Here is a 258,002-nt window from a genome sequence, read left to right as displayed (position 1 = left end):
GGAAGACGCGGGTTTGATCCCCTGTCGGTACAAACCAGGCATGAAAAATTTGTGCCTTATAAATTGGCGCTGTCTTTCAGCTGAGAATGCGTTATTGTAGACAGTATATTGTATTGCTATGAATATAGAGTTAATGAAAAGTACTGTAATATCTTATTATCCTAGAACTAACTTGTAAAAAAAAGAGATTGAATTGCAATGACAATTGCAATAGTTTGAATAGCTATCCTGAAAAACTCAAGATAATCGAGGTTTAATTTCATTCTGGTTATGTGTGGTTTTCCCGTTTGAATGGTTTTACACTAGTAATTTTGGGGCCCTTTATAGCTTGTTGTTCGGTGTGAGCCAAGGCTCCGTGTTGAAGGCCGTACTTTAACCTATAATGGTTTACTTTTTAAATTGTTATTTGGATGGAGAGTTGTCTCATTGGCACTCACACCACATCTTCCTATATCTCTTTAATATCTGTTAGTATAATGTGGCGATTCATTATAATCTGTAACCGCATTGAAGACGTATTAATTAAATAAACATAATTTGTTTTATGATAAAATAAAATATTGTCAACATTAAGCTATTTCTTTACTAAGATTTACATTAAAAATCATGTGTCTGAATTATTATTTTTAGTCTTGCCCGCGAGTACTATGCACGCATGATAATTGTGTTACACGTTTTTGGCGTAGTTTGTATCAACTATATTGCACGTGCTTACCCTTATTTTAACTTTTTTATAATGAAAGAATGTATAAGTACAATCCTACGCGTGTATTTAACAACGTGAACAATATCCGATATATGTCGTAGTTTTTCCGGCTTTCCTCCTGTTTTGAAAAAATATTGATAATATCTAATCGCCAAACACTTGAGAATTATATCCGATCAACTTGGCTTGACAGATTTTCACTAAATAGTTTACTTGCAAATAGGATGTGTACCATCTAGCTGGGTTAAAAATGGATAGGCTGTGTTTTGTTTTGGTTGTAACAGGTCTTTTGTTATACAGCGCAGAAGAGAGCGTCAGTGGTAAGTGTTTCGATTTTGTATGTCCTTTAACGAATCAAATTCATATTAAAAAAACGTGATTGTGCAGCTTTTTTAAAGTCCTATAATACAAGAATTCGAAGGTTCAACATTCAACGTTTTTATCGGATATTTTTTTATAGGACACTTTTTAAATAAAATGTTTGATTGCTCTTTTGCAAATCTACATTTCTCTTACACCAAGCAACATTTCTGCAATATGCCAATCTTGAATCATTCATTTTCTACAGTGGACATCAAAAATCTAACTGTAACTTATTTCAAATTATTCGGAAGCCGATAAGGGCCATTCAAAAAAAATATTTTATGTCGTTATTACGACATAGCATGTCGTAATTTCGACATAACATGTCGTTATTACGACATCGCTATGTCGTAATTACGACATAACATGTCGTTATAACGACATCGCTATGTCGTAATTTCGACATATCATGTCGTAATAACGACATCACCATGTCGTTTTAACGACATAGCTATGTCGTAATAACGACATCGCTATATTTAAAAGAATATGTATTATGATTTGCAAGAGACTAAATGACAAAGAAATTAACAATTATACGTCATCATAATGTCCCGATAATTATAAAAGTCCCCGCATGGTCAGCTATAAAAGAGGGAAGAAAGCTACCAGAGGGAGAGTCCCCGAAATGCTGTGTGGCAGACAGTGTTATTATTCAATTATTAGCTCCCTTGGTAAAACTCCAAACTCCAAATTTCATATTTAATGTATTCTATTGTTAGATAATTTACATGAAGCTTAATAAGTATATATTTGTTAATTGCATAGCTTTTGCTATTTGAGTTCATTGGTTAAAGTTATTTATTTATATTGTAAAGTTTAATATTTGCATCGTCGCAAAATCTTTGGTTACCTTCTTTGGATACCTTCAGTGAGAAACTTATATATGTTATAGATACCAATTTAGATTAACATGGCCCATAGTGCTAGGGCTGTACAGCCAGACAAAGTCGTTTAGATTAACAAGTTACCGGTCGTAGAATAGCTATGCAGTCACACATGTTGGAAGAATGAAATGTGGAATTATTAGAGGACTGAAAATGTACAACCAAGTCAAGCCAAGCTTTCCATCTCCCTTTAAATAAGCGCAAACTGCATGGCTTCTTGGTATAAGGGGATATTGAAGTATTGTTAGCTCTATTTCTACTTTCAAACGTTGGGCACGCGCGATGTTCCTACAACCCCCAGGATTTAAAACAGAATCTTCGAAATTTCATCCGCAAAACATAATAAAAATGTTAGAAAACACGAACCAATATTAAAACAAATTCAATATATGTTTTGAATTATGTTTTTATAGCTCTTGATCATCTCCTAAGTAATATTTAGTGTATTTGAGGATTAAAAAAAGAAAGCTATGTGAAAAAAACGGATGTCCCCATCCAACGTTACATTTATGAAAAACTGTTTTAACTGTTATGTATAGTGATCCTATTTCTTATTCTGTGATCTTCTTGATTTTTGACAGGAACAACGACATATGTCGGTTCTTTGTGGCGTTAAAACCGTTATTTTACCAAATTTCATTTGACTCGACTGCATAATATAGTAGAAAATGAATAAAAATAGTAAGACAATAATAATATCTAACAAAAGTACAAATATTTGCCTCATGTGAGTTCAAATATTGCTGATTCAATAATATCTTCTCTACACAGTCGTTTTTCAAACGGTTGCCATTTTGTCCAAGTTGATATTTCATTTTTCAAAGCAGTTAAGGCGTATTTTTTTTATAATTAATCAAAACAAAAGTTAGATATACGAAGAGTAAAAAATGCCAAGATTCTTTCCTTATTAACTACATATTTGGGTCTTAAAGGAATAAAATGCTTCTATACATTACAAAACGGTAGCCAATTTTTCCAAATGTCTGAAAACGTCTAAAATCCTAAAGACGCTAATTTCCGACGTTAAATGTGCTAAAGTTTCAATTAAATGTTTATGGAAATAAAAACAAATCGTGGTATGAAATTTGGAGAAAGATGTTAATGATTGCTGCCAAAAAAAAATTAGTGCATGTTGCTAAAGACTCCGCCCGGGGAAATAGGTTCGACACAGGTTAAATTTTGCAATTTTTATTAATTGTATAGCTTTTGACGATTTATTTAAAAGAATTTGGAAATGGGGGGGGAATCCCATTTTGTAAAATAAATTGAAATTTATGTTACGGAAGTACTCCGAAATAGATCATTTAAAGTCGTCACTTCAGTTAGGTGCAATCACCAATATCAAAACACTTAATACCAGTTAACGGAATGTTTTACTTCGCGATTTGTCCTGCTATTTCGTGATGAAAGTAATTCCTGTACTAGCGAAGCCGGAACTTTTCGTCAATATAAACTTGTGCATGAAATGGAGGTAATTGGAAGACGAATCCCAAACAGCAACGAAAACCGTTTCATCGAATTAAAAAAAACAAACCGGGATTATATTTTTGTTTGCCGTTTTCGCGGACGACCCAGGAGTAGATTACTATATTTTAAAATGTATATATCTGAAGATGACTTGGGAAATAATTCTCAAGCCAAGGTTCAAGTAATTGAAGGGGTGTATTTCGACAACTTATGTGTCAGGGAAAATACAATTATATTCAAATTTAACCAAGGGTAAAAATGTTCGATTTACTTGCAGAGTGTCAGATATATTTGCATTGGGGATAAATTAAGATATAGAAATTTTACAATGACAGATGATGTGCAACTTGAAAGTTAAACATCCTATGATAATTTTTTTTTATGAAAACCGTATACATGTACTTCCGTCCCATCTTTCCTTCCTACATTACTTGTACTGCATTTTAAGTTGAAATAACTTAAAGGGTAAACATTATTTTATCGATTTCCACAATTCGAGGTAATTTTTTTTATAAAATGACATCACAAAACGAACAGAACCAGAATCAACCAACAATATAAAAAACAGAATAAAACTTGCAAAAATTAATCGAAGTCAAAGACCCTCTTCGACGTCGCATTTTAAGTGTAACGTGTAGTAAGGACTATCGTGCTCAACATTTGAAAGTAGCATTAGAGCAATTGATACTTTAATTCACCCTATTTACAAGAAACCAGGCAGTATGCGCTTATTTTTAGGGAGATGGGATGCTTAGCTGGCAAGTTAGGCTCGCACATACACATAGTTTTATCTACATGTACCTCATTTGTCTACACAGCCATTTAACAAACGTTAATTAATTTACGTCAATGGTTTTTTATAAAATATATAAGTTTCTCACTGAAGGTATTCAAAGAAGGTATCTAAAGATTTTGCGACGATGCAAATATTAAACTTTACAATATAAATAAATATCTTTAACCAATGAATTCAAATAGCAAAAGCTATGCAATTAACAAATATGTACTTATTAAGCTTCATGTAAATTATTTAACAATAAAATGCATTAAATATGAAATTTTTAGTTTTACCAAGGGAGCTAATAATTGAATAATAACACTGTCTGCCACACAGCATTTCGGGGACTCTCCCTCTGATATCTTTCCTCCCTCTTTTATAGCTGACTTTGCGGGGGCTTTTCTAATTATTGGGGGCATTATGATGACGTATAGTTGTTAATATCTGTGTCATTTAGTCTATTGGCAATCATAATACATATTTTTTTATATATAGCGATGTCGTTATTACGACATAGCGATGTCGTTATAACGACTTAGTGATGTCGTTATTACGACATGATATGTCGAAATTACGACATGATATGTCGAAATTACGACATGATATGTCGAAATTACGACAAAGCGATGTCGTTATAACGACATGTTATGTCGAAATTACGACATAGCGATGTCGAAATAACGACATGTTATGTCGAAATTACGACATGTTATGTCGTAATTACGACATAATTTATTTTTTTTGAATGGCCCTTATCGGCTTCCGTAAAATTATAAACGTAAACTGAAAAGCTTTCCGTAAGAATGCATATGAAAAAAAAAACTCTGAATTTTTAGTATGCAGCCAACAAATAAACTCATCCTTTGGAACGATACAGCCACCAAAAGGCCGGAGGAATGTTAACTGTACATATGTGATCAATAACCCTACCGGAGATCCAGTAATATTAAGATTTCTTCATGTCAACATTCAAAATTCACCAGGCTGTGTAAAGAATTATATAGAGGTAAAACATCGTTATCAAAAAGATGATGTGGTATGATTGCCAATGAGACAATTATCCACAAAAGACCAAAATGACACAGACATTAACAACTAGTTTGTCTTCTTTTTACAGTGACTTGTTATTTAGAAGAGGTTATGTAAAAATCAACACATTACAAGGACAACTATACTACGTACAGGATACAATCATAAAAATATTGAGTCATTGTGAAAGAAGAATGACAGCAATGTCGTTAGTTTTAACAATGAATCATACTAAATAAAATCGCGTTTGAGAATCTATTAAAGAGGTTGACAGTTGCACTCTATTGTAAGCATAATAGCAATGAACATAAATTGTGGTTTGCAGATTAATGTCAAAACGATTTCAGCGTAAATTATTATACTTGTTTTAAGGAAAAGGAAGAAAATTGTATATCAAAATGTTTTCAAGGTCGTTCTTATTCCGATTATTTCACTTTAATCGTTGCACTTACTTTTCGTTTTTAAAATGTGATTGTCACGCCATATAGAATCATATTCAAAACAGTGTGGTCCTGGCCATTGATTGACGTTCTAAATTATCCCATTGACTGGGGCAGATTAGGTGAACGTTTGTCTGTAACGACCATTGCTCACTTCTTACTTATTATAAAATTTAAACTGTGGGGTCACCAAAGGTTCTTAACGCCTCTAATAATAAAAGAATTCGAAAAATTATTCAGGAATAACCTTTATGTATTGATTTATATTATTGATATAAATCAACACATTGTATTATTCCGGATTCGTTTTTCGAATTGCTTTATTTAGGTGTCGAGAACCTTTGGTGACCCCACAGATTCAGTGTGTTTAACAAGTACATAGTGAGCAGTGATTGTTACCGACAAACGTTCACCTAATCTGTCCCAGTCAATGGGATAATTTAGATCGTCAATCAATGACCAGGACCACACTGTTTGAATATGATTCTTTGTACGTTCAGGAAAACTTGCAAAAACTCTCTGAGGGGTCTGCGTATTGCATGATTGCTTCAATTCACAGTGACTTTTTAATTTGTTCTTTAATAAGGTTAAAGATGGTACAGAAAACACAGATGAGCCAGTTAGATTTTGTGGAAATTCTATTCCAAGACCTATTTTTGCTGTCTCCGGTGTTTTGACGCTTACCTTAATATCTGAATCACCTGTTGATTCCAACACATTCAAGGCAGAATTTTACAGTACGTATACAATCAACAATGATTACACGCATTTAATGATTAATATTAGGCAGTAAGATCAAAGGGAAAATATTCGAATTACCGATAAAGGAGTATCGCGGCATGCATCACCTACATGTATCATTGCCAGATTGTGGAATGCAGTTTCAAGTAAGCGATGCGGCTAGTAACGAACTGACGATGATCTTCATACAAATGCATGACATATAGGTCGACTTTTAATTTACTTTCCTTATCGTAATTTATTTTTCAATTATTCAATGGATATTTTCAGTATGCATGTTTTAAGGAGTATATTTTTGAGCTGGTATGATATGAAAATGTTTGCAGCGCGAGATCTAAATAAAGCTTCCACTAAAGTTTAATGAATGTATCTAAAATATAAATTTTAATTGTGGAAATATGATTAAAATAAGTGTATTTTATCGGTATTTTATTTAACACGTAAAGTATAAGACGTTCGAGCTGAACTTTTTGGTACCAGTATTGATTTTTAAATTAAAGATTTGTTTATCATTGATTCCTTTTAAATAACGACGTTCATCTTATTTCTGTAGGCTGTACAGATTGTATAAAGAGGATCAACAGTACAGACCAATCATTAGAGTATTTCTCTGATCCCAATAGAGAACCATTGATCACTGATTTTGTTTATTTCATTGAGAACGATCGTCCAGTTATACTGAAGTTTACATCTATTAATTTGGATAGAAGTAAAGATTGTACATTTGAATATGTCCAGGTATAACCTTAATATGTCCAGGTATAACATTAATAAGTTTTTTCTTGATTTCACAATTATCTAACTTAATTTATCAAACAAAATCAAAAAGCTTTTATTAACTTATATTCTGGAACAAATATCTCGGAAGCGGATATCCATAAAGTTATCTAATTTCTTACCTGATACATGTCAAATTTCAAAGGGAAAGGGTGTGTCGTTATAGTAATAATCTGTTTATGCATATAATGGATCAAATTTTTCCTCCGATTGACCCAAATGAAAGGTATCAAATCGAATATGCAAACAACAAAAGGCGAACGAATACCATTATTCTACAAAGCCTAAAAAAACAAAGTAAGACATCGTCATGTATGACTAATAATCAATATTATTAAATGTAAATGCGGACACACAAATCAAGTATAATTCTATGTTAGGGCCAGCTTATTCTGTCTCATATAGGCATTGAAATTATCATTGACCTTAAGTTTTAACCACCGTTTGCCCTCTTATTAATTGATAAATCTTTTGCTTTCATGATCATTTTTTCTATCTCTATTTGAAACAGATTAAACGAGGAACTAGATATAACTCTCCGGAAGTAGGCATATACTGTGGAAAAGACATACCAAAACCTATTGTTCTTCCACGAGGACAATTTTCTATCGTATATCACACAGAGGAACCTTTCGGAAATCATGGATTTACTGTTTATTTCTACGAAGGTATTACATATTTTTAATATTATTGTAATAAGCAAACAACTATTGACATTTCATTTGCAAATTTTTTTCTGCATTTCGTAACAATTATGCTCTCGTCTTTTATAACCACGAAGGTTGAAGTCTCAATAATGTAAAGCTTGCCAAGACCCGGACAATTTAGAATATGAAATGTGGTATAAACTGGTCTATTTTTGAAGACTTTATACGTTTCAATTCAGATATAAGTTCTGAGCTTTCGGTGTTAAATTGTAACTCTCTGGCTGAACACGTGTATATTCAGAATGTCTTTTTAATCAGTGTACTTATCTTAATAAGATAATGTTGTTGTAAATTTTGCTTTTTGTTTTTTAATTTAAGATAGAATTTAAACAAATACGGAGTACTTCTAACTGCCATTTTAGATTGCATTCGTCTGAAACATAAAACTATATGTTATTTATGTAGATAATAGTACGCAATCCTTACCAATTCCTAGTCAAGTTCTGGAAGGAAGAGGAAAATATGTCGAAGAGAGAACATCAAAGACAGGTATATAAACTATAACGCCTGAAAACGTATCTTACCGATGTTACAGACAGAAAAAAACCGCATGATACCGATGTTACAGTAAAAAACATTTGGTACCGATGTTTCAGTAAAAAAACATTTGATACTGAAGTTACAGTAAATAACATTTGATACTGAAGTTACAGTAAAACAACTTTTGATACTGAATCGAAGTTACAGTAAAAAACATTTGATACTGAAGTTACAGTAAAAAATATTTGATACTGAAATTACAGTAAAAAAACTTATGATACAAAAATTTAATGTAATATTAAAGAAGCGTGTAATACAGATGTTACATTTTGTACCTTAAAAAAAAGATGACCCCGATGATAAATTAAAAAAAAAACATATGACACCTAGTTTACCGAAAAAAAATATGACACCGAAATTACAGAAAAAAGCATATGACACCGAAATTACAGAGAAAAAACCATATGACACTGAACCATCGAAATTACAGAAAAAAACGTATGATACCTAGTTTACCGAAAAAAATATGACACCGAAATTACAGAAAAAAGCATATGACACCGAAACTACAGAGAAAAAAACATATGACACTGAAATTTCAGAAAAAAAAACATATGACATCGAAATTACAGAAAAAAACGTATGATACCGATGTTACATTCTGTACATGTAAAAAAAGATGATCCTGATGTTTAATTCAAATAAGACATATCGGACACCAAAATTACAGGGGGAAAAAACATATGCACCGAAATTACAGGAAAAAAACCTTATGACAACGCAATTACAGAAAAAGAACCTTATGACACCAAAATTACAAAAAAACCATATGACACCAAAATTACCAAAAAAAAACATATGACACCAAAATTACAGAAAAAAACGTATGATACCGATGTAACAGTAAAAGAAACGTATGATACCGATGTTACAGTAAAAGAAACGTATGATACCGATGTTACAGTAAAAAAACGTATGATACCGATGGTACAGTAAAAAATACGTATGATACCGATGGTACAGTAAAACAAACCGTATGCTACCGATGTTACAGTAAAAAATACGTATGATACCGATGTAACAGAAGAAAAAAAAGATTGATATCTATGTTACAGTAAAAAAAAGCGTTTGATACCGATGTTGAATTAACGGTTTGAATATGTTGCAATAAAACACGAACAGATGTTACAGTAAAACACATGCCACGAGTTTCTAGACTAACCTTCTCGTTTAAATTGATTTACATCTAGTCTTTTTGAGGCCTTTTAAAGCTTGGAAACGGTAAGGTTTTTTTTTCATTTTGAAATTCGATGTAATACTATGTTTTGCAGTTATGTGATTGTTGTAAAAAAATCATAGCATGTAACCTAACGTGTTTTACCTTCACTTTCAGCTATCTATGTGATCAGTACAGTTGGCTTTTGTATTGCAACTGTCTTCGTGGTTAACGGATTAATCATTTGGAAAAGGTATAGTTACTATTATAATTATACCCCACGCAACGAGTTGCGGAGAGTATAATGTTTTTGACCCGTCCGTCCGTCAGTCCTGTTTCTTGTCATCGCAACTCCTCTCTATGAGTGGCCGTTCATGTCATTTGCGTGATTATATACGCGTATATGATTTTATACGCGATTTTATACGCGTAAATATACGCGTATATTGTGGTTTTCAACGCGTAAATTGTGGTATTCAACGCGTATATTGTGGTTTTCAACGCGTATATTGTAGTTTTATACGCGTATATTGTTAAAATAAACACGTTTATACTAAAATCCAATTTATTTATCATATACGTGTTAATATACGCGTATGCAATCATTATATACGCGTTTATATACGCGTTAATTGCATAAATATACGCGTTACTATACGCGTATGAAATCATTATATACGCGTAAATAAACATTCGTTTGTCTTTTTGTTTTAACCAATGAAAACTGCGTTTTAAACTAGTTTGTATATATATCACAATTGTCAGAATGAAGTGCGGTTCTTTCGACCAACATACGTAATTAATCTCAAGACTTTACACCGTTTTATTTAAATTTCATTTATATGAAAGTTTGTTGCCTATAATTAAAATAATAACTAACAGTGTTTTTGGAATATTTGCTTATACTATTAAAGCATGGGTCCCTTTTCAAAAGTCTCCCAACTATTTCCTTGATTTAGCAAGGTATTCTTTAACGAGAGAAATTTGTGTATTACTGAAAAATTATTACACCAGGGTTTGCGATATCACAAACTAGTCAAAACATTTACTAAATTTTATCATCGGTATAAAGACATCATTCGTAAATATAGCTCAACATGCAGACTTTTTATACGTTCAGGTATTTCACATCCAATTTTTTATGGAAATATTCTTTATAAAGCACAAAGGTGTCAGTATTCACCTCATAAACTTACAAAACATTTGAATAGACTTATTAAGAAGGGATATAATTACGATACTGTTGTCAAGTCATTAAAGATTGCATATTTTGGCGTTAATATTGAGTCACTGATAAGGTCTTTGCGTCGGAACTAAACACATTTATTCTAAAAACAGTTGTTGGCATGACACGGGTTATGTTCTTCTCATATATGTTATGATGGTATGCTACTAAACCCCTTACAGGAAGGATTGTGCCTGATGTTCATATGATGAAATCATAATCTTTCAGTCAGTTTAATTGAAGTCTGGAGCTGGCATGTCAGTTAACTGCTAGTAGTCTGTTGTTATTTATGTATTATTGTCATTTTGTTTATTTTCTTTGGTTACATCTTCTGACATCAGACTCGGACTTCTCTTGAACTGAATTTTAATGTGCGTATTGTTATGCTTTTACTTTTCTACACTGGTTAGAGGTATAGGGGGAGGGTTGAGATCTCACAAACATGTTTAACCCCGCCGCATTTTTGCGCCTGTCCCAAGTCAGGAGCCTCTGGCCTTTGTTAGTCTTGTATTATTTAAATTTTAGTTTCTTGTGTACAATTTGGAAATTAGTATGGCGTTCATTATCACTGAACTAGTATATATTTGTTTAGGGGCCAGCTGAAGGACGCCTCCGGGTGCGGGAATTTCTCGCTACATTGAAGACCTGTTGGTGACCTTCTGCTGTTGTGTTTTTTTATTTTGGTCGGGTTGTTGTCTCTTTGACACATTCCCCATTTCCATTCTCAATTTTATTCTTTGATTGTTTTGGTACGTTTATACGCTATGATAGGCACCTGGGTGAAGATTTCACTACATTGTTTGTCTTTTTGCAGATTGCTCATTTTTTTCTTATAACCTTACTTAGATTTTTGTACCATTGGATTATGTTTAGTAAGGAGGGTGAGTGGAACATTCTTTGTCCTATCGGCCTTTAATAAGGTTGTTTTTTCTGCTTGTAGTATTTCTAACGTTTCTAATAACATACTCTGTTTTATTTTTATAGTATCATCTTTCAATATAAACTTATATTGTAAGTTAGTTAAATTTCTATCTAACTCCTTGGTGTCACTATTATTTCTAATATGACGTATAGATTCACTTGCAAAATGTAATACTTGTGAATGTGTGTTTTCGGATGTGCACTAGTGATTGGTAAATATTGATACGTTTCAGTTTTTTTAATATGTGATCTAACATCAAGGATTGCATTCTTATTGCCTATGATGTAACGTCTATGTACTCAAATATGAACATTAATAACTAAGAAGAAACAGTTATCAATGCATTAGAATCAATTGACACACAAGAATATACTTTAAATATTCACATCAAAAAAGTTTTAACGGCATCTGTTAAATGTATACTAAGAAACAATGAATTTGAATTTAATGGACAATTATACAAACAAATTATAGTGGTACATTTTCTCCGACATGCACAGATGGTGTCTTCAACATGGACGTCAAGTTGGTTACTTATTCCTTTTTCGTTACTTATTCCCTATTCGTTACCTATTCCTTACTCATTCCCTATTCCCTATTCGTTACCTATTCGTTACTTATTCCCTATTCCCTATCCGTTACCTATTCGTTACGTATTCCCTATTCCCTGTTCGTTACTTTTTCGTTATTACCTATTCGTTACGAATTCCCTATTACCTGTTCGTTACTTTTTCGTTATTACCTATTCGTTGCCTATTCGTTACTTATTACTTATTCCTTATTCGTTACTTATTCGATTTTTGATATCCTTCCCCCTTTTTAATTGTGTACATTCTTATCTCTGGTTATAGTTCTAAATTTGTTAAGGTAAAATTACATTTTAATGACCTCTTTATATGTGTTTGTGCTCAACCGATCCTGTTGCTTTATGTTCGATACTTATTTGTTTCTTATATTGTATTTATACGCTCTACCTTTTAAATGTTTTATATTCGTATGTTTGAAGATCTGGTTCTCGGTTCCAAGAGGTAAAATCACCTTTTACCGCTTGTATAAAAATGAAGATGTGGTATGATCGACAATGAGACAACTCCCCCACAACAGACCAAAATGACACAGAAATTAACAACCATAGGTCAGGATACGGTCTTCAACAATAAGCAAAGCCCATACCGCATGATCAGCTATAAAACATGTTAGCGGGGTGTACATGCACATCGTGTCGGAGCTTGACTAATACCTTGTTTATAACACGCGTATTATACGTTGCACCTTTTGGAAAATGATTTTCATTTGTGTTCTTGTCTCTGGCGGTAACTATGTGTTCTGAGAGATGAAATAACCCTATTAGCGCGCATGTACCCGTTCCAGCGCTCGGTGTATACCCTGTTACTTATCTAAATATAAAACGTGTGTTATACATTGCACCTTTTAGAAAGGATTTTCAATTGTGTTCATGCCTCTGGTGGTAACAATGTGTTCTTAGAGATAGCATAACCCTATTACCGCGTATGTACCCGTTCCAGCGCTCGGTTAATAACCTGTTACTTATTCGTTCCTTATTCGCTTTTAATACACGGGGTATATGTTGCACCTTGAAATAAATCGATTTTGAATTAGGTGCATGTCTCTGGTGGTAACTATGTGTTCTGAGAGATGAAATAACCCGATTAGCGCGTATGTACCCGTTCCAGCGCTCGGTTAATGCCCTGTTACTTATTCGTTGGGAGACTTTTGAAAAGGGATCCATGCTTTAATAGTATAAGCAAATATTCCAGAAACACTGTTTGTTATTATTTTAATTATAGGCAACAAACTTTCATATAAATGAAATTTAAATAAAACGGTGTAAAGTCTTGAGATTAATTACGTATGTTGGTCGAAAAAACCGCACTTCATTACAATTGTGATATACAAACTAGTTTAAGAACGCAGTTTTCATTGGTTAAAACAAAAAGACAAACGAATGTTTATTTACGCGTATATAATGATTTCATACGCGTATATTTATGCAATTAACGCGTATATAAACGCGTATATAATGATTGCATACGCGTATATTAACGCGTATATGATAAATAAATTGGATTTAAGTATAAACGTGTTTATTTTAACAATATACGCGTATAAAACTACAATATACGCGTTGAAAACCACAATATACGCGTTGAAAACCACAATATACGCGTTGAAAACAACAATATACGCGTATATTTACGCGTATAAAATCATATACGCGTATATAATCACGCAAATGACATGAACGGCCACTCATACCTCTCAAACCACACAACAGAATTTCACGAAACCTTTTCAGATAACAAGGACATACTATGTAGTTGTGCATATCGACGGGAAATTGCGATTCAATTTTTTTTCTAGGAGTTACGCCCCTTTGAACTTATTTACTTTAATGTACTACTGCAACAGTTTGTCATCGCAACTCCTCTCAAACCACACAACAGAATTTCACGAAACCTTTTCAGATAATAAGGACATACTATGTAGTTGTGCATATCGACGGGAAATTGCGATTCAATTTTTTTTCTAGGAGTTACGCCCCTTTGAACTTATTTACTTTAATGTACTACTGCAACAGTTTGTCATCGCAACTCCTCTCAAACCACACAACAGAATTTCACGAAACCTTTTCAGATAATAAGGACATACTATGTAGTTGTGAATATAGACGGGAAATTACGATTCAATTTTTTTTCTAGGAGTTACGCCCCTTTGAACTTATTTGCTTCAATGTTCTGCTGCAACAGTTTGTCATCGCAACTCCCCTCAAACCACACAACAGAATTTCACGAAACCTTTTCAGATAATAAGGACATACTATGTAGTTGTGCATATCGACGGGAAATTGTGATTCAATTTTTTTTCTAGGAGTTACGCCCCTTTGAACGTATTTGCTTCAATGTACTTCTGCAACAGTTTGTCATCTAAACTCCTCTGAAACCACACAACAGAATTTCATGAAATTTTGTAGATAATAAGGACATACTATTTAGATGTGCATATTGGCAGGAAATTAATTTTTCTTATACAATTTTTTTTTCTTACACTTATTTAATTTCTCCAATGACAATGTGGGGATGTGGGGTATGTGAGCGTGCTCATTAAGGTTCTTTAATTACAAATATCTTCCAATATCTTGAATACACATTTATATAAAAAAACGTACAAAAAAGCATCTATAATACTTAAATTACGAGGTCCAATTTGTCAGCCGTCATCACGTAAAAACAACGAATTAAAGAATTCAACTTTATATATAACTAATATAGTACAAAGGTGTAGATTACAAATTACACCACTCCAGGCCCTTTTGTTTTCCACGTAATTGACATTGCCAATAATTAAGAAGTTCCGGGTCATGTCCGATACCGATACCAATAGTATATTCACCTGTTACCTGTTATCTGTACGTACCGCATCTGACAGGCGCACCAGCAAACGGTGTATTCAGGATTGATATGCTATATACACGGGTCATAATCACAGGGTTGACACTACTAAATTGTCAAATTGTTACAGGTCTATTGTTGTATTCTAATCAGTAAGACTTTCTAAGATAACAATAAGAATACTAAAAATCTGGACTAAAAAATAAGGCGTATAGGTACAATTTTTAATTTGTTAGCGTGCATGACGTAAAACAGCGAATCAAAGAATTCAACTTTATTTATAACTTATATAGGACAATGCTGTTGATTAAAAAATACTCCATTCCAGGACCTTTTGTTTTCCAAATAATTGATATTACCAATAATTGATAAGTTCCAGTTCGACGGGTTCAAACAGAAAGATTTGAAAGCAGAGACAACTGTATCTTATAATCGGCATGACTTTAAAAAATAAGGCGTATAGGTACAATTTTTAATTTGTTAGCGTGCATGACGTAAAACAGCGAATCAAAGAATTCAACTTTATTTATAACTTATATAGGACAATGCTGTTGATTAAAAAATACTCCATTCCAGGACCTTTTGTTTTCCAAATAATTAATATTACCAATAATTGATAAGTTCCAATTCGACGGGTTCAAACAGAAAGATTTGAAAGCAGAGAAAACTGTATCTTATAATCGGCATGACTTTATCAGATGACAATATTAATACTAAAATAAGGCTTACGCATAGTTATATACTTTAATTCAGTCACAGACCCGCGACATCACGGGTGTGTTCTAGTATTTCGTATACTTCAACGTCAAACTTGTATTGTGTGTGTGTGTCAGTATTTGGCATGCAATGTCATATATTTCTTGAGGACTAATTATAATCTTATTGTAGTAAAGACATACAATATTTAATATAATTCACATAATTCATGTCCTTGTACAAAATGAATACTTAAAGCATTTTTTTTACTCAACAGAAGAAGCAGACAAAAGAGAAATAAAGTCGAAACCGGTCTTGACAAGTATGCCACGCTACAGAAGAAGGAACAAAACCCTACAGCCGAATATGAGAACGAAAATATAAACATAATATACAACCCAAACTATGTCGTATCTGGCAGTCCGGACCCTTGTGTTATAACAAAAATTGAAAACGTGCACAGTTCTACCCCTAGTATCCTTGACGACGACAGTGAAACACCTTCTAACCACCAATCAGTGAAGAGCAATGGAGATCCAGACGCAGACTATGCTTTAGAAGAAGGCTCGTACTATGTTTTAAATATCGCGTCCAAAAATAAAGCTTTAGTGTCTGGCAAGATGGATGACAAAAAAGAGCGCAAAAAATCCCAAGAATATGCAGATGTTGGATTTGAGGAAGATAGTCGTTTGCATTCGACGGATACACCGGATAAAATGTTTGAAGGAGTAACGTTGAAGATCAGTGATATTTATCACAACCTATAAGAGAAAGCGAGAAACTCGAGTCTTTTCTCGTAAATTACGTGTGCTTACGCTTTAAACCTATGCAAATCTTGGTACTGGTAGTCGCATTATAATACAATCTGTCTTTTGGTAATTTTTAAACAAGGGTTATTAAGTACAAAGTTTAGTAGAGAGTGAAAATAGTTAGATAGGAAAAATTTATAGATACGACAAAAATTAGAATCTGCCATGTCTTGATTTTGATATAAAACATGTTGTTGTCATAGTGGTAGTGCTGTCTATGTCCAATAATCTGATATCACATGGCTTAATGTTGGGCCAGTTTCTGCAAAGTCTTTATTATCATCCTTGAAATGATTTAATTTTGGTGGAAATGTATTTTTTTTAACATGACTTTGATTTAAGCCACTTAATTTATATTTTAAACTCAGCAAAGCAGATCTGAAATACATTTATGGATGTGCAAGTACACTAACCAATTAAATTGTATAATATTCCTTAACAAAAATTTCGGCGGTTTGAAATAGAAGTTAAATAAAGAAATATTATAAAACTAAAGGATCCTCAATCTAACTACAACCAAAGGACATATATATGAGACTTTGAACCAAATATTAAATAAACGAAAACACAATACACTACAAAGGCGCGGATCCAGAGGGTGGGGAGATTCAGGGGTTGGAACCCCCTTTTTTTGGACGATCAATGCATTTGAATGGGGACGTGTAGATAGACCCCCCCCCCCCCTTGTCCTGGATTAGGACCCCTCCTTCCTTTTTAAAATGGCTGGATCCGCCCTAGTCCGAGATTACTCTGACGTCTAACGGCTGTTTTGCCAGACAAGCTGGGACCACGGCCACGGCCCCAGCTTGTCTAGCAAAACAGCCTTTAGACATCAGAGTAATCTCGGACTAGATCCGCCCCTGCTACATTGATCAATAAAGGCATGATATCTGCAGTATTGAAAAAAATAGTGGTAGTTCGGCTTTGGATTTACGTTTAATCCCTTTTTGTTTAATCAGGTCTTCAACATGTTCATTACGTTTTTAACTTTCCAATATATTGGCCTCAAGAATCACTGAATAGACATTAATTGTCGAAACGCTCATATGGTGTAGTAAACTTTTGTACCGTTAAGGTTATTACAGGCAAGAAAAAAATTGAAGGTTGTATGATGACCTGTAGTTGTTAACTTCTATTTTATTTGGTCTTTGGTGGAGAGCTGTCTCAATGGCAATCGAACCCTTTCTTTAATTTGTATTGTAAACGGTTTCACAATACAGGGAGTATTGTATATGTTAAATGCGAAACATGAGTGTTACGGCCAATCAATTCCAGGAACCATGATTTTTATGTGTATGTTTATAATTATATATATTTAATGGATGCCCTCTTTCGTACATAATGTTAAAAAGGAAAGAACTCAATAACAGTCAAAATGACGTTATTTCTACATGATCTGAATATTGTGTAGAAGTTTCGTAATATTTGGTTGAGACAAATTTAATTCACCATTTTTTCATTTGTAAAAAAGCATAACTCTAGAACGATGAAAGTGACACCAAAATTCAAACTTTTTATGTTTATTGTTACATTTGTAAATGATTAACTTAAGATTGAAATAACATTTGGTTGAGGCAATCTTAAGTTAGAGAATGGAGCACAGTGTCGGGACGCACAAGGGTAAAACTTTATGCCTTCTCCGATACGACGGGGAAATAACAACTGTCCGTTGCAAGAACCTCTTCTTTTTTAAGTAGTTGTAGTCCTACAGACATATATATTGTTTATCTGTCTGACGACCCTTAAAGGAGGGTACCTAACCTTGTAATGACTTAACAGTTCAGCTAGCATTAATCTGACCAAAATAAATACTTTTACGTACACACTCAATGTAATCGGCTGATACTCTCTTGTTGATTAACTGTTCAATTTCATACAATCCTTGACATGTAGATACTAGTACGGGACGTCGGATTAATTCAGCGTCACATATTACTGTTTAGAAAATTTGACAACATTGTGAAATCCTCTCTTTCTTTTTTCTTTTATTTAACCTTGAATGCTCCATATAACCTAGTCAGAAAACGTTGTCAATAGATTTAGCGAGCGAGCTATCTAATCTAAAATGTGCACTCCAAGTGTTAACTGGTGTATTAAAATATGGTAATTTATTGATATTTCGATCAAGCTGTTAATCCTACGTATACAGTTTGAAGGAAGTCAGTTTGTCTATGTTTGGATGAGTTTCACGTTCCTTATAGGGTTAAGCATCCTTGCATTTACTATCGGAAATGTGCGTGCGTGATTTATTTCACGGCGATATTTCTGACACCATTATAATATAACCTCATTTTCAAGTGGTATTGGCAATTTCTGTCTTTATTTTGTCCACCTTAACTATTGACTATATACAGGGAATTCCTGCTGCTAGACGTTCAAAACTATGAATCAATCATCTAAGATCTGGCATCAACAGAAAATTATCAAACAAAAAAACAAACATCATTAGAACTAATTCCCTACTGCTGTTAGAATGAGACTTTGGTTGACTTGCTTGCTTTATGTTGTATAAATGAACAAACATCATTAGAGCTAATTTCCTACTGCATGTAGAATGAGACTTTGGTTGACTTGCTTGCTTTGTGTTGTATAAAGTTAAGTTCAAGCATTGCCATTCAGATTATCATCCGCAACCAATATGAATAGGCGGAGTTTGACCTTATACTTCAATTTGATTTGATGTTATCCTGGAGGTTAAGAATCAAATAAAATTGAGAATGGAAATGGGGAATGTATCAAAGAGACAACAACCCGACCATAGGAAAAACAACAGCAGAAGGGCACCAACAGGTCTTCAATGTAACGAGAAATTCCCACATCCGGAGGCGTCCTTCATCTGGCCCCTAAAGTATACATGTGTACAGGTTTAACTCGAATCTTTGACATAAGAAAACCAGCTAGTATATCAGATGGTTCACAAAAAGGTCTAGGCAGAAAAATGTCACAGGACAACACAGAAAATGAACTGGTGTCACAAAATAGTCGGGTGTGATTGCCATTCAGGAACACTTAAGATCATCTCAGGTTTTTAGTTTTTGTTGCACTCTTTAGATTTTGTATGTTTTGTTACTTTTGTATATACTTGCTTGTCTTTTGACCGTTTTGAGATTTTTGTCATGTCATTTTTAGTTTGTATTCGACTCATGAGTTTGAGTAAGTTTTTGATATCTTTTGAAGCTAAACATACAGCATTAAAATAACACAGTGACACTAGCAAAATAAAATAACAGGTACTAGGAAAATACTATTTATTCAAGTGTAGAAAATTAGGTGAATTTCTAAAGCTATGTAACAATAAGAAGTATATCTTTAAGCATTTGTAAAGGAATGAAGAAAACAGATAAAATATATAAGTGGAATGTTATTTCCCTTGGTAAAGCAAAGAAATTCAGATTGAATATCAATACGAAAAATCAACCTTTGTTTGTTGAACACAGAATTTTCTCCTGTCAGTAAGAAGTATTTATAACACACCAGCAATATGATTCTCTGCTAGGATTGTATAAGTCCTGTTTCTTACATCCTTGTTTATGGAATTTAGAATTATAATATTATAACTTTTGTTAACTTTTCAGTATTATTAAATGGGAAAAACAATAAGAATATTAAATCTAAAATTTATCTACATGAATATTTTCAAAATCTATAACTGAATGTTTAATTCTTATTTTTTTCAAAACATTGCAATATACAAACTTTGACTTAATGGTTTTAAACAGTTGATTTGAGGGGACTACTCATTCTTGAACAGCTCTTAATTGTAAAGCTGTACCACATTCTGGAACTCTGACAAAAATAATTTAACCCCTGAACCAGAAAGTTTTTTCATGAATCCCTTAATCACTTCAAGCTCCTCAATAATTTTGACAATTTACAAAACAATCTTTTACACAGAATGCTCGCTGATGAAGAAGATTCAGTGTTCAACAATCAAACAGTTGTAAACTCTAAAATCAAGAATTTTTCTATCAAGCCAATACAACTATTGTTCTACCAATTTTTACACATCTAAAATGATTTCCTTGATAATATTACAGATATAAAAACAAAATGTTTGATTCGTGAACTAAGTACAACAAATACATATTTAATATGGTTTATGATACATGATAATGTACAATTTGTAAAAAAAATCATCACAACGACCTCATGTGGGACAATGAACAATACAAACTATGGGTAGTAATTATAAAATACTTGTCCTACTATGGCATAAATCATAGTAATTTTACAATAGTTTTCCAACTATGGCATAACTCAAAGTAATTTTACAATATTATTTCTACTATGGCATAAAATCATAGCAACTAAAAAATTGTATTCCTACTATGGCATAAATTCAATCTGTATAAACAACTTTTTCAAAGAGATAATAAAGTAATGTCATATAATTATGCTGTACAATTTCTGAGATTATAATTCTAGGAATTTTTCCATGCTCCCAATAGAGTATAACTCTTTTAATAAACATACTGAAAAGGCCCTAACAACCAGTTCAACTTGCCATCAAATGATCGTTCCACTAAATGTATAATCAACTTAAAGCAAATTTTACCACATCAATTCTGAATAACCAATTTAAAATATATGTATTTCATGGCACAAATTATCAATTTTCTTACTTCTAATTGTATCATGTTTTAAAAGTTTTAATTAATGGTTAAACATTGATTGTAATTTTTCATGTTCAGTTCCTCTTAAAATACTTTTTTAGTCTCAAATCGGTTGATACTCCAATTTTTATATTTCCCTGTATTGTTCAATGACTTTGAAAAAATGTGTATAATTCCTCTGAAAGGCACAATATAAAAAAACATCTATAAATCTAGTGTTTTATAGCATCATGCTATTTTTGACATGCTTTAATTTACCTCTATAATATTTTCATTAATTTTGCCCTAACATGAAAATGAAGAAAGAAGCTATGTATTTCAGTCTTTGCAACAATCTTCAACTTGATGTGTCCTAAAACCATAAGCTACTCTGCTAATTTCCTAACATTAAATCTTTGACATTTGACAATATGCATCAAAACACATTGCCATTACAAACTTAATAATCAAATCTGAAATCTGATTTTATAAATGCCCTAACAAGACTACTAATCTTGACTTAAAAATTAAAAATATATTTGTAAAATCAGAAAAACATGGACACAATAATAGTCTTACAAAACAATTGTATAAAATAACTGCAATTTGCCAGTTATCATGTGTATTTGAAAACTTTCTCTGATACAGGAGATAACTCAATCAAATGGGAGATAACTCCATCTAATGGTAGATAACTTTATCAAATGGGAGATTACTCAATCAAATGGGAGATAACTCCATCTAATGGTAGAATACTTTATGGGGAAATAACTCCATCTAATGGTAGATAAGTTGATCCAATGGGAGATATAACCATAAAACAGGAGATAAATCCATTAAATAAAACTTGATAGGTTAAAGAGAAATGTATAACATTCACTGAAAGTAATTTTAATACCACTGAAATAACACTTATTTGATCACGTAATTGAATGCAAACATCTTACACAATATGTTTATTTACAATGGAAATGATAATGAAAATTATGATATTGTTATCTATTAATGTTCATTAAACAATACATGTGAAATTTTGGAATAACTAGTGATAAAATGAAATGTCAATATTGAAGCTCTGTATATTTGTGTAGAAATGACTAAATGCAAAGTAATATAAACAAAATTATCAGATCTAGACTAGCAGATCATATACATATATCTATTGCAAACTAACCTCACAAAAAATCCCAGTTTTTTCTTACATTTATTTGTTTCCCACTAAATAAACGATCTAAAACAGTGCAAACTAAAATGAAAGTTGACTCTTAAAATTTGTCCTGCAATTATTTTGAGCCAATATTGTTCCATGTTTAGTATTTTCTTCTAAAAAGTAATTGTCCTCCCAAAAACTAATGGTCAAATTATGTAACACAAACCAACATCTCTCCATGTTTAATGGAAGAAGTAACTAATATTTCTAATTATAACATACTAAGGTGTAACAGTTAGGAGGTTTTTTTACAAAAAGTTTGTAGCTGTAAAAGAACAAGAAGATAAAAAACATTTATAATAAAAAAAAATACATCTTAAGGTCAAAAAATTATCTAAAACAATGCAAATGTGTCCATATAATAGAACTGCCTGTGATTGATAACGAGGCTTGAAGTCATTTTGTTATACTGCTCTTGTGTAAAGATTTAATTTGCCTCTAACGTTAGGCAAAAATGAATGACTGCAGTTTCTTGTATCACATTATTTTCTCTCAGTTTGATTTTTTGCAGTTAAACCCGTAACTCACTTGTTTAAATCAATATTTAAAGATATTTTGTCGCTCCAACAATCACATCTACTGCTTAAAATATAACTTTCAAATGGTTTGTTTTACAAAAATGCCCTCCTTTTCACTACTTTTAAATTTTGAGTGTTTTTCTGTGGGATTTGACAGTCAATAAAATATCTCTGTCTGTAGAATAATTAAACAACCATAGGTCATTCATTGCATGAACAAAACCCTACCATATAGTAAGCTAGGCATAACATGGGCAGCATATTTAGGTAAAAGTAGTTTCAAACCAAATCAGGGCCTTTGAAAATGAAACTGCTTTATTTCAAAGATTTCTTTGCCCTCCTTAGAAAATCGTCAACAAAAAGTTTGGGTTAGATGAGAAATCTTTGTTTTCAAATGCAATGTGAATACTCCTTTGTATTGTTTCTTAGAGACTGTACTTTAAATATATCAGACAAATGAATTCAGGACTGAAAATCTGATTTCTATAAACACCCCACTCTTATATCTTTTGTTTTCAGGTCAAATATGTAAGTTTCATAAAAACTATATTAAAGTGAATAATTAATGTGAAAAAAGATTATAATACACAATCTATATTATGAAAGGTCTGTATAGGTAAAGTTAATATGTGCTTATGTACTGTCATGAAAATTACAAATGATACTAGCATAACACCCTTCCTGTGTTTTGAAACTAATTTAACTCAGAAATAATCGTGTGCATTTATTATTGCGATTTTGTCATTTTAAAATCAAATGTGAATCCAATTTTTACGATTTTGAGAAAAATCCTGTTCAATTCATATAAAATATTTCAAAATGCAAGTTAAAATTATTGCGTTTGCAACTCTGGCATTTTTAACAATAATAAAAACCTCCCTTTAATTTAAGAATTAACAGTATGAACTGGATATGATAACTTTGACCTTCAGACATGTTTCAATTTGTTTAATTGTTAATTAAGAACTTTTTCAAGTGCAAAAAAAAAACTGACTCCCAGAAAATTGGAACAGTTGGTGAATCTACAAAACAGTTAACACAATCAATCACCTGTAAATGAGCTTCTCTAATTTATCCTAGCAACCATCAAAGGTAGCCTCTAAAATTCTAATATCAAACCTCTAAGTAATTTTACACCTTATTTAAGTTTTCAGAAGCATGGCATTTATCTGTACTGAACTCAACAATAATCAATTCTATAGATATAGCACTACAGCGTACATAACGAAAATAAATCTTTCAAAGCCAACGTAACAGTTTAACAGCATTGTAAAATTAAAGTATCTTATTTACATGGACTGAATGTTTAAATCAAGATGGTGTGTCATGATATCTTTTTTATTGGAAACAAAAGATCGTATATAGTGACTTAATTGAATTGTTATCTTTTAACTTAACATTAAATGAGATATTTTGTGTTGTTTGACACTTAAATGAGACAAAACTTAAGTGTATATATGAGCTGTAGTTCCCGTTTTATAAAATGTGAGAAAAAAATATGTCAATGCAGAATAGATATATCCCTGATCATTTTTTTTTAAACTAATTCATCTGCCCAAACAAATGAATGCAAAACTAGACAAAACATTTAACTTAATGTCATAACTTTCATAAAGCTTCTACAAAGTAAAATATGTAGAATCAAACACTTTATAAGAGTTAACCTGGAAATCTGATCTATATGACAGTCCATTCATTTTGGATGCGTTTTATTATTTGATTTTGCCATGTGATTATGATTTTCCGAATTGATTTTCCTCTAAGATCAGTGTTTTTGTGATTTTACTTTTTTTTATATTGTCTTAAGAGTTATTTCCCTTTAGTCATAAAATTTTTCAATTTGCATGAATTTGTTCTGATATTTATTGTTTTCATGTTATGAATTTCCATCTGATTTTTCTGTTCTCACTTAAAAAAAAGTGCAATAAATGGATGGCATTTGTACAACCTTTTTTTAAATAAACATAGAACTTCCATTTGAAAATCTGTCTTAAAAATTTAGATTAGGATTTGTTCAAACGTATTAAAAATTTGATCATCATCTGTTGCATTTAAACTTTTGAAATAGATAGGGTCATTAAATTCAGGTACAATTAATTTTCATGGATTCATTATTAGATTGTTTATATGTCTTAACATGTTTAAGGGTAAAAAAATATCTATTTTTAAATGTAGAAAACTGAAAGTTCACCATTTTACATAAAGTAAGTAAAAAAAATTCTAAATATTGGATTAATTAGTCAATTTTTCTCGGTATATAAAAATTATATATTTGCTTCTAAACAACATTCTGAAATTATATTTAATTGCATAATTATGTTTTTTTATCCATCATAAATAAGATGTCAATCTATAATATAATTTGAAGCTAAAATTTAATACAAGATTAAATTCAAAATGATACTTTTCATTTAAATGTGTTAGATTGCGGGAGTATACTTTTGTTGTAGCATTATTGATAGATACATAAACAAATTCATTAATAAAAAAATACAATTTATAATATTTACAAGTATACTATAAACAATATCTACTACTTAATTATACTATCAATGTGCACACTTTCTGTGGTGTAAAAATAATTCTATGTACAAAATAATTTGCAGTAAACAAGATATACATATAATTTGTGCAACAATTTAGTATAAATAATGTATACACTGTATATATTTGCATAATATATAGAAACAAAAATAAAACAAACTCATTACAATAAGGTCATTCAAAACAAATTTCCCCTTTAAATTTTCAATATTTTTTTTAGTTATCATCTTATCTATGATACATTGAATGTTTATATAGGCAATTAAAACACAGCTTTCAATCCCTACCTATAAGCATAAGTTTTGTGTGTCCTAATCCACGTAAAAAATGTATATTCTTAAAGTTGAAGATAACTTATAAAAATGTTATTCCATATAAACAGCCTGATGTAACCTTTAACCTCTGGATGAAAAACTAAATTTATAAAATGGTGTTATGTTGCAAATTGTAAGATCCCAAAACCTTTCTTAATGTCGATTTGAAATTAACTCTCAGTGTTACATTCACAGTAGTGTATTAGTGCAATATTGTTTGAAACTGTTGATGTAAATAATGGTTACATAGTTTGTGTCAACTGAAAAGTTTTGATTAACACAAATAATATTACACTTATATTGGTTAATACTTTCCCTACAATCTCCTTACAACAATATTCACCAATATTTGTGCAATAATACTATGAATACAACAATATTCACCAATATTTGTGCAATAATACTATGAATACAACAATATTCACCAATATTTGTGCAATAATACTATGAATACAACAATATTCACCAGTATTTGTGCAATAATACTATGAATACAACAATATTCACCAATATTTGTGCAATAATACTATGAATACAACAATATTCACGGATATTTGTGCAATAATACTATGAATACAACAATATTCACGGATATTTGTACAATAATACTATGAATACAACAATATTCACCAATATTTGTGCAATAATACTATGAATACAACAATTTTCACCAATATCAACAATATTCACCAATATTTGTGCAATAATACTTCTAAAAATAAACTCACAAATAATATTTTTTGTTCACTTCTTTTTTTGTTATTGATACATAAGAGAATCTTCAAGTTGAGTGACTTTAATTATTTTGTTTTACCATTAAAAAGAAGGCATGGCCTCCATTATTGATAATTGTTTCAATACAAAGCTACTTATACAACTATCAAAATCAACCAGTTACAAAAAAAATATAAATAAATTTGTAGATAAACATTTCTCAAATCACCCTAGGTAAAAAAAAAATACAAAACTTTAGGTTCATAGGTCACAAAAGTTGAACTCATTTCTCTGTGAATTTTGTAAAAACTTTTAAAAAAATAACCCCCCCCAAAAATATTTGCACTATCTGTTATAAACAAATTCTTATTTTGCACTACAAGATAGCTGTACAAGTTTATCAAACTTATGAAATAAAATCTTTAAAATGAGGCATGTTTTTAAACATAAGAAACAATTTATAAAACTATATACAGACATCGGTTTGATTATAACTATCAATAATTAATGATTGATCTTCATCTATTAATAGTGTATTTGACACATTTGTTCATGAAGTTCATCACAACCATTTCTAAAATAACAACAACATAAGAATTAAATTGAGTATATGTATACAGATCTATTTTATGGCTGTTCCTAAAATTATACATTGTTCTCAAGGACGGCACATTGAAGTGTCAAGTATAAAGAAAATGTAAGTGCAATTTTTAAATTTCACACCATACCCCATTTTGAAAGAGCCTTCCTTGAGTACCATGTATGTTTAAATGGAACAGTTCTTAAATGATTGTAAAAACCCTCTAATTTAAGAAATCATCAGGTTTTATTCAAATTTTTTTTGATTTTTGGCTTTCTTAAAAGTGTAGTTACATATAATTCTTTTATGAAACATAATTTTTGTGATTTGAATAAAAACAAGTAAAATTCAAAATGAATTCTTTGCATTACACTTTGAAAGATGTCTTATTTTAACATAATGTTAACACCATTTTTTATCATTGAATTATTTGAACAATTACAGGGTTGATAGAAACTTTTATATTGTCAGAGTAACAATGAGTGCTTTGTATTTTACTTATTTTATTAATCAGTATCATGTTTATTTTAATTTAGAAATCGTTACTTTCTTGAATATTCAATCTATTTTTTGAACCTGGATTTTTTAAAATTAGAGTCATTAACAACCGAAAAAAAATGCAAAGGGAAGTAACAAACTTATTAAATTAAGGGGAGACAATTTTAACTATATATTGCAACAAATCACTGAGTTTTTAAACTATTTTTTCAATGTATCAAGAAAACAAGAACTGAAACCCAAAACTAACTTGAAACTTTCTAAATGTTATCCCCTCAAATCATCTTAATCTTAAAAAGTGACTTAATAGATTTTTGAAAATGTTGTCAGCTAAATAAAGTTTTAAAAAAAAAATGGACAATAATATCATTCAAGATATGTTTTTCAATAAAACACAAATCCCAGATATATTTCCATGACAATGTCTTTAATGTTTTACACTATGGTCCAAGAAGTGTTGATTGTGTAGCAACTTTTCAAAATAATTAAGGTGAAATATTTAATTTAACTTTTAGATTTCTACTTTTCATCTGTGAAATGTTGATAAAAACCTACATGTATTTTGTTTTGAATTTTCTCAAGAGGAATAAGCATTAAATCTTAGTATGAAGTCATTGTGCTTACATATTTCATATTAAATGTGCCACTTTCAACACATGTATCCACAACTAAAATTACAAAAAGATCTACATGTATTACATATTCAAAACAACATACATTTGTTTTGTGCTCTTGTAAGTGGTAACATTGACATCCAGGTAAAAGGTGTATATACAGGCAAGAAATTATAATCCTAGTACTAAGACAGAAAAAATTAAACTAGGACAACATAACATTGCAATTTTGAGATCATTTTTTTAAGAAACATCAACATGTCAAAAATCATGTACAAATACACTGCATTTAAAGATACCAGTGAACTTTCATTATCTTATTACAAATAAGAATTTGTATAATTGATCAATCGTAACCATGGTAATAATAACTAGTTTCTATAGTGATTGACAAGATGTCCTATATACCTATAATCTACATAAAAAACAAATACATTTTTACTTGTTAATTATTGATTATAAAATTCTTCAAATCTGAATATGAAAATGAGAGGTCAAAATATGACCTACGATCAGTCAAAGAATTTTCATTGTATTTCTTAATCCTGTTTTAATTTCAATGCACAACAACTGAAATTAGAAGTATGAAAATAAATAAATTTCAGGAAAAATAGGAACATCTTTGAAACTATTTTCAACATTTTTGAACGTGCACAAAAAGTTATAACAATATAAAAACAAACATATAACAAACAATAAGATATATCTAGGAATGTACAAAAAATGCATGGTTTTGTACTGTCTATGATGTCACCAAGTGTCAGCTATGATGTCATCAAGTGTCAGCTATGATGTCACCAAGTGTCAGCTATGATGTCACCAAATGTCAACTATGATGTCATAGTGAACCCACTACTGGTTGTTGATGTCTTGTCTTGCAATGATTCCGTGTGGTTAGCTGTGGAGAGCTGGTCGGCTACTTGACAGTAATGTTTGTTCCTTATGTGTTCCACTAAGGCATTGGTATTGGCACATTCCTCCTGACAGAGAACACATTGGATGTTACTTATTGGGAAAGGTAACTTCTGGTTCATTGTGGCTTGGCTAACAGGTAAAATGGCTGAAAAATAGCAAATAATTCATTATAAAAGAAATTTCATGTTCAAGTTGTTGACATTTCAGGATGTAAGATGGTTAACAAAAATCATTTTTTTCAAAAGATGTTTTTTTCTTTTTAATCCAACTTTTTGAACAAACGCTTGAACTGTAATTTAAACACAAGCATTAAGTTTTTGATATTGAAGTTAAACAAATATCACTCTTAAACAATTGAAACAAATCAAATGTTAACAATTACCAAAAAATATACATGTATACAAAAATAAATACTTCATGTATTGTATCTGACAGAGATCCTTGTTACATTCCTACAAGCAGGTAAATCCTCCTGAAACGAAAGCTTATTTTTTGTAAGCTAGAGTTAGCGGAGGGGATAAGGTCTCTGCGCAATGCTAGGCAGTGTTGTTGTAGAAGTTAGAAAAAAAGTATAGGTTCCAGCCACGCCACTGGGGAGGAAGTTATGAATCAAATCTACTCTTCTACTTCTAGTTCTACTTCTACTCTAGTTCTCTATTCAAGACAATGGTTTACTTTTATAAATTGTTATTTGGATGGAGAGTTGTCTCCTTGGCACTCACACCACATCTTCCTTTATCTACATGAATTCAGAAGGTGTATTTGTGTTAAGAAAGCAATATAACAGATGAAATTGATTCAATCTTTCAGGTAAACAAAAGTTTTTCTCATATTTTCCACAAATGATATTGCCCACTATCATGTTTAATGGCTATTCCTGAAACTATCAAGAATATAACTAAGACAGTACAACAGACCATACAAAATCAAAGTGCTTGAAAGCGCAGAACAGTTAAGATTGCTTCAATATATCATAGGGAAGTAAAATTAAATATTGCATTGGTTGTTGTTGCTTTAACAGCTATTCTAGACTAAGGAATTTGAAGATAACTCCAATTTTTAAAGATGAGGTTAACAATAACATACATTTGTACTTTATATTTTTAGAACATATATTAGATTCCTGCACCTTTCTAAAGTTATGTAATTTCATGACAAGTGTGGCATCATTTTGTGCCTTGAATATCTGAGCATATACATGTACGTATTACATTGATAAATTTCTGGAAATGTTCATGGATAGTATGAAATTCATCCGATGAATAGAATGTTATAATCAATGCATTATATTTTGTGTATCAAATACATTGTAGTAAGTGATATGCCTTGGAACATTAAAGATATCAAGTCAGTCCCATAAGGTTTTGATTGCATTTCATGCAATCTTTACCCAAAAAAATAAACTCTAGAGGAAATAAATGTATATGGTAAAGAAAGACAACAATGCTCTGTTTAAGTCAGTTGGGTTTTTCGCTCATTATGATTTATGTCATGTATGTGTATTTTATGATTTTGTCTTTGAAAGCTATTTTACATTTAGCATAAGATTGCAAAAACCCAAACTATTTGCATTAAACTTTACAATGGGTACATGTATGTGTTTTTTATTTAAATTTGCAGGAAAAAAACAAAATAAATTATTAACTGTGCTAAGGTCAATAAAAAGATATAATATTTTGAGTATCACATGTACATCTGTAGTTTAATTTAAACAAACGAAATTCTGATAAAGAAAATTAAGCACAATGAGGAAGTTTTTTTTTCAATAGCGTCATTTCAATTTAAATGGCCTTCTACATTGTTATATGTATGCAAGTGGTCTTCCTTATGAAAACGAAATAAGATAATGCTATAAAATTTGTAAATTCTAGTACTGTGTTTTATGTCATTACTAATAATAGTATTAATACCTGGAATAAACTGTTTAGTATCTTCACTGGTATGTGGTTCGGTTTTGATGGGGACATTGTACTGGATTCTGATTCCATCTTCTTTTTTAACAGCTTCATCATAAGTAGGTAACTTGGTTGTAGCACCATCTTCAGTTTTAATCTCACCTACCATATTATCTCCTACAGATTGCTGTTCTTCATGTAGACGTGCATTGTTTTCTATGGCAGCAGCATATTCTAGTAAATTGTTAACTGCTGTTGATGATTCTAAGGCCCCAGCTTCCATTGCAGCTTTTTCTGCGTCATTTTTACGTTGTACGTTAAAAACACTGAAATCCTCAGTATTGGCCGGCTTTGCCTCCCCCTCTTTTTTAATAGTCTCACTCTCAGATCTTGGTTGTACATTGAAAATATTGAAGCAGTCATAGGCAGACTGGCTTCCATCACCACTGAGTGTTCCTTTCTCCCCTTCCTGGCCTTCATTCTGAGCCTCGACAACTTTGTTAACATAAGGAATGCCTGAGAGACAGTATGTATTTTGATCTCCTGGTACTGTATACAAATATTGCACGTTTGAACTTCCTCCCGCTTGTTCATGTTGTTCGGCCACACTGCTTAAATGAATGTCTAACATGTTAGCGGCATTATCAACAAGCCAAGCTGAAGCAGACTGTGCAAATTCTGGTGGTATCTGAACACCATTTTCTCCTTGTAACAATTTGGCTATCTGTTGATGATAAGACAGGTCTTTTGTTTCAATGGCAGCTTGCTGGTAAGATTGTTCAACAGATGTGTTTGGAACTTGGTAGGACTGTTCACTTGTTGTGCTTGGTACATGATGGTATGCTTGTTGTGAAAGCTGACTGTTTAAAATGGGGTATGTCTGTTTAGTTGATGGTTCTATTTTAATGGTTTCCGTAGTAACAATTTGAGGATGGGGATGATTAACAATTGTCTGCTCCGTTGGTCTTGCAGTTAAAACTACAAAATAGAAAAATAGAATTAAGGCATGTCCTGGGATTTATATTTACAAAGATAAGATAAACCTTATCACTATTTAGAAATCTGTGACAGTCACACCTAATCTATTGATGTCATACAACAATCACTTTTCGTATGAGATGCAGACATTTTCTATTGTGATGTCAAAAATTTATGGGAACCTTAATGAAATCCAGTGATGGTCATTCTATCTTTTCTTCATCTCTGTAATGTATAACTTCATTTACAAAATTCATCTTTATTTCCCCTAATGGCAACAACTATTCCAATGAATTTTTTCAAAATACCTTTACATGTTCATGCATATACATTACCTGAAATCAGTAATGTTAGCATGAACATCTGCTGCATGGAGTCCCTAAATCCTCAGAAAAAGTCACTTGAATAATATTGTAATGTTTCGAAATAGTTGCAGTCCTATTAAGTTCTATTACTAATAAAAAATACAAGATGAAAAATCCCATTTCTGAATAACACTACTTCAGAATCTTAGGAAGATATGACTTTTGAAACTGATAGGGAGAAGTGACGAGACTGAAAGAGGAAAGTGCTCCATGATTGAGGCACAAAAAGTTTGATTTTTTTCAATAACTTTCTCATAATAAAGGAAAAAAAAGGAGAAACTGAGGGTAAACAATATAGGATTTAGCTAGTAGCAGCAATCAACAACTTAAAACATGGTCACAAACCATACCTTTTGTATCATTTTTATTTTTTATTTTGCTTAAAATTTCATTTCTTGGCGATAAGCATAACAGTGTACTCCCCATGCCAGGGCCTTATAGCACTGTGGTATCCTGATGCTATATTTTCTACCATGGTGCTACCTTAGAATTTATTGGGGCTATGGTGCTGTATTTTTTTGGAAAACCAGTGCTACAAGTGCTATGTAAATTTCTGTGGTGCTATTTCAAAATTCTGGGGACAACCTTACTAAAATAAACATGAAAATATACCTTTCTTTTACCTTGCAAAAAAATGCTGCTTGGTTTCTAACTTACCTTTAGCATTAGGCTTTTTCTTTTCTGCTTCCACACTTTTACTTCTGCTCTTTTTCTTGTCTCTATCTCTACCTTCGGCATTCTTACACCATGCTTGGTTTCTATGCTGACTGAAGGATCCAGAATGGGCAAATCTTTTGCCACACCATTCACAATGGTAAGGTTTCTCACCAGTATGTAGTCGTTCATGTTCAGTACGATGATGTTTGTGTTTAAATGCCTTGCCACAGGTACTGCAGGCAAACTTTCTGTCAACTGTAAAAATGTTATTATTGTCATGATTGTAAAAGTAATTCAGGCAAACTTTCTGTCAACTGTAAAATGTTATTATTGTCATGATTGTAGAAGTAATTCAGACATTCCAACTTTAAATGTAATTATACTAGTATTGTAAACTTCTTGTCAATTTTAAGTGTTTAATAGAAGTGTGTAAGCAGGGTTCTCACTAAGGATTTTTAAAGGTGAGCCCAGAGACTAGTCATTGTTAGTCATGATGAGTCCAACAGAAAGAGAAAATATTTTATTGCAATATAATGTAACATTTTAGTCTCCATTGCCTATAAACAGAGCAATGAAATGACATAAAATTCAGATCACTTTTAAACTGTTGCTATATATAAAATAATGATATTTGTGTTTAATGGTGTTCAGTTTATACAAAATATTTCAATCTTGATGCATCTGTGGACTCACCAGTTTTGAAAATGGTGAGTGCAGGATTCATGGACTCGCCTTAGTGAGAACCCTGTTTACATACTTAAGGCTAAAATTCTGTAACAGTTTTAACTATTGCATTCAAAGTTTTAATCAAATGTTGCAAATTAATTGATTTGGTATCACATTCTATTTATTCATAATTTAGATTTGACATATTGTGTTGGCTATTGTAAATGTTTAGACTGCATGCTGACCTGTAGATGGCTTTTACTTATTTGCGTTTTTGTTTGTCTGATGTTTACCCTTTTTTGTTTATACATCTCCTTGTACACATGTTGTATTCACTTTTAAATTTACATCTTGAATTTAATAACATGACTGCAGGTTGCTTTTCTTTAAAGAGTATAGGCATTAATTTATACCCCACATCCTTTAAAATTTCCTATTACTGTATATACATGTTGACTTGTTCTTTTGAAATTCATGGCTACTGTAGCAATTCTTTCTGTCAATCCCAAATCATTCAAAACTTTTCAAAAGAAAACTGAGTGTATTTATATACTGAGGATTCATTAATTTGTGAGATACTAATTTCAGTGATTTTGGGTGTTACATGTGTACATGTGAACTATGAATTTAAATGTTCATCATAGTCATGACAGTACACAATTTCTATTGGCTTGTACATGTATGCAGACTTTGGGAAAACCCACAAAATCAAATATCCATTAAAATACATTTTTCCTCAAACAAAACAAATTGGTAACCACGAAAATAAATGAATCCACAGTATTTTTTGCCTTCATTAAATACTTACTAATATCTTCTTTACTACTTTTTCTCCTTTTCACCACTCTTTGCATGCTCTGGATTTGAACTTCTTGTTCCATTTTATTGTTTAATAAACAGTCATATCAATTGACCTGGTCACAAAGAGAAAGTCGAAGTCTTGTCTCTGTTGACTATATGCCGTATATCTATAGCATCATGATTCTTTTTATCTGTAATGTATATAAAATCATATAAGATTATATTCAATTCCTATTTGAGATATGTTTGTTCATATACATGAATTTCTTGCTGCATTGAAGACCTGTTGGTGACCTTCTGCTGCTGTCTGCTCTATGGTCCGGTTGTTGTCTCTTTGGCACATTCCCCATTTCCATTCTCAATTTTATCATGTATAAAGATAAGAATACATATGTAGCAGACAGACAGACATTTGTACATGCACACCTCACAAATTAATTATACATGTATGCCCATTTGTTTTGATTATTTTCTAAGTCAGGTGAACTAACACTTTCATTGACTTTCTGCCTTAGAAGCTGGTAGAGTAATAAAGATGGATAGCAAAGTATGATATTAAACATCATAAATACTTACTTTAAAATGAAAACATCTTCATAGTCTGATAGTTACCGGTACTGCATTAAATTCTTTTGTTGTGTTCGCCACTTAAAGTGGCATATCTTTAAGACAATTTAAAGATGGGAAAAACATTCAGGTTCACTTAATAAGAGGTAAAACGTAACAGAAAGGTTAACAGAGTGAAAAATGTTAAGTGTACATAGAACACGTAAACTTAAACTGTTGTGTATTAAAATATCAAAATCTAGAGAAAGCTGAAGATGATAATAGAATGCTATTGTTTGGTAAACCATGTAAACTCTTTTTATATCAAATGTCAGAGCCTCAGGTGCATTGGTTATCGAGAACAATGTCTTCCATCTCATTTTTGTTTTTTCGCATATCATGCTTATTGTTCGGTGTAGTTTGATTTGTTCTTTTATTATGGCAGTTTTCTGTTTTACCACTGTCCCAACTTAGGGGGAAAGTAGCCTGGGTAGGACATCCATTCAGATAATGAAACATAATATGTGTGCCTGTCCCATGATAGACTTTAATGCAGTACATGTAGTTGCTGTTAATTGCAGGGGAGTCTTTGAGTTGATAAGAGAAAACACATACCTCTAATTCTAAAACACACTATCAAATGTCAAATTAATTGCAAAATGAAATGATAATGAAGGCTTCCCAATTTTATTTTAAAAAGTGAAGTGTCAGTCACCAATTTGCAAGAATTGATAATACAGGTTGGTATCAGATCCATTTGCCTTTTACATGTACATTTACATGATGTAGGTCTGATTCGCACCCTACACATTTCAGCTGACACATTTGCACCCAATTTTTATTCCAACTCCAGAAGAATATAAATGAAAAACAAGAAAGATGGTTGCTTTTAACAGCTTGGTACCTTTGATCTCACTTTATTTTGGAACAATGATTGTTTTTAGATATCAATACACTAATCAATAAATGATTGAGATTTATTCAACACATAAAAAACGTTGTCAGAATCTCACAGGGTTCTCACTAAGGTGAATCCATGAGTCCTGGACTCATCAAAATCTTTCTGGACTCACCATTTTAAAAAGTGGTGAGTCCACAGATGCATCAAGATTGAAGTATTTTGTATCAACTGAACACAGTTAAATGCAAATATCAATATTTTATAGCAAAAGTTTTAAAGTGATCTGAATTAAATGTCATTTCATTGCTTTATTAGGAAGATGATAATAGAATGCTATTGTTTGGTAAAATGGAGACTAAAATATTACATTATATTGCAATAATTTATTTTCGTCTTGCTGTTGGACTCATCATGGCTAAAAATGAGGAGTCCCTGGACTTGCCTTCAAAAATCCTTAGCGAGAACCCTGTCTCACTTTATTTTGAAACTTGGAAAAAATATTTAGAGCAATACATTTATCAAAACTCAATTTAATACCAAATAATTAATCACACACAGCATGGCTCGAACTTGTGTTACGGCGAACAGACCCAGATTCATACAGGTTAATGCACAAAACATGGACTAACTTATTTTTGTAGACATCAATTCTGCTAAAACGAAAAGAAGTCAAACACATATGGCTAGTCTAGAGTTTCACACCCACCAAACTTATTTACACTATTGATCTGTAAGGCTAGTTCATCTATGAATGAGCTTGCTTTCTTGGGTCATCTTGGAACTTCCCACCCCCATAAAAAGGTCAACAAAATACACTTCTTACATTAATAAAGATGTTGACGGTTTTTTTTTCTGATTGTAAAGCACAAAAATATATAAAGCAACATCAAATATGAATACAAGTAACATATATTTCAACAAATGACCAGAAAACAAAATAAACAATATGAAATATAAGTGAACTTGTCATTCAAGCTATCAAAGAAAAAGGAAATTTAACCAAATTTAAAATAGTTTAGACTTGGACAATATGTCACATATCTCACATTCATATATATACGTTTATCACAACAGTTCATTATGATTTTATCAAAAAATTTCCAACTTTCATTTATAAAAGTGTTCAAGTAAAGTTTTGGCTTCAAAAACTCGGTAAATATTTTCAAAATTGAGTAGCAGATTCTTGATTTTAAACAAACAAATGGCTTCGCGTGAAAGAACACAATTTCGTATTGCATTTGCTTAAAATATTCCAAAAATAGCCGTTCAATATGTCAAAAAGTATTTCATTGTTGTTTATACTATGTTTTCATACCTGTACATAGGTATTTAATGCAATTTTACCTGTAACACAGGTGAAAATTTACAAAGCGAAGCTTTGGTCGCCAATTTACCGGAAGTGATTAAATTTGTCTAAACAAAAACCAAACCCGGACATCTGTGTTTTATTTTCCGGAAATGGACACACCTTAATCGATTGCAACACATGACTCATTATAATTAATTATATGCACAGAAAAATACATATTAATAATAAAAAGGTTTGTCAAAAATAGAAATATTAAGTGGGAGATGCGAGAGAGTCTCAGACACACTGAAATAGATATTCAAACCCAATAGACAAGTGAACGACCATTTTACTCGGCCGACTTAAACAAAATTATTATGATCTCCAATTTCATAAAGAAACAAAATATTGTTGTCGAGCAGATGCACAATAAATAATCAGAAACAAGAATTTCCCCATACCCTAAAGAAAAAAAGAAATAATAGACGGATAGCGTCGAAAAACTAAACTATGTCCAGACTCTGACAAAAAAAAAACATAACCCCCTTGAGGTTAAATAAATGTTTCCTCCATGAAAAAAAAATCTATAACAAATTGTCAACGCAGTGACAACTTCCATCGAAGACAAACAACATTAATGTACACAAAACATAACATAAAAACTAGTTACTAAGCAACACGAACCCCACTAAAAACAGGTCGACTACACACATCTATTTCTAATTTTGAAATTACCCCCGCCCCCCCCCCCCAAAAAAAAACCCCCAACAAAGACCAAAAAAAGAACATGGGCACCATATGAAGATCTATATGTCATTCTACATAACCATTAATCTTAAAGTCAGAAAACCTGATGGATCATAGCAGATTTTTGGTTTATGGGAGTTCAAACCCTTTCCGGTATTTCATGAAACAGTTTGTTTAGCAATTCATAGTCGGACCCTTTGATGTGGAAAATGTAGTTGATTGTATAGGGAATCGCTGAAGCATGACGGGAGCCCCCCCCCCCCCCTTTGTTTAGGTCAGTGAGCGAGTCCCCCTGTGAAAAGTTCTGAATCCGCCAAGTGCTGCAATATATTCCACTGTGCTACTATGCGCGGATAAATTGAATAATTCATGATAGCTTGTTTCCCAATATTGGTTGTATTTGCCTAAATTAGTGTGAAATTATATATCTGGTTCTTAATTGGATGTACGAACTTCTTCTTCTTCTTCTTCTTCTTCTTCCGTTAAGGAGTTGACCTCATATTTGAGTGATTAACTAACTCCGCTCGGTAAAACAGGATGCTTCTCCATTGATTAAAAGTGAATATTAACAAAATTATTAAAACTATTTACACTGTACAATTTGGCAAACTTATGTCTAGTTAGGCTGCATCTGGGTCCAGGGCACACTGGCTAATCTGGCCCTGAACTCTTCGAGTGTTGGTGCAGCTGCTACTGTGTCTGGCAGAAGGTTCCAGTCCCTTATAGAGCGTGGGAAGAAGGAGTTGTTGTAAACTTCCTTAGTAGCTCTTATCTGTCTAAGTCTGTGGCCACCCCTTGTTCTGTTGTCCCCAGGTGTGTAGTAGATAGCTGGTTGTATCTCCACTAGTTGGTTCTGTATCTTGTAGCATAGTACGAGTCGCTGTTTAATTCGTCTATACTGTAGTGGATCCCACTGGAGTTGGTCTAATAATCCAGTGACGCACCCTGGGGAAGTGTCTGTGTACTCGTTGTAGACAAATCGTGCTGCTTTACGCTGTACCCGGTCGATGTCTTTGATCAATGTGGTTTGATGGGGGTCCCACACTGTGGCAGCGTACTCAATCGATGGTATGATGAGAGCACAATAGGCTGTGTTTTTAACAGATGGTTTGCATCGGCCCAGGTTTCTGCGGAGAAAACCGAGGGTCCTGGTTGCTTTTCCTGTGGTGTTAATAATGTGCTTATTCCACTGTAGGTCTTGACTAATGGTAACTCCAAGGTACTTTCCGCTATCAACAACTTCTAGTTGGTGTCCGTGCAAGGTGTATGTTGTTTGCAGGGTGTTGCGCTTGTTAGATATCCTCATGACTGTGCACTTTTCTGGATGGAAACACATCTGCCACTTGTGTTCCCACTCTTCCAGAGCAGTGAGGTCTCTCTGTAGAGTTGCAGCATCATCAGGATTTCTAATTTTTCTGTACACCAGGCTATCGTCCGCAAACAACCTTACATCTGAAGATGTACAATCTGGCATGTCGTTGATATATGTCAGGAATAGTAGAGGACCTAAGACTGTCCCTTGTGGAACTCCTGATAGTACATCTAAAGGAGATGATGTATGTCCTTCTAGTACAACTGACTGGGTTCTACTGCTTAGGAAGTCCTTTATCCAGTTCAATGTTGATCCTTTCACCCCGTAGTATGCCAGTTTCAAAAGCAAGCGTTCGTGTGGTACCTTGTCAAAGGCTTTTGAAAAATCCAGTAAGATGATGTCAGTCTGGTGCCCCTGGTCCATGTTTTTGGCAATCTGGTTTAGTGTTACCACTAACTGGGTCTCACAGGAACGTCGACTTCTGAAACCATGTTGTTCGTCGCATAGAATGTTATGTCGATCAAAGTGATCCATGACTGTACTATGTATAATGTGCTCTAGCACTGCAACGGTTTCGTGGATAGTTTTGTTAGTGATCTTATTCGTCTTATTTCAAGTGGATACAAGTTTAGGTCTGCCAGCATATCAGTTACTAAGCTGGTGGTCGCTGTTGCATGATTGTGTAGGTTTTCGTGTTTTCCTCTTGTTGCTCAGAGTATGGCATTTATCCGGGTGATCAGGACAGCTCTAATTAGACTATTTACCGGATTTGTTATAACATAAGCAACACGACGGGTGGCACATGTGGAGCAGGATATATTACCCTTTCGGAGCACCTGAGATCACCTCTAGTTGTTGGTGGTGGGTTCGTGTTGTTTAGTTTTCTATGTTGTGTCATGTGTTCTATTGTTTGTCTTCTTTCAGTTTTAGCCAGGCGTTGTCAGTTTACTTTCGATTTATGAGTTTGACTGTCCCCCTGATACCTTTCGTCCCTCTTCTCTAATCTGCTGGCATCGTCTAAATCAGACTGTAATTAATGAGTGTCTACTTGTCTAAATGTTATTAGATATGTCTCTCTTCCAAGAACTACTGTTTATGCTCTGCTTACACATGGAAAGTCTTGAAGCCAGTGTTATGAATTACGGTTGATATCATTGAAGCCTGTTGCATATCATGAAGCGTATGCACGAAGCTACGTTTACGTCAAAACGCCACTGACAACCACTTGTATCAGAATCTCTTTACGTGAAAGTGAGGTTAATGTACAGAGAATTATTATTTCTGAGACAACATGGAAAGTTCGAATTCGTGCGTGGATGATGAATAAAAGATAAGGAATCAAACCTCACCGTAATAACCATGATAACTATTATAATGTACATAGTGATACAAATCAGTATACATACTCTAGTTTGTTGTTACATTAAATATTAATTTATATTAATATTTGTATATATATATAACAGTTACATGCATTTTTTTTTCCATTTTATGTATCGTTCTTTGCTACTATTCAATTAAAGGTACATTTTAAGTGCATGGTGGACACTCTTCTGTAATATTTCTATTTTTCTAATAGATTGGATTTGAGAAGGCAAAATGGTCCTGTGACATTCTTCCGTATCCGTTTTCTGAACGTGTGCATGTATATTAATGATTTTTTTACTTTAGAAATAATTAAGGGGGAGGGCTTGAATTTATACTTATTTTACCACGGGTTGGTGCTTTTATAAATATGCTAAATATTTTACGATCTTTTACCACCGCCGCGTATTTATACAATGTGTTAATACCAGTCAAATACGAAAGTCAACTCTCTGTGGCAACAATACATTGGAATGGCCTCACAGTCATCCCGATGTAAAAAAAAATAGTTATATGAACCTGATGGTGTCATGCAAGCACGCTTGTAACGTTTTAACCCGCCTCATTTGTAATCGATATGATTTAGTACATTATTCCGATTAGGAGTTACCTCCCGTCTGCCAAATTTTAGGAAAAAACAATAGGACAGACATGAACGAATACAGGTATACACGGATTTATAATCTTTAATTTCTATTTAAATAAATATCAAAATCTTGTGATGGTTGACAAAACAAAACGATAACTGAACATTTATATAAGAACCCATGAACAAGACATCAGTTATGAAAGAATTAGATCGGGATTCCTTCAACATGTTTGTGTCTTAATATTTTCTTTATTTAGCTTGTGTTTCTTATCAATTCATAGTTCAAACCTATACACATGCCTTGTATTGTGTCTATTGTCTATTTAAGATGCATAAATATTCAACAAAATATAAAATATGTATCAGGGATCTACTAAGATTTCATATGATCTAATATAACAATATTTCCGGCATCTCTTTCTTTCATTCTTTTCAATTTAGCACAGTCCCGACAAGGTACATATATTCCTCTTTAGAATATTCTTGTACTAAGCACATTTTTTCACATCACCGTTTAAGTGCGTTTGATTGGTTGAATCACTGAACTCAAAATCCTTTGGTATATATAGTTGTGTCGTCTTTTTATATGTCCAGTACGGTGTCAACAAAAAAGTCAGCAACACCACATATGTACAAGCTAGTATATACGCTGGTACTGGAAGCACCGAGAGTAGATCATTTCGGTATTTGAAAAATGTTAAATAGCATATGTTGAATTCTACAAAAGACCGAAAATGGTAAACGTGTACTAATAAACATTGGTTTAATTTCCAGATAGTCGTTTTTCCTTTCCCAAGTTTCAGCAATACCCAGCATGTAAAGGTACACGGCGCACTCGATTCCAAAAGTAAACACCTCACAGTGAACAAGTGGCCAACGTCAGATACTACTACTTGTAATAAGACAAACATACCTATCCAATGATGTAGTTGTAAAAGGTAACTAAACTTTCTATAACTTATGTCAGAAAATGTTAAAGCAGTACACTCAAAAGCAAAAAACCCAAGTGCTGAGGTACATAGGATAAAACTAGTCGGTGTTGTATCGTGTACTGTATTTTCTTTGTAATCTTTATCGACAAATAAGCACAACAAACATCCACCTACACAAAATATTGAAAAGCATGTACGAACAAATCCTGAATTCCAAAATATTTTTTCTTTTTTCGACATATTAACGTACGTTGTTGATGATTTCGACAGTAGTGCAGAAATAACAAAACCGATGACGTATGTAACAAAGAACAGGAAAACTAGTATAAATTTTGTTGAGAGTTGGCTATAGTCGATATCTTCTAAAGCAGAATGGATGTGACGTAGCCATCCCATGGTGATACGATCCTGAAAAAAAAATAATAACATACTCAACAAACTGGTTACGGATTATAAATAATAATGGGGACTATCACAACCATTCAATGATTACTGTCTTGAGCTGATTTTGAAAATAACAGATTTTACTATTTTGAGGAATTCAATTTAAAATAGAAACTTATTAAGGAGTATGTTTACAATGCGTCAATAATGACACTAAAATTCGAGGAAAGTTATCAAAAATATTTAGTGAAATCATAATCATTCAACCAGCTTTTATCATGTTCCATCAATGATTTCATTATGTATACAACTTGTACATTTCAGATCGTAAAAAATAAAGTGCATTACAAACATGAATTTTCCGGTTTAAAAAAAAGTGTTTGTGACAATTTCGTGTGCTCTCTATACAAATGCACATATATCTTGAAATATTATAAAAGTCAATAATATTTCCGAAAATTAAATAGTGCATGAACAATACCTTATTTTCCCGATTTTCATTTGAAGCTTAACATCATGCAGTTTGGTGTCTTCCCGATTGTCCCACTTTTTGAAATTACAGGTGAAAAAGTAAATCAATTTTGTGGGTCAATCGGGAATATGTTAGTGGAACAATTGGGAACTTAAAATGTGGGACAGATGGGAATTGTTTTGATATGCGGTATGGGTTTTGCTTATTGTTGAAGACCGTACGGAGACCTATAGCGGTAAATTTCTGTGTCATTTTGATCTCTTGTTGAGATTTGTCTGATAAGAAATCATACCACATCTTCTTAATTCTAATGAAAGCCTTGTTCTTCTTTATAATTGGTGACAATTCCTGTTAACTGCTCTTTATTGCAAAGACACTGGGAATATTGGGGAAAACAACCTTCAATAGTGATTCTTGGAAAGGTTGATATGGCAGAACTCTAGACAGCAACTTCGTTGTCAATAAAGTAAGTTGTTAGGTTCAGATGGATCTGACATTCGGTGTTTGCACAATAGCGCAGAGAATGTTGTATTGATGTCCCCTAACTTCACGTCTAGTAAAATTGCAAAGACAAATGGAAACATATCGGCTTCATCAACTAGTTCGTGTTAAGTGTAAAATGTAAATGAGTTTATGCATTATTTTTTCTCAAACTGTATGTTTTATTTCTAAATTTATTTACCAAGTTTATAGGAAAAATTAAATTAAATTTACGGTATAATTGACATTTCTTTTAAAAAAATGGAATTTTTCATTATTCCGAAATATAAAATTGTTTTTAATTAAAAGTAAAAATGAATGAAACTTTTGATTTAAAAAAACGTTTTTGTTAATTGATATTGTATGTGCAATATTTAATTCCTGTTTATTTAGCAAAACAATCAACAGTTAACTTGTATATTTTAGAACATTTGACTTCATGATAAAATAATGTTGGATAATCAGAACTTTTCATGTAACTCTAAAATTTTAAAAAGTGAGACAATCGGGAATAAACCCCAGTTTAATGCATTGGTTGTTTTAAACATGTGACACGACCCATTTATTGGAATTCGCCCTTTACTCGTATATAGATGCCAGCACTAATCTAAATCGAAATGTCAAAGAAAGTCAAAAAGTCTTCATTTAGTACTTTTCCAATTGGTTAAATGGATATCCAATTTGCCTTACTGATTTATTCAAATGAATGCTTACATTTGTTTCGAGACTTTTTGAACACTGATTTGCTATTTTTCATAGAAATTGTTGCCAATCAAAAAGGAAAATAGGCAAATAAAAAAATGTTCAAATTTGTATAATTATTCTAGTTGAATGGTTTATCTTTTATAATCGAATGTTCTTAGATATTGTTATTATTTACTTCGTGCGTATTTATGGAATTATCCAATTACAATAAAAGTTATTTTAAGAATAATGCAAATAAATAAATAAAAACGAATAAATCTAGATATAACTCACCCTTTTCAAGATATTATTCTAATAAACGTCTCTCCGAAATAAGATTAAAAGATTGCCACAAAAAAACGACAATTTAACCTCCTGGGGGCTTTATTAAATAATATGCACAAATTGTACATGTACAACAGGGAAGCTACCGTGTACATATAGGTATATTTGTTATTTTAGGGGTGGAAATTGTCAATCATTATGATACAACTATTATATGATATATGTTTTGGATTAACGGGGAATGATAGACGTACATAAAAGGTATAACAACAGCTACCAAAAATATTAGACAGTACAACCGGACATGCTGGTCAACCATTAACACCAAAGACGAATATTGCTGGACTCTTACACTCTTACACTAGATGTTTTAGGTTCTTGTATATTTTTTCTTTCCAAAACAACAACAAAAAGCAAATAACAAACAAAAAACAATTACATTATCTACTAGATTTATTAAAAAAAATAAACACAGCAAACGAAAGTTATAATTTTTCTTAGATTATTATAATTCCATGTTTCATAAGTCAGAATGAAAATAACCAATTTTATAAATCTCGTGAGCCCGAAACGCTTTTCTTGATTTGACTTTATCATAACTAGTAGTCCTACTTAATCCTTCTAATATAAACCAAGTGAAAAAAACAGGTTCCTTTATAAAACAGTCTTTGGAGCTGAGGACAGGGGACTCAAGTTAGTTTTACTTGTATATATATAAATATGTGTGTGTTCAACTCAGTTATTTTATTGCTGTTGTTACTTTTGTTTATGTCACAAGTAAAATGTTACTTATATGACAAATACAGATTATTATTATCGATTAAAGTTTTTGTTTATCTAATCATTTGAAAGTTAAGAATGTATAAATACGAAAAAACATTTGAAAGTCAGGGATGTATAAATGCGAAGAATTGTTAGGATCTTCATGACAAAAAATGACTGAAATAAAAGCTAAATTCAGCTAAGGTCAACTTTTTTCTGAGAGAGTTAAACCATATATTAGTTTTCTCGTTTGAATTGTTTTACATTGTCTAATCGGGGCCTTTTATAGATGACTATGCGGTATGGGCTTTGCTCATTGTTGAAGGCCGTACGATGACCTATAGTTGTTAATGTCTGTGTTATTTTGGTCTTTTGTGGATAGCTGTCTCATTGGCAATCATACCATATCTTCTTTTTTATATAGTTTCCTGACATATGATGTTCATCAAATGTTTGGAAACTTATGAAAAGTCTCGTGTTTTCAATATTGATGATTGCTTAACGGCTATTAGCAATTATGTGTTTTCATGCATATTTAAAACTTTAAAAAAAACTCGACCATGCAGTTGATGTATATATTTCTTTATCAGGAAGCTTACTTATTCTTATTCCGACCGTGCGAGGGCTGTATAGCCAGTCAAGGTCATAAAAAAAACGTCCATTATCATAACTCATTTTTAATAAATAAGTGCATGTTTATACTTTTCTTGATTTTAAACAGACAGGTATTCGGAATAAAACATTATTTACATGGCACATGCACCTACTGAGTTATGTGAAGTGTACGTCTAACGTTTTTTGAATGAGTTAAGCCATTCCAATTGATATTGTAGCGTGTGTTTTTCTATGTTGTTATGTTAAAGTATTGTTTCAGAAAAAGGGAGAAGGTTTGGTATCATTAAAGCGTTTAATCTCGCTGCAAATGTTTGCACCTGTCCTAAGTCAGGAATCTGATGTACAGTAGTTGTGACTCGTTTGTTTATGTAATTTATACGTGTTTCTCATTTCTCGGTTTTCTTTTTATAGATTAGACCGTTGATTTTCCCGTTTTAATGGTTTTACACTAGTAATTTTGGGTTCCTTTATAGCTTGTTGTTTGGTGTGAGCCAAGGCGCAGTGTTGAAGGCCGTACATTGACCTATAATGGTTTACTTTTATAAATTGTTATTAGGATGGAGATTTGTCTCATTGGCACTCATACCACATCTTTTTATATCTATCTTGTATGTTTACTAAAGTCATGCAGGTTTTGCAAAACCAGAGTCGACACGTGACCTCTTCATCTTCTTTATAAGTACTCTTCTAGGTGATATCTTAGACTAATTCACCGAATTTATTTCTCAGTGAAGTTAATTTTCAGCTTCATGGGACGTAAAAATCAAATGTGTAGGAAAATTTACCATAAAAAAAGAATATATACCAAGTCACAGTTTAGGTGTAATTGAATTCTTGTAAAGTCGTTTTGCAGTAAATGTAATCGTGATTTTCTATTTCGCAGATGACATCATAGGTTGATCGTCTTGGGAAACAGATTTAACATGTTCAATATATGTGTTATTGCTATTTTATAGAATTTTATGGAAAATAAAAAAAAAACTATTCATATTTCCATTAGACAGTAAAATTCATTTATCGATCATGTCTTTCATCAGAAAATTAGAAATTCTCAATTCTCAATCCTATTTTGTGTGAATATTGAATTCATAGCGTTACATTTTTCATATTTATAAGAAATGGTTTGACACCGTATGGGTCTGGTTTTTATTTGCTTTAATAAGAAGCAATTTTCACAATTTCGAATAGAAGAATTAAATATAGTAATATCTGACGTATTTTCGCATGATAGAATATAGAAGATAGAAAATGGAGCAAATATTAAGGAAAATGTACAGACTAAAATAAAAAATAGAAAAACATAGGTTAAAATAAATGGCTTAGGGAATAATCGGATATTCCTGCTTCGGAGCGAGTAAAAAAAAAATATACATATACCGTTTTTATCCTTCAATTCTAACCCGACATATAGTAATCTCTGACTTTTCAAAGAAATCGACATACTATTAGGTTAAACGCGAACCACAAAAAGAACCTCAGAATTGAACAGTCACACAAAAAGAAATATTTTACATAAACGTTTGCTCAAGATGGAGGCGGAGTAACATGGGGCTTTATTTCACGATGTATAGAATGGTAGCGGACTTATCGGGTTTCTTCGGAGTATTTGCACTAATTGGGTATGTGTGAATAATGCATAACTTTTACTTGTTTACATGTTAATAATACTGCTAGGTAAAAAAAAATGCTATTAACAAAAGATGGATTTGGAAAACGAGTCACTCCAAAAGATTTGACTGGACCGTTCTAATCTGACGGCAATTCTATTTTATGGCTAGCATCGGTACAATTTTATGGCTAGCATCGGTACAATTTTATGGCTAGCATCGATACTATTTTATGGCTAGCATCGGTACTATTTTATGGTTAGCATCGGTACAATTTTATGGTTAGCATTGGTACTACTTTATGGCTAGCATCGGTACTTTTTTACGGTTAGCATCGGTACAATTGTATGGCTAGCATCGGTACTATTTTATGGTTAGCATCAATAATATTTTATGACTAGCATCGATACTATTTTATGGCTAACACCGGTACTATTTTATGACTAGCATCGGTACTATTTTATGGCTAGCATCGGTACTATTTTATGGCTAGCATCGGTACTATTTTGGTTGTACGTGTGTGTATTCCGAGTGAGAACACACGACTTCAACGTCAACTCGAATATCTTGTTTTTAGATACCATCCTCATAGCTGATTGTATATCACCTTTTCACCAAATATTTCAGAAATATTGCTCTTTGATCTTTAGTCGCAGTGAAACTTCAAGTCTCAACATTATTCCATGTCCATGATAGATTGATTGTCACAGTAGTTGTTTTTCTACCATTTGCAGTGACAATAAATCAATAAAACATACACAACATACAGGTAAAACATACAGGTATGTCCTATAATCGGGGCGTCCTGTTCAGGAAACTTGGACTGCAACTAGAAAATGCGGGTAAATTGATCAGGGAAATATATTTTGCATTGCAGCAGGCCACATATAGCCTTTCACAAAGAGTTGTTACAATCAGACAGCGTTACATTTTTCTAATATAGGCATCATTTTTAACGTCCTGAGTGCTACCGATCGTGGCTACGTACTTGTGCATCCTAGGCACATCAAAACGAACGCCTAACTTTGCAAGGGTTAACTGCCAGTCAAAAGAAGACCAATAATTACCACATTTCGATTCGCTTAGTCACTCTTGGGGGTTCACGTCTTTTAAAGACACGACAGACTGATTTATTGTATGTTTGACCCTTTATTGAATCTTCATGGAATATTGCCACTTGACGTAAAAAATCAACAACCATTCGATTAATTAACATCAAAATAAGAGTGACCAAAAGAGAGTAATTATACCGATCTTCTCCTCTGAAGACGTTTTCACTTGCCAAAATCAATTCTTTATGTCAACACTATGAAACTGATAATTCAATCAAGTTCAAACTCTATGTTTCAATTGTGAATGTATATATAGAACTAATGAAATTATTGTCTGCTTACAATCGCAAGGGACGAATATTATACCACATGAGAGCCTCAATCTGACGTTGATAAGACTTATCAAATTGAAAAATAAATTCAATGAGAATGGTTCTTCGTAAGAATAGAGAAACTCCGTCTGCATGTGGAAAACGAAACAAACGAAAAGGAATAGAAAATTTAATTTCAGACTGTCGGAAAATTTTATAATTTATTTACTAGTTTCTTTTTCTTGTATTACTAGTAAACGAAGCATAACCAGAATGGAAATTTAATTAACAACATGTCATATCTTAATAAAAATCTTTGGATTTGAAATTTGAGACTGTATGATTTTAAGACAATTTTTTAAATGGTTATCTTCCATTTAATGTGCTTTCTTTACTTTTAATCACCACTGTTGAAAGAATTCAATCAGTTAAATTTCTGAAAATATAGTTAGAGAAAATGCAATAATTTTGACGATTTTTAGCAATTACAGTCATAGTTTGATGTCTAAGCCCTGTACCAGAATCTATGATATTACCCATACACTGTACAAGTTAATTGGTAAGTTGAAGAATCTGCACTTGTTTTTATGATTCTAATATCTCATGATCATGTTGTGCATGTGTGTTCCATTTTAGGTCGTACGATATTCGATGGGCTTCAAATATATGTCAGATAATGTTGTAGAATTTGCTGAATTTTTGGTTCGTTTTTTGGAGTTGAAAGTCATTCCTAAGTTTTACCAATTACTCTAGGTATCTTTCGTCCCTCTTTTGATAATATTTAATAAAAATTGTTAAAGTCGAGATGTTTATGTGACACATTATTATATGGGTCTGCATATTGTGTCTTGCGATTGTCGAGTAAGTATACTGACCAGTCTTGAACCTCCTCATCTAATACAACTCGTTTGTAGGTTAGGAAGTTCGTTGTTCATTGATGAAGCTTGTTTCCGTTCTATTTTTTGGGAGGGTCCGTGTCAAAAGCGTTTGAAAAGAATAAAACACTTAAGACGACGATGTAAATTCTGACTAGAATCTTTTTATGCTGTTAATTTAATAATTATTATAATAAAAAAGATATTGTACAACAAGTCACTGTACAGCCTTCAACAATGGACAAAGCCCGTTCCGCATAGTCAGCTATAAAGGCCCCGAAATCACAAATGTAAAACAACTCAACTGCGACATCTTTCTTATTTTCTATACTATCAAATTCAGTTATTGACATATGTATCTTATATTCTTCAAACATAAATAATATTCTGTATTAATCTGCTATACTTGGACAATTCAGTATACTAGTACTCAGTGTATTTGTAATTAGGAATATAACCAAATCTTGTTCAACACGTAGAGGCGACAATATGGTTACAGATCCCTGTCAAATATTCAAATTCTGCTATACGATTGTCTGTTTCAATGTAATGATTTCATTTCAATATGTCACAAAAAGGAAAGTAACAACAGCGTTTCATGAATATTCAAAGGATAGTTATCAGTCATTCTTGATGTTTTGTTTTGACTTTTAGTCATATTTGTCTTCGGTGCCATTCTATTAATTTCCGTCTAGAGAGAAAGATTATTGGAAAATTCAATTTATTTTACAAAAAAGAAAAATAATGGTTTTATCTCTGATAGAAACGAACGACAAACCTTTACAAAAAACTATGACGAATGGCATATGCTCTTCATATAGAAAAATCTTTGTGACAAGTTTGTAGTTTTATATAACAGACATATTTTCAGTGCTATGCAAATATATCATTGTTTAGAAACTATCAATACATAATTTTTTACTCTAAAGTTCGTCAGCGTCTTAGGCTGGCTATGAATACTGTGTTGTGCTAGTTCTGCCTTGTTCTGTCAAGTAACAGGGTTAAAGAATTTACATGTACCAATGTGTTATACTATAAATTTGTTGATGTCGTAGGGTAAACTATCATATATTAACAAATCCTATATTGTAAATGCTTCATCAATAAATATGCCTCTTCAATGTATTTAACCGAAGTACAACAGTGAATGTGACTTTATGAGCAAGAGTCGTTGACTTTTCAAGGGCATCTCCTGCCTAGTGTTTAGTGTTTCGTGTAGTGATTTGTGGTCTATAGATTGTCATACATGTCATTTCTCTGTTTTTTTTTCCAATGTGTCACCTTTCTTTTTTTCAACGTATGCATTTTCATAGGTTTCTTCAAACTCTGTAAAAAAAAACCAATAGAAATTAAACTCAAGAAATATTTTAATAAAAAATAATTCGATATTACATTTTAAAAGATTTTTTGAGTATTTGTTGCGAAAATGGCTAACACTATGTAAAGGGACGAATTATAAGGCATTTGCGAATAGTAAAACTTAAGTACTGAATGTAAACGATCGTTACCAGTATAGATTTAAAAAGAGACAAACTATACCAATGGGACACTAAAATAAAGAAGCTAAAAACAAGATAACGATATGATGGTAAAAATGAAAACACTAGTACACAACATAATACACTAAAGAATCACGGAACAACACGCGTACATTCCCATCATGCACAAAACCGGAGATGATCTCATGTGCAGCGGAATAATCAGCAGATCATGCACAAAACCGGGGATGATCTCATGTGCAGCGGAAGAATCAGCAGATCATGCACAAAACCGGGGATGATCTCATATGCAGCGGAAGGACCAGCAGATCATGCACAACACCGGGGATGATCTCATGTGCAGCGGAAGGATCAGCAGATCATGCACAAAACCGGGGATGATCTCATGTGCAGCGGAAGGATCAGCAGATCATGCACAAAACCGGGGATGATATCATGTGCAGCGGAATAATCAGCAGATCATGCACAAAACCGGGGATGATCTCATGTGCAGCGGAAGGATCAGCAGATTATGCACAAAACCGGGGATGATCTCATGTGCAGCGGAATAATCAGCAGATCATGCACAAAACCGGGGATGATCTCCTGTGCAGCGGAATAATCAGCAGATCATGCACAAAACCGGGGATGATCTCATATGCAGCGGAAGGATCAGCAGATTATGCACAAAACCGGGGATGATCTCATGTGCAGCGGAAGGATCAGCAGATAATGCACAAAACCGGGGATGATCTCATGTGCAACGGAAGGATCAGAAGATCATGCACAAAACCGGGGATGATCTCATGTGCAGCGGAATAATCAGCAGATCATGCACAAAACCGGGGATGATCTCATGTGCAGCGGAATGATCAGCAGATCATGCACAAAACCGGGGATGATCTCATGTGCAGCGAAAGGATTAGCAGATCATGATCAAAACCGGGGATGATCTCATGTGCAGCGAAAGGATCAGCAGATCATGATCAAAACCGGGGATGATCTCATGTGCAGCGAAAGGATCAGCAGATCATGATCAAAACCGGGGATGATCTCATGTACAGCGAAAGGATTAGCAGATCATGATCAAAACCGGGGATGATCTCATGTGCAGCGAAAGGATCAGCAGATCAAGATCAAAACCGGGGATGATCTCATGTGCAGCGGAAGGATCAGCAGATCATGCACAAAACCGGGAATGATATCATGTGCAGCGGAAGAATCAGCAGGTCATATAGTGCTCCCATTAAAGTATAAACAACAGTTGCGTCTTCAATGAGGATCAAGCAAATGTTATAGGAAAATTTCTCTGTCTTTACATCAACAGTGTTGCCATAAGAATTCTGTGATGAAAAAAATGCAAATTTAAGTTTAATGAACTAATTAAAGACGTTTTTTTAACCATTCAGTCTTTGCTAAAACCGGATAAAGCCAAACAAACTCTTTGCAGATATTATAGATTTTCGCAATGGACTCTTGTGAGAACCTTTTCTTAAAAAAAATGTAATTCTCTTTGTTATCTACAAGAAGCAGTCTCTCTTGATAATTCAAAATCGGATCTATTCATGAAAGAATCTAAGATGCTAAAAAAGTATAAACCATCGGTTTGATTCCTGTCTAAATGTCAGTTTATGTATTACAACGATATGTGAAACATATAAAACTCTTATATTCCTTCTGAGAGATTAGTTTCATCATAGCATGTTCAGTCTGTTTTGACGTTTAATCAAACTGAACATGGCATCCAAGGTGATATTATTAATGTAACAATCATAAATAAATGTACCATTATCAAATACTTGAAAAACAAATACATCGAATGTTTTGGTTCCTCAATATTTGATATATAATCTTAATTCGATCTGTTTTGTGGTAGATGAACTGTCTGAGACAAATGATTAAGTTATGATATCATAATGTCTGCCTTTTTCATCTATATTTTATTACACGTGATGGCCACTAAGTTAAGTAAAGATTGTGGATTTTGAATATCACTATGATAGAAACTTGATATGTAGCTTTTAAGTAAATCCCAATTGACAAAAGAGAAATACTCGGACATTTAAATACCGGCAAATTATTACGTACAATATTACTTCATTTATACAGTCCTATTTAACGTAACGAAATAATGATCATTCGGAATAACTGATAGACAAACGGAATAACCGCTGGGAATAACTGATAGACAAACGGAATAACCACTGGGAATAACTGATAGACTAACGGAATAACCGCTCGAAATAACTGACAGACAAACGGAATGACCACTGGGAATAACTGACAGACAAACGGAATAACCGCTGGAAATAACTGACAAACGAAAAATGCAATGGAAATTAATAATAGACAAACGAAAAAATCACTCGGAATAAGTTATAGACAAACGAAATAATCACTTGGAACAATAAGTAATAGACAAACGAAATAATCACTTTGAAATAAATTACAAGCGGAATAACCACCCAGAATAAATAAAATATGGTATAACCAGGAATATTTCAGACAAACGAATTATTACCACGAATAATTGATGGACAACGTTTATATTTACTTTGAATTACTGACTGACAAACAAAATATTCAATGGGAATAACTGACAGACATACGTAATACTATCTGTGAATATCTGACTGACAAACGGAATAATCATTGAAAATAACTAACAGACGGATAGAATATAATCCAGAATAACTGACACAGGGAATAACTGATAAACGGAACAACTACAAGGGAAAAAAACTGACAGACCAACAAAATAACCACTTGGAAAAGCTGACAGCAAATCGACTATACAACAGGGAATAACTGTCAAAAACTTAACTAACATCTCATCTCAAAATTTCTTGCAAGGGAATAATAAAATTTAACAATAAAATTTGAGGAACAAATTATTTAGAGAGGTCGAAACCCCTTCGAATTGAAAATAAAAGTCTGTTAAATTAAGGCTGATTCCTCTAGAATAGCTCATAGCTATGACTTGTCATTTGCGTATCAATGCTGGTTGTCTTTTGTGTCAACTATAATAGTAATTTTGGGGCACTTGACAACTTGTTGTTCGATGTGAGCCAAGGCTCCGTGATGAAGGCCGGACTTTGACCTGTAATGGTTCACTTTTATAAATTTGGACTTGAATGGAGAGTTGTCTCATTGGCACTCATACAACGTCTCCTTATATCTATTATATATAGGTCACTTGTAAAAAATGTATATGAGGATTTCTGTTTTGAAAATTTAAAGGATTTCAAAGGGAAATATGTCAAAACACATGCTGACTATATATAAACATTCGAGAACAAATGAGTTAGAACATTGATTGGCAATCAGTTCATTCTCCTCTAAAGGTTCTTGTCAACCTCATACGTTAAATATCAACCTAGCCGTTTGTAAGATAAATGAGAATATTTCTTCAAATTCTCTTAAATTTTGAAGAATGATGCAGTAAACCCGTAAAATTGACAATTAGAAAGTCTTTAGGAGAGCAATCATTACCACTTATAGCGCTATCTTAAGGACTGTTTAATTGAACAATTATAGAATGACAGTCAGTGATTTATTGCTCCATGTAAAGTCATTTGTAAAACGTGTGAATAGTTGTCAATCAGTTCCATTTTGCTCTTGGGATGCTATTTTTGGTAAACAATGTAATCACGTTTCAAAATAGCATTAGCATATTTTAGAAAACACAATCTAGTTTACTTCTACGACGTATAAATGTAGATGTTATTCAATGTATGATATTAAAGATAAAGATATGTGGCATCATTGCCAATGCCATAGCTATCCACCAGAGTCCAAATGACATTTGATTTTAGCAACTATATTGCGTCGTACGATCTTTCAGAAAGTTCAAACACAATACCGTATAAGTCAGACGGCTGTAAAAGGCTCCGACATGACAAAATATGAAGCTATTCAAACAACAGTCTGATATTTGACAAAACAATAAACGAAAAACAAATATAGACGATTACGTATATCATCCAGTTCTCGGTTAAGTATTCTTGCAATGATTGATAAAGCATTCATTCAATTATAATAAATATCAATCGGGATACCTTTAGAAGATAATCGATCATCGTGGATCATCGTGGATCAACAAACGATAAAAAGGCCAGAGACAACAAATCTGATAAATCGGGGTATCTTTTCGTGATAATCAAGCATCGAAGTCGACCAGCAGACGATAGAATGGACAGATACAACAAATCTGATAAATTATCAATTGACATAGTCCTGACTTGGTGAAGACTTTGACGCGCCAAGGTTTCCGCTTGAAAGATACCGATAAGAATATTTTTGAACGCAGAAAAGAAGAAACAACAACATAGAAAAGAAAAATATAATTAGATTTAGTATTTTGATTTATAAAGCGTAAACGGAATTTGATTTATTATTATATTGATGACAATTTTTCTTGTCTTCATCATACCGTTCAAGAATGCCATGAATTTGATAAACAAGACACAAAAAACGGATGTAATATTTTGTACTTTGTTGTTCAACTAAATAGAATTTGTAACATACAAATAGTTTGTATTGTTCTGTCTGATTTAAAGCATCGTAAATAGGCATGATTGTTAGTAATGAGTCTAAATCAGGCTTCTATTTAACACTCGAGTAGAAAATGTATGCTTCATTGGAAATTGGAATATCGACTGACTGCATTCGTCTGAATTATGAATATAAATTTTTGATATATGAAATTGTTCTATCACAGGACTGACAGTATTCGATTGTTTGCAATGAGAAATCAGCAAAATAACCTAGAAAGTTGGCTAAATAGATCTAGATCGGAGAAAAAAAGTAACAGAAAAAAGGAGAAAAACAATCTTAGAAAATCTTTCTGATACATTAAAGTTATATCATGAAACCTAAAACTGAGACAATGCTAGGAACGGACTTCTATCATTTGCTCAACAAGATGCTTGCTGATGTATATTACGATTAATAAATAGATTGTGCTGGTTGTACAGTGACGAAATTGGGAGAAAAATCGTGAAAAAGTGAGAAGTTTAGCTTGCTATAAAACCAGGTTCAATCCACCATTTTCTGAATTAAAAAAATGTCTATATCAAGTCAGGAATATTACAGTTGTTATCCATTTGTTTGGTGTGTTTGAGCTTTTGGTTCTGCCATTTAAAAAGGGACTTCCGTTTTGAATTTTCCTTAGAGTTCGGTATTTTTTTTATTTTTTTACTTTTTGTATAACAGGAATAATTCCGATAAATACACATTTTAAGGCGCTCATAGCCGAATCTGAAGAAATTCTTCGCTATATATCATAAACGTGTTAAGCCTGTAGGAGGTTTGGTTAGAATACCAAGCTAGCATGTGTTGTCAATTATGTTTTACAAAAGTATCGATAACGATTCAAAAGATTATCCTTGCTGATCCGATATTATTTTTTACAATACAAAAGAAAAAGACTACAAGGAAAACTTCAAAAATATGTAAGCTTTTTTCGTTGGTCTTTAGTTTAGAAATAATGCAGATATTATAGATTTTCGCAATGGACTCTTGTGAGAACCTTTTCTTAAAAAAAATGTAATTCTCTTTGTTATCTACAAGAAGCAGTCTCTCTTGATAATTCAAAATCGGATCTATTCATGAAAGAATCTAAGATGCTAAAAAAGTATAAACCATCGGTTTGATTCCTGTCTAAATGTCAGTTTATGTATTACAACGATATGTGAAACATATAAAACTCTTATATTCCTTCTGAGAGATTAGTTTCATCATAGCATGTTCAGTCTGTTTTGACGTTTAATCAAACTGAACATGGCATCCAAGGTGATATTATTAATGTAACAATCATAAATAAATGTACCATTATCAAATACTTGAAAAACAAATACATCGAATGTTTTGGTTCCTCAATATTTGATATATAATCTTAATTCGATCTGTTTTGTGGTAGATGAACTGTCTGAGACAAATGATTAAGTTATGATATCATAATGTCTGCCTTTTTCATCTATATTTTATTACACGTGATGGCCACTAAGTTAAGTAAAGATTGTGGATTTTGAATATCACTATGATAGAAACTTGATATGTAGCTTTTAAGTAAATCCCAATTGACAAAAGAGAAATACTCGGACATTTAAATACCGGCAAATTATTACGTACAATATTACTTCATTTATACAGTCCTATTTAACGTAACGAAATAATGATCATTCGGAATAACTGATAGACAAACGGAATAACCGCTGGGAATAACTGATAGACAAACGGAATAACCACTGGGAATAACTGATAGACTAACGGAATAACCGCTCGAAATAACTGACAGACAAACGGAATGACCACTGGGAATAACTGACAGACAAACGGAATAACCGCTGGAAATAACTGACAAACGAAAAATGCAATGGAAATTAATAATAGACAAACGAAAAAATCACTCGGAATAAGTTATAGACAAACGAAATAATCACTTGGAACAATAAGTAATAGACAAACGAAATAATCACTTTGAAATAAATTACAAGCGGAATAACCACCCAGAATAAATAAAATATGGTATAACCAGGAATATTTCAGACAAACGAATTATTACCACGAATAATTGATGGACAACGTTTATATTTACTTTGAATTACTGACTGACAAACAAAATATTCAATGGGAATAACTGACAGACATACGTAATACTATCTGTGAATATCTGACTGACAAACGGAATAATCATTGAAAATAACTAACAGACGGATAGAATATAATCCAGAATAACTGACACAGGGAATAACTGATAAACGGAACAACTACAAGGGAAAAAAACTGACAGACCAACAAAATAACCACTTGGAAAAGCTGACAGCAAATCGACTATACAACAGGGAATAACTGTCAAAAACTTAACTAACATCTCATCTCAAAATTTCTTGCAAGGGAATAATAAAATTTAACAATAAAATTTGAGGAACAAATTATTTAGAGAGGTCGAAACCCCTTCGAATTGAAAATAAAAGTCTGTTAAATTAAGGCTGATTCCTCTAGAATAGCTCATAGCTATGACTTGTCATTTGCGTATCAATGCTGGTTGTCTTTTGTGTCAACTATAATAGTAATTTTGGGGCACTTGACAACTTGTTGTTCGATGTGAGCCAAGGCTCCGTGATGAAGGCCGGACTTTGACCTGTAATGGTTCACTTTTATAAATTTGGACTTGAATGGAGAGTTGTCTCATTGGCACTCATACAACGTCTCCTTATATCTATTATATATAGGTCACTTGTAAAAAATGTATATGAGGATTTCTGTTTTGAAAATTTAAAGGATTTCAAAGGGAAATATGTCAAAACACATGCTGACTATATATAAACATTCGAGAACAAATGAGTTAGAACATTGATTGGCAATCAGTTCATTCTCCTCTAAAGGTTCTTGTCAACCTCATACGTTAAATATCAACCTAGCCGTTTGTAAGATAAATGAGAATATTTCTTCAAATTCTCTTAAATTTTGAAGAATGATGCAGTAAACCCGTAAAATTGACAATTAGAAAGTCTTTAGGAGAGCAATCATTACCACTTATAGCGCTATCTTAAGGACTGTTTAATTGAACAATTATAGAATGACAGTCAGTGATTTATTGCTCCATGTAAAGTCATTTGTAAAACGTGTGAATAGTTGTCAATCAGTTCCATTTTGCTCTTGGGATGCTATTTTTGGTAAACAATGTAATCACGTTTCAAAATAGCATTAGCATATTTTAGAAAACACAATCTAGTTTACTTCTACGACGTATAAATGTAGATGTTATTCAATGTATGATATTAAAGATAAAGATATGTGGCATCATTGCCAATGCCATAGCTATCCACCAGAGTCCAAATGACATTTGATTTTAGCAACTATATTGCGTCGTACGATCTTTCAGAAAGTTCAAACACAATACCGTATAAGTCAGACGGCTGTAAAAGGCTCCGACATGACAAAATATGAAGCTATTCAAACAACAGTCTGATATTTGACAAAACAATAAACGAAAAACAAATATAGACGATTACGTATATCATCCAGTTCTCGGTTAAGTATTCTTGCAATGATTGATAAAGCATTCATTCAATTATAATAAATATCAATCGGGATACCTTTAGAAGATAATCGATCATCGTGGATCATCGTGGATCAACAAACGATAAAAAGGCCAGAGACAACAAATCTGATAAATCGGGGTATCTTTTCGTGATAATCAAGCATCGAAGTCGACCAGCAGACGATAGAATGGACAGATACAACAAATCTGATAAATTATCAATTGACATAGTCCTGACTTGGTGAAGACTTTGACGCGCCAAGGTTTCCGCTTGAAAGATACCGATAAGAATATTTTTGAACGCAGAAAAGAAGAAACAACAACATAGAAAAGAAAAATATAATTAGATTTAGTATTTTGATTTATAAAGCGTAAACGGAATTTGATTTATTATTATATTGATGACAATTTTTCTTGTCTTCATCATACCGTTCAAGAATGCCATGAATTTGATAAACAAGACACAAAAAACGGATGTAATATTTTGTACTTTGTTGTTCAACTAAATAGAATTTGTAACATACAAATAGTTTGTATTGTTCTGTCTGATTTAAAGCATCGTAAATAGGCATGATTGTTAGTAATGAGTCTAAATCAGGCTTCTATTTAACACTCGAGTAGAAAATGTATGCTTCATTGGAAATTGGAATATCGACTGACTGCATTCGTCTGAATTATGAATATAAATTTTTGATATATGAAATTGTTCTATCACAGGACTGACAGTATTCGATTGTTTGCAATGAGAAATCAGCAAAATAACCTAGAAAGTTGGCTAAATAGATCTAGATCGGAGAAAAAAAGTAACAGAAAAAAGGAGAAAAACAATCTTAGAAAATCTTTCTGATACATTAAAGTTATATCATGAAACCTAAAACTGAGACAATGCTAGGAACGGACTTCTATCATTTGCTCAACAAGATGCTTGCTGATGTATATTACGATTAATAAATAGATTGTGCTGGTTGTACAGTGACGAAATTGGGAGAAAAATCGTGAAAAAGTGAGAAGTTTAGCTTGCTATAAAACCAGGTTCAATCCACCATTTTCTGAATTAAAAAAATGTCTATATCAAGTCAGGAATATTACAGTTGTTATCCATTTGTTTGGTGTGTTTGAGCTTTTGGTTCTGCCATTTAAAAAGGGACTTCCGTTTTGAATTTTCCTTAGAGTTCGGTATTTTTTTTATTTTTTTACTTTTTGTATAACAGGAATAATTCCGATAAATACACATTTTAAGGCGCTCATAGCCGAATCTGAAGAAATTCTTCGCTATATATCATAAACGTGTTAAGCCTGTAGGAGGTTTGGTTAGAATACCAAGCTAGCATGTGTTGTCAATTATGTTTTACAAAAGTATCGATAACGATTCAAAAGATTATCCTTGCTGATCCGATATTATTTTTTACAATACAAAAGAAAAAGACTACAAGGAAAACTTCAAAAATATGTAAGCTTTTTTCGTTGGTCTTTAGTTTAGAAATAATGACTTTCGCACATTAATTTGATGTTTGCTGATAGTCGTTTTGCATGACTTGCATGACGTATATCATAACGGAGTAATTTGGTTCTGATTTTGGGGTCACGACGCTTGTTTCTAATAGTCCTAAATAGGTGACTTTGAAAAGAAGACGAAAGGATGATGCCAAAAGGGCATATTAAGATCAATATTTTTAGAATAACAAGAGATATTTAATGCACAAAGATGATACCAATCCAGGACATAACACATATTGTTTTTATCCAATCATGATTAACTCTGGTAAACTATGATACGTTAAGTAATTCATTCGCTAAGTTCCTGATTTCATTATGGGTGGTTTCATTTTCTTCTACATTGTTATAATACAACTGGTCCAGTAACTCGAAACTACATATATGTATGCATTTCAAATTTAAAACTTGCTATTAATAATGCAAATCAACCATTTTAGGTTTTATTTTCTTATCGAGTATTTCAGTTAAAAAAAATATGAAACAGTTGAAACTTGTTTTGTAAATGAAATACTGATACATGCAGTCAGGATTGCAAAAACGAAACATCTGGAAGTTTTTTTCACTCTAAATGAGATTCTAAACAGACGAGTCGTGTTTTTTAAGTTAAAACTCAAACTCATATTGAATTGTTGATCCGTACATGAATATTTGGACGTTATATGCACTTTGAACTTTGTAACATACCAGCAGCCTTTTAGAAACGAAAAAAATGAAACCTGAACACATCCCATTCCAAAACATAATATGCGTGATATATTTTTAAAAACAATTTCGTGATTCCGCAGTGCGAAGTCTGTTTGATTCAAAGTGTTGAAAATACCGTCAATATTTTCTGCTTATTATGTGGGAAACATGTAAACGTGACTTTTAACAAGAGAATTAATGAATCTGTAATAACTAAATTGTATTCAATCAAAATTCTCTATTTGAGAGAAAACTCTTTAATTCCATGTTCAAACAACAAATTTTACAATTCAGTAATAATGCCTTAATCGAATAAATTTCAATTCTGATACATATTTCATTTGTTAAACAAACAAAGCAAGCAATTTATAATCAGTCTGCACATGCGTTTCATTAAAAAGATCAGATTGTGAATTGAAGACCAATAAAAAAAAAATCAGGCAAATTTAAATGTTTATTGAATCCAATAACACGCAATGTATATTAAAAAGATTACAAAAACAGATGCTTTATTGTAAAAGTTAGAAATCAGAGCAAACTTTCATGACATTCTTTTTAATTTCATCATGGATCTCATTATATACAGTAACATTTTTACAAATTGGAATTTTTATCATTAAATCATAATGCATTTTGCCCACTGTATGATCATTTAATCTTATAAAAGGCATTTAATGTTGCATGCAACGTAGTTTTGATTTTCATTCTCAGTATTAGGTTGCATATGTAGTTAGTCGACATCTAGTTTTGTAAAACGTCTCTCTGTCTATTACGTTTTGGTTGCGAAAATCATTTCTAATCATTTGAATATATTGACAATGTGCATTCATTTTGATATAACTTGGCAGGATAATTGCTTTCATGAGTTCCTTCGTAGATAAAACTAGTAGAACCCGACTTCATTTCACAAAACTTCTGACAAAAAAAAAAAAAATCATGAGCAATTTGTAACGTTTTGTTCTAAAAACGATAAAATCCGAGTACCACCAACACCTGAAATAGCAAGTTCAAAAGAGCATCAAGATTTTATCAGCTAAATAAGCTCACTTTCAAGTTTTTACAGAAAACCTTGTGTTTTTAAAATTGAAGATTTCACAAAGCAAAGTATTTCCTTGCCGTTATATCCCTAACTTTATACGATCTTATGCGACAGTCGACTTATACAAGTAAAAGATTGAGCTATCTATAAAACCAGGTTTAATCCACAAATTTCTACAAAAGAAATGCACGTACCAAGTCAGGACTATGACAGTTGCATGTTTTCCATTCGTTGGATGTCTTTGAACTTTTGATTTTGCCATTTGATAAAGGACTTTTTTATTGGGTTTCTTTGAAGCTCGTTTTTTTTTTGTTACTTACTTCTAGGATTGGCCTATTTTTTTAAGTTTTGTTTCGTTGTAGAAGTTTACTATTAGTACTAACCACTTAGTCTAAATACTTTTAACATTATCGTGCATTAAGTAGACTAAGGATTTTCTTATCCCAGGCATAGATTACCTTAGCCGTATTTGGCACAACTTTTTGGATTTTTGGATCTTCAATTCTCTTCAATTTTGTACTTGTATGGCTTTATAAATATTTTGATTTGAGCGTCACTGATGAGTCTTATGTAATTCTGGTACCTTTGATAACTAATTACTATACACATGCATCCCCAATAATCTTATCATACGACGACAAACGTTATCTTTTATGCTTTCGGTGATCATAGCATTATATAATATTGGATGATATCTCTAGTACTAACAATAACATATTTTTTGCAATAGCAATGTGATGATTGACTACTTGGAAATAAACTCATCATAGATACCAGAGTGATCTGGTAAACATTGTAACTGGAATCACGCAGCTGAACACGATTTAAATGTCTGAGAACTTGTTTTGGGGCTTTATACTTAATGTGGAACAGGATGTTTGCTATGCAGTAAATAATGTTTTGTCAGATATAATCGCTTTTAGACATGTCAATATCATTATCTTCACAACGACAGGTACGAACAGACAATATCCTATGTATTACATATGGAGGCTTTAAAAAAATCAATGGCAATATTATTATACTGGCTTGTTCTTGGAATAATTTCGCCAAAAGAAAGAACATTTAAGATTACAAATCAAATTGTATACCTGACGTAATCAGTTTAAACTCCCGGGGCTGGATGATCCGAGATTAACTTCAGTTGGGGTTGACGTTGCTAAATTCTAAGTTTATTGTTGTATTTTGTAACTTGTAATGTTTTTGGCAGTTTTACGTTTCTTTGTTATAGCATTGTCGGTACAATTTTCGACATATGAGTATATCCTGTTTGTAACGTTCGCTTCGTCTTTACAACCAATTAATATGTAATTTAGGCTGATATAATTGCATACATATATAAACCCCAAACACTCGCAATGATAATAGATTTACAATAACTTTAACTTATTTGAAACAATTATATTTTGTTTAACATTTCTACAGTATTGCATTTTTTCTATCTATTATTACGCTTCATGTGATGTCTCTTAAATTATTAATTGTGTTAATGTAATTCATTTCTTTTCTCAATTATTTAACATATTTTCACCCAAAACTGCGAAGCAGCAAAACTCTGAAATTAGCACGTTTTTGTACTCAACTGTACTGAATTATACTCAGCCATTTTGAATTGGTCTTAATTTTACTCAGAATTTCTAGACTGCCGTCAGAACCATACTTATGATGTTGCAGTATGCAGTTTTAACTTTTCTCATTGTTGAAGGCCGTACGGTGACATACAGTGGTTACTTTTTGTGTGCTTTGGTCTCTTGTGAAGAGTTGTCTCATTGACAATCATACTGCTTCTTCTTTTTATATCAATTTGCTTATTACCCATTTGTTTTGCCATGCTGAAAAGTTTGAACTCATGCCCAACCAGGCTGATACGGTCCTTGGTTGAGTATGATTTAGATTCATTAAAATTGTTTGGAAATAGTTGAGTACATGTTCAGACTGTTAAGTATGGTTCAAACTATAATCGAGTTATATCGATCGAAATTCAGACCCTTTCAGAATGGTTAAGTAGAACTCCGTACAGTCTTCCCATTTCAAACTTATTCTGGTTTGTATTGAAATGAATGTCTAACTTTTCTAAACATCAACCCAACAATGTTAGATATGTTAATTTGCTTCCGCAAATTTTTCATTCTTCCCTCGCCAGGATTCGAACCCAAGCTACTGACATATCTTGATACCAAATCGCCTGCACTGTACCCGGCGCGCTAGACCACACGACCACCTGGGCTTCATAAAAAATGAAGCTTTCGGTGCCCAGGTGTAACCTTTCCACGTCAGTTTTAATCTAGCGTCGTACTACAGTACATTATATATAAGACATGAAGATGTTATTTTTACATATAAGCTAAATTGTCTGTAGTATTAAGTTATAGTTATTGACCAAGCAAGTCGGTATATACGATTTGTTCTGCACGGCTCTGGTGACCCTAATTAACACGAACGACGTAAGAGTTCGTGTTAAAGGGTCATTCAGAGCGTGCATATTAAATCGTATGTACCGATTTGTTTGGCCAATAACTGTTTTAAAACTTGATGCCATCAATGTACGTGAACGTTTAAGATATGTGGACGATTTCCGCAATCCACGGATCCTAGGAGAGTTTCATGTATGGTAAATAAGGGGGGAATGCGACTTTGGTAAGATTTGAATTAATTTTTGTTAATATGAAGACTTATTCTAAAATTGCGATTTAATGGTAGATTTTTTTTTATTGTTTCTGTTAAATTCATTCCAAATTTTTTATTTAATTAGTGACGATTAAGACTTGAACAAATTGTGAAATTTCAAATGATTCGTGTTTGAAAGAAATCATAACTGAACGGGTTATTGAGTTTGGATTAATTGCTTTTGAATTTCTTTCCCTCAATGATATGCTAGAGAAAGATGAACCGAGAAAGATGTTATATTACCTTAATTTGAAATATTAAATAAACATAAAATGCATTTCTCCTTCTAATCTTTTACTCCCTCCACCCCACACATTTCTTGTTATCTACTTTATTTTTAAGACACGTCCATCTTAATGAAGTCTGGTTGATCTTCAGCTAATCCCCCCTGTTTTGAAACTAACTTTAATATGATCCTCATTAAATTCGATAAAAAATATAGTCACTTTATAGGAATAGATATTCAAAAAGTCGTTATAAATTCCATTGACTCTAAAACTAATTCAAATCAGATTGTTGTTATTCGGCTATTCTAAGATATATTTTTCTTTGGGAGAAATATCAGAACATTGTTTTAACTATCTTTCTGACTTTAAAACACTGATTTAAGATTTACTTTGTACACAATATATGATGAAATATTTTATGTCCCAGCTTAGATATATAAACGAAAGGAATGAGAGACCTTTCTTTTTTCCTATTTTGAAATGTACGATGTTTGTACAAAGTTCAACTTTGTCGTAGTATTAAGGCAGATGGCGGATTTAGGGATGGCGGCGAATAGGTCGTTCACCCTTGGATTGGACAAAGTATCGTGTTTTAGCATAATAATACAATAATATTGCTTTTAGTCTCGTTACACTTCGTGATATTTTTTGTTAAATTTTGTAGAATAATACCCCTTTCAAAGTCCAGGAATTGCCCTTAAAGATAGAAATAGATTTGAACTGTGCAGTATATCTGAGGTGGTAAATGCTCACATTTGCTGTGCATTATCCAGATTATAGCACAGTAAGAACAAAGAGATTTTACCCATGTCATGTGTTAATGTAAGATAGTCACAGAAATAATTATATCTATAAGTACGTCTGAACCAGTGACAACTCTACAACAGATGCATCCATCAGATCACCAGCAGTGATGGTGATACATGGCTATGTTCATAAAGCCCAGGTGGTCGTTTGGTCTAGCGCGCTGTTGATAGTTCAGGCGATTTGGTGTCACGATATCTCGGTAGCAAGGGTTCGAATCCCGTCGAGGGAAGAACAAACAATTTGCGAAAGCAAATTTACAGATCTTACATTGTTGGGTTGGTGTTTAGACATGTTGTATTTATATATACCCCAATCAACTAAGCAGACAATAAGAAAATATTACTTTATAATAAACACGTGCCAAGATATATTTGTATTCCCTTTCCTTCGAATGAAAATGCACACCAGTTGCTGATCAATGATAAAAATAAATGGCATATGAAAAACACCACCATTATTTTACAATTTAAAACATTATTTGTTTTAGAAACTATAGATTTTTCTCATCTTTATGGGTAAAATTATCCATAACACTTGCATTCAGAGAATCTGGAGACTAAAACACGACAAATAATCATTTAAAAATAACTATATTATATAGATTTATGAATGTCCATCTGGTATATAAACTCATCATAGATATCAGGATTTAAATTTCATATTTACGCAAGACGCGCGTTTCGTCTACAAAAGACTCACCAGAGACACTCGAATCAAAGAATGTTTAAACGGTCCAAACAAAGTACGAAGTTGAAGAGCATTGAGGACAAAAAAACGTTTTGCCAAATACAGCTACGGCAATCTGTTCCTCTTCCGCCCTTCTTATATATAACCTTGGACGATGGGCTTGAACTCTTTCATCATGCTGTGAACTTTAGGATGACCTCAATGAAATAGATCAATGGAACCATTAACGGGCTATTAAAATAATTTTCTTTCCCATTAGAAATATCCAAGAGAACTGTCATCTGTTGACAGTTTTGAATCTGCAAATGAAACTATCTGAAATATAATGAAAATAATAAAGAGGCTTGGCATAGAGCTGGGAAAGAATACAATTCTTCAGAATATGTTCACCTAAAAATATGCCTTTGATAGTTTTCAAAGGTACCAGGATTATAATCTAGTACGCCAAACGCGCGTTTCGTCTACATAAGACTCATCAGTGACGCTCAAATCAAAATATTTACAAACCCAAACAAGTACAAAGTTGAAGAGCATTGAGGATCCAAAATTCCAAAACGTTGTGCAAAATACGGCAAAGGTTATCTATGACTGGGATAAGAAAATCCTTAGTTTTTCGAAAAATTCAAACTTTTGTAAACAGGACATTTATGAAAATGACCACATTACTGATAGTCATGTCAACACAGAAGTGTTGACTACTGGTGCATTCAACAAGTTATTGGCAACATTGCTTGCAAACTAATACAGTATAATACGTGATAAGAAGAATACTGACAAAATGTTGGCTGCTGTATTCCTGTTTTTGACATTTTTACCTGTTTTGTTCGCACATCGTTATCAATGTAATAGATATAATTGTGTGCGAGGTTTAGATAAATAAATCCATGTACAATGTTAGGAATATGACAGTTGTAATCCATCTGTTTGGTGTGTTTGAGTTTTTGATTTTACCATTTGATTAATGACTTTCCGTTTTGAATTTCTTCGGAGTTCGGTATTTTTTATATTTATTTTATTTTCTTTTGCAGTGCAGGTAGTTTAACAATAAAAGCAACAGTAAATTATAATTTCAGATTTATTTTTCTTATGTCTGGAAGTTAAACTATAAATTAAGTTGCTTGATTTTTTAATTCAGCTAAGCATCTTCCGAATCAACACTTCTTATCACAAAACTTTAAATATTAATGGAGTACGTGATGAAGAAATGCTATTAGCTAGTTAACTTTCTATATATCACGTAATAAAATCCATTACACTTTCCATAGACAATCATTTCCAACACTTTTTTTCCTCTTGAAGGTTTAAAATGCATAAACATAAATGTAAAAACATCATTCTTATGTTTTTTAATTTCGATGTTTTGATTTTTCTTTCATTTTAACGTTTGGTTTACTTTATATATGAAACAATCGAACAATATATTATTCTTTATTTTTACCGAAAATTGCTGTGAACAACTGTTCAATTGTATTAAAGAAGCATTGGATGATGACATATGTACGGGTAATACTATATGTTATGGCACTAGTGCCTTGGTATAACATGTGATATGATGCTGGTATAATGTATGTCTTTGGTGCTATTCTATATTTTATATATTTCAACATAAGAGTTGTAATGAATATTCCCACTTCCATGTAAGCAATGAGGACATGTGTGCAATAATTTTACATTAATTCGATTAGTAGGTTTCTTATTGGACAATTGAAAAGCTTAAACTTAATCAAATGGCAATAATGTGTACCATGCATTCCGCAACCTACAACCAGGTAGGGGATACATTATACTAATAACTGTTAGTTGGAATACGGTATAAATAATTATTTCCCATATTAAGAAGTAAGGGTAGATACACGAGTCCCCTGTGTGATATTGTGTTGGTTGTATTAAAGGTTAATAGATATAGGAAGATGTGGTGTGAGACAACTCTCCATCCAAATAACACTTTAAAAAAAGTAAACCATTATAGGCCAATGTACGGCCTTCAACACGGAGCCTTGGCTCACAACGAACAACAAGCTATAAAGGGCCCCAAAATTACTATTGTAAAACCATTCAAACGGGAATCAATGTCACGACTCTTGTATCATGAACAAGCTGTACAAAAGTAAGGTTTGGGGTTTATTAACTTCATTAAATCGCAATGGCACACAAAGATTCATTTTCAATCACACACTATAATTCTTAAATATGTCAAGTACCGTTTTGTCGTGTTGTTTTATGAGATACTATGTCTGAATTAACATTGAACAGCGCCGTCACACAAACCGTGCACAGGTTGCAAATTAGACCAAATTATTTATATTATTTGAATAGACCTTGTGCAAATTTATTATTTCTTTCAAACAAATGATGATTAAAGCAAATTGAGGTTATTTCGATATTTTACCCTTTTTGTGTTTTAGACACATTATGTATGACACACTATACTTACTTACTTACCTGTATCAAGTCAGAAATATGACAGTTGTTGTCCGGTCGTTTCATATGTTTGCGCTTTTGATTTTGCCATTTGATTAGGGACTTTCTGTGTTGAATTTTACTTGGAGTTTAGTATATTTGTGATTTTACTTTTAACACAGAAAAGCTGCGTTCTATTTTCCGAGAATCAAATTGTATAAAACGACGTAATTAGTTAAGCTAGTTTTAACGCATGAAATGAAAATAACAAGTTTTGTGCTCCGTAGCACTTCTGAAATTAACTTCATCGGACATGCTCAAATAAAAAGAAAAAAAAAACGGAAAACATGTGCACATATTTGAGCTATATGACAAACAAGGGCGAATATATCAATAACCATTTTTGTCTAAGATTGCAATAACCTATATTTCTACATGATTTGTAAATTAAGAATAAAGAAAGGTATGTTACATTTATAATTCATATCAGTCCCGAATACCTTCGAAAACTAGCAGAACACAAGCAACGTTATCGACTATGTGCAAAAAAAGAAAAAAAGCGCCTAAGTAGCTTTTTGGCCATGGCGTTGTCAGTTTGTTTTATATTTATGAGTTTGACTGTCCCTTTGGTATCTTTCGTCCCACTTTTTTTCTGGAAACAAACTCGACATCCTTTTTAAGCAGCATTTCTTTTAAATAAAATCTAATATATTTCAGCATTTTTTTTTTAAATGGGTTTGAAATTTTGTTTACTGATGTATCATTATTTGCTTAGTTTTAATTACATTAACATTTACTAATATAACTAGTAGGCTATATAAATGTGTAATTTACATGATTTATATGATATTTTGTTAAAAGTTTTTAGTTTATATAGAATTTTATCATTTTAAGTATATAAGATCATATAGGCTGATGTAACAATTGTAAATAAAGTATTCAGCTTCAGAGTATCAATCAGAAGACAGCTGGTTTTATTACAAATGCAGCTTCTGTGTGTTTGACTCTGATAATTTAGTACTCTTTAGAACCGATTTATTATTCGTCGTTAACATTCTATTCGAAATAAACATGCATCTTATTTGTCTGTATTCGGACATATTGTATCGTTAAGATTGGCGAAATATACCAAAGGGACATTCGAACTGATACGTTGAGAATAAAGTGACAATTATGTAGCAAAAAACCATTAGTAATAAATGATGACATCATAAATATTTTATATGGTATCATTGCTTGTGTTACGCAACACTTTCACATCAGATAACTCTGACAATTCTATTTTTATAATTGGGGATCAATTACAATATATACAAGAGTTTGTTGGGTTTCTGTATCATGGATCAATAATGTGTGTAATCATGACGTCTATCAGCGAATTTGATATATATAAATTTTACCGCTACATCTAGCGTGATATTATAGTCATTTCTTTTTTTTTATATATAAAATGTGATGCTCGCATAATATTTAAGTACTAGTATTTAAAATTTAAATGTAGAAGTGGAGAATTTATCGGGTTGCACGATATGTGTTGCTAGAATAATATATTTACAAATTGAATTTTCCTTTTCTAATGGTCTGCCAACAGGTATGTTCTTTCTATTTAACGTCATTAGACAGGTATGTTCTTTCTATTTAACGTCATTAGACAGGATCACCGGAGCACCTGATGAGATCATACCCGATTTTTGGTACGGTTCTTGTTCTTATTAGTCTTTAGTTTTCTATGTTGTGTACTATTATTTGTCTATTAGTCTTTTGTCTTTTTTAAGCTATGGCGTTGTCAGTTTATATTCGTTCTATGAGCTCTGGTATCAATCGCCCCTATTTTATCGTGACATCAAAATAGGAAATTGTAATATGTGCGACAAAACTTGATTGAATTTTGACCAATTAAAAAATTATATCAAATGAACCACATGCTGGTTTAACAAAAATAATTAACAGGTCAGATATAGGATAAATCGACTAAGAATAAAACAAACATTTTTGATACAATTGTAAATGGTCAATTGGATGAACATCGGAAATGGTAAATTAAGAGAACAACTAAGAAATCGTCAAAACACTTTTAACTAATAGAAAACAATCTTAAAGACATATATAACAATTATTATTGTATCAGCTTTAAAAGGATAAACACGTTTTAAGCAAAAGCTAGTGGCATTACACATTATATTTAGAGCCATTTAGTCTACATAGTTGATAAATATATGCATCAGGAAGTAATTACTTGGCAGTCAATCAGCAAAATATGCATCTAGTACAGAGATATTTCTTAAAGTTCGTGCATGATATTCTTAATGTATAATATATTAGTGAAAGGATGTATTCGATCTTGCATTTATTTGTACTGTAGTACTAGTCCTGTTATATAATGTTGTCATTTCAGTGTTATATTCAACATTGTCATAAAAGTGCGAGGTTTGGCTAGCCAAAAAAATCAATTTTTAACCACTCATCTTTTAAATGTCCTGTACCAAGTCAGGAAAATGGAAGTTGTTATCTTATAGTTTGTTTCTGTGTGTGTTATGTTGTCGTTTGGTTTTTTGTTGCACTTAATTGTTTCTATTGATTCGGCCGTCACATAAACAGGTATGAATGTAACAGATGAACATTTAACTGATTTGTCAGACAACTGTTTCATGTTTGTTATTACTTTGTATTTAGAGATGATGTAAGCTTAGCGCGACAACACGTACATTTTTTTGTTTACTCTGATAGCCTGAACCAATGACTCTTGACCTCTGCGAGAAGAAAATACTGCTAGAATATAAATTAAATACGACGTTTGTTTTATGTCATTGAGACAGTTAGCCTTCAACACAAAACCCTCCTTATACTTCAACAGGTTTTCAATAACAGAGTTAGCAACGGTCAAATAAAAGTTGGTATACGTTAAACAAGATGAGCGATAACAAGCAATACGCAAGAAAAATGTTTTAAAGTTTTCAATAACAGACAGGTGTATTCAAAATATGTCAATTCTGATTCTCAAAGTAAGATAGTCGGCCTAAATAGTGTAAGATTTAGAGAGTTAGCAATCGACCAGAAAGAAGGTGGCATAAGTTAAAAAAGATGAGCGACAAGAAAGTTTTGACAAATGTCTTTAAGCAATCTCATGTTGAAATTTGTTGAAAATTTCCCATCGAAAATGGATAACTGGATAAATGCTTCTTAAACACGGGATTGGAACATGTAGTAAAATAGCTATCAACATCTTTAAATTTGGTGACATTTGCGTGTTTACCGCAATTCTTTTGAGTTAGGAATGTTTCATTCCGAAGATTGTACACTATTATATGTATAACTCGGTTAAACTACGAAGAAAGTATTAGTTGAGCTCAATATTTCACCCAATTGGCTTTTTAATTGTTCATCGTTTTATAACGGGGGCGAGGGAAATTTTTCTTAACAATAAAATAAAAGTATACTTTTAACACAATTCATGTAAAATCTAGCATTATACCAATGTATATTTAAGCTGTACGTTTTAATAGCAATTACGAAATAATTCCTCCATGTCATGCTCTATGCTCATTTTAACATGGGTAGGCATTATATTTGTCTATATTTTACACTGAGCGTTGAAAGAAACACGGTTGCATATATTTTTTTTAATTCTGTTTTCTTTTAACAGTCTTCTATGGATTGGGGTCTTTTTAGCAATAATAGGACCTCTAATAATTTTCTTTACTTTTCGCTTCGGCATCTATCATAAAATAGCAAATCCTTTCCAGTAACCATATGTGTGGTGTGTAAAAAGGGTGATGAAATTCCCTGTCTTAATAAACATAAAATAAAGAAAAACACCTTAAACCAGATCATATGACATTGCAGCTTATAAAAAACGTGGGCTGGGATAGTTATAGTTCATGGTATAGAACCTTTATTGAATTAGTGACACATATTTCATTTAGAAAAATGATAAATAAATACAGTTTTTATGTTTTAAAGATGTTATTTCGCGATTATCGGTATCGTCTTCGCCACGGGCTAATACAGCAAACGTCGATCCAATAACAAGACCAGTATTGATCAGTATTGAAATAACCACGTAATAATATAAAATTATTACAAAAGTTTACAGTGTAAGCTGTTTGACAATTTAAGCGCCAGTAATGTATAATTAGACATTATTTTCTAATGTCTGGAAGTTAATCAGTAAATAAAGTTGCTTGATTTTTAATTTGGCTAAAGGTCTTCCGAATCGACACTTCCTGTCATCAAATTTTTATTATCAATGTTTTTCGTCATGAAAAAAAAATGCTATTAGTTTGTTAACTTCCTATAAATCACTTTGTAAAATGCATTTACTCTTAGTTCAGAAAATACTGTCTTACATTTAGTTTCTTCCTGAATTTAGGATACATACTTAAATGTTAAAAAAACATCATTGTAGGTTTTGTAATACTTAATTTACAACATAAAAAAGACAGTTATTTATTCTACTTTGAAAAAGATCGTATGAACAACTATTCGTTGCTATTTTAGTAGCACGGAATGACAAAAAGACGACCATATATAAGTATTTTATTGTTTCTCCACTAATCGCTGAACAGATAAAATAATTTGACTTTTTTGTAACATCACGTATAACTTTCCATATAGACGGACGCTAATATAGACTTTTCAAATATTTTCACCAGAGCTAGTCTAATCTCTTGTTGCTCTTATCAACTAGAGGTATTACTGTCCTTTGATGGATTTATTACAAGTTAAGTAATGCCCTTCAATGATCTTTTGTACAGGAGCTTTTGTGTTCTTTACGAGAGTTAAGATTGCCAACTTGTAGTTGTTTGTCTTTGCCTTTAATTTATCTTTTTTTATCATTCTCCTAGTACCAGATTTTGGTTTCTCAGTATAAACGGTTCGATATCTTCTACCTGTTTTGTACAGAAACCTTTCCAAAGTGGGTTAAACCACAGATTTTGGTAAGCTGTATTGCTCAATGATTAATTCTTTTTTAAAAAAAGAAAGAAGATGTCGTATGATTGCCAATGAGACAACTATCCACAAAAGACCAAAATGACACATACATTAACAACTATAGGTCACCGTACGGCCTTCAAAAATGAGCCTAGCCCATACCGCATAGTCAGCTATAAAAGGCCCTGATAAGACAATGTAAAACAATTCAAACGAGAAAACTAACGGCCTTAGTTTTTTGTGTGATGGCAATGACTGGTTTACGTCGACTTGTAGTGTTTGAAGGACCAAATAGTATATTCTTCTTATTTTTATATAATAACCCCCTGTAGTTTTGATGTGCACATTATATAACGATTGAAAAAATGGATAATTATTTGTCCGCTCATTGGTATTTCATGGGAAGCAAGTATTTAGATATGCCATGTAAATAATGTATATTTGCAGAGTATATAAAAAAGTACTATATAAAAAAGTTGGAATATTTTGGAAATAACATCTGGTATAAAATATGTCTTTGTTTTTTGGCAAATCACACTATTGCTAAGAGTCAGTTTCAATAACTAAATATAAAAAAAACGGCAATAATCGATCAATTTTAATTTTTGGGAGATATGTTGTCTGATTTAACACAGCCGATACACACACCTTACTTTTAAAAAAAACACAGACTGCAAAAAAATGAAAATTGTATGTAAATTCTTTTCAGCTGACGTATGCGCAAACCATCTCTTCCAAATGTACGATGATAAAAGATTTTGGTTACATTTTGATAATTTTTTTCGGCAACACTGCTGCACTTTTACATTAATGGATTTAACGTTCGTGCGTTGTTTTGTTTATAGTTTCTTTGTGCGTTTGTGTTTGTTTTTGTTGCACTTCGGTGTTGTTGTTGTTCATTTATGTTCCTCTCATATGTTATGTGTTTCCCCCGGTTTCAGTTTGTAAACAGGATTCGTTTCTCTCAATCAATTTATGTCTGTTGAACACCGGTATACAACTGTTTCCTTCATGTATTAAACACAGTTAATAGACAGTGTAATTTATATACTATCTTGAAAAAGTTCTTACTTTAAGTTCATATAGAATTGTATCATTCTAACTACATATGATCCTACAGGCTATGGCTGCAGTTGGTAATAAAGAAACCTAATTTAGAATAGCAACCAAAAGACAGCTTGTTTTAATACGATTGCAAATTCTGTGTGTTTGACTCTGATAATCAAGTACTTTTTAGAACTGATTTATCATTCATATTTAACATTACATTCTGAATAAAAGAGGGACGAAAGATACCAGAGAGACAGTCAAACTCATTTATCGAAAATAAAATGACAACGCCATGGCTAAAAATGAAGCTGCATAAAAAAGTATCTTATTTTCTGTATTTGGACATATTGTATTGTTTTAAAAGAGGCATGCAATACTAAAGGGAAATCCAAACATATGAGTCGAAAATGAAACAACAACGTCATGGAAAAAAAGGCTATTAGTATATTTGGCGATAGCATCATAAATATTTTATATGGTGTAATTGTCTTTGTTATGCAACACATTTACATCAGATAATTCTGACATATTCATTCTGATTATTGGGGATCAATTACATTATATACACGTGTTTGTTAGATATCTGGATTAAGGTTCGACACTGTGTGTGTAAACATGACGTCTCTAGGCGTTATAAATCTTTTTATATAATTTTAAAATGTCAATTAGATGAACTTCGGAAACGGTAAATTAAGGGAACAGCTTAGACATCGCGAAAATACATTTAACTAATAGAAAAAACAATCTAAAATAAATAAATAACAATTATTACTGTATAAGCTTCGAAAGGATAAACAAGTTTTAAGCAAAAGCCGGTGGTATTACGCATAATATTTAGAACCGATTAGTCTACAAAGTTAATAAATATATGCACCTGGAAATGTTTCCATGTATATGACCGACTAACAGTCAATCTGCAAAACATGAATCAAGTACAGAGACATGTTTTTAATTACGTTCATGCTAAAATTGAGAATGGAAATGGGGAATACGTCAAAGCGACAACAACCCGACCATGGAGCAGACAACAGCCGAAGGCTACCAATGGGTCTTTAATAAAGCGAGAAACTCCCGCATCTGGAGGCGTCATTCAGCTGGCCCCTAAATAAATATGCATATATGTTCAGTGATGATGGACGGAGTACTAAACTCCGAATTATACACAAGAAACTAAAATTAAAAATCAAACCAGACTAACAAAGGCCAGAGGCTCCTGACTTGGGACACGCGCAAACTTGCAGCGGGGTAAAACATGTTTTTTTTATATCTCAACCCTCTCCCTATACCTAGCCAATGTCTATAAAAAAAAAACGCACAACAATACGCAAAGTAAAACTAAGTTTAAGAAAAGTCAGAGTCTGATGTCAGATATGATGCAAAACAAAATAAACAAAATGACTATGATACATAAATAACAACAGAATACTAGCAGTTACTGACATGCCAGCTCCAGATTTCAATTAAACTGATTGGAAAAAAAATGTCTTCATCATATGAATATCAGGTACAATTCCTCCTGTTAGGGGTTTAGTATTATACCATTATGAAATGTATGAGAAGAGCATAACCCGTGGCATGCCAACAACTGGTTTTAGAATAAAAATGTTTAGTTCCGATGCAAAGATAAGTGAATCAATATTAAAGCCAAAATATGCAATCTTTAATGACCTGACAACAGTATCATAACTATATCCCTTCTTAATAAGTCTGTTTAAAGGTTTTGTTAGCTTTTGAGGTGAATACTGATATTTTGTGCTTTGTTAGGTATATAACAATAACAGATTGAATGTGAAATACCGAAACGTATAAGATGTCTGCATTTTGAGTTATAATTACGAATTATTTCCTTGTACCGATGATAAAATTCAGTAAATGTTTTGACTAGTTTGTGATATCGAATTTCTCTCGCTAAAATATATCAGACGTTGTTACATACACGAGCGAATCGTTCAAGTGATAAACACCATACGATGGTGACAAGGGAACGTCACCATTTAAATATTGATAATTAATAATAGGAAATGAAAAATCATCTATTTTATCATAAATGTTTGTATTAAGCCTTCCGTTAATGATATAGCTATCAAGATCGAGGAAAGGGCAGTGGTCATTGTTTGTATTAGCTTTATATAAAGTAAGTTCAACAGTATAAATTTCTTCAGTAAACATACTGAAGTCATCATTATTGACAGCCAATATATCATCCAAATATCTGAAAGTATTGTTAATTGTTTGTATCAAATGTTGTTTCGATGAGTCTTTGTTGATTTTAGTCATAAATTGTAACTCATAACAATACAAAACAGGTCCGCTATAAGTGGTGCACAGTTAGACCCCGTTAGAATTCCTATAATTTGACGAAATACGGAATCTCCAGAGCGAACGAAAATAATATCAAGTAAAAATTCACACGCAAATATAGTACTACTTTACTAGTATCAAAGCATGTCCAATCGACATTGTCCAATGTCTGCTATTTTTGACACGTGTATGAAATTAATATAAAATTTTAATCCTGGTATCTATGATGAGTTTATATTGATATAAAACACATGTTTCTCCAATATCATAGTTAATTCACCAAAATATATTCTTTTTTAGAAAATATGTCATAGTTTACTCTATAGTTCCATAAATGTTGAAATAAGGAAAGGTAAAAACAATAAAGGTAATTACGCATAACAAGTATATCTGGGATAACGCTTTGACAAAACAGGTAAAACCAAAAAAAATACATATTGTTTGGGCGCATTCAAACTAACTAGACATAAATAAAACAGCATTCATTATAAGGTCAACTTAACTGTAAGAGGTTGAAATCTAAGTGTTTGAAAACGGTAAAAAAAATTGATAAATTTATACTAGACGAGCTATAAAATATACACCAAAGAGAGATGAAGAAAACGTCCTGAAATTATCAATCTGGTGTTGTTTGTTGAAAATGTTATCACGTTAATGGAAGACAGAAATAAAATCAAGAATGCATACGGGGAATATGTCAAAGAGACAACAAACCAACCAGAGAGCAGAAAATAGACACAGACCAACAATGGAAACATGCATCTAAACATGAAATTTCAAATAATTGAAATTAAAGGATGAGAACATGAGGTGATTTGGATTTCTACCAGCTTTACATGTAGTGACATGTGCGTGTTTACCACAACAATTTGTATTTAAAATGTTTCATTCTGAGCATCATCCCATTTATATCTTTAAAGCAAGGGGGTCTATGCAGAAGATGAATTTTATTCTTGAATTTGTACTTAGAGCATTTATATTTTCGTCTACAAACAGGAAAGATAATATTGAAGAACAATATATCATCGGATTTGCCGATTATTCTTCTTTATTATGACGTGTTATACCAGAATGAGTAAACTTCTCTTAGTAATGAATTATTTATATTATTTTGAAAGCATATGTGTTCAGACTAAAATTTGATAAATTTATCGTGTTGCAGTACTTTCTAAGAACAAAGGTGTAAGTTTTAAATGTTTTAAATAAAGTACATTTGTTTTCTGTAACAAGTCAATCTCCTTTTCCTAGGACAAAATGGAAAATGAGTCGGAGTATGAAACAAAATCTTGTCAGAGGCAAATCATATAATTATGTCAAGGATTAAAAATAAATTAATTTTCTTGGCAACAGAGAAAATACTGTGTGTTGGATGAAATCCATAACAAAAATCTGTCCGATGGTAAACAAAAAAATCTTGTCTGATGCATTTACAAAAAAATGGTAATCAAGAAAGTTTTGCAGGAGACAAAGCAGAAAATACGGTTCATAATATTGAGCGAAGGCACACCAAACAATCCTGTTCTGGGCACGCACAAAATCTTGTTCCAGCCAGGACAAACAACAGAATACTGTCCAAGTCAACCGCGAAAATCTTTTTAGAGATGAACCAGAAATTCCAGCCATGTGTAAACCTTTAGATCTAATATGAGGCAATCATTAAACTTCTGTTCAATGCAAGTCACAATATTTTGCTCGTAGAAAACCAAATAATACTGCCCGACTCAAATCAAAAAAGCATTCACATCGACAAATAAAGAGACCAAACATACACGAGATTGTGAGATCAGTGAACAACAAAATCTCAAAATATGTTTCTTCATTACTCTTCTTTTTTTATATATATATTTTGATCTAAAAGGGTATATCTGATACAATAGTCTTCACTGGCATGCTGTGACATACCACTTATAGGATGTCGTCTAACTATATTCAATTATTGAAAGGATTTTCTGTTTCTACTATAAAATCATTACTTTGAAAAATAATTATAAGTCGCATTTATTGACATTGACATTACGAATGTTTATGCTGTGTTTTTTTGTGTTTTTTTTTTTTAAATAGTGAACGATCTACTTTTGAAAGAACCCATTAATGTTTGTGCAGTTTAATTTCAAAACTTATCTTTGTGGCAGTTCTTTAGAATAAAAAGCACGGAACACACTTTATTTTGTTAATTACAATGCCAGAAAATGATTTACATCGAATAGCAGGGTGACAACTTCATAATTGGAAATAAAAATGAATATTCATGTACACAGAAAAATGTCATAGTGATTGACTAGAACCATATTCATTACTGCGTATTGATTATGATCTGAAAATATTATTTACAGATAGCAGATAAGCATATAAGGTCTCCTAAAGGTTCAATTAATACCAGTAATTGGTCATAACAACGTGTAAAACAAACAGGTTAATACCAGGAATGGCAATGTCAATTGCAAATCAATTTTATTTCAAATCGCCACATATCGCTTTCTAATAGATCATCGGGGAAATTTAAATCTCTTTAAACAAAATGACAATTCTCAAAGCGTTAAGATATTAAGAATGTTGTTGTTTACATGTTTTTTCCACCATTGTATTCAGTAATTATTAAAGTTTTGATGTATTTTGTTTTTGTTTTTTTAACTGTCGGCGTTGCTACGTAAAGTATTGACTGTTTATAATTATCAATTAATCAAATAATGTTTTGGGGGCAAATATGTGACTTTCAATAACACGGTTTACATAATATAGTGTTATTCTTTAGCCACATGTACATATTGTATACCCTAGTTTATACCAAGATAATTTTTTGACATAACAAAATAGATATGGCATTTTCCTGACTTTTACCACACCACGAGCCAGTTTTTAATCTTTAATAAAATGTAAATTGTTATGGTTATACTGAATGGATCTAACCATATCATGTTGTATTTCCAATCCGGTTACCAAATTATAAATGCTTTCAGCTGGATCAATGGATAATTTTGGCAAATTTCAAAGTGTTAAAACAAAACAAAAAATAAATAAACAAAAAAGCGCGAAAGAATTAAAAAAGACTTAAAAGAAGAATAATATATTAACTTTTTGGAACAAATTGTTAAAATTGGGTTTAACTAGGTTTCATTAGGTTGATTTGATTCTATGGATGATTCAAATGCATGGAAAATGTTCAAATCTCTGTATATTGTACTTTGGAGTTTCTATTTATGCCTTACATTGACCTATAATGGTTTACTTTTGGATGGAGCGTTGTCTCATTGGCACTCACACCACATCTTCCTATGTCTTCTTGTATATACCATTTTGTCAGCGAGTTGATTATATTGCTTTTTTTCAAATTTTGCAATTTACCAGAAAAAGGTCAGAAACAAAAATATCGAACTGCAGGGAAATTCAAAATGAAAAAATTGAAAGTTTAAACACATCTAACGAAAAAACAAAAAACTTTCACATTCCTGTAACCAAAGTAGACAGCCGAATAAATTATGTATTATACAATGTAACAATTCCAGTCTAGAATTATATTCGACGCTAACCTTTTTTTGATTAGCAGAACGTCAGATTTTCAACATATTGATCTCATAAACGCACAATATCCTGAACTAGTCCACTTGCTGACAAATGATGCTGAAATAACAATTTATATCTGTGCAATTAATTGTATTCCATTAATTCAATGGAAAGTGGTGATATGGTATTTATATAGGACACAACACCTTATTTCAAGCTTATAACCATGCATTCAACACATGTAAATGTTGTACTAGCAACAGTGCTTTGATTATCACGCCCAACGTCTTTTTAATCCATCCTTTTCCACAAACGGAAATGCATGTATCAAGTCAGGATTATAACAGTTGTTTTTCAATTCCTTTAATGTGTTTGATCTTTTGAATTTGCTATTTGAAAACGGAATTTCTGTATTTACAGACCAACTCATTCAATTTTTATGATAAAGAGAAAGTTGTCTGTTTAACATTTCTCATTTCTGGCACATACCGTCATTAGAATTTCTGTTATCATGGTATAATTTTAAGTCGGTCATTTATATTTTTAAACAAGTGTTTGATCAATCTTTGACTCAAGTTAGATTACAGTAATAAAGTACGATGAGACATTTAAATGCAATACAGATTTATCTAAACGCATCCATCATGTTCACGATGAAACTAAACAGCAATGAAAACCATGGTACCTCTCTAAAACGATAACAAGATTTGTAATGCTGACATTTCAATTCATTCCAAAAATTACCCGGATGTTTTGTATCTGCATGTTGGCATTATGAATTAACTTCGACTTATAAATCACCGCTGCGCTTCCTAATTCAAGACAATTCATTAAAAAGGCAATAATCAACTTCAAATAAATTGAGAAAGGAAATAGTGAATTCAAACACTTTCTAAACTCATTTAATCGTCACAGATTATAAGTTTTCGAGTCAAATATATTAGACGGATTTGTAATAACATAAGTAACACGACGTGTGCCACATATGGAACAGGATCTGCTTACCCTTTCTGGAGCATCTGAGATCACCCCCGTTTTTTGGTAGGGTTCGTGTTGCTTAGTCTATAGTTTTCTATGGTGTGTCTTGTGTGCTGCTGTTTGTATGTTTGTATGTTTGTCTTTTTTTTATTTTTTGCCTTGGCGTTTTCGGTTTGTTTTCAAACTATGAGTTTTACTATCCCTCTGATAATTTCGCCCCTCTTTTAAAGCATGAATTTCCGTTCAAAATATATAATTTACAAATTAATGACCCATGGCGCGAAATGCTATCACTTTACCAATCTAGCATGAGGGGTTTTATGCACTCGTTTCACTTTGTTTTTAATTAGCATGCAATCATACCGTATCACCATATTTTCATCTTTATCATTTCATCGTCATATTTGTACAAATTACATTTTAGTTATACCCTCTATGATACATGTACAGCAACTGAAAAAAATGTTCATTCAATATGTCAGCCTCTGAATTGCTAAAAGTCTAGACAAACCACAACTATTATTAATGCATATTTTCACAGATTTGCAACATCACCAAAATGCAATAACGAACTATTGGCACGAAAAAGATAAACTATCTACGAGTCTTTTAACATTTAGACAGGGCATGTTGCAGAATTAAACCGTTTTTTGAGATTTCAACAAAGAAAGTACAAAATAAAAAAAGGTCAGAGAAAACTCTATAAAACCGGCACAACAGACAAATCAAACCAATAGTGGAACAGAGACAAAACATTCCGTACCATAAATAAAGGCAAAAGTAGTATACCGCTGTTAAAACTCATAAATCGATAGAAAAAAACGAATCCGGGTAACAAACTAATACTGAGGGAAACGCATTAAATATAAGAGGAGAACAACGACACAACATTAAAATGTAACACACCCAGAAACAAACTAAGAGTTAGACAAAATCCGATGAGAATAACAAATATAACATAAAAACTAAATACATGAATTTGGGATAGAAAAGTACCGTGACACGTCTTATAATAATGTGAATTCACACTCGAATATAAGAGAAAACAAACGACACAAAAGAAACACAACGTTAAAATGTAAAACACACAGAAACAATCTATAATATAATAAGGACCATAATCCTTACTTAGTACAGGACATTTTTTTAAAGAAAAAAAGCTCTAATGGCAATGTAAAATATAACATTAAAATGATAACACGACATTACAGACTACAATACAAATAAATAGGAGAACATATTGGACAAAGAAACACACGAATAATAGCTAACAAATGGAACCAGGTTTGAAATTTAATACGCCAGAAGTGCGTTTCGTCCACATAACACTTACTAGTGACGCTCAGATACAAAAGTGGGAAAACCAAGACAAGAACAAAAATGAACAGCTCTGAGGAAAATTTCAAAAAAAGTTGTGCCGAATACGGCTTGAGTTTTCTGCTCGGGATAAGAACACCCTTTTTATGCATAAAATACGGTGGTTGATTGAACTCAAACTTACTGCTATAAACTAAAGCTGTTCAATACGGTAAGAACTGCGGTTTTCATACTACAAACATAATATTGCGCTATTCTCAAAGAAAGATTTTTTTAAAGACAAAAGACATAACAAAATAATACAATCTGCATGAAGTTGTTTTTAACGTCGAAATAAAAGATCTCCCTATAAACAACATTACGTCCGGAAGTGAGAAATGTTTATTTCTATTTCATTTGCCATGATTTGCATTATAATTTGATTAATTTTGGATTGTTTTCCAATATATGAACCAATTCCTTCAAACAAAAATATCGCCGAAAACTATCAGTTGTTTTCGAAAAAGCAATAGAATGGTGATTGGTGATACCGTTATGAAGTTTATGCATACACTTTATTTTATAAAAGACTATGGAGAACTAAATCCAAAGAGCACAGTAAGTCCCCCATATTCATTTTCCAATAAATCAACACAAGTTTTAGAGATTATGTTTTTCTCCTTTTCAAGAGCGATACAACAAATTCTATTCGAGGCTTTTTGAATCAATTTCTAACCTGAAAGAATAAATGCATATGGATGTTAAAGTTCTGAAAAATTTATTATTTTTTAACTTAAATATTGACTTAAGTGTCTTTAAAATGAGACACTAGACATATATGTCTTAAACTGTCTCTCAAGTGAGCAATACATTATAATTAAAGATTGTTTAAAAAAAACTATTTCAAAAATAAACAGAGATGAGGGAATATGCTCTACTTTTATTGAGAAATGTATCTTTCTTTTATCGTTCAATACTTAGAAGATGCTAATAATCTATATACCTTATGCGATATATTAATTATTGTTACATATCACAGGAAAATGTGATTGACATATTCTCCAACAGAAAACCAGAGTCGGATGCAGGACTATCACGGGAATTGTTAAAAGTGTGAAATTGTTGGAAGCATAGCAATAAAACAGAACTAAATCAAATAAATGAAGGAAAATTTACACAATATAGTAATATAGCTTGCAAGTAATGGATTTTCAGGAATAAAGCAATTGTTTTGACGGAATCGTTAGGTAGTATTCGTTGTTACATGTAAGGTAATTAAAAGGAAGAAAACAAAAATAGAAGCAAATTGGTGAACTAAAGCTAAATAATGGATGAACATTAGACAAATGACGAGTTTACCAACAAGTGACAATTCACACATTAAATGAACACGGGAGATTATTGCTTCATTCTGATTCGTGGTATCGTAATTTATAAATAAGTTCTTATATCACAACCTGTTGTCAGCTTGTAATAAACATTTAAAGGAGGTGGATTCTGTAAAGGTAAGACATTTAAAGCTAGGTGATATAGATTTTTTTTATGATGAATATGAATTCAAAGGGAAAAAGAATATCTTTTGTGTAAAATTATCTGAAATATTGGTATATTTTTAGATGATAAATCTGAATTCAAAGAGAAAAAGAATATCCTTCCAGTAAAAAGATCTCAAATTTTTGTTACATTTTTATATTATAAATCTTATTTCAAAGAGAAAAAGAGTGTACTTCAAGTAAAACGATCTGAATATTGGTCTAATCACCTGAAATAAGTTTCATTTTACCTATAGGGTTATACTTTTATGTATAATATCATCGTATTTAATATTTATCGGAGTGTAAACATGTTTCTGCAAAAATGCATATCATATCTTGAAATTTCAAATGACTAGAACTTATATTAACCGTTGAAAGTTGAAATATTTGTTCAAAACTACATCAAATTTCAGTGAAAAATAAGAAAAACAAAATTCAGATTTTTTTTTAAACATATCCACCAAAAGCTCCGTATTTGAAATTTCCGAATGGAACAAAATTAGTCATTAGCACCTACTGTTAAAATTGTGTGATTGGGCCTGAGCATAGAAAATAAATAATTGCGCTCAAATCGGCTCTATTAACAGTCTTGACCTTGCATTGAAGTAAGCAGTTTTAGTATAGTCTTGCAATGGTTTGAAATGATAAATGTAAACAACAGCGCTGTTTCTTTTTCTTAAAGTGAAGAGCGCGAATTGTCATAAAATAGATTAATGCAATAACCCATCCTCTTAATGTTTTATTCCTGAACAACCCTTATACCATGAAAATTGTAATTCAATATTCGTTTTTCCATTGATTATTTAGTATATATTTTACATTTTTTTAGACTACATTCAGGAAATTCAAAAAGTAGTAAACAATTCGGCAAAACAATTCTGAACGAGGTAATATGCACCCAATTGTTTCATATTGACCAGTCAATACATCTGTTTTTCATTGAATACAGACATATATTTCAAACATTTGGATGGTATGCTAAAGTTACAAAAGGCGATGACAATGACTTATACATTGAATTGACTGAAAATCATTTTAATGCACATGTCCTTGATCATAATTATAAAATTAAGTCAGTTTACATTTTCTAAATTTGAAAATGCCAGTACCAACTCAGGAATATGACAGTTGTTAACTTTTCGTTTGATGTGTTTGAGAAAATTTCAGTACCAAATCAGGAATATGACAGTTGTTATTCATTCATTTGAGGTTTTGATTTTGTCATATGATGTGGGACTTTCCGTTTTGAAGTTTTCTCGGGGTTCACAGTATTTTTTACCACCAAAAACCAATTACTCACCTTAATAAAAATTGATAATCAAAGTCCTACCAAAAGTATGTCATAGTCCTTCAAAAAGTGCGTTTTTATTGTTGAATCGCTTAATTGTAAAACAGTATAATATGTCGTTCGTAAATCATAAAGATGGAATAAAATGTGTTTCTACTATGATAATGTTGTGTTTGAGCCTTTGATTTTGCCATTCGATTAGGGCCTTTCCGATTTGAATTTTCCTCGGAGTTCAGTATTTTAACAGCTATATGTCTTGCGCCATACTGATAACCAATTTTTTTAAACTGCATATCACGGCTTCGTGAAGTTTCATATTGTTGACCCGTCCTTAATAACTTAAACCCGACTGTTTCACCTGCATCACATTTACAATGCTTTAAACTACGTTTATAAACAGATATTATCAAGTCCTCTTCTGAATAGCAATCAAAGCAAAGAAAGAATATTGTTTTTATCATTAAAACATACAAATAAAATCAGTTTAATCAGCGATGAAAATGAAATCTTTTTAAACACGTCAGATGTGTTAACTCATTTAAAACATTCAGAATGTGATTTGTAGTTGATTTATTACGTATCAATATTCAGAAATCCTGGGAATCGGTACCCGGTGCATACATAGCATTTTGTAAAGAAAAAACAAGAAATTCGATTAACAGAAAAACAAAATGAGTCTTCAGCAGCCAAGAATCCACTGAGAAGGATTGTTATTAGAACTGCCCTGAGACAAACGCGTTGAAATGGTTACATGGGACATTATATCTATTTTAGATCCGATCAGAACAACTTAACACGTGAGAAAATAGAATGTTAATTATGTGTAAATGCCATTTTCAACAATCCATGTACACGCAAACCATATTACTATGTGCTATATGATACTACTGTCAACACATTTTCAGACTTAACCAGACAATTTTTGTCACATTGTTTAATTTAAACTTTGTTTCAATTGTTTGTATTATTTATTATTATACTTAACGTTAAAATACCATACTTTGATTTGCTAATACGAGGGTGTTAATTTATTCTATCACATGGCTGAGCGGGCGACAATAATTTTGAATTTTAACCTCTCGTCCAGACCAATCAAAATCGTTAATTTAAAGGACAATGAATAGCATTTGCATACAGTAATTAAATACAATGATTTTAATATATAGTTCTACGTTGTGGCTTCGCCGCGGTTGACAATGTTTTCTCGGGCAAACAATCCGCTCACCCTCTCAGCTATGTGTTATTTTTTTTAATTTATATAATGATATATTCATTAATGAAAAATAAAGTCCACCAAAACTGGTTGATTAAAAGTAAAAATTCATCCGTTTTTAATTGATATGAATAATTATAAACTAAAGATGAGCTTTGAATTGGTATGAAAATGATCTGTAAATCCTGAAAGAAATTTCAATTAACAGGTCACATTATGAATTATAAATTGTATAATGTAAGAAATAACTGTATAGCAGAAAAAGCCTATGTAAGAAACAGTTTATTGATAATGTTATAGAATATACATTTCTATCATTAATGATTTTGCTAAGAAAGCTAGTAAGGCTATGTTTGTATTATATTCTATATATTGGTAAATATTGGTAATGTGCCAATCATAGAAGCATTCAGTTTATTTGATTCATTAGGCAGACCTATATTAGCCAATATTGTTAAAGTATGAACAGTGGAATCGAACCTATTTTTTTTTTAATGAACGTTTGTGCAGACAGTAAATACAACATTGTTAATCCTTTTTTTTGTTTTACAGACACATTACCTTTTAAAAAGATTATTATTTGTCATCAAGCTATCACATAATGAGAACTTTAAGACAAACACACAAACCTACGATGCTTTCCATCCAAGTAAAGATAGAAACACTATGTAAAAATGGTATTCTTCAGCAATAAGTTCAGACGAAATTGGTCGTACCTCGTTTAAGTGTTAATTAAATGTTTTGTGTCTTTTCATAATTTAATCGAAGCTAGAACGATTGACGTTTTTGCAACCTATTTCCGTGTTTAAACTTTTTAAAATATATATATCAAATTAAAACGTACTATTTTGTCTGCGTTAAATGCAGATGTTTGGTAAATCATTCATTGGAAAAAATCGCCATTGATAAAAGAACAGCTTAATATACTCATGAAAAATAAAAAAAATAAGCAGGAGTATAAAAGATAGGACTAGATATCAACTACAGTCAAATGTAAGAAAAGTATTCACATTTGGAAAATTTGACATGAAAAGATATTTTTATTCAATACAAAAATATGCATGTTGCCTACCCGTAGGTCGGATTGTTGTCTCTTTGACACATTCCCCATTTCCATTCTCAATTTATGTTGATGCACGTTGATGCACGAAAAACATTTCATGTCTATGAAATAAAAATGTAAAAAAAATGACTTCTCAGTTATGACATGTTATCAAAAATATAATTGTACAGACTTATGTGTATAACAGTAAACGATTGATTAAAATCGGACCTGAAATAAGTTTTAAACCATGTTTAACAAAACATAAAAAAGAAGATGGGGTATGAATACCAATGAGACAACCCTCCACAAGAGACCAAAATCACGCAGAAATTAACAACTATAGGTCATAAAAGTGTTTTGTATAAAGTACATCGGGAAATTTCCAAGAGGTATAACACTTTTGATCACCCCTTGTTTTTTGTGGGGTTCGTGTTATTTATTCATTAGGTTTTTTTTGTTGTGTTATGTGTATTATTGTTTGTCTGTTTGTCCCTTTCATATTTAGCCATGGCGTTGTTAGTTCATTTTCGATTCATGAGTTTGACTGTCTCTCTTGATATAAAGCAGTTGTTCTGTGTATCTTCGTTAGTAGTATTTGTTTGCCATCATTATTTTTTAATTCGTTGTCCCTTAACATGCCTGTTCACAAATGGTTTTGATATCTTTCTTGAAGTAAGTTCTTCTAACAACATTTACCCTCCCAACTGTAACGTATTCGTCGAATAAAAAATATAGTTAAACATGTCCTGTCCCAAGTCAGGAATATGGCCATTGTTATATAATAGTTCTTTTATGTATGTGTTACATTTTAACGTTGTGTTTCCGTTGTGTCGTTTGTTTTCTCTTATTTTTGAGTGTGAATTCAAATTGCTATAAGACGTGTCACGGTTCTTATCTATCCCAAATTCATGTATTTGGTTTTGATGTTATATTTTTTTATTCTCATAGGATTTTGTTTAATGCTTAGTCCGTTTTTCTGTGTGTGCTACATTTCAATGTTGTGTTGTTGTACTCCTCTTATATTTAATCCATTTCTCTCCGTTTTAGTTTGTTACCCCGGTTTTATTTTTCGTCCATGATTTTTGAACAGCGGTATACTACTGTTGCCTTTATTTATGATATCCCTTATTATAATTTATTTTTAATGTTTCTGACTGAAGTCATGAACTATGGTTCAGTGCCAGAGTAATCAAATAAAGGCGCATTCAAATCGACATTTCTTCCAATACCAACAAATGTTTGTAGACCTATAAATCATTCAGAAATCTGAAGATTTTGATACAACTGATTAATTATATTATTTATGAAAGCTTATAACTGACATCTATTTTAGTTGATATCCTTGATGACAAGAATAATTCGTATGATTGATATCATTCCCATTACCACAAAAACGTGTTTTACTATACGCAGAGTTATGACGTCATTCAAATGTTTCATTGGCAACTTTGACTCTTGCATCTTCGAACAGACAAGGCCATTATTTAAACTTGACATTTCATATGCACCTGTCTGTATTTGTATATATATTAATCAACTTTCCTAAATATATATTTCTTTTATGAGTTATTGCATTTATCTTAGCCATAATATTCATCCCTGTGTCCAAAGTACTGACATTACTTTGATGAACAACAAACGTAAAACTAACGTAATATAACGTCGTATAAAACCCAAAACTTTGAAAAAGTCATGCAACCTTATTTTGTATAAAGTTAAATGTTATTACTCTGCTTCAATGAATGGCAGAACATGACATAACGTTTGATGGGTTTAGTAATCACTGTGAATCTTTGTAACTAGTTCCAGAGTCACTTTCAATGTGTACGTGGTGAAAATGTGCAAATTAAACTGATTTCAGAAGTCATAACTAATCAAGACCATAAAATAGCTTTTAATGAATGTCACATTTCTATATTTTTAAATAATCAAATGACATCGTACACCTCTTGTTTGACTCGTGTATAATGGTTGTATCAGCTTCTTTTACAAAAAATGTTTAAATTGGCTTGGAATTGTACGGGGAAGGTGCGTACTTTATCTGAAGATTTTGTTTTAAGTTCTTTCCAAAATTGTAAATCACCTTAACCAAGTCTGAATTAGAAAACTGTTCCCGTTTCAAATCATCAAAATACGTTATCTCCCTCTTGTGTCTATTATCAATGTAGCATTTGAACTCTACTGCTTTTACATAAAAATGCACATTTTTTTATCTTTCGGACTAAACTATGATTTATCACCAACAGATCAGTTATTTTACGCTTACAAATTGATGATATCAATATATCAATATCAACATCAACATTTAAAATATAGTTAAATTATATAAAAGGGAGAATCGAATGGAGAATGTGTTAAAGAGACAACAACCCGACCATAGAACAGACAACAGCAGAAGGTCACCAACAAGTCTGCAATGCAGCGAGAAATTCCCGCACCCTGAGGCGTCCTTCAGCTGGCTCCTAAACAAATATATACTAGTTCAGTGATAATGAACGCCATACTTAACTCCAAATTGTACAAAATAAACTTAAATTAAAAAATAATACAAGACTAACAAAGACCAGAGGCTCCTGACAGGTGCAAAAATACGGCGGGGTTAAACATTACCGGAAAACGTCTTTCAATGGTAGAAAAACTCAAAACGAATGAATGGATATGCTTTTTAAAGGATCAACATAATTGAAATGGTATAACTGAATTTAGATTAGGCTTACCCTAGTTAACATATTTATCTTGTTCTGCTTTTTCTTTATTTGAAAATCATTAGTTTTATCCTGATTTTATTTCCCAGAGCAACATTTGCCCCTCGTATATATTTTTTTTTGAATATCGTTTCTATTTCGTTATTTCAACAAAATTTCAGATAATTACATGATCAAATTTGATGAGGTGAATGGGCGGAACATTACTGTGCAAATTCAAACATCCGTGGACATATAAAACAGAATAAATGGAGCAATGAAAAGTCTTTAACCAATTAAAAATACATTACGGATGTAAAACATATAAACCAATGGACAAGTACTAGTATGACAAAAAACAAAAACAAACAGATAAACAACAAACACATCACATTAAATATTGAGCAACAAGAACCCAACTATCAGCCTGGTACGAATCAGATGCTCTGTAGCAGCAACGAACGGGACATTCCTTTCATCAGCTATTTTATTAACTAATCTTTATAAAATATTGCAAACATATTCAAAAATAGATTTATAGATAAGTTATGTGTGCCTTTCGTTAATATACGTTTCATTATATGATCACGACTGGGAACTTGCTACAAATACAAAGAAAGTTGATATACCCCTGATGGAATGTCCTACTAACAAATGTCAGCAACAAGGACACAACGATTTGTACTAATATGTTGAATAATAATATCCCTAGATGGCATTAATACAACACCAGACATTTGCTTTAAATGATATAATCAATATTGATGAAAAAAGATAAAACTGTATTATATTTTATAGTGCATCTAATATAACGATATAAAACTCTACTGAAATTGATATTACACATAGAAAAATTTACGTTGATTAGTAACATAAAGCCTACGACATTTGACTGGTATCTGTTTGTTTACAGCATAAGATACCATATTGTCTACAATATCAATTTAGGTAATGGCTATTGTGCAATTCAGTTTAATGGACTGTAATGTTATCAGTTTGGCATATAACTTTCTAAATGTTACCTGTAGCATGTTTGGTTTCCAATTGCAGCAATTTATTATCAATGATCTTTAACTTCGTACTTTATTTGACCTTTAAACTTTTCTTCTATTCTAACGTCACTGAGGGGTCATTTGACGAAACGTGCGTCTTGCATAAATAAAAATAAATCAATCAATGGCATCTACAATGTACGATGAGTTTATTCAGATGCAGCGTCTAGTAAATAGACAGTGTCTACTCGTCTGTTCAATTGCAATTGCAAATCCATTTTAATTCTGATATAACTTTATAACGAATTATTTTTTGAAAGGATGCTTTGAATGTTATTGCTTCAATACTTCAAATAAAATAATACTGTTAAAGTTGATTCATAATCTAGTATTCATTTAAAAATAAAGAGGATCCATTCGGAAAAGTAGGTACTATCTATATACCTTTAAGTTTTATTTAGATGTTCTCTAAATCATACACCTGCGATGTTTCAAATTGCAATTTTCGAACGCGACAGTTTCATTAGGCGACCTGAAGTGATCAAGCTATCTTTAAAACCAGGTTTAATCCACTATTTTCTACATCAGAAAATGTCAGTACCAAGTCATATATGTTGTTTAAAAAAACTAGATTATGTTTAACCTTTAACAGAATAATTGTGTTCAGTCTATAAGCGATAACATTCAAAGCCTCCTTTAAAAAAAACAATTTATAAAGTTATATTATTATGCTGCGCGTCAAAAGAAATATTATCGATATTATAGATGTAGCTAAAAATACAATTAATGTACCCTTAACCTTTTACACAACCAGCTACTTTCTAATATCATTATAGTACCAACATTGACGATTGCACAATAGAATTTAAGGACTCGATAATAACTACTTAAGCAGAAACAGAGCTTCTTAAAACAGATCAAGGCTTTTAATTTCATCGTTCTCACAATTAACTGAATAAAACAATACATCACAAACAGATGTGTCTACGTTTATTTAATCAGAACAACAATTAGATGGTAATTAACAGAACGCTGACTATTGATTATATCGACTTGTTGAATTCTAGGACGACAGCAAATTGACCATATAAAAGTGCGAAAGTTAATATTGTGATACTCTCTGAACAACAAATTCCCACAACTTTGTTATAAAAGGTTTTATTTGGTTCTAAAGTTGTATTTTGAAACAAATTGTTAATCCCCATAGAGTAGATCTAATTAGTTGCAGTGTATAGAAATATGAAACATACATGTATCACTCCCCCTAAAAAAATACCTGGTTAATAGCAAAGCAGAGAAATGAATTTTGGATCTCAATGCTCTTCAACTTTGTACTTGTTTGGTTTTATAAATATTTTTATTTGAGCGTCACTGATGAGTCTTATGTAGACGAAACGCGCGTCTGGCGTACTAAATTATAATCCTGGTACCTTTGATAACTATCTAAAAGCACTATAACATAACCATTAAACAAGGATAAATGCAATGTTTATACTATTTTACGGCAATTAGAAACGCGGCAAAACACTTTATTATGAGATAAATACCATTAATTCTCACACAATACATAATTTAGTTAAAGGCTAATTTAGGAATTTCCCAATAAACCCGTCCCATTACACAATCTAACTACTTGTCTGATACAGCAAAAACGGACAAAATTGTTGATCTGTGTTATCGCATTTTGAAAAAGGTACCATATAATGCTTTTATCACATATTATATAAGAAGCAACAGTACCAAAGTATGTAAAAAAAACTAAACATACAAATGTGAAAACTTTAGGCAATCTTACACTAGTCAGAGAGAAGTTTAACGTCTCATACTGACCATGCATGCGTATCTACAGAATTAATTATACAGACTCAAAAAGTAAAACCAAAACAGGGAATATGCCCAAATGACTTGATAACATATAATAGTTTCTTGTTGAATTAAGCTTTAAGAAGTTCAACGCGAAAACAGGTCTTTGGGGTAAGGAAACGAAATGGAGCTATGCATTTCTGTTGGTTTTTTTCTATTTCTATACAAAAGTGTTGTTCTTCGTGTGATGATAGTTGTAGAAGTTGAAAATATTAACATTCTGAGTTAATAAATATCTTTATCGACAGTAAATGAAATTTTGACCGAACAATTTTTTTTGCAATATGATTTTGATTATTGCTGTCTATTTTTATCTGTAAAATGAAAAGCAAAAAACCACGTTTTAAGTATAAAATAGTATTATTTTCTAAGATAATGTTGTCCATAAAAGAAAAGACATTAATTTCGAATAACAAAATATAAAACTTTACTTTATGGGGAAATATTTCACCTCGTCTTATTTCCATTTCATGTAAATTTGCCTTGAAAATTTTGATTGTCATTTGCAATTTTTCTTTTCTCTGAAATTTTCTGCAAATATGTTGTAAAAACTCTGTTTACTAAAATAACAGTCCTCACTTCTTTATAGATGTTCAAACGAAAAAAAAATGAATACTAGTATCAAAGATAAATCAGTGAATCGCCTTAAAATCCTTAACATGGCTACAAGTGTACCTCGATACATCTAACATCTCTTGTTATGCAGGCTAAAACTAACAAAATCTGTGAATTTACAGATAGGGCATGCTTTTTAGTATATCAGTATAAGAAAAATAGTAAACTCAGAAGAAAATTCAAAATGGAAAGTACGCAATCAAATGGTAAAAATCAAAAGGTCATTCTCATCAAACGAATGGACAACAAATATGTTGATTTCGTACAGGCATTTTTTTTTATATAGAAAACGGTGGATTACAGCTGGTGTAATAGCTATTTAAAACTCCCACTCACATAAAAGAACGCATTGCATCACAAAAGTTTGTCAAAAAATAAAAGGAAAATTCGGCGATTAATATGCAAAATTGTTTTCTTTTAATTACTTAGTTTTATATGGGTCTTCTTTTGAAGAAGACTTTCAAATTATCAAATATGAACCTCATATAAACTAATGTTAATACTAGTAGTTTTATGTTCATAAAAAGTATTGTTTTCCTAAGATTTTAGAATTTTCAAATTTGATCAACTAACAAATAATTCAAAATTAAATATTGAACAACACTGTTGATTTGTCGACATATTCAAAACAATGATTTCAAAGACTCATTGGTATTTATTTTTGTTATTTATGAACGATAATCTAAAGCAATTAAATTCAAGGATGTTTCTATAGCTAATGATAATGTCAGGGCTAACCAAATAAGAAATATTAGAAACAAAAAGAAAGATTGATAAATATTATGAAAATGTATTCTTATTTAAACTATTTTATTTTTTTTACAGAAAATCACTTTTTTGACTGACAAATACTAGCATTAAGTTTAAGTTAGACACATAAATTATTATAAGGAAGCAATATATTGAATATATATACTGCTTAGATTTAAGGAAAGTAGTTGCTTAGAACAAGAGAGCCATGTCAGCCACAGACAACAAAATACAATCCGGCTTCAAGCCTTTAAATTGTTGGTTTTTGTTGTATGTTCAAATTGTTTTCGACGTCCGAATCACTTCTGTCATGAAAAAAGTGTTTGAGAATCTTTGAATTAGGAAGATTCGTATTTTTCGTATGAAGGTAAATTATGACAATCGATACAAAATTCATTTGGATATAAGTTTATTTTTTAGAAGTAGTGAAAGGTACTTTCGACTGAAATGAACAGACAAGGTACCAATCAAATGTCTAATATAACCAAAAGGCGTGAATAATTAAAAGATGGCGAAAATATAAGCTAATTTTATAATCTTTAAGATAGCAATACACGTTTATATCTGTATGTCGTGTTATTGTGAATCGTTTACTTCTTTCAAGCCATAGAGAGATTTCATGTAGTAAATCACGGACACTTTCTCATAGTTATAATTCATCAGCGTGTCTCATTTCTTGGAACTATGTTAAGAATAAATTTGTGTTTTACTGCAAACGAAATCTTTCTTCTCTTTGTCATTTCCTGAAAAAGACGTTAATGATCCCATGTAATAGTTTGTTTGCTTGTTAAAATGGTTAAAAACCATATTCAAGAATACTGTTGTTTGTCTTTTGATCTATTTATAGATTTATTTCCATGGCGTTTTCTGTTTATTTTCGACTTATAAGTTGGATTGTCTTTACTTGATACTTTTTGCCTCTTTTTTTTACAATAAAAGCATACTTAAAACACCTACAACATATATAAGTCATACAGTACAACTGTACACGTATCTAATTAGCTGTCTATTGAATACGTACATGTATTGGTCTTTTGTACGAAACATAGTTTAATTCTGTTTTATTTGATTAAATGTTTTATACACATTAATATTAAACTTTCTGTTTTATATTCATTCATTTTTTAATAGTGATACAGAAGATTATGGCATGTTCTATTTTTTAGGAATACTAGTACATTGTAGTGTTTTTTATTTCAATCATGAGTTTTTTTCCAGAAAATTTTCTAATATTCGTACATTTACGCAGGCACAGTTAGTTGATGATGTTCAGTCGATAAAAAGAAAATTTATCTGTAAATTGTTGCAATAATTGGTTATTTTAGGGAAACAAAAGATGAATGTTATTGACAGAATTAACTCGACTGTAATACTGGCTTATTTAATCAGAACGGCTGGTGGCTATTTATAGAAAGCGTTAATAGACAAAATATATTGGTTCAAGTTGCTGTAATAGTTATACACCGAGGGAAAGGTATGTCTGGATTAGAAACCCCGTCGGCCGGAGGCCGTAGGGGTTTCTTATCCAGACATGCCGTATCCCGAGGTGTATAACTAACTTTCACCCCATTCTTAACTCTATATTGTTAACATTAATTATAAAATGAAAAAAAACGATAGCATATATTTTATTGACAGTATCAAACCATTATTTATAAGATTTTTTTTGTTATTACATGAGAACACACTAGTAACCTTTTTTGGTTATCTTCGTTCACACTTTGACAAGTGAGTATGTTTTACCAATGTCAAGGTTGTTTTGCATATTCAAAATAAATCTTTGGGTTAATATGGATCAGCAGGTCAAGGTTGACCGTATCGTGTATTCATATTAAAAACAAAAAATACGTCATGCTCCTTGTATGCAGTTGTCAATATGGAAGGGTATGAGACGGACGACATTTCTTAGCAAGCGTTGGATTTGGTAGATGAGACTTATTTAAAAGATAAAGACAATATTATAAGTACTAAAGTCTTACCTGTATCAGTTTAATAAAGGTAATCATAACTATATTTTCTAGCTTACTGTTTTATGAAGAAAAAAAGCCCCCCTCTTCTCGAGAATGAATAAACATTCATATTCGGGCCTACAAAGGGATCAGTGTGTCTGCAATAGAAACCCGACTTCCAGGCACGCTCAGCATACAAAGATACAGATTTAATATTTCGTAACTCTCTCTTTTGCGGAAGAGGGGCTGATCCAGCTGGGGTTCTCGACTCAAAAGAAAGGGGCGGGGGTTCAAATAAGTCAAATACATTGCTCTTTTAAATCTGGTCCAACCCGCGGAGCCCCTACCCAGGATCGGCCACTCAGGATAATGGGGGGGGGGGGGGGTCGAGAGTTAGATTCCCCCGTTTTTATAATAGAAACATATGACTGGGATAAAAAAATATTTCTTTCATCAAAGGAGTAATTGAAGGATATTTTAATTTAAAATAAATGGTATTTTTTTTTTTCGCTATTGAAATTTCCTTAAATGTTTTTTTTTTAATATCTTGAAACAATTTGTAGTGAACACTGTACGTAATTTCTTGTGTTCATGCTATTTAAAGAATAATCAATTTCTATTGTTACGAATAACAATGGACTTTGTTTGCAGGATGTAGAAGCAGGGGTTTCCAGAAACCCCGCTTGTCACAGCCTGTGGTCAAAATCCATTGTTATTCGTAACAATAGATCTATTTAATTTACTCGTGTTTCAAAAATAGAAACTATGAAGTATAACAATAGAGCTGGTGTGTAATCCAATGTTCACTGCCGGATAAACAAGTACATTGATATGAAAACTCTTAATCTGACACTTAATTATATTCCCCCTTACAGTATAATATTCTCCTCTATTTGCCTCCAGAGAAAATACCCCAAACCTCGTATATTTTATTTCTATGATCATTCTGTTTGTTGTTTACACTTGAATCTTTCACTGAACGACTTGTTAACATAATCAATTACCAATTTGCCTCATTTCTTTTCTGTATATTGCAGTCTACTCATGATTTTGTCTGATGAGAATTATGTGTAAGTGTCAAATATTAGGTCGTCTAAGCAGAATTCATTTACACTTCTAGTGATTTTAACAACTTTCACGGTTGACAAATAGTTGACGGATATTTTCTTGAGTTATAATTTCATCGTTTTTTTACATTTTATTTTAATCCTGTTTCGCTAGTCTTCAAAAATGTGTTATGGTTGACTTTGTAATTCTTTGAAGATGTAAGATCTATGAATGTAATTCTGTTATTTTTTTAATTTTCTCTTAAACATATTGTGTTATTGACTTTATAAACTTTAGTTGAAACATGATGACTATTATTCAAAGACACATGTTTTGTTCCTGAAAACAGTATCACAAAGTCATGTACCTAAAACTGAGATTGGTATTGAGCCCTACTGATAAAATACCAAAAAAACCTTTGGTTGCTTTTCAAAAAAATAATATAAAAAAAAATTGAATCGTCAACATACTAAATATATAATATTTTGATATAGTTTTCACCGGCAATTTTCAATAGCAATTTTAACTTCGTATATCATATACGTATATTAGATCCTGTCTCATGCAAAAGTGACCTGATTACCTTTCCCAGTTACTGATATGGCGTGCATGTTTTAATTGTCATATGGTTTTATTAGTTAAAATACATTTTACAATCATAACAAAACATAACCGGATTGCATGACAGGATTTGTCAACTTAAGATAGAAAGGAAACAATTAGATAGGTTTTAAGAATAACACAATTTTAAAGAATGTTATGGATTTAATAACTATCAAATGCTATCCATTGAAACTTTAAGGCTTAACAAAAATATGTTTGTGCAAATTAAACATTATTAAGAAAACTGTAAATTTGGAATACACTCTATCTACTTACCAGTTACTGGTGCAGTAAAGGTTTAAATGCGTATAGACGATGTTTGGGAAATGAAAACGTATAAATATAATTTAGATAAAGTTCGAGGAGGCATACTAAGGCAACTTATTCGATATATGATGTTATGAAAAATGTAAAGTCCTTCTTATTCGTGATGCAGTTTGAACTGAGAAGATTTCAGTTGTCTACTCAAATCGCAAAATGATTCTCGTTAGTCGAACTTTTAAAAACTATTTTACATTACCTGGATGTATAGGGGAGGGTTGAGAACTCACAAAACATGGTCAACTCCGCTTCACTTTTGTGCCAGTCTCAAGGTAGGAGCCTCTGGCTTTTGTTTGTGTTGCATGTTTTTTTTAATTTAACTTATATGTTTTGGAGTTTAGTAAGAAATTTATGTTCACTGAACTTCTACACATATTATTTGGAGGCCCAAAACCGGATGCTGAATTTTCTTATTGCGGTAAAGATCCATTGGTGGCCTTTTTCGGTTATCTGTTCTTTGTTCGGGTTGTTGACATATTCCCCATTTCAATTCTCAATTTTACATCGCTATTGAAATATAAGAAGGACGGAAAAAGACCAAAAAGTTAGAAAAACATCACATATAAACTAAAGACTGATCAATTCAAATCGACCGCAGTTTGGAGTGATCTGGAATAATAGTGCTTTAACTCGTAGCATTTTCAGTGTGGCTCATTAAAATTTCTTGTATCAGCCGCTTTAGTCAGTAAATGACGTTTATATCACACTTTTTAAAGATTTCATACTTTAAGTGCCGATGTTAATGACGATAAATTATACTGCATAATAAATGTCCAATAAGTGTGTGTTTACGTTAAATTCATTTTAAAATTTTGCAATAAGGCATTTTATAGTTTATTATAAAAAAAAATTAAAACTATTTGTAAAACATATATTGAAGCACTTCTAAAATATAAAAAAGAAGATGTGATATGTTTGCCAATGAGACAACTATCCACAAAAGACCAAAATGACATTAACAACTTAAGGTAGCCGTACGCCTTCAACAATGAGCAAAGCCCATACCGCATAGTCAGCTTTAAAAGGCCCCGATAAAACAATGTAAAACAATTCAAACGAGGAAACTCAAAATCAATCAAGGTTAAGATGAAGGATGACGTCAATCTATTATATTTTGAATTTAATCATAGAAGGTAAAAAGTAAAATCACAAAAAAACTCCGAGGAATTTTTTTTTTTATTTTATTGAATCTTTAGATTACCATTGTGTTTGTGTTAATATTTGGATAAAAATAGTTATAACTCATGCATCTTATTTCAGTCAAGTCTTTATATAAAAAATTAAAAGATACATTTAGATTTTTTTTTGTTTTGGAAGAGAGAAACATAAAAGTTGTTATTCTTCAAATGACAATAACAATCCTTGATGGAACAGGGCATACTCTTATGCTGAAAACAATAATTAATACAGCTTTTAAAAAATGCAAATGTACACTGATTGCTCATACTGGTCTGTTTCATAAATCTTGACTTTTGCCCAAGGGATATGATCGTTTATCATTGGACAGTAAATTTAACATGCAGAACGTGTATTCATTCCCAATAGTAACTATTATCCTCATTCGTTATATTGTGTCAGATCAGCAAATTAGTAATAGATTGGATTGGCGTTCTGAATTATAAGTCTTGACTGATCAATTTACCAATGTTTTTATCTGCAAATATCCACACCATTTATATATATGACTAAAAGGCAATATCACAACATATTGTGCTGAAAGATAAACAAAACCAAAAACACTATCACATTTATATGTGACGTGGATAAACAATTGATCTTATATACAAATTTTTTTCCATTATTATCGCAATTCATGGCAGTAAAAAACACAAAACCCCATGTATTGCGACCGTTGCTCTACAGACATACAGACATACTATAATTCAGAAAGTAAAAATTATTTTTATATATTGGAATTTTGAATAGTATTAAACTTTACTGTTTGGATAAATCAATATGTAAGTATCATATCAATTTTTTTTTAATTTTTTTTTTTATGAATAAGCGTTTTAATATATGTTTATTGTGTTGACTGCTCTATGGTCGGGTTCTTGTCGCTTTGACACATTCCCAATTTCCTTTCTTAATTTTATATGCATATATATTTTAAGCTTTTAACCTATACCCTTATGTGTGATTTCAGTTTTAGGTAAAAGCTAGTGTCAAAAATTGTGTTCCCTCTTCAGTAAATTTCATGTGTACAATTTAGATAGATTCTTTAAACACAAAATCGCTTGATAAAGTCTACAGGACGATTCAGTATCCTCGCTAGAGATTCAGAGATTCAGTGGTTCTTGTTTGTTGGTGTCGTTAATAAGTGTTGCTTGCTATGTTTATATAGATGAGACCGATGGTTCTTCTATTGGATTGCTGTTCGGTGTGAGTGTTAAAAGATTGTACTTTGACCTATAATGGTTTACTTTTACGAATTGGTGATTTGAATGAATAGTTATATTATTAGTAGTCATTCCAAATCTTCTTATATATCTTTTATGTCCACCATTTTCTACATTCGAAAATGCCTGTACCAAGTCAGGAATATGACAATTGTTATCCATTCGTTTGATGTGTTTGAACTTTTGATTTTGCCATTTGATTGGGAACTTTAGTTTTTGAATTTTCCTTGAAGCTCAGTATTTTTGTGATTTTACTTTTTTTAAAGATTAATGTTTATAAGTTTAAATTTTCAGTTAATCTGATTCCATAAATTGATATAAAACTAAATATTTGCGATCTATGAAATGTACGTGGTTTTTTTATTCTATTTTTTTGTCAGTTGATTCAGTTAACACGACTATGGTTAAAGTGGCTAGTCTCTTTTCATTTAGTGTGTTAGTGATAGAAAACAGGATGAAGCGCGCAACACTTGAGTTAGTGTTTTTTAAAAACGTGTCCTTCAAAATATTTTAGAATACTCAGTGTACAATATCCTTTGAGGGATAAACACCATTTTTTCCTTTCTTTTCCTTGCTTTCTAATTGACTGTAAAATTACAGAATGGTTTCTTGTTCTGAAATAAAAGAATTATCTTCTCGTTTCAAATCTATAATACGGAAGTTATCATTTTTTTATTCAGAGAATAATTTCGGAAATCTTGTTCTTGCTGACTTGTAATAATTATAATATCGGGTTAACGGCTAAAGTTGCAATTGAAATATAATAAAAGGCTTTTCTGTGAAATATAATTATAGAGAAGCTTGACGGAAGAGTGCATTGTGGTTTACAGCAGTTATGTTTATATTGCACTATTATTATTATATATGAATTATTAAATAGCTGTATAAAGGCGAACGTTTAAATTTCTTATTTAACATGAGCTCATGCTGTGTTCTGAAGACCGTACTTTGACCTATCTATAATACTAAAATTACGAGGTCCAATTTGTCAGCCGTCATCACGTAAAAACGACGAATCAAAGAATTCAACTTTATATATAACTTATATAGTACAATGGTGTAGATTAAAAATTACACCACTCAAGGCCCTTTTGTTTTCCACGTAATTAATATTGCCAATAATTAAGAAGTTCCGGGTCGAGTCCGATACCGATACCAATAGTATATTCACCTGTTACCTATTACCTTATCTGTACGTTCCGCATCTGACAGGCGCACCAACAAACGGTGTATTCAGGATTAATATGCACATACACGGGTCATAATCACAGGGTTGACACTACTTAATTGTCAAAATTGTTACCTATTGTAGTATTTTAATCAGTAAGACTTTCTAAGATAACAATACGAATACTAAAAATAAGGCGTATAGGTGCAGTTTTCAATTTGTAAGCGGGCCGTGATGACGTAAAACAGCGAATCAAAGAATTCAACTTTATTTATAACTTATATAGGACAAGGCTGTTGATTAAAAAGTACTCCATTCCAGGACCTTTTGTTTTCCAAATAATCAATATTACCAATAATTGATAAGTTCCAGCTCGACGGGTTCAAACAGAAAGATTTGAAAGCATAGAAAACTGTGTATCTTATAATCGGCATGACTTTATCAGTTGACAATACTAATACTAAAATAAGGCTTGCGCATAGTTATATACTTTAATTCAGTCACAGACCCGCGATATCACGGGTGTGTTCTAGTAATTGTTTACTTTTACACATTGTGTCTTAGATGGAGAGTTGTCTCACTCGCACTCATACAACACCTTCTTATATTTAATGACTATAAGATGAAATTCACCAGATTAAATTTAAACAAAAGCAATGTCTGTGTTGTCGTACTCATCTTTAAGACGTCGTTATGGTAACAGCCATTGTCCCTGAAACTTCAAGATATGGCCCTTTCGTTTCAAAAATATCTTTTGTGATGTCCCGGCGACGTCATAAAAATGCAATATATGCAAATATACCGATTTATATTAAAGTTGTATCGTATTGTAGATTCAAAATATCCTAATCGTAAAATGTATTGAAACCAAAACCACATATATACTTGTATACGATGCGTGTGACGTAATTTCTTTTCGGCTGAAAACTTGTCAATCATTTCTCTAGTTTTATAAGTATCATAAAAGGTGCCACACGAGTAGCATGAACTACTTTTACCCAATTACTCGAGTTAGTAAAAAATATATGGATTACATGGTAAATACTTATTCTAAATTTCAATGAAATATTTTATAAGCTTTATTAGAAGATTTTTTTAATCTGGTAAACAAATTGTATATTTTTATATCATTTTGTGTAACCCCACCAACATATGGTTCATTACATCTAATTTGATACGAAAACGGATCAACACTTATTCCCTCGAATTTGATAGTTGTGGGTAATCAACTCTGTATATCATTCCAGAAAAAGAGTCATAAACATATATCTTTGGTATTATAAAGCACCATTCGTTTTTCCTTATTCATATAAGATATTTTGGATAATTGAAGTGACATGGTCACTTAAGCTTGTAAACATGACATTTTATTAATTTACTTCTGGTGATGGTTACTATCTTATTTGTAATGAAATATGATACTGTAGATCTATACAAATAACACTTTACTCATGCCATGTATTTCTGTATTGCAAACAAGGAAACATTTTGCACAATTTTAATAAAAAATGACCATTCAACAGAAACCAAGAGTGGAAAACAGTGGTAGCATCATACCATCATGTTTTATATTGGCTCATACTTCCTTTGGTTCTAAATGAGTACTACAGATACAGTCAAGTAAGCCACATAAATTGACAATAAGAGTTAGTTGAAACAAAAATTCTAGACAAACGAGATTATTTCAGCTTCCCAATTGTGAATTTTTCATTTCTATGTAGAAATAATTTATGTTCAACGTATGTTATTGAATATCCATTTGGTATCTTTCTTCTTTCTTAAGATTTTGGGGTCTGGATGAGAGGTCCTTCATTTCAGAATTTTTCTAAAATTTTGAGGCCAATTTTCGCTTTTCTTCATATTTGTTTTTGTCAATTCTTTTCTATTATTTTTTTTATTAATGGTATCTTTATCTTCATTATTTATATGTATTGTCCATTCTATTGAGTTAATCCCCATCAACACCCTCATGTATCGAATTGTCGTCTAATAACAAATAGATAAAAGAGAGATGTATATGTACTCTGTATGACCTTCTTACACGTATTAACCCCAGCTTAAAGTCATTACTCAACAGAATGAATCAATATATGAATGTTATATATGATTATTGAATCACAGTGTTGCCTCTTAATTACGATTTCAAAGAATGAGCACTAATCATTAGGAGGAAAAGAAACCAATACCCGCCAAACAAGTTTAACGATCTGTCTTATTCGTTAGATCTATTTTTTAAATTCTGGAACTTAAAACATTTATCTTAATACTGTCAGTAGACAAGTTTGTAATCATTAAAATGTAGTGAACGAGATTCTAGATCTAAAGGTTTGTTTGAGTCTAAAATAAAATATGGCTTTTTACTATTTTTTTTCTTCGCTGGTGTCATCAGGGTGAAAAGAAAGAAACATTAAATCGGATTGAGAAACAAAAAGTCATTTCGTATTCTCTGTTAAAAACAACGTTGTTTTTGGACGTTAAATCACTATAATACTGTTTTCTTAAATTAATGTTACTTTTTAGTTTTTCCTAACTGATATTTATGTATTTATTTCACGTGGCTAAAAAAGAAGAAAAAGACGATGTTTTCTAGTTTAAAGAACAATTTTATTTTATATGATAATAATCATGCAAACCTGACGCAAGACAACTTATAAGGTGCAGGGAAGCTTTAATTTTGATGGGTATGTTAAGACCTTGAGTCTTTAGCGTAATCGTAAGATTAACTAACTTTTACCACAGTTTTCAATATAAAATGACAATTTTCTTTCTAGGCATCAAAATAATCTGATAATGAACAGTGAGATATATCAGAATATAGAAACAATGTATATAAGTCTTACTGTTAGTGCCGTGTGAAGCTTGCTTAACTAACTGTCATAGCAATATTACATGTAGATGACATCGTCAGTACGTTTCACACTGTAGATTAAGAAATCGTTTATAGTTGTGTCTTCAGAAGTTGTCCTTTTGGTAATTAAAATCAAATTTCCGTTATTTGAATATAAAGGACATTGATTATGTACCATAGATAGTTGATTCTCGTTTTAATTATTTTCAGAAGCAATATTTACCATTGTATATAATTGATCACTTCGACCAAAGTAAACAGTGAAACAATTCCCAGTGGATCCTTTTTAATTATTTTGTATATTTGAAAACGACTTTTGTTGTCCTTACCAATTTCCAATCTCTTTAAACTAATACCAATGTTTTCATTCTTTTGTATGATAAATTTAGATATTCATAGGTTGTAGATTACTTGAATGTTGTTTTCTGATCTCTCTGAAGACACTCTGTTTGAAGTTAAATGTAAGATTTTTATGCGTGAACCCCCTAAAGGATTCACGCTTATATATTGGCGATTTTTGGATGAGTCTGTTAGCCAATCGATATCTCTCGGCCGAAAGTCACCATAAAATTCTCGGAATATCTCGAAAGTTATCGACTATTTATACAGGTAGTTATCTACGTATTTGATACGTTCCCTCTATGACTAGGATACCACGTGAAAACAGACAGATAATATTATTATCAAAAGGATTTAATTTACTAGTAATCAATTTAAAAGAAATCAAAGAAATATATACAACATGTGTACTGTAATTATGTTTCTGTAGAAACTAACAATAAATAAAGTCAGAATATTTTCAGAGTTGCAAATAAAAAATAGGTATTTTATATGACAAGATACTCTGATTTGGTATTTTTAAATATTCATGTGTAAATGAAACATTATAATTAAATCTGTATAAATCCTTGCATCCTACAAAAAATGTTGATAAAAAATAATCATTATATTTCTACGTGAATTATTTCATACCGTTTAAGTAAGGTTTTATAAGTAACCAACTTGTTTCATTACTGGTAAAAAATCTATCAACAAAACATTCCTAGCAATTAGTCTTTGGTGGTTCTTTTCAATGGTAAATGTCTGCACTATCAAACATTTCTAAATAAACTCATCATAGATACCAGGACTAATATTTGTATATACGCCAGACGAGCGTTTCGTCTACAAAAGACTCATCAGTGACGCTCGAATCAAAATAGTTAAAAAGGCCAAATAAAGTACAAAGTTCAAGAGCATTGAGGACCAAAATTCCTCAAAATTTGTCAAATACAGCTAAGGTAATCTATGCCTGGGGTAGAAAAACCTTAGCATTTTAAACATTCTAAATTTGCAAACAGTTCATTTATATTCCTTCTAAGAAATGGGAAGTTGACGATGTGGAAAACTAATAACGTTCCGTTTGTCACAGATCTTTTCAAAATTTGTCTTATACATCAATATGAAAATTAGATCTTCTTATTCCCAAGACTCCTTAAATGTCATGATTACATAGATATATGTGATTTAAGAACACTCTAACACGTTATTATTTTGACAGCAGACACACACTGGTCAAAAGCGTTCTTTTTTCATCTTGTCGTTTAATGTTACAAGATAAGTTATGCTAGTTACAAATACTCTTGATCTTTCGATAGCTAATATCAAAAAGTAATATCGATCTAGCCGGTAAGCAAAAGTATAACATTTTGTTCACACGTAAATACAGTTGGCTTTAATTATAGTCATTGTACGAATTAATACATGTTATTACTAAACTGGATTTAATTTTTACATTCTACTGCACTTTGTAATGTTTAGTAGACTGAAATAGATGGCATATTTTCCCGTTCGATATCTTCAGCACTTTCAGTACCGTCTCAATACTTATAATTAAAATGCTTTCACGTATTCGATACCTTTGAGAACGTTATTGGATTTCAGATACATTTGATATATTTAAATATGCACACTTTTTAGGTTTTATTACGTAATTTAGAGATCATATATATGTACAAACAAACATTTTTCGGAGAAACTGCCAATTTTTGAAAAAGTCAATTTTCGAAAATCTTATCTTATAGGTTTGTGTACGATGCCTTGGTGTTTAAAAAATTAAATACTATATAGTGGGTGCTTTCTATATATTTTGCAGACTTTTACCTCAATGTATATATTTAAGGTTAAGATTATTCATTGAACATGTAATTCCGCTGTTCACCTTTACCAACGAAGTTCCCCAAAAATTGCTATCTACCTGGCATTATTTGAGTATTGTTGCAAAGTATGATAATAGCCCCAGAATTGTTGCAGGTCACTTATTAATGTTATAGTGAAATCTTATAAACATTCTCGAACCTTTGTGAAATAGAAGTGTACAAGTAAAAATGAACTGATGTACAGCATTCAGAAGTGACAAATACTAATAGTACACTAACACCACATCAAGTACAATTTATTCTTCTATATAACCTTTCGATGATACTGATATGATGGTGTCATTTTGAAGGTTATAACTTTTCTTTAATACAATAAGTTCGTTGAATAAAATCTCCATTAAAAATGTTTAAGTAATACCTCCAAAAGACATCCTGTCAATTTTAATCCCCAGAAAACGATTTTTTAGATAATCATAAGGTTAATAAAAGAGTTGTTGACAACCCCTTCAATACTCATGTTTAACTCTAAAATCTGAGGTATCTTGAAAAAGTCTCATATTTTGATAACTCAGGTTTATGCTCTTATGGTATAAAAGATAATGAGAATGTGTGTGTTTGTGCGATGTTTGTGCGATAAAATTTCCAAAGTCGTTACTAACTTGCTCTTTGGTTGGTGTATTGTTTATTTGACTAAGTGTTTTTTATTGACTAATTAGTGTATTACTTATTGGGATACATCCATCGTCTGCCATTCTTTTGTTTAAATGTTTCGAATCAACTTCACAAATAATACATATTGGTCTTAAAGTATAGATTCTAGGTACTGACGATGTTTTTTTTTTTTATCTTAATTAAGTGATATAGTGCTCTTTTATTTGTAAATTATTAACCCATACTGTTAAGCCCAATTTTGGTAATATCCGTTATGCATTGCACGGTACTTATCATCTTTCCAATGTGTTATAGTACTGTTGTCTATTTGAGTGTTCTGGTCTTTCATGTTTACTTATGTGACTAGTCTTTGTGCCATTATAGATATTCTGTGTTTGAAATTCTAACAAATTTGTTAGTTTTGGATTTAGATTGTAATATAATGTTGAATGTTGCACACTCTATATTTCACATTGATTTTTTTAACTACTTCACTGTTGGTTGTTTGTTTTGCTAACACATTGTTGTCAAACTAATGTAATGTATGCGACTGTCATACATGTTAGAGGTTTATCTAGCTATAACGTTAGGTTTAAACAACAATTTTCTACATAAGGAAATGATTGTGGCAAGTGAGGTATATGCAGTTGTTTTCCATGTGTTTGAGCTCCGGATTTGAATGTATCTTGGAGTTCGAATTTTGTTTGTTTTTTATTTATTACACCATGGTAAACTTTTTGTTTTTATCATTCTGGTTGAAATTTTATATGATACCATCTCTTAGAATCTACTAAATTATTCCGACGTCATACAAATGATTGTGAAAAAGTCTGAAATCAAGAATAAATTGTTGTATTCCTTTTTATATAACAACATTGTTGTAGAACGTCTCTATAGGGGATGCACTATATAAATACACTAATCCCGAGCGGATGTTTCTTATCGAGATTCAATTGAAAGAGAGATGCTTCCTATTTAGGTATTTATACAATTTGAGCGTTCCTTTTAAACGTTCATTAGGTCAACAGTAATCTACTGAAATATGTCAAATATCATGGTAACAAACAAAACTTGAGTGAATGGTATAAAATTCAAAAAGGACGATACCTGATGCGTCCACCAAGTAAGCATCCCCTGCTAAACATGCTTCCTCCGCTTATTAATACACAATTGATATGTCATGATGTGAGATAACACATTAGGCTTTACTGCTATCTAAAGATAGCAGACTTCTAATACAAGTCATAAGTTAGTTGCGACTAAGCGATAATTATATCGTATCGGCCAATCAATTCATGCTAATGATGATAACATGATATAGTTTCTATATTAGTCATCTTCCTTATATATATGTTACAGAAAATTTTTAATGTAAGGAGCACAACCCTGCAAAAAATATTAAAACAGAAGATGTGGTATACTTACAAATGAGACGACTCTTCACAAGAGACCATATCACACAGAAATCAACAGCTAATTGTCACAGTACGACCTTCGACGATGAGACAATAAAAGACCCCGAAATCACAATCAATTCAAGTGAGAAAACCTAACGGACCAATTAATGTATAAAAACATTAAAAAAAAAATAAGTAACACAGCAACAAACGACTACCACTGAATACAATACAATACAATACAAATATGTTTATTATAGTGACATTGTGTATAACAAATTATGTACAATATTGAAATATTTCAATTAAATTACACCCAGCCCAATGGACCTATAAGTCACTTCAAATAAATACTATATTATTAATTCAGATTGTCATCAGGAATTTTATATACATGTTAATTATTTATATATAAGTGTTGTCTGCGTTTTGTAAATGAATGTTCTAAGTATCGAGCTGTTTTTCGAGGATATTCTGACAATAATAAATTTAACTTTTCACTGTTATTCAAATTTAATACGGTTTCACCAAGTCCAGAGAATAATTGATTACGTAGTCCATTGTAAAATTGGCATTCAATCAGAAAGTGTAGTTCATTTTCAATAACAGGCTCCAGACTTTGAATAGGCAAAACATGCAGGATATGGCGGGGTTAAACATGTTAGATGGGTCCCAACCCTTACAGTGGTGTAAATGATCAACATAAGAACGAACTAGCTGAATTTTTTTTATCTCATCTGATGGATACAAATTGAAATACATATAACAACACCACAGAATGAACATGAATAGGTACTTGAACATCCGATTAACAAAAAGACATAAAGTACAGGTCTGAGAGTACTTGCAGTTACTGACAGAGAGTTCAAAGCTAATACCAACTTCAAAATAAAATAATTTATCTAAGACTAAATAATAAGGTATACATAGTGTGACAATGCACAGGCCAAAATTGAGCTTAAACGCACCAATTCACATAGTTTTTATTTTACACTCTTTATTTTTTGCTATTTTAATCTTTCTTATCTCTTGAAAAACTGGATCTGACCACATCCTTATCATAAGAAAATGATACTAATAAATATTTTAATGTGTTTGTTTCGTTACAATATTTGAACTAAAGTGATTTCAATCTGTAACCAGTAAGCGAAACCAACGTCAAAAAATAATAACGGAAATTGAATGGATACAAACCGACAATAACTGGGATTATATCAGGAAATATTTATTCTAATGACAGTGACATATGACATGTATTGTAGCTTCACCTTTTTACAATGAGCCAGATAATGTCCTTGAAATTATGTCCTTGGAATATGTTGAATTATGGATCAAAAGTCATTACAACTGTACATGATTATATAAATATATGCTGATGTTAGAGGTCAAAATTAATGTATTTAACATATGTTACTTTCTTAAACTCTCTGAAACGAAAAGAAAGCATTTAAAATGTTGACCATATATGGTTATTTTTTTTGTACCATTTTGGTCTTGTAGCTTCACTCGTATTTACGTACTGATATATCATGGGCTTTTTAATATCAAATCGAATCCTTACTGCAATAACAAATGATTATCAATGATACAGCAATTGAAGACCGAGTCAGGTAAATTATGTCACTATATGGCTTTCAACAAGGAGTCTCTCACAGGCTAGATCTCCATATCTAGAATCTGTTTTGCTTGTAGGTTAATTTGATTTATTGGAGATTACTGGAAATCGGTAGAAGTTTATATTGATATTACCTTTTAAATGTAAGGTTATACTGATTTCCCTACACACCCTGCGTGTTTCATAAAACGCGCTTTAAAACCAAAAATTAAAATGCTACGGGATATAGACAGAATGGTTGGTTAAAAAGTCAGTGCTGCCCAAGGGAGATATATCCACAGTTTCTTTTAAGATTTAAAAAGTTTAAGAAGTAAAAATTTATGCACATTATACCTTGTCGGCAATTAGTTCTAAACATTTCTCTTTAAAATTGTGAATGTCGTGAAAATGTTACTCGCATTCAGGGAATTTTGACATTTTATCCGAGATTATAAATTCACAATGGTAATTAAAGCTAAAGGATGTATATGCAGTCTGCAATTACTTTTAAAAGTTAATGCCCCTTGGGATTAAAAAAGTTGCAAAAAATCAACTGTTAAAATGCAAAGTATAGCTATTAAGATTCTAAAAGAAGTAGTATATTGACGAAATGCATTCAATATAATAAAATATTTACAATGTAAGACATATTTGGGTAAAACATTTCAGTGATTAGTTTCACTGTTGAATTGTACCTCTGAATAATCAAATGATAAAAAATGGTCGAATAATTGGCATCGGGTTTCTATAGCTTTCTGTGTCATTTCGTCTCTTGTGGAGAGTTGTCTCATTGGCAATTTTACCACCTCTTCTTTTTTATATTTACATTAAGACATGATTTACAAATATTATCAAAATTACAACATAAGGAAAGGTATCAAATATTAGTGACCATTACAACAAAAGAAAGGAAAAACAAAAATAGCAACCATTGCAACATAAGGAAGGAAAAACAAAATTAGCGACCATTGCAACAAAAGGAAAGAAAAGAAAAATAAGCGACCTTTGCAACAAAAGGAAGGAAAAGCAAAAATAGCGAGCATTTCAACAAAAGGAAGGAAAAGCAAAATTAGCGACCATTGCAACAAAAAGATTCTCTCAAATAAATGCTAGTGACTATAAGATATTTCCATAAAATGGCTTAAATTGATCTTAACTTAACTTATATCAGCCTTTTCCAGTGAAGCATGAAGGAGGGAAGCATAGACTTGATAAACACCTTGTTTGAATAAAATATATTTAGGAATGAAACCCAATTTTTCATTTTAATATTTACATATTTTAATTTAAAATTAAGGATAATTGTAATGACAACGACCGTCGAAAAGCAAAAAGGTGTACACGACTAACTTCTTTTTAGCATACTTTTGTCATTTTTGTCAAGATACCTTTGTCAGCGGAAGAAATTCAGATTACTGATTCTTCCAGTAAATAATTTATCATTTTCAGAAGAATATTATTCAATAGAATATATGAGGAAGTTTCATTAGGAAAACAATATGATTACATTTTTGTTATTCAATCAGTTAAATTTTTACTTCTCGTCTTTTATAATAATGTTGCATTGGTTCTAGAAAGGGTGTGTACAAATGTATGATAAATTAAACGCAAATCAAATGTTTGGGGTTTAATTCATACGAATACGAAAGATAAACGAACTTGTATGCAAAAGTTAATTGCACTTTTGTTTAGAAGGACAATCCTTTAAGTTCTATAACCAACTTCTGAAGGTAAGGGTAAATAATATTTCTGGTCTGTGCGTATGTTCGTTTGTCCGTCTAAATGATTAATTATATATACCAATTTAAAGTATCTCCAGGATGAAGTGGTTCATTTTATGCGACTTTCATACAAGTGAGAGGTTAAGCGAGATATAAAACAAGGTTTATTCCCTCATTTACTTTTGTTTTAGATTTACGAGTTTGACTGTCCCTTTTGGTATCTTTGGTCCCTCTTCTACTATTTGAGAAAAATGTCTGTACCAAATAAACAGCTGTTCGAAATTCATATCGATTGAGAAGAGAAAAAACAATCAGGGTTACAAACTAAAACTGAGGGGAACGCATCAAATATCAAAGGAAAACTAAGACACTACAGAAACACAACATTAAAATGTAACATACACAGAAACGAACTATAATATAGCAATGGCGATTTTCCTGACTAGGTACAGGACATTTAAAAAAAAAGGTGGATTGAACCTGGTTTTGTGGCATGCCAAACCTCCTGCTTTAATGGCATTGTTAAATATAAAATTAAAATGACAGTATTACATGACAAGACTACAATACAAATAAATGGGAGAAAATAAAGACAGTGAAACACACGAGTTCCAAGTCAGGAAAATGACAGTTGCTATCTATTCGTTTGATGTGTTTGATCATTTGAGTTTGCAATTTGTTTAAGGACTTAATTTTTCTCGGAGTTTAGTATTTGGGTGATTTTACTTTTTTTCATAGTCTAGAGAACAAGATTAAGACAGTCCGAGATGTTGACCTCTTACACATGTTCATATAATATCATAATAAAACGGTATATTATAAATTCTAGCATGACGTCCTTCAAACGCTTTGTGTACACACCCGTGGTAAAATTTTAATATATTGCATGGGCTGTTCCGATCGTACTCCCACGTCATATGCTTTTTAATGAATAAGTTTGCGACGTCATAAAACGATGACGTAAGAATATGAGCATTTTCCGGGAAAATACACGCTTGTGTTACCGAAAATCATCACAACATGGAATCGTTAACAAACGATGCTAAAATATGTTATAAGCCATATTTTTTAAACATTTAAGACATCTAAGTAAATTATCATTTAAATTAATTCAAAACTATCTATATACGTTATTTTAAATAGTTTAAGCTGTAACTAATTCAGTTTGCTCCGTTCTTTTACGCCAATTTAATAGTGTGTTTATTTCTAGGAATGGCAAATATTTGCCTCCACCTAGAGCACTTCGATCCAAAAGAATTGCCGTATTTGACCTATTAGAATCGAAATAATGCATGGGGGCTTGAATATATCTAGATTTTACCACGGGTTGTCCCTTTATGCCGATATTTTACCCCTCGCTATCGCTCAGGGTCAAATATTTGTCATAAGGGCCAGTCCGTGGTAAAATCACGATATATTCAAGCCCCCATGAATTATTTCTTAAATATTCTCTCTTTGTCTCTCTTTTTAAAATATTCAATATTTGGTGAGGCGCTTGCATTATAGCCTAAATCAGTGTGTCGGTCAAGTACAACGTCTGCTTTATTTTAATCTTCTCGACCAGGATAGGCATATTGAAACAACATGTGCAGTGAACACTTACTATATTTTAAGAGATATGAAATATTTGTCCTCGAAATGTCTTTTGATTTTACACTCATAGCATTCCCATTAAATAAAATTACACAGAACAAATATTAATCGAGCACTTCTACTCAAATACAACCTTTATAGAGTTCTTTTTTATGTATTCATTTAATAATAAATGGAAAATACTTATTGATAATATTTCTTTAGAAATTAAATGAAATCGAGAATTCATCTCGATTTTCAACTTTACAAAAAGATCAATTCTGACAAACACTGATTTCGTCATTCTGAAATTGTCATAAAAATGTCATTCTAAAGAGGTTTCCTTACAAAAATACATTAATAGGTAGAGAAAGAACGAAAGAAAGAAAGAAAGAACAACATATCGGATAACGAAAAAATGAGAATGAAAATATAACATAATAGAGCGTTGATTTGCATATCATATTGCATCATAATCAAAACAATGAAAGATAACTCAAACCGATCGTATGATAGGTAAGGCGATACATGTGGATATCTTACATTTGTTTTATGTCACAGATATCTTTATTTGTCCAACATCTTAACGAATTATAATAAATGAACGGAAAATCCAGTTTATGATTCTAAAAGTCAGTTTTTGCAATAATCATTACCATCAGGCCTGTACGTCGAGTTACGTTTATATATATTTGTATTCGAAATATCTATTTAACATAAGGAACAAACCAAAATCTAGTGCCCATTACACCAAAAGGAACGGAACTAATACTTATGGTTGACCACGATTTATACATGCGTAACCAATCTTTAGCTACTGGGTTAAGTTAATGGTAACATGAATACGAATTCAATGAGGTCGAAGTATTCACTAACAAGTGAAAGATTCATCGGCAACGTTTCTTGGTATATTTTGACAAAAATGCTAAACACGAATTATTCTTACATCATTTCACTTATATATTGATGATTAAACCGTACAAAATTATGTTCTAATGTGTGTTCATATCTCGTAGCTTGTGCCTCTTTAATTGCTTTGGAATATTTGCAAGTGGATAAAACAAACAAAAATAATAATGTACGTGAAACATTTAAAAAGATATATTTTCCCAATGTTATTTTATCACTTACCACATTTTTGCATCTGAGGCCTAATTGGTGATAGATGATTTCCTTATGAAGATTTATTGAAAATTTTGGATTGACAATAGTTACATGAAATTAACTTGGCCTGTTTTATTATAAAGATAAGATATTCAATCATTGTAGCTGTACAATTATGATGTTTTGCTCGTCAATTTCAATTCCTATGACTCCACAGACATAATTAAAACAATGCCAATAATTCATCAATGTCTGAATGTGCGAACCATTTTAGATAATGTGCAAAGTTTCTTATCTGTAAATAACTAATAGAGCATAAATGAAAAAAATGCGATATTTATTTCTCCTTATATATAATCCCACATCGTTGTGTATTGACAAACAGGTGCAATTTATTATTATTTCGTTATTTTTTCTTGTTTCAATAAATTATTGATTTGAATTATTCAATTGTTTTCTATCAAAGGATTAAACAAAAAACTTTTCCGTTCATTTTAGAATTCGTTGCTTCTTTCGAGCTTGATTGGGATGTAATAAATTGACAGTGTAAAAATATTAAAGCTATACATATAACAATCTGTATTTAAATTAACACTTTCGTCGACCTTTTTAAAGGATGTCGAACAAACAACGGAGACAATAAAAACATAAGTCTTACAAAGATTTATAAACACAAATTCCAAGAACACATAAGTGATGAGGCAAAGTAACGATCATCTTCGATAGCTAAGGGTTACGATCCAGTTTTCTTCTCTCCACCCTGGAGAGGAGATTGAATCGTAACCCAACTTTCTTCGGGTTAAATGAGCTTGATTGGGTATTTTTATCGCGAATATACCTACTTTGCAGCTTATTATTAGTCTCTTTTTAAGCTTTTAGCTTAAGTCAATCGCACACTATCTTTTACCTGTAAATTTATCACTAATGGTGTCAGTTTATCGCTATTTTACGAAATTTTTCTTTGATCTTGCTGACTGATAATTTCCTTTTTAGCGGGGTCGAGTAATATGAAAATTATCGCTAGAATCTAAGGCGACAGTAGCGTTGCTAATGAAATTGACATGAAAGTAAAAACGTCGTCATAGGTAAAAAACCATTAAATGATTATCAGTGGTCATTCAACTCGATTGCTTTTCTCATTTTTACCGTACTGGCTCAAGAGAGAAATCAATCACGTTGAGATGATAAACGATAATCTATAATTATCGTGTGTATTTTTTTCAGTTATATAGGAGGTTGGTTGGGTCATATTCATATCACATTTAGGTTAGCGAATGTTTCATTTGATTGACAGTGCTACAGATCCGCAAAGCATGTCGGAATTTTTGTAATAAGTAAGCAATTTGTACAAGATTAGAATGTTTTGACTTTGTTGACACATTAATATTTATGATATAAAAAAAAAGGATTAAGACAAGCGTTTTTAATTGAAATTAAATATTCGATCGCTAAAATTAACCATGTAAAATATGCTTGGTTCTTTAGATGAAATGTGGTTCCTTTTAGTTATGTATGTCCTTCGATTTACAAAATATTGCATGAAATTATTTTGTATAAAAATATCTTCAACCGCGATAGCTTTTTGACATTAATGATATTTGTAAAGCAGATTAAAATTTGCTACGTAATATTATAAAGCCTCTTTGATATATTTTTAAATCATAATTTCCTCCAATTTTCTGGTATTTAACGTCGTTAATAAAACAGATTAAAAAGCCATTAGCCAACATGGCAACATTTCGATAATTATACTTTAAAGTTGAAAACATAAACAAATGACTTGTTACATTTTAAAAGGCAACTTTTTTGGTGATCTTACTTGAGTGGGTTTAGAATTTACGGTCGCTGTATTAATAAGATATTTTTTTTAAAGTGCAAGATTGCACTTAAATTTTGATCGCAAATACATTTGTTACAAAACCTAATGGTTTTGTTATTATTTATTCATGTATTTTGTATAACAAATTTATGGTATTTTAAAATTTTCTCGGCTGTTCTTTATACTCTTCTGGTCCCAGAACGTCTTAAATTTCAAAAACTGTATATGATCGGATTTCAGTAATGGTTCATTATTGCGTAATTCCTTTAGTTCAATCGTGAATTATAAATATCGAAGTAGAGAAACTGTTATACATCTTTATTACAGATAAATATTGTATTGTACTTTTATCCAATAAACTACAATTAAACAATTACTATTGACCGAAAACTGCAGTCTTCCATTTTGAACATTTTTGAAACTGACAGTGAGCAGATCACATTGGGTAAAATAAACACGTAATTACATTTTTGATAGATTAAATTTTCTTGGTGTGTTGATCTCTATAATGGCATTTGACAAGGAATCCTTTTTGATTGCTTTGCTTTGGGGACTACTGAAATACAACTACATTTATTTGATAAATTTCTATGCTGCGATTGTAATGGCATTTTTGGAATTAGAAATATGAGAAACGAGACTGCTTTATATGTGATTAATAAATAATGAGCATGGTTTTTAGATGATATATAACTAAATGTCAAACATTATATTCTTGTTAACAAACAATGCAAGGTGAAGAATCAGGTAGGCTGTACATTTATTTTACCTTAATGTTCTTAGAATGATCTTGTAAAATCGGTTAAATCTGAATTTGTTTCTACACATAATAAAAGATAAGCTTGTAAAATTATTTAACTTTCATTAGAATATTTGTAGAAATCAAAACAACACTTAATAAATGTCATGCGTCCAGAATGGTACTACTTATTATCGTTTTGCGTGTAACTATAGTTAGTTATATATACCGGTATTTTAGAGATAAGTAATTTTTCTTGTACCTGATTTTTGAATATTCTTATATTGATATTATTATTTTTACCTAAAGATAGAGATTTTAATAGTATTTGTAAAATTTTCATACGTTTGGTGAATTAGACTTATTGGATAACAGACTGAAGTGTATTTGTGGATGAAGTACTTTTTTTCAAATTGACGTCGAAGTTGGATTTTTTTCCTTATACGTAATGGAATGTCTTCGGCACTTACTTTGATGTCCTTTACATTCTACTCTTCTACCTATACTTTGTACTTGTCTGTGTACCAGAATATATCACCAGTTTTCAAAGTGTTTCTTGTTGATGTAGTGCTGTTTTCTGTGTTAATATATAAAGGCTTTCAGTTGTCATTTTTCTTTTTCTCCAAGGTGTTGCCTTTGATATATTATTTCTATCTATGATATCCACTTCATATGTTCATACTGGTTTAACTTAAACTATTTAGCTTCTACCTTATGAAAAAACTACACAGGTTATAGTCCTAGTTTAAAACTAAACAATTCTGACAGAAACTTCTCGTAACACATATAAAATATGAAGGTCGTCTTAAAAAAAATAATGTTAGGGCTTTTTTTCGGGGGGGGGGGGGGGGGAAGGGGGACAGACAAAGTTTCCTCCTCACGTAGAAAAATTACTAATATGAATGCATATAAGGATTTAATAATCTGAATGATTTTTTTTATCAATGGCTTTGTATCATTATATTATTAAAGGTTTACAAAGTAGTGTAAAGGCTATAACTTACAAGGATATGTTTTATATTTGACATATGTGCGGTAGATATAAAAGGTGTAATAAGTTTGAATAATTTAATCAAAAGCGAAATCGCCATGAAATCGTGGTTTAAAGTGACAATTGCCCCATTGTCGAAGGTTCGATGTGAGAAACGTAACGAGGATTTGATGATTATGTTTTTGTGATAAATTATCTTGAACTTACATTAAATTAACACAGCCTCAGTGAACAAATACAATACTGTAGTATAGTATAAGTATCGATAAAATATTGCGTATCGTAAGAAATCTTTTAATGTAATTGAACCCCCCCCCCTTTTCAAAAAAAGAAGCCATACATCGAGGAGTGAATATATAATACGGTGGGAATCAAAGAAACAAGCATGCACATACCAAACAATATACACAAAGTAAAAGGTGAAAGTTAGTTTGAAAATTGAAACATGCTTTGACCTTGTTATGCTTTTGGATATAGGTTGCTTCAGATGAGAGGTAGTGTCTGCTCAGTTTGTGGCACATAGGTTTAAAGGCATTTTAAATCCGGTATGAGACACTATTGAAGATATTGATGCATTTCAATAAACGAAACATACATCATCTGTGATAAAAAAATAATTTGTGATAGTGACTATTAATTCTAAGAGATCCACCACCTTTAGACTTAGAAAACAAGTAAAGAATATTTTTCTCTTTTGTAACATCTTGCTACAAAACAATGCTCTCGGTATACATTGGAGTTCCAGCTGTAAATTTTATATATATTTTTTTATATTTTTAAATTTTGTTGAATATGAACGGAAAATTCATCGGAAATCTTTAAGGAGATTTTATTCTTAACTTAATTTATCTGACAATGGAAATTTTTTAACCAATTCATAGAGCGAACTTTTATGATTTATTGGGTTTAAAGTACTTAATAAACCATTGAAAACCTCCCAGGTACTTATAAGCATGCTAATCATTTTAACTAGATTATTTGAAATTATGATTCGAGCTACATGCATGAGAAAAAGTTTAACAAAATTAACAGAACTCCAAGGAAAATTCCAAAAGGAGAAATCGATAAAAACTGACGATACCATTAAAAGTTATCAACCTAGAAAATGGTTGGCTAAAGCTTGTTTTATAGCTAGATTAACCTTGCACTGGTATTGCATTTGTTAACAGTTCAATTATATTGAAAAAATTAGATGAGCAACCTTAGTAGACAAAACAGATTAACGTCACGATAATGTTGATCCAGCAGCCAAAATATTGTGTTTCTTTGTATTTGTTTGTTTTGTAGTGATTAAGACTATTACACAATGTTGACTGTTGGTCCCACCTATTTGATATTTTTACCTGTTATATCTGTTTGTTTTGTTCACACATCATTTTCAAAAAAAGGAATTGTTAGTCACTGTCAGTGTCATACAAAAAAGTTAAATCACAAAAATACTTTTAGTATGTCCCCTATTCAAATGGCACAATCAAAAGTGCAAACACATCAAACGAATGTTTCACAACTGTCATATTCCTTATTTGGTACAGGTTTTTTCTTATGTAAAAAATGGTGGATGTAACCTGGTTTTATAGCTGGCTTAACCTCTCACTTGTATGACAGACGCATTAAATTCCAGTATAATGACAACGACGTGAGTACAAAATAAACAAACAGGACAGGTAAACATATCAAAAATAGGAGTACAGCGGTAAACTTTGTGTTATAATCTTAACAATTGTTAAAAAAACAAACTTATTCGTTCTTTGTGTAATCATACGTTTTTTGATTGAGTTAAGTCTGCTAATTGATATTTTATCGTATGTTTTTATATGTTGTGATGTTATGCTATTGTTTCAGAAAAAAGGGAGAAGGTTTGGGCCCATTAAAACGTTTAATCCCGCTGCAAATGTTTGCACCTGTCCTAAGTCAGGAATCTGATGTACAGTAGTTGTCGTTTGTTTATGTAATATATACGTGTTTCTCGTTTCTCGTTTTGTTTATATAGATTAGACCGTTGGTTTTCCCGTTTGAATGGTTTTACACTAGTAATTTTGGGGCCCTTTATAGCTTGTTGTTCGGTGTGAGCCAAGGCTCCGTGTTGAAGGCCGTACTTTAACCTATAATGGTTTAATTTTTAAATTGTTATTTGGATGGAGAGTTGTCTCATTGGCACTCACACCACATCTTCCTATATCTAAACGAATTTATCACAAAGAAGTAACAAATAGCATATAGACAAAGTGAATTTAGTAAAAGTGAAAGACAGGAATATTTGTTTTTACAAAAGCACAATAACATAATGACGGGATGGACAGAGGCACGTCATGTGTATCAAAGAAATACGAAATGCATAAAGACAAGTGAGAGGTTTAGCGAGCTGTAAAAACAAGTTTTAATCCACCATTTTCTACATAAGAAAATATCTGTACCAAGTCAGGAATATTGAAGTTGTTTACCATTCGTTTGATGTGATTGATCTTTTGATTTTGCAATTTGAATTATGGACTTTCAGTTTTGAATTTTCCTCGGAGTTCAGTATGTTTGTTCCTTTACTTTTAACAGACAAGCCTATATTATACTTGGAGGGGATGAGTCATGTGATAGAAAATGGGAGCAATATTAGCACCTACATGTACCTCTGTTGACTGGTCAAAAGAAATAAGAAATGTATGATCTTTGAAACAGTTTTACTCAGCTTCATATTTTTGATATAACGACGTCTTCCTGACCTACATTTTAAGAATGTGAAAGTAATTTTTAATGCATGGAAACTGAATTGGCTTCTTGTTGCAGTGTTTATAATATTTAAATTTTGATTGATTTTGCCCGTTGTTGCAGGCCCATTGTAACTTACAGTTGCTAACGCCGACACAACGTCATTCGGCATGTGGTCGATAGTTGTTTCTTCAGACCACGTCGCTATAATTTATATTTAGTTTATTCAAGGCGAACTGAGAAATATCCTTGTAAAATGTGATTTTATGATCTTAAGATTTTTTTTCTTTTGAATACTAATCCCTTCTTTTAAATCCTGTCAACTAGACATTGTTAAGTAATTAAGTTTGTACACTCAGACATACTGTAGTGAATGCTTCGATTAAATCTTTATGAACACTACCAGTTTGACATTTAAAGTTTTCCTCATATGTAAATACCGAATCGTTAAATGCAACACCATCCTCTTAGTAATCTTTATACAATGTCACAATTCACGCTGTTGCTGTGAAAAGCTTCGCTCTATCAAGCATTTTACTAATTATATCATTTGATCGTTAGTTCTCATTAATTTCCAAAGTCTAGTCAACGCTTGCAGAAACTTCTGTATCCATGAGCTAATGAAAAGCAATTAAGACACATTAATGGCCTTTTAGGAACGGAAATGATAGAGAGTGCTCCCGCAGAATACAGAAACAATTTCTAAATTCTTTTTATCTTTTTCTATATTATCTATACATACAGTGTGGTATTATTGACAATGACATGTCTAGTGTCTGTGCAATTAAGCCGTCACGTTACACAATGTACAGTAAGATATGAAAGTCATGTGACATCATTGAAAAGATAATGTCGGGGTAAAGAAATTGCATCGCCCTTTAATAACTTCCACATTATTTCAATATATTTCTAACGGATATTTTCTCTTACTTTTTAAGGTCTTTCCTTTTACTAAAGGGAAAGACCTTACTGTATTTCTTCTGATTATTATTAGGTCTTTCCACTTTTCGTGGAAAGACCTATTGTTTTTCTTCTGATTATTTTTTTTTTTTTTTTTTTTTTTTTTTTTTTTTTTTTCTTCTGCCGTCTGAGATGCTTTTTTGTTTTACAACATATAGAATGGATGTTTAGCCAACGATGTTGTACAGTAATGGAGGTTTCAAAACTCACCCTGTGTGACCAAACACTTATTCTTATAGGAGTTATCTCCCCGCGTCCCCTTTTTCTTGTTATCGCTATATCTCTAAAACCGTATAAGATTTTTACAAACTGTTTTCACCAAATTGTTTGTCTACTCTTAAGAATGATTTGTTTTACTTTGACTGAGGTGATCAGAAGACATCTTAAGGGAGTTATTTCCCTTTGAAAATTTAAAATAAACGATATGTTGGGTTAATTCATACAGTATAAGTTGTAGAGGCCTATAGTCTTTTGATATGAAGTCCTTGGTCCATATAAAGGAAATTGAGGTCAAGGTCAAAGGTCAAGGTCATGTTATAAATTTTGAATTTTGCTTGTTATCGTTCGTCAAAAGAAACTGTAACAGTTATTGATATGATATGTTTGCAAAATCACTGTTTACAATAAGGCGCAACTTCAAATTATTCAGTCGAAGTGTTTTGGTTAACCCTTATAGGAGTTTTCTCCCCTTATGTATTTGAAATCATTATTTCTCCACAACCATACAAGTGATTGACCTCAGACCTTCTAATTTGAGTTCACTGAGCCATGACCTTGAAATTGAGGTCAAGGTCATAGGTCAAGGTCATGTTATAAATTTTGAATTTTGCTTGTTATCGTTATTCAAAAGAAACTGTAACAGTTAATGATACGATGTGTTTGTCTAATTACTGTTTACAACAAGGGGCAACTTCAACTCATTTAAGTCGAAGTGTTTTGGTCAACCCTTTTAGGAGTTTTCTCCCCTTTTGTTTTTGAAATCGATATTTCTCTACAACCATACAAGTGATTTACCTGGGGTCTTTTGATTTGAGATCTCTGACCTATGACCTTGAAATTGAGGTCAAGGTCAAAGGACAAATTGACGTTCTAGATTTTGACCTTTGATTTAAATTTGTTTTTGTTCATTATAAAACAATTAAAACTTCTGTATATACCTATTAATCTTATTTTTCTATATCAGTTGAGGTACCAAATTACATCAACAAAGAGTGACCCTTTCTAACTTTTTTTTCTAAATTTCATTCTAATTAGCGAGGTGGAAAGACCTTCAATTGTTCTCTGAAGAATTGGTTTTTAATTATTATTATTCTTCTTGTTCCGCCAAACTTTGACAAAATTTCCCTCCGTAACCGTAAGACGTGTCGCTTTCATGTTCACACTTTGTATCGGTGTCATGAATACCTATCCGGAACTCACCCTGTGAGTCGAAATATTTTGTCGGTTCGGAGTAATCCCTCCGAAACCCAAAAACCTTGTTATCGTTCCAACACCGTAACCGTAATAGGTAGAAAAAAAATGAAGGGTGAAATTTGTTCAGGACCAGACCCCGGTTCTTCGTTACATTTGGATCGAAAAGATTCAACGACTCATTGGTAGGGTTATGCCCCTATGAAAATTAACCGGTGTCGGTTGGCCACCAAAACTCAGAAACCGTAAGTCGTAGACACATAGGATCTTCAACAATCATCATCATTTCATGTATCTTTAAAAAATACCTCAAGGTCAAATTTGTATGTTGACCTTGACCTTTGACCTTACACCTTGTTATGGGATAATCTCAGAAACCATTATACTTACAGAAGTTTTAAATGGTGGAAAATGTTTGGGTCATTATGGCGCAACTTTGTTACATTTCGACCAAAGAGATTTGACCTTTCTATAAGGGGCATAACCCCTGTTTTAGGTTTTTGAAAAGACAAAATCAGCTTTTACTATATAACCAAAGGTCCTAGACCCTTAAGGTCTTCAGTAATGGCATTGGGGACCAATGACCTTGACAAAGGTCAAAAGGTCAAAGGTCAAGGTCATGTCCCAGATAGCGAATTTAGTGTTTTTAACCTTATTTAAAGGATTTTTAGTGTGTTTTCGAGCTTTTTAAGGTTGACCTTGACCTTTTGAATACATTCTAGGTCTGTTGGATCATGTATTTTACATTAAAAAAGGAAAGACCTCTCAATTGTTCCAGAACAATTGACAGTTTAATTATACTTTGTTGTTGTTTACAGGAGATAGTTGTAATAATAAAGGCAACAGTAGTATACCGCTGTTCGAAATTCATAAATCGATAAGGAAAAAACAAAACCAGGTTTCAAACTAAAACTGAGGGAAACGTAACAAATATAAGAGGACTACGACACAACACTAAAATGTAACACACACAAAAACGAACTATAATACAACAATTGCCATTTTCCTGACTTGGTACAGGGCATTTTAACCAAACAAAATGGTGGATTGAACCTGGTTTTGTGGCATGCCAAACCACATGCTCTAATGGCAATGCTAATTATCAAATCAAAATTGCAACATTACATGATAAATCTACTATTAATAAATGGGAGAAAATATAGGACAGAGAAATAAACAAATAATAGCCAACAAAAATAAATAAACTTCATATTAAAAAGATGTTGTGGAAATCCACTGCGTTAGAAATGTATGCTCAGGTCAGTTGTTAGGAACAATTCTCTGTAACCACCAACCATTTTATATAGGAGGTCCGGCACGCATAGTCACCGATTTTCACGAAACTTAGCCAAAACATGTGATCATGTAAAAAAGTAAGAAAAAAAGCCTACCGAAATGTTACTAGGTCATGGTTGCCATGGCAACCAAGTGAATGAGATTTCCCGCAAATTTTAAGGAATTTAGCATCGAAAAAAACAACTACTTTGCAGTTACGTTGTATTTAATGATATTTGTAAATATGTTTTAGAAACATGAAACTTAACACAAAATAGCAATGTCATATATAAAAAAATATTTTGGCTGAATAGTGTCACAACCGCAGAAGCAGAGGTCATTTTTCAATATAGTTCAGAAGAAAAATTTTACACATTTTGTATGAACAAAATAGACATTTTTGCATCCACCTCCATTTAACCTGTGGTTATGAGTGAAAAGTATCAATGTTTGTTACCAAAAAATTGTAACAAAATGTTTGGGAAATTAGGTTCTAGGATGGTTGCTATAGCAACAAAAATGTGTCATTTATGCCTTTTTACCTCTAAAATGTGGCCATTTCATTAAAATAACCCACAAACAGTAATTATTAATGAATGATTATGATGTGCACACTATTTGCAATTAAATTACCATAAATTTGTCAAAAGGTCAAAGGTCATTGATGACCTTGACCTTTGACCTTGTGTATATTATTTGAATTTTGAAAGGAAATATAACAGAAAGAGGCTACTATACATGGAGAAAATTATCAGAATGGTTTAAGCCACTTTTAATCAACATATGAAAATTAAAGATTCAAGGTCATGTTACAAGTCCTTAGCAACCACCCTTATTTGATAAAAAATGTACCTAGCAACCAAACATGATTTCATTCAGGACTATATAAACCATTACATAGACCTAACTTCAAATGTCTAGATGGTGTCAACACACAAATTGTAAACAATCATTCATTTAAAGTGTCAAACTGCCTAGCAATCATTTATTTATATTAGGAAAATGCCTAGCAACCATCGATTTATACTGAAAAATTGCATAGCAACCAATTAACTATTTAGAAAAACTGCACATCAACAGTTTATTTTAGATTTCCTTTGAACAAAAATTAGAAAAAAATAATATAAAAAAACATGTCTAATCTGTAAAAGTAAAAAATATAGCAAATTTAATTTCATGAGACTGATTACACATATATACAAAAATTTAAAAGATGTCGTCTGATTAGACAACTCTCTAGAGGACAACCAAATGTTAATAAAAGACAAATTATTTATATATACAAGAAGAAGAGAAAAGGAACATAACTGCTAAGAGATCGACCAGTTTATTTTGGTCAGAGTTGGCATTTCAAGCAAAGAAGTTATGCATAGATAATATATTAATTTTCACTCGTTATAACTTATAAGGCTTAATTATTTCATATTTTTCGTCGAATTTTTTTTTCATTGCGTACACACTGTTTTTGTATTTATACCCCCGCTTTGAAAAAGGGGAATATACTTTTTTCCTCTGTCTGTCCCTCCGTCCGTCCGTCAGTCCATCTGAATATTTTCGCCGCATTTTTTCAGGAACTACAGTGCCAGGATTTCTGAAATTTGGTTTCAGGGTTTATATAAGTCAGTTGTACCATGTGATGCATTTTCAGATTCACTCGACAGCTTCATGTAAATCAAAAACTTGTATGATGGTCAAGTTGAAAATTTTCGTGGCATTTTTCTCAGGAACTACAATGCCAGGATTTCTGAAATTTGGTTTAGGGTTAATATAAGTCAGCTATACCGTGTGGTGCGTTTTCAGATTCATTACTTTACAACTTCCTGTTTACCGAACACTTACATTGACATTATCCACTTGTGGCTGGGGTTTCATCAGTGAGCAGTAGTTCACAGATACACTTGTTTAAATAGTTTCACATGTGCATCTAAATTTAAATGTACAGAAATGTGTGTTTTAGCCTGTTTTGGGCAATAATATTTATCTTCAGATCAAGACACTATCACATTCATTTTGTTAGACTTTCATCATCCCCATCACAAAAGATAAAATTATATTTCTTAACTAATATAACTACCCTGCATCTATCCATTGCTATTTTTGGTTGTTAGGTACTTTTATATCAAGTAAGGGTCGTTGCTAAGAACTTTCAACATGACCTTGACCTCTTGCATTTTGCTTTCGAACAAAACGTAGGCAACATTTTGTCTAAACACTTGTTTAAAATACTTTTTGGGTTTATTTGACAAAATTTCTAACAAAATTAAATAAAAAAAGACCAAAGGTCAAAGTCAAGGTCATTAATAACCTTTGACTTTGAGGTCAACTTTCAGGTCATTGAATGCACAACATGTCCCAAGTGATTTTTATTTTGTATTTGTCACTGTTTTGAAACTATTCAAATTACAATGTCAAAATTGTTCTTCAAAATACCAAAAATGACACTTTTATGTTCCCATAGCAACCAACCTAGCAACCTATTTCCCAAACCTTTAATGATAAATTATTCCTAGGCAACAGTCATAATTTACATTTATCACTTTAGTTTAATTTTTTGTGGATGCAAGAGTGTAAAATTATGTCATGCAAAATGCCTATAATTTGCCTTTTTAAATACATTGAAAATTTCACTGTTTGAACCAGTGCTGCCCCCTTTTTCACCTTTTGTCAGAATTTATATTCAGCTTTCATCTCACCCATAAAGTGTTATATTTGAATGAATTATAGTCATAAAATATTCATAAAACTTGATATGTATGCATGATAACTGCTTAAAATGGGTCATTTTTGATCCTCAAAATATGCATTTTTGAGGCAAAATCCAAGGGGACCCGTAATCATGGCAACGGGGGCATAATCAAATGTGTTGTCAACATTTTTCTTGTTAGTTTATCGAAAACTACCAACAGACCAAGTTTCAAGAAAATCTAAGACTATGCGTGCCGCCACTTGGTTGGTGGTTACAGAGAATTGCTATTAATGTGTCAAAATGTTGTGCAATTTCGATGATTATAGAGATTGTATAAAAGTGTCAGGTGATTTGTTTTTATTAAGCAAATATACAAAATAGCAATACTTCCTAATGAAATAATCGTAATTTGTCAATTTGTTTGGGATTCATGATTTAAGTTGCAGGTAGGGGACCATGGTCCAAGACCACACCAATGCAAATAAAGTAGGTTGTGTCACAGTTTATCATTAAGCATGGAGTTATTCAGCCGATAAATATAAATTTAGTGCATAATACCGCGATATTATAAATTTAAATATGTTTGCATTTCAATTGTTGAAGTTCACGGTAAGAATGTTTATATTTATTTACCATATAATGTATAGGTGTTAAGACTATCAGTGATAAGATAGCATCAAAACTACAATGGCAAATTGACGATATAAATATAATTGCAAATGAGACAACCATTTCAAATTTCCAAGTGACGAAACTGCCCTCCTAAACACATCAAAAATAGTTTTATTTTATTGTTATATAAAGGCAACAGTAGTATACCGCTGTTGAAACTCATAAATTCATGGACAAAAAACAAAATCGAGGTAACAAACTAAAACCGAGGGAAACGCATTAAATATTTGAGAGTATTAAATAATCGTTTTTTTTCAGCATCCGTATATGCACTGTGTCATTTTTGAAAGAATGAATGTATCTTTAAACATAAGTGTTGGACAGATATAACTATTCACTAAGTAAACTGATCGTCAAAAAAACACCATCAAATAGACAGCTTAAGTTTACGACAAAAGAGATGATTTTAATTGGTTCATAGAGACATTAATGTCCATGCAAAAACATTTAGGTAGAGCCTACACATGAAGAACATATTTGCCATTTGATACTATGTTCCAATGTGTGAGTTTCAGCATCAGAGTTTATTTCACAGCTAATAATTGGGTTCATGTTGAAGTCGTGTTTTAAAAGATTATTTGTTTCTTCTTGTAATCTTTGGTTTCACTTTCAGTAGCTTCAACCCCATTATTCAGAATGTTTTACATGTATGATAACAACAGGAATTAAGTATGGCATATTGAGTGAAAAGTCGTTTATAATTAATAAAATATGTTTAATACAGAAATGTTAAAGTTGACGAATTGACAGGAAGATTTGTTTCATACTTGCAATTAAAATTCTAACGTGGTAATATTGTCAAAGGTAATTAAAAAAAATTGTTTTTAAGAGATAGTGGTGTCGCTCATTTGTAGTAACCGAGACACATAAATTATTTATCCATCAAATTGAATTATCTTCCCGAGATTAGATTTTAAACACATAGAACAACGCGAGATCATCAAGTACCAGTAGTTGCACATCTTCCTCGTTTTGAAAGTTTGTTGTCCTTTTAGGTTTATAAATATAGGCAACAGTGGTATACCGCCGTTCAAAAGACATAAATCGATTGAGAGAAAACAAATCCTGGTTACAAACTGAAACTAAGGGAAACACTTCAACTAATCGAGGAAACAACGGAACAACAGAAACACTGATGTGCAACAAAAAACAACACCAGTATATATACATAGAAACGGACAATTTTATACCCATTGCCTTAGAAATTGATACATGACATTTCTATCAAAAATGGTGTGTTGAACCTGGTTGAATGGCTAGCCAAAACCCTTTCGCTTATATGGCAATGTTAACAAATATCGCTAAAATGACAACACTACACTCAGAACAGAGAAATGCATAAATATTATGATAGTACATATATAAGCTCTTCGTATTTTCTTTATCATTTTTTAAATATTGGCTTCAAACATCACTAAATAGAAATTTATTGTCGAAATACGTATCTGGCGAAAAAAAAGTTGGTACATTTTATGTTATTGGACATTTACAAACTATTTCACAGTCCACTGTTGGTAGCTATTGTCAGCTTTCATAAATGATAATGTATATACAATAAAGAACAGGCTAGAAGAATAGGTAGGCTTTTGCCGGGAGGCAGATGTATGGGAGTGTTTGCTCATGTCCGTAGTAATCAGTATCTAGTAAGATTCGTCTAAAAAGACTTGATGTATTTTGTCTTTTCATTAGAGAATTTACAAATCAAATGTATTATACAAAGAAGTAAGAATAAGTAAAGTTCTTGGTAAATGTAAACAAAACTTTTATTAGAATGATGTTTTATTTATCATTATAATAAAAATGAAAATTGTACGTATTCTCCACAAGGTGCATTGATCTGTTGAAGACAACGTAACAAGTAACTGGTGGAAATAAAAAACTTTAAAAAGAGAAAAAATGGTTCGTCTACTAAATGCCTCAAACTATGCAGATTCGCTTGTACGGTATATTTTTAGAAAATTGTAATCTATATATAACCATATCATGAATGGTATTTTAAGTAGGTTTTTTAATGTAACAGATATGCCGGACTGTCTAGGTTTTAAAGCCAATAATATTCCATTCAACCATTTTTTTTTTTTATATTTCTGACTATGTAGAAAGTCGGAATAAAGATATGTTCTTTCCTACATAGACCTACATGGATACTAAATAAAATCCATATGAATAGGACGAGGTAAGTACGATTCTACGCATACGGCTCTGTGTAACTCGACTGTGTAATATTATGTGCTGGTTTATGATGTTTTATGTAATGCGTCCGTTTTTTATTCTGTAGTTAGTCACCATTTCGGTTTTATCATGTATATCTCTACACATGGAAAAATGTATTGCAACACTTTGATTTTGTTCAAATTGAAAAAATAGCCTCTTTTTTTGCATGAAATATAATAAAATATTTGTATAATATTATTGAAACATAGTTTATAATAACATTGGCATTTAAACGAACAAAACATGTTTTGAAAAAAAAATGATTTATGTCACCACAATTTTGATAACAAAATGAAGTGTTTTTTGTACAAAAAAATCCATTTTACAACTTTTACTGTAGTCGAAATTTACAATGTCAGAAATTTCAAAATTATTCTTCAGATGACTGTGCTCATTATGTTTGATCGTTATACGCCAAAGAATTGATAATTTGTCCGCAGCCTCCATTCAAACGGATAACCGAATCTTAACGTCTTCTGATTCCTGCCATAAACCGACTAATTTGTTGCTAAGGTAGCAACAACCATTTCTGATGAAGGGCATTGTTTATTTCATGATGTGTTTGAACTGGTGTGTCCTTTCGCGCACTTCCCACCCAATAGTGTCCCATATATGCTCCATATTGTTCAAATCCGGGCTACTCTCGGGCCAAGGAAGATGAACCGAATTCCATTGGAACAATGGATCTACTTCCACGGTGCTAGTTTCCATCTTTGGCGAGCTCTGCACTAAATTGGATACGGAAAAATATGTGTCTGTTCGTAAGCAAAGGTCTCCGAAATGGTCTTATTGCACGATAACCAGTAGCGATGAGTCGATCTTGAACAGTTCTTGTTAAAAGGCTGATGTATGCACACCACTCTCTTTCTATGATTGTATTGTATTCAGTGGGTTTCCTTCTGACCAACCTTCATTATGCTTGATTTTCCCTTGCAAAGGGTAAAGGGGGTCTTCTATAGCTCGAAAGGTCTTCAACATCGTTTATTGCCTGATTTTTATTCTCAAAACGACTTATAGTGGAATGGTGATGACCAACAATACGTGCAGTTGTTACAGTGACATCCCTGTTTCTCTCATGCTAATAATCTGCCATCTTGCTGCAGTTAAGAGTTGTCGAGGACCCATTACAAGGTGTCAAACACATAACTTGATTATCTAAAGTGTTGAAACTACAGTTTACTACAATGCTTACCTCAAACCTGACTAAAAGATGATAATATATATATTTTCTATTTTTCAATCAGTTGAATTAGAGTGCAGAAATAATGTTTTTTAACGATTTTTAATTAAATTTTATATTTTTAGAAATACAAATGGACAAGAACAAGCAGTAGAAGAGAGATAATTGTATCTGAGATCTATGTAATGACAGACTTAACACATATAACATGTAGATTAGACGGCTGTTCAGTCTTATTCATCTACTATGCATTGCTCAAAGTTTATGCTGGCTTGTGTAGCATTTAGTTTAGGAGCTGTATCATTAGCTAGCATTGCACTGGCCATTTCTACGGATTATTGGTTAATGTTAAGTGAAGAAGTTTTTACTGAAAGTATGCTTAGCAAATCCGAGATATTAGAGATGAAGGAAATGAACTTTAGTATGCCGGAAACGTTGGAGATTGCCTCAAAAATTGGTCTTTGGCGTTTTTGTATCATACATGCTGAGGGTGATGGTAGGTCATACGTACCAATTAATACATTTGCCTTTTCCGTGTCAGCCCGGGTATCTTCTCTCGTGATTAACATAAGGCATACTTGCTTATCAGCGTGTGTGTGTATTTAAGGCTAGTTACGTATACCTATCAAGTATATGATACGTTGCTATTAATAACAGGAAACAATATTATACGGTGTTCAATGCAAATCTAGTTAATAAAATTTGAATTTACATGCACGTTTGAGTCCAAAATAATAAGAATACCGTATGTCTCGACAGGGTATGATTTTCTAACTATACACCATTTGATGACAAATCCAGACTCGTTACAACTTATCAATTAGATATGAAATATGATACAATTGGTAAAAAAAACCGGATCAGCATAATTCTTTAAAAAATATCCAAAATACCGAACTACGAGATAAATGGAAAGTCCATAGCAAATATCAAAATCAAAACCTCAAACACATGAAAGGAATGGATTACAACTGTCATATCCCAGAATTTCATATATATGTAGGCAGTTTCATATGTATATAAATGGTGGAATAAACCTGGTTTTATGGCTAACGTCACCTTTCATTTGTATGACAGTCGCATTAAATTCCATTATATTGACAACGATGTGCGAACAAAACAAAAGGTCATATAAATAGGTAAAAATGTAACATATAGGGGTACAGCAGTCAATATTGTGTTATAATCTCTATCACACAAAAAAAACCAAGCAAATATGTCAATCAAGACAAACAAAAAGTTATAAAGACAAAGCACATAAGAAAAACGATACACAAGAATGCAAAATTTCTGCCGTAGCACTGCAACACAATGACAGGATGTACAAGTACCGAGCCATGTCGTGACAATGATAATGTCACAAATAGACTAAACAATAAACAAACAATTTATAAAAAAACAAAGAAAAGAATACCATAACACGTTAATTTGATGATAAAAAACGTCAGTACATAGAATTTATATTTCAAGATCATCGTGTATTATTTCAAATAAAACCTTCTCTTAGACAAAATAGAAAAGGTTTCTTGCCAAGATCTTAAGTTCAACAATGCTTTTCTTTCCTTTTTTTCGTAGGTTTATAATGGACTGTCGCTCCCTAACCATCACATCAGCTACATTTTGTAGAACCTATTGCATATCAAATATTTCATTGAAGAATACAACTTTATTTTAGGTTCATCTTTTACATTTATAACAATGATAGTACTTATGGTTTCAGGCAAAGCTTGTACACCTCTAGATTATACAAGTAGTTTAAAGAAAAAAGATAAAAACGATAAACAAGAAACAACCACAGCAATTGCAGGTAACATAAGTTATGTATTAAAAATATATATATATATAGAAATAACCTTCTATAGATAGGGTTCCATTAATGTGATAAAGACAATAAATATAGGTAATTGATCACGCATAAATACAAATTATATATAGTTGACGGAACAAAAAGTGAAAATATATATACACTACTAAAAAGAAATCAGCAACACAACTTCCTACTGTATGCAAATCATACAAAATTTCAATTTATGTTTTAAGTATGTGTTTTCTGACTCTTCAATCGATTATGTAGTCAAACGTAGCACAGTTATATTAGTCAATTTCAGACAGCTATCACTGTTAGCCATGATCTACGAATAAAAACATGCATAAAACGCTCTATTTAACGAAGTGGCAAATCTGACTACATTTTTTACTATTAAATATGACCAGAAAAAAACAATCACTCGCAAAATAATTTAATAAAAAAGCAGGACGGGCACGTTTTAACTTTCCAAATTTATATCATTAATATTTAATCAAATGTTACAAAAAAATGTAATCCAATTCATTTTGTTTGTATATTTATTAGAGGCACAACGAGCAGCAACTCCAGTCTTTCTAACTGGCTTCTTTCTTGTAATTTGCTCAACTTTATTCAACATTGTCGGAAATATACGAGGAAATGTACTAACATTGTTGGCAGCTGTCTTTTATATAAACGCAGGTAAATTACTAACAATAAACAACTATCATTTGTATTTATAAAAAAAATCATACATGAAAGAATGGGTGTGAAGCTAACTGTTATTTCAGAGCGGGTAGGGGAAACAGGTGTCATATCCCATCTTATGGAGCTACGTGTATGGTTAAATAGCACACTCCTAACTTTGTATCGTCTGCTTCAAATCAAAATCCTTGATCCGCATCTAATATCTATCTTTTTTTCTTTACTGTATCCTTTGCAACGCTACGGGTTTACTAATAGTAGCTGTATTTTACTTGCACTTGATTCGTTTGACATGTTTCGAAAACTATAGGGATCTGCTATTTCAAAGGGTAAAAAGATGTCGTCAAACACTATAAAAACATATCAGTTACGGAAAGACGTTCTGTTCCATTGATCAACAAAAAAGACAGAATGGGATAGAACAATCGTTAAATTGATTCAAAGATACTGTTCATTAAAGAAATTCTAAATACAAGCATATTGAAAATTGATACTTTAATTCGTAGTTTCATGATTACAGCAAAATCATCGAACACGGTTTCCACAATGATAATAATAAATCCAAAGAAATAAATATTAATAATTTGATAAAATATCAGTATTTGAATTTTAAACTTTGAAATACTTACCGCAAGTGTTGTATTCATATTGCTAATAATCTGCTATATTCGAAAGCTTAGAAAGGTAAGTGTTCGTTTTGGAAGATATGCAATATTATAGTTATGTCTTGTTTAATCAAAAAGTGTTCTTTAAATCCATAAAATTCCTTCGGTCGCACACAATTTACAAACTTTTCATTTCATATCTTCCATTCAATTTTGACATATGACATTAACATGAACACAATGACCATTGATTAATTCAGTTACATGTTATTTTCCAGGTCTGTGTATTGCAGTCGGAATGGTATTATATATAACTTTTATAAACGATGAAACTAGTCACGCTAAGAAAAGCGAGGATTTAGCATTTAGCTACGAATACAGCTGGTCCACCTATCTTGTTGCTTTGTGCTTTTTTGCCTCTCAAACTGCTGCTGTAGTGTGCATTTCAATATTTATTAAACGCTTTCCCTCCAGTGAGGATAAACTAAGGATTATCCCTGGATTAGAGAGAAAGTTTTCAGTGCCTATGGATCAAACTAATCCGACTATTATTCTATAGCAAAAACAATAACAGTTTGTATTGTATGTAAATTTTTCTATTTTTGTTATATGCCTTCTTACAATGTATTCGTGTATTATAAATAAAGCGTATGTGCTTGTTCATTTTGGAATAACAGATATAACCGTTGAAGTGCAATTTTAAAAGTGTATTTATGGTTCGTGAATGTTCAGCTAAATGCAAATAATAATACAAGATAATGCATGCAATTCTACCTGCTATTTAATTCAAACATCCAATGTTGAGAGTATCCAAAGAATGATGAATGTAATACCAGAAATGTAGAACGGGACGGGAATAGTACGCCTTATCATCACTGGGAGTTCCATGTTGAAATGTCTTTTTTGCAAAAGTCAGTGCTTTTGTTCCAGTCATTCTTTTAAGAATACATTTACATTTTGTAAGAAAATAAATTTTCGGTTCATACAATACAAGTATTATAAAAATAAGGCTGCAACTCCCGCAGGAAAGTGGACGTAGGCAGACTTCGACTGTTTTGCGAGGTGGGTTTTTTGCAGTTATATTATAATTTTTTTCTATCAATGCATTAATCGGTACAAAAAGCGACAAGTCATGTTTTTAATGACATTTAAGTACTAAGGTGGCAGGCACACTGGATTTGGTATCAAACGTTGTGTTTAATTATCGAAAGAACACACCCTGTTGCTTTTTGTATTGATTAAAACATCGTTATAAGTTATAGTTTTCAATATCAGAATGTGAACATGCAATATTACGTAATTCATCCATCACTGAATGAGGATCATGACTATTGAACGAATGGTAATTTCTACCTGCCAGGTCTTTTCTATGCTTATTTGAACTGCATATTGACTTTGAGCAAAAATAGTCTGTTTTAATGAACAATTGTGAGGAAGAAACCAGATAACTATCAAACTAGTTGAAAAACCTAATGATTAACTCTATATAACCGTTGGCATGGTGCTTTGTATAGGGAGTTGCAAACAATTTTCTGTATGCATATTATACATCTTAGAAAGATAGTTCAACATCCAAAGAATATCTTCCAATTTAGATTATATCAGAAAGAAAATAGATATATATGCCTTTCTAATGGCTCTCATTTCATATTGAACAAAGCTTTAAGAATTCACAAGATTTAGACATAAATGTGTTTCCAATTTAAAGTGTTCTGTGTTCAAACAAAAAAATTAAGAAATGAAATAAGAGGTGCTGCATAAAGGAAGAATAGCCTGACTTCCCTTTTAGCAACTGTCGTGACTAACTTTACAAGTAATAATAAAATCGATCTTAGTTAATGAAGGTCATATAACTGTTCTAAAATTATAATACATCCGTGGTCAATATCACAGAAAAGACATCAGTCTGATTTAATCTGAACTTAAACATGTTAAAGGGGAATACTATAGCAATTCTACCGTAAAAAAATAATACTTGGAATTTCAGAAACACTCTATCAAATTGATGGAAAATCTAATCATTTGAGGATGAGGAATGTTTTCAATGAAATAATTGCAATCCTTCCGTTGGTGTAAGACACAATTTTTTCATGTCTTAATTATGTGTGATTTTAATAACAGACACTAACAGAGAGATATATCTAGCATGATGACAGCTTATGTTTTGTGGTATTTATTTTGAAAGGTATATATATATTCATGTTTCAAAAGTTGTTCTGTAGATAGTATATCTTATTTTAGAAACTAAGGTCACAATGTCGATCGTCAGGAAATTAGTCTGCATATCACCTAGATATTTGAAGAAATCCGGTCATCTAAACTTAAACGACATGACAGAGAATCACGTTTGATTCAAGTAAGAACTGTGTATCTGTGAGATTCAAGGTGAAAGATTTCTTTATTGATATCAAACTAAGAACTAGCATATTTAAAATACGTATTGGTTTATTAAATGTTTTACAGATACTAATTTCTTGAAATGTTTTACAGAAACTTTTTTCTTGAAATGATTTACAGAAACTCATTTCTTGAAATGATTTACATCTTTTATATAAGCTTTCGATTTCAAATATTTTTGCCACGAGCATCACTGAAGAGACATGTATTGTCGAAATGCGCATCTTGTGCAGGAAAATTGGTACCGTTAATGTTAGTACAGGTACTAATTTCCTGAAATTTAAAAAAACAAAACATAATACGGGTTATGTTCTTCTCATATATTTTATGATAGCATGATACTCAACCCCTAACGGGAGGGATTGTGCCTGATTTTCATATGATGAAGACATAATCTTTCAATCAGTTTAATTGAGGCCTGGAGCTGGCATTTCAGTTAACTGCTAGTAGTCTGTTGTTATTTATGTATTATTGTCATTTTGTTTATTTTCTTTTGTTACATCTTCTGACATCGGAGTCGGACTTTTCTTGAACTGAAATTCAATGTGCGTATTGTTATGCATTTACTTTTCTACATTGGCTAGAGGTATAGGGGAGGGTTGAGATTTCATAAACATGTTTAACCCCGCCGCAATTTTGCGCCTGTCTGGTATGGCATGATTGACAAGGAGGCAACTATACATTAGACACTAAATCAAATAGATTTAAGCAACTATAGATGACCATTCAACATTAATCATTTTCAGTCTGTTTTAAGAGCAACTAAATAGTTCAAATTGTGTGACGGCCACTGATACCGATTGTAACCAATATAACAAGACAAAACATGTTACCGTTAGATTTTGTTAAAACATTTGTAGTAGATACATATCATATAAGAGATCATTCTTTTGACGGATATGGAGCCATGTGTTTAAGTACTTTCTCAAACACTGTATGGTTAGATGTACACCATATAAGTATTCCATGAGTGTAACATCATTGTCTGTGTTGTTCTGTTGTTTTCCTCTTATAGATAAACTCATCATAGAGACCAGGACTAAATTTTATATATACGACAGACCAAAAAAAAAGCCAAATAAAGTACGAAGTTGAAGAGCATTGAGATCCAAAATTCCTAAAAGTGTTGCCAAACACAGCTAAGGTAATATATGCCTGAGGTAGAAAAGCCTTAGTATTTCAAACAATTCAAAATTTATAGTTGATGTGTTGCACTCGGTTTTAGTTTGTAACCCGGATTTGTTTTCTCTCAATCGATTTGTGAGTTTTGAACAGCAGTATAGTATTGGTGCCTTTATCTAAGTTGCATTATTGTTTGTTAAGTCTCTTCTCGTTAGACCCCTGTTTTGCAGTTGAGCAATAATTTATTTCGACACTTAAGTTTTTTTCACATTTCAGATTTATATGACCTCACCATGTAGAGCCTCTTGAAATATATATGTACAAACTTTAGATAAGAAATCTATAATATCTATCATAACATTTTATCAATTAAGATGAAGCAACTAGTTTTCTTATTTGGAACTCTTGCATTTGCACAGGGTAAGTTATGCGTTTTTATATAATCGTAATAGTCTTAAATGATTTTGCATTTGGGCAATAAGATATTTGCAGAAACATTTGCGGAAAGAATTGTTATGTTATATCTGAAAGAGCATTGAACCATTGTAATTTCATTTAAGACCGTGACCGTTTCTTAGAACAGATTTGTTACCGTAAACTCAAATTCTTAAATAATATCCAACATATGGATTAGGGTTCATGGATAAGGGTTTTTGAAAACGGGTCTTTTTGTTTCTTCTATATAACAAAAACGTCATCAATAGCGGCGCTGTGGACATTACAGAAATGAAGTCCATTTTCATACTCTCAAACTTTATCTTTCTGGGCTTCGTTCCTGTCTTTATGTCCTCGAATTTCGTTTATTTATTTTAGGTGCTTGTATTCATAAAAAACATTAAAACTAAGACTTGCTTTTTTCATGCGTGTCCACTTAATTGAATTCCAACGTCTTAACTTTATATATATATGTAAATATATTTTGATAAATAAAAAGTCCTTGGTACAGAAAATATAGTTTAAAAGTAAAAAAGACAAAAAAAAGCACATCATAAATCGAACATTGTTTCTGTTAGCGCTTTCACCGCATCTCCTGCGGTTCATATATATATATATATATATATATTTATCATATTGTGTTTTTTCAATATTTAATTTCTATATCAATAGAAACAGGGACTTACATCATTTTAACACACACACACACACGACGATTTTTTATTATTATTTTAAAATAAACGTGCTGTTTAAACGAAATTCTTATCAATATATTTTGTACTATCACCGGTATGGGCAGTTGATGCTTTGTGTGGTAAATTCGTCTCCGAAGATACAATTCGAACATTTAGTCAGTGTTTCCGTATGGTAAATTTTGCTGATAATTTCCACTTTAAAAAATTATGTAATCACGAAACTTGGAAATATTTGGACCAGTGTTCACTTACAATTAGTTATCAATGTATGTATATCGTGAAAAACACGCCCTTAACACCCACTTCCCGGATCCGCCTCTGATTATTAACATAAAAGGACAGCATTATTCGGTCATTTTTATGTTGATTATCGTCTAGCATTTCTCGTAATACACGTTTTAATTCGTATCTGAAATAACAAACTTTTGGTACTGCAACTTACTTACAGGATTAAAACATTTGACTTTTCTACTCTTTACACAAGTATTCCACATTTCAAACTAAAAAAACAAATTGAAAGAGTTTGTATTGCTTTGCTTCATAACAAATGATGGCCAACGTAGATACAAGTATCTTGTCTTAGGAAAGAATAAATCCTACTTTGTAAAGGATCACTCTGATTCAAACAAAAAATACTCTGAAACTGATATTATCAAGATGCTTGATGTTTTGTTTGACAACATATTTCTTACGTTTGGAGGACGTGTTTTTCAACAGACTGACGGCGTTCCAATGGGAACAAACTGTGCCCCTCTTCTTGCCGACTTATTTCTTTATTATTAGGAGGCTGACTTCATGCAGGAACTTCTTAGGAAGAAAGATAAGAAGTTAGCAATATCCTTTAACTCTACTTTCCGCTATATAGATGATGTTCTTTCACTAAATAATTCAAAATTTGGTGACTATGTGGAACGCATCTATCCCATTGAACTAGAAATAAAGGATACTACATATACAGTTAAGTCAGCATCATATAATGAGGGTCGGTTGAAAACAAAACTTTACGACAAAAGAGATGATTTCAGATCTCCAATTGTGAACTTTCCATTTCTAAGTAGCAACATCCCAGCAGCACCTGCATACGGGGTATATATCTCCTAATTGATACGATATTCCCGTGCTTGCATTTCCTATCATGATTTTCTTGATAGAGGGTTGCTGCTCACAAGGAAGCTATTAAAGAGTTTCAAATGGTGAAGTTGAAATCATCCATTCGTAAATTTTACGGACGCTATCACGAGTTGGTTGACCGTTATGGAATAACCGTTTCACAAATGATATCGGATATGTTCCTTACGTCGTAACTACAATCCCCTTCCCTTTCATGAATGTGACCTACCGAATTAGACTATTTACCGGATTTGATATCACATAAGCCACTCGACGGGTGCCACATGTGGAGCAGGATCTGCTTACCCTTCTGGAGCACCTAAGATCACCCCTAATTTTTGGTGGGGTTCTTGTTGTTTATTCTTTGGTTTTCTATGTTGTGTCATGTGTACTATTGTTTGTCTGTTTGTCTCTTTGATTTTTAGCCATGGCGTTGTCAGTATGTTTTAGATTTATGAGTTTGATAGTCCCTTTGGTATCTTTCGTCCCTCTTTTACATACGAATATGGTATATTTTGTGAGGATAATTCTAGAGGTTTATATGACCTACTAGTATGTCAGATTTGTTTTATCTAAATCGATTTATGACTTTTGAACAGCTGTATACTACTGTTGCACTTTTTCATGTAAAGATTTAAATATAATTGAACGCTGATATATACTAGTAGGAACAAAACAGTTATGTATATAAAAATACCTGATTTTGTAATTGGTAAGCATAAAAATTTGACAGTCTCAATGTCTTATTTATTTTAGAAATCTTATGATCAACAATTTTGGTCTATGAAATTCGACAATTCCAATGTCATAATGCAGCCATGTATGGAATTAATATGATTTTAAGTGTTCGTGGTAACAATATTCCTTGAACACATTTACAGTTATACACCTAAAAAAATGTAAACCGCATAATGTGTTAATAGGAAGATCACATTCAAAGGTTTGAGTTTTAACGAACCAAACTGTGTACATCTATTTTCAAATTGAATATAGTAAAATCTTCGACAAGAACTTCAAAAGGGTATACAGTAGAATCTTCAACATGAACTTCAAAAGTGAACCAAGTGCAAAACTTGACTAATTCCTTACAATATTTTTAAGAAATACCTCACTCACATTTAATAGTTTAAATTACAAATACAAAGAAATTCAGAAGATACTTAATTTATCATCGAAAAAAATCCTGTTTATGGTAACAGTGTTCATGAAATTGATTCATTTCCTTCCTTTGATTACGTTGATAACATAATGTTGATACATAGGAAATATTAGACTCCGTTATAATATTCAGCATGGTACGAGCATAGGTAATGTCAATCCATACAAGGGCTAGCTCATGCTTCATCTGTAATGGAAAAAAGTAAAATAATTAAAATACCGAATAGGAAAATTCTAAAGGGACAGTCCTTTTAATTAGTAAACACTACATCAGTTTCAATATGACAATAATTGTAAATATACATACTTAGCATACATGCTACATCGAATTCGATAAAAAAAAGAAAAGTGTGTAAAGGAAATTTTAAAATCTGAAACCGGTGGGAAATTTATCTTTACAGTTATATAGTCAAAGGTTGTTCTTACGTCTTTTTTTTTACTTCCTGTGGTCAAAGGACTAAAGCATGCCACAGAGCGGCTGAGCAATTTCGGGCCAGTCTATATACTAGTAGATAGTTCTTTAATACATTATATTGCATATTTATGAAATATTTTCCAGTAGAAGTTAAGGTAATGTAAAACATTCAATCTTTTTAAAATAATATATGCATTTGAAACCGTCTTTTTAAGGTATTTCTATCGGTACTTTTTTGAACTGTGGAAATACAACAGCATGTGGAACTCAGTTTTACCCACCTCATACAGCCCCGACGGGTGCATCATCACGTATTGTAGGCGGGAGGGAAGCCAATCCTCATAGTTGGCCTTGGATGGTAAATATTTCTGAAGTGTCCTCATATAATAATCAAAATAGTGAACTTCTAAAAAAGGGTTTTAATTTTAAAGATCTTTCCTTCCTTAAATTTTAGCTTCTTGTGTACTATTTGGAGTTTAGTATGGCGTACAGTATCACTGAACTAGAATATATTTGTTTAGGGGCCAGCTGAAGAACGCCTCCGGTGCGGGAATTTCTCGGTGCATTAAAGACCTGTTGGTGACCTTCTGCATGCTGTTGTCTGTTCTATGGTCGAGTTGTTGTCTCTTTGACACATTCCCCATTTCCAATCTCAATTTTATTAAAGAATATTTATATTGTTATATTTTTCAAACAGCTTTACATAGTACAAAATATTATTTTAGGGAAAGCTTTTGTTTTACTAATTTTCCAAAAATTTTGTAACCGATCGCGATTGACAGTAAAACAGTGACACTTTGGTGACCTTCTGCTGTTGTGTTTTCTATGGTCGGGCTCTCATGTTATATTGAACAAAGCATATGTATTACTCTTATAAAAGTGTTTTATAACTGTATTTTAGTTTTGATTATGAAAATTTTTTTTTTTTTATTTATATACTTTATGTTTTACGTTTACTGTTCACTATTTGATATACATCTTTTCTCGATTTACATTTATTTGGTTTAATAACGATTTTCTATGTATCGCATTACATTGCATAGTATACTTATATGTATGTCATCAAGAATTTAAACACTTGTGAAAATTCTATGTCAGGTTTTGCTACGGTATCGAACAAGTACGCTCTCATGCGGTGGTACACTAATAAGAACATGTACTGATGAACTTGTGGTAATCACCGCAGCCCAATGTGTTGAGGGGTAAATATGAAATAATAATACAATATTTCGTTCTAAATTTATACTTTTTCACATAGCACATGTCTGAAAAAAATAGCATCAAGGTATTTAAGAACGTGTTTTCAGAAATATGTGCCTGTATATATTCATCATGCAATCATGTCACAAGCTTAATATGACTTTATTTGAATAAAGATTGTTTATAATACGACTATAGCTACTTGGTGTATCTCATTAGACAACGTCTGAGAGTAACGTAATGGAATAACTCGCTGTTAGAGAAAAGAGAAAAATACATGTTTGTCAAATTGTTTTCATTTTATGTTGTTGCAAGGGTTTATAAAATAGACCCAGTATGCCAATAGTAAATCAGTAGTGGTATTTAAATACCATATTGCTTTATTGAAATTTGAAGTAATAAATCTAAGAAAATTAAATCTTCAAATTTAAGAAATGTGAAATAATTAACAATGTCAACTGTTTTACACCAAATCCATCATATAATGCTGCTGTTGGGATATAATTATCACTTAATTTACACAATTAAAACTATTACGTTTATGATGAAGAACCACTGATTCTTATTCTTTTGGTTTTTTTTCAAGTGCGTTTAGCGAATTTATTCACTTTATCTTTTCTTTTCCTCATGTATACATTTACAGGTAACACACATCCCGTTTTTATATTACTTATAAATTAATTTAAAGTAAATACAATTATAAAAGAAGTCCTTTTTAATCACAAAGAAAGTGTTAATCACATGTATAGTAGTATCTTTCTTTTTTTCCAGATCATTGGCTGCAGACTGGCAAATAGATGTTGGTGTCCATTCAAGATCAGCCAATGAACTTAATCAGAAAGCGTACCAAGTTAGTGAGATACATGTTCATGAGAACTACAGTGCTTCATACCTCCTTAGTGATATTGCTCTTTTGCGTTTATCAACACCTGTCGAAGAAAATGCAGATGTGACTCCAATATGTGTGACGTCATTACCAATTGAGGATTATTATGGTAAAAACTGCGTAGTAACAGGATGGGGAACAACGATGGAAAGTGAGTATGATACTTCTTACATTTTTTTTAGTAGTTTTCATGTTGCTTAGTCTTTAGATTTCTGTGTTATGTTTGTGTACTATTGTTTGTCTGTGGACCTTTTATTTTTTAGAAATGGCGTTGTCAGTTTATTTTCGACTTTATATGAGTTTGAATGACCCTCTGGTATCTTTCGTCTTCTTTTTTCTTTACAGTTACTAGGCTAAAAGATTTTTATAGCTACAAAAGACTCATCAGTGACGATCTAATAACGATGTTAAAAAGCCAAAATAAAATACGAAATTGATGAGCCTTGAGGACCCCAAAAATCCCAAAGGTTTTGGCAACTACATCTATCGAAATCTATTACTGGTGTAGAATTCAAAGTTTTGTAAACGAGTAATTTATATCAATGGTAATTCATGTCAACACGTACTATTCATTTATCAATATATATTACTTAACATAATTTTGAAAGGCTTAAACACATTTACTTACTTTCTACAGGGTTTGATCTTAAACATTTTGATTATTTCGGTACTTACGATAAAGCTGAGCTACTGGTTAAAAATTTGAGAAGAATAAAACCTATAGAAAACTATAAATAATAACATATACGTTTGTATCCTTCGTTAGGTGGCTCTCTTGCTGATAGACTGAAAGAAGTGTACAAACCGATTCTACCCAACTCAGAATGTCTTACAAACATAGGTGGCGCTTTCAATCCAGACCATATGACTTGTGCTGGATACTTGGAAGGAGGCAAAGGCGCATGCCAGGTACTATTTAACTTTCATTTTATTCCTTTAGTATAAAAGTTAATATAATAAAACACATTATACTAGTCCGACAGGCTGGGTACGTTTTGTTGACTCTGAACAACCTCATATGGTGTCCTTAGTCATAAATGTCAAGTGATAAGCTATCGGAAGCAATAAAGTCTTTCATGACAACCGACTAGTATATATCTTTTAAGGAGCCAGCTGAGAGACGCCTCCGGGTGCGGGAATTTCTCGCTGCATTGAAGACCTGTTGGTGGCCTTCTGCTGTTGTCTGTTCTATGGTCGGGTTGTTGTCTCTTTGACATATTCCCCATTTCCATTCTCAATTTTACATTCAGCAATCAAGAAGAAAACGCTATAACCAGACCACCAAGGAGTTTCTGACAAAACTTTCAATATTGTCAAAGTACTATCTATTCTTATATCATAGCGCATACTCCCTCTTCCATCCAAAAAAAAAATCACAAATATATATGTATATTTTCCAATGATTATACATTCTTGGAAAAAAATATTCTTGTAAATGACATTTGTTATGAAATGTGAACTATTCTTAAGAATGTGATAACACTTTTGCTATATGTTTTAAGGGTGACCAAGGTGGACCTCTTGCTTGTTTTAATAGCCAAGGAAAATACGACTTAATAGGTATGAGTGTACTATTTAAAATGACAAAGAGTACAGTGTGTTTTATATATAATAAACTAGAGGCGGAATATAATATTAAGGGAACATTTAATTCTCATAATTTGAAGAGAATCAGACAATGAAAAATAATTTAAAAAAACAGTTAAAAAACTAAAGACTTAGTATAATGAACCCTACAGTCGTTTGGCCAAAGAAATCAAAGGAATACTCAAGTAGAACAAGAACGGACAAGAGATACCAATCCATTACACAAAATCAGCCATGCAGAGAAGAAAACACCAAAATCAAAGGAGCAGCAGTTTCATTGCAGTTCTTCGTTCAAAGTCACAGTGACTCCTTCAAACACTCTCATTCTAATGCAAGTTTAAGATGACCCTTAACATAGGGTAGGGAAAGAACACTTTTGCAAACTGACGATCACACAACAGTTGTGAAGTCGGAAACAAAGTGACAATGGTATGGTAAAAAATAAATATAACTAATAGACAAACAACAGTATACAAAACACAACATATAAAACTAAAAACTGAACGACACGAACACCGAAAGAGTTCATGTGCTTTACTTTTTTCATTACTGGTCATTTGAAGATAAAGCGATATGTTGTATTCTCTTATATATATCTTTCTCATATTAGGAATAGTGAGCTGGGGATTCGGTTGTGCAAGAGAAGGTTTCCCAGCGGTGTATGCAAATGTTCACAAGTATCTAGATTGGATTACCAACCATGCGTCTTCGTGAAACCAACAAGTGATATTTATAAATTATCAATTAAAAATTATATCCTTTATTGTTTTTGTCATTTACATTATTAATAATATTTGACCAGGGGATCTGAAAAGCATGTGTAGCTCACCAATGTTCATGTTCATTTTCACCAGTGTGGACGATATATATATATTAAGAATTCATGACAACAATCTCTTTTTTGCTGATCAATTTTTTAGGTAAACAGTTTCCATGAAATTTCTCTTAGTACACACAACATATTTTATAATATATATATATATATATATATTTAACCGTGAAATCAGCATTTATAGGCAATTAATCCTAGAAGGAGTCTACACTAGATTTCGGCTAAAATTTCAATTATTTAAAGTTCTTGGTCATTTTTCCTATATTCAGTTTTTATCCATCTTTTGTAGTTTCAATATTTATATAATAGGCAACAAAAATGGTAAAAATTGTCATTCAAGATCAACAATTCAAATAATTAAAAGACGACTGACGATTTCGATATGTTGACTTATTTTGTAGATCTTGTCTTGCTGATATATAAAGCTTCTATGATCTATCTTTAATAGTTTTCAAGATATCATTTTTATTAATTTAGTGGCATTTCGTAGATCTTGCATTCATTATCATTCTACTGTTTAATGTGTATACCTATCCATCATCGAAGTTTTCAAAATAATTGGCAGACATAGGTGATAAAAATATATTCGCAATTGAAAGGTCAGAAAAAATGCTTTTTAAAGTTTCTTTCTGTCCACCATAGCTTTTTTCAAAAATGCCAAGGTAAACGGCTAAAAACATCTTTCAAAAGTATTAACTCCACTACAGGATCAATTGACTATTTCAAACCTGGTGACTCATTTGTAGTCCCTATTCTGTGGATTTTTCACCTTGCTGTATATTGTTGTTCTCCATCAAAATGACACTCTCTGCTAATTCATTATTACACTAGATGCTTTAAAAAGCCATTGTCTCTTACCTGCATCTTCAAAAATTGTCACTTTTTGGGGGGGAGGGGGTTATTTTCTTATAAAAGGGCATGAACTCCATTAAGACTCAACTGACAATTTCATTTGTGTTGATATATGTGTAGCTTTTGTACTGTTGACATTTTAGCTTTTAAAAGTCTCTATATCTATTACAGTTAAGCAAAATCATGACAAAAAAACGTCATTTAAGGACCGAAACTTTTAAAAGGAGTTGACTGTGTCACTTTGGTCTCTATGGACAGTTGTCTCATTGGCAATCATACCACATCTTCTTTTTTATAAGGAGTAAATAACTCGATACAGCAATGCTGGCTATATAACTATCGCTTGAAGATTATACAGAGAATACTTCAGTAAGATTTTCTGGGCAAGCTCACATACCACATGCACCCAAACTGTCACTGGGCAAAAATTTATCACCAGATCCTCATTTCAGACTCACGACTCTTACAAAAGTCAAATGATAAAACATTCCTATGAACATGCACATTTACATAGTATATCCATATTATGTTTCACAGCATTCTGTTGTGTGGATTTAGAGAATTGCTAGGACAAACTGCTGTAGTAGTATTATTATTGACGAAATAAAATTCCATGGGCATAACTCCTAAAAAGAATAAAATTATAATTTGTTCAGTTGGGTATAATAATACAAATACTGTTAACTAGTATAAAACAACACTATATAAATAACATATAGCTGAGAGGGTGATAGAGCAGATTGGTACCCCGAGAAAACATTGTCAACCGCGGCGAAACCAAGGTTGACAATGCCTTTTCAAGGGGTTCCAATCTGCTCTATCACCCTCTCAGCTATGTGTTATTCAATTTATTATACTGAATGTTCTGTTATTACTGTCGATTTTTTAAAATTCAAAGTAATAAACTGTGACATCTTGTACATAATCATCTGTATTTAATAAAGCGCACACTTGATCAAACGTCTCCGTGAAGGGTAATATAGTATTTGCCATAGGATAGTATCGTATTGGATAAAGCGCACACTTGATCTAGTGTCTCTGTGAAAGGTGATAGAGTATTTGTCATAGGATAGAGTCGTATTTAATAAAGCGCACACTTGATCAAGCGTCTCCATGAAGGGTAATAGAGTAAATGGACACCCTTGTATTAGCCAATCAAAATCTGGCATTTTTACATGAAGTATAATAAAAACGTTTATAATGTTGAAGGTATACAGAAATCTTATGAACGGTTAGGCAGTTTATGTACTACTCATGGCACCATGTTTATTGAAAACCATTCAAGCTGAAGTTAACCAAATGCTTCGGTAGAAAATGAAGGTTTATGTATTCAACAATTGTCTCTTGAGTATCTGCAGAATTCTATACTTATTGGGTCCTCCTCTTATTCTTTCCTGATGTTCATTGATGGAACATATATAATTCTTACAAAACATTGACTAACAAGAATTTTTTATTTAATTCATATAAATTGTCATTAAGGAATTTTTTTACAAATCTAGTTTTCCAAAAAAAATTATTTCTTGATGTTGGCCATCTTGATTAGTCTGTCAAGGAAAAAGATCACATGATTGTCAAATGGTGCCAAACAAGAGGACATTTAATGGAACAGTCAAGGCCAAGCAAGACATAAAAGGTGTTAAACAATAGTCTTAAATTTATTTTTTATTTGAACAAAAACAAAACAAAATTATGGCATGATCAACAAATATAGCAAGATATAAATAACAGTATCAAAATATAACAGTAACAGAACAATATCACATTCATGGATCAGTATTTTTTTCAACAATAAAAATCTAAAATAGTTTTAGACTATTCAACAATTCAACTTATTTACAAGTTTCAACAGGTTTCTATCACAGATATTGATGACGCTTTGTCTATAAAATATAACACACTCACTGTTTCATCATTCACACAATCTAACAATTATAATAATGCTCAGCAATAGTAATCATAATATATACAATAATAAGAAGAAGAATATACATTCTTACATAAGATAGATTGAAAGATAGTAAGGTTATCTCACAAAGCAAAGTTTTCAGAATATTTACACCACTCACTTCAAAAAATAACACATGCACTCACTGTTTCACCATTCACACAAACTAACAGTTGTAATGCTCAGCAATAGTAATCATAATATATACAATAATAAGAATACACAATCATACATAAAACAAATTGACAGATAGACAGGTTATCTCACAAAGCAAAGTTCTCAGAATTTTTACACCACTCACTTACAAAAAATACATACTAACACCTCTGACATACATCACTAGTAAATTATGGTTTAAAGATAATTCTTGATTAAAATTAAATGGAAAAGAAAAAGAAACAGATTTTGTAAGTTCTCACTTCATTCCTATGCCAGGCACATCCATTTTATTTGAAACACACTTGGCAAGATGTGAATAATGTTATCAAATACTTAACAATCTGAGATGGTTTCATTAAAATCTATTTTTAAAAGTTTCAATGAATTGACAGTTGAGGGAAGATGAGAGGCAAATCAATGAACAAACAGTAACACACAACACTAATATACACTTGGCTGTTGTGAAAAGGGGTACATTGATTATACAATTGTAATAGTATTGTGTGCATGACTTATGTTAAGACCTTTTAAAGTAAAAGAATTGCATAATAAATATATTATTAATCATAAACAGATAACAAATAAAAAGGAGACAATTTTGCATTGAACACATATCTCATCATTATCAAACTTTTGTGATAACAGATTTACCACTTTTAACCTTTTTTTATTTGTACTCAATTAAATCAAACAAGAGCATAGTGTTTATAAGACTGTAATGTACACATTGCCACATTTGTTTCCAATAGAACAGATCATTATTCCTTTGCATCAGCAATTCCTCCAGCAGTAATGGCAAAGGTGGCTTCATTTTCTGGTAAATCAGGACTGAAAGTGACCAAATTTACATTATTTACCATGATTAAAGTTTAATATTATTTATAATCTATCCTTCACACTTTTACCCTTTCTTCCATAATGACGCCTTTTGGTGCCTCAGATGAAACGCTTTGTTCTGGAGAAATCTGTGTTAGATTTTACCAAAGTTATATTCAAAATAAGAAGTATAAATTTGTGAATAACTGGCGTAAATTGCTTATTTTAATATCTAACTGACCAAATTATATATATTAAACTAGTCAATATTTCATAAATGTAAGCTTATTTTCAACATTTTATTGAAAAATCCTATGCAAAAAAGTATATAAAAAATTGTCATGGAGGAAAGGGTTAAGGCCTGCTTACGGTGACCTATAGTTGTTAATGTTTTTGTCATTTTGGTCTTTTTTAGATAGTTGTCTCATTGGCAATCATACCACATCTTCTTTTTTATAATTTCAACTCAAAAACCTCACCACAAGCGGAAACACTTTATAACTCCTTTGCCAACAGAGTCACAAAAAAGAGCCCTTAAATCTTCAAATCAAAAAGGTTATTGCCAATCTAATGCAACAGATATAAATCCTATATTTTAAAAAATCTGTGGCTCTAAATAGCTTTTTACACACAATTTCAGACTATTAATCATAGTTTGTCTGTCCCACTTCAGGTTAAAGTTTTTGGTTAAGGTAGCTTTTGATGAAGTTGAATTCCAATCAACCTGAAACTTAGCACACATGTTCCCTATGGTATATTCTTTCTAATTTAAATGTTAATTAGAATTTTGCCCCAAATTTCACTGTCCACTGAACATAGAAAATGATAGTATGAGTGGGGCATCCGTGTACTATTGACACATTCCTGTTTTCTCAGATTTCAAATATATTACCTTAAAATGCATATTTATCTCTATAATTAAAAGTAAACAAAAATATAACCTGTCATATATTTTAGCAACCCTAGTTTCTCCTCTTCCTTTACGTAAACTTATTCTAGTGGTTGAAGCATGAGCTAAAATATTTCCACCAATAGGTTTCTTTGGATCAACTTGAAAACTGAAATAGAAATCATCAGGTATTGAAACATGAATCTTTTATTGACAGGGTTTCAGCTAGGATTTTGAGGGCTTTTGCGTGTGATAAAAATCAGCCTTTTTTTTTATAATAGCAAGGGGTCTATGATGTTTATTAAACTAGCGATACATATATGTCCAAGTCCTTCAAGGACTAGTTTAGGATCTTTGAAGACTTTTGGATTGCTAATGTAGGCAGTTATTGGCAATATTAAAAGGAATTGACTAATGTGATGCTAAGATATGAAGCTAAGAACAGGGATCTGGTAATATGGTTCACAACTTCACTTCAGTTATTTTCAGAGCACACCCCTGATCAACAAAAGTTGGGTGCCTCAGTCTATATTTTAAACCACTGCACAAATGTACTTGTAACGACTTTTTCACTTCACAATCATTTATATCCTTGAAAATACGTTTAAATATCTATTTGGAATCAATTTCTTTAATATTGGATTGAAGGATCTGCATCTATACTTAATGTGACGATTCTAATGACTGTAGATCACGTTTACTTTCGATTTTTAAACGAAATGAAATGAAAACGGGAAGTGACAATAGAATAATAATTTCAGAATAAAACCGGATTCATCTACGAACTTTTACGCATGCGCAATACATAGAACAGGAAGCACCTGTTTGCAAGTGAAAATATTTATGTTTTGAATAAAGTTCATTCTTTTTAATCGAAGTTGTCGAAAGATTTTGATGAATATTTATGTAAAGTATGACGAAAAAACGTTAAAATGACGAAACTACGACAAGCAAACTGCAAATTATGATCGTAAGGGAAATATTGAAATTAAAATAAAGTTGAAATGTCCGGGAAGATATTTATCAATTTTGTTTACATAAATGACGAAAATACGACGGAATTGTGAGAAATGATTAAAATGAAATGCTGACTGACTGATTTAACTTTAATAGATTATTAAGATGGTCATTTATGAGGTTTTATAATAATAATTAAGGGATTAGTGACCCATCTGATTGGCGATAGGCGGATTACTTGTCATCACAACTTTTAACACCTTTGGTAAACGTTAATTACCTGAGGGTCATAAACTTGTCAGAAACATAAAGACAGGTAGAATTCAAGTAATTTGATGTGTAAATATTTTTACACTTTCCAAATTTAAGTGACGAAATTGATATGAAAAATTTTCGTCATTTTGAAAACCTTTTCGTAAAATACGAAAGTGACGAGCGCTAGCAAAATCACTGTTTATTGATAAGTAACAATCGGATTAGTATAACCACAGAAACTAATGGGTGTGGTTTTTTTTGTTTTTTTTTACAAAAATTGATTTATGTTATGCCAATGATTTGACTCATTGTTAAATCATTAAAATGTAAAGTGGTTTATTTTTGTTTGAATATTTATTTTTTGGGGGACAAACCTGTTTGCAAGTTGTTTTGGGGGACAAACCTGTTATTACATATTTTTATCATTAGGAAATTTCCTCTTTGATATTTTTTTTCTTTCAATTTTACAAGAAAATATATGTAGTAAAATAAGCATAAAAAAACTGCCCTTACTTACATGATTTTTTTCTTAAACCAAAAGTGTCATTACTTTTAGTTTGTTAAAGACAAAGTAGATAATTAGGTAAAATGAGTCAATTCAACCCTGGGATCTATGCAACTAGTTAGGGGTACTACTTGTACAAGTAATTTTTATTTACTTGAAGAAGTAAATAAAAAAATTATTCAAACATAATAATTTACTTCTGTAAGTAAATTATAATGTTTGAATAATCTCCCCTTCATTTTCTTTTAAAATTTACTTATACATCTTCAAGTTTTAGATACTGAGAATTGCAATGAATTACCTTCTTATTTGATTAACAACTGAAACTGACAAAGGGGGTTTGTCTTGAAATATGTGAATCTAATATCTTGCCTTTAATAGCATCTGGTGGATAGTTATCTCATTGGCAATCATATAAAATTTACTCATTTTTATAGATATTGAGTTATCATCCTTTTTTCGGCACATGTGATAAAATTCGAATTACTTTGACTAGTAGAAGTCCAGGCAAAATAAATTGTGAACTCTTAAGTCTGAAGTTTTCTCACTAACAAAACATTATGAGTTGTAAAAACTATTGAATGTTTTTTTCTATGTCAAATTATTTTTCATTGATCAAATATAAATACATACGATAATGCTGCTCCTGGGTCAGAAGTCATCTGATTGGTTATAAACACTGCCACATTATACTCTGAAATAAAAAAGCATGTTTATATTAAATGTTAGGGGTACTTCCCTATTGTTGTTTTAAACTAAGAATGTGCAATAAAGCCACAAAATTATTCCTATTTCCTTAAAAACAATTGCTTTACTAGTGTTTTCTACTATTATATCATGTATATAGATCTGTGCTAAATTCAAAAATGATGTTACACTTCAGTAAAAAATGCTTATGGAAATCTCCATCTATTTTATCAAATCTTATAATAGAAATAAAGTCTTTTAAAGATGTGCCTCTGATTTCAAATTTTGTTTACAATAATCAAGAATCAAAAAGTCTGGTTTTAGCAATTTTTGTTTACACATTTCTCAGTGAAAAAATATCTCAAATTTCAACTGTCCCAAACAAAATTACTTTTTCATATTTTGATCATCTGCAAAGGCTAAAATACAATACTGCACAAAATATGAGTATAAGACAACTATTCTATAAAAAAAAACATGTGAAACAGTGAGCTGCTTCTCACTGATCCCTACCCAAATATATCGGTATCAAAACAAAAGGTTGTCGAGTGATGAATCTGAAAACTCATCACAAAGTATAACTAACTTATATAAACCATGAAACTAAATTTCAGAAATACTTGTATTGTAGTTAAAAAAAAATTGACCAAAATTTTCAACTTGTCTACTCATGTGTTAAATAATTTTAAGTGACAGTTCAGTGATGATGCTCAAAAAGCATTACACAGTATACTGTGGATTCATTATTATTCATTGAATAAAAACTTTTGTGGATTTCATGGGTACATGGAAACTACGGATTTAAATGTTCAACGAATTGCAAATTTGATGCATGATTAAATCCAAACTTTTTGAAAACCATGAAAAACCATCAAATATCCACAATTATGCATGTTTTCCCCACAAAGAAATGGTACCCTGGCACTATAATAATTGAATCCACAGTAGCTGACTTAAATAAACCCTAAAATCAAATTTCAGAAATCTTTATGATGTAGTTCCTGAGAAATACTAACAGAGGTACAACAGTATACCCCCACTTTTTTTAAAGCAGGGGTATATCAATGATCATTTTTGCTTTTAAAAATATATTAATGAGTGGCTGTAAACTTTCATTTAAATGTTCTTTGTAGATCTGTCATATTTTTGTTTATAACGAGAAACTTTTGGAAAAGTTAACGACGGAAGACATTGACAAGTGATGAGAAAATCACATTTGGTTCTTTGGCCCAAGTGAGCTAAAAAGGAGATATTATCTTGATGTGTATGTATTTGTCCAAAAAAGATCTAGGGGTATGATTAGAATAAGGTTATTTGATCTTCATAATTCAAGTAGTATAGATCATATTTTAAGTTTATTTTTACAAAATTCAATAAAATACAAAAATGTCAACATTTACAGCAAATAAAATTTACCAACAAAACTATATTTAATTCATTTTTAAGAAAATAATCAATATATCCTATTCTCTTGTATAATCAGGTCATTGAAATGTTTATAGATATGATATGGGTGATGTCCTTTAAATAGAAATTGATTACATTGTTCAGGCTGAACAACTTCAGGTATCAACATGGTCTTTAATAATGCACTGGGAAAAATAGACAACCATACACAGATATGAATTATGAAGTGACTTGTTAACATACTATATAGTAAAAAATCATTTCTGTAGATCACCGAAAGGGGAAGTGGTCTAGAACACAGTATTATTTTATTTAGGGGGTTCACTATACACGCAAATATTTATTAGTCTTCATTTCAAGGTTAATCGAGCAAATCTTATTAAATAAGGCTTTTTACAGTTTTTTTTACTTTACTACGGGCTCATAAGGATCTTAAATCTGATTTTATTGCTGTGTCCACAATAGACACAGCAATATTATTCTACGTATTTCACCTGTATCGGTTTGGACAATTCCATGGACTATTCCATACACACACCATTATGCTAAAGGGGTTTTCATATGTCATGTCAAGATGATATAGGCTATTTACCGTTGTTTGCCACTAAAATAAATCTGGTAAAGTCACTTTTATGAAAAACCAATATAAATATAGTTAACATATTTATATATTTAATCTAACTGTTTTCATTGACCCGACTGTTTTAATGACAACACACACCTAAAATTCGTTTTGGTCTATTCCAATACATTTGCGCGGGAAATATTCATCAGAGACTTAATTTTAATGGACGTTCATTTGGAAAATTTTACTATCTATTTTATGTGAACAATTGTCATATGTGTATGTGTTTCGTACATTTAAAGGATCAACGTTATTTAAATTCCGTATATCGTCATTTGACATCAGGTTTGTACGCATTTATAATCTCTTCTCTAGTGTATAATCTAAACTGAAGGCCGCGAAGGGTCACATGTCACGATGACACGTGCTGCACAATCCCACACATTTCAACGAACAAAAAAGTTACTATTGAATAGACTTTATCAGCTGTTTATAGACATCTATATGCATTTCATCCCCTAATGTCAGTCATGATAAGGCAACAACCATTTGATTTTCGGGGGGGGGGGGGGGGGGGGGGGGGGGGGGGGGGGGGCGGCTTAGTCCATAAATTTAAGCAGTCTTTAATAGCCATTCAGTGATTACAAGCACTTTGATTATCATTCTAGGGTTATGCCCTTTCACAAATGGAAAAATTTCTCAAGTTTGTCTCAACTAAATTTAGTGAAATGTGTATATAATGCTTATTACCTCTAAACTCAGTTTAAGTTCAATTTTTGGCAGCTTCACTTTATGTACCTTTTTAACATTATATGCTAGCGGGGCTGCGCATCATCACCATGATTGTATGACATTTATATTTTAATACTTTGTTTTATTAAAATGAGTAGTTGAATAATTATTGTTGCAAACTCCAGTAGAAATTTGATTTGAGATCATTTTTATACGACCGCAAAAATTGAAAACATTTTGGTTGTACATTGGTATCACGTTTGCGTCATCCTCTTCATCCAAAGACATTTGGTTTTCGCACTCTAACTTAAGTTAAAGTCAATAGAAATATATGAAATTTAGACACAAGGTTTATGACCATGATAGGAAGGCTGGGATTGATTTTGGGTATTTTGGTCTCAACAGTTTAGGAAAAAGGGCCCAAATTTATTAGCATTGTTCTTGGTTTTTGCTTTATAACTCAAGTATTATTTAAACACAAATCTATGATTTTTTAACATAAGGTCTATGGCCACACAAGGAGGGTTGGAATAGATTTTGGTAGTTTTAGTCCCAACAGTGTAGGATTTAGGAACCAAAAACAAGTCCCAAATAAGCATTTTTCTTGGTTTATTTAACAATACCTTTAGGCCACGGTTTTTTAATTTGTTGGTTTACGGATTTTTCGCATAAAAAAGTCGGGTCGGTCGGTCGGAAAAAAAAAGAAAAAAAATATCTTTCAAAACAGAAAAAATATGCAAAATAAATATATATTTCACCTTACTAACAAAACGTTTGTGTTATCTGCTGTTTTGTCATCATTTCTTAACATTAAGTTCGATGAAATATTATTGATCAGTGATCATGAACATCGCATGACATCGTTTAATAAATTCCTGTAAAAAAGGGGGTTGCACGGACAAAGACGAAATTAAATCGTCATTTCACAAACAAGAAAAACAGATTCGCGTAGCTTTCAATAAATTCCAGAAAACTTGGTGAATAATGATCTTCAAGCACAAAAACTGATAAAGAAAAAAAATATAAAAACGTCGTACAAAAATAAGTTTCGACACACGCGTCGAAAAACGTAAATAGACTCGTCCACTGGAAAAACGACAATATCGGGTTAATCAGTTATCATGCAATCTGGTTTTTATCCCAATGATCGATATTTTTTGTTATCTTTGAAACAAGAAAATTTCAAATGATTTGTTAATATTCAGTACTTTAATTGATGTATTCCACCTGTCCACATTTCTCTGAGATGATGCATCTTACGGACTGATGACAAATAAGGGAAACGAACTTATTTTGTAATTGGTTTTAAACACGTGCACAGGTTTCGTTCCGCAAAATTATTTGCGCAATAGACATTTCAAGGTCAGTTATAATTGATTTGTCTATTTTTAGAAACGTAAATTGGAAGTTTTATTTTTCACAAAAGAAAGTGTTATCAACTTTGTTAATGATTAATGCATTTCATTTCATAATAGAAGAAAATTTTAATTATTTTTCAGGGATAATGCATTTATAAGGGTCGGCGGGAATAAAAAACGTGAAAAGTCAATTTTATTTTTATTTTGAAAATCGGCAAAATCGGGTCGGCGGATCCGTAAACCAACAAATAAAAAAACCGTGGCCTTAGCATATGTTAATAGAAATCTATAAAGGTTTATGACCACAAAAGGAAGGTTTGGATTATTTTTGGGAGTTTTGGTCCCAAGGAATAAGGGGCCAAAATTAAACTTTGTTTGCTTTCATAAAAAAAAATAATTATTGTGCTTCTTTGATATGCCAAATCTAACCGAGTTAAGATTCTTAATTTTTGGTCCTGTTTTTAAATTGATCTACATCAGAGACATATATCCACGAGAATCTCATTCTGGGCCGCGATCTTTAACGGGATTTCACGGAGTTGCCAACATATGTGTATATATGTCTCTGTCTACATTAAGGTCCAAAGGGTCCAAAATTAAAATTAGCTTGATTTAAAAAAAAAAAATATTTTTGGGGTTCTTATATATGATGAGTCTTAACATGTACTTAGATTTTTGATTATGGGCCCAGTTTTCAAGTTGGTCCCAATGGGGGTCAAAAATTATTATACTAAGTATTGTGCAATAGCAAGAAATTTTCAATTGCACAGTATTCTGCAATAGCAAGAAATCTTCAATTGCACAGTATTGTTCAATAGCAAGAAATGTTCAATTGCACATAATTGCACAATAGCATGAAATCTCCAATTGCACAGTATTGTGCAAAAGCAAGAAATTTTTAATTGCACTGTATTGCACAATAGCAAGAAATATCTAATTGCACAATATTGCGCAATAGCAAGAAATTTTTAATTGCACAGTATTGCCAATAGCCAGGAATATTCAATTGCACAGTATTGTCCCGTTTTCAAATTGGTCTACATTAAGATCCAAAGGGTCAAAAATTGAACTTTTTCATTTCAACAAAAATTGAATATATGGGGTTCTTCAATATGCCAAATATAACCGTGTATTTAGATTTTTAATATTTGGGCCTGGTTATCAAATTGGTCCACATGGAGGTCTAAAGGGTCTAAAATTAAACATTATTTGATTTCATCAAAAATTGAATTCTTCAGGTTCTATGATATTCTGAATTTAACCATGTATTTAGATTTTGGATATTGGACCAAAATAGATAAATGTCCAATTTAAAATTTTTAAGTTGAGGTTCTTAATAGACCACATTCAATCTGTGTCAGAAACCTATGTTGTGTCAACTATTTAACCACAATCCAAATTCAGAGCTGTATCCAGCTTGAATGTTGTGTCCATACTAGCCCCAACCGTTCAGGTTTCCAGTAAATGTTAATTACTACACTTGCATACCACAACAAATACTGTATTGGTACATGTATCACTTATATTTGTATCCATATAACAAAACAAAAAATGAAAAGGAATAATTTTGCAATACCTTTTGAGTACTAAATAGCTTTTTTGGTATTTAGACATATTAAGACTTATTAAGTAGATGTTGATGATATCTGCTTGACATGCTTCAAATTCTATCAGATTACTTTTGGAGCAGTTATGAGTCTTTGAAGCATGCTCACAAAGGTTCTTTTGGTGAAATCATTTTTATATTGGTCAAAATTTGTCTGTGCTTCGACCAGCTTTGGAGGAGATATAAAGAATTGATATAAATCAGCACAGAGGTTTTAACTTCCTCTCTTATTTAGCCCCAATAATCATGTCAGACATAAGCCATTGTCATTACTTAAAACCAATAAATGTATTCTAATCTGAGGAAGAAATTCGACATTTTAACATAAAAATTTACTAATGATACTGAGATCCACCACAAAGTAATGTAAATAGAACCATACCAATAGTAAGCAAATACATATAAAAAAAGATGAGGTATGATTGCCAATGAGAAAATTCTCCACAAGAGACCAAATCGACACAGAAATTAACAATTGCTCTCCCAGCTACAAAATGTATCCAAAACCAAAGATGTAGAACATGATCTATCATAATCATTTGGTAACTAATGTAATTACTGTCTCCCCATGTCTGTATTGAACATAAAAAAAATTAAAATAAATAACACTCCTAATGCTCAGATCGGTTGTCACCGTGCAACACAGTTATTAGCACCATATAGGAAAAACATAGAACTTTATTGTCATAAGACACTGTCAAACATCCAAACATACTATCCACACTCATCTGTGTCCACACTTGTTGCTTAATAAAAAGGTATACAGTTGATAATTAATTACACTTTCAAATCTTAAAAATATGTTCAAGACCTGTATAAAGCCTGATGGTTTCATAAATTTTGTTTGCTTATTGTACTTAACATTAAATTTTATGTCATTACACATACTTATTATATATACAAAGTTGTGTGAAGAATCAGACTAGAAAAATTATTATGAATAATGAAACTGCAGGACACAATAAAGTATGTTTTGGATGTATGACAAAACTGACTTATATGTAGTTTGATAGATGAAGATCTTATTACAGGTATGTTAGTTTCATTCAACCATGCCAGACAGATACATTTTCAAGTAAATTATGGGTGTCTTATAATTAATTCAAGGTGTCCAACATACTTAAACTATCTAGTGAAAACAATAAGTGTACTTCAGTATCTTGTAAAGAGTCATCTCATTGGCAATCATACCACATCTTCCTTTTCTTATATAAAGGACCTTAAATGGGTTCTATAGATCAACACATACCGGTGACCTATAGTTGCTCAAATCAAAGTCTTCTGACCTCTCAAAGATTAATGTCTCACTGGAAATCAGACCACATCTTTCCAGCTGTCAACCAATCTGACAAGAGTCCAGTATTGGAGATTTTTGCAAGGATGGATTTTTATTTCAAAAGATTTGTACATAATAAGGATTGCATTTGACTGTCAAATGTATGAGACTGAAGACAATTTTCCTTTCATAGAAATGGAATCTCTAAAAAAACAAGAGGCTCTCAAGAGCCTGAATCGCTCACCTTAATTTTTTTTGTTAAATCTCTCATCAATGATTATTTTGGCTTTTCAATTTATTTAAATGTTCTTTAAATAGTCCTATTTTCTTCAAAAGCAAAAAAAAAAATCCTTTTCTCCTATGTTCTATTTTAGCCATAGGAGCTATGTTTCTTGACATACAAGGAAATAAGATTTTTTAAAGTAGGTCAACATGATGAACAAATTATGAAAAAAGTCTTTAAAGGGGAATAACTCCTTTAGGGGTCAATAGACAATTTTGGTCAAATTGACTTATTTGTAGATCTTACTTTGCTTAACATTTTTGCTATTAACAGTTTATCTGTATCTATAATAATATTCAAGATAATGACCAAAAACTGCAAAATTTCCTTAAAATTACCAATTAAGTGGCAGCAACCCAACAATGGGTTGTTTGATTCATCTGAAAATTTTAGAGCTGATAGATCTTGACCTAATGAACATTTTTAGCCCTTGTCAGATTTGCTCTAAATGCTTTCGTTTTTGAGATATAAGCCAAAAACTGCATTTGACCCCTATGTTCTATTTTTAGCAATGGCGACCATGTTTGTTGATAGATCAAAATTCGGATACAATTTATAAACTAGATACCCTAAGGAACATTCAGTTAAAGTTTGGAAGTATTTGGCCTGGTAGTTTCAGAGGAGAAGATTCTTGAAATAGTTTACGACGACAGACGACGGATGCCAAGTGGTGGCATAAGCTCACATGGCTATGCCAAGTGAGCAAAAAAAAAAATGGAAAAAAGGGGGGACTGCAAAGTTTAATCCTTGAATATATGTCACTGGATTGCACAAAAAGTCCAAATAATTTTCATTTTATATATGTATAGGCTATGGCATGCAGTACATACCTGTCAACCTCTGAAAATGAAAAGTCAGGGTATGACCTGCATTGAGAAAAAAAATGTCAGGTCATAACGCGTACGACATTTTGCGGGCTCAATTGAAGAACAAAAATATGTTTACATATAATTTATATAGTCAATATGTATATAAAACAGTTAGAACATGTATACAAGTTTATTTCAGACTATTGTTATATTCCATAGTAGCAGACTTGGCATTCTTTAAAAGAACTGCACTTGGTTTCAGTTAATAGCAATGCAAATGTGTATTCATTTTAAAAGAAAGAAGAGCACACAGTGTATCCTTATTAAGATCAGCCCTAAACTCTGTAGCTATTTTCTTTACTAAAGAAAATGCCCTCTCACTGTCTGCATTGCTGTTTGGCAAAACCAGTAATGTTTTTTAGCAAGTTTTGACAAAACAAAAAATCTTGTGGCTTGTTAAGAAAAATGTCATGCAACTTGGACATTTCTCCCCAAAATGTACCAATGTCAGTTTCAGGGGGAGTGCAAAGTGGAAGTTCATCTAATGGGGTCAACTGATAGTCACTGAACTCATCTTGTAGCTTGTTGAAAATATCGTTACGTAGCTCAGGTAAACAAGTCCTACATTTTGACTTTTGGTTACATTGAAAAAGACCGATAAAACCGAAGGTCGTATTACTTCTAAATACCGGAAACAATTCCGGTCAGAAATCCGGGTGAAACGGGTAATGTTAGTAATTCCCGGGACCCGCCGGGTAAAGAAAAACTCCCGGGTGAGAGGTGAAAATAACGGGTGTCACCCGCAAAAAACGGGTGAGTTGACAGGTATGGCAGTAAACCTATACCATGTGGAGCTGGTGAAGCAGAAAAAGTAAACACTAAAGCTGACGTCTGGAGTTACAACTGCGAAGAAGAATTATGCTCTAGTCATCACAAAAAAACAAAAGGAACAGGTCATCATAAAGAATTATGTAATTTCTCCAGGTCACAGTGGCACCCATAACAACTATGATTTGTCAATAACTTGGTTTATATCAGGTTAACTAGTGTAAATGTGTATTCACGTGTTGTTTTTGTTTTTGTTTTTTTGTTGTTGTCTAAATGTACTTTAATCATTCTAATCATTTTCTGTGCTTTATTTTGTAATTCATTCATTTGATTGTATAGCTCAAATTTTGGGCACCATGATTGGTTAATAAAATTATCTATCTATCTATCTATCATAAAACTATTGACATAAAAAATTATAAACTGTCTACCCAAACAGAATGTGAAAAACATGGTCAACAGCTTTACTTGTACTGTCCCAATCATTTAAAGCCTTGCTGTGATGAATGTATTTCAAACAGTCATTCAACATGTTCAAAATGTACTGGAATAATAAGCTTAGCTAGTGTGGCATAGAAAACAGATATTGAAAAATATAAAGAATCTGCAGATAAAGATATCAACTCCATCTTATATCTCTTAGATAAAATGGTAAATAACAAATCAGCAAACATCAAAACTGGAGAACAACAATGTGAAGGCATAAAAAAAATAATTGTTGAAATTAGGAAGAAAATAAATAAATATTTGGGCTGCATGGAGGAGAAATGGCAAGTTTGATAAACAATTACCTATACCTGGTGAAGCCCACAGTGTTACACAGATCAATTGGAACACAATTGCAATACCTTACCCTAGAGAGAGCACCATTAAAGTCTTTAATATGGAATATGAAACTGTCACCAAAGTGTTAACATTTGACAGAGCATGCTGGGGATTATCATTCTCCAATAATTCTCTGGCAGTAGGTCTCAGTAATGATGAAATCCATATAATAGACTTGGAAGGAAATACACTGAAGTCTGTTAAAGACCAGAACAGACTACACTTATTTAATATTTTTTATTGTAATGAAAGAGTATACTATATGGACTTTAGAGGTCAAACAATGTACTGTGTTCATGTATCTGGTAAACATATCTGGCAAAGTGAACAAAGTTTAACGGGAGCATGGGGATTTTGTACAGATACTTATAATAACATTATTTTGGCAGACTGTTATGCTAGCAGAATAACAGTAATATCAAAAGATGGACAGAATAGTAAAGAACTAATTAGTAAAGAAGATGGACTACTGGCACTTAGGTTTATTTGTTTTAAACATAACGAGACATCAGGTTTTATATGTGATGTCGATGGTACATACTTAGCAAAATTCAATTTATCTTCTGGATAAAATATACACAGAGCAATCTATTGTTATTACTCGGCTATGAAACTGTAGAAGTTTAATTCAAACTGGGTTGATCATGATTTTTTTGTGTGTACTTAAATATACTGTGAATGGAAATGAAGGCAGTTTTCTAAATTTCTGTAATTTTTATGTATTGTTTAGTCGCCTCTCATTAATCTTCAAATAACATTGTTTTTACCCCCCCCCTTTAAGATAGAAGAGGGGCATTATGTTTTCTGGTCTGTGCGTCCGTCTGTCCCACTTCAGGTTAAAGTAACTGGTCGAGGTTGTTTTTGATGAAATTGAAGTCCAATCGACCTGAAACTTAGTATACATTAAATTGAGAATGGAAATGGGAAATGTGTCAGAGACAACACCCGACCATAGAAAAAACAACAGCAGAAGGTCACCAACAGGTCTTCAATGTAGCGAGAAATTCCCGTGGGAATTTTCCCCAAAGTGGGTCATCAGGTGCAAAAAGCGTCAATTTTGTCGATTTTTCATCCCTTCTCTTGACCCATAAAACCCAGGGTTGCTGGTTAAGGTATCCAGCTGTAGCCTGCGTGTATAGTGGACCCTAGTGAACAAATTGACTCCAACAGTGGTTAGGTCGGAGTGAATCTGATCTTGGTTCAGCAGTCTACAGAAGGTCATTTGGACCCAAAATGCAGAATTTCACGATTTTTGCCGATTTTTGACTTCGAATGGACCCAAAACCGGAAATAGTTGTTTCCTATGCGTATTTCAATAATAATAATGATCAGTAGTTATATGGCCGTGGGTTTGCACTATCTTTGCCAGTTTCATGCCTCTGAACTTCATGTGTAAGATACAGATGTGAAGCCTACCCCTCCAGAAAACCGAGTTTTAGCCAATTTCAATTTTCCAAGTCCATATTTGTGCTCAAAATTCTATTTATACATGAGAAACGTGAATATGGATAGCCTCAGGTTGACAGAACATGCATAACTTTTAAAATAGATATCATAAAGTCGACTTCTAAAAGTATGGAACGCCATTGGAGCCAAATAACGGTCACCGCATGGTAAGGGTTAATATCATTGAAAAAGCTCCAAATTATCTCCCTTTAGTGAAAAAATACATTTTTTTTGGCATTAACATTGAAATATCTTTTACAACTCACTGATAACCTATATTTTTTTTTATTATTTTTTGCAAATCTATTGTAAAATTTAAGCAATTTCTGTAATTTAGTTCTTTTTTATTTTAATATAACTTTTTTTTCTACTATTAGTTCAACAGAAAAAGTACCTCAACAAAAATGCATGCTTCTTTCAAAAAGCAAATTGTAAGCTTAAGGAGGCTCGAGGGTATAAAAATTTAAGAAAAAAATTAAACATTTGTTTTTCATTACAAATTTTATGTGTTACCTTTTGTAGTTGTTACTTTATAATATGGTACAAAAATCATTCAAAACAATCAATTCGTGTTGGCCCCAGATAACTTTTAAAATGTATACATCAGTGAAAAAGTTCCAAATTATCTCCCTTTGGTGGAAAAATGCCATTTTTTGGCTTTAAAATTGAAATATCTTTTTCAACTCATCGGTGACCTATATTTTTTAATATAATTTCCATATAAGCTGTACTTAAACAAAATTATTGTAAAATTTGGGCGATTTCTGTAATAAATTTCTTTTTTTATTTCGATATTAACTTTATTTCTCCTATAACTTCAACAGAAAAAAACCACTTTTACAAAAATGTATGCTTCCTTCGAAGGCAGATTGTGAGCGCAAATGAATGGTGACCCCACTTTTTTATTTTATGTTTCTATTAACTATAAGATAAAGTTCATTTATAGAAAAATATAGAGAAATCCTATATTAATGATTTAGACCCTTAAACCAATATTTTTATTTTATTTTTCCATTAAGTATAGGATAGTTTATTTAAAGCAAAAAATAGCAAAATCCTATAATTAAAAAAAATATACTGGGAGCCCCCTTGGAGTTGACTTAAATACATGCAAGAAGGTTAAATAGAACAATTTGCATCAAAGTTTTTTGCTATAGTTTTGATTTTTTCTTCTTTAATAGGTTAGGATAAGGGAATTTGGCGAAATTTGACAAAATCAGCTGGATTTTAACTAAATTAAGGACCTGTCACTGAAAACACATTTCCTCTTATACATTTTTTGAACAGATTTTGGTTTTACAGAAACAGTTTTACCTTTCGGAACTCAAATATATATCATCAAACAAATAAAATTTTGGTTCCTCTTTTATCCTTTATACAAACCTTTTGAACATTTATGGTATTTGCCCTGACATGTACAGTAAAAAAAAGTCTGTATCCTTTGATTACACGTATCGAATATTATCCGCATATATATGAATCATGAATTAAATGGCATCTATAAATTTTGAATATGCCATACTGAAATCACAATCCCCATACCTTCTGAGATTTTCTGAAGTCTTGATAACATTTGGGCTAGCTTCTGTTGTCTGTCTGCTAGTTCACCTCTGCCACTAAAGTCAACTCGGAACAAAGCCATAATGGAATCTACTATCTATATGAATAACAAAGAAACTAAGTTTTATTTATCGTTTGTATTTTGTGATGATGCTGGAACTTTTACTTTGTTATTTTTTATAATTTGGACTCTTTTTTTTATAGTATCAAACCTCAACAATATTGGTAATCATTGGTAAAATTTTTTTTTGCTAAAAAAAGAACTAGGTGCTGCAGAAAGGAACAAACAGTCCTTGAAAAGACAGTCTTCAGCTCATAGCTGCAATGTTATCCCTCTAAACTAAAAATGTTCTAAGATTGACTAACAGAAGAGTCTTACCAAAAGATTTTCAACAATAGACAATGTGAATGAAGTATCAATGATAACCATGAGATATCAGCTTAACCCTTTCACCGATTGCTGCCCAGAGAGAAGCTACTCTGAGACGATGGCTTCCCTGGCTACTATTACTCAAGTGGGAGATCTTCATAATAAATGTCAATAAAAACTTGTTTGTACTTATTTGTGTATTTATTTCATTCACTAACACCATGTTCACAGTTTTGTTCATGTTTTGATAATTTTTTCTTCGTAAAATATTCAAATTTTCCAATTTTCAGCATATTTTGGGTGAAATTCTCAAAAATTCTGCTTTTTAACCCCAAATCGTAATTTTTTAACCCAAAAGTCAAAATTTTGAAAAATTTTTATGAGGCTGTACAAATTCCTCACATTGAACGAAGTTCATTCCAAGTGTTTTGTACATAAAACGACGTTTTATGTAAAAAAAGTATACTAGTTTGGCTTCAATTCTTTCAAAAAAAATGTTCCCTCATTTCAAATTCTCGTAAATTCCATAAATTTCCTCCGCTTTTGACACAGTTTGGCTTCAATTCTTTCAAAAAAAATGTTCCCTCATTTCAAATTGTCGTAAATTCTGTAAATTTCCTCTGATTTTGACATGGTTTTCAACAAACGGAACCGCCATGTTTACACTTTCATCCGGGTATTCATCAAAGAAAAATAACTCATGTTTGCACTGTTTTGAGCGGGAAACATAAAAGAGGTATTCCGATCCTGGTAAAACTGGACTCATCGTCAGCTGTCTGAAGCGTGAATCCCGGTAAAACGGGACTCATCGGCGAAAGGGTTAATAAGAGGGGGAACCAGGTCAGAATGTCATACAGTCCCAATAATTTCAGGGCTGGTGTATAGTAAACCAGTCTTCATGCCAGTTTATAGAAGATACAACATTTTACAAAATTCTTATCATACATCAATGAACTTCTTTTAACTGCTTTCATTGATTTTCTCTGTCAATCAAATTCTAATGCAATTTGCACAGGATGAAAAATTTAAAACTATAAGTTCTCATGTAATACATACCAAAAGTTTAAAAACTCCTGGTTCTTCATAAAATTTAGCAGCTACAAAATCCAATAACTCATGCTGATGTTCACCTAAAATTATTAATAATCTATATCTAAAAGGTGATATATTTATTTTTTATTTGAAAAAGGAGAAAGAATATTAATTACAAATTTTCTTCTGCTTCTTGAAAATAAATTTTATATATTAACAAGGAATTATTTCATTCCAATAGGAATAGATATTATGACAATGTTTATAAGGCCACTTTTTTTTTATTAGTTGGTTTACGGATCTGCCGACCCTGTTTTTCACGATTTTGAAATAAAATAAAAACGATTTTGAAGATTTTTTTTAATTCCACCGACCTTTTTCTGTTTCAAGAAGTACAAATAAAAATAAAAACATGATTAAAAAAGATCGGAATACCCTTGGAGTGGATTCGGAAATCCCGTGCAGTTCCCTGTTCAGTCAAGGTTTCATGATGATCTAATGTGGTGAAAAGGAACCAGTTGAAAGGAGGTTCCCTGTTCAGTCAACGTTTGATCATGATTTGATGCGGTGAAAAGGAACCAGTTGAAAATGAAGGCAACTCCAAGCAAGGACCGAAGCTCATAAACTCGGCAATCAATGTTCGGGAAAGTTCGGAGAGCCGACAACATGCTTCAGAAGTTGAAATGGAGGACCAGATAATGGCAGATACGATTTTAATATTGTTGCCTTGGAGATTTTCGGTGTAAATCTAACGGTTGAACAAAATAAACATCGCAGTCATGAATAAATAATAAAAATGAAAATTATTTTTGAGATGGTTTGGGAAGTTTGGTTTAAAAGGTCGAACAACCGCTAATTTGAAACCCTGTCCTAGACAGTCAGTGAGGTTGACAGCGGGTCAACTTTGGTTCAAGTGTTGATCAGAAAGTCTGAAACCCGTCGAAAGGGGTTGTTTTAGTTTCTTGAGGATTGAGCTCCATTTGTCATTACACATATGAGGTATTAGTCCAAATAATTATGACGTCTGGCAAGGCTTTCTGGCATCCAAGATTTGTTAGACGTCACTTGCCAGACGTCACTTAAGGGAAGAATCTTTTAACTTGCTTCCAGGGATGGGTGTCTGATTAATTGGCCTTATTATATAAATACCTAAATACCATCCCACCGTACCCATTAAGATTTAATGGAACAGAGATGGGATATGGTGAACAAGATCCCAACACAAAATCAGAACATGTATTACTATAATAGAATGCCTGACAATTAAAATCACTTCGACATTTATAAAAAGGGACAATCACAGAACACTTCGAGATATAAGCTAATACTTTATTAATAGCAGTGTAAAATAGTATAAAAAGCCTAAGAAGGACATGTTTTCAACGGACAGAAAGTCACAGGACAAAAAGTCACAGGACATAAAGTCACAAATTTGATAGGACAAAAAGTCACAGGACAAAAAGTCACAATTATTTTTTTGACAATTGTTTGAATATATAGGAGAAAAATCTTGAAATATTTTCTTTTTATTACATCTATTCATTTTTAAGTGTATGACATTGTTCATAAGCTTTGTTAAATGAAAAGTTATCAAATTTTAATCATGCAAAGGGGACATTTCTTGGCACCATGAAGCCATTTAAGTACAAATTCACTTTGACATTTTGTTTTCAGAACAATTATTTGTTCATAATTGATAAACAAATTATACAACAGCACATTTTAGCACAAACATTAGACAATCACTGTATACAAGTCAATTAAAGTTTAACAATCTGTTCTATGTGAAGAAGGTGGGAGGCTGCATCACCAAACTCTACTGTTGTGACTTCCTGGTTGTGGTGTCTAACCTTAAGTTCGTCTAATCTGTTGTTGATTTCTACATACTTCTTTTAAAGGGCCACTCTCTTCCCACTGGCTACATACTGGATCATGGTCAAGGCGTTCTTATGTTACGGAAGTTTAATTTGTTGAAAGATGTTTGGATGTGGCTGCGTGGAATGTTTCTTCAGCTTGCTGTGCCATCCCTCTCGATGATTTGTTGTCCTTGATCCTTGTGTTAAGTAGTGGTTCCAAAGGTGACTGTTCTGTTCAACCCAGTATGTTGTTACATAGTCTGTAAAGGCTGTTTAGTTGTATCAATCTGACCTATGTCTGTTAGGGCATTAAAGCACACACCTTCAACCTCAGCAAAGGGTATAAGTGGAAGTACAGCGGCACAGCATACTAGTTGATGATTATTGTCGTCATCCTTGTATGGGACCTGAAGTCCACTTTCTTGTGCTTTTCTCCAGATGCATTGCGTCTAGTGGCAGAATTTCAGATGGCGACTTTGTAGTCCAGGAAGATATTGGAAGGCTGAAGTTTTAGTTGGTAGATATCTTTAAGTAAAGTCAGGAACCATGTATATACTAGTTCACTCTTGGCTGGAAATAAACTGGGTACGAGTGGATTACCATATATTATATCTGCAGCTGATAAGTATGTTATATTCTTTTGCGTACTGAAGATGAGCATACGCCCTTCTGTGTTGTCGTCTGTTAGTATGATTGATTTGATCACAGTTTGGGTAAAATGGAAGGTTCTTCTTGTGTTTGTTGTACATTGTGTTCTTGCAAGATGAAAGTTCTCCGACAATTTTTTAAGGTTACAAATTTGAATATTTTAAAATTAATCTGACTCCAATCTATTTATCATAATTTTTCTTAATTTTTTAAGTACAAATTCATTTTTTTTTTTAAATAATTCTAACTACAATCTTCTATCATAATTTATCTTTATTTCTGAGTACAAATTAAAAATAAGTCTAAGTCCAATCTATTTATCATTATTTTTCTTTATTTTTAAGTATTTCTATGATGAAAAAAGAAACATATTGCAAATAAACAAGGTATAATTAATACCTAAACAGTGTACCAAATATGTTAGGCTTTTTAAAAAAATACAGGTAAATCTTAGGTAAAATTATAATTAACCTTGATTGTTATAAAAACAAATTATTTATCAAAACACCTATTGTTATTTGCAGGTGGGAATAGAAGGAATAGTATTTTTAAAAAGTGGGAATAGAAGGAAGACACCATTGATATTTATTGAATAAATTTTAATTACAAAGTTGCTTTATATATAAGAGTTCAAGAAAAAAACAAAAACTTTGTTTTTAAAATTATTTTTTTCTTGTTTAAAGAAAAATATCTAAAAACTGAATTGTGACTTTTTGTCCTGTGAATTTTAGTCCGTGACTTTTTGTCCTGTGACTTTCTGTCCTACATTCGTTTTCAGGTACCACATATGAAGGCATATGACATGCAGAGCGCATATGGTATTTCCTCAATAAGATTGTATTTTGTTATGAGGAATTTTGTCACTCCCTGATCTAAATTTGATAAATAAATACACAGAACAAAGACAAATGCAATTGGTAAAGACACTTCCCTTTCATCAGGGACATGCTTTCATCAATCTACATTGACATTGGACTCCTTGTTACACATTAAATTTAAATTAAAACAGCAAGAATCAATACCAAATTATGAAACGATCTGCATACATGTTTAGTACAAAATGCATAATACTATCATATCTATCTATCTACCCGTCAAGGAGTGGACTCATTTTTGAGTGTATATACTCCAGCGATTATATAACTATTATATAGAGTAATGTCATTGTTGTTTCTCTCCATTTTTGGTTTAAAAAAAACAGTATTAATTCCAATTTTTATTTTTATTTATTTTTCAACCTCCTACCCTACATTTTTTCATAGTTTTTATTTTTAATTTTTTTTCGACCTCCTACCCTTCCTTTTTTAAGAAGAATCCCGTAAACCAACTAATAAAAAAAAAGTGGCCTAACAAAGTTTCCATTGGAACTTCTGTGAGGCGAAACAAATATACATTGACAGCTCAAGGTTAACTGAAAAATCTGCCAAATATCAAAAGTCTGAAGAGATTTTAATTTATGTCTATTTTTCTATTCTTTTAAATAAACTTACTTGTATAAGCTCTGGCATAAATAACATTATCTAATACAGCACTCTGGTCTAGGTTAAATCTGTCTGCAATGGTTCTCAGTCTGTCAGGACGACTTTTTGTGTGTTAAGGAAAAATTACATATGTTAATTAGATTTAAAAAGAATTCCTAAAAATATCCACAAAAAATATTTGGACAATGTACAAAATTTTGAAATCACTATAGTGATGGAGTGATTGCAGATTGCTTCATGTGAGGTCCAGTGGCAAATATATCATACATGTTCAGGGCAATCACTATTATGAAAAAAGTCATGGTGCATAAAAAGATATTCAACCAATGTTTACTTTAAATTAAATTTTGTTTTTTCTCTTTGCAGGGTTAAGTTTATACATATTTTATTGAAGTGAAAGTTGTAAATTGGATTGGTTGAAGTCCTCTTTAACAGTTGCAGCACACATGGGGAATTTCTACAAACATGTTGAGAAAGAAGTTTTTTTTGTTCATTTAGTGAATTGCAGATATTACTTATATTCTGCAGTTATTGCTTTAAAAATAAAAAGACTTCAAATGGCCTTATTTCTAAGTTCGGATTCTTTCCAACATTGGCCGCTTTATCAACCCCCATATAAGTGAAACCTTTTTTTGTGAAATTGTTCAATGCATGGTTGTCAAGCAACTAGATAGCTTACACCAACAATTAATCTAATCTTGTTCTTGTGAATATTTTTTTTTTAAATAATTTTTTCAGACACATTTCAGTAGTAATCTATAAATCTTTTGGATACAAGGTATTCTCTGTATCAATAAGAACCACTTTGCCCCCTGTATATCCATTGGCTCCAGGAAGCTGTGCTGTTACTGAAATAATAAGTACATATTTTTGTACTGATGTGAAATTGTAAAGCAAAATTATATCCGGGTGCAATTTGATCCGGAGGAAAAAATGTCACAGTAGTTGTTGTTATTTTTTTATCCGGAGGAAAATATTTAAAAAAAATATTGTCACAGACAGATGTTCTTATTTTACTTTTAAAAACATAAATTTTTAAAATTTCTAAATTATCCCAAAGAAGAACTTCCCTTCAGTGTTTTATATTACCTTTCAAGGAAAAATATTTCTTAAAACACCTCCACTTTGTTCTTTTGTCAATAGTAATTTTTCATGGATTTCTCTGACATTTTCATTCTGTTCTACATTTGTAATTTTTTTTAATCACATTTTGTTTTTATGTATGTTTCAAACTGAACAAAACATGATTGGAGCTATACTATTGCATAAGTGAAAATAGTGAGCAGCCTTTAGTTCATGTGTTGCTCTCAGACAAGTGATTTTGAAGGTGTTTTTGGTAGTCTTTATATTTTTACTCTGTATAAAACATATTAAACATGAAAAACAAATTATATTCTCAACATATAAATGATCCAACTCTTACCACACATTGTATGAGACAGCTGTGTTTTGCCTGTTCTGAATTCACCAAAAGCTTCAGTGATTGCCATGCTTTCTAATCCTCCTCCACAAAGTTTACTGAAAGCAAATTTCTTCTAATAAATCTTAAATAGCAATTTGAAATTAATCATGCGTGTAAATGGTATAAGGAATAAAAGGTGTATTTCAACTAAATAGTATTTTCTACTGCAGCAGGTTTATCTAATACAGAAACATAATGCTAAGCTACTAAGGAGAGTGGCAAGTGTTTGGAGTATGTATCTATTAAAATTCATTGTGTTAAATCTGTTCAATAGACTATTTAAATGCAGCATCATGGCTTTTAGTTTTTTTACTATATGGGCAGGAATTCACTAGTGAAATTTTAGGGTCAATAGTGTTTATCCAATTAAAAAATAAAGAAATCATGCAAATATGGAGAATAAACATTGTTTAAATAGCAAAGTGGGTTAGTCTTTATTGCCACATGCAAAAAAAATGGATCCAATTAAAAAAAAATTAAAAAAATCAGCACTTGTTATGTGCTGGCAGTTGAAAACTGTAGACAAAAAGTGTGACATTTCTGCAGTGGCAAAACCCCTAGTCATATTTAGAATATGCCTGAAGAATTGTTCTACTATAATAGTTGAAAATCAACTGCAAAATGATCGGTCTATCATTTAGAAACCCCATTTTGTACAGAATCCGATTATTGCTGCAAATAAAATACGTTTGAAAATGGACAAGTGCATGTAACTTTTCGGGTCAACAAATGTTACATGCACCTTTTCATTAGCTGATTAGCTTTGGAAGCAAGTTATTGGTCCAGCATGGCAAATTTTGAAAGGTGTCAACAATGGTTACAATTTGGATTTCATGATTTTTATCAATCAACTGAAGTTTGAAAAATATAGAAGGTAAGAAAATTTATTTCATTTTCGTGTCAATACTGCCCAATAATACTCATCTTTTTATAACAGTTGTATACTTTTTATAGTAAGCATTAACATAACTATTTTTTTCAAATTTCAACCCACTGATAATTACATTAAAATGTGGCTTTGTCATCTTTCACACTTGGCATCTACCAGTGATCAAGCAGATGATAAGAGAGTGGGACCAGGTTAATTTTGACCTCACAATGAAGTGTTACATGCACTTTTTGTGTAAATTAGGTTCTTTGATAATGATGTGTGACTTGCTTTGCAATTTTGTCAAAAAATATAAGTTTATCTTGTATTTAAACAGGTTTGACCCTTACGATATTCATTTTATTGCTGGAGAGATTTCTGTACATAACATTGACACGAAAATATTTACCAAGGAAAGGTGTCTATGATACATGCAAAAGCTTTTTTTTGTACGGTTTGCCTTATCAATCTAATTTTTTACATGAAATACCACAGATTAATTGCCAATTTGATTAACTAGTACTTGTATTCATTCTCAGCATTATAAAGATAACTGGCCACTTAATTTGAAAACATAAAATGTAACATTGACACCAGAATAAAAACAATATTACTTTATTACACTTAAAGCATAACTGGCCAGTGCATAATATTAAATCAAATGTAAATTTATGCTGAATTTTTAACAGAGAAGTTGTTGATCTTTCTTGATTTCTAGACTTTACAATATTTACTTGTAATTCTTATCGTTTAAAGGCATGTAACATTGACACATCTTCTGCGTCCAGGTTACATGCTACAACCTAATAAATGTGCATACAATTATTCAATCAATAAAATCTTGTTGAAATTTAAAATTTGCTTCATTAAAATGATATTAAAGAAATAAATGAGTTTTAATCATTTGTGTTTATTTTTTTCCTGATTGACTAGCAATTTTTCCTCATCATTTGTTGGTGTTCCTGTCAATGTTACATACATAACCCAGAATTATAATGTTTTTAAAGCATTGATTTCCAAACCTCTGTTATGAGCTTTAAAATGAGTTTATCTGAGTTTATAAATGACTAACATCTGAAATATTGTCATCACACAATTTCTTTGATGCTCCTATGATAACTTTATGAGTAACATGGACTACGATTTTTGTATCAGGTCTTTTTTGTGTTACATGAGAAGATTTTACTGTGTTGAAATCAACAGTTAATCTAATTTTTAATATACAAAGTTATTATTATGATACTTATTTTAAAAAATAATGTATAAAGTAAACCCAAATTAAACTTTTTTTTCATTAAGAAATTGTGTATGTAACATTGACAGAGTCTATTATTTAGACTTTCACATGTTCAGGCCAGTGTTACATGCGTAAACAAAACTTACTGCCATATGGAGCTATCATCTTATTTTTTATTTTACAAAATTAAAGCGTTTTTATGTTTTCCTGTTTAATTTGTCTTTTAACACTAGTTAGTAACATTGACAACAATATTTTGTGTCCAGATTTTTTTATGTTACATGCAAAGGTATTACTTCCTTAAAGTCAGACATTTATATAACATTTTATAACCTAAATGATTAATTAGATATTACTGGGCAGCATTTATATTATTTCTCCAAAGTTGACTATTAAGCACACCACTTTCATCTTCTGGTCTTCATGTATGTAACATTGACATACAACCTTTTACTTTCTGTCAATGTTACATGCATGAACAGAACTGATAACATTTACTAACTCCTTTGCTCTATTAAGAGATTATTGATAATTTAACTTGTTTTACCACCATCAAACTTCATCTTTATTTCTAAATTTAGACATTCTTTTTAGAAGTGTATTTTCTGCATTGACAACAAAATTGGTGTCGGTCTTGAAAATTTACATGCAATTTTTAATAAAAAAAATCTACAGGCAATATAAACCTAAAAAGGAAAAAGTTGATCAGCAATAAATGTGATGAAGAAAACTCTCAGGAAGATGCTGCAAAAAGATACTGTCCCTGTCAACCAGTCAGATGGTGATGTCCCTGGCAGCTAGACAGATGGTGATGTCCCTGTCAGCCTGGAAGATAGTGATGTAAATATCAGTCAATCAGTTAGTTGGTGATGTTCCTGTCAGTCAGTCAGTCTGTGATGTTCTTGTAATCCAGTCAGAGGGTAATGTCCCTGTCAGCCAACAGATGGTGATGTCCTAGTCAGCCTGGCAGATGGGGATGTTCATATTAGTCAGTCAGTTGGTGATGTTCCTGTCAGCCAGTCAGATGGTGATGTCCCTGTCAGCCAGTCAGATGGTGATGTCCCTGTCAGCCAGTCAGATGGTGATATCCCTTTCAGCCTGTCAAATGGTGATAACCCTAGCTATCAGCCTGGCAGATTATGATGTCTGTGTTAGCCAGTCTGATAAGGTCCCTATTAGTGAGTCAGGTGGTGACGGTCCTTTAAGCCAGTCAGATAGTAGTGTTTGTCTGTGTCAGAAAACCAGATGATGGTGACTGTGTATGCAGACATACTAGTGATCTCCAATTTGACCATTCTACAGCAGTGTAGAAGATAGTTATTTCAAAATCTTGTTTATTTATCCCTTTTCAATCACCAGTCAACACATGTATCATGTGTATTTACTGATGCTCATTATAGAAATCATGAGAAATTCCATTTGTAACATATTTTTTTAAATTGTTATGCCAATAATTGACATTCCAGAATATCTTTTGCATTATAAGAGGTTCAGGCTCCTTCTGATTTCAAAATAATAATAATAAACTCATCATGGATACCAGAATTGAAATTTTGTAGGCCAGAAACGCTTTTCGTTTACAAAAGACTCTTCAGTGACGCTAATTATAAAACAACAAAGTAAAAGAAGGCCAAATAAAGTTGAAAACAGGACTATGGTCTAGTGGGTGTTGGTTTTCTCTTCTGAATTGTTTTACACTGGTCATTATGGGGCCCTTTAAATTGTGGCTTCCTGTAGTTTAGGTAACAAGTTTTCAAGATGAAATGGCATTGAAAAAACGAAACAAGATATTTGAGAGTTTCTATATTATTGTAAATTTTATAATCTATGCATGGATTTTGGTTCTGATTAAGGGTAGATTAATTGGTTTTTTTTCAGATAGATAGTTGAAAATGTTGGAGACAGAAAACAAGAAACAAGAAACTTGTTTTGAATGTTTGAAATAAAATTTATTGTTTAAACCTTAAAAAGTTATCATAAATGTAAGATTTACCAGCAGAAATAAAACGAGATATTGGGTAATATGTCTATCAGACAACAACCTCAAAGATGAAACCCAAATTGTTCTTTATAGAAGTTATGTAAACGATTGAAAATAAGATTCTCAATAAATGCAGCTGTATCAACCTCTCGTAGATTTGTCCATATTTTGTCTTGGTTTTTCATACTATTAATTTTAAGTGTAACTGTGTCACATGAATGAGGGATACATGTAATCATTTTGTACCCTTACTTTGTCAGTATTAGTTATTGAGTAAGAAACTTGTGGATGCTGATGGTTGTGTGGTTGTCTTCTTATCAATCTCATCCCTGTGCATAAAAAAACGGGTTGCTTAAACTTACTGATATAAAAATGTTTCATGTTGTGGAAATTTTGGATGACTCCTTCATCAATTGATCTATCTTTGGTCTTAATTTGATTTTTCTGGTTATTTTGACATTTGAATATCTTTTAATTTAGCCTTCCATAGTGTACCACCATGAACAAGCATAACTACTGGTATAATTAAAAAATATGTCTGCTGTCTGAAATGTAGGTGAATGGTTTTGGTATTAACCACTATTTAAATAATATCATATATGAGAAATGTGGCAGTATAATTGTATAATTTACATTCAGATGGTTGTTTGGAGGCTTTTTATATCTTTTAAGGTCAATTCTGGCATGGTTCATTATTCATATATTTTGTGTCCACGTTACATGCAACATTTAAGTCACTATTTTATGACAGAAATGAGATAATTGCAAAAATATTAATACAATTTTTTAATGTGAGGGTAACACAATGAAAAAGAGCCTTTACATGTTCAGAAAGAAAATGATTCTTACTGTATTTATCTCTTAAACATTGCATGTAACATTGACAGAAAAGTAGAGGAAACTTGTTTTCACAAAATTTCTGAAAGAAATGAAAATATACATTTTAGAGTTTTGATGATAGACAATGTTTTGTGATCAATATATATGATATTGAATGTTGAATAAGTTAAGGAATCATTAATCTCAATTTGGAAAAAGTGTCCATGTTACATGCTCCAAATTCATTATTTGCATTGGTAATCCCAACTGACGCAAGTTTGAAAATGATTTTTTGGTTACAAATAGAAGGACACCATTTGTAGCAATAATTTGTAAAAAATTTAGAAGCTTATAATGATTTTTATTTTTTTCTTACAATGTCACACTAAAGTAGCATTAGTGAATTCCTGCCCATATATGTATTGCTGTACAAGAGATTTGGTAATGTCATTTGACACACGACCAATATATTGTAAACCTGAACTTATTTTTTGCAGATACTCAATTTGTGTTTAGCCTGGTCTATCCAATTTCTCAAATTTACTTGATGTAGTTAAGTCAGGAAAAATCCAAGTTTTAATTATTCACAACATTTTTCTACTCTCAAAAATAAATCACTTGCAATATTTTAATAGATGGTTACAGTATAATCAATGTTGCAAAGTTAGACAAAGATTTAATTTTCTATTGTAATTGCAATAACATCTACCAATTTTTTTATTACATCCATTGCAATTTTTTTTTATAGAACAATAATATTTTGTTTGCTCTTGTACAAGGTCAAATAAAATAATCATGTGTGTTTCCTATATTACATCTTTGAAAAAAAAAAAAAGGGAAAGTAGGTAGGTAAGAATTTTTTTTAATTTACATTTTTTTACATTGAGTCTATGGCAGAGTTCGCAAAAATGGTCGGTCTTACCGGTCCTGTCGGTCAAAATCAGACTCGGACCAGTATTTTGAAAGCTGGTGACGGTCCTGATAACCAATGTAAAAATGTCTGTTGCAGTTCCTTTTCTATCGGTAATTAGTTGTACCGCAACTAATTCCAATACGTATTTACTTCGGTCATAAGATGTATCTGCTGGTAATTTCCGGTACTGGTTTCCTATTATAAACAAAGGGAAACCTACGAAAACCAAAGCTCAGATCAACACCTGGCCTGCTAAATTTGTTCATTTAGCTATCCCAAGCAACAAATCAGTGATTGAACCCTTCCATAGGGATAACAAATACAGAGAAAGTGATTCAGATGATGAAATGAAAAGTGAAGATGACTTTAAATAAGATCAATCAGGAGAAAAGAAATTGGTTATTCATTGCTTATTTGCCGGTGGCTGAGAAAAATAAAACAAATAAAAATTAAGTTATTTTCCATAAAATATGTTATTATTTTTATTTCAGGATAAAAACCAGATGCTCCGCAGGGCGTAGCTTTATACGACCGCAGAGGTTGAACCCTGAACGGTTGGGGCAAGTATGGACACAACATTCAAGCTGGATTCCGCTCTAAATTTGGATTGTGATTAAATAGTTGACACAGCATAGGTTTCTGACACAGAATGAATGTATTCAAATGAACTTAAAATTTTTGTTTTCTCTTAGAGCAATTCACTATGCTTTTGAATATTAATCCTCTCAAAAAAATGTTTGAAGAAATTTTCTTTTTATTTATGAAATTTCAAATGAGAAAAATTGAACCCAATTTTTTAATCACATCCCCCTTTCCCTTATTCCAAAACTAATTTCAATTAAAATATTCTAATGGAGTTTGCAACAATTACTACTCATTTAAATAAATCATAAAATATTAAGATGTAAAAAAAACTGCTTGTTATCACTGAATGGTAAAGATTATTTAAATTTATCAGTTGGTAGTAAAAAGTGAATATACATTGTATATTGTATATAACAAAGATTTAAGTTGATTCTGGACAAAGAAAGATAACTCCAATTAAAAAAAATCCTGCAGATATTTCTTGCTTACTATACTGGACAAAGAAAGATAACTCTTAATTAAAAAAAAATTTGCTATTTCACAATATTGTGAAATTAGATATTTCTTGCCATTGCACAATACTGTGCAATTGAAAAGACTTGCTATTGCACAATACTAAATACAATAATTTTAGATCCTGATTTGGACCAACTTGAAAACTGGGCCCATAATCAAAAATCTAAGTACATGTTTAGATTCAGCATATCAAAGAGGCCCAAGAATTTAATTTTTGTTAAAATCAAACTTAGTTTAATTTTGGACCCTTTGCACTTTAATTTAGACCAATTTTAAAACTGGACCAAAAATTAAGAATCTACATACACAGTTAGATTTGGCATATCAAAGAACCCCAATTATTCAATTTTTGATGAAATCAAACAATGTTTAATTTTGGACCTCGATTTGGGCCAACTTGAAAACTGGGCCAATAATCAAAAATCTAAGTACATTTTTAGATTCAGCATATCAAAGAACCCAAAGGTTTCAATTTTTGTTAAAATCAAACTAAGTTTAATTTTGGACCCTTTGGACCTTAATTTAGACCAATTTGAAAACGGGACCGAAAATTAAGAATCTACATACACAGTTAGATTCGGCATATTAAAGAACCCCAATTATTCAATTTTGATGAAATCAAACAAAGTTTAATTTTGGACCCTTTGGGCCCCTTTTTCCTTAACTGTAGGGACCAAAACTCCCAAAATCAATACCAACCTTCCTTTTATAGTCATAAACCTTGTGTTTAAATTTCATAGATTTCTATTTACTTATACTAACGCTATGGTGCGAAAACCAAGAAAAATGCTTATTTGGGTCCCTTTTTGGCCCCTAATTCCTAAACTGTTGGGACCGAAACTCCCAAAATCAATACCAACCTTCCTTTTGTGGTCATAAACATTGTGTTTAAATTTCATTGATTTCTATTTACTTTAACTAAAGTTATTGTGCGAAAACCAAGAATAATGCTTATTTGGGCCCTTTTTTGGCCCCTAATTCCTAAACTGTTGAAACCAAAACTCCCAAAATCAATCCCAACCTTTCTTTTGTGGTCATAAACCTTGTGTCAAAATTTCATAGATTTCTATTAACTTAAACTAAAGTTATAGTGCGAAAACCAAGAAAATGCTTATTTGGGCCCTTTTTGGCCCCTAATTCCTAAAATGTTGGGACCAAAACTCCCAAAATCAATACCAGCCTTCCTTTTATGGTCATAAACCTTGTGTTAAAATTTCATAGATTTCTATTCACTTTTACTAAAGTTAGAGTGCGAAAACTAAAAGTATTCGGACGACGACGACGACGACGACGACGACGACGACGACGCCAACATGATAGCAATATACGACGAAAATTTTTTCAAAATTTGCGGTCGTATAATGACAGATTTTTTTAGGACTGGCTAATATTTTGTAGGACTGACAAATAATCTTGCTTTATCACAAACTCTGCTATGGGAGAAAAATTCTGACATTATAAACAATGATTATTGGAAAATTACCCAAAAAACTTTAAGGTAGGCTATTTCTTAAAATATAGGGTACTACCCCATAGGTAGGGAAAAAGGTAAACTCTTACTTTTTTATTTGGCCTAAACATCTATGCAGTGATTTGTTATGAAATAATTATTTCCTCTATTACATAAATTGTCAGAAGTGAAAATTTGTAAAAAAATTATAAATAATTTTGACCCTAGATATTCTCTTGATTTGTAGGGACCCACCTGATATTTACATGCAACATGTGCAAACAATTCTTTAATCAACTTCTAATCTAAGTTTTGTATAATGTATATAAATATAAAAGATTTTTCTTTGCTGTACACATAACGATATAGAAATAAACAATGTTAGTATAACTAAAAAAACTAATTACTCTAATTCTATGCTTCCGGTCGTTATTCTGAAGACAGCTTTTCTTTTATCTGAATACTCTAAAGCTGTCAAAAAACCTGGATCCTGGAAATACAAGAATGAAATGAGGCATCTGCTACTGAAATTTAAAAAAAAAATCTCATTCATCATTAAACTGCTGGACTTAGAAATACTAATTTTTGACTTTTTCAACTGGACCATAACTCACTCCTTTGAAAATTAATGCCAGACTTTAATCTTTTTCCGGTGTAAATATGTTCCCTTCTTATATATATTTTATTCTAAAAACGGGTAGAACTAGTTATATTAGGATGATTACAGTAGATTAATACATACACAGAGCTTATTTGCAGCTTCTTTGATTTTTTCCATTTTTGCTTCAGAAATTCCTTTTACAGCACAAAGTCTTTTCTTTGTGGTCATTTGGATTCCCTGTAATAATACAATTTTTCATATTTTATGGTTAAAATTTCAAAAAAGTATGAACAGAAAAAAGGTATAATATAATACACTTGCTTTGTTTGAGATTTGATAATAAATAACGAAGTAGTACTTAAAGTTTATACAATACATGCCTTTATGGTACATATTCCCACTTGCTTCAGTTTCTTTATGTCAGCTACATTCTATAAATTAAAAAAATAATTAAATGATGCAAATTATAAATGACACAAAGTTTGAATGGGATTTCCTTGCTGCTTTGAAGACTCATTGTTGGTTGTGGGCTGTGGTTTGCAATCTGAGCGGGTTGATGTATCTGTGGCAGTTAGGATTATCATGTCATTGTTATTTCCCTTGTTTAAACTATAAATTTCATATTTCAGTGTTAAATAATTTACATGAAGCTTATTAAGTATATATTTGTTAAATTGCATAGCTTTTGCTATTTGAATTCATTGATTAAAGATATTTATTTATATTGTAAAGTTTAATATTTGCATCGTTGCAAAATCTTTGGTTACCTTCTGCGAGGAAACTTATGATTTATATAAATGGGTTTAGATTGTTATGTTGAATCCTCTGAGGACTGACTTTCAGTCCAACCAAAGAAAGCCAAGCTTCCCAACCATCGTTTAGGTTAGTGCATTTACTACATGCCTCCTAAGCAGGGCTTCCAAAAATTTTCTGAGCCAGCTGGACATTTCATATCTGATCCGAATTTTAATCCCTAAGACAAAGTCACAAAAGGCAATTATGGTAATCAGATGGCCATCCCATTGACATTAAATTAAAATCGATATTAAACTTTACTTTGATATGAATTTGATGTTGAAGTCTGTTCTGACATAAAATGTTAAAATTGACATTGCATCATTCAAAGTGTGCACATCAACGTGCTCATATCTGCATTAGACTCTTTATTTGTGCAAAATGAAGTTGTCTAGAACTTTATTTTCGTTTTTAAAGTCAAATTTTTCAAAACCGGATGTTGACTTGACAATGGTAAAACATGGACCATAAACGGATACGTAAAATCCATGTACGTTAACATAGAACTACTGAGAGAAGAAGCTCTTTCCATGTAATTTCTTCAACAAAACACTTGAAATGAACATAAGATACAGGCATTAATGATAGTTTTAGCATTTTTGAAGAAATGTAGGATGCATAATTGAATTTCCCACCTTTGCACATGCGCACACGTGTTCTTGTTCATACAACGTAGTTCTGAAGATTTTTCATTTAAAACCTTTTTAAATGATTTATCAAATCATGTTTATAAATGTATTTATTATATATTTTAAATCAATTAGATACAAGCTGCTGAAATGTACGAAAATAATTGGGAATGGACCGATTAATTTATACAATGTCCGGTACTGAAAATAGTTTACCTGTCAACTGAACAGGTAGTTTTCAGCTGTCCAACAACTAATTAGCCTTGATTAAAATTAGAAAGTACTAAAGTAGGGGTTGTTTTGATAGTAATTAATCATCATGTCACTTTTATGACCGGAAATGTATGGCTGTTAAAGGCAAAATGTTGGGTCAAAAAGATCGTGAATTTATATGTTAAAATGACCGAAAAATCCTTTGAAACTAAAAAGTATATGACCGTTTCATGCTTTGCCCAGCCGGTCTTTTACCGGACATTATACAAATGACCGGAATATATGACCGTTTTTGAAGCCTTGCTCCTAAGTACCTTTAACTTGAACTTATTGAATGCTCCATTTCTACTTACCTTTGGCATATCATGATAAAAGTTGTACTTTGTTGATTAAATTATATATTGTTTTCAGTTTTTGGTTTGCATTTACTTAAATATATTATAGTCATTAGTGCATCACATTTGGCATCAGTCATTTCCGTTCACATAGAATTAGCTGTTGCCCTCATCCCCGAATCTCCAGCAGAGTTGTTCCTGCTACATATCTTTGACACAAACCCCAATTTCCTTTCTAATAATTCACATTGAAAAAAGGTTTGGAATATATTGGTTCCATTCCTTAATCTGTTTTACTAAATGACTAAAGCAGAGAATAATAATAAAAAAAATCCATATAAATTCCATGAGGCCTAAATTAAAATATTGTTTGTTTGCCCTTTTCCGACCCTATGTTTTGAAACAGGGTAGGTAGGTAGGTAAAATATTTTTATTTTTTTTCCCAAAAAAAAAAACTTAGCTCGGTATATTATTTGTCATGGGTAGGTAGGTAGGTAAAATATTTTATTTTATAGATCTATACGAAATCTGCATAATGTCATTTTTGTCCGTTTTGTTTTTGCAAATAAGTTTTCCACTGGGACTAATAGTTTTGAAAAAAAAAATATATAAGAGATAACTTTGTACTGGTAAGATAATGTCCGGGCAGACATATATTACTAGACGAAAAAGTCCCTAGAGTGTTACAAATTTCGTGTGCACCTTTGTTTCCAATAAAAATGCTACAAGACTTATAACTCAATTGTCACGTATTTTGCATCACATTTATAAATTATCTGTTTGGAAAACTTGGCGATTTTACTGCCAGATATTCTCCACTTTACAGGGTTTTGTCACTTTTGGTTTATATCAGATATAAATGATATAGCGGCATCGTTAACATACTCATTCTGATATGCGGATCACAAAAGGCCATCCCTACATAGAATACAACATCCGTTTACAAATTAGTTTGTACACACGTTAATAATTTTGTATCAAACGAACTTTTTTGTAAATGAACCCTACTTTAAGTTTAAAGGTAGAGTAACGTACTTCATATCATGATTTCAGAAAGCATTGAACATTGATTTCAAACAAATGCTTTGAAACTTCAAATGCAAGAGTTCATGTCAAACGCTCAGGTGATACCAAACGGACTGGACCTTATACTTAAAGTTAAACCTGAGGATTCCGGTAAAAAAGTTTTGAGCGGGAAATACAAATATAAGATTTTTTGATAGGAACAAAAAAATAAAATCAAATAAAATCTTGCTGGTAAATACAATTAAAAGATTTTCAGGCGGAAGGAATTGATAGGGTCGGCCTGTATAAAAGGGCAAACAAACAATATTTTAATTTGAGCCTGACGAACGAAACTTCATAACATATTTTATGAGGCACCTTTACTGTTTACATCCGTTTCAAACATTGAACTGTGATATTAGCAGTAAAATCTTTCTACCTCAATCGTCTTTTGTGATTACAAAATACTTGTACACATGAGAAAGACCGAGATGTAGTTTGGGTTTGTTTTTTCTAAAAAAAAACTAGTAATTACGATGCGAAATATGTTCTAGTTACCCCCCTTTGGCCGATCATTTGATATTCTCGCATAACTGATTTTGAATTGTGTTCACTCCACCTTTAGTTTTAAAGTGAATTCTTTTTCCTAGTCATTACATTAGAATACGTTAGAGTAATCAGATCGAAATTTACCCACCCGCCCTCTCCTTTTTTTTTTTTTTTTTTTTTTTTTTTTTTTTTTTTTTTTTTTTTTTTTTTTTTTTTTTTTTTTTTTTAGAGATCTGCCAAATTACGCGATCTGCCAAATTACGCGATATTCAATCGTTGGTAGGGAAATTAAATTTTATGGCGAGCTGTGTTAGACCTGGACGTATATTTATGAGCAGGTTGCTCAATTGGCTTAGATCAGCTTACGATCAAACTGGTTATATTGTAGTGCCTAGTTATGTTCAAAATGATATATTGTGGTGGGTCAATTTTCTACCTCATTACAACGGCATATCAATGATGATGATAGAGGAATGGTCGATACCGGACGAAGTTTTTTCTTCTGACGCTTGCTTGTCGGGTTGCGGTGGTTGGTTTGGTGGAAAATTCTTTCATCAAGTTTTTCCAGAATTTATTATGGAGTCTAATCTACATATAAACTGTCTCGAGTTATTATCTATTATAGTATGTTTAAAGTTGTGGGCGCAGTGCTTCAGGGGAAAGAGAATTCGTATTTTGTGCGATAACATTACTTCTGTTACTGTAATTAACACTGGTAAGTCCAGAGATACCTTTTTACAGTGTTGTCTGAGAGAACTTTGCTACATTGCTGCTATATACGAATTTGAGATTAGGGCTGTTCATTTAGCAGGAACTGACAATAGGTTACCTGATTATTTATCGAGATGGCATACTTCGGATAAATTTGCTGCATTGTTCTATAATGCGGTATCAGGTTCATTAGAAGAGTTTAGTGCGGAAGAGCATTTGTTTAAATTTTCGCATAAGTGGTAATTACGTTGATAAAGTTTATATTTGAACAAGCATTGGACAGCCAATAAAAGAAATTTTTGAATGCTTTTCAGATTTAGAATTATTACAGTTAAAAGAGGATGTTAAAGTTTCTACTAGAGCAGCATATGCGCTAGGATCGAAGAAAAACTTATTAGTGCAATGGAGAGCCTTTTTACTATTTTGCACGTACTTTAATATGAGTTTTATTCCTGCAAATTTGGATACTATTTGTTGTTATGCACAATTTCTCAGTCGGTCTTTTAAATCTGTAGAATCTATTAAGAATTATATTAATGGTGTAAAAGTTATGCATTTAATGTTGGATTGCTCTTTTCCACACTTAGACAGTTTTGTTTATAAATTACTGCTTAAAGGATTGTCACGAACCAAGTCACATATGCCACGTAGAGCTTTACCCATTTCACCAGATATTTTATTAGAGATGGTGGAACATTTTAATTTAGAAAATGGTTCTGATTGTGTATATTGGTGTCTTTTTTTGTTTGCCTTTTTCTTGATGTCCAGGAAATCTAACTTAGTTCCAGATTCTTGTTCTCAATTTGACAAGAATAAGCAATTGACCAGAGGTAAAGTCTTTGTTGTTAACGATATTGCTATAGTTGTTTTTGAATGGACTAAGACTATTCAACATGGGGAAAGAAGATTAAAGATTCCGTTGGTTAAAATCCCTGGCTCTGTTTTTTTTTTTTTTTTTTTTTTGTCAAATTTCTAGTTTATTTATTTTATTTTATTTTTGCATTTTATGCATCAGTAACTTATGTGGCGGATATTTAATTTTTGTGGCCCGCCTTAATTTATATTATTCTAGTTTAACTGAATAAGTATTAATATTTGTATATGTATTGGTAATTGTTCTTTATATTATTGTAATTCATGTATGTAAAGATTTATGTTTTCGGCCAAATAAATTTATATTATTATTACAGTCTTTTATGAAGCCAAGAAGTAATTAACCCAGATAAGAAAAATTACCTCTTCTTGAAATTCACAGTAGCAAAACTAGTTTGGAGACCATCTAAATATGTTTTGACTATAGGATGAATGTAAAATCACATGAAATTTCTGATATTGTGATACTAGTACACATTATTGTTCTTGTACAAATGCAACTTTAAACTTTTCTATACATTTTCCAACTGGTAACCTCCTGAATTAACAGGAATTAAATGACTTATATAAGTTAAAACTTACAATTCCATGATTCTGCAGAAGATCTATGTCCTGGAATAGTGATTCCTGAAATAGTAAATGATTAACAACATGAACACTCCCCTCAACTGGCACGTACTACCTATCATTCTGAAAGAAGTAGGAAGCTGAAGAACATAATTTTAATTGAAACTGTCTTCTGGCATGTTATAACCTGTACTGTTACTGAGACTGTAGATTTTCTCTACATTTTCAGCTCAACCACTAGAGTGCACTCCTTATATAAATATTTATATATGCAAAAATATGTATAAATGTAACATCACTTAGGTCTGAAGGTGAAAAATACTGATCACATCTATCAGCTGAGTGAGCTTGCCTTGTCATTTGCATCTCATTTTATGTTAATCTGTCCTTGAAATCAGCTCAATAGACTACTACTATACTTGCACAAATACTCCTCAATACAAAGTTGTGCACCTGCTATTTCATTTTTTGACACAAACAATTATGACATTAGGAATTTCTTATAACAAAACATGTTAAATGTAAATCATTTGTAGGTACAGTAGCAGCCAACACTCTTCATAAATTATATTGTTATTCCAATAAAAGTAAATGAAGAGACTGGACTACAGTTTGCAGAGAGAGTATTCAGTAAATAATACGGTTAAACTAATTTCAAAGAGTTGTTACTAAAATGCAAGGAGCCATACCTCTTCATCATCTTCATTCACAACTAACTCTTCTTCAACAACCTGGTCTTCCTGCTGCATGATTTGCTCTATAAAAAAAAAATCAAGATTTTTTCAAAATCACTTCAATATACAGCATTATAATTATCACTGATTTCTAATCACTATCGATGTCACCAAACAAATTAACAATGACCATAACTGGACACTTCAATGACTTCATCAATGAGTTTATTCCAAAACATCTATCTGACAGTAGATGGACTGGTCAATGATGAGTGCACCCTTTTGACTCCGTCCAGTCAAGTGAAATAAATCAATACATAATTTAAAAGCAATGTAAGGGAGGTAATTCAAATCATTGTAATTATTGTAGTTTAAATTTCTGTTTATTGTAATCAAACAAAACAAATTTTATAGCCTCAAATTACAAATTACTTCCCCTTGTCAATCGTAGACTGGTTCTATACTGAACAAAATTGGCTTTTGCCAATGCAAAGCAGTGGCGGATCCAGGTGGGGTTGAGGGTTGGAACCCCCTTTTTTGGACCATCAATGCATTTGAATCAGGACATGCGGTTAGAAATCCCCCCTTTTAAAAATGACTGGATCTGCCCCTGCAAAGCGGTTTAAGTAATTTTCGTATAAAATAATTTGGGATGTCAAAAGTAACAAGCTTTACAACAATATAATTAAAAGATTTTAAAACCTCAAGGTCCTTAGATTACTCACATTACGCACAGGTAAATTGCTCTTTCTGTTAGCTCTCTATTGTAAATTAAAATTTATGTCCCTCATGACAATTATAAAAAGATCTGTAATTATGGAGTCAATTACGGGAATGGCAAATAGACTATTGAATGATACACCCGCCCCCCCCCCCCCCCCCCCCCTTTCCCTTTTTTGCCCCTTAATGGCCTTATTCTTAAACGGTTTGAGCCATAACCCAAAAACCAATGATGAATCCCAACAGTATCTGACCAGTCTGTTTGCTTAATAACATGTTTGCCCTAAGTTTGTTCGCCCTACTACGAAAATATTAATATTCGGGGCATTGAAGTTGAATAAACTTATTTAGATATTTCATTGGTATATATTCTTGAAATTTATGGAAACTTGAAAATATTTAAAAGTTTATGGCTTGTTTAGGATCATTTAATTATTTGGGTCACTGATTATTGTGATACTCGTCTTTTGAGGGATTAATCAATAAAAACAAACAGTTCAGATAAAATATTCAGTTTGAAATTATTAATAAAAACAATGGTGTACGAACTGTAAATCATGAAACAGAATTACAAGTTCATTAATTATTATACTCTGAGACTAGTCTCAGTTACATTCCTAATTGACTGATTACAATTACTTTGTTAACAAATATCAATAATAAATATAAATACATTGACTGTCATTGTATTCCAGTATACAACTCTGAAAATCAAAGGGAAAATGATAACTTGATTGCAGCAGGAACATATATATTAGATTGCAGCAATAGCCAATATAAATATTTTGTCAATTTTTCAACAAACTTAATATTTTGTTCAAATGCTTACAATTATGCGACTAGACAATAATTATATAAAAAAATATTTTTTTAGGGCAAATGGACCCTGGGCAAAAAGGTATCAGGGCGAACACGTACTACTACTAGGGTGAATGTGTATAGAACCTTGGTGGTACTGTTACTGAATTTCAGAGAGATCCATACACTGTTCCACAAGTTACTTATAGTAGAATGATCCTTTTTTTTGGGCCACTAATTCCTAGGACTTAAAATCCCAACTTTCCTTTTGAGGTATCAAACCTTGGTAACGATTTCCTGTGAAAAAGTATGCATATGTTCGAATTCATGACATGACAGATTTCATGACTGTTTTGGCTGTTGGCAAAAAGACCTTTGAAAAGAACCCATCTATACATATTCAAAATTCGAACCTCACATGTGAAAAAACAGTAAAATTATTAGGCATTGAAATAGACTACCAGCTAAATTTTGATGTTCATATCAGCTCAATCTGTAGGAAGGCATCACAGCAATTAAATGTTTTAAAACGTTTAGGCTCATTTTTGGATAGACTTAGTAAACTTACTATATTTCATACTTTTATTCTTAGTAATTTTAATTTTTGCCCTTTGGCATGGCATTTTTGCACTGAGAAAAATTCCAAAAAACTAGAAAAGGTGCAGGAAAGAGCACTCTGTTTTGTTTATAAGGATTTTATCAGCTCCTATGAGGACCTCTTACTTAAAGCTAAGGTGCCTTCCTTGCAGATCAGACGGATAAGAACAATGGCTCTAGAAACTTTTCAAATTATAAACAACATCGCTCCTGTGTGCTTACAAAATTTGGTGAATGTCAAAAAATCTAAATCAAGGCCGTAACTACCATTGAGGCAAGTGAGGCAATTGTAACGGTTTATTTCTTCCTCTGTGATATTTTATCCTGAGGATAATTTGTCCCGGTAATTTTTTTCCAGCCATGGTATTTCACGGGTTGATTTTTTCCAGAGGAGTGAAAATCTATCTGTGTTATGCGGATAGTATGTACCGGTATATATTTGCCATACTATATTTCACAGAACCGTGTGAAATCAGAACCACCGTGTGAAATAGAGTCCCATTAACTACTATGTAAGTTGCTCACAATCAATATATACCTGACTATAATTATAAAATGTTCACAAAGGTAGACCAAATTTGCATAATTTATGAAAGGGAGGTAATTATGAGCAATTTATATTTTAAAGATATTAATATAATATATTTCTGAATTTATTTGATAGTGAAATTTTTCCTTGAATCTAATTTTTTATATATTCATTTATATAAAAAGATGACTTACAAATTGATTCGATAAGACAGATAACATTTCACAGGTTAAAACTATCCAGCTGTTAAACATGCTTTTGTATCAATATATTGTTATGCTATGTTTATCTGATTTCCATATAATCAACAACTAAATCTCTATTTAAATAGTTAAAAATATCATCATATTTAAATCAAATTCTTTTAATACTGTTAACAGTAGTAATGCAACTATATTTCTACCTTACTTTTAAATTTATATGTGTACTGAGATCTGAAAACAACTCACTTTTACATGTATTTCACTAACTACTGTGACATTTTTTCCTCCGGATCAAATTTCACCCGGATATAATTTTGCTTTATACAATTGCCTCACTAAAATTTCGACACAAATATTTTTTTTTTTTTTTTTTTTTTTTTTTGTAGTTTACTTTATGGTAAATAAATATGCAGTGATCTGGAAGGTTTTTTTCACTATGGGCCCAGGGCCCCTCAAAAATAAATTCAATGGGCCATTTTAAAAAATAATGGGCCATGTTGTCAAATGAGTGGGCCATTCGAATTGACTTCTGCATTTTCTGTAAAAAAATAAAAAGTATCATTATTTTCTCATGTTTTGGAAAAGAGGTGTTGGTACAAGTTTACCTTTATGATTTTAAATAATACTGTTCCTGTGATTCTGTAATTTGAATGAATATACAATAACTTCTTCCAAAACGGACAATATTAAAGATAAACCTTTATTTTCAATGTTTGAACTGTTACTGTTGCCTTGGCTTGTTCATGTTCATGTTTTTTTTAACATTAAATTTGGGTCTTCGTCGATACCATACTCATTCCAGACGTTCCGTATTAGAGGACATTTCAGGAACGTCCTCTGCACTTCTTGTATTATTATTATTACTTCATCAAGATGACAAGAATAACAGTAGAGAGTACCATTAATTGAAAGAACAAAACAATAATTCGCCGAAGTCATGTTTACAAAATGTCAAAACGAGCCAAAGACCAAAAAAATGACAAGGACAGTGCCTTTTATGGAGACAAAAACTATATTCATAAAAAGGCTTCAGGGGTTTTCAATCGAAACATTAGCAAGCTAAACTAAATTAAAAGATTATTATAAGAGTTAAATCTCGTCTGTAATAGCCAAATTTCACAAATGTAAAGTTGTTTATAAAAAATTATATCATGAATGATGGTTAATTGCGTTTTTGGGTTATAAGTTAAACCGCATGGTTCTATTATTACCATAGGAAAACACCCGAGATGTTAAACCGCATGGTTCTATTACCATAGGAAAACACCCGAGACGTCCTAAAAATATATAGGTGCTCCTATGATTGGCGGAATATTATACAGTAGTGTACACACACATGGCGGCACGGAACACGATCGGAAAACTATTTAACGATATCTAAACGTTTCGAAACGATGTGAAAAATATCGTGCGCCACGTGGGCGCTTACATTTGTCACTCTATGCGCCATTTCTGTTGAATATGCGCTATAGGCGCAGGGCGCACGTCCTTCCCGATCACTGAATATGAGCATACATTAATGTTTTTTGTTTTTTCTCCACCTTAATTTCTATAACAGTTAACTTCGCCATCCCTTTTAAATCATTCTTCCCGGATATAACTCAGCATCTCAACGGGTGATGTTTCTCGATTACATTTTTTACTTAGTAACGGTAATAATCATGGATCTCTGGTTGAAAACAGGTTCTTGCAGAAAAAGGAAAAGCGATAATGAAGGTGAGGAAGGAATATTATATAAATTGAAAATTTGTCACCAGTGATGTTGTTCGTGATCACAACAGGGGTTGATCATTCAGAGTTTAAGTATTGAATTATAGATTCATTGGAACCCCAAAACTATAAATAGACTAATAAGTTACTGTCTATAGAGGGAGTAGTTCTGTCTGCCTATTTATATCTCCATTTCACAAACTTTATTCGTCCTATACAGATGAACCAAAAATAAATATAGATATTTATGAAACCTGCGTGTGTTAGTTTTTAATTGTTCATTTTTCTTTTACCTTAGAAATTAAAATAACATTCCGTTTTCCAATTGGCACTGTTCAAGAACGGCAGGGCCTTTAAAACGGGATATTATTATAAATTGGACTTTTTTAATTCGGGACTACAGATTTTTGTGACGTGTCTATATATTCAGGACAATCCTATTCGGGATCAGACCCATACTCCCACACCCCTTATTTATCGATTCTTGATGATCTAAAATATTTTACCGCTGACTATATACCGAAATAACGAAATTATTTGAAGTCACAAACCTACATGTTTACAAATGGCGAAAAACTCTAGTTAAATTCTCCTGTATCCATATTATCTCACAAATAAACTTACTCTGGATAAAATCATATACATGTATTTCAAGACATGTTCCCATGTTGTAACTACAATCCCATAACGGCGTTCCCTTTTTACGAATTATACTATTTATGACGGGTGTCACATATGGAACAGGGTCTACTTACCCTTCCGGAGCACCTGAGATTACCCCAAGTTTTAGATGGGGTTCATGTTGCTTAGTCTTTAGCTTTTTATGTTATGTCCTTTGCTATTATATAGATATAGAAAGATGTGGTATGAGTGTCAATGAGACCACTCTCCATCCAAGTTACAATTTATAAAAGTAAAAGCATTATAGATAAATGTAAGGCCTTAAACTTGGCATTTTGGCTCACACCGAACAACAAGCTATAAAGGGCCCCAAAAATAATTTGAATTACTGTTGTAAAACCATTCAAACCGGAAAACCATTTCCAACGACAAAGGGACGAAAATATTCCAAGGACTGGGAAAAAACTTATCCATGGCTGCGCTACTCAGTTGAAGAAGATGCCGCGTATTGTGCATACTGCTTAGTGTTTGGTGACGGTCACGATGACGTAATGTTTGGAATGATTGGTTTTCGTGACTGGAAAAACGCATCCGGTGACAAGAGAGGTTCACTCAGAATACACGAGAATAGCAAATTACACTCTGCTGCGAAAGAAAAGGCAGATAATCTGATTATGGTTTCGAATGAAAGTAAACCTGATATTTGTAGTAGTCTAAGCAAAGCGTACGAGAACAAGATAGTTCGTAATCGTCAGATACTGCTTGCAATTTATAATATAAATTGCAAGCAGTATCTGACGGGACAATTATAGATGTTATTGTTAGTTTGAGACAACGGAATATTGCACTCCGGGGAAACTGGGATAAGGAACTGAAAAAGGAAGACGGTAATTTTCAGTATTTTGTGGATTGGGTAGCTAAATTTGATGAAATTTTACGTAACCATTTGCAGTCACAAGGTCCACATTACCTATCGCCGAAGGTACAGAATGAACTGATTTATTACTGCGAGACCGAGATACGCGAGAGGATAGTTAATGACTGTAAGCAAGCCGAATTTTATTCGATATGTGCTGATGAGACTACCGATGTCAGCGTTAAGGAGCAGATTTCATTGTGCATTCGGTATGTAGACGGGTCAGAGGTCAGAGAGGAGTTTATGGGATTCGTAGAACTGACAAAAACAGACGCTGAAAATATTGCTGGGAACATCTTGACATACTTAGATAAGTGGGGATTAGAGATTGAAAAGTTAAGAGGACAGGGCTACGACGGTGCTAGTGTCATGAGTGGACACGTAAACGGTGTCCAAACTCGCATTCGGAGAACTAGTCCCAGAGCTTACTATGTCCATTGTCGTTCCCATAACCTTAATTTAGTTGTGACCCAAAGTTGCAAGGTTGTGCACACAATTCGCAATATAATGGATAATGTGGTGCAACTAACCTGGTTCATTTGTGCTTCAGCCAACCGAAAGAATATACTTAAAGAAGAATTGTTTACCGAGTCTGACCTTATGGTAAGATAATGGAAATTAACGTGGAAGACGATAGCAGCGGTAAATTATTGCAGGAAGCTATGCGTAAAAAATCCATACAACCATTGAGTGAAACCCGTTGGACGGCTCGGGTAGATGCATTGTCCGCAATAATCACAAATTACGAAAAACTTCACAATGCAGTAAACAAGATTGAGGAAAAAAGCAGTGGCGATTCAAAATCTAAGGCAGGTGGTCATCGAAGGTTGATGGAAGACCCAGAATTCATTATGGCTCTAGTTGTTGCACAGTTTGTCTTAGCATTTTTGAAGCCTTTGACACTTTCCTTGCAAAAAGTTGACTGTGATATGGTAGTGGCCTTTGATGAGGCACGGAACTTGCTAAGAACTCTGAAATCGATCAGATCAGAGGAAGCATTTTCTAAACTTTTCGAGAGAGCCCGTGTTTTAGCAGATGTAGTAGAAATAGTTTTGCAGCCGCGGCGAAGAGTTGGAAGGCAATTACACAGAGACAATCCAAATGTTGACTCGGCAGAACAGCTTTGGCGAGTTTCAATTTTCTATGCCTTTTTAGATCACGTGTGCACTGAGCTTGAAAGAAGATTCCCACAAGAACAACGACAACTGATGATGGGTCAATATCTCTTACCTGGAAAATTTGACTACCTGACAGATGAATGCATAGATGAGATAAAAGAAGCATACAACCCTGATTTGCCGGACATTGAAAACTGGCACCAGGAGATCCCAAGATGGAAAACAAAGTTCGCCGAAAAGGAGTCTGTTCCCTCCAACAAGCTCTTGTATATGCACACCAGGATTTTTATCCAAACATAAGACGTGTTCTTGTGCTAATGTTAACCTTACCAGTAACGAGAGTCTGCTGTGAACGTTCCTTTTCTGCCCTGAGACGACTGAAAACTTGGGAAAGGGCATGCATGAGTGGTGAGAGATTGTGCGGTCTTGCCATGCTGCATGTGCATCGGGATAAGGATGTTAGCAGACAAAACATTTTGAAACGTTTCGACGAAACTGGCCATAGAAAAATTGGCAAGCTCCAGTTTGAATAAAAATATCCACTGAGCCTATGTACTTTGCTCTATGTTCAGACTACAAACTCAAATAGATATTTTGATATTTATCTGATTTATTAACTAAATTAAGTGGTTAACTTAAAAATATTATTTGTTGTTACTATCTACATGTCATGAAATAATAAATGAATGTATAAAAAGTGTCTAAATTTGAGACATTGTAAAACGCTCTAAAAATGCCTATAATATATAGAATGCAGGATTTTGCACCATTCATTCCATACCCTGTCCAAAAAATCTCGCCTAGCTTCGCTTTCCACAGGTAAAGTCAACCCGTTACGGTAAAAAAGTGTTCAAATTTGCTGCTGCTACTTTATGGAAGTGTCTTCCAAACCATTTCAGGACTGAAAACAGTTTTTCACATTTTAAAAGTCTTGTTCAGTCCTGGAACGGTTTGGAATGTCACTGTTCTGCTTGCAGATAATTCTTAAACTGTTTTATTATTTAGGCTGCTTTTGGATGCTCTGATCAAGCATGTTTTTACTTCATTCTAAAATTTGTTGATTATTTTTATTGCATGCTATGTATGTGAGATTTCAACTTTGTATTACAGGTTGTTTTATATGTCAAAATGCACTGTTTTTATGTTATTTATATGTTTTTATATTCGGTCAAAAGCTCCTTAGAGCTGGTGTTGCTTATTTGTACTCATCATCATGCCGAATCAAAATAAAGTTTTCTTAATCTTATCTTATCTTATCTTATGAGATTCAGGCTTTACATTACGAATTTATTGATGAAGTTGATGCTGAGCTTTGAACTATACAGATTTACACACAAAAACCTTGAAGTGTGGGAAAACTACAACTGTTTACAGTTATTAACTTTCTTACATAGTTCTTCTTCACGCCAGTTACAACCTTGCTCTTTCTGCTACAAAACTTGTCGTCTGCTAACACGTGCGAGATAATCGACGTCTTTAAAATGTTTGTATGATGATTTTAAGTCCATAACAATAAACGCTTTAAATACGTCGATCGGTAAATCAACATCCGGTTTTTAACACGAGGCACAAACGAAAACATTACCACGAGGCCCAGTGAAGCTTTCAGCCGAGGGAATATTTTGTACAACAATCATGGTAAAACACCTTTACAATATAGTATATTTGTAACAACCTTAAAATACTTCAATTGCAATTTTATTTGTAATAGAAAACATCAACCACAATACGCATTTCAACCTTAAAAAAGATTGATGTTAATAAAAAAAAAAAGGGGGGGTCGATATTCTTTCTTCAGAGGAAGCATTAAAAGAAAGACAACAGACTATTCATTACTCGGCTATCATACACAAAATCTAACATCGTTATTCGACAGCAAGGATTTTACTTGAATTATATATTTATCTGGGAATAAAAAATAATGAATTTACATGTACCATGAATCGGCATGATGTACATAATTTTTCATATTACTCAACGTAGTGTCAGTGAACAATATGCATGTTCCTAGTCTCTGTACAGTGTGTTTTCCATTAAAGATGGTTGGCATGACTGGTACATTTTCTGTACAAATAAATAAATAGTAATAACTTTGTTCACTAGTTAACACTAATCTGTAACCACAGACACATGTACAGTACTAGGGCTGATTAATAACAGTGCATTAAACAAAGTAAGTCATTAACTTGCATTCCCAAAGTATAATGACCATATTAAACCATATAATGATAACAATAAAGCTTGATATAACATTTAATACCAATGACTGTTAATCTTACCTGAGGCTTTATCATATGACGAACTCAGCATACACATGGCAAAAATCCTTCATTAAAGACCTTAAATAATAAAGCGCAAAATGGATAAAAGATGAATATAAATTCAATTTTTTCTGCCATACATGGCATCTGTTTCTAATTATTGTTAATAAATTTATATTTTTATTTCAGACTGAAGAAGTAAATCCTAAAGCTTATCCATTAGCTGATCCTAACTTGACACAGAAAATATTAGACTTGGTACAGAAGGCAGCCAGCTGTAAAGAATTGAGGAAAGGAGCCAATGAAGGTAATAATCAATCATAAAAGCCAATATCTAAACCTTCCATTGGTCAAATCTGGTTGTGTTTGTAAACATCTTCCTTTAAAAAAAAAACATTCGAAAAAATTCTGAAAACAAATGAAGAACAAAGAAATACAAAGCATTTTGTTAAGTCTTTTTTATGTGCTAAACATGTACAAACTTGTGCACACATATCCATTTGAAAGACACTAAAATCTAGCTTAAATGTGAAAATAATACATGTATAACTGAGTTAATAACTCTATCTCTGCTTTGAAAATGGTATAGAAATTTTGAATGAAATAAAAAGATATTTTTTTTAAATGACTAAATGTCATATCTGGATACTCATAGAGTACTTTTTTAAATGCCTAAAATTATATTAAAATAAAAATCATAGCTTGGAAAAAATAAGAAAATTCAAATAAGATATCATGAATAAACTTGATAACTTGTACAATCAAAATTCCAAAGCCTATTGGCAACTATAACAATACTGGGAGAATACTATCAACCTATAAAATGGTAAAAATACTATAAATAGATGACAAAATTTTCCATTCTGAGTTACAATGTAGTTTTAATTTACTGTATTTGTTTTTACAGCCACAAAGACCTTAAACAGAGGAATCTCAGAGTTTATTGTGATGGCTGCAGATGCTGAACCTTTGGAGATCTTGTTACATCTGCCTTTACTGTGTGAAGACAAGGTATTAACAGAGTATTTCTTATTGTGTACAGTTATGTGGTATGATTCCCAATGAGAAAATCATTCATCAAAGTTCAAGTGAAGTGGATGTACACAATCATAGGCAATAGACAGATCTTCCACAATGTAAACAATCATAGGCAATAGAAAGATCTTCCACAATGTAAACAATCATAGGCAATAGAAAGATCTTCCACAATGAGTACATTGTAAACAATCATAGGCAATAGAAAGATCTTCCACAATGAGTACAATGTAAACAATCATAGGCAATAGACAGATCTTCCACAATGAGTACAATGTAAACAATCATAGGCAATAGAAAGATCTTCCACAATGAGTACAATGTAAACAATCATAGGCAATAGAAAGATCTTCCACAATGAGTACAATGTAAACAATCATAGGCAATTGAAAGATCTTCCACAACGAGAAGAAACAAAACTGTATATTTAGTAAAGTTAAAGGCTCGGACATATATTAAAAAAGTGAACAAATTCATTTAAAAAAAACCTTTTAATTTATAACAAAACAGTTTAAAACAAATTCTCTTCCATTATAAAAGAACATAAATTCATCAATTTCTTGCATTTTTCATTCTTCACCCATAGTTGTTTTGTTTCATAGGATTATTTCTTATATTTCAGAATGTGCCATATGTGTTTATCAGGTCCAAACAAGGTATGTATATCACACTCATATAGACAATGTTGTACCCCAAAAAATCAGTTAAAAAGTATGCATGGGGATAAAAAAAAAATATATATTGTTAATCTTTAATATGCAGGTAATCTGACTTTTGTTTATATTCAATAGTGAAAGTCACTAGGAATCTAGGAAATAATTCAAGGGAATCCCAATCACCCTGTCGCCTTACATATACAGGACACACAAGCAAACACTGAAATCTGGCAGGTCTAGATGACTCACTATGAAATATCTGTATATTCAATATATAATATGTTTGGGAGCATTACTATCAGAGTGTTTATACATCACTCTTAACTTTCAGCAATCATCCAATCCTGTTTCATAGTGTTTATTTTGACACAAGCAATGTGATTTTGTAAATACTTTGATTGATATCTGCTTCATTAAAAAGTTTTATGAAATTATTTTTCAGCATTGGGAAGAGCCTGTGGAGTGTCAAGACCTGTAATCTCCTGTTCAGTCACTGTCAATGAGGGATCTAACCTAAGACCACAGATCCAGACCATCCAACTGGCCATTGAGAAACTTCTCATTTAAATATGTCATCTGATGGACAGAAGGAAAAGTTATTTCTTTATGATTATGGACTAATAAGTTCACCTAGATAAGGATGCTTACTTTTTTATGATTTTTATCTTCTGGATGTCCCAGATAAGCAACTGAGTCAATTTGTATAATTATTCAAATCATGATGTAAATTAAATATAAAGAAAGTAATAGAGTTATCTCCCATTGTTCATATCTGATGTGAAACTACAGAGTTGTCACACCTTTTTGATACTCAAAGATCAACAAATATTTTTAGCTTTCTTGTTCAAACATTTTATCAAATCTCAGATGAAAGCAGTGTTATTGTCATTCATTCGTATCATTTTCATATTTTATCATTTATGGTGTACACTTTTTGTCAGTGTACATTTTTGTTATAGGAAACATTGTTAAGGTTTTTTAAAAATAAAATGTCATAATCATAGTCTTGTGTTTTTCTGAAAAACTCTCTTACTCTTTTGTAGAGTTATTGGAAGGGATTTTCCTGTACTGAATTTATTGTAAATTTTTGTATGTTTCCACTGTTTGGAATAAATAAAAAAAAAGGGGGGGAAGGGTAACTAGTTATGTTACTGACTCACTTGATTCATATTTGTTGAATCGTCCATAGAATGTTTTGCCATTGTTCCTCTCTCATTTTGATATGTTAATTAATTAGTATTCAAACACTTGGTAAGCATAGGCCAAATCATTTCAAATTATGATATTTTGGCAGGATCCACTAAATAAAAAGGTATTTTGCATTTGACATTTTTCACACTGAACATTTTAAAAATATGTCTAAAAAGAGGGGCGAAAGATACCATCAAAATTAAACTGACAACACCATGGCTAAAAATGAAAAAGACAATAGTACACATGACACAACATAGAAAACTAATGAGTAAGCAACACCAACCAAAAACTAGGGGTGATCTCCGGTACTCCAGAAGGGTATGCAGAAAATAACCAAACTTGTGAATCTACTCATAACGTGTGAAATTTGAATGCTTTGCTAGGAACCTCTATAAACAAAAATATTTTTTTTGACCCACCTACGATAGTAGAGGTCCATTATGTTTTCTGGTTTCTGGGTTCGTTAATCCTTCTGTTCTGATTCAGGTTAAAGTTTTTGGTTGTAGTATTTGAAGAAGTTGTAGTCCAATCAACTTGAAACTAGTGCAAGTGGGGCATCCATGTACTTTGAGCACATTCTTGTTGAATTTGACATATTTCAAATTATATCTTTTCGTGATGTGAAAATAGTCAACTGTAATACAAATGTACATGCAAACAAAATCATCTGAAAGTCAATATTGGGAATCCCTGTATATAGATCAAGTTCTAATCTTGAACATCACAACTTTGACACTTCAGAGTTTGGTACCAATATGATATCAAAATCTTGTCCTGAACTGAATAAAGGAAATATGTGCTAGAATATCTAGACACACATTTAGTTGGAAAATATACAGCTTTTGCTGTTCATACATTGAAGGACAACATGACTAATGCTATCCATTAGAAAAAAGTACTTTTGTTCATGGGGAACCAATTTTCGTAGATTTTGTGGAATTTAAAAACCCACAAACATGTGAATGTTGCTCAAACCAGGAAAATTGACATGAACAAATTAAAGTACTTTCACAGTATAAGGAGAACATCTTTACTGCTGTTTATACATAAGAAGAACATATATATACTGAGGTCCACACACACGACAAATATCTTTACTGCTGTTCATACATAAGAACATCGATACTGCTGTCCATTCACACGACAAACATCTTTACTTCTGTTCATACATAAGAACATCGATACTGCTGTCCATACATAAAGAGAACATCGATACTGCTGTTCATACACACGATGTATTTTACTGCTGTTCATACATAAAGAGAACATCGATACTGCTGTCCATACACACGATATTTTTTACTGCTGTTCATACATAAAGAGAACATCGATACTGCTGTCCATACACACGACACACACCTTTACTTCTGTCCATACACACGCAACAAACATCTTTACTGCTTTCCATACATGAAGAGAACATCTGTATTGCTGTCCATACCTAAAGAGAACACCGATAATGCTGTCCATGCACACGAACATTTTTACTGCTGTTCATACATAAAAGAAGAACATCGAAACTTTTGTTCATACATAAAAGAAGAACATCGATTCTGCTGGTTATACATGAAAAACATCATTACTGCTGTTCATACATAAAAGAAGAACATCGAAACTTTTGTTCATACATAAAAGGAGAACATCGATACTGATGTTCTTACATTAAAGCAGAACATCGATACTTCTGTTCATACATCAAAGGAGAACATCGATACTGCTGTTCATACATAAAAGAAGACCATTGATACTGCTGTTCTTACATAAAAGGAGAACATCGATACTGTGGTTCATACATAAAAGGAGAACATCGTTAGTGCTATTCAGACATCAAAGGAGACCATCGATACTGCTGTTCATACATAAAAGGAGAACATCAATACCGATGTTCTTACATAAAAGGAGAACCTCTATACTACTGTTCCTACATTAAAGGAGACCATCGATACTGTTGTTCAAACATAAAAAAAGAACATCGATACTGTTGTTCATACATCAAAGGATACCATCGATACTGCTGTTTATATATAAAAGGAGACCATCGATACTGTTGTCCATACATCAAAGAAGACCATCGATACTGCTGTTCATACATAAAAGGAGACCATCGATACTGTTGCTCATACATCAAAGGTGACCATCGATACTTCTGTTCATACTTAAAAGGAGAATACGTTACTGTTGTTCAAACATCAAAGGAGAACATCGATACTGCTGTTCATACATAAAAGAAGAGCATCGATACTGTTGTTCATACATAAAAGAATACCATTGATACTGTTGCTCATACATAAAAGGAGACCATCGATAATGTTGTCCATACATAAAAGGAGACCATCGATACTGTTGTTCATACATAAAAGGAGACCATCGAAACTGTTGTTCATACATAAAAGGAGACCATCGATACTGTTGTCCATACATAAAAGGAGACCATCGATACTATTGTTCAAACATCAAAGGAGAACATCGATGCTGTTGTTCATACATCAAAGTATACCATCGATACTACTGTTCATACAAAAAAGGAGACCATCGATACTGCTGTTCATACATAAAAGGAGACCATCGATTCTGTTGTCCATACATACAGGAGACCATCGATACTGTTGTTCATACATAAAAAGAGACCATCGATACTGTTGTTCATACATAAAAGAAGACCATCGATACTTCTGTTCATACATAAAAGAAGACCATCGATACTGTTGTCCATACATCAAAAGTGACCATCGATACTTCTGTTCATACTTAAAAGGAGAATATCGATACTGTTGTTCAAATATCAAAGGAGAACATCGATACTGCTGTTCATACATAAAAGGAGACCATCGATACTGTTGTCCATACATAAAAGGAGACCATCGATACTGTTGTTCATACATAAAAGGAGACCATCGAAACTGTTGTTCATACATAAAAGGAGACCATCGAAACTGTTGTCCATACATAAAAGGAGACCATCGATACTATTGTTCAAACATCAAAGGAGAACATCGATGCTGTTGTTCATACATCAAAGTATACCATCGATACTACTGTTCATACAAAAAAGGAGACCATCGATACTGCTGTTCATACATAAAAGGAGACCATCGATTCTGTTGTCCATACATACAGGAGACCATCGATACTGTTGTTCATACATAAAAAGAGACCATCGATACTGTTGTTCATACATAAAAGAAGACCATCGATACTTCTGTTCATACATAAAAGAAGACCATCGATACTGTTGTCCATACATCAAAAGTGACCATCGATACTTCTGTTCATACTTAAAAGGAGAATATCGATACTGTTGTTCAAATATCAAAGGAGAACATCGATACTGCTGTTCATACATAAAAGGAGACCATCGATACTGTTGTTCATACATAAAAGAAGACCATTGATACTGTTGTTCATACATAAAAGGAGAACATCGATACTGTTGTGCATACATCATAGGAGACCATCGATACTGTTGTTCATACATCAAAAGAGACCATCGATGCTGATGTTCATACATCAAAGGAGAACATCGATACTGTTGTTCATACATCATAGGAGAACATCAATACTGTTGTTCATACATCAAAGGAGACCATCGATACTGTTGTTCATACATCAAAAGAGACCATCAATGCTGATGTTCATACATCAAAGGAGAACATCGATACTGTTGTTCATACATCATAGGAGAACATCGATACTGTTGTTCACACATCAAAGGAGACCATCAATGCTGATGTTCATACATCAAAAGAGACCATCAATGCTGATGTTCATACATCAAAGGAGAACATCGATACTGTTGTTCATACATCATAGGAGAACATCGATACTGTTGTTCATACATCAAAAGAGACCATCGATACTGTTGTTCATACATAAAAGAATAGGACCTTTATCGGGACTCCGGGATCTGGTGTTTTTAAGCTCGGGATTTCGGGATTGATCATTTCGGGATCCGGGAATCCTTTCTTTCCGGATTTCGGACGTCGGGATTTCCTTTATTTAAATTCGGGACCTCGGGATTTCGTTTTTTTAAGTCCGGGATTTCGGGATCAGGACCCCTCCTATCCCCCCTCATTAAAGGAGACCATTGATATTAATATCTCTACATAAACAGAACAATCGCTACTGTCCTTACATAAAAGGAGAGAATCGTTTTCTCTGGAAGTCCATACATAAAATGAGAACATATAATAGGACATTTACCGTCAGATTAATCATGATAAGATGCTGGCAACAATATATGCACAAGAATGGCATACCATGCGCGTGGTTTTTTTTTCAAAGCTGCTAATTATTCAACCTTGCATCGGGTTCATTTCAAACCTGTTAAAGGAATAATTAAGTATCTTTATATCATAATACATGTATTTCGAAGACGAAAATATTTGTTTTTCCTCATTTTAAACATGCAAAACATATTTGAAACTAGACTTTCAGCGTGCGGGAATCAATCGTTGTATTTGTTGATTTACCTGATTTAAAAAATTGGATTAACCGTATATAAGTTTATGGGTTAAAATTTAACTAGAAATATAACATATAACGTAATATTAGGCTATATTAATCAGTTTTCCTTAAAAAAAAAAAAATAGGCACGTGATCTTTTTTTTAATCAATCATCTTCCTTTTTGTAAAAAATCGTAAACATCGTCTTGACCTTTTTCTTCTTTTTTTTCGCAACATGATATATTATAACGATATCTTCCCTAATGCAACTACGTCGTCCTATATTGACTTTCCAACTTAAAAAAAAAAAAAAAGATAACTTTACCACTGTGTATCATCGCCACCGGAAATTGGGTACTAACGAAGCGGAGAGAAATGGAAAAAAAAATAAACAAGGTAAGAATTCATTCAATTTATATCATTTCTACTGATTTGACGAGGGAATCGCTTAAGAAATGATTTTCTGATATATAATTCTTTAAATTAGAAGTCCGATCAGTACAAAATCATTACAAGATTTTGTGTTATACTACAAAACTAGCCACTTAGTACCGGAAAATTTCGTCGCCGAACATCTTCTGTCGCCTCATTGGAAAGATATTCAACTGTTTTTCATTATTTTTCCAGACACGATTTTAGATTATTATAGTGTGGCATCAAATTTACTGAAATTTGTTGTCAAAAAGATGTTTTTAAAAGAATATAGACCATAAAAAATAAATTCTAGGGTACGGCAACTTGCTCGGGTCGACAAATTTACTGTACGGCAACTTGTTTTCAACTGTATGGCAACTTGCTCATTTGAAAATATGTGTTTTCCATCTTTTTAAAGAAAAAAAGTATTAAGTTCAAATATCTTATTATGCATTTGATAAAAATGCAATTCGCTTGAAAGCATTTAAGATGTAAACACAATATAAGGCTTGAAATCATTCCTATTACATCTTTTACATACCCGTTGTATACAATATGAATTCGGCACATACAAAAGCTGGGAAATGTTGAAGTTTTTGGATAGGCATGTCACTGTTTCTCTAACCTTTTTTATGCCCTGACGTAACGTTAAGCCAGGTCGGTCCGACCCGCCTGTCCCGTCCGTCCAGAAAATCCTCAAAATTGGTTTCCTTTCACTAACTTAAATATGCCTAAACCAACTATTTTAAAACGTATACGCAATGCTTATCACCACAAAAACACAAATGAAGTTAGAAATTGGGTAGCGTAACTTTTACCGTTCTTGATTTAAGCCCTTTTATATATATAAAAAAGCTTAATCTCGGGTCTGTTCTTAAACTCTATATTGCCTCAACCAATTGTTATAAAACTTATACAGTAGGCTTATAATCATACAACATTAGTTAGCATGTTCATATCAAGAAAGAACATTTCGGGGATGGGTTATGAAGGAGAGTAGGAAGGAGCTAAGAGCTGGATAATTTTCCGTATTGAATATTTAGAACTATTAAGTGAATGGTTTTTTTTTCAACTTTCAGATAAAATGAAATATAAATGCGGCTACTGCTTCGTAGAACTTACTTTCCACTTCGTTCTTCAACACCTGATAGATCACCATAATGATAAGGAAATCAAGATACAAGCTATTGACGATCGATTGGTAAGGACACTAAATTTCAAAATTATTCCAGAAGTATGCAGAGAGGATGGACGGACTATTTCAGCTAATTTAGAATCGGAAACAATACACGTTTCAAAACCAAATTTTATACCAAAAGACAGCCCATTAAAGAAAATAATAAAACTTTCAAAAGACGCTACACAAGATACAAACGAGAAGAATGATATTTATATACACAATATAACAGATACAAATATAGCTAAAGATAGCGATGGAGTCTCTGTACTTCCAGTTGAAAGCAACAATGACAATGGTATAGGAGATAATGATGAGACACTTCAGGAGATGATGTCACTGTTACCAGGTGCTATCCACACGCTTAAAGAATGTGGTAAATTAAATGAATTTATGTCATTTAACAGATTGCTCTCTGAAAAGAAATTTCCTTTGGACAACATTGCGTTCCTGCTGTTTTTAGATGTAGTTCGCTGGTTTAGTTTGGATTGGTACACAACTTCCATGAGATACAGTGATGAGATAAAGCTTTTTTGGCGAACAGGTTTGCGTCTTTTTGGTGGTCGATTTCTGAGGTTTATGGGAGGACCGAAAAATAAAGGACAGTACACTTGTAATGAAGCATTGGCCGGAAAATATGACTCGAAAAGTTCGAAAATAAACTTCATCGTTCCAGATCGAAGAACTCTGAATGACGACGTTAAATATGTTACTGGAAACAAACCATGTATCATGAACAAAATGATTGATAAAGTGTCAGAATCAGATCCTAAACAGACTGGAACTTACAAAATTTGCGTCGATGGAAAGAAAATCAATCCTAGTTCTACAGGAGAAGTAAACCTTTGGGGCTACGAAGATAAACCGACTTATTGTGAAAAACAGTCTCGGTTGTCTGAACAATATGATTTTTTAAACGCAACCAAGGCAACAATAGAGAAATTTGAAACTTTTGGTAAAAGAGCATTAGCAGACTGCGACCAAAGCGAAAAAAACGAAATACTTTACAGATGTAGGGGGTTGGTGACTCTATTGAGTGAAAGGATACGAGATCTGAGACAATTAAAATTGAAAAAAGAAATCTTCTTACGAAAATTAATTGAAAAATGTTCATCAGATTGGAGATCTAGTCAATATGTCATGGTAATAAGCAGTATAAAAACAAGTATTTTCAAAATTGAAAATTGTATTGATGATCTTCTTGAATGTAATGACAACTTTTGCTTCTATGCATCGATTACTGGAAATTCCAAGCACCTCTTTAACTGCAAAGGAGAAGTTAGTTTCGAAACACAGGAAAATATTGTCTGTCTTGGTAACAGTACTGATCAAAATACTGACCCTTCGTTGATTAAACAACGTTCAGAAAAATGGCACTAATTAAGGAACACGTGTTTAATAACAGGAAGCACAATCAACAGAGGTATTGGATTAGAGGGATTGAAAAAACAAAAGGAGTTTTTAGACGAAAAGACCGGTAAAACACAACCAAAAGAAATATCTGAAGAATTGCAAAAAATGTTTGACCATGGCTCCGCTAACGAAATTCATGCCGTTTCAACATTCGTAGCCAAATTTTTACCTGCATTTCATCCTGAATTGACGTTTTACGAAGAGGGTTGTTACATAAAGAGAGTAGACGAAACACCTTACTTGATAGTAAGCCCAGACGGAAGTGTTCGAAACAGAAACTCAGAAGCCTTTGTTTCTTTCGGTGTAGAAATTAAGTGCCCAATCCCTGATAAATTGTTTTCAACTCCGGTGCATTACAGTTTACCAAAATATTATGTACCACAGGTGCTCAGTGAAATGTATTGCCTCAATTCATCAAAACTATACTTTATGTCATTTTCTAAAGATTCCATGACCATCCATTTAGTCAAATTTAACCAAAAACTGTGGAATGACATATCTGATGAGATTCAAGCAGTTAATCAAAATGAAAACCCGAAGCGACTGAGTGCATCATTATCAGGCCTTAAGGAAAGCATAGTGCAGTATTGTCTTAACGAAGTGACTCTTGTAGCGGAGATAAAGTCGTGCACTGCTTTACCATGTACACACTCAACAAGCACCAACCATAGAATTTACCATAAAACCGAAAGTGATACAGTGGAGAACAAAGGTTTCGGAAACGATAAACCAAATGAATTACGAGAACTGGAAAAAACGTTACTGCGATGCGATAAACTTATAAATGAAAGCCATAATTTATGTACTCAAAGAGCAAGTGAAGTCTTAGTCTTCATGATAGCAGACCTAGACAGATGTTTTAAACCTGAATTACCACACGCATTTCCAATCGCATACGGTCTAAAAGGCTACAGTATGAAGACAGAAGCAATGAGTAAAATGATCCACGATGTTCTTTATACACTCTATCTGAAAGGATTGTACACACCAGTTGTATCATATGATGGTCAGTGGGCGAAGTTAGCATTCCAGTCATCATCAGGAGACCCGCTTACAATTCTTGAATTACAAAAGAAAGTTTTCAATAACGTCAAACAAAGAGATGCAAGCACTTTAACTAAAGATATTTTCCAAAGATGTATTGTGAAAGCAGAATCTTTTGAAGACTTGATTCAGAAAATTTCCTACGTAAAGAAAAAACATGATATCCTATCGAATGGAAGTTCAGTAGTTTACAGCTCTGTATCTGTAGGAACGATAAATGGTGATCAGCTTCGTGTTTCGTCAAATTTGGTATCTGTAATAAAGACTTTTAAATCAACTTCTAACGAACAAGGAAATTCAAAATTGGACGAGGTTCAAAGTGAAGACAACGGGGTGGACAATATATTAGCCACCATTCCATCAGGCGTTATGTCTGTGCTAGATGAAGAAGTTGTAACGTCCCTCAACACACTACAGCTTGAATCCAGCAAAGGACAAAATAACTGTGATGTCATGAATAGCGTTATTGACAATGAAAGTTTTTCTGTTTTTGACAAGGCTTTTGGTGTAAACGAGGAAGAACATAGTGAAACAGAACCTGTAACAAATACAAAAGAATCAGACAATGAAATAAGAACACAGAGTTTAGAACATCTGAAACCATCACAAGAAACATTCATGAATATGGAAACAGCGGAATCCGAGCAGACAATTATAGGTAGTGATGATGCACATAAGATATTTGAAGCTTTACAAAACAAATCAAAAACCTCCAGCAAGTGGCTAAAGTATACGTTCTTAGAATTCAAAGAGCTTACAACAGATAAAGATAATCTTACGAAGACTATGACCAAGCTAGAATTAGTGTTATGCCTAGACGTCTACAATGAATCTACTTTAGACTCCAAATTGCATTTTTGTAAATCTTGGAATAAATCCAAACTTTCTGATTTATTACATGAAGCATTCACCTCCGCTAACATTTCTTTTGCACCAAAAAAGAAAAGAAACGGATTTCGAAATCCTATTTCACTTGTTAACAATTGCAAGAAAGTAATAAAGACATTCCCTAAGAAAATAATGAATATCATTATATCAGAACACGAATTTATTGATGAATTGAATGTTTGGAGGGAGAATAGTCCTTTTACATCTACAACCACCGTGGATTCAGTAGGCAAAATTGTGTGGTTTTCACAACCAGAATACAACTATAGCACGCTATCTTATATATTCTCATTTCTTGGTGTTCATCATCTTATAACTAACTGTCGAATCAAAGTATGCAAAGATGGTTTTCCTGAAAGAGGAGTCCTAAGATCAGCATGGGTGGAGGTAGCTAGGGAAAATACAACTAATCTAAAAGTATCTCATGTTGAAGATTTGATCGATAAACAGAGCGATGCCATAGCTAGGGAGACATTTTCTTTAAATGTCGAAGCTACAATGAATCGTTTAGGCCATACAAAAGAAGCTGCGTTTTGTAGACTTATAAGAGAGTTTTATGAGGCTGAGGACGATCCAGGTATTACAGCGTCAGAGAGATGTTACCGCAGAATTAATCTCAGAGACTGGCTACTTAAAGGTGTGAATTTATGTAGCTTTCCACCGTATGGCTCACACATCAGAGGCATTCCAAACATTATGTTCCAAGGCTTTTTAACAAACATCGACAGACGAATTCAGTTATTTCCATATGTAAAGTCGAATATGTATAATGTGAGGACATTGGGCAGTTTGGAAATAGAAAACTTTTTTGGCGAATTCCAAGATCTTGACCCAAAAGGTTCCGGTGTAATCAAGGCTGAAGAAGTTCCAGATGCACTTGAATCCGCCAGTCAGCTATTAAGTACTCGTCTTATGCCGAACCGTCCTTTCCACATGTCACTATCTAGGGCAAAAGTGTATCCAGTAAAAGACTTGATGGCACAGTGTGGAACGGAGACTATTATGCCTTTTGTGTATCCAACTTTAACAAATTGCATAAAATTGAGGTAAGAAAGTAGTTGCTTAGCCTTGTTAATAACATTTGAAAGTTCAAATGTACTCATTTTTTTTATTTTGATTATTTTGTACGCTCTTCATATTGTTAATTACAAAAACTCAAAAGTTTCTCAGAAAATCAAATACAATAACGAAAAAAATCATTTGAAAAAAGTCAACACATCAACCAATAACAGAAAATCTTTTTGTAATATTCTTGTGTTTTTATATGTAAAGGAAGTCCTAGGCTATAAAGGGTTATTTTGTTTATGTTTTCTTGACAAAAACTTTTTTTTTTTTAAAGTTAATCTTACCCCCCCCCCCCCTTTCCAACCAAAAAAAAAGACTTAATCAACGTTCATTTACCTATTCAATATACAGCGGCATCTTTATTAATTCACTCATCATATAGATACACGGGGTTGAACTTTAGTAGGCGTGAAGTCTACAAAAAAACCTTGTCACTAACGCTCAATTGAAAACTATAATATATTGAAATATATGTTTTCCTAATTATATATATTTCAAATGATAGGAAATACAGGTATATATATGTGTCTTTTGATGCATTCCAAAACAAAATTATTAAGACTTGTCTTTGATTTTTTTCCTAGTTTCTGTGTCCATGATACCTTTGATAAAAATATTTTAACAATCTTTATTTCAGAGACCACATGTTTGACTTAAAGGACAGATCAAAAAGAAAAGCACAGAGAAAATTGGCAACTATTTCAGAACCTGATTGTGCAGCAAGGGGAGTTGCCCCTGTCCGACAATTCCACAAGGTCGACGAGAGCAAAATTTTACCACACAAGAGACTTGGACTTCTATTGGAAAATTGAAAGATATTTTCACGTAATACAAAACATAAATTCATATTAAATCTTGAGGTATTTGAATTGCCTTGTAAAATTATTTTCTAATGCCAAAGTAATTTAATTCATATGCTCATTAACCTTAAGAGAGGAGAAACAAGCAAACAGTCTAAGCGTACTTATAACTCTTTAATGAGTTGTCGAGATGTGAAAATTTGTTCTAAGTTATATTTTTACAACCATCTGTAGAAAAATGTGCTTTAAAACATAACTTAACAATTCAATATTAAGTCTCCATTTTAAGCCCTGTATACGATATATATACTCATAACCAGTAGCTGACTTATCAATTTTACAAATATGAGTCTAGTCTAAATGCTTGGCTTTTGTACTTGTGGATCTGGAATGCCTCTTTTGGAGGATGTTGTTTTGCTAAGTATTTTTAATGTACTTTTATTGGTTTATTGACTTTTGGTTATTGGGTTTTTATTTCATTTTCATCATGGTATTGTATGTTTTTATTCGATCAATGGAATGTTATTCTCTTGATATCTGCTCTTCTATTTTTTGGTGAATTAGTGATGGACAGGATTCCTCCATTTATACAACTAAATAACGCATTGGAAAACCTCATTTCTTTATTAAAGAAAAACAGAAAGAAAAATGATAACAGTAAACTCTTATAAAAAGTGTAAAGTATTATAAAAAGAATGTTAACATGGTAAAAAAAAACTAATTACTTTGGCCTCATTTAAATAAACCTTTAACAAAATAAGAAAACAGTCACAATATTCTCAATATGCATTATTCATACACGGTGCACGACATCAAACGGTAAGACTTATTCTGTGTGTTCGTTTTTGTGGGCAAGGGCTACATGGACCCTCAAACTTGATCTCCATGCATACCTGTTCCCACAAGCGGAGCATTCGAACCTTGGTCCTTGATGCTTGCCTTTTATGTGCTCTTTTAGACTACTTTTCCGACGAAAACTCTTTTGACATACTTCACAAATAAATGCACCTTCATCTGTTTTATTACATGTCTGTAGATGCCGCTTCAAAGAGCCATGCGCGGTAAATTCTGCCTTGCAGAAGGTGCACTTGTCCATCGGCAGTTTAACGTGGCTTGATACATGGTATCTGTATTGGACAGCTTGATTGTATCCTTTGTTGCATATGCTGCATACATGCTTGTAAGACATTTCATGCTTGTTTTTGACGTGCAGCTGATGCCCAAACTTACTTTTAAAGGTCTTTCCACATACATTACATAAGTTGGCAACCTTGTCTGGTATAGGCGAACTAACACTGATTGGATTGGCTGAGCTCTGACAATCTGGCTTAGTTGAACTGCTGTCTGGCATGGCAGATTTTTTATGTCTTTTTGTGTGTTTGTTAAAATTGCTTTTATTAGATGTTGAATAACTACATGTCTCACAGCTATATTGCGTACTAACACATTCTTCTACTGGCGACACGTCAAACGATACGTCCAAACCTGTATCTGACATCTGAAAATGGAAAAGTAAAATTCATTTCTCAAATTATTCTATTATTAATCAAATAAGTTATTTCGTTCAGAAAAACCACTTATGCATATACAAACAATAAGATGTGATATGCTTGTCAATGAGAAAACTTTTCAACACAGACCGTATGACATACAGTTAACAACTTTAACTTTCACTGTGAGGCCTTCAACAATGAACAAAATCCATGCCACATGTGTAAGCTATAAAAGTGACAAACGAAAAATATTTCAAAAGAAAAACAAAGATCATGTTGCTGCTGACAAGGAAATCGTCCCTTCGTAAATTTTACGGACGCCATCATGAGTTGGTTGACCGTTATGGAATATCTGTTTCACAGATGATATCGGATATGTTCCTTATGTCGAAACTACAATCCCGTTGGATTTTCACGAATTTCTATTTACTTAGTTGGTAATAATACGAGCAACACGACTGATGCCACATGGTACCCTTCCAGAGCACCTGAGATCGACCCCAGTTTTTGAAGGGGTTCGTGTTGCTCAGTCTTTATTTTTTTGTATAATAATTGTGTTCTTTTATATGATCATTAACATCAAAAATAAAAAGACCGAACTCCATGGAAATTCAAATTGTTAAGTTCCTTATTAAATGGTAAAATTAAAAACTAAAACACATCAAAACCAAGGGAAAACAATACCGGACTTTGAACATTAATTTTCATATGTACTAGTAGATAAAGGTCGATTGAACATTGTTTTGTAGCTCTCTTGGTTGTATGACAGTTGCATACATTTCCATTATATTCCAAATAATGTGTGAATAGAAATAAACCCGACATTTTTTAGCTATTAAATGAAACCGTTAGTTTTCTCGTTTGAATTGTTTTACATTCCTTTCGAGGTCTTTTATAGCTGACTATGCGGTATAGGCTTTGCTCATTGTTGAAGGCCGTACGGTGACCTATAGTTGTTAATTTTTGCTCATTGTTAAAGGCCGTACGGTGACCTATATTTGGTTATTTCTGTGTCATTTGTTTATGATGGGGTTCTGAAGTTTAGTCTACGTTGTGTCTTGTGTACTATTTTTTGTGTCTCTTTGTCTTTTTCTAGCTATGGCATTGTCAGTTTATTTTCGATCTATGAGTTTGACTGTCCATCTGGTATTTTTCGCCCATCTAATAAAGCAAACGACAACCACCGAAAAACAGACTCGTGGCTTGTTTAAGGACGCCAACCCCTCTCCCTAACCTTGGACAGAAGAGTTGCACTATACAACAAACAAACAAACTATAAAAATCAGTTAAAAAGGGTTTGACTCGTCAGTTCGATAAAAGCACACACAAAATCTAAGACTACTCGTAGATAATAAAGGTTAGTTTGAAGCAAATAACAACTAACTGAAAACCATGTATCTATTAAATTGTGTGTCTCTGTTTCCAGTGCGTCGTCCATCCACGTACATTGAATTTGCAAAGCTGTATATGTATAACGGGAAGGATTGTGCCTGATGTTCATATGATGAAATCATAATCTTTCAGTCAGTTTAATTGAAGTCTGGAGCTGGCATGTCAGTTAACTGCTAGTAGTCGTTATTTATGTATTATTATCATTTTGTTTATTTTCTTTGGTTACATCTTCTGACATCGGACTCGGACTTCTCTAGAACTGAATTTTAATGTGCGTATATTGTTATGCGTTTACCTTTCTACATTGGCTAGAGGTATAGGGGAAGGGTTGAGATCTCATAAACATGTTTAACCCCGCCGTGATTTTGTGTCTGTCCCATGTCAGGAGCCTCTGGCCTTTGTTTGTCTTTTATGTTTTTTTTATTTTAGTTTCTTGTGTATAGTTCGGAGTTAAGTATGACGTCCATTATCACTGTACTAGTATACATATTTTAAGGGCACCAGCTGAAGAATACCTCCAGATGCGGGTGTTTCTCGCTACATTGAAGACCCATATTGGAGGCATTCGGCTGTTGTCTACTCTATGGTCGGGTTGTTGTAGCTTTTGCCCATTCCCCATTTCCTTTCTCAGTTTTATAAAACAAAACAAGAACATGAAGCAAGAGTGTACACACTGATCGTATTGTCTTCTTTACTGATTGCGTTTGAATTTATGTTGAAAGTCTTTTAAGATACTGGTTTAGGTTTAATTACATGTACTAGCATAGATTACATTTAGCATCACCACTGATCTGGGCATGCAATCATGTAAATAGGCCGAGATCTGATGAAAACCGACAGACTGATATGCTCACCTTAAAATCATTCCATACACCAAACATAGTCGAATTATTGCTTGTATAGTATAAATTTAGAAACAGAGCAAAACTAGAAAAAAAAATCCCGATGAATCACGAACAAAAGGTCACAAGAAGAGGAAAAACAACATTTACATCTTGAAATCATTCCATACAACACATGGTTGAATTGCTGCTGAAAGTGTCTTTGAAACAGACTTTGATGTTATGCTATTGTTTCAGAAAATGGAGAAGGTTTGGCACCATTAAAACGTTTAATCCCGCTGCAAATGTTTGCACCTATCCTAAGTCAGGAATTTTATGTACAGTAATTGTCGTTTGTTCATGCAATGCATACATGTTCTCGTTTTTTATATAGATTAGACCGTTGGTTTTCACGTTTGAATATTTTTTTTAGTAATTTTGGTGCTCTTTATAGCTTTTTGTTTGGTTTGAACCAAGGCTCCGTGTTGAAGGCCGTACATTGACCTATAATGGTTTACTTTTATAAATTGTTATTTGGATGGAGAATTGTCTCATTGGCACTCACACCACAGCTTCCTATATCTATAAACAACGCAATTAAACTATGACCAATGAACCATGAAAACAAGGTCACGTTTTGATGAAAGTTGCCTGAATGATATGATAATTGAAGATAGCTGACCGATTGCTTATAAATCTGAAAAAAAAACATGTGTATGTTTATATTGTATATGGTTTTCGTTTATTGTTTTGGTATACATCATGTTGTTGTTAGTTTTTTCCTTTGAAATGTTTTGCATTTCTTATTTTGGGGACTTTTACAGCATACTTTACGTTATAGGTTTTGCTCATTGTTCAATGCCGTGAATGGTCAAATAGATATGGATTTTGAAATGGTGGTCTGACATCTTTATATAGTTCTTCATTTTGTGCATATTGAGACTTGTCCTATTGACAACTATAGCACACCGTTGTCAAAAGGAAAGGACACTTGGATCTTGTCTAACGGGTATGTAGACCTTGCAAGGATCCCATATATCACAATCACTTATAATTTGCAAACCAAGGATCAATTAACACGATATACCGGTAGTATAAGAATCATAACACAGTTTATATGATTATTTATAGAGTATCATTTTCTGCCGGAAAAAAATGTATTGCTACACCACGACACCATATTGAGGGAGCAAATGTGAGAAATGAACAAGCTCAGTGGCTAACACTAATTTTTGGAAAGAATGAAAGAAGAATCCGATATACTTATCAATACAATACACAAAAGCCAGCAGCTTTGACTTGTAAGTTAAAGACATATTATCAAATAAGGACAGGTTGAAATGTGTTTGAATCCTGATGGTGCACACTCATAAATTCTTTTGGAAAAAAATCCATGAAACTTTAAAATAACAAAATCGGTAAATTCTTATCGTGAAAGAATAAGTCGGACACACCTTTTTACATTCAGGCGTGCTTAAGTTGTACTTTTTTCTTCTTATACAGAAAAAATATTTTCGTTTAAGCATCTATCTAAAGATTAGATTATTTACGCACATACAAAAATTGGACTATCTCTTGATTTTGAAACACTATGAATTTACATTTATATTCAACCAAACAGATATGCCGATATTCATACCTTTATAATTTTCAAGACAGAGAAGGTGTGTTTGAAAACAAATAATCACGTGCTGCTATTTCTTTTAAAGAAAATGGACGTCTTACTTGTATTATATATGTAATTCTAATTGGCACAATATCACATTAAAATTTACTGAAAAATATTATACATAAAGTAATCATGAAAATGTACTACAATGAAAATTCGGAAGAATACGCTCCTTCTCACTACCTCTCCGTTTACTCCTTTAGGTTAAGGCAAAACAGCCTTAGCAACAGTCTTTAATCATTATCCACTGAAAATAAAAAAAGATTGATTAAATTTACTTACACCAAAACAAAACAAAAAGACAATCATATTTTCAATAAAAACAAGAAAATTAATTCGAAACATAATTCATGAATTATTTCTCCTAATTTTCAAATAAAAAAAAAATCTTCACTTTTCTTTTAAAAAATTATTCAAATCAGAAATTAAAAAAATAAACAAAGTTTATAACTTAGCACATTCTTCATGTGTCGGTTCGAGGTCACGAGGCTGTAGTTCGGTGATTGTTGTTGGTTCATCTCTAAATTTGTTGTTTTTCGTAAATTGTTTTGTTTTGAGTTAGACCGTTACTTTTCTTGTTGAATCCTTCCACATTGTTCATGTCGGTGATTTATATTGCTAAATAATAAAAAAAAAACGAGTTTTCGTTGTTGATGGCCGTACGATATCATATAATTGCTTACATGTTTATACACTTTATTCGACAATAACTACATGTAGCATATGTCCTCTGTTTATATAAAAATAAAACAGCACCAACAAAAGATGAATGGTCGTTTTTTTTTATTGAACTTACAAAATTTCACCCTGGCAATAAATAAGACAACAGTCGTTAGTATTTTAACGATATATGAATGTTTTTTTCGGATAATATGCTTGAAAAAAAGATTTATCTTTAAAACCACAAAGTCGATGATAGAGGTACGCAACGACGACTTCTGAACGAAATTAACCGCATATATTTTGTAATGTAGTTTATATTGTATATTTGTAAGACGATAAAGCTTTGATTTGGACAAAAAAATCGTCACTTTATATTAATAAACAGTGATTTATTTCATCTTTAAATTACAATATATTACAAGACGCCGTACAGGCAAAACTTGTTATTTTACAATTCGCCGTACAACGTATTGCAATTCGCCGTACAATAAACAAACAGTGTTTTGATCCATATTCTTTTAAAAACATCTTTTTGGCAACAAATTTCAGTAAATTTGATGCCACACTATAATAATCTAAAAACGTGTCTGGAAAAATAATGAAAAACAGTTGAATATCTTTCCAATGAGGCGACAGAAGATGTTCGGCGACGAAATTTTCCGGTACTAAGTGGCTAGTTTTGTAGTATAACACAAAATCTTGTAATGATTTTGTACTTATCGGACTTCTAATTTAAAGAATTATATATCAGAAAATCATTTCTTAAGCGATTCCCTCGTCAAATCAGTAGAAATGATATAAATTGAATGAATTCTTACCTTGTTTATTTTTTTTCCATTTCTCTCCGCTTCGTTAGTACCCAATTTCCGGTGGCGATGATACACAGTGTATAGAAATGTTCTAATTTTGTTGTTTGTTAGATTCAAAGGAAAATTCAAATTACTTGAAATATTTTAATTATTTAATTTCCATTTGAGTATCTACTATAAATGTATTTGGGCATAATCAGTACAATATTTTTTTAACGATCAAAATATATTCTATTCGGAAAACAAAACTTTACTATTTAGTCAGTTTTATTTTATGAAAGTAAGTTGCAAAACATATTCTTCTTGAGAAAAAAAACAACGTTCCTATAAAATACGGCCTTATAAATATCGATATGATTGTTTATTTTTCATTCACCACACGGAGGCTCCCACACGTGCCCGATAATGCAGGAAAGATGCGAAGGATGGAGAAGTAATCATATCATATTCTGTATATCACTCTAACTAAGTATACGTACATCCGGGATCTTCATTTGGTGTAATTGACCCACTTTTCGACAAAAAGTAGCAGACGAATTAAAGTTGATCTTGTGAAAGTTTTTAAAAATGTCCGAGGACCAACCCGTCTTCGTCCAACTAAGGAGAAAGGATCCTTCTGTACAGTGGGGATTTCGTATGAATGGAGGAAGAGATCAGGGATCTATATTATATATTCAGAAAGTAAGTTTTATGGTTATTTGCACTAAACATATATATGTGAAGGTTGCAGTGATGCTGCATACATTTGATTACAATAGTATCTTATCTTGTAAATACAGATGGAGATTTGTGTAGGAGGAGGTATTAAATCAAAGCTTCATTTTACAGAGAAAAAAACAAAATTCATTCTGAACAGACATTTTTGCACATTATAATATTAAAATACATTTTATTAACACTTAATATTCAAGCACTAGTAACTGCAATTTTTACAGGGGTTTTGTCGAATTGATTTTTTTAAATAAAGGTATCATAAAGTTATTCTGCAAGTCAAGTTGTAGCAAAATAACCTCTCCCCCTTTATTTCCAATCTCTATCATAACGTAACCAATTTTTATGAATGATTAAAGTTCAACCTCTCGCCCTTATTTCTAAACTCTAGCTTCCTACATTACTCGACTATATTATTATAAATCGTTAAAGTTGCCTTTTTGATACAGCGATATTTACTATAAAAATCATCGTATAAATGTAATTTCAAAATATTTTATTCATAATTATATTACATGTAACCGAAGGGTTGACATAATGTTTATTTTGTTTATCTTTGAAATCAGAGACTTTTACTTGTAATTATTTGCATTCCTGAGTTGTATGAATACATCGGTGATACATATGAATATTTGGTTAATAACACTTGAAATTAAATCTCATGAAGTAGTTAAGCAACTCAAAGAACAGAAGAAATGAATAGCGATAGAATTTCAATTTTGACGACGTGATAAATATCTGACCCTCTTAAATAATGTCTTATTTGTACAACTATGAGATCAAATGTACATTAACAAAATGCCTTTATAAATTTAAATGCAGAGATATACATTCCACATCGGGTCCATAGCATTACTAAGTAAACCTTGTTCGATAATTATTTGCTATCTTTTCTCTCTTTCCAAAGTAGAGTAAGCCATTACAACGAAAATAAATTAAGAACAACTTAAATGTAAAAACTACAGATTATTTTCTTTCATTCGTTATCAAAAGATCTTTCATCATTTAGCAGTTTGTTTAAGATGTTGTTGTAAACAAAACTATACCTATAGGGATATCTGACACAAGGACCATAGGCCCTCATTATTCATACTGATCCTACATTCGTGACAAAAGACCATATCTCATACTGTTCACCCTAACAAGCCAATTAGGCTGCTGGGACATTTAACATGTACATATTTAACATTGAACATGAAATTTTTATACGTTTGACATAGAACAGGTTATTTAATTCATATGTGCTGACAGGGGATGACCTCTCCCTCTTTTTGTGACCATTAAAATGCAGAGACAAAAAAAAATCACCAGATATATACGTAGATCGCATTGAAGCTTTGGTACAATAGCTTTTTCTATTCTTCATGAAACTGTAAAACATATTATCGATGTGAACGCACGAATGTAAAGCCTGCTACCAAACAATTAAAACAAAAAGAGACAGCTAATGGCCAGCACAAAAGAATAAACTTCGTGTGCGCATTTTATAGTCAAAAAGCTCCAAATGTTCGCCAAATTCTATTGCTTGACTATATATAGTTTTTAACCTCTTGATATTCTCATAACAATGCTCTGGCTCGTCCATTAGAAAATAATGAACATTAATTCATGAAGTTTATTAAACTGTAAAATTAGAAAAAGAACGTAATAATATATATATGCTAATCAATGCTATTGGTATTATAGACTTGAAATTATTCTGAAAAAATAAGAGGTTCGCCATGTCATAATAACTACTGACGATTTTCAGAAAAGTTCATTGAAATCCAGGCAATGCTTCGCAAATAATTGAGCGGTTGAAGAAAGTGTGGAATGACGCAGGGACAGATCCAACTATCCAACTGTGCCCTTGTCGTTTCTCTAAGCAATTGTAAAAAATGTTTTGTTTGATATTTTAACTAATTTCGACCTCAACATTTCTTATATACAAATAACCTTATTTACAAGGTCATAGATGTACAAACTACTAAGAATTCTTTCTGTCTTTCTCCCAGTTCTCTTGACATGTCGCATTTTCTCTTCCTATAAAGTAATTACAGCAAAGTTGAATGGTCGTTAACAATTAGTTTTCTGATAGTTAGATTCTGCTGATTGCCAGTTTACTGTGTGCCAAGTTTTCTGTTGATGATATTGCGAAAAAAGCACTGCCAGATGTGTTAAAACAACAACGATGTTTTATTATTATATGATGAATATTCTAGAACAGATAGCAATCAGTAGCAACATGTATTATGTGGATAACTGTAACTGCTACTTAATGATAACAAATTGCTATAATTTTTGATAATTTTACAGTAAAGTTAAATATTTAATACTGTAAATTGCATATTTAGTACTGAAATGTCAATACGATTAACCTTGTCTGTGTTTTATAAGTACACAACTAAACTTTTTAACGTATGTGTCCAACGTTTATGGAAACATCTCTTGTTATCATTTTTTTTTTTTGGGGGGGGACACTTCCATTGTTAAATCTACAAGTATTTTACATTCATTTTACCAACTAATAGGGTAAATTGTTTGAAACAGTACTTGACAGAAGAGCCAGTAACTGAAAATAATACACTTAGAAAGCAGATAGGAAAACAGGTCAATTTTTTGAAGAAAAAAAACAATATTTATCTGAAAACAGCAAACAGAAAGAAGATAGCAAAATACATGTAGGGGCTTTCCGTTGACTTGTGATTTTCATAAAAACGCATAAATGTTTTCAGAAAATGTTCATAAGATCTAAGAATTTAACTTATGGAAAAAATCGAGTGGGAGTTAGTGAAGTACTTATGCTGAAAAAAGGGAGTAAAAATTAGAAGTCGTTGACGTACTCTTACGATTGTTATTATTGTTTGTTTTATGCGGTTTTATTGAGAATATAACCACTTTTATCGTAGTATGTGTAAAAGGATAGATCAACACCACAGATGCTTTGAACAGGTTTTTCCTATTTTCTCGAACTACCGGTTAGGAGAATAGTTGTCTTTCTGTGAATCAACAATTGTCAGGACACGACTTAAAGTGTTTTTAGTAATGAAATGGAGTGGTGGATTATGAATGTGAAGTTATTATACTTATAAGATGTCGGAAATAGACAGTAACATGTGAAGTATATCACGTATAGGGGTCTAACGTGACTAAACCATAGCCCCCCCCCCCCCCATGAGGAGATATTATAACGTATTGATCAGTTTTGTTATTGAATGATTATCTGATTATAGCCCAATTGTTTATGATTATTTACACATGTATCAATCAATGCTCTTTCTGATAATCAGGTTTGATTACTATTATTACGAATCAATATGAATCGGGCATATTGCTATGAAAACCCATCCCCACAAAAGACCCAAACCCACCCACGCACGCACTTTTTAACAGATCTAATATGAAATGTACTGTTATACCCTGAAGTTCCGTTTATTTCAAACAATAAAATAAAAATAGACACAGAAAATTGCAATATTTGGCAAAATAATGTAATTTATTACAAAGTGCCGTGTTGATAAGAATATAACAGTTGTTGATAGCTATAAGGCAGTTAATGAGTTCACTTTCTAAAGTTCTATGAACCTCGTTACTAAATGGTGCAACAAAAAACATACGTTTAGGCAATGACTGGTTGGTCGGATAATCTATGTTACATGTATCTAAATACTTGAATACCGTATTCTTTTATATTGCAAAAGAGTTGGGTTTCATCTTATTTTTCATTCAAATCAAAAATTATATGTTCATCAAAGAAGAACCTGGTATTAGTATCTAATATACAACATGTAGCGTTTGGTCTTTTGAAACCTTCAATATTCTAGTAGCTACTGTCTGTAGCAATGTTCAAATATTCGGTGACATGGTTTATGTTAATGTTGCATCTTGCCAAATTGTCTATAAATATATGATCAATAACGATTTACATGTGGTTACAGGTATCACAAACAGGTAGTTTGTATTATAACGAAGATTATAAGATAGGTACTTTGAGAGAATGATAACAGATCAGTGCCAGCATTAATTTCTCTATCTGTAAATCTCATCAGAAGATTCTGTAAGTGGAGGTGGAATATGACCTCCATTAAGGTCAAATGCATGCTCTTTACAACTGGCAATGATTATCAGCTTTTGATTTACTAAATACATTATCTTTATCGTAATACCCTGTAATGTTACAGATAAACTCGTGCACAAGGATTCTGTAAAAGAGGAGGGCTTTTTTATATCTATAAAATAGAGACATTTTGGTCGTATATTTTCGTTTCTGTTTCTTCGTAAGGCGCGAATTGAGGTATCCTGGCACATTATACTTTTATTTTGCTTATTTATAATTGATGAATATTTCAATATAATAAGTATGTAAAATACACAAAATATACATTCATGACATTTTGCAAAGATACTTAAATGTGTATCCCTATCCTCAAATTCTCTCGTAATTGTGATGTATTAAAAAGATGATAAAGATGTACCAGCTGTACAATATAATGTCACTTTGATGAGTACAGAAGACTTTTACTGCCAAATATATGTAATGAAATTAGTAAAACTGAATATCAAGTACTGCTACCATGGGACAAACATTATGAAAATTTAAAAAAGAAAAAGAAAAAAAAACGGTACTTGTCGACAATTTAGATAATTGCCTCAAACTGTCAGTTTCATTTTTTTACTTGTGAGATAGAATGAACTATATAAATGCACCTCGGATCATTACGTTTGAACTTTCAAATTGTCATGCCACAGGTTATCCTATTATTTGTAATGGTATAACAACCTATTAATGAAACATATATATGTCAAAATACTTAACTCTAGGATGGACGAACTCAGTTTGTCACTTTTATATGTAAGTATGTAGGAAATAATTTTATAATGATACATTTTCTTAATGAAGTGCCCCACAAAAGAGATATTTGATCCTAAAGTTTTTGACGTCAATTTTGATGTCAACGAACTTCATTTTTCAATGTTCAGGTTGAAGTTAATTCCTCAAATCCTCAAAAACACTTTTACAATATTCATTTTACAAAGTCATTTTTTGATCAATCATAGAAGTGCATGTTCTTAATATGGTAGAGCTATATGTGGTATAGAGCATTCGATTGACATGGGTCATGATAAACTGGACCCTTGTTGTGTCCATTTATCGCTCACTGATGCGAAGCTAGTGATGGAACGGATGACCAGTTTAGGGGGTCATGAGTGCGTAGATCGTTCGTTTGTGTAGAACACAATCCCATTCAGTCGGAACGCTGATAATAGATAGGCTGCCATGAAATGGATTTTAAAGATCATTTCCGCAAAATCACCTCAGTGTTTCTGTTTTTAAAAAAAAGTAAACTATCAGGTGTCCCTATTCCAGTATGTTATCATTTCAGTCCAGTGCAGTATTCTGTCGGTTAAACCACTTCCATTGGTTTAGCGTATTAATGGCTTCGTCCTTAACATGCGTTTGATATTTGCCGCTAAACATTGAGCAAACAACTATCAAATTATTCAAAACGATTAGATAGATCCTAAAACTTTATAAAGAAGGCTTTTAATTTTGTTTATAATCAAATTTCAGCTATCACGTAATGGCGTGGGAGACCGAAGTGGCTTACGACCGGGGGACGGAATTCTAAAAATAAATAATGTACCAGCAACGTATCTAGACCATGAGCAAGCTAAAATGGAAATTATCAGAAGTGGAAATGAATTGGATTTTGTGGTGCAAAGGTATGGTTATACTTTACATTTAGTTAGAACACGTACACGAAACTGTCGCCAATTGAATAACGAGTGAAAAAAAATATTTACGAAAAAAGTGCTGACAACAAGCGAAAACAAGATGCTTAGTTATGGTGTCATACAATTAAATACAGGAACTTGTGAAATATGCGCAATGAGGCAGCTACACAACGAAAATAAACGACACAAGAGGAAAATTAACATATAATCTTCTAAAATCATTTACAGGTTCCAGACTACGAATACACACCGAAGTTGTAATACAAAAAGATGAAATATTATATATATAAAACATGTACTTCATTGTAGGTCAAATAAGACCATGAATGCATGAACTTCCTCCATTGCTAGACGTGCATTTTATTGTAGTCGGCTAACTAAAAGACAGCATCCGACCAACCAATTGCGATTTCAATAGTGGGACTGACTTATATAAGTTTTTACTGTCGAAAGGAATTTAGATTTCTTGGTAGTACTCTGTACTCGACAACTAAATGCTGCTGGAAGCTAAACTCTCAGAAATATAACCTAATGTGCTTCTCATGCATTTATCGTACTGGAACCATATATACCTGTTAAAAATGACACCATTTTGTTTAATTCGGATTTTTGTGACTCAAATTTAGCGTCTCATTACAGTTAAACAGAATAAAACAAAACAGTAAATGTACAACATTGTAAACGAAGAAAAACACGTATGTAATTCAGAATGACATAATACTACATCTCTTAGACTAAATGTAGAATGATAAGATGTAATTCCAGCAGAGTAATTATATAATAAACTAATTACTGTTCTGGTATATTACTTTCCTTTTTACCATGTATATCAATGTAGTTATGTGAAGGCCGTCTGACGCTACATAATTAACATCGTGTTACAGCAAATAACAGTTGAGTAGAAATAGACATTTGACAAGTATTAGCCAATCACAAGTCTTTGCATCTCATCTTTGATATGAATGAGATTACTAGAACAACCATTTTCAGCTCATTTTACTCGGTTCCATATATCAACTTGCATTCAGTTGCACTTTTGACATAATCATTTAAAGGTTCCTTCTATTTAGTGTTCACTATTACTGTATGTCTGTACGGCATGTAGAGATCATCTGACCTTAACCTCATTTTAATGGTTTATTGGTCAATTTAGTGTTCAATGATAAAGTCATTTCTCATTAACCTTAATGATATGGCCAACTATATTTTGTGTACGGTTTGTCTGGAAGATTTATCTTATCTAAATTGGGCCTTGACCTCATTTTCCATGTTTGCCTCTCGGATGGCCTTGACCTTATTTTCATGTTGAATCAGTCACCAATATATATGTTTGCTTCTGGGATTGCCTTGACCTCATTTTCGAGTTGAAACAGTCACCAATATGTTTGCTTCTCGGATGATATAAGCAATTATTAGTTAATATGGCGACATTGGCACCCACTAATTATCTTGGAATCCAAGGATAGTCTCCTCTAAAACTGCAGGAAGAATTTGACAAAAATATCCAATATTTCGAAATAGAAAGCATTGTCATAAATTGTGAGTCTTGCTGGAGGTGTATACTCCTGATTTAAAATAGTTATGGCTGTTTGTTTATTGTGTACCTTCTTTTCAAGACAAAAGTTTTATGAAGAAAAAATTATCAAAATTCAGTGGCAGGTTTGTGAAAGGATGCGTAGGTGTCCAATTTCTACTATAAAGGAAATCGTCGCCATCATTTCTAAGAATGGCAATATTCCTATTATCAAAAATTGTAGCCCTTGAATCAATTCTAAGAAACGTGCTTCTAAATTGTTTATGCAATATCGTCTCTATTATTGTGTTATTGTCTAAATTTCAGTTCGAGGTAACCGTTTTGTCCGTTTCGAAGCTGTTAACACCATGTTCTCGGTATACATTAACAACTGTAGTTTTGAATCGAATAATTTATCATGGCATAAATAAGGCCGTTGGTTTTCTTGTTTGAATTATTTTACATTTGTCATTTTGGGGTCATAGCTGACTATGCGGTATGGGTTTTGTTCATGTTGAAGACCGTACGGTGACCTGTAGTTGTTAATCTCTATGTCATGTGATATCTTGTGGAAAGTTGCCTCATTGGCAATCATACAACATCTTCTTTTTTATATTATCAATTATTGAGGGGGCTTACCAAAACCAGGATATCAGACAAAGGCGTTTTTTAATGTTAACTTTGAGATACCCTGTTTGTTTGTTAAAGCCTGAGGTAACAGATAGAGAGGTACACCTATATAATAAGGAGATACTAGTAACCAATTATAAATAAATTAAGACAGTATTGAGTAAAATGATATGTAGCAATTTTGTTTCATTCTTTTGATTTCAGAGATGCCATAGATGTAGGTCAACATAGAGGAGCACAAACTAAACCAGCACCAAAACAGCGTTCTGAAGTTGATGAGGAACCCTCGATGTATAAGGGATATACTAACCCTAATGTACAGTCTAGATCATTTAAAATATTACAACAATCATTAAATTATTCAGAGGCACCACAAGGTAATCATCATTTGAATAGTAATGACTTGCAAGAAGAGGGCGGGTTCGGATACTGCACCAATGTTGCCCAAACACTCATAGTTAAACGCGCCAAAGGTAAAAACATGTGTCGAAGATTTATGTTGTGTTTTGTCTCTTGTGTGATTAGTTGTCCCTTATTATTGAATGACATTTAATCTTTTTGTTTCGTTTTGTTATGATGGAGGTTTCGAATGGGCAGTGGGTTTCGATGTCATAGATTGAGGAGGGGATAGCGATAGGGAAATGTGTAATCAGATGTCAATAATGGGAGGATTGCGGTAGGGCAATGTGTTAGCCAATGTCATAGATAGGAAAGGGGATTGCAGTTTGGCAGTGTGTTAGCCAATGTCATAGATAGGGAAGGGGATTGCGGTTTGGCAGTGTGTTAGCCAATGTCATAGATTGGGAAAAGGATTGCGGTAGGGCAATGTGTTAGCCAATGTCATAGATTGGGAAAAGGATTGCGGTATAGGGCAATGTGTTAGCCAATGCCATAGATTGGGAAAGGGATTGCGGTAGGGCAATGTGTTAGCCAATGTCATAGATTGGGAAGGGGATTGCGGTAGGACAATGTGTTAGCCAATGTCATAGATGGGGAAAGGGATTGCGGTAGGGCAATGTGTTAGCCAATGTCATAGATGGGGAAAGGGATTGTGGTAGGGCAATGTGTTAGCTAATGTCATAGATGGGGAAGAGCATTGCGGTAGGGCAATGTGTTAGCTAATATCATAGATGGGGAATATGATTGCGGTAGGGCAATGTGTTAACCAATGTCATAGATGGGGAAAGGGATTGCAGTAGGGCAATGTGTTAGCCAATGACAAAGATAGGGAAGAGGGTTGCGGTTTGGCAGTGTTATAACCAATGTCATAGATGGGGGGATTGCGGTATGGCAGTGTAATTTTAGATGTCATAGCAGAAGAAAAAGTTGCTAAATGGATTTGCAAAGGATTTTTTTTATCTGGTTGTATTAAGAAGTTAGCAATTATATGTCTGTTCTACAAACATCTTCTCAGAAAAACAGAAGCATATCTGTGTATTATTTAAATATTTTGTAACCGTCAACCCGGTCTCATCTTTTTTTTCCAATTTTTGGCTCTATTATTAAAGAAATAAACTTTGGGCAAACAATACAGGTTCTGGTCAAAATTGTTCACGATTTGGTTAATTGGACATTTCACTCTTTGCACGCTGTTATAGTCAATATAATGGATGGACTTGAGATGGTCGTTAATTGCTTTTTGCAGATGGACCTGCCAGTGAAGCTGGACAAATGAAATTGATGACAATGTCTGACTTCATGTATTCTACAGGAAAGACTGATTGAGCAACCATGATAGCGTCATTTCTTTATATTTCAAAGTTGTTTCGTTTTTATTTACATTCCTCTGTTCTTCCTATGATGTCATGTTCGACTACACAGAATTTTCTATTTTTTGGCCTCGATTGGTTTGAGAGGGCTGCCTTCGACAAAAAAGGTAGTGTGATCAATCGGCTACCAAAACCGAGGGAATTAAATTAACAAATTACTGAATTTATGCACGAGGAGACTATTCAGATTTAAAATATTTATCGTTTAGAATACAACCATCGAGATTGCGATTAAACACTTTTTCCACTCGGATTTGGTAGCAGAAACGGGAGCCTTAAAGCTGTTGTTTGTATTCCAACACTAATATTCGCACCACTACTAATTTGTTATTCTTATGATCATTTTCGTAGTTTTTCACATTTTGTTCTGCATATTTTAGTTCTGTTTGTTTCAAGTTGTGATTGTCCCTCGTATACATTTACGTTACTCTGTTTTATAGTCTTTTGTTTTATTTCTCTGTGGTTCATGTTCGTTTCTTCTTTTTATGTTGGTTATGAACAGTATTGTGAAATTATGATAGAATATGTCTTTTCTATCTTTCATTGTTATGTTTTTCTGTACTGAAATAGTATGAAATTTAGAGAAAAAAAAATAACGGATTTCTAAAAATTTCCTCAGCAATTGAATTGTAATTAGAGAAATATATTAATCCTTCACAGTTTTCACAGACTGTAATTGTCTTACTGTCATGTCATTCTGAAAAAGAAAATACGGGTCAAAATTTCACCAAGCAGAACAAAAGATGTTGTTTTCGGCAGGCGATCATTATAGAATAATCAAAGAAAGATAACTCCAATTCAATAGACAAGTTAAAAACTGGTCCAATATTTAAGATTTTTTTCTCTTTTTTAGAATCAGATTGAATAGGAGCATTTTTGCAGCCATACCTATCCAGGTTATTATAAGAGGAAGAGATTATAAAACAATCATCATCTAGACTAAATGTGATGCAACTTGTAGCGATGGAAAGTAGTTTGTTTGCAGGCAGTTCTTTTAGTAGATACCATTAGTTATGATTTAGTGTTATGCAGTAGTTTCTTTCAATGAGCGCTAAGCTGAGGCACCTCATTCATCAGATTAACTAAGTCACACATTTTGCATGTCTGGTCGATGTTGATCAGGTTTTTTTATTTGTTTCAAATTTGTTTTTTATCAATGTTTTGTTGTTGTATATTAATTGCCGCTTTATATTTAAACATCCGATGTTGTAGTAAATTCATGTTTATAAGTCAATACCACGATTTTTGTATGTAAAAAAAATCCTGATGGAAAAAGAGGGGAAAAAAGGGTGAATTTACCACAAAGAAAGCAAATTGGGAAATGAACACACCCGTGTCAACAAATTGTTTATATTTAACAGACAACCAAACTCATCCTCTAATATTTATTTTTGTTGTGTTTTATTTTAAGTTGTGTGCAAATAGTAGCTTTCAAAAACAATCAGTACTGCTGCCTTTAAAAAAAGTTGTTGCCATTTATACGTGACAATCACATGTACAAGTTATATTAATATATGAGATGTATCAAAATGCTGTTTAATATATATATATGCAGTGCCTGAAAAAGAGACTTTTAACCTCCCGTTTGTCAGTCTAACAAGGTCAGACGTAAGTTTTAAGTCTTGATTCTGAGATTGTATTTGTTGATATTATTTATAAATATGATATTATATATATATATGTATACTGGAAAGTTATTCCTTATATTTTTGCGTTATAGTGTGACAAGATTGAATAAATATTTTATGTTTAGGCCCTTGTTTTTTTCTTAATATTTAAAACATCTGATGACTATATTGTGCGTTTGAACAGCTGTTCCCTATTTACCTTCATTGCGAACTCTCGGATCCCCAAAAATGGAAATGCCAGTCATTGAAGTATAAATATATGAATAAGTTAGAAGCATTGCGACTAAATGGAACATGAAACGAATCATAGCAATTTTGCCTGAGCAGCTGAAACTTGAAAGTTTCCAAATAATTTTTAAATGTATAAACTGCTGATATCCTCGAGGACCACCAGCTCATAAAGTAGCGTAGCTTGACCCTTATTTGAAGTTAGACAAACGATTTGATGTTTTGTTACAATACCTCATGACGAGGCACTTTTTACCAAGGTTTACAAGAAAACAACACAAAACCATTCTAGAGTTATGTTAAATCCAGACGACACTAAGGAAAACATTGGTATACCAGCAATTAAACGGAATGGAGCTCATGTTAACGATAACAAAGAAAAGGCAAACATACTGCTAAACCAATTTGAATCAGTTTTCACAAAAGACACACTAAATGCAACGCTAAACATTGACAAGAAAATTGCTCAGCCGATACCAACACTGGCAATAACAACATTTAGAGTTGCATTGAAAAGTTTCTCTAACCATGAGACACATCTTTCAACAATCCATAAACTCTGGCACCATACCGTACTACTTGGTGAAATGCGAACATTACTCCTGTGTTTAAGAAAGAAATATTAACACACCAGACAACTATAGACCTGTTTATCTTTTTATCGTGACCTGCGTTACCTGCAAACTGATTAAGCATATTATATGTAAACATATCATAAAACACCTAACTAGAGCGTATGTCGCTCACTTGGTCTATGTGCTGCAGTGAACTCTACAAAATCAAAGACAAAAGAATTCATGAAAATATTCTTTGTTTTTGTGTTTTTATGGGGTCAATTGACAATTTTGGTCATGCTTACTTATTTGAAGATCTAACTTTACTGAACATTCGTGCTGTTTACAGTTATCTCTATCTTTAATGATTTGTCCAGGTGTTTCAGAGGAGAAGATTTTTCTAAAAGATAACAGAAATTTACGAAAAAAAATGTTAAAAGCTGACTTTTAAGGGCAATAACTCCTAAAGGGGTCAATTGACACTGTTTTACATGATTACTTATTTGTAGAGCTTACTTTGCTGAACAATTTTGCTGTTTACAGTTTATCTCTATCTATAATAATATTGAAGATAATAACCAAAAACTACAAAATTTCCTTAAATTTACCATTTCAGAGTAACAACACAACAAAAAGTTGTCTGATACGTATGTAAATTTCAAGACAAACATTTCAAGACATAAAAATCTTGGACCCATGAACATGCGAAGCTCATGTCAGGTTGCTCTAAATGCTTTAGTTTCAGCAATATATCTCAAAAACTGCATTTTACCCCATGTTCTAGTTTTTAGCCATGCGGCGGCCATTTTGAATAATTTGTGGGTTCATCGAATACATTTTTTTAAACCAAGAGTTCCAAATGGTGAAGTTGAAATCATACCTTCGTAAATTTTACGGACGCCATCATGAGTTGGTTGACCGTTATGGAATAACCGTTTCACAAATGATATCGGATATGTTCCTTACGTCGTAACTACAATCCCCAAGTCCCTTTCATGAATGTGACCTACCGAATTAGACTATTTAACGGATTTGTTTTCACATAAGCAACACGACGGGTGCCACATGTGGAGCAGGGTCTGCTTACCCTTTCGGAGCACCTGAGATCACCCCTAGTTTTTGGTGGGGGTCGTGTTGTTTATTATTTAGTTTACTATGTTGTGTCATCTGTACTATTGTTTGTCTGTTTATCTTTTTCATTTTTAGTCATGGCGTTGTCAGTTTATTTTTTATGAGTTTGAATGTCCCTTTGGTATCTTTCGTCCCTCTTCCTGAATCATGCTTACTTTTTGTAGAGCTTACTTTGCTGAACAATTTTCTATTTACAATTTATCTTTATCTATTATAATATTCAAGATAATAACAAAAAACTGCAAAATTTCCTTAAAATTACCAATTCAGGGGCAGCAAACCAACAACAGGTTGTCAGATGCGTCTGCAAATTTCAGGTCAGATAGATATTGACCTGAAAAACAATTTTACCACATGTCAGATTTGCTCTAAATGCTTCAGTTTCAGAGAGAATCCAAAAAAACTGCATTTTACCCCCATGTTCTATTTCTAACCAAGGCGGGGTCATCGGATACATTTAAAAAAATCAAGACACCCTAAGGATGAGGCCAAGTTTGGTTTAATTTGGCCAAGTAGCTTCAGAGGAGAAGATCTCCATAAAAGTTTACGGACAACGACAATGAACGCCAAGTGATGAGAAAAGCTCACTTTGACCTATGGGCCAGTTGAGCTAACAAGGAACAATTTGCTCACAACACACGTCACCAGCATGGCTTCCGTTCGGGTTTCTCTTGTTAAACCTAACTTTTAACAACGATGAACGACTTACTTCAACTTTATGACAAAGGCCATCAGACATATTTTGTAACACTGGATATATCTAATGCATTCGATACGGTCCCACACAAAAGGCGGATGACTTATCCAAACTCGAAAGTTATGGTATTGATGGTCTAGCTATTACTAGATTGGTTCAACAAGTTCCTTACAAAACGATATATAAGAGTCCTGATAGATGGCGAAAATTCTAATTATGTATTTGTAGCACCAGGAGTACCTCAAGGCACGATATACCGCTGTTGTTCCTTTGTCAGATTGAATGGTGACTTATAAACCTGTAACTGTTAAACTCAAGTCAGATGGTCCGTGTAACACTTATCAATTCAAAGTTTTAAAAAAGTTTTGAAATTTTAGATTTTTGGAATTTTAATCAAAGTTTTAAAATATCAAAATTTCAAATTGTGTTAAAGTTTTGAAATTTTGAAATTTTAACCAAATTATTAAAATATCAAAATTCTAAATATTGTTTATAAATTTGAATGTTTAGGAATTTGATCAAACTTTTAAAATACTATAACTAACGTGCAAATTTGATTATTTCACTTTTTTAAAGTTTGATTTTTAAATGTTTGATTAAAATATCAAAAATAGATAAGGGGCAAAAAGAGGGGTACCTGTAAAAAGCAAAACGAAATAAAAGCGGAACGAAACGAAACAATATGAATTGAAAACTTACTGGTACTTAAAAGTGTGTGTATGAAATAAAACAACAGACGGACAGTTGTAAGTGATGAAAAATTGGATGACAAAATAAATATTTTTCCAAAGAAGATGATTCATTTAAAAACCAGACGTACGGCTCTGATATTGACCATTTCACTTGCTGGTTTTTCTAGCACCCATATTTGAGGAGAAACAGGAGTAACAGTAAAAACTGAACCACTCGCAGTAGGTCAAATAGTATTGTAAGGTTGAACATGTATGAAAATTTCTACTGAACTCTAAGCAATAAAAAGGCTCAAAACACGGTGTATTATCTCTTTTGATTTCATTTTTTTTCTGTTTTGCTCTACGACTTCTTACTTTCTGCAATCATGTTGGCTAAAGAATATTTCATTTCATGTACATTATGAACGATCGTCTTAAATGTTTTAATCTGTTCTCTGTAAGTTGTTGGCCCTAAATATTCAGCTTTGAGCGTTCCGTAAAAGGTCGATCAAGGAAAGCGATTCGGTCGTAACTTTTAACGTTATCGGTTTTCATTTTTATCGGTTGTATGACGATCATAATTATATTGCCTTGTATCAATGATTTTAGTTAATATTTTTTTGGCCGGTACGGTAGGGATACTGAATGCATGGTGTCCCAATTATGGTTGAGCCAGACAAGTTGATTAAAGCATTGAAAAACTTAATAAAATTGTTAGCGATTCGACAAAACAACAACACCCCACTTTTAAAGTTAAATGGTTGCTCCCTTAATAGACAACGTTTGGACTGGTTATCATACACATAGCTCCATTAGGGGTTCTAAATCAACCACTGGTTTTAAATAGTAAATAAAAGGAAAATATTTGTTTGTATTAAGGGATATTATTGTTCCGTATTTGCATTTTGTAAATATGGCATTTTTAAGTTATCGTACGACAATCGACTTTGAGCAAAGGCTAAAAGAACACATGTACATCCAGTTAGAATGGGGGGTGCAAAGAGGAGCCACACTGTCAGCTGCATAATGGATTTTTCCTTTTTTGGCTGTACACCATTGGAGGTTGAATCCTACGGTTCTCCGTAATTTGCATGTAAACTACCTATTTTGAATAATCGATTTTTTGTTGCCAGTGACAAATATTCCATGAATGTTCCGGAACAAATTAGCAATAAATGCATCAAGGAGAGAGTGTGCATATAAAGACATTTAAAACCTTTCAATTAGTTTGATTGAGGTCTGGAGCTGGCGAATGACAGTAACTGCTAGCCTTATAAATAGTAGTCCTTTGTTAATTTATTATCAATGTCATTTTGATTAGTTTCTTTTGTTTCCTATTTTGACATAGGACTTGTATTTCCTATTCAATTGGTTTTACTGTTCGTATTACTGTGTGTTTTTCATTCTTTAATTGGCTAGAGGTATAAGAGTGGGTTGTCATCTCACGAAACATGTTAAACCCCTTCGCATTTGTGCGCCTGTCTCAATCCAGGAGCCTCTGTCCTTTTAAGTCTTGTATGATTTTAATTTTAGTTCATTGTTATATTTCGGAGTTTATTATTACGTCTATAATCACTGAACCAGTACACTTTTTTGTCTAGGGGCCAGCTGAAGCAAGCCTAGCATGTGTTGTAACGTTCATTGCGACTTGATCTATACATTAAGTATTCCTTCCGTATCATTTCTTGGAACTGAATTAAATCATGCAATCGATAAAAAAGAACACAAACCGGTTTAAGTTGCATGCGACCGAAGCGCTTTTTCTGGATCTACCGGTTTATTGCGAGTTGGTCAGTTTTCACTGATACTTCTAAATGTTGGGCACTGGGAACACCAAATAGCTCTGAATTATTTATCTCAAACGCTAAACTCATATAAGAGATTTAAATCAACTTATTTGATTCCGGTTTAAATAGGTTTAACTAAAAAAAAATTGATAGATGCACAACCTTAAAATTTCAGGATAATGTTATCCCATGCAATGTCTAATATGTTTCATAAAAAAAACCGACTTCTTCTTTTCATTATCTATTTTGTAATTAAAAATGATTTGATATATTTCGTGCTATTTTTTTATAACTAAAATTGATTCTTATCAGAGCCGTGTTAACATCAGTGTTTACAGGTACTAGTGCCCCTCTTTTCGCCCCTTTTCTTTTCTGATATTTTAATCAAAAATTTAAAAAATCAAACTTTTAAAAAGTGAAATAATCAAAATTGCACGTTAGTTTTAGTATTTTAAAAGTTTGATCAAATTCCTAAACTATCAAATTTATAAACAATATTTAGAATTATGATATTTTAATAATTTGGTTAAAATTTCAAAATTTCAAAACTTTAACACAATTTGAAATTTTGATATTTTAAAACTTTGATTAAAATTCCAAAAATCTAAAATTTCAGAACTTTTTAAAACTTTGGATTGATAAGTGTTACACGGACCTCAGATTATTCGCCGACGATTGTCCACTATATAGGAAAGTCCAAACACAACAGGACCATCAACCACTACCCTTACTTAAACAAGGACATTTATGCACTTGACCGAGTTCTGAGACAAGCAGTGTGTTTCACAAAGGGAAGTCGGGGACGGATCCAGCCATTTTAAAAAGGGGGTTCCCAGCCCAAGATAAAAAGGGGGGTCCAACTATATGTTCCCATTCAAATGCATTGATCGTCCAAAAAAAGGGGGGTCCAACCCCCGAAACTCTCCCCCTAAGGTATAAGGTAGTATAAGCTAAAACTTCCGACACTGGAAAACAGACGTCGTCACTTTTCTATACAAGGTGCAGAGGAGTTGGTACAAGCTATCCAACAAGACTCAGTATTAGTCAAGGAGAGACCAAAATGACAAATAAAACATGATCCATGCAATTTTGTGACTATAAAACAGCAAACATTGTAGATGAATTTGGTCAAAACAACAGACGGTTTTTCACAATTCCAGCAAGCAAATCCGAACAAAATAAACAGTTATTCTTTGGAACAACAATATCCGATTTGAATAAAATACCAGACAATCTGGTGTGTGCAAAGCACGTGCCAAGACAATTGAGAGCATTATGACTTCGGTTGCTCTCACAAAGCTGGACTTCTAGCGCCTCTCTCCCGTTCTAAATGACTGTTTCGGCATTTACATATGGACTAAGTTGATAGATAGATATAGGAAGATGTGGTGTGAGTGCCAATGAGACAACTCTCCATCTAAAAAACAATTTAAAAATTAAACCATTATAGGTTAAAGTACGGCCTTCAACACGGAGCCTTGGCTCACACCGAACAACAAGCTATAAAGGGCCCCAAAATTACTAGTGTAAAACCATTCAAACGGGAAAACCAACGGTCTAATCTATATAAACAAAACGAGAAACGAGAAACACGTATATATTACATAAACAAACGACAACTACTGTACATCAGATTCCTGACTTAGGACAGGTGCAAACATTTGCAGCGGGATTAAACGTTTTAATGGGCCCAAACCTTCTCCCTTTTTCTAAAACAATAGCATAACATCACAACATATAAAAACATACGATAAAATATCAATTAGCAGACTTAACTCAATCAAAAAACGTATGATTACACAAAGAACGAATAAATTTGATCTGCGATATCTGAATACAAATGCACAGTTAATTAAATATTAGAGACAAACAGTCATGACCAAAAGGCTATCAAACAAATTCAAACACACTGAGAAATATTTAACCAATCAATGTTCACTTTAGAAAAAAACCGGTTTTTTATAATCTTGAAGTTTATACAAATGTTGTAAGAATAAGTGAAAAATTGAAGATATTACAAATAATCAAAGCTGGTATACAGCCAAGATCCATATAAATAAAAAATGACAAAAAAGCATTATAAACAGTATCAACAGGTCGAATTAACAAGAAAATACGATTTGAGAGTACTCGCAGTTACTGACAGCTAGTTAAAAGCCAAAACCAATTAATAGTAAAAAATCATGCATCAGAGACTAAGTTGAGTTATTTTACTGATTTGATAGATTTATTTATTAATATTCTTTGTTTAATGCCCAGTTATAGATGAGTCATGACTATCTTTTTTGGAACTCCTGAAGGTATTTGATATTTTACACAACACGCTTGCAATAATGAACACATTTGGGGTAACATTTTTTTGAAATATACACGGGAAAAAAGTAATAACTTTCTTAAACTAACCTGGATTTCTACCTAACTTGGACAGAAGCTTGTTTATAATCATAAGATAGTCTCCAGTAGTAAATTTTAAAAACAAATCTGTTTTTTCCGTATTTCACTTATAAATGGACTTGTTTTCCTACCACTCTGTGGTTAAAGTTTTGAAATTCTAAAATCTTTCTCAAACTATCCTGGATTTTAACCAATCTTTAACAGAAGATTGTTTGTGATCATAAGATAGTATCCAGAAGTTAATTTTGTAAATAAATCTGGTTTTCCGATTTCACTTATAAATGGACTTATTTTTTTTCTGCCAGGAAACAATACATTAACTCTATGGTTAAAGTCTTTGAAATTTTTACCCTACATTTCTACCAAACTTGGACAGAAACTTGTTTATGATCATAATATAGTATCTAGAAGTATTTTTTTCTCAAAATTTTGTACCTGTTTTTTCGTATCTTCTTTTTTAAATTGACTCAGTTGTTCTTCCAGTTAACATTACATACAGCCTGCAGTTAAAGTTTGTAAACTATGGATTTTTACCAAACTTGGACAGAAGCTTCTTACAATCAACAGATAGTATAGAGAGGAATGTTTTTATTTTTATTTTTCCCCTCATTTTTGTTGAGCTTGCGATTAACAGCAAAAGTAGACGGGACACCGGGTTTCGCGAAACCCTTACAATTTTTTTAAAATTTTAGTTTCATTTATATATTCCGGAGTTTAGTACATGACGTCCATTATCACTGAACTAGTATATATTTCTATTTAGTGGCCAAATGGAGCACGACTCAGGGCGCGGGTTTTTTCTGGTGTATTGAAGACCCATTGGCGGCCTTCTGCTGTTTTGTGCTCTTTGGTCGGGTTGTTGCCACATTCACCATTTCCATTCTCAATTTTATCTATATAAAAAAAACCACAATGAGACTACAAAGTCTAAAGTTATTTCATGAAGCGCGCTATTGAAGAAAGTAGCATCTAAAGATTGTGAACTAGAAAATTTAGTTACTTATTCCAGTTGTTACCTCAGTGTTGACATATGGAAGTTTCCGTCATCTGCATGCCAACATCACAGTTAATGTATTCCCTGTTTTCTCGTCTTTTCACGGTATCCAAAAGCATGTCTTTAATCGTAACAAATTGGACACTGGACATTCCAAAGTAACAGTTCTCAGTATTCATCGGCTTCTCAAACTATTGAAAGATACATAAGAGATCATAAGAAGTTCTGATTTAAATAACCTAGACTGGCATGAAACTGTTCTGCCAACAAATAAGGCACTGACAAATCAAGTTACAGAAAACTCTTCAAATTGATACACATGAAGCTGTAATCACTGAGTCTATATCATATATTTGAAAACGTGTACAACAATCATCGAATACGACTCATCGCTTAGGTACTTACTTACACGAGCACCACAACGAATGGCACATGTGCACGGTGGGTATGGTTGTCCTGCGAGAGAACGTACTGTGCTGGTGATTTGGTCCTGACGGGTGCTGGTGGGTCCTGATTCTGTGCTGGTGGGTTTGTTTACATTGTATCAGAACGGCAATAAAACGACTGTTTTGTTGCTTAATTTTTCTCTGATGTGTCATAAGTACCATGCAAAGTATATTACAACAATATTATATTGCAAAAGTCGTGCAAGTTCGTTAAACGGAATTGTCCTGACGCTGTGCTGGTGATAAGAAAAACGGTCCTGGTTCTGTGCTCCTATGTCCTGGTTCTGTGCTTTTATATTTTAGTTAAAAGTGGCATATATTCAAGATCATTGATGCTGTACTGTTATTGACTTATTAGCTGTTGTCTGCTTTCTTGAAATTGACATTGTTGTGAATCTGTTTACTGTTATTATGAGAGAAAAAATACCCCTATTTTTAATTTTTTTTTAAAACTAACTGTAATCTTATTTATTGGCCTGTTAATGGAACCCTTCTTGCCCCCTTTTAAGATAAGAAAATATGTTTAAGATTTTCGGGATTACGATCATTTTGCAAGATCACCAAGATACGTTGTAATTTATACAATACTTATATAAAGTAGATGATGTGGTATGTTTGTTGCCAGAAAGAAACCAAAGGAAGTATGTGTTATAACAACCATACGTCATCGTACGACCTTCAACAAAAATCCATAAAATAAAAATGTAAAAGGTTTTGCATAAAAATGGAGAGCAAAAATATAGAACAAAGGACTTTCTGAGCGTTTGAATCATGTCTTTAGCAGCTTAAAACACATTTGTTTGTGAACAATTGAGTGCGGACTATAAGAATGACAATAGTATTGCGGGTTTGTTTGTTTGGTGTGTGTGGGTTTTTTTTTTGGGGGGGGGGGAGTTGGTGGTGGGTGGGGGAGGGATGGGGATAAGTTAGAGCGACGTTACAGTGAAAGCTTGGAATAGTTTCCCGTAAGATTTAAAAGTTGTATTGTAAAAGAAAAAATGTATCTTATAGTTATTAAGAATCACTAGCTGTAAGATTTTTCCAACATTTTTTTTTGTCTAAACGGTTATCAGGTATTTTTTTTCGAAAGTTCGATAGAACACTAAAAAAAGTCACTATTTTATGAAAGGGCAGGCTAGAATATGTCAGAGAATGAAGACGAGATAACCTAGAGAACACTAATAAAATTAAGATTTCTTAGCTTTTTTTCATTTCAAAATAAATATTTTTGATAAAGAATTACGGGGGAGGAAGTGAACAAGGTGTCCTTTTTTTCTATATATAAATATTTTTCATGAATAAAAATAAAATGTGCCTTGATTATAATTGAAAATGAGTAAATGAAAAAAATACCTAACTAAAATACACTTTTATTTTAATATTGGTAATATCACTAAGCTTTTAAGTTTTGTGTGTCAAACACACCATCTCCGTAGTAATGACTCCTTACTAAGATATTTCACTTCGTTCATTTATTTTCTGCATTTTTTATATTGTGAATTCATAGAATTATTATATTAAAATGTAGCCTTAATTTATATTTAAAAAAACTGAATCTAAAGCCAGATATATCAAACATTTTTGTTTCCATCTATCCGTTTTCAGGACTTTAACAATCAACAATAACACGCCTGGAAAGTAAAATGCGTACTCGGCTGTCTGTAATCGACCATTTTTAGACACCCCAGGCTCCTAAAAAAACAAGCCGGGGTGGGGGTTCAAAGATGCAAATTAAGTACTTATATCAATATTTTATCTTTTCGTGTACGGTTTATGACCCCTCCCGTGGCCTGTCAATTCCGAAATGTGCAAACTGCAATAGTATCAAAACAGCACAGAAAGTGAATAATAGAGATATAATTTTGTACATATATCAAGGGGAAACTTCTTGCAAAGCATTATTATTTATAGTTCATTATTGTATTTAGTAGAAAAAGAGAATTTAGTGAAAATAAAATCACCATTTTTGTAGAAATTCACAGACCTTTGTACAGAGATTTTCGTTATGTTTAGCATGGGATCAACACAATGGTTCATTACCGAGTAAACAAAATCAAAATGTCTATCTACCTTGCACATTTCAGAAAATTCAGATCAGATAACGAAACTGGTTCCAGCAACATTTATATGCAATTTAAGATTGTGACCCTCACAGTTTCCATTCACCACAAATATTCTCATTACAACGAATCATTTTAAATACAAAAATACGTGTTGCATGCAGCCTTTTGTTTATCTATTTTAAAATATATGTATACGGATAAAGTTATGAAAGGCAGTAGGGTCATCGGTGTGAGGAGTCCATGTCATCTGAAATAAATGCTAAGCATAGATCTAGAAAGCGACATATAATCATGACATTAAAAATAGTCTCTTCTTTTCGACTTTTTTCGAACAAATTGACACATAAAATGAATAATATAGTATTGTGGAATTTTTAACTTATTTTAGATACTATATATTGTTATCTGATATTGGACGAAAGATGTTGCCCTTTTATGTTACTATGTAATACAAGTTCAGATCATTTGAAAACACATATTAAACAGCCAAATGGATGCACAAGAGCTAAAATAGGAGTCATAGATCCTGTTGGCAACAATTATCTGGCTAATTTTAATGATTTTGTAACATTTGTTTCGAATATGACCAACTTCTTATCCAAAATCACCAGCACCGTATCAGGACCCACCAGCACAATGACAGGACCCACCAGCACAGTATCAGGACATGAATAAATTGAGAAAATGCTAAATTTTAATAAATTGCAATGTTTTTTCACAAAATTGTTTTGTCGTGTGGATTGCGGTATAGAAAGCGGACTCTATGAGCATTTTTGTTTAATTTTTTCAGTTCGAGATTTTCTGAAAATGAGCATCTTTGTGTTACACTTACTGAAACAGTTTAGAGGGTCATTTTTTTAATGGTTTATATATGAATACATAAGAAACGAAATTGGAAAAATCTCAACTGTTTTCTTCCATTTTTTATGAGTGAAAACGTCAGAAATCATCATTTTCGTCTTTGTTTACATTTTTTTATTGATCACCAGCACCCGTCAGGACCGAATCACCAGCACAGTACGTTCTCTCGCAGGACAACCATACCCACCGTGATGTGGAACAGGATCTACTTACCTTTCTGGCAAACCTGATTTCAATCCAAGGATTTTTTGCTGACAAAAACTATTGATTTTTTTTATGTTTTGTGCTGCTCATTTGCCGTGAGTTGTTTACTATTTGGACACGTTTTATTCGTGATGTTTTTCAAGGCGGGCAACACATTCCGATTGTAATCAATATCTGTTCAGTTATAACAGAGAAATACAATACAAATGAAAAGGCAAGCGCTGAAGTTATATAAAAAGTCCCGCGATCGAGAGAGATCTACAGTCTTGCAGCCTCGGGAATTTTATATTTTAATATACAGTTCCTCGAGTCCTGTGTTTGAGATGTTAAAGTCCCGCGGTCCGCAATTCATCATAAATATTCCTATATACCTTTATATAACACGTTATATAAAGGTTTTATATATAGGGGGGAAATTCTGAGACGAGGGTCTGTGTCTTGAATAGACAACGGTTGCAGGTAAAAACATTAAATATTCGTTTCCTTCCCCTTTTGAATTATTCCTGAAAGCATTGCAATATTCGAAGAGGATCACAATTGTTTGGAAATGATATCCTAAGGACCTTTGTGACGTTTGTGTGTGTGTCTTACATGTTTGATCCAATATTATATACAATAAGATTTGATTAAGAAGATAGGGTCTGAATTAAGCAATTGAATATTTTCATACTTTGCCCAAAAATAGTTATAATTCAAACCAGAGACATATATACACATGTGTATATATGTCTCTGTTCAAATATTTGTGACCTCTTGAAAGATTATTTGAAATTTTGCTGTGACGCCTCCCTGGATGTCAAAAATCCACCTTACATTATTATCATATGACATCATAAACAGGGGCGGATGCAGGAATTTTCGAAAGGGGGGGTGCTAACCCAGGGCAAAGGGGGGGTGCAAAACATATGTCCGGATACAAATGCATTGATCGGCAAAAATAAATGGGGGGGTGCGCACCCCCGGAACCCCCCCCCCCTCTGGATCCGCCACTGATAAAGTCAAAAGATTCCTGGCATCATTTACATTTGCAAATGTTTTTTTTTTTTATCATTTGAACCATTGGTTTTACTAGAGTTATCCCTCTTTCCACTTTTAAAATTGTAAAATTGTGCACTTCATAACTGTGTTGAAATAAGCTGTATCATGTTATTCAATATTTCATCAAACAGTAGACATTTAAAAAGAGGACATTACTGTAAGAATTATTAAAAAATTAAGAATTTGGCCAAGTATAAATTTGAAAATAAAATTGGGAACTAGATTGATAGTTTTCTGAACAAATTCATTACAATTTTTTATTGTCATGGTAAGATTTCTTTGACAAAGTGAACATAAATTAAAAAAAAAAATATATATAAAAAAAAAAACCACACACACAAGAGAAAACATATTCCTAAAATGTATGAGAGCAAAACATTATATTTACAGATATATGTACATGTACAATATGAATAAATAAATAAATATTTCTTTGACAAAGTGAACATAAATTAAAAAAAAATATATAGAAAAGAAAGAAAAAAAACACACACAAGAGAAGACATATTCCTAAAATGTATGAGAGCAAAACATTCTATTTACAGATATGTGTACATGTACAATATAAATAAATAAAGCAACCCTTGTCCTCATGTTGCTTGTTGAATATGTGACCATAAGCCTTCCTTTTCTTTTTGGCTGATGGACAGAGAATATATTTAATGTCCATGCTTGACAAAAAAAACCTTTTTTGTATGAGAAATTCATACCAGGGAAAGACAACTTCAATATTTTTGGGACAAATACATTTTAATACAGGTTGATTATTTAGTTTATTTACAGCTGTAAAAAGCTTCTTAAAGTTAAGAATTTGAATAAACTTTTCCTTGATTGAGAAAAAATGGGATAAATATTCTACAAAAATTACAATATTTAGGAAACAAATGCAACAGGAATTGTCCCACCTTTAGCTTGTAGTATTAGTTTTAGTTTTAGTTTCTTAATGAAAAAAAATCCTATCAAACCATTATTTTTATATTTCATTTTCATATTGTCACAATTTTAAATTATATACCTAAAATGGAATAAAATGCTAAAAGTACAACTGAACTGATAAATTGAATGTCCAACATCTAGAACAAAGAGAGAGACAGGTGTTTGTTAATTTTAAAAGTGCATGCTGAAATGTACATCTTGGAGCCAAAAATAGACTAGAACTTGATGAGCATGTGTATTGCCTGCCAAGCATGTCTGAGGATGTTGGAAGCTGAGAGTCAGGTGATCTTGAAATGTACATTCAACCAATCAAATTTGTTCTTTGATATTATTGACAGATGCCAGTGTTAAGTTTTGGTAAAAAAGGATGAGACAAACAAACATTTCAGAAGACAGAACAACAGTTGAAGGCATGCAAGAACTAAAGAAAAAGAAACCAAGATGACTGCCTTCTTTTCGTATGAAAAATTGTAAGTAAATCAATAAACAGTCTAACTTTCAGAAGTCAAAAGTTATTTTCGTTTGTTTTGGTCGTATGCATTTAGGGAAAGTTAACTCTAAAAAAAATTAATATAAAATTGTTTCATTTGCTAGAAGTTCTCTCATAACATTAAAATGGTTTTTGCATCACAAATTTGCTGAATATAATTAAAAAGATGAGATACAATTGTCAATGAGACAACTCTCCACAACAGACCAAATGACACAGAAATTAACAACTAAATGTCACCATACTGCTTTTAATAATGAACAAAGTACATAATATTGTGTAGATGGCTATAAAAAGGCCCTGACATCACAAAACATGTGATTAGGTCAGTTTAAGGTTTATGACCCCTTCTGTAGGCCTGTCAGCCTGTGTATGACAAAATTTACAAAGTGCAATCATTGGCGGATCCAGGGGGGTTGGAATTCCACTTTTATTTGGCCTACCAATGCATTTGAATGACGACTTATGGAACACCCCCCTGCCCCTTAGTTCTGAGTTGCCCCCCCCCCCTTTTTTTTAAATGGCTGGATCTGCCCCTGGCAATAATATCAAAACATCAATAGTACTGAATAAAAAAAACAGACATTTTGTACATATATCAAATAGATATATCTTTCACAGCAAAAATTTATATCAATATGTGGTGAATTTTGAACATTTTAAACATAGATTACTCACTTGCTTGTCCATATTGTGCTAGGGTCTATTGTTTACAAAAGTCCTTAAAAACCTTTTACAATCCAAAAAGTGTGGGCTGAATACCAAAGCCTACCCCAGAAGGTGTAATTAGAAAGGTCCATACTTCTTCTTTGTCATTTAGTCATTAAAAACGATCCGATTCAAGCTCAAATATGAAAAATCTACCAAATATGCCAAAAATGTCACTTTTTAGATGGCTTTTGTCAAAAATGAAAGTGGCCGCATCCATATTCATCCTCAACCTTTATATATGTTATGTATTATTATAAAATACAACTTGCATTTCAATAGTAAGGATGAACACGAATGCGGCCATTTCAGTTTTACACGAAAACCATCTAAAATTTAACTAAAATGCTATAATTGTGAACATTTCAGTAATTTAGCATGACATAATGGTGTTAGTACCCGATATATGTGCATTGTATTGTCAAAAACAGCCCATATTTATGTAGCAGAAGCATTCTACTGTAGAAGTTTACATTTAAACAATTTTGTAAAACTTCTATATTTTGGGGCCAAAAAGGGGTCTTACTGGACCTACTCCTTTAAGCTTAACAAATATTCATGACATAAATGATAGTTAGGATTCGCAAATTTTTTGGCAATAACTAAGATTTAGTTTTTTGTTTTGTCATCAACATGGTCATTATAATGATTTTGTTCCATTTTCAGAAATGGATGTGGTGAACTTTGAACATTTTAAACATAGATTACTCACTTGCTTGTCCATATTGTGCTAGGGTCTATTGTTACAAAAGTCCTTAAAAACATTTTAAGCCTACCCCAGAAGGTGTAATTAAAAAGGTACATACTTCTTCTTTGTCTTTAGTCATTAAAAACGATCTGATTCAAGCTCAAATATGAAAAATCTACCAAATATGCCAAAAATGTCAATTTTTAGATGGCTTTTGTCAAAAATGAAAGTGGACGCATCCGTGTTCATCCTCAACCTTTATATATGTTATGTATTATTATACAAATATAGCCTTTGTATGAGGTCGATACAAGGATATATTGACCTGAAAGAAGTATATTGACTGAGGACGAAGTCCGAGGTCGATATACTTCTTTGGGTCGATATATCCTGTATTGACCTCATACAAAGGCTATATTTGTTTTTTATTAATTTCCGACCATATTTGTATCAAAATCGTCATTTAGGATTGTTGGAATATACATTTTCTCCTTGACAATAACAACATATTATTTGTTATTTCATTTACTTTTTTTTTTTTTATATCTTATGTATTCGAAGATTTTTTCGTCAAATAATCGATCACAGATATTATGTGTTTCAAAACGTTAAACAATATCCTGAAATTCATTACATGACGTCACAAAGTATATCTGTTTTTAGATATTCTAAAAATAACCGTGCGATATGCTTTTTGCAGGTCAATATGCTTTTTGCTATCCGCCGTTTTTTCTCTACCTTCGAAAATATAGTTTAACATGTGACTATCCCTAAACGAATCAAATTTGTTAAAATATACGAATTAATAATATTATAAAATACAACTTGCATTTCAATATTAAGGATGACATAATGGTGTTAGTACCCGATATATGTGCATTGTATTGTCAAAAACAGCCCATATTTATGTAGCAGAAGCATTCTACTGTCCAATAAATAACTAAAAGTTTACATTTAAACAATTTTGTAAAACTTCTATATTTTGGGGCCAAAAAGGGGTCTTACTGGACCTACTCCTTTAAGCTTAACAAATATTCATGACATAAATGAGAGTAGGATTCGCAAATTTTTAGGCAATAACTAAGAGTTAGTTTTTTGTTTTGTCATCAACATGGTCGTTATAATGATTTTGTTCCATTTTCAGAAATGGATGTGGTGAACTTTGAACATTCAGCGGATTTATCCTTTCTGTATTGCACACTGCTTGCAGCAATCTGAAGCAGAGGCATTGCATAAGACAACACAAGAGACAACTAAAGAAATAGAAGAAACAGCAACTGAAGCAGAGAGAGCTGATTTCTTTATAGACATGAGAAGCAAAGAGCTTGGCAGCCTTATGGCAAACAATGGAGATATCCAAGACATGAGATCAGAGAAGGTTGGAAAAACAGCAAACGAAGCGGAGCGAGATGCGTTTTTTAGAGACACAAGTAAGGAGGAAAGATTAGCATTCTTTCAGTCTATAAAAACATGCAGCACAAAAGTTCTTTAAGCATCTTACAAGTTAAACACATACTGATACATGCAGTTATGAGCTAAAAACACAAAAGCACAAATGAAATGGTTTGCACATAAAAAGCATATTAAAAGCACATAAAGTTTCTAAAATTAGCACAAAGCAGCAGAAGCACTATAGTAAAGATGAAAAAATAAATTTGCCATGCTGAAAATTAAGCCACAAACCAAAAAATAATGAGCAGAGATTAACTGGTTTTGCAGGCAAAGCATTGGCATGAGCTGCCAGACCAAGAATTTATCAAGTTCTTGAATTGATTTAAAGATGATTGCTTACGTAGCTCATCTGGCAGCTCATTCCAAAGCCTAGCACCCGCATACCTTAAAGATTGTAGGCCATATGCAGTTGTTCTTACATGTGGTAGATCTGCTGTATTCTGGTATCTGAAAGAGTAAGTGTTTTCCTTTAAGTGAATCAAATCATGGAGATATACAGGACAATCTTTATTTATAATTTTGAAAACTTCAATCGCTTAAGATCGCATTCTTCTTACTTTTAAAGATGGTAATTTTGATTTGCAGAGTAGATCTTCATAACTTGCTGAATGGTCTTCATAGATAAACCTTATTGCTCTCTTTTGAATTTTCTCTATCTTTTTGGTATTTACCTTAGTGCCAAACTAGTGGGCAGTAATTAAAAGTTGGACATTATGAAAGAATAATAGATTGTTAATTTTCCGAGTTAAGTCAGGTGTTTACCTATTCTTTTTAATACATTTAATTGTTTTGATGCTTTTTTACATATTATAGAGACATGTTCATTGAAATTTAGTTTAAAATCTATTGTTACACCTAGAAGTTTAACATTATCTTCACACTCTATTTCATTACCTTCTAATTTAAATTTTAGGTTCTTGTCTTTAGTTTTTTCACCTACAGCTATTGCCTGAAATTTTTCTGGATTTGCTTCCATTTTATTTATTGAGAACCAGTTTATCAAAATTTTACTTCTAAAGTTTTAATTAATTTATCTAAATTGTTATCTGCATATGAAAGGGTGTTGTCATCTGCATAATTATAGAGTTCACTTTTATGAATAAAATAGAAAATGTCATTTAAGAAAATATTAAATAATGTTGGCACTAATATTGGCAGCAGTCCTTTTGCGCCAATTACTGTTTTTCAGGGGTATCATTTGCGCCAAATTTTGTTTTCCAAATGTATCAATTGCGCCTATATTCGGAACTCATTTGCTGATTTACCTGTACACATATCTATCATAAATATAAAAGATTAGTATATACATGTCTTTATTTACGTACCAGTAAAGGGGCAGAGGCATTCCACGGGCATTATAATGAACTGTTTTATGCATTTCATCCTTCAATGTTTGTGTTTTTGGACAATAAAGTGAAGTTACAAGCTACTATCTTCATTAAAGTACCCATGCAGCAGCAGTAAGAAGAAGCTATGTTTCAGAAAAGGTTCATTTGCCGTGTAAACTGCCAGTTCCAAGTTCTTAAAAAGGAGCAGGGAAGTCATTTTTCTTCTAATTGGCGCAATTATATGTTTTATTTTTGGCGCAAACATAGCTTTGGAGAAAAAAAGTTGTAGCGCAAAAGGACCCATATTTGGCGCAAACGGATTTCTCCACTAATATTGACCCTTGTGGCACCCCTTTAAACATTGTTTGCCAATAGCTTGAATTAGTACCTACTTTAACACACTGTTTTCTATTAGTTAAATAGCTTTCCAAAAAGAGATGAGGCGGAAACACCATAGGATTTTAATTTTAGTATGATTTTTTGAAACATTGGGATTTAAATTCAACCAAAATTTATTTTCTGCTAGATAAAATCTTGGCCAGGAGGACTTTTATTTAAATAGAACATAAGGAGAAAATTGCATGATGGTAACTGACTGATACATAAAAACTGTAAAAGATGCTGTGTATTCATTCAATGTTTTTCATTTGTTTGATGTGTTTGAGCTTTTAATTTTCTGTTTTGAATTCTGTTCCTTGGAGTTTGATGTTTATGTTATTTAATGTTTTCATTTTCCTGGATACCAATTTTCATGTTTTACAAAACAATTTAATGTGTGTGGATATTTGATTACACGATTTTGCAATTTTATTCATGATATAAATCATATAGAAAATTTGTACTTTGCTGAACATTTAAAAAATTGGTTCACCTATAATCATGAATTCAACAATAATAAGGTTTTCCACAGAAAATAATGAATTTGCAGTAGAGAAAATCGGACCAAATCAGAAATGCTCAGAACACATCTTCTTACTTTAATTTTCCACCAAAATTATCAGATGATATATAGGAGTTTTTGCTCTGACTTATGTAAACCTAAAAAAAATATTAAGAAATTAGAGATTTACTAAAATTTCAATCAGACCAAAATTCAGGAGTTAATGTTCTTGAATGACAATATTTTACTATTAAACTAATTTTGGGTTATTTTTTTAGCTGATTACTTATTAGAACTATTGTGGAAAATTAAAAAAATTGTAAACAGAAAAAAGTATTAGAGCAATGCCAATATAATGCTAAAATAGAATTTCCATTTTTTGCAAAGTGAGCAATTCAAGCTCTTAGCAATCTCTTGTATTTTTTTGAAAAAGCAGTTACTCAGGTTTTGAACATTAATAAACTACAGTTAGTTCTTTTTTTATTCAAAAATTAGAAATAAAAGCTGTAGATCAGTTATCAAAATTTTTAATACCAACTGTTTTAAGGCTCAATGCTTCAGCCTTAATATCAGACTTTTATAGACATTTTTTTCAAATAACTGTAATTTTAAAAACAAATGCCTTCTTTCACTAGGAAAATATTAATCTATTTGATGTAAATTGTCAATATCTTTAAGTTTTACATACAAGCATAGGACGTTTGATTAAAAATTGTGTCTGGTTTTGAATGGTTGACTAGAGCTATTGATTTCTAGCAATTTTTGTTTGTTCCTTTCTAAAGATTATTGAAATATGATAACCTCCGTCTAACAAGAGAAATCCATATATGTAATATAAAGATAGTTTCCCTCTCTATGAGTGGGCAATATTAATTACTATGGATAGATTAAGTACTCTAATTCTTATGATACTACTGGTTTATCACAGTCCCAATACACCATTTATCAGACATAAAAATTCATGTTATATTCTTCATGGTTTGTCCCTGCAGGATCAGTTTAAAATCCATAGAAATTTGTAAGGAATAAAATTTGTGGTTTTAGTCTTTTTTTGCTATTATTAGAAAAGATGTGATGTCCAAAAGTACTGCAAAAATGGAAAAAATTAAAACCTGAATAAAAAGAATTAAATAAATATTGAGTTTAACTTTAAGCATATCATCAGGGGACTTTTTCAAGTGCAATCATAATGCTGGTAATCTCAGCACTTTTTCACATCTGTACATAAAGAAGGATTTTAGCTATAGTGAAAATCTAAGAGTCATTACAAATTCATTTCAGTTATAAAAAATATGTACCAAAATTGGTTTCAATGGTTTATTTTTAAAGTCAAAGTTGACCAACGTATAGTATCACCTAAGATGAAAAGTGAATGTCAGATCTGTTTTTATAAATCATTAACTTAAATCAATGAACCAGTTTTTCTTAACATATTTAATAATTAGCAAGTGTTTTGAAGGGAGAAATTGATGTATTAGTAGCTGTGAACTCAACTGGAATAATCAATCTGTTTTCTTGAAGAAATATGGTGAAGCAAGTACAAATTAAACAATTGTGTTTTTTTTTATTGACTGAGATTTTATTTTGTACCCATTCATCTCTGATATATGTCAAAATACTTCATTAATGGGCCAAATTGATTTTTTGTCAGAAATCATTTTTTTGATTAGAAGATTAGAAATGTTTAGGTCTTGACAAAAAAAAGATATTGTCAGTAATTTTTTTTATCTGTTAGTGACTTTATCATGCAGAAAATTAGGTTGGAAACTTTTGAATTAACTTTCTACTATACATGTAATATCTTGTCCATGACATAAAGAAAAAGTCTTTAGTGATAAATTTGATATCAGATGGGTGAAATACAACAAGAAATAATTATTTAAGTCACATGTTTGTTGCATTGAAAACATACAAATCAATCTGCTGTTTACATGATGGTAGATCTGACTTTCCTATTCTCTTCTTTTATGTCTTTCTCCAATACACATAATTGTAGGTTGTCCAAACAGAGTCTGATATATGGAAAGTCATTTTTTGGCTAGTTTGACGAAAATGGACTTGTTTCCATGGTAACAATTGTACACTTCATCAGATGCCATATTTAAGAAAAAAGTGACAAGTTTTGATTATAAGGAGTGGTCTGATATATGGGACATTTGACCTTTTTATAGGATTGGATTATCAATAACGAATTTTATCAGAAAATTTCATTGATGCTGAAATGAATTGTCGATTTGCAAGAAATAAAGTCAATGCTTTGTTTTAATTTCAAATTACAAATATCTCGATTATTTCTCAAGGAGGTTGCATTGATTCTTATATGTTAGTTCCATAAAAAAACTAATTCACCACCCACAAAAGTGTCTTCTATATAAACAAGCAGTTATAGAATAATGGCATTTTTGTTTTTGTATTCTATCTTAATCAGCAAGAATATCAAGCAAGTCCTCCGCTTGGGTGAGCTGATAGTCAAGCTGAAAAAAATATGATCAGCTTCCTTTTGATTTTTCAGCAATTTTTTTCTTATTTTAAGCACTTTTCTGAAGTATTTTAATACATTGATTACCTAAAAATAAATCTGACGATATGTAGATACAGTATTATTATGTCATAATTCATTCCATTTTCTAATAAAAATGATATGGACAGCTTGTCTGAGAATTAGATGCCATTGTCTATGAAACTATTGTTGAAAGGATTGTTTTCATGGGGATATTTGTTTTAAAACATTCTGTTGCTTATAATCATTTATGTTCAAAGTTTGGTCATAGTCTTACTTTCATTATTTGCACCTATTTCTATTTCAGTTATGGCTGCCCTGTTTTGGAGGGAAGAACCACCCTGTAGTCAGTTGTTAACAAGATTTCTGCAGAGTGTTTGTTATTGACAGTTTTTGAGACATGCAAGTAATTTAAGCTCAGAATTAGTAAACTGAAACGATATATCATTGTCCTTTATTGTATGAAATTCCTTAAAAAGGTGTTCAAAGTACTTTTTTGGCAAATTTTCAGGGTATACAACTAAATACTGCATTACATAGAAAAGGTTAACTTAAAATACATCATAACTTTAGTTCCAAGACTTACTATAAGTAGAAACAATCACAGGAAACATATATTTATTGGGCATTCTTTTCAAAGAGTCAATCTACAGCTTATATTGGTCACAATATTGACTAAGTACACAGCCACTTCCACTTGTATTTTTGTCCATCTGATGAGTTAAGCCTTTTTCAACTGATTTTTAACCGGATTTTTGTGACAAAAATGTCGATGTTGATTTGGGGATGCTCAGTGGGCGGGAGGGCGGGCGGCAATCAAATGTTGTCCGTGAACCAACTCATGAACCATTCAACCAAAGCTTTTAAAATTTTAATATGTTGTTACTGACAACTAAATTAAGGTCAAGTTCAATAATGGCGATTTTGACTTTTACCGTTCAGGAGTTATGGTTCTTGAAAGATTGAAAAATGGCCTTTCCAGTCGTGTCTGTGCATTTACGCATGAACTGTTCTACCAAAGCTTCCCAAATTTTAATATGTTGTTACTGGTGACAAAATGGAGGTCAAGTTCAATAATGACGATTTTGACTTTTACCGTAATCAGGAGTTATGGTTCTTGAAAGATTGAAAAATGGTGTTTCCAGTCGTGTCCATGCATTTTCTCATGAACTATCAACCAAAGCTTTTTAAATTCTAATATGTTGTTACTGATGACAAAATAGAGGTCAAGTTTAATAATGATGATTTTGACTTTTACTGTTCAGTAGTTATGGTTCTTGAAAGATCGTAAAATGGCGTTTCCAGTCGTGTCCGTGCATTTACGCATGAACTGTTCTACCAAAGCTTCCCAAATTTTAATATGTTGTTACTGATGACTAAATGGAGGTCAAGTTCAATAATGACGATTTTGACTTTTACCGTTCAGGAGTTATGGTTCTTGAAACATTGAAAAATGGTGTTTCCAGTTGTGTCCGTGCATTTTCTCATGAACCATTCAACCAAAGCTTTTCAAATTTTAATATGTTGCTACTGATGACAAAAAAGAAGTCAAGTTCAATAATGACGATTTTGACTTTTACCGTTCAGGAGTTATGGTTCTTGAAAGATCGTAAAATGGTGTTTCCATTCACGTTGTTGCATTTACTCACAAACCATTCAATCTAAGCTTTTCAAATTTTTTAAAAATATGTTGATACTGATGACAAAATAGAGGTCAAATTTGATATTGACAATTTTCACTTTCACCAATCATCAGTAATGGTTCTTGTGATATTGCCAGGACACAAATAAATGCTAATTAATCCGGTTTGCTGTCGTTGTGACAGCCTCGGCTCTTGTTATAGTTCATTCTTATGTTGTACTGTTATACCACTGTCCCAGGTTAGGGGGAGGGTTGGGATCCTGCTAACATGTTAAACCCCACCACATTATTTATGTATGTGCCTGTCCCAAGTCAGGAGCCAGTAAATTCAGTGGTTGTCGTTTGTTCATGTGTTACATATTTGTTTATAGTTCATTTTTTTACATAAATAGGGCCGTTAGTTTTCTCGTTTGAATTGTTTTACATTGTCTTATCAGGGCCTTTTATAGCTGACTATGTGGTAAGGGATTTGCTCATTGTTGAAGGCTGTACAGTGACCTATAGTTGTTAATGTCTATGTCATTTTGGTCTTTTTTGGATAGCTGTCTCATTGGCAATCATACCACATCTTTTTTATAAGTACACAGTTTTCTCTATCTTTATAGATTTCAGCTTTTATGAATCTTGAACTTTTAAATTACTTAATCAGAACAAAAAAAATGAAGGAATAAGGAAAAATTGTATCTTATACTGCAATAATCTTAGTAGGCACTTTTTCTGAAGTTGGCTGATTTAAAAAGAATTTTCAAAGTTAATGTCCTATACATATTTTAAAGGGGCACTAGCTGTCAAATTCATGTTCACTCATTTGACTCAAACTCTTATATTTTATTGATAACAATGTATAACATGTATCCAAATTATCAAAAGTTTTAAATAAACAAGTTACATAGCATGGCATCGATAAAATATAGCTTCGTTTCATGTGTATTTTAGTCTAGACGCCATCTAATTAGCTATCGAGTTGACCTCGTAAAACCTCTGATGACCATCATGACCATATAAAGAATATAAACAAATCTAGATATAAATAAATTGAGCAAAATCGTGCAATTGGAATTTACTTGGTCTATTTGATTTCATATCATAGATTAAAAATATATGTTAATCATCTTTTTTACCTGTACTTGCAAGTAAATAATTAATCTTCAATGTTTCTTAGCCTATTTTGTCAAAATTGAGACAAACTTGCTGCTAAAAGCGAATTAGTATTTCACTATTTCACTTTCATTAATGGTTGAAAGAAAAAAATCCTATTTTAGATTTTTTATATATCTTGTAGCTAGTGCCCCTTTAAACGATTGCGACGACCATATAACTTGGGTGCAGATCTTTTTATGAAGTAGACCACATGAAATTAAGGTAAGCACTATAGTCTTATTTCAGAAAATTTAGGATTTTCATTTTTGAATAGCTTAGGAACCATGTTATTTTAAAAAATATTTAGACAAATGAAGTTAGCACATATATATAAAAGGAAAGATAGCCAATAAATTGGAAAAAAACATTGTTATTTCTAAATGACTAATCATGCTAATGTTTCGAAAAATAAATATACCATTCTTATCCCTTATTAATAACATGGACATCTTAAGAGATAATACAAGTATGTGTGTTTCACCATGAAGAGCAAAACAAATGTTAACAAAATATGTCTCATTGCAAGCAGTAGCTTATTGATTCTTCTCAACTCTGAACTGTCTTGATATCTTAGCAAATGACAGATTTAGAACTTCAAATACAAATAGTTACATTTTTAAAATAAGACTGATGTTCTACCTTTAACAGTTTACAAAAATAAGATGAATACTAATGAGGAAATCTTTTTATCTGGCACCTGGTCCGAGACCACAATTATTTCGTAGTGCATTTCTTTTAGAACATAAATGAAAAAAAAAAAAAAAACACCTGCGCTTTCTCGAAGAAACTTTAACAGTGTGTTGTTCTACTTTTGGGACAAAAATTATAGAAAACTTCATCGGCTCTAACTCCAAATATGGACAATTTTATGTTTAAGGTATCTTGAGATCCTTTGACAGCTTCCGAAGTGCTAATTTTAAACCTTTTCAGCTGGACCAAATCACTACTTTCCTTTGAAGTTCTGGACCCAAATTTTTTTTTCAGTGTAATATCACCCCCTTCTTGCAATTTGAGGCATTAAACATGGGAAACAAATTCGGAAGGGGTATAAAAATTAATGGCAAGTAACCCACTGTCAACACTAGGGACTATATTTGTGAACAACGAAAATCAAGGGACGACAATTGTGGTCGCGGACCACCTGTGATAGGATTGGGTGAAGACTATTTATGGTAACAAGTCAACAGACTTAAAACAGTCACAAATTAAGAAATTATTCCTTCATGTTATGCTCTTTGCTAATTTTAGCATGTGCAGGCATAATTGTTGATAGTTTACCCAGAACACTAGCAAGAGGTAAAATATAGTCAAATATAATGCCTATTTATGTGGGGGGAAAAAGCACAAGACATACAGGAATTATTTCTATTCTAATAGGTAAATACCTAAGAAACATTTGGCTGAATACAATTTTATGTAAGCAGCAAATATATATAT

At 32.1% G+C, this 258,002-nt stretch overlaps 8 protein-coding genes and 1 long non-coding RNA gene across 12 annotated transcripts; 5 read left to right on the top strand and 4 right to left on the bottom strand.

Moving 5' to 3' along the window:
* Window positions 1-862: 862 nt before the first annotated feature.
* On the top strand, window positions 863-16,855 carry LOC134724832 (cubilin-like). The gene is made up of 8 exons (XM_063588116.1): window positions 863-1,026; window positions 5,038-5,207; window positions 6,257-6,407; window positions 6,965-7,149; window positions 7,700-7,856; window positions 8,301-8,384; window positions 9,769-9,844; window positions 16,122-16,855. Exons 1-8 carry the CDS (start codon window positions 957-959, stop codon window positions 16,609-16,611), a joined length of 1,383 nt encoding a protein of 460 aa, XP_063444186.1. The 5' UTR covers window positions 863-956; the 3' UTR covers window positions 16,612-16,855.
* Window positions 16,856-27,902: 11,047 nt separating this feature from the next.
* LOC134724829 (uncharacterized) lies at window positions 27,903-37,473 on the bottom strand. 2 transcript variants are annotated; one of them, XM_063588113.1, is made up of 5 exons: window positions 37,277-37,473; window positions 34,522-34,705; window positions 33,048-33,302; window positions 31,063-32,025; window positions 27,903-29,297 (listed from the first exon to the last, which is right to left on the bottom strand). In XM_063588113.1, the coding sequence occupies exons 2-5, from the start codon at window positions 34,592-34,594 to the stop codon at window positions 29,068-29,070; spliced, it is 1,521 nt and encodes a 506-aa protein (XP_063444183.1). In that variant the 5' UTR covers window positions 34,595-34,705; window positions 37,277-37,473; the 3' UTR covers window positions 27,903-29,067. The 2 variants fall into 2 exon arrangements, with proteins under 2 accessions (XP_063444183.1, XP_063444182.1); XM_063588112.1 differs by having other exon boundaries at window positions 37,306-37,473.
* Window positions 37,474-41,414: 3,941 nt separating this feature from the next.
* On the bottom strand, window positions 41,415-44,604 carry LOC134726930 (uncharacterized). The gene is made up of 2 exons (XR_010108678.1): window positions 44,509-44,604; window positions 41,415-42,602 (listed from the first exon to the last, which is right to left on the bottom strand). It is a non-coding gene; the product is annotated as an uncharacterized LOC134726930 (long non-coding RNA).
* Window positions 44,605-84,360: 39,756 nt separating this feature from the next.
* On the top strand, window positions 84,361-136,211 carry LOC134726929 (voltage-dependent calcium channel gamma-5 subunit-like). Of its 2 annotated transcripts, none has more exons than XM_063591326.1 (5): window positions 84,361-84,817; window positions 132,578-132,948; window positions 134,173-134,259; window positions 134,806-134,940; window positions 135,827-136,211. In XM_063591326.1, exons 2-5 carry the CDS (start codon window positions 132,699-132,701, stop codon window positions 136,105-136,107), a joined length of 753 nt encoding a protein of 250 aa, XP_063447396.1. In that variant the 5' UTR covers window positions 84,361-84,817; window positions 132,578-132,698; the 3' UTR covers window positions 136,108-136,211. The 2 variants fall into 2 exon arrangements, with proteins under 2 accessions (XP_063447396.1, XP_063447397.1); XM_063591327.1 differs by lacking the exon at window positions 84,361-84,817 and adding an exon at window positions 120,877-120,991.
* Window positions 136,212-139,387: 3,176 nt separating this feature from the next.
* LOC134726928 (trypsin-1-like) lies at window positions 139,388-147,276 on the top strand. Its single transcript, XM_063591325.1, has 7 exons — window positions 139,388-139,487; window positions 143,096-143,238; window positions 143,979-144,082; window positions 144,852-145,117; window positions 145,733-145,875; window positions 146,469-146,526; window positions 147,164-147,276. The coding sequence occupies exons 1-7, from the start codon at window positions 139,442-139,444 to the stop codon at window positions 147,265-147,267; spliced, it is 864 nt and encodes a 287-aa protein (XP_063447395.1). The 5' UTR covers window positions 139,388-139,441; the 3' UTR covers window positions 147,268-147,276.
* Window positions 147,277-149,918: 2,642 nt separating this feature from the next.
* On the bottom strand, window positions 149,919-198,011 carry LOC134724827 (meiotic recombination protein DMC1/LIM15 homolog). The gene is made up of 14 exons (XM_063588110.1): window positions 197,921-198,011; window positions 189,334-189,401; window positions 188,660-188,704; window positions 183,348-183,398; window positions 183,109-183,204; window positions 182,774-182,856; window positions 173,959-174,053; window positions 173,311-173,383; window positions 172,545-172,636; window positions 168,575-168,648; window positions 167,131-167,245; window positions 154,400-154,460; window positions 152,102-152,218; window positions 149,919-151,172 (listed from the first exon to the last, which is right to left on the bottom strand). Exons 2-14 carry the CDS (start codon window positions 189,391-189,393, stop codon window positions 151,103-151,105), a joined length of 1,032 nt encoding a protein of 343 aa, XP_063444180.1. The 5' UTR covers window positions 189,394-189,401; window positions 197,921-198,011; the 3' UTR covers window positions 149,919-151,102.
* Window positions 198,012-198,035: 24 nt separating this feature from the next.
* LOC134724828 (NHP2-like protein 1) lies at window positions 198,036-201,485 on the top strand. Its single transcript, XM_063588111.1, has 5 exons — window positions 198,036-198,168; window positions 198,981-199,098; window positions 199,699-199,802; window positions 200,449-200,482; window positions 200,925-201,485. The coding sequence occupies exons 1-5, from the start codon at window positions 198,166-198,168 to the stop codon at window positions 201,047-201,049; spliced, it is 384 nt and encodes a 127-aa protein (XP_063444181.1). The 5' UTR covers window positions 198,036-198,165; the 3' UTR covers window positions 201,050-201,485.
* A 12,261-nt stretch (window positions 201,486-213,746) lies between these two features.
* LOC134726294 (telomere zinc finger-associated protein-like) lies at window positions 213,747-216,686 on the bottom strand. The gene is made up of 2 exons (XM_063590694.1): window positions 216,660-216,686; window positions 213,747-214,418 (listed from the first exon to the last, which is right to left on the bottom strand). Exons 1-2 carry the CDS (start codon window positions 216,684-216,686, stop codon window positions 213,747-213,749), a joined length of 699 nt encoding a protein of 232 aa, XP_063446764.1.
* A 3,474-nt stretch (window positions 216,687-220,160) lies between these two features.
* Window positions 220,161-231,058, top strand: LOC134724826 (PDZ and LIM domain protein 2-like). 2 transcript variants are annotated; one of them, XM_063588108.1, is made up of 5 exons: window positions 220,161-220,448; window positions 226,030-226,181; window positions 228,541-228,713; window positions 229,982-230,212; window positions 230,959-231,058. In XM_063588108.1, exons 1-4 carry the CDS (start codon window positions 220,335-220,337, stop codon window positions 230,059-230,061), a joined length of 519 nt encoding a protein of 172 aa, XP_063444178.1. In that variant the 5' UTR covers window positions 220,161-220,334; the 3' UTR covers window positions 230,062-230,212; window positions 230,959-231,058. The 2 variants fall into 2 exon arrangements, with proteins under 2 accessions (XP_063444178.1, XP_063444179.1); XM_063588109.1 differs by lacking the exon at window positions 229,982-230,212 and having other exon boundaries at window positions 220,169-220,448; window positions 230,959-231,055.
* Window positions 231,059-258,002: the final 26,944 nt, after the last annotated feature.

Source organism: Mytilus trossulus, chromosome 7, assembly GCF_036588685.1.
Source record: "Mytilus trossulus isolate FHL-02 chromosome 7, PNRI_Mtr1.1.1.hap1, whole genome shotgun sequence".
NCBI classification, from domain to species: Eukaryota; Metazoa; Mollusca; class Bivalvia; order Mytilida; family Mytilidae; genus Mytilus; species Mytilus trossulus.
This window is presented reverse-complemented; position numbering and strand designations above follow the sequence as displayed.

Coding starts and splice junctions, on each gene's coding strand:
- LOC134724829 (XM_063588113.1), bottom strand. CDS start 34,594: ATGGAACAAGAAGTTCAAATCCAGAGCATGCAAAGAGTGGTGAAAAGG. Junction 33,303..34,521: donor AAGTAGTAAAGAAGATATTA/GTAAGTATTTAA, acceptor ACATTTTTACAG/TTGACAGAAAGTTTGCCTGC. Junction 32,026..33,047: donor GAAAAAGCCTAATGCTAAAG/GTAAGTTAGAAA, acceptor TCTATTTTGTAG/TTTTAACTGCAAGACCAACG.
- LOC134724826 (XM_063588108.1), top strand. CDS start 220,335: ATGTCCGAGGACCAACCCGTCTTCGTCCAACTAAGGAGAAAGGATCCT. Junction 226,182..228,540: donor TTGGATTTTGTGGTGCAAAG/GTATGGTTATAC, acceptor TTTTGATTTCAG/AGATGCCATAGATGTAGGTC. Junction 228,714..229,981: donor TTATTCAGAGGCACCACAAG/GTAATCATCATT, acceptor TGCTTTTTGCAG/ATGGACCTGCCAGTGAAGCT.
- LOC134724828 (XM_063588111.1), top strand. Junction 199,099..199,698: donor GAGGAAAGGAGCCAATGAAG/GTAATAATCAAT, acceptor TTGTTTTTACAG/CCACAAAGACCTTAAACAGA. Junction 200,483..200,924: donor GTTTATCAGGTCCAAACAAG/GTATGTATATCA, acceptor ATTATTTTTCAG/CATTGGGAAGAGCCTGTGGA.
- LOC134726928 (XM_063591325.1), top strand. CDS start 139,442: ATGAAGCAACTAGTTTTCTTATTTGGAACTCTTGCATTTGCACAGG. Junction 139,488..143,095: donor AACTCTTGCATTTGCACAGG/GTAAGTTATGCG, acceptor CGTCTTTTTAAG/GTATTTCTATCGGTACTTTT. Junction 145,118..145,732: donor ATGGGGAACAACGATGGAAA/GTGAGTATGATA, acceptor ATCCTTCGTTAG/GTGGCTCTCTTGCTGATAGA.
- LOC134726929 (XM_063591326.1), top strand. CDS start 132,699: ATGCATTGCTCAAAGTTTATGCTGGCTTGTGTAGCATTTAGTTTAGGA. Junction 134,260..134,805: donor AACAACCACAGCAATTGCAG/GTAACATAAGTT, acceptor TATATTTATTAG/AGGCACAACGAGCAGCAACT. Junction 134,941..135,826: donor TGTCTTTTATATAAACGCAG/GTAAATTACTAA, acceptor GTTATTTTCCAG/GTCTGTGTATTGCAGTCGGA.
- LOC134724827 (XM_063588110.1), bottom strand. CDS start 189,393: ATGCAGCAGGAAGACCAGGTTGTTGAAGAAGAGTTAGTTGTGAATGAA. Junction 172,637..173,310: donor ATTGATACAGAGAATACCTT/GTATCCAAAAGA, acceptor ACACACAAAAAG/TCGTCCTGACAGACTGAGAA. Junction 151,173..152,101: donor GTTGCTAAAATATATGACAG/GTTATATTTTTG, acceptor GGTCACTTTCAG/TCCTGATTTACCAGAAAATG.
- LOC134726294 (XM_063590694.1), bottom strand. CDS start 216,686: ATGTTTGGTGTATGGAATGATTTTAAG. Junction 214,419..216,659: donor GTGTATGGAATGATTTTAAG/GTGAGCATATCA, acceptor TTCCATTTTCAG/ATGTCAGATACAGGTTTGGA.
- LOC134724832 (XM_063588116.1), top strand. CDS start 957: ATGGATAGGCTGTGTTTTGTTTTGGTTGTAACAGGTCTTTTGTTATAC. Junction 5,208..6,256: donor GTGTAAAGAATTATATAGAG/GTAAAACATCGT, acceptor TTCTTTAATAAG/GTTAAAGATGGTACAGAAAA. Junction 8,385..9,768: donor AGAGAGAACATCAAAGACAG/GTATATAAACTA, acceptor CTTCACTTTCAG/CTATCTATGTGATCAGTACA.